The sequence below is a fragment of the Myxocyprinus asiaticus genome, chromosome 19 (assembly GCF_019703515.2).
Source record: "Myxocyprinus asiaticus isolate MX2 ecotype Aquarium Trade chromosome 19, UBuf_Myxa_2, whole genome shotgun sequence".
Taxonomy (NCBI): domain Eukaryota; kingdom Metazoa; phylum Chordata; class Actinopteri; order Cypriniformes; family Catostomidae; genus Myxocyprinus; species Myxocyprinus asiaticus.
The window spans coordinates 28,445,873-28,676,825 of NC_059362.1; the positions used below are offsets into that span (position 1 = coordinate 28,445,873).

General features: G+C 39.9%; 2 protein-coding genes across 3 annotated transcripts in view; both read right to left on the reverse strand.

Annotated features, from left to right (window-relative positions):
* Window positions 1-612: 612 nt before the first annotated feature.
* On the reverse strand, window positions 613-124,016 carry LOC127456739 (regulator of G-protein signaling 6-like). Its single transcript, XM_051725285.1, has 18 exons — window positions 123,803-124,016; window positions 120,601-120,717; window positions 53,519-53,615; window positions 50,802-50,852; window positions 50,577-50,683; window positions 47,627-47,678; window positions 45,609-45,673; window positions 44,670-44,746; window positions 43,958-44,039; window positions 33,678-33,752; window positions 33,486-33,584; window positions 33,324-33,385; window positions 29,331-29,441; window positions 20,518-20,643; window positions 8,796-8,982; window positions 6,267-6,356; window positions 5,241-5,294; window positions 613-3,895 (listed from the first exon to the last, which is right to left on the reverse strand). Exons 2-18 carry the CDS (start codon window positions 120,682-120,684, stop codon window positions 3,845-3,847), a joined length of 1,470 nt encoding a protein of 489 aa, XP_051581245.1. The 5' UTR covers window positions 120,685-120,717; window positions 123,803-124,016; the 3' UTR covers window positions 613-3,844.
* A 9,286-nt stretch (window positions 124,017-133,302) lies between these two features.
* The window catches only part of LOC127456736 (signal-induced proliferation-associated 1-like protein 1), a 164,648-nt gene continuing 66,997 nt past the window's right edge, over window positions 133,303-230,953 (reverse strand). The window contains exons 2-22 of one of the 2 annotated variants that reach the window (XM_051725278.1): window positions 226,455-226,636; window positions 192,049-193,778; window positions 190,859-190,989; window positions 189,529-189,717; window positions 189,240-189,414; window positions 184,563-184,666; window positions 184,306-184,463; window positions 176,582-177,161; window positions 175,156-175,430; window positions 172,977-173,267; window positions 172,303-172,455; window positions 171,650-171,774; window positions 159,514-159,611; window positions 154,023-154,465; window positions 145,584-145,808; window positions 144,972-145,131; window positions 144,076-144,301; window positions 143,379-143,552; window positions 141,684-141,795; window positions 141,424-141,502; window positions 133,303-136,358 (exon numbers count right to left, since the gene is read on the reverse strand). In XM_051725278.1, the coding sequence (XP_051581238.1) occupies window positions 136,215-136,358; window positions 141,424-141,502; window positions 141,684-141,795; window positions 143,379-143,552; window positions 144,076-144,301; window positions 144,972-145,131; window positions 145,584-145,808; window positions 154,023-154,465; window positions 159,514-159,611; window positions 171,650-171,774; window positions 172,303-172,455; window positions 172,977-173,267; window positions 175,156-175,430; window positions 176,582-177,161; window positions 184,306-184,463; window positions 184,563-184,666; window positions 189,240-189,414; window positions 189,529-189,717; window positions 190,859-190,989; window positions 192,049-193,549 (5,343 nt within the window). In that variant the 5' untranslated portion in view covers window positions 193,550-193,778; window positions 226,455-226,636 and the 3' untranslated portion in view covers window positions 133,303-136,214. The remainder of the gene's footprint in view (window positions 136,359-141,423; window positions 141,503-141,683; window positions 141,796-143,378; window positions 143,553-144,075; window positions 144,302-144,971; window positions 145,132-145,583; window positions 145,809-154,022; window positions 154,466-159,513; window positions 159,612-171,649; window positions 171,775-172,302; window positions 172,456-172,976; window positions 173,268-175,155; window positions 175,431-176,581; window positions 177,162-184,305; window positions 184,464-184,562; window positions 184,667-189,239; window positions 189,415-189,528; window positions 189,718-190,858; window positions 190,990-192,048; window positions 193,779-226,454; window positions 226,637-230,953) is intronic. The other variant, XM_051725279.1, reaches the window with a different exon arrangement.

Sequence of the window (230,953 nt, forward strand, 5' to 3'; positions counted from 1 at the left end):
ATTTAGAAAAATGTCTCAGCTCTGTAGGTCCATACAATGTAAGTGAATTTTGACCAGAACTTTTAGGTCCAAAATGCACATAAAGGCAGCATAAAAGTAATACAAATGACTCCAGTGGTTAAATCCATATCTTCAAAAGCAATATGATAAGTGTGGGTGAGAAACAGATCAATATTCAAGTCCTTTATTACTATCAATCTCCACTTTCATTTTCACTTCCTCCTTTTGTTTTAGGTGATTCGCATTCTTCTTGCATCTCACCACCTACTGGGCAGGTAGGAGAATTTATAGTAAAAAATAACTTAAATATCGATCTATTTCTCACCATCACATATCATATAGTTTCTGAAGGTATGGATTTAACCAGTGGAGACTTTTATGCTGCCTTAATGTGCTATTTTGACATTTAAAATTCTGGCCACCATTCACTAGCATTGTATGGACCTATAGATCTGAGATATTTTTCATTTGTGTATAGTAGAAGAAAGAAAGTCATACACATCTGGGATGGCATAATGAGAATTTTCATTTTTGGGTGAACTATCACTTTAAATGTGCCGAAAATCAGTCATCTGAGCCGCCAGGATGACCAGCTAGCCAGCCAACCTATTTAGGGTTATCATTGTGCTGTTGCTGCCATTTTGTAAATGCAATACTTTATTGCTTTCTGATGCAGAGTTTAAGGTAAATTTACATACAGTAGAACAAACACCATGTAAAAGACTGAAAAGCATTTCCAGAGCTCTCCAAACTGAACATTTATTGAGTGATTCAGGACCTCAGGTCCTCCTTTCCATTATGCTGACCTACTGATCATCATCTTTGAAAAAAAAAAAAAAAAAAAAAAAAACTAAAAGCAGTAAAACTCTTTAGAAATATTCCATGCATAGTTTTGTGCTGAATATGGCACTTGTGCCTCTAAGTTATAATCAATGTTCAATATTCTACACAGCATCTTCCATATCCAGAATTGCTACAGAGTCTATACATTCCATTTCAACCTAACACACAGTTACGACTCAACAAACCATTTCTACCTGAAAATATGTAGAGGGGACATGCCAGAGCAACTGCAGACTTTTCTGTTCTGCCATTTTGTTTGAAGAAATTTGTGTGCCTAGGATAGCTGTGTATCTCTGGCAGTGATGGTGCTTTAGGAAATGATGTAAGCAATGGAGAAAGTCCAGCTGAGGTGTTGAAGCGGGTTGTTTGGTGAATATGTGCTTTCTTCAGAATGTCCTGCAGTGAGAAAACACCTTTCACATCGATGAGAGTCCTGCGAAAACTGTTGTCCACTCATATGCTATGAGTGAAGGTGCTGTGATGAAAGGACCAATCATCGTCATGATCATCCATCATCATTATCATCAACACAGTAATCACCACACTGACGCTAAGCAACTAGGCACTTACATTCAAAGTTGTTACAATAGCAATATTTAAAACAGGCAAGCAAGACAAAAAAAAAAAACAAACAAAAAAAAAACGACCTGCTGTATGTGTTGGTTTGAAAAATACATAATGAGAATTTTCGGTGGATAATTGTATGTTTGGTCAAACATTTGCAATAAAGCTGTTCAGGAAACACACTGACTAGCATTAGCAAGGCCAAGGTTGTGGGTTCGAATCCAAGGCAACACATACTGATCAACTGTATAGCTTCAATGCACAGAAAGTCACTCTGGATATAAGCATCTGCCAAATGCATTAAATGTACACTATATTGCCAAAAGTATTCGCTCATCTGCCTTTAGATGCATATGAACTTAAGTGACATCCCATTCTTAATCCATAGGGTTTAATATGACGTCGGCCCACCCTTTGCAGCTATAACAGCTTCAACTCTTCTGGGAAGGCTTTCCACAAGGTTTAGGAGTGTGTTTATGGGAATTTTTGACCATTCTTCCAGAAGCGCATTTGTGAGGTCAGACACTGATGTTGGACGAGAAGGCCTGGCTCGCAGTCTTCGCTCTAATTCATCCCAAAGGTGCTCTATCGGGTTGAGGTCAGGACTGTGTGCAGGCCAGTCAAGTTCTTCCACACCAAACTCGCTCATCCATGTCTCTATGGACCTTGCTTTGTGCACTGGTGCGTGGTCATGTTGGAACAAGAAGGGGCCATCCCCAAACTGTTCCCACAAAGTTGGGAGCATGGAATAGTCCAAAATCTCTTGGTATGCTGAAGCATTCAGAGTTCCTTTCACTGGAACTAAGGGGCCAAGCCCAGCTCCTGAAAAACAACCCCACACCATAATCCCCCCTCCACCAAACTTCACAGTTGGCACAATGCAGTCAGACAAGTACCGTTCTCCTGGCAACCACCAAACCCAGACTCGTCCATCAGATTGCCAGATGGAGAAGCGTGATTCGTCACTCCAGAGAACGCGTCTCCACTACTCTAGAGTCCAGTGGCGGTGTGCTTTACACCACTGCATCCGACGCTTTGCATTGCACTTGGTGATGTATGGCTTGGATGCAGCTGCTCGGCCATGGAAACCCATTCCATGAAGCTCTCTACGCACTATTCTTGAGCTAATCTGAAGGCCACATGAACTTTGGAGGTCTGTAGCGATTGACTCAGCAGAAAGTTGGCGACCTCTGCGCACTATGCGTGGCCTACCACTTCGTGGCTGAGTTGTTGTCATTCCCAATCGCTTCCACTTTGTTATAATACCACTGACAGTTGACTGTGGAATATTTAGTAGCGAGGAAATTTCACGACTGGACTTGTTGCACAGGTGGCATCCTATCACAGTACCATGCTGGAATTCACTGAGCTCCTGAGAGCGGCCCATTCTTTCACAAATGTTTGTAGAAGCAGTCTGCATGCCTAGGTGCTTCATTTTATACACCTGTGGCCATGGAAGTGATTGGAACACCTGAATTCAATTAATTTGGATGGGTGAGCGAATACTTTTGGCAATATAGTATATATCTCTGGCATCCAGTGTATTTCAATTGGTGCAATCTTTGTGCAAAGGAATATTCTGTGCACTATATGAATCATCCTGAAATACTGATATACTTGATTGTCCTGGTTGAAAATCTGTGAGCATGTGTCTACTTCTTTAATTCCTCAATAAATCTAAAAAGTCTAAAAGCCATCTCTCCTTGTCGCTCACATCTCTGTTAGAAGTACTACATCATGTGCTAATAGTCGAATACAACATGGCCTGTAGACACAGAGTACAGTCTCCAAAATGGCAGGAAATTATTAAAGTATTAAAATAACACAGAGCTGTGTGGAAACCCTTCACTCCAACATTCACACTTCATATTCAACCACCATTTCACAAAAAATACGTGACGAGAGTGTATGAAATGTTCTGTGCAAACCTTAACTGAGGGAAAACCCACACTGCAAGCCCTTTATCATTTTCTCCATTGAAAACTCCTTTGGAATGCTCTGAAGATTTGAGACACATCCTCTCTTCTTCCAATGCTTCCTGTTGACATGTCCTTGACATTGACTACTGCATCCCTGACCATGACACATCATGTTTTCAAAACTGATAATGAAAGGGCTGAGTTGGTGTCCTGTCTTTGCCGCAGTCTGTGTATATATATCAAATAAACTTATGTTGCTCTAGATGGTACTGAGAAATCTGACATTCATGTATGCAGTCATTCTGGTACTGATTTAATTAACACAGACAACACTGTCACAGTTTGAAAAATGTTTTGGACTTATTGCATGCTGCCATCTAGAGTCGGTAGCTGTGCAATGTTTGGATGGGTTTTGGAGAGAGGCTGGTCCATACACATGGCCCATAGCAACAATGCTTCCACCCCAACAAACTGCAGTTTCTTTGGAGGGACCTTGACTTCTTAAAAGCCAGGACTCGTCAGGAGGACTGCATGAGGCCCGTCAGTCGTTTACTTGTCAGAGACTTGCCCTGAAACATAGACAATATTAATGTTTTCTTTTAGGGAGTAGTTTTAGAATATCCTTCATATACATTCCACTGGATCAGTTTTATTTCAAGATTAACATATAATTGATTCACAAAAATATGGCTATGAGAGTGTATTGGTATTATTTTCAAGATTTTTAGTTACAATTTTTATGAATGTATAACAGAGTAAGTGTTTTTCTCACTAGTCACCATTTCTAACACCATTTTAATCACTTCAATCATTTTAATCATCTTTTTGCCTGAACTATAAACGGTCCTGCAGTGTGATGAATTGCAAATATACAAAAATAAAGTACAAATTTTCCATGTGGTCTCTCAATCAATATACAGTCATAAAAGCTGCATTTAATAATAATTATAAAATAATTAGCAAAATGTTGTTTTAGATGGAATATACAGTAGCATGCCACTTTACATTATATGTCCACTTCACAAAAGTGTCAACTACCCATATTCATAACCAAACACATCAGCATTGGGTTACATGAAAGGAATATTCCATGTTCAATACAAGGCATTATAGTGATTAACACAAACTTTGACTTGCTCCTCCTTTTCCTTAAAAAAAGCAAAAATCAAGGTTACAGTGAGGCACTTACAATGGAAGTGAATGGGACCAATTTTTGGAGGGTTTAAACACAGAAATGTGAAGCTTATAATTTTATAAAAGCACTTACATTAATTCTGTTAAAACTCATGTATTATTTGAGCTGTAAAGTTGTTAAACAGTCATTTTAGGGCTTTAGAGTTTGTTGACATTACATTGTCGTGGCAACAAAGTTGTAAAATTGACTATAACTTTACACAGAAAAGGTTAGTAAGTGATTTTATCACACTAAAATCATGTTAAAATGCATATTGTTTATGTTTGTGGCTAAACTTTTGAAATAGTGAGTATTTTAATGTTTACGGATTGGCCCCATTCACTTCCATTGTAAGTGCCTCACTGTATCCTCGATTTTTACATTTTTTTAAAGAAAAGGAGGGACGAGTCGAAATGATTTTTTGTGGTAATCAATATTATGCCACAAATGCTGCTGATTGAGCTTAACTTTTATTCAAAATGTAATGCTTCTTTAATTTTAAAATGTATAGACAACTGATGCCAAATTATAATAAATCTAATCAGTTGCTGTCCAGTGGAATTAGGAAGGATAAATACAACTGTTTGAGCAATGAAAAAAATCCTTTCCATGGTTCTCAGTAAAGCCCCATTTTCTTCTGGTCGTATCTTCATGCCTTTTCAGAACCACAACCCCTTTATTTTGAAAGAATGTTATAAAGGTGTGTCAAGGAGGATTTTTAGACAATAGGGGCCACTTACCACACTGCGAGTGAATTTCTCCAGGGAGGTGCGGCGGCCTTGGTCAGTCTCAGGCTGTGAGGCAGTTAATTGAAGAGAACAGGGGAAGGTACAGTGCACAACATCAGGTTAACAAATGTTTGTTAGTAGGGAAAGATAGAAGTGCAACACAAAAACATTTATAGTCAAAATTATTGTTAATCTGGAATTACAGCAATGGAGCCAAAGCACAAACTGTGGAGATTAAATGGTGCTCTCATGTAGCCATTAAAATAGAGTTGGCAGAGTTTATGAAGTATTTGTTAGCACCATTTAAGTACAGAATTCTAGATTAGCTGAATTGTTAGCATAGAATGTTAAAATCAGTGCAAATTCAACACGCATTTGAAAATAAAGTTGCCCACTGGTTGAGGATAAAGAAGAGGAAATCACTCACTACATGATTTATGTTTTTAACAGTTCAGGATTGAAATACTGTCAAGAACTGATAAACTCCAAGCAAAACTTTCTTTCAACTCATCCTTCAGGGCTTTACGACCATCAGTGCTCGAAGTGGGAAGAAATCCGCTATAGTGTATAGTATAGTATAGTATAGTATAGTATACTCCACCTCGCTGTCCGACAGGACAGGGACCTTTTAAGAGCTTCCGGTATGCAAGAATAGTTGCAGGTACTGTTACGTTATTTTCGCATCATTGCCGGAATGGCGTACTGGTGTGTACCAGGCCACTTTGTGCACTGACGTCCACAGAAAGAAAATATCAATGTACCAAAGTTGACATTTTATGCTAAACCAAAAGCTACAACATATTTTCATTAGTTGCCCTTCGAGGGCACCTTAATTACTGTATGTGAGAAAAAAGTTGAAGGACATTGAAAAAAATATGCAGGATTAAGCACATAAATTATGCTGAATTTATTTTTTGTGTTTTTCAGTAGCAAAAATAAATAATGTAGGACACAGATTCAGGAAGGCACTTCACCCTTCCCTTCAGGGCTTCCGTAACCCCCTCACGCTGCTATATGAGATTTGCGATTAAGACTAACCTTCTTTTTGGCCAACAGGAGGTCCTGGTAAGCATTGGAGCGCAGAAAACGAGGGTAGCTGTCACTCTTCATCAGCTTGTAGATGTGGTCCTGGAAGAGAAAAACATTGGAGGCTGACATTGAGTCTGCAGCTCAGGTTAAGGCTGATGGCAAAAGGAAAGTATCTCATTGCAAAGTAATGAGAAAGAACCAACAACCTGCTAAAAACCAGCTTTTTGTCCTCATCATTCTAACTCTATCCTCCTCCCAATCATTGCATCACATATGCAGGCAGGAATAAATGTGTAAGAGAATTTCTCTCAAGGGAAAAGGCAATCTGCACCTGATAATGCATATCTAAAGAGCAAGCAGCAGTAGGCAGGCTTTGTACTGTTTCGGTGATGCAAAGTAATGTTTTACCTAAGGCGATGATGGTGCATGTTTTTTTTTTTCTTACAGATTTTAAAATTCACACCAAGCATAATACACTTGACAGACTCCTAGCAAGAGACTTTTGGTATAATCGGTTTCAGAGTAGCAGTTGTCATTCACAGCAACAGTGGGAAAAGATCGTACAGTGGTACCTAATAACTGTGTTACAACAGTTTAGATAAGGGTCTGTAACATATTCTTTAATTATTCTACTTTCATAGTATTTTCTAAAAGCAGTTCACTGTAGTTGATGACAGATATTTATGGCATAAAACAAGGACAGCACAAATCAAACAATATATATATATATATATATATAGGGTATATAAACTCACCAGCCACTTTATTAGGAACACCTGTACATCTACATATACATTCGATTATCTAATCAGCCAATCGTGTGGCAGCAGTGTGATGTATAAAATCATGCAGATATGGGCCAGGACCTTCAGTTAATGTTCACATCAACCATCAGAATGGGGAAAAAAAATGTGATATCAGTGATTTAGACCATGGCATGACTGTTGGTGCCAGATGGGCTAGTTTGAGTATTTCTGTAACTGCTGATTTATTGGGATTTTCATGCTCAACAGTCTCTAGAGTGTAAAGAGAATGGTGTGAAAAACAAAAAACAACCAGTGAGCAGCAGTTTTGTGGACAAAAACGCCTTGTTGATGTGAGAGGTCATCGGAGAATGGCCAGACTGGTTCAAGCTGACAGAAAGGCTACGGTAAATCAGATAACCACTCTGTACAACTGTAGTGAGCAGAATAGCATCTCAGAATGCACAACATTTCGAACCTTGAGGTGGATGGACTACAACAGCAGAAGACCACATCGGGCACTTTATTAGGACCATAGTGTTATTAGTAAAGTGCTCGTGAATGTATATAGCTATATAGTACTGGTCTAGAGAGCAGAACTAGAGAGCAGGTAAAATATCATAATATTAAAAAAAAAAAATATATATATATATACACACACACACACATACATATGATATATCACCTGCTCTCTAGTTATTGTTTCGGAATCTGGCATTGAAAAATCATTATTGCTCGACCACTACTAGGGGCCAAGGTCCTGATTCTGAGCATAAAAATGCCTGTCATTCTCAGTCTTTAATCAACTATTTAAATAAACAAAGTTCAGCCATGGAACTCTATGTTGGCGCAAGCTGATAGGTTCTTTGACTTGTTATCTGTTAGCCATTCGGATCGCATGGTGTGAGCTGACTGGTTCTCTGACTTGTTATCAGGTAGCAAATCATCTTGCGTCTCTCTCCTTGTCTTTTCTTTAAATGGCTCAGTTTTGCAGTTAAGCTGGTTTCTCTGTAGTGTGCTGCAATAATTTTTTCTCGGAACCCCACCTCCACCACAGGTTTCAACAGCCTAAATCTGCTACACTAGGATTGTTTATGTCTATTTGTGCAGCAACATGTAACACATGCTCGAGGCAGCATGTCTTGCATTTTGTCTAATTGTGCAGCAGCAGTAGCATGTCCACATGCTAACTCAGTATGTATGTGTTTTTCTAGCAATAGCAAGTCTCCGTACTTGCTCTGCAGCAGCAGCGTAGCAGATCTAGTCCGCCAAGACCAATATCCTATCAATATGTCATACCCACATTCACATGCTAAATCTTTCAGAGACTGAAATGTATATAAATGAAGCAGACAAACATAATGAAAACTCTCTTTAACAGACTCATGAGGACAAAAAAAAACAAATAATCTGTCAACATTATTGTACATCAATCCCTCACTGAATGGCCCAAAGCCTTCGAGTTCCTTTTTCATCATTTCTACAAATGAAAAGGATATGGCTTAGGGCTCAGCTTGTCCTGTAGAGCTGCTTCACTCTGACCTTAGTCCATCAAAAAGATTCAAGATAAAACATCATTCATCTGTGGAAATCACTGTTTGACTTTGTTTACAAAATGACTATACAAGACAGAAAATAATATTTCCATACACAACTGTTAGATAGCTCTTGAACTCTCACATAGTTCATGTAGTGGGATCCATTTTTCCCTGAAACAGCAGAAAGGGTGTGGAAATTCATAAAAGAAACAAAAGCCATCAATTGTTCAGCACAATGTCCTGTGACAGCTTAATACCTGGGCGTCTTCAAAGCTATAGCGGCCAGGGTCTTTTAGGTTCTGACTGGTGCGCTCATAGCTATGTGAGTCCAGATTGATGGCATTGGGAGCTCCCTCAGCAAGAAACTCTTCCCAGATCTCCTGAGCCCGAGCTACCACCTCCTGCAGGGGGCGGGACTTCAGATCTTGCACAGCCAACCAGAACCTAAAAAGAGAACAATAACAATGTCAGCTGTATAGAAAATTTGTTGAAGAATGAAAATTCATGGGAGAAAGCTACAAATATATTTTTTTTAACAAGATACAGTTATACAGTAAAATACAGTAGTTTTTATGCAACTACTACAAAATCAATGGATTTACCACACCTTTAACTGGAACCAAAATTAAACTCGAAATCAGAATCTTATAATCATGCAAGAAGCATACTAACAAACTGGACTACATGATTCTTCCAATCAGAGGTGTAAAGTATTTGAGTAATTGTACTTCATTACTATACTGCCTTACAAAGCCAAAATGAAGTAACTATGCCAACACTGAAATTGAGAAAAATGCTTCAAAGTTTTTTGATTGTCCATCCGAATGTGGAATATAAAACAGTCTCAATCTGTTATCTCTGAATCTCAGCATAGATGAGCCAAATCCGTCCATCACAGGAAACTTCATAGTCATAGAGACCAGATTTCCATTATAGCTCAATTTTGACCAAATTATAATTGTAGTTACTTCATTTTGCCTTTGCATGGCAATATACTTAAAGGAATATTCCTGGTTCAATGCGAGTTAAAGGAGCAATATGTAACATTGACATCAAGCATTTAAAATGGGTACTGCAGTCCAAATTCAAAATACTGGAGAGAGTTGTCTCCCCTGCCCCTCTTCCCCAGACTCGAATCTCACGCAGGTTGCCAGGTTGAGGACCAGTGTTGGGTGTAATGCGTTACAAAATCAAACTTTGTCTACTGCAATCTAATTACATTTTGTGGTAACGCAGTAAAGTAACGCATTACTTTTTAAATTAAGTAATCTGATTACAGTTACAGACATGAATACGTTACTTGAATTACACATTTATTACTAAGACAACCATATTAATTAAGTAGAATGCATTTTAAAATGTATTACTTTCCTATGTTGGTACTTTTGTGTGTGTTGCTGTGTCAGCTAATGAGCATGCGCTCTAACAAAACACCATGACATTGAGGACACGTATCGAGGCAATGTCAGATGAGTGAGTGGCGTTACTATGGACGCAGCGGAGTGTAGTTGTTTATTCAAATTGAAAACGAAAGTAAAGCGTTTCAAGATTTCATGCGCTCACAATCAGTCTCAGCGAGCTTTGTGTCAGCGTGGTCCCAGCCCTGGCTGGAGGAGAGAGGCATGCAAGGCTGGGCCGCCGACAAATCCTCCTCAAATCTCTGTGCTCTACCCCGTCTTCGCACGTTTCCCTTGTGTGTCTCTCTGCAGCTGCCACGGGAGGAGAGGGGATCGGCTTCTGGTGTATATGGAAAACAGCGCACGTTCCCATCTGACATATATCGCTCACAAAGTGGAAACATTTGCGGAATGGCCTCTTGAAAAAGTCTTCGCAAAGCAAACGGCTCTTTTATGTTCTATATGTACTGTAAACAATTAAACACAGACAATGCAATAGCGTTACAGATGCACAAGTGATAAAGGATACTCAATTCGTCCAAGCACAAGCAGGGAGGTAGAAATAATCCACTCTCTGTAAAGTTGTGTAAACACACACATGCTGCACATGTATACACAGGGACATACTGTACATGCACACATACACATGCACGATGCAACACACAAGCAAACCTGTACATTCACACCGAAAAGAAACAACAAGCATTCAAATACACAATGGATTTACTATCAAAGCTGTTTGCAAATGTGTTTTAAGAAATGTTTTCAGTTCATTAGTATTCTTTTTTTGTCTTTCACACCAACTCAAACACAGGTAAACAAACATACTGTACACATACGTGCCACACACAGCTACAAAGGTTGTAGATAGCGGGGACACACACACACACACACACACACACACACACACACCTGAAGATACTACAACAGCATATTTGAGATAAGAAAGTACTAAAAGAGCTATTAGTGTCACATTTGTTCTTTTTTTTTCGCAGGTTTGATTGGTTTTAAAAAGTAAATTCAAAGTAAATAATCAGTAATCAGCAGTGGATTACTTTTTTGAAAGTAACTTACCCAACACTGTTGAGGACATGCAACAGGAACGAGCAAACTGACAATGGCAAGCGATGAGCCTCACACTGATCAAGCTGATCAGCTAAAGTATATGTCTGCAATGTTTTTCATGTGAATTTTTTATAACTCTGTCAATGTTATCTAGATGTAGTGCTGGCTTCCAAGGCTGCAGCACGCTGTGTTTGCCCACTAACTTGTTTAAAATCTGGCAACCAGGGGTGTCGAAATACTATTGGGAAATGGGCAGTGGGCCCATTTCCCAATAAAAAAAGAAACGTCCTCTCACTTTCAACTGCTTTTATTTTCAGCATAACTTAACATGTGTAAATATTTGTATGAACATTAAAAAGATTCAACATCTAAGACATAAACTGAACAAGTTTCACAGACATGTGACTAACAGAAATGGAATAATGTGTCCCTGAACAAAGGGGGGGTCAAAATCAAAAGTAACAGTCAGTATCTGGTGTGGCCACCAGCTGCATTAAGTACTGCAGTGCATCTCCTCCTCATGGACTGCACCAGATTTGCCAGTTCTTGCTGTGAGATGTTACCCCACTCTTCCACCAAGGTATTTGCAAGTTCCCAGACATTTCTGGAGGGAATGGCCCTAGCCCTCACCCTCCGATCCAACAGGTCCCAGACGTGCTCAATGGGATTGAGATCCGGGCTCTTCGCTGGCCATGGCAGAAAACTGACATTCCTGTCTTGCAGGAAATCATGCACAGAACGAGCAGTATGGCTGATGGCATTGCACACCTCCAAATCGATCCCGCTCCAGAGTACAGGCCTTGGTGTAACGCTCATTCCTTCGACGATAAACGCAAATCCAACCATCACCCCTGGTGAGACAAAACCGTGACTCATCAGTGAAGAGCACTTTTTGCCAGTCCTGTCTGGTCCAGCGAAGGTGGGTTTGTGCCTATAGGCGACGTTGTTGCCGGTGATGTCTGGTAAGGACCTGCCTTACAACAGGCCTACAAGCCCTCAGTCCAGCCTCTCTCAGCTTATTGCGGACAGTCTGAGCACTGATGGTGGGATTGTGCGTTCCTGGTGTAACTCGGGCAGTTGTTGTTGCCATCCTGTACCTGTCTCGCAGGTGTGATATTCGGATGTACCGATCCTGTGCAGGCGTTGTTACACGTGGTCTGCCACTGCGAGGACGATCAGCTGTCCTTCCTGTCACCCTGTAGCGCTGTCTTGGGCGTCTCACAGTACGGACATTGCAATTTATTGCCCTGGCCACATCTGCAGTCCTCTTGCCTCCATGCAGCATGCCTAAGGCACATTCATGCAGATGAGCAAGGACCCTGGGCATCTTTCTTTTGGTGTTTTTCAATCAGTAGAAAGGTCTCTTTAGTGTCCTAAGCCTACCGTCTGTAAGCTGTTAGTGTCTTAACGACCGTTCCACAGGTGCATGTTCATTAATTGTTTATGGTTCATTGAACAAGCATAGAAAACATTGTTTAAACACTTTACAATAAAGATCTGTAAAGTTATTTGGATTTTTACAAAATTATCTTTAAAATACAGTGTCCTGAAAAAGGGACGTTTCTTTTTTCGCTGAGTTTATATTACATATTGCTCCTTTAAGCTCAGTCAACAGCATTTATTGGCATAATGATGATTACCACAAAAAATAATTTCGACTTCTCTGTCCTTTTCTTTAAAAAAAGCAAAAATTGGAGTTACAGTAAGGCACTTACAATGGAAGTTAATGGGGCCAATTTTTGGAGAGTTTAAAGGCAGAAATGTGAAGCTTATAATTTTATAAAAGCACTTACATGAATTCTTCTGTTAAAACTCATGTATTATTTGAGCTGTAAAGTTGTTTAAATGGTAATTTTTACAGTCATTGTAGGGCTTTAGGGTTTGTTGACATTTCATCATCATTTACACAGAAAAGGTTAAGTGATTTTATCACACTAAATCATGTAAACACACATATTGTTTATGTCTTGTGTATTTTAACATTTACGGATTGGCCCCATTCACTTTCATTGTAAGTGTCTCACTGGAACCCAGATTTGTGCTTTTGTTTTTTTTTGTTTGTTTTTTTAAGAAAAGGAGGGGCAAGTCAAAACTAATTTACATTTTTTTTATCGCTGTTAATCAATAATGTCAAAAATGCTGTCGATTGAGCTTAACTTTTATTGAACCAGGAATATTCCTTTAAGCATTATTTTAGGGAATTTGCACTTTACTTGAGTACCAGTGACACTGAATCCTGGTCACAATTAAATAAATCTATCCTCTCATTAAAAATATATATTTTTGTCTGTCTAACTGAGCAAACAAGTCTAAACATGTTCCTGTGAACTTTGCATAACTTTCATTTAAAATAGTTAGTGAAATTAATTTCAATGTAAAAAAATGTCAAATGTAATTAGCCTACACTACGGTCATACGTCCTTATGAAGACACGTCTCTTCAATCACAACAATGAGTCTGTGACCTAAAGCAATGCATTTTAGTTATGTTAGAACCACTGTTGAAGGAGAACCTGACTCGAGTGAGAACACAGTTAATGAGTAGTCTATAAACAACTATATTGTCAAGTGTAAAACAATAAAATCAGCTAAGGCTAAGTTTTAATCTATAACAATTATAGGCAAAAGGCTTCTGGATATAGGTTTCAATTTAACATCTGGCTTGTTAAAAAATTAATTTTTAACATCCTTTTACTTTGGTACAATTAAATAGAATTCAACATATGTTACTCAGATATGTTTTTGGACAGATACAGCATTTAAAATTAATAAAATGTTGACACAGTACCCATATTTTAACTTGCAAATGATTTTTCAATGTAATGACAGATAAAGGAATATAAGAATACAGATAGAGAGAGATTAAGAAAAACAGTTGCCCAGTAACTCCCTCTACTCTCATTTCACACTTGCTCTGTATAGCTATACACAGTAATGTGCAAACCTTTTAGGGACTTGTGAAAAATGTTGCATAGTGAGGATTTCTTCAAAAATAGTGCCATAATTAGTTTTCATTTTTCAATTAACACCATCCAAAGTCTAGTAAACATAAAAAAAGCTAAATCAATATTTGGTGTGACCAACTTTGCCTTCAAAACAGCACCAATTGTCCTAGGTACACCTGGACACAGTTTTTCTTGGTTGTTGGCAGATATGATGTTCCAAGCTTCTTGGAGAATTCACCACAGTTCTTCTATCTATTTAGGCTGTTTCAATTGCTTAATGTAATCCCAGACTGACTCGATGTTCAGTGGGGGGCTCTATGGGGACCATGCTATCTGTTGCAGGGCTACATGTTCTTCTATTCTATTCTGTTCTAATCTATTTGCAGAAAGAATGTTTCAGTGTCTAAAATGTATATTTCCTATTGACACACTACAGCTAAAGATATAAATAACCATCTTAAGACAAATGTTTTTGCTAAACATCTTATGTGCCTAAGACTTTTGTACAGTACAGTATATCTGCCTTGCCTGCAGTATAGATGTGGTTTAGGCCCTAATGGGCCCAAGGGAGAGTCAGGCAGTCAAGAGGACACATTACTTTCACTCTCCTCACAGACTGGCAAAAATCAGACAGCCCTCACAGAGGCTATTAGATTCTTAGCTGGGGGATATGGGAGATACGAGAGAGAGAAATATGAGAGATGCATGGAGACAAGCTCCATTTTATCTCTCGCCCAGTCACTTTACGGCTCCAATGACCTGCATTATCTCTGTAGCCCCCTTCGGGGCCTCGCTGTCCTGGTTGGGCATCTCTTGGGGCCCACTCCAGCCTCATTTGCCCCATGACGCCTGAGGTTTGCAGCAACTTGTTACAATGCACCAGTGCTCAGGCTTTGGATGTGGTAATGATCATGTACTCTACCATCAGTGTATTATCACCATCACACTCTCACTCTCTCTTTCTCATCAGTGTTATAAGAGCTAAGCTTTGAGCTTTGACCTTTTGTTTGTCCTGTTCTGCTACATTTTGTGCTAGTCATTAACAGCTGAGTGGGAGGTTAAGAGAGAGGGAAGAGTAAGAAGAGGAAAATGTCACATAAGTGGAGGTGGAGATCAGGTTTATTACAGTTTAGAGTTTTTTATTTAGGGTGCTTTCACACATGGTTCGATTGCTTGGACTGAACCCAAGTTTGTTTCCTCCTGCTGCACCCACTGGTCTCTGTTCACATCATATTATTTAGGTCTGAACCGCGGTCCAATTACGTCACCAATGTGAGAACAAGTGGCGGCTGTTTACCACTGTAACTAGGTAACAACTCGAGATGACGTCACTGTGTTAAAGGATTAGTTCACCTAAAAATGAAAATTTGCTGATAATTTACTCGCCCTCAGGCCATCCAAGATGTATCTGAGTTTCCTTCTTCATCAAAACAGAATTTATGACTTTTAGGATTTCATTTCAGGCCTCCTCCTCTAAACAATGCAAGTGAATGTCCTCCATTTTTTGACGGTCCAAAATGCATATTTAGGGTGCATCAAAATAATTCACATGAAATAATTGATTATTTTGAGAAACAAAACAATACTTATATACTTTTCAACTTCAAATGTTCGCTTCCATACATCTCTGTGACGTGCGCTCATGAGAGGGATGACGTAAGCTTGTTGGTAAGGTCACGCGTCACGTGGAGGAGGAGGCAGGAAGCGCGTCATTATTTACATCCTTTTTTCATTATTATTTGGAAATGATTTTTTATTTTATTTTATATTCTTTTGAAATTGTTTTGGACTGTTTTGGTTTGTGAATGGCACTTGGTCTGTGCTCTGTGCAAGTTTCTCTTGTAAACAATGACGCGCTTTCTGCCTCCTCCTCCTCCACGTGACGCATGACCTTACCAACGAGCTTACGTCATACCTCTCATGAGCGCACATCACAGAGATGTACGGAAGCGAACATTTGAAGTGGAAAAGTATATAAGTATTGTTTTGTTTCTCAAAATAATCAATCGTTTGCATTCAGAAGAACTTTATTTGTCGACTGGAGTTGTGTGGATTATTTTGATGCACCCTAAGTATGCATTTTGGACCATCAAAATATGGAGTACATTCAGAATCAGTTTATTGCCAAGTATGCTTACACATACAAAAAATTTGTCTTGGTGACAGGAGCTTCCAGTGTACAACAATACAAAAACAATACAAAAACAGCAGCAAGACATAGATAATAATAAAAAATAAAACTAATTATACACATATGTACATACATACACACATACATACACATGGGTAGTACAAATCTAATACAATCTGTTATGTACAGTGCAAATACAAATCTGTTATGTACAGTGCAAATGTTTTGGTTTTTTTTCCAGAGGAATGAAATGGCAGAAGAGGTTGGATGTGTTGGATAAATATAAAAAAGACTAAACTGTATTGCACATAGTTATTGCTCAGTGGGGCAATTTAACTGTTCATGAGATGGATAGCCCGAGGGAAAAAACTGTTCCTGTGCCTGATGGTTCTGGTGCTCAGAGCTCTGAAGCGTCGGCCAGAAGGCAACAGTTGGAAAAGTGCCTGTGGCAGGTTGAATTTCCTCAGCTGGCGAAGGAAGTACAACCTCTACTGGGCCTTTTTCACAATGGAGTCAATGTGGGTCTCCCACTTCAGGTCCTGTGAGATGGTAGTGCCCAGGAACCTGAATGACTCCACTGCTGCCACAGTGCTGTTTAGAATGGTGAGGGGGGTCAGTGTTGGGGTGTTTCTCCTAAAGTCCACAATGATCTCCACCGTTTTGAGCGTGTTCAGCTCCAGGTTGTTTTGACTGCACCAGACAGCCAGCTGTTCAACCTCCCTTCTGTATGCAGACTCATCGTCATCTCGGATGAGGCCGATGACAGTGGTGTTGTCTGCAAACTTCAGAAGTTTGACAGAGGGGTCCTTGGCAATGCAGTCGTTGGTGTAGAGGGAGAAGATTAGTGGGGAGAGCACACATCCCTGGGGGGCACCAGTGCTGATTGTACAGGTGCTAGAAGTGAGTTTCCCCTGTCTCACAAGCTGCCTGTCCATCAGAAAGCTGGTAATCCACTGACAGATAGACATGGGAACAGAGAGTTGGTGTAATTTATTCTGGAGTATAGCTGGGATGATGGTGTTGAAAGCTGAACTGAAGTCCACAAAAAGGATCCTTGCATATGTCCCTGGTCTGTCCAGATGTTGCAGGATATGATGCAATCCTATGTTGACTGCATCATCCACAGACCTCTTTGCTCGATAAGCAAATTGAAGGGGGTCTAGAAAGGGTCAAGTGATGTTCTTCAGGTGGGCCAACACCAGTCTCTCAAATGATTTCATGACCACAGATATCAGGGCGGCAGGTCTGTAGTCATTAAGTCCTGTGATTTTTGGTTTCTTTGGGACAGGGATGATGACTGAGCATTTGAAGCAGCATGGGACTTCACACTGCTCCAGTGATCTATTGAAGATCTGTGTGAAGATGGGGGCCAGCTGGTTAGCACAGGATGGAAGACACGCTTGTGAGACGCAATCTGGGCCTGAAGGCTCCTCGTCTTTTGTTTCCGAAAGACACAGCTCACATCATCTTCACAGATCTTAAGTGCAGGTTGAGTAGCAGGAGGGGGGAGGAGGGGGGTTGCAGGAGGTGTTGGTGTTTGTGTGAAGTGAAGGTCAGAGTGGGTGTGGGGTGTGAGATTGGGCCTTTCAAATCTGCAGTAGAACACATTCAGGTCGTCAGCCAGTTGTTGGTTCCCTACAGGGTTGAGGGTAGGAGTACTGTAATTTGTGAGTTGTTTCATGCCACTCCACACTGATGCAGGGTTGTTAGCTGAAAACTTGTTTTTCAGCTTCTCAGAGTATCTTCTTTTAGCCACTCTGATTTCCCTGTTCAGTGTGTTCCTGGCCTGATTGTACAAGACTTTATCCCCACCCCTGTAAGCATCCTCTTTGGCCCGAGCTCTGCAGTAAACCACGGTTTGTCATTGTTGAACTTTAAATAAGTCCTAGTAGGGATGCACATATCCTCACAGAAACTGATATATGATGTAACAGTATCTGTGAGCTCGTCCATGTCTGTGGCTGCAGCCTCAAAAACACTCCAATCTGTGCAATCGAAGCAGGCTTGTAGTTCCCGCTCTGCTTCATTGGTCCATCTCTTTACAGTCCTTACTACTGGCTTGGTTGATTTTAATTTCTGCCTGTAGGTTGGAAGAAGATGAACCAGACAGTGATCAGAGAGTCCCAAAGCTGCTTTAGGGACAGAGCGATATGCATCCTTTATTGTTGTGTAGCAATGATCCAGTATGTTCCTGTCTCTGGTGGGGCATGTGATGTGCTGTTTGTATTTGGGCAGTTCACGTGTGAGATTTGCTTTGTTAAAATCCCGAAGAATAATAATAACTGAGTCCAGTTATTGTTGTTCCGTGTCTGTGATTTGATCAGCCAGCTGTTGCATTCAAACATGCTTTTGGCGCGATATACACACTCACCAGAATAAACGAGGAAAACTCCCGCAGCGAGTAGAAAGGCTTACAGTTAATAAAGAGCCCTTCCAAATTAGGACAGCACATCCTCTTTAATGCTGTTACATCTGTACACCAACTTTCATTGATATAAAAGCAAGTTCCACCGCCTCTCGTTTTCCCCGTTAACTTTGTGATGCGATCCACTCTGAACAGCTGAAAGCCCGGCAGATGTAACATGCTGTCCGGAATGGCTTCACTCAGCCAGATTTCTGTGAAGCACAAGGCAGCAGAGGTTGAAAAGTCCTTGTTTGTGCGGGTGAGGAGATGTAGTTCGTCCGTTTTGTTAGAAAGAGAGCGGAGATTCGCTAAGTGAATACTCGGCAGTGCTGTTCGAAATCCGCGCCAACAGAGTTTGACCAGCGCATTGGCTCATCTTCCTTGCCTCCATCTCCTGAACAACAAAGCTGCGCCTTCAACTAAAATATCTAGCAAAACGTCTGAATATTCAAAAACTGGGAAAAGATTGTCTGGTACATGCTGTCGAATGTTCAGCAGTTCGTCTCTGGTAAAACTGACTGAAAAAAGATTACTAAACACAGGACAAACAAACAAAAACAACAAAAGAACTGAGGAGCTCCACACAAAGGCAGCCATCCGCGGCGCCATCGTGATGATCATTCACTTGCATTGTTTAGAGGAGGCAGCCTGAAATGAAATCCTAAAAGTCTTAAATTCTGTTTTGATGAAGAAAGAAACTCAGATACATCTTGGATGGCCTGAGGGTGAGTAAATTATCAGCCAATTTCCATTTTTGGGTGAACTATTCCTTTAAGTATTAAAGTTTGTCTCTTTGGATTTACCACCAAAATTTAACATGCACAGAACGACACATGTGTTCATCTCCCGCGGATGCACTGAATGTGCAATGATGTGAAAAATGTTAGCATTTGTCTGACGCAAGCATGCGGATGCATTACAAGAGATATATAGAATGTGAGCTTCTCTTAAGGGGATTTATTTGGGCAAAAGCAGATATGAAAAATGCTTAATATCATTATAATTGCAATCGCGAGCCTGCAAAGATGCAAATTATACGTCATCAGATACGGCTCACTTTCGCGATTTTCACGAGTTCACATGAACCACACCTCCAGGCCACCTTTTCAAGCGGACACAGGTGTGGTTCATGGGTGCACATCCGAGTTAGGAAAACAGCCTTCACATCATCCAAACGAACCGAAATTTGATGTCATTCAAACCCGGGTGTGCACCAAAACTGCTACTGTGAAAGCACCCTTTGTTTTTTATTTCTATTTTAACTTAAATTTGTCCCTTCAGTTAAGTTCTCATTAATTCTTGTTAGAATTAGTTTAGCTTTTGTTTTTTCAGTGTTTTCAAGTTTCAGTTTAGTTTCAGTTTGACAGTTTTAGGCCATGACCACATTTATACGTTTACACCTTTCATCCACACTGGAATGGCATTTTCCTCTACTAAAAACTGAGGGTTTTTAAAATGCTCTCCATTACTGCATAATTTGGAAAATGATGATGTTAGTAAATGGAAAAAGGAGTCTTCAAACAAAAACAAATTAATGTGAATGCAGCCTTAGTTTTAGGACTGCCAACATTAAAGGGTTTCATTTTCATTTAAATATGTTTACTGGTGTTAAATTTCTCTGGACTGTATCCTTATCTAGTGGCATTTTCATGATTAATAAAGGCAGGTTATAAAGGTTTCAAAATGTATAATATACTTTGTATCAAAACCTAAAACTAAAAAAATTATTATTATTATTTTTTGTGATCATTTTTAATATATTTTAGCTAGTTTTGAAGTCTCGAAAATGTATTTACGTTTAGTTTTAGTTAATTATTTAGTTTTGATTCTTATTTCAGTTAGCGAAGATGTTTTTATTTAGTTTTCGTTTTTGTTAATAATAATATTTTTTAAATTAATTTTTACTTCAGTTGACAAAAGTGTTTATCTTTTTGTTTTAGATTTTGATAACAATAATAACAATGGTGGAGATAAAAGGAGGACAGAAGAACATGGTAATGATGAGAAGGAAGAGGATGAGGAAGGCTCTTGGTCTCACAGGAGGTTCTCAGAGCTGAATTCAGACTCCAAGAATTTAAGGAACTGCTCACGGCCCACTGGATCCTTTAAAGCCTCATCCAATGAGAAAGCCCACTTCTTTACTCGCTGTTGACTCGGGTCCTTACTGAGACAGATGGAGGGAGAAAGAGAGAGAGTATTTTATTTATTTAATTTGCATTGTTCTTATTATATTTATTCTTATTGCAATATTTTCTGTCAGTAGCTACTGCTTTGACAACACGGATGTACCACTATTTGTCAAATTAATAAAACAAAATGAAGCTGAAAAGGGATAGAGCGAGAACACATCTAATAATATCTTGTACCCCTACATAACTTCAATCAAACTCTTTGAGAAATTAACAACAATGTTTGTCACCACAGAAATGATAATTATTTTAAAAAGTCTACTTCCTACAAAAGTTAATTTAATAAAATAATTAAGGCACATTAGTCATCAAGCTTAAACATCAGGAGATCCTCATTTTTGCTTAATTTAGTGGCAAGTCATATTGTCATAAGTCATTTTGCTGAACATTATTTTCCCCAGCTAAGTGAGCACTTGTATTTTACTCCTTGAATAAACTGAAACAGACTACATTTTTTTTCTAATATATATATATATATATATATATATATGTATGTATCTATATATATATATATATATATATATATATATATATATATATATATATATATATATATATATCAATACACCTATAGGGCATAGAAAGAACGGCAGAAAAGAACCATCAACTCACTGATTAAAAGCTATCGCAAACAGATAGGTTTTAAGTTTTGATTTAAAATTGGATATAGTCGAGGCGGTTCTAATACTCACAGGAAGACTGTTCCAGAGTTTTGGAGCTGCTACTGAAAAGGCTCGGTCCCCTATATATAAACTCAGCAAAAAAAGAAACGTCCCTTTTTCAGGACACTGTATTTTAAAGATTATTTTGTAAAAATATAAATATGTTTACAGATCTTTATTGTAAAGGGTTTAAACAATGTTTACCATGCTTGTTCAATGACCATAAACATTTAATGAACATGCACCTGTGGAACAGTCGTTAAGACACTAACAGCTTACAGACGGTAGGCAATTAAAGTCACAGTTATAAAAACTAAGGACACTAAAGAGACCTTTCTACTGACTCTGAAAAACACCAAAAGAAAGATGCCCAGGGTCCCTGCTTATCTGCGTGAACGTGCATTAGGCATGCTGCATGGAGGCATGAGGAATGCAGATGTGGCCAGGGCAATAAATTGCAAAGTCTGTACTGTGAGACGCCTAAGACAGCGCTACAGGGAGACAGGAAGGACAGCTGATCATCCTTGCAGAGGCAGACCACATGTAACAACACCTGCACAGGATCGGTACATCCGAGTTACACCAGGAACGTACAATCCCTCCATCAGTGCTCAGACTGTCCGCAATAGGCTGAGAGAGGCTGGACTGAGGGCTTGTAGGCCTGTTGTAAGGCAGGTCCTTACCAGACATCACCGGCAACAACGTCACCTATGGTCACAAACCCACCTTCGCTGGACCAGACAGGACTGGCAAAAAGTGCTCTTCACTGACAAGTCATGGTTTTGTCTCACCAGGGGTTATGGTCGGACTCGCATTTATCGTCGAAGGAATGAGCGTTACACCAAGGCCTGTAGTCTGGAGCAGGATCGATTTGGAGGTGGAGGGTCTGTCATGGTCTGGGGTGGTGTGTCACAGCATCATTGGAGTTTTTTTGTCATTGCAGACAGTCTCAACCCTGTGTGTTACAGGGAAGACATCCTCTTCCCTCATGTGGTACCCTTCCTGCAGGCTCATCCTGACATGACCCTCCAGCATGACAATGCCACCAGCCATACTGCTTGTTCTGTGCATGATTTCCTGCAAGATAGGAATGTCAGTGTTCTGCCATGGCCAGTGAAGAGCCCGGATCTCAATCCCATTGAGCACGTCTGGGACCTGTTGGATCGGAGGGTGAGGGCTGGGGCCATTCCCCCCAGAAATGTCCGGGAACTTGCAAGTGCCTTGGTGGAAGAGTGGGGTAACATCTCACAGCAAGAACTGGCAAATCTGGTGCAGTCCATGAGGAGGAGATGCACTGCAGTACTTAATACACCTGGTGGCCACACCAGATACTGACTGTTACTTTTGATTTTGACCCCCCCTTTGTTCAAGGACACATTATTCCATTTCTGTTAGTCACATGTCTGTGAAACTTGTTCAGTTTATGTCTTAGATGTTGAATCTTTTAATGTTCATACAAATATTTACACATGTTAAGTTTGCTGAAAATAAAAGCAGTTGAAAATGAGAGGACGTTTCTTTTTTTTTTTGCTGAGTTTATATATATATATATATACAGACACACACACACACCCTGGCGGCCAAAAGTTTGGAATAATGTACAGATTTTGCTGTTTCGGAAGGAAACTTTAATTCACCAAAGTGGCATTCAACTGATCACAAAGTATAGTCAGGATTACTGATGTAAAAAACAGCACCATCACTATTTGAATAAAGTCATTTTTTATCAAATCTAGACAGGCCCCATTTCCAGCAGCCATCACTCCAACACCTTATCCTTGAGTAATCATGCTAAGTTGGTACTAGAAAATCACTTGCCATTATATCAAACACAGCTGAAAGCTATTTGGTTTGTTAAATGAAGCTTAACATTGTCTTTGTGTTTGTTTTTGAGTTGCTATAGTATGCAATAGACTGGCATGTCTTAAGGTCAATATTTGGTTAAAAATGGCAAAAAGAAACAACTTTCTCTAGAAACTCATCAGCCAATCATTGTTTTGAGGAATGAAGGCTATATAATGCTTGGAATTGCCAGAAAACTGAAGATTTCATACAAAGGTGTTAAAAGCAGTTATAAAGACTCTCTCATAAGCATAGCAGAAATGAAAACGTCATAGTTACTTTCGTAACCTCCGTTCCCTGATGGAGGGAATGAGACATTGTGTCGGTGTAGTGACACTAGGGGTCACTCTTGGGAGCCCCAAACACCTCTGCTTTTTTGAAAAAAGGCCAATGAATTGACGAGTGGAATTTGCATGCAACTCCCCCGGACATACGGGTATAAAAGGAGCTGGTATGCAACCACTCATTCAGGTTTTGTGCTAAGGAGCCGAAACCAGGTCCCAGCCATTTCAGCGGGTAGTTCAGCGATGTGGCAAGAGGGACACAACGTCTCGTTCCCTCCATCAGGAAATGGAGGTTACGAAAGTAACCATGACTTTCCCTATCTGTCACTCACTCGACGTTGTGTCGATGTAATGACACTAGGGGTCCCTATACAAAACGCCACAACTATCTGAACTGTGTTACGTGAACTGGCGGTGTGTGACGGCAGACCACTGTGTGCCTTGTAGCCAGTGCACCAGGCCCTCACATAACCTCCCCCAACACTCTTATGAGCGTCGAACAGTCCATCAGCAACAAGTCGACTGCCCAACTATAGGGACAAGCTAGCCCAGCCGAGGCCTCTTTCCCTCTCTTTTCTCCCCAAAAAGAGTGGAATTTGTTAACTGACTGGGAGCCATAAGTGTCTGCATCGGGGGGTGTCCCTCCCAAGGGGAAGACACCGCAGAGACCACACCCTGCCCAAAAGGGGGGGGGGTATTTTGAGTGGAATACATCACATGGTCTTACCGAGTCTTGTCGGAAGTATGTCATGTGGAGAGGTCCCATGGTAGGTCCTACCCGAAGGGGGATGAGTTTCTACAGAGCATGGCGACTGGGGGCAGATGGGCCTCTGCCCAAGGGAGACGCAGTTTGCCAACAGGGAAACGATTTTGCGGAAGATATCACATGGGGTCGCCTTCGGGGAAACAGCACATGTGGAGCACCTACCTCAGTACAGGGGCTCATTAGCGTACATACTGGGCCAGTCAGCGAGTTTCTCCATAAACTCAACTGCCAGAGGGCTAAGGAGGAAAGTCATCCAGGGATCACAGTCTGTGAACACGACTGGGAGTCAGAAGCACACATCTTCACCTCAAGGGAGGGGAAAGGCGCTATGCGCAAGCGGTACACCCGGCCAGCTGTCCTGTAACTTACCTGCTCATGCCTGCCAATACACGGGACGAGACCGGCTCAACCCGTAGATTGTAGAACCTCGCAAAGGTGTTGGGTGTTGCCCAGCCTCCTGCTCTGCAGATGTCTGCCAAAGAGGCGCCACTGGCCAGGGCCCAGGAGGCTGCCACACTTCTGGTAGAGTGGGCTCATAACCCCGCAGGGGGTGGCACGTCCTGAGCCTGATATGCCATCGCGATGGCGTCAATGACCCAGTGGGCGATCCTCTGTTTGGAGACAGTGCTTCCTTTCCGCTGTCCACCAAAGCAGACAAAGAGCTGCTCAGAGCTTCTAAGGCTCCATATAGATGCATAAAGCTCGCACCGGACACAGCAACGCCAAGGCTGAGTCTGCCTCTTCCTGGGGCAGCGCTTGCAGGTTCACCACCTGATCCCTAAAAGGGGTTGTGAGAACCTTTGGCACATAGCCCGGTCGGGGTCTCAGGACCACGTGAGAGTAACCTGGACCAAACTCCAGTCACGATTCGCTGACAGAGAACGCTTGCAGGTCCCCTACCCTTTTGATGGAAGTGAGCGCAGTCAGGAGGGCAGTCTTCAAAGAGAGTGCCTTAAGCTCAGCTGACTCCAAGGGCTCAAAGGGAGCTCCCTGTAGACCCCGAAGGACTACAGAGAGGTCCCATGAGGGGACAAGGCGCAGTCTGGAGGGATTCAACCTCCTAGCACCTCTCAGGAACCTGATGATCAAGTCGTGCTTCCCCAAGTACTTACCATCTACTGCATCGTGATGAGCCAAAATAGCAGCTACATACACCTTCATGGTGGAAGGGGACAGACGCCCCTCCAGCCTCTCCTGCAGGAAGGAAAGCACCGATCCGACTGCGCATCTCTGGGGGTCTTCGCATCGGGAAGAACACCACTTAGCGAACAGAAACCATTTCAAGGCGTACAGGCACCTTGTAGAGGGAGCCCTAGCCTGAGTGATCGTGTCTACCACTGTGGGTGGTAGGCCACTTTGGTCTTCTGCGTCCCGTCCAGGGGCCAGACGTGGAGATTCCAGAGGTCTGGTCGTGGGTGCCAGATGTTGCCCCGTCCCTGAGAAAGAAGGTTCTTCCTCAGGGGAATTCGTTGGGGGGGGTGCTGTCGCAAGGAGCGTGAGATCTGAGAACCATGTCTGGGTGGGCCAGTAGTTTGCTACTAGGATGACCTGCTCCTTGTCCTCCCTGACCTTGCACAGGGTCTGTGCAAGTAGGCTCACTGGGGGAAACACATATTTGCTTAGTCCAGGGGGCCAGCTGTGTGCCAGCGCATCTATATCGAGGGGTGCCTCGGTCAGGGCATACCAAAGTGGGCAGTGGGAGGAATCCCAGGAAGCAAACAGGTCTACCTGTGCTCGACCGAATCGACTCCAAATCAGCTGAACCACCTGAAGGTGGAGTCTCCACTCTCCCCTGAGGGTAACCTGACGTGACAGCACGTCCGCTGCGGTGTTGAGGTCGCCCGGGATGTGAGTGACTTGTAGCGACTTGAGGTGCTGCTGACTCCAGAGGAGGACACGGCGGGTGAGTTGTGACATGCAACGGGAGCGTAGACCACCTTGATGGTTGATGTATGCTACCATCGCTGTGTTGTCCGTCCGGACCAACACGTGCTTGCCCTGGATCAACAGCCGGAACCTCCGCAGGGCGAGCAATACTGCCAACAACTCTAGGCAGTTGTTGTGCCAACGCAGCCGCGGGCCAGTCCAGGAGCCGGCGGCTGTGTGCCCGTTGCATCCGGCACCCCAGCCTGTCTTGGAGGTGTCTGTTGTAACCACGACGCACCTGGAGACCTACTCTAGGGGAACCCCTGCCCGTAGCAATGCAAGGTCGGTCCAAAGGCTGAAAAGGCGGCGACAAATCGGCGTGATGGTCATGCGATGTGTCCCGTGGCGCCATGCCCATCACAGGACTTTAGTCTGAAGCGGTCTCATATGCATCAACCCGAGCGGTGTGGCCGCCGCTCAGGATGCCATATGCCCCAGGAGCCTCTGAAAAAGTTTCAGTGGAACCGCTGTCCTCCATCTGAACACCTTCAGACAGTTCAGCACTGACTGCGTGCTCTCATTCGTGAGGCACGCTGTCATCGAGACTGAGTCCAACTCCAAACTGAGAAAAGAGATGCTTTGAACCCACCGCCTTTCTTTGGTATGATGAAGTAAGGGCTGTAGAACCCTTTCTTCATCTCGGCTGGAGGAACAGGCTCTGTTGTGCCATTGCGCAGAAGGGTAGCGATCTCTGCACGCAAGGTAGCGGCATTCTTGCCCTTCACCAAGGTGAAGCGGATGCCGCTGAACCTGGGCGGGCGCCTGGTGAACTGAATCACGTAGCTGAGTCGGACAATCTGGGTCAGCCATCGCTACGGGTTGGAAAGCGCGAGCCATGCACCCAAACTCCGGGTGAGGGGGACCAAGGGAATGATCACGTCCGACGTACTGGCGGGTGGGGCCTCACGGCAGGGTGGGGTGGAGCTCAAGGTGCCACGTCGAGGGGACTCGAGCCCCGTGGCCGTGCTGAGTTCAGGGACATTGAAGCACTTACCTGGCTCCTGCCACCCACCATAAGATTGGCCGAGGAGAGGGGAGGTGGAATCTCGTCCCCGTAGTCCACTGGAACCAATCTTGTGTGGGCGTGTTTTGCCACAGCTGGGCGCACAGGGGTGGGGGGGGTCCACCGCTGGATCACCATACCTGCCAAAATGGGACGGTGGTCGTGACGACGGCCGTGCGCACCGGATATGTGACCTGGCCCTCCACCGGGGGAAGTGGGTCTCCTCGCCCCTGGGTCGCCCATCTCGGGGGCGCTTCGAAGCCTTCCTCGGGTTCTTAGCGGCCGGCCGTGAGACGGGTGGCGTCTGCTTCCTGCGGATGGCTCCACGCCAGAGCTGGGCCATGGGGGCGGGCTGCGGCTGAGCCGGTGTTGTTGCTGCAGGAGGAAACCCTTGGCGACGAGCAGACAGGGTGCGGGGTCTTAAGCTGCGCCGGGGCAGAATATGTTGTAAGGCCTCCATCTGCTTCTTCACTGCCGAGAACTGCTGGGAAAAGTTCTCAACGGTGTCGCCAAACAGGCCAACCTGGGAAATGGGGGCGTCAAGGAACCGTGCCTTATCTGCCTCTCCCATCTCGACCAAGTTGAGCCAAAGTTGGCGCTCCTGGACCACCAGAGTGGACATCGCCTGCCCGAGAGACCGCGCCGTGACCTTCATCACCCGGAGAGCGAGGTCGGTCGCCGAGCTGCAGTTCCTGCATCAATCCCGGGTCAGAACTACCCTCATGCAGTTCTTTTAATGCCTTGGCTTGGTGTACTTGCAGGAGAGCCATGGCATGCAGGGTGGAGGCGGCTTGTCCAGCGGCACCGCAGGCCACAGTCGTCAGGGATGACGTAAACCTACAGGCCCTGGACAGGAGCTTTGGGCGCTCACGCCAAGTGGCGGCGCTCTGTGGACACAAGTGCACCGCGAGCGCCTTATCCACCTGGGGATCACCAAATACCCCCTGGCCGCTCCACCATAGAGGGTAGTGAGAGAGGGGGAGCTGAAAGACTGGGACCGGGCAGTAAAAGGTGCCTCTCATGATCTTGTCAGCTCCTCATGCACTTCTGGGAAGAACGGGGGAGGGGCATGGCCAATCGTCGAGCCGCGAGGGTTCAGGGGAGAGTGGAGGGTTCCACTCTAGCCCGACGCTTGCAGCCGCCCGGGAAAGCATGTCCGTCATTTCCGCGTCGGCGTGAGACTGGGCGACCGTTCCCGAAGGAGGAAGCCCAGCTGAAGCCTCTGCGTCAGACTGGATGAGCCCGCTCTCCAATGCTGCGCTCAATAACTCGTTGTCTTCCAGAGCTCCGAACGAGAAGTCGAACTCGCGCTGAGACGAGCCGGTGGTCTCATGCAAGAGCCCGATCGGGGCAAGTGAGCATGCTAGGGAATGGGAGGTCCGTGGGGGGATACCCGGCGGAGGTGGTCCCATTGATGTCCCCAAATCGCCCCCAGTGCTAACCGACGCAGCCTCAAACCCATAGGTAGAAGGACCGGTGCGGGGAGCCGCTGGGGTGGCCATGACTGCAACGTTGCCATGGTCATGTTCTCGCAATGAGGACATGACTCATCCACGAACGATGTCTCTGCGTGGGCAGTGCCCAGACACGTAAGGCAGCGATCGTGGCCGTCAGAAGCGGAAAGATAACGACTGCAACCAGGAATAACACACAAATGAAAAGCCATCTTTAAAAAATGTGTGTGCTGCTCTTTTTGTGAATTAAAATATACTCTTTTAGAATATACTCTATTGTTTTCACTCTACCGAAGTGCCCAGGGGCGTTCTCTGCACTCCACGGGTGCAGAGGGGGAGAAGCCACTGAAATGCGCCGTAAATCCAGCAGTTTTGAGGTGCATCTTTGGAGGGAATTGAATTCAGTCCACTGAATACAACCACTCAGCTCCGAAGAGAAAATCTGAATGAGTGGTTGCATACCAGCTCCTTTTATATCCGTATGTCCAGGGGAGTGGCATGCAAATTCCACTCGCCAATCCTCATTGGCCTTTTTTCAAAAAAGCAGAGGTGTTTGGGGCTCCCAAGTGTGACCCCTATTGTCACTACATCGACACAACGTCGAGTGAGTGACAGATAGGGAACCCCTGTTTATCCTTCTCCCTTTCATCTAATGAAACCTAAGAATTCCAAGAGGGCTGGTGGAGAGGCAGAAGATAGAAATCTAAAAAGCAAGGTTTTCATACCTATCCTCTAGCTCCCAGAAAGTGATGTCATCGCCGATCCAGGGATTGGATGGCTCTGGTACTGACACGAAGGGGTCGTAGTCAAGATATTGCTCTGTGTAGGTCATCAACCTGCAAGACAAAGTTTTAAAACAATGTTAATAATTCATACTAATGTAAAACAGGCAGGTGGTAACACTTACAATAACTTTATTAATCACATAAATAAACATACAGTGCCTTGCGAAAGTATTCATCCCTCTTGGTGTTTTTCCTGTTTTGTTGTATTACAACCTGGAATTAAAATAGATTTTTATTTGGATTTTAGGTAATGGACCTAACAAAATAGTCCAAATTGTTGAAGTGGAATGAAAAAAATAAATAAATACCTTGTTAAAAAAAATTAATAATAATTAAAAACTGAAAAGTTGTGAGTGCATATGTGTTCAGCCTCTTTGCTATGACACCCCTAAATAAGATCTGGTCCTACCAATAAACTTCAGAAGTCACATAATTAGTTGATTAAGGTCCACCTGTGTGCGATCAAAGAGTCACATGATCTGTCACATGATGTCAGTATAAATACACCTGTTCTGAAAGGCCCCTGAGTCTGCAACACCACTAAGCAAGCAGCAGGAAGACCAAGGAGCTCTCCGAACAAGTCAGAGACAAAGTTGTGGAGAAGTATAGATCATGGGTGGGTTATAAAAAAAATATCCTAAACTTTGAACATCCCACAGAGCACCATTAAATCCATTATAGCAAAATGGAAAGAAAATGGCACCACTACAAACCTGACAAGAGAAGGCCGCCCACCAAAACTCACAGACTCACAAGGAGGGCATAAATCAGAGATTCAACAAAGACACTAAAGAACAATGAAGGAGCTGCAAAGATCCACAGTGGAGATGGAAGTATCTGTCCACAGGACCACTTTAAGCCATACACTCCAAAAAGTGGGGCTTTATGGAAGAATGGCCAGAAAAAAGACATTGCTTAAAAAAAAATTTAGAAAACTTTTGGAGTTCGCCAAATAGCATGTGGCAGACTCCCCAAACACATAGAAGAAGGATCTCTGGTCAGATGATACTAAAATTTAACTTTTTGGCCATCATGGGAAATGCTATGTTTGGCACAAACCCAACACTTCTCATCACCCCAAGAACACCACTCCCAGAGTGAAGCATGGTGGTGGCAGCTTCATGCTGTGGGGATGCTTTTCATCGGCAAGGACAGGGAAACTGGTCAGGATTGAAGGAAAGACGGATGACTCTAAATACAGGGCAATTCTTGCAGAAAACCTGTTTCAGTCTGCCAGAGATTTGAGACTGGGACAGAGGTTTACCTTCCAGCAGGACAAAAACATACTGCTAAAGCTATACTGGAGTGGTTTAAAGGGAAACATTTAAATGTCTTGGAATGACCTATTCAAAACCCAGACCTCAATCCAATTGAGAATCTGTGGCATGGCATGAAGATTGCTGTACACCAACACAACTCATCAAACTTGAAGGAGCTGAAGCAGTTTTGCCCCAAAGAATGGGCAAAAATCCCAGTGGCTAGATGTGCTAAGCTAATAGATACATAACCCCAAGACACTTGCAGCTATAATTGCAGCAAAAGGTTGCTCTACTCAAGATTTCTGTTTTTTTGTCTTAATTATTGTTTGTCACAAAATATTTTGCACCTTCAAAATGGTAGGCATGTTGTGTATATCAAATGGTACAAACCCCCCCCAAAAATCCATTTTAATTCCAGGTTGTAATGCAACAAAACAGGAAAAACACCAAGGGGGGTAAATACTTTCGCAAGGCACTGTAATTATGCTACATAATGATTATTATTAGACAAATTTATGGTTCTAAAATGTGATGCCATTTTATAAACAATAAGCCATAGGAGACCATGCATTATATTAATTTCACCATTTACTTTTATTTGCATCTTTTTTCTATACAATGAAAAGGCTGTCATGCTACCAAACTTCTTTTGTGTTAATGGAGGAAAGAAAGTTAGGTTTGGAACAACGTGAGGGTGAGTAAATGATGATGGAATTTTAATTTTGGGGTGAACTATCTCTTTAAATGAACACAGTCAAGATTTTCTGCCTTATAGTGTGCTAAGATCACTTCTGGGATTTAAATCCCACTGGATAAAAAGCAGGGGAAATTATGCTTGCAAAATCACAGACTGATGTGCTGTGAAGTGATAACTGTGTGAGTACTGAGTCTCTGAGCTATGTACTAACACTTAAGAGTACAGTTGAACTCAGTTGAATTCACCTCCATGCAGAACTTTATGTAACATATATAATTGTATTGATTGAGACTGAGTTGAAAGCACTTTTACACCGCACAAATACATAAAAAAAAATCTGTGCATTCTTAAAGGGATAGTTCACCCAAAAATGAAAATTCTCTCATCACTTACTCACCCTCATGCCATCCCAGATGTGTATGACTTTCTTTCTTCTGCAGAACACAAAGATTTTTAGAAGAATATCTCATCTCTGTTGGTCCTTACAATTCAAGTGAATGGTGACCAGAAATTTGAAGGTCCAAAAAGCACATCAAGTCAGCATAAAAGTAATCCATATGACTCCAGCTGTTTCATCCATCCCTTCAAAAGCGATATGATGGGTGTGGGTGAGAAACATATCAATATGTAAAGAATTAGCTCACCCAAAATGATAATTCTCTCAAGATTGACACACATTTAAGCCATCCCAGATGTGTATGACTTTCCTTCTTCAACAGAACAGAAATGAAGATTTTTATAAGCACATTTCAGCTCTATGTCCATACAATGAGAGGGTGGGTGCCATCAGGCTGCTGGCTATTTGACGGTCCAAAAGGCATATTTAGGCAGCATAATAAAAGTAATCCACATGACTCCAGTTGATCAGTTCATGTCTTCTGAAGCAAACCGATCAGTTGGTGTAAGAAACAAATTGATAATTAAAACGTGTTTAACTTTAAATTGTTGCTTCCGGTCAGCGCTGGATCGCTGTTTAAAATGACCTAACTCTTGCATGACGTTCGTTCCTCTGTTGCATAAAAAGCGTGCACTTCCGCCTTATGTGATCGTGCCATTGCATTTACGTCACATGACAGCAACGTGATACGTGGACTGCTGGCAGGAAGCATTTTTTTTTTTAAGTTAATAAAGTTTTAATTATTGATTTATCGATTTTTACATGTCATTTGGATTATTTTAATGCTGCCTAAATATGCCTTTTGGACCATCAAACAGCCAGCAGCCTGATGGTACCTGTTTACTTGCATTGCATGGACAAACAGAGATGAAATGTGCTTATAAAAATCTTCCCTTTGGTTCTGCTGAAAAAGGCAAGTCATACACATCTGGACGATTTTCATTTTTGGGTGAACTAATCCTTTAAGACCTTTTCACATTCTTTCAAATTTTGAAAGTGAAAGTAAAAGTGGAGATTTACGGGTAAAAAAAAAAAAAGGACATATATATATATATATTGATCTGTTTATCACCCACACCTTTCATATCGCTTCTGAAGGTATAGATTAAAAAAACTGAAGTCTTACGGATTACTTTTATTGTGATAAGAGAATTTTCATTTTTGGGTGAATTATCCCTTTAACATCCAAAATATCCTTAAAACAAAATAAATGTACTTGAGAAGCAAAATTGTATAAGATATTATGATTTGTTCTCAAAAGCTTAAATTAAGTATTTTACACCATTGGTAAATGTTTTTTTCTTGTTTTAAGCATAATCCTCACTAATTGTTTTCATACATGTAAGATTTATGTAAAAAAAAAATAATGGGGTAAAGAAATATACTTAATTCAAGATATATTCTCTGAAAAAGTCTTAATATCTCTTGCATTTTGCTTTTCAAGTAAATGTATATTTTTTTAAAGATGTTACCATATACTGTATATTTATTGGAAAACAAGGCAAACATATTTTTTTATAGTGTAGCTCTGTTGCCTTTCAATTTTTAATTCTATTGACAGAAAAAGAATGAAGACTTACGTCTCAGCTACTTTGGACATTTTCATACAGTGTCGATCCAACTGAGTGTTTAAGAAGAGAATCTGAAAGAGACAGAGTATCGTTACTAACTGTATTTCCCCTTGAACATGTGAGTGATCCGTGCTAAGATATAGCAACTTTCAAAGCCTTTCTTGCACACACTTCTTTCTCTACGCCCTCTTTGGTGTCCTTGTTGCTCTGTTGTAAGGGTGTGTGTACAGGACTCTGCGTCTGTGTGTCATCCACTACACCATACACTGACTGTGAGGCAGTGAGAGAGAGAGATGGGTCACAAATACAATGCGAGACACTGTCTGATGCATATATATATGCACATTAATACAGCATCAGCACCTTTTTCACTCTTTGAGGATTCTTCAGGCGGCGACACTTCCTGATGTCCATCTCTGTGGTGCTGACACACCCTGGCTGTGGATCACATGAATACTCGTTTAAATTAGCTCATAAGATACAGTTACTACTATGTTCCTATCAAATCTACTGTATAATGGTCAATGTAGGTTTAGCAGTTATGAAATTATAATATTTATGACTGTCAATCCATTAAAATATAATGCAATTAATCGTAATATTTTTATTCTTAACACATTAACGGACTCAGTTCCCTTTTTAGAGGAAAGAAAACAATAAAATGTGAAATTATTGGTTTTGGTAATTTGTGCAGACTGCACCTTTATATATACTGTTTGCGTATATAAAACGACACGGGACAGAGGTAGATTTCAGCAGAAGTGCTCTTTACTTATCTCACTTTTGTTGAGGTTTGATGACAAAATGGTGCAGCAATCTATTTTTGCACTAGGGGTTGCACAGACTAGTCGACTACAACTGAAGTAGTTGACACCGTCAGCCTGAAGACGACTAGTCGGTCAACACGTGATTTATAAAATGCATCAATAGGAAATTCAGCAGGTGTGAAACCTGGTGGCTCTGCAATGAAAAGGCGCAGTTGCTCAAATATAGGTTGTGATGTTCTGTGAGATTCACATTAAAAGATGCACAAACAGAATGCACTTCAGAACTGGTGTTTGTTTACTGTGTCACTCTGCTCAACAATGCAATGCGTCAACGTTTCAACAATCTAATGGTGTGTTCAAGTCCTCCTGGGAAGTTCTCAATTACAAGGTTGGAAAACATAAATATGATGTGATGTGTGTTCCAGTGATTTTTGTCAGAAAGAACCGACCCATTTTGCAATGTCATATTTCTTCCTTTTTTTTACTTACTAGTGATGGCAGGAAGCTTTTTATGCACCAATGCCACAAAATGTAGAGCAAACCCCATTAGGTTTTAGGTTACATTAGGTGTGTAATTAATGCTTTATCTATAATAATTCTAGTGTAGTCACATATAATGATGGCAAATTAAGTTCTGCTCCATTCCTCCTGACTGCCAGAGGCGGTGCTAAGCACTAGTGGATACTTGCAGCACCAGCCAGATAGGTCGAGAAAATCTAACAACAAAAACACATCGTGACGCAGACCGAGCTGCAAGGATATAAAGCCTCTTTCGCTTTCTCGCTATTTGATAGTCGTCGTTGTCTTCTCCGCGCTGTCCAGTGCAGCTTAATTGAGTAGCGAGGATTCGCCCTCTCAAGCTGTGACAGCGCGCTCTACACCATTATCTGGATGGATTTTTTCATCTTTCATCATAAGTGAATGTATATTATTTTATATTGATTCTTAGTGTTGGCGATACCCTGTGCTTCACAGTACTATCCGGTGGCTGGTGTCTGACTGGCACTTGGGTAACGATTTCTCCGAATGCCTACAATAATTTTTTTATTTATCTTCTGTTACATAGTTACTATCGTGCAGAGCTTTATCGTGGTGCCACGCAGTGCTATCTGATGGCCAGTTGATTCCTTCACGTGTTGTTCTGGGTGTTTTTTGTCACGATTCAACAATCTTCGGTTCTATCCGAAGATTATATTTCACGGCTCAATTCTCTAGGCTCGCTTATTATCAGCTGTTTTGATTCCCTACGGTCCTAACCGAGGGCGTGTATTATTTGACTGAATCATGGCTCACGGCTCCCTTGTCACTGGCTTTCCACTGAGTTGTAAACTGTGTCCGAATACGCTTCTTCCCGATGATGGACACAATCGCTGCCCATCGTGTTTAGGAACTAAGCATTTAAGAGAGGCTTTGAAGGATCCGTGTTTGCACTAGTATGCTGCCAATATCAGAGAGGCAGCTTCGCCTCGCTGAGTTGGATCGTTGTTCACCTGTTAGACTTGCACAACATGATTCAGTCTCGCAGCGCACTCAAAAGAGCCGTACATCAGCAGCAGCTGGTGCTCCGCCGGCGAAAAAGAAACCTGTGCCACAAACTGACAATTCTGAGCATTTGCTGTCAAAGACTGTCGCTAATCTCTTATCAGAAATGGCAGAGATGAAGCATCTTCTTCAAGCTCTCAAACCCCCAGTATCGGCTGTGTCCACTGGGAACACACCAGTGGACGAGGCGATTTCCAAACTCCACATAATACAACACATGCTCTTTCCTTGAGTGCCTCCAATTCGCATTTTCATGATGGAGAATTGGTTCATGCCGCTTTGCATCCTCCCTCTCAGGAGATTTTCTCCAGTCTGTCTGTTGCAGGTGGCATGAGCGGGGGTTCTGTTCATTCTTCAGATGATACTTTGTCAGTACTACAGATGCCGTTGGTATGTTTGGGCCTGGACAAAACACCTGTTCAACCTGCTCAGGCCAATGTGTTTTTCAGGCAATCCTCAGATACAAACATGTTTACCATGCCACCGTGTAAGGACTTCGTGTCAGTGTTTTCGAGTGCTCTTACAGGTTCCAATGTTCCTAGAAGGAGATCGAAGACGGCCCGTACCCTAGCTTCAATGGCTGAGACCGATTTCATAGGGGTGGGGCGGGCTCCAGAGATTGAACATCCAGTGGCAGCCTAGGTGATATCACCCAATGAAGCATTAAGAGGCAATGTATGCTGTCCAAGCGCACATTGTGGATGTGCTGATACTCTTTTAAAGAAGGCATACGAGTCAGTAGCCTATATAACTCGAGCAGAGAATACTATCTGCCAGCTGCTTATTGCCTGCAACACCTCGTTGGGGTCGTCAAATGTAGACTCTTCTGTGCCTCAATTTCTACAGACGGCTTTGTTGGCCATGGGTCATGTGACTCGTGAGCTGGGTACACTCTCAGCAACCCTTCTTTCCCTGAGGGAACTGCCAATTGTACCAGGACATCTGTTTGGCCCCAATGTCTCTGAGTTATTGGACAAGAGAATGAAGCTGTCAGAAGCTTCCCATCAACTGACTTCGGTCCCAAGGGCACCTACTTTTAGGATGCCGCCTACCCGATACCAGAGCAGTGATTTCGTCACCACACTGCTTCCCAAACCTTTTTTTGGTTGTTTGTTTCCAGTGCAGTCCATAACCTTTATTGGAATGACACTGGATTCTCTTGCGATGTCTGCCACATTGTCACACGCTCGGACAGACAGTAGTCGTCATCTACTCACTCGATTCCGACTGGGGGCAAAACTTCCTTATGGTGTCCTTCTACAGCTAATGGGGATGCTGGCTGCTGCCACCTCAGTGGTTACATTAAGTTTGCACAACCTCAGGCCCCTACAGAGGCAAGACATCGTCATCGTATAATTTTTATCTCTCCTTCTTGTGTCCGTGCGCTGAAACCTTGGAATCGGTTGCCGTTTTTGATAGCCGGGGTGTCCCCGGGGGTTGTTCCTTCTTGTTGGGAAGTAATAACAACTCATGCTTGACTTACAGGATCGGGAGCAACATGGAACCAGAGGAAAATTGGTGGTCGTTGGTCGTCAACAGAGGTCTTGGAGCATATCAACATTCTCGAACTGAAGGCAGTTTATCTAGCACTACAACATATCTTACCAGTCCTTTTAGGCCACCATATGCTTGTCTGATCCGACAACACATCGACAGTTTTTCATCTGAATCATTAGGGCGACATCAGGTCTCTCGAGTCTTTACAGCTAACACACAGGATCCTCATATGCTACAGAGACATTACACAGAATATCCCTTTGCAAGCACAGGGTACTTCTAGTGGCACCTCGATGGCTGGCCAGGCTATGGTTTCCTCTACTTCTGAGTCTACTAGAGGGTGAAACATGGCAGCTTCCCACCAGGAGGGATCTTCTCTCCCAGATGAATGGGCGTGTTTGGCACCTGGATCCGGTTCATCTTCAGCTTTGGGTTTGGCCACTGGGCCCAATCCACTATTAGGGGATTGTGAGCCGGCAGTAGTCCATACCATTGATAATGCCAGAGCTACTTCAACGCAACAGCTTTATGCTGCTCGTTGGAGAATATTCTCTTCATGGTGTGGGGATCAGGGATTTGATCCTGTCCACTGTACTTTGCCAAAGGTCTTGTGCTTCTTGCAACACCTATTGGATGACAACAAAGCTGCTTCTATTTTAAATGTGTATGTTGCTGCCATATCTGCACATCACGCCCCAGTTGGTGGTTCCTCTTTGGGGTCTCATAGCCTTGTTTGCAATTTTCTGAAGGGAGTAAGGCATTTAAAGCTGATTCATGTGAACCCTTTTCCTGTGTGGGACTTGCCACTTGTGCTAGAATTCCTTAGTGCACCACCATTCGAACCACTGGGTGGTGTAGATCTTAAGTGGATATCTTTGAAAGCAGTGTTTCTGCTGGCTGTTGCTTCCACTAAACGTGTTGGTGAGCTCCATGTGCTCTCTGTGAATGAGTTGTGCTTGCGCTGGTTGACAGAGGATTCAGGGGTCATTCTTCATCCTAATCCGACCTTTCTTCCAAAAGTCCTTTTGCCGCAATTTGTGAATCAGTCCATTAATCAGGCTGCTTTTCAGCTGCCCTCATCTCAATCTGATACTGATGTAAGGGCTTATCTCCTGTTTCCTGTATGTGCTTTAAGGATTTATGTCAATTCTACTGCTTCATTCAGGCAGAAAGGATCAGTTATTTGTCCATCATGGTGGTGTGCGTAAGGGTGCGCCTTTGTCCAAATAAAGACTGTTGTGATGGATTGTGGATGTGATCAAATTGGCATATGATAAGTCTCAACAACCCTTACCGGAGGGTGTCACTTGCCATTAAACCAGGCTGTCTCTTCATCTTGGGCTGCTTTTTGGGGAGTATCATTGGCAGATGTCTGTGCGGCTGCTACCTGGTCTTCTCCATGCACCTTTGCACGGTTCTACAAAGTTTAATGTGGCTGCTTCCCATGCTGTGAGCTCTGCAGTTCTTCTGGAGTGACCTTGATTATTTCAGGTGGGTGACGCTCCTCATGACTGTGTTGGTATGTGCTCTCTACTAGTGCTTAGCACTGCCTCTGACAGTCAGGAGGAATGAAACAGAACGCTAGTTACATATGTAACTGCAGCTCTGTGAATTCCGGATGACCGCCAGAGTTCCTTGACATTCGAAATGCGCGAGAAAGCATTCTGAGGCTGGGCACCGAGCTGCTGCGGTTTATATCCTTGCAGCTTGGTCTGCGTCGCGACGTGACTCTGTTGTTATATTTTCTCGACCAATCTGGCTAGGGCTTCGATTATCCACTAGTACTTAGCACCACCTCTGGTGGTCTTCCGGAATTCTCAGAACCACAGTTGCATACTTAACTAGCATTTTGTTGCAAATGCTTGTCGCTGCATAAGCCAGATAAATGAGTATTATTTTCTGGCAAGTTTTATCGTTATTCTTCATTAAGAGTACAAAGAATGCATACAAACTAAACTGCACAGTCAAAATCTGTAAACTACTGAATAATTACCAATAACAATTTGCTTCTGTCATAATTCTAAAATCAACATGCCCCCAACTTGGAAAGTCTGGGCTCAAAGAAAACCCTGAGTTTCCCCACTCGCAATTACGACTGCGGTAGCGTTCTTGTAGTAAATACAATAATTCCGACATGACTTGAACACACCATTATGCATATCTGTATTGCTCCTTGCTCCAAGCCTTCCACGGCTCCTTGCTCCAAGTCTTCCAAGACCCCTATCTCCAAAGTAATTCCTCTTCATTCCCATACATTTCCCATAAATACATTTTCGGGGGGGGGCTCACCGTCTCCAAGCTCCGGTGGTCGATTCCCCGACGCAGTCTGCAATAGCGACCACAGAGGTGACATTTGGTGCTGGTATTTATGGCGGGAACCCCGGGCCACAACCAGTGCCCATGCCTGCCACGGTTAACAAGCCAGTGCCCATGCCTGCCACGGTTAACGATCCAGTGCCCTTGCCTGCCATGGTTAACGAGCCAGTGCCCATGCCTCCACGGTAAACGAGCCAGTGCCCTTGCCTGCCATGGTTAATGAGCCAGTAGCCTCGACCATTCCTGTAATAACGCTCCCAGCTGTCCGGAAAAGGAGGAGAAGGAAAGGGACACCTTCTCCACAGTCTCTGCCCATGTTCATGACCATGTAGGTCGTTCCCCAGTCTCTGCCCATGTTCACAACCATGGAGGTCGTTCCACAGTAACTGGCAGTGCTCACGACCGCAGAGGTCGATCCCCAGTCTCTACCTGTGCTCTCGACCACGGGAGTCTGTTCCCAGTCATCCATGGTTCTTAGTCCCGAGCCTTCCATGGCTCTTAGTTCCGAGCCTTCCTCGGCCTCGTCCCTCGAGCCTCTCACGACTCCGCCTTCCATGGCTTCGCCCCTCGAGCCTCTCACGACTCCGCCTTCCATGGCTTCGCCCCTCGAGCCTCTCATGGCTCCGCCTTCCATAGCTTCGCACCTCGAGCCTCTCACAGCTCCGCCTTACATGGCTTTGCCCCTCAAGCCTCTCTCAGCTCCGCCTTCCATGGCTTCGCCCCTCGATGCTCCCACGGCCCCACCTCCCTTGGCCCTGCCCCTCTCCCGGCTCTGCCTACCTTTGTTGAGCCTCCCTCGGCTCCGCCTGCCTTTGTTGAGCCTTCCACGGCTCAGCCCTCAGAGTCTTCCACGGCTCCGCCCTCACCTCCTGCAACTCCACCTCCTGACCCAGTCTCTGCCCTGTGGCTGCCTCCCAGGCCTCCTGACACAGTCCCTGCCCTGTGGCCGCCTCCCAGGCCCCCTGACCTGGTCCCTGTCCTGTGACCACCTCCCAGGCCTCCTGACCCTGTTCCTGCCCTGAGGCTGCTTCCCAGGCCTCCTGACCCTGTTCCTGCTCTGCTCACCTCCCTGGCCTCCTGATCATCCCCAGACTCCTCCTAGGCCACAGGATCATCTGCCAATCCCTCCTGGACTCCATGGTCTCCTTCCTGGACCCTCCCCAGTCACCTGTTTCCTCCTGCCCTCCTCCACCTTGTAAAGGGGGAGTGGAGGGGGGGTAATGTCACAGTCACCATTGTTCCTAGGACTCTTATTTTGAAGTGATTTTCGTCCTCTGTCACCCTCATCACTGCCATCTGTTCCCCATCATCCTCATCTGTTCTCGATTCTATCATCAGCCCTTTTGTGTAGAAATACCCTCTAGTTTAGTTCCAACATTGTCAGTTCTTGTTCGTTGTTAGTTGTGGCATAGTTTGTGTTAACCCCAATGACTGTCTTGTCTTGTAGAAGTCATCGTCTTCTGTGTATCCTCATCTTCTTGTCATTGTCTATTAAAGTATAGCTGCACTTTGATCCCGCTCTCTCGCCTCATCCATACAACACGTGACACACCTATCATATTGCTTCTGTAGGGCTTTACTGGTTGTTTAGATCAGTGTTACTATCAGAAATAATTGGTAATTATTTCTGTAGTTATTAATTCATATTTAAATTAATCAATTGAATCTAACTCATTAAAACCTCATATGGGGCTCCAGTAAATGTAGTGTGCTACGTTTAGGAGCAAGTTTGGTTATTAGCAATAATTAATAATTATCAAAGATAATTATTATTAAAATCAATAGAACATTGATGAGAATCAATGTTAGCTTTTTTAATCCTTTAAATCGACAAATATCAAAGAAAATCATTAATTGTTAACATCGATGAAACATTAATTAAAATTAACACTAGCTTATTGATCATTCAAATTCAACAATCATCAAATATTAGATTGTTTTCTTAGGAAAATCGACATCCGAAGAATATCGATTTTCCGGAAAAAAAAACAATGAATGAAGGTTTGAATCCGAGCACTGACATCCCGTCAGCATGACACAGGCGTATGCAAAACAAACCAAAACACTTCTCTTTGTAATATAAACAAAGTTTATTTACGCAGTAATATCAATTAATAATTAATACAATGCAGTCAATAAACTTCCGACTTACAACTACAAACTAAACAGTGATATGATTAGATATGGAAATAAAAATAATCCTATAACACATAAGGTGTGTGTGTGACAGTGTGTGTGTGTGTGTAAGGAGGGACGCGCACAAAATGGCGGACATGACTCTCGTGGAGAGTATGTCACGCGAGACTTCCGGCCAGGGAATATGACCACGAATGGGGGCGGAGAGAAACCAGTCAATGGCGACTGGCGTCTACCAGTTACCGCGTGTATCCGCTTGTACGATAGCTTAGGGACAAAGCTGGGCTTTAGCATTTAAGCTATCTACGAGCCAAAATGTGTGCCAGAATGTTTGTGAGGGGTCGTGTGCCTGCGTGTGTGTGTGTGTGTGGTTAGTATGAGAGAGAGAGAGAAGTGACAGCCCTAAAGCCGATTTCGCGATCGTAGGAGAGAAAGCAGCTGTTAGTTCATAGGTGGATGGCTCGTAAACAGTCCCGCGTACTTTGACTATTTAATGGAGGAACTCAGTTTACCTGTCTCACCCGCGATGGCGAAATTGCACAACAGTCCAATTTGGTTGGACCACAATACAGCAAAACAAAATCGTGATAATTAATACCCTGAGTATTAATAATGAGCGGACATGGCGGTCCGTAAACTGTACAAGCAAAAACCTTGAAACACAAGAATAACACACTATAATATTCTATCTCTGCCCAGACATAAACCTCTTACTTGAATCGCATGAGGACACAGGTAGAATGTGTTTTCCTCCATCCTTTAACTCTGACCCAGTTCCTTGAGGCTCGGGTGATGACGGGAGGCCGTTTCCTCGCTCTGTCGGCGGGCGGTACGGCTGTTGATTCTCGGCGGGCTGGCGGAGAACTCAGAATGTCGACTTGATTGAAGATGGAAGAGAAATCTTTAATCTCTTCACTTCTGTAGGCAAACGGATGAAGATGCGAATTGCTCGGTGGTCTCCTTCGGATCCGTTAGAGTGTTCGGTTGAACACAGAGTAATCTCAACTCGTCCAGCGAGATGGAGATTGTATGGCCACAGTTTCAAGTCGGACGTTACTTCCTTGTGCCACGAGGTTGCACATGAGAGCAGCGATGAAACTGCATCTATACAGGACGAACAAAGTTGCTGGAAGCAAATCCCGAAAGCATTTCAGAGGTATTTCAACTCCTGATGATGTCATGTTTGAGGGACGTTCTGTTGTGTGCCTCATCCAATAGGAGTTGAGAGTTCGATCCTTTAGTGAGCAAGGCTTCATGGGATTTACAGTCTGTTTTGGACTCCCTTTGTTTGATTTTGGCGTGATTTTTATCAGTATAATTTACGACTTGGAATGTTGGGCTTGAGTTAGGTTTTTACGACTGTGTTAGGCCTGCCTTTGTCTTCTATCTGAATACATGAGGCCCAACACTTCTGAAGACATGGATTAAACAACTGGTGTCTTGTGGATTACTTTTATGCTGCCTTTATGTGCTTTCTGAGTTTTAGTCACCATTCACTTGCATTGAATGGACCTAAAGAGCTAAAATATTCTTCTAAAAAATCTTCGTTTGTGTTCTGCAGAAGAAAGAAAGTCAAACACATCTGGGATGGCATGAGGGTGAGTAAATGACAAGATAACTATCCCTTTGTTCTAATTATTAATTTGAAATAATATTCTTTTTAATAAACATGTAATTTACATGACTTTTAATGTCTTGATATTAAGTTTGCTACACAAACACACATCTTGATAATTTAATTTAAGTTTAAACAAGTTTAAAGTAAAAAAATAGCTATGTTTATATTTTTGTAAATGCATATAATTAGCTAAAACCCATTAAATTGTAGTGAACGTAGATCTATCTATTGTGTTCTATAGGATTGTACAGGTAGGGGAGTGGGATTTCTGCGGGTGTGTGGTGGTTTGGGGGTGGAATGGCATCACGACTAGTCAATTTGACTCGACTAATTGGCTAGATTAGTCGACTATTAAAAATCGGTAGTTGTGCAACCCTACTATGCACAAAATATACTGCTTGACAGATATTATCGAAAAAGGTGTCCTGAGAAATTTCACATCTCTGTGACAGCCCTAGACTGTAAACTGCCAAAAGCTTCTATTTTTTTTTTTTTTTAAATCAGAAACACTCTTGTCAGTCAGTAATTTTGCACGATTAAATAAATGTGCATTAAGAAAAATGAACAGCACTTAACAGTTAAGCACATACATTAATGTGTTAATTTTCACAGGCCTAATAATATTACAATGTAAAAGAAATCTGTCTTCTTGACCAGGGCCGTTTCTAGCAATAAGCAGTGGGGAAATACATTTCCTACATAATCTTATTAAATTAAAATTTTCAAACAAGACACACACACACACACACACACACACACACACACACCACAGGTCGATGAACATCCCAGAAGGCTCTCTCCTGACTGTCCAGAATCTTTCTATCCGTCTTGTCTTTTTTCCTGTCGATCCTACGAAATCAAAGGAGAAACACAAAGCTGCAACACATTACTATTAAAAAGTGTAGGAAACACTCCCAATTCACACACACATTAAACCAGACAAAAAGCAAAGCCCTTGTGCTCATCAAAGTTGCAACCTGCCTGTGAGCAGAGCTAATTCATTTCCATTCTTGCCACTTCACTCTTATGTAACTGACATTTGCTGCATCACTCTCTTGATCTCTCACTGATCCTGTTTTTGAGCCCCTAGACTCTATCATTCCTCCCCCTCCCCAAAATTCGTGTTTCTGCAATGAAACAGGTATTACAGAAAGTGTGATGATGGAGACAGACTGATGACCATGAATCAGAGAGTTGGTGACTTGTGTTTGCAGCCCTTTGCCATCAGATAAGCCTCTTCAGCTGGTGTTTGAAGAGCGAGAGACTGGCCACTCCAAATCAAACACATATGCTAATATTTTACATATAACAATGAGTTCACCAATATTATTATGTTATATCAGAGTGTGTGTTTGCATATATGTCTTTGTTTGAATGTGTGTAGGTTGACTGTACAGGACAGATGTGTTTCTCACACAGAGGAGGGCAGGTAAGAGTGAGAGCAAGTGTTTGTGTAGTTGTCCTGACAACAGCACTTACTTGACCTGTGCCTCAGCCTGCATGAAGATGAACTCCCACTTCCTGGCAAAAGCCCTCTGTAGCCTTGCTAGATTCTCCTGAAAGAAAGATCAACCTGTATTAAATGTGAATTGTCTGATTTGTGCACCTCTATCAACACCAAACAGAACTGCAAAAATAGTGATTGTTTCCAAACAAGTTTCCCAAATATTACTTCTGCCCAGTGCCCCCTCTGCCATAATTCAGGCTTAGCTGGTTAGCTTTACCTGGTAGGCCCGGCTGGTAGATGCAATCACTACACAATTATGCTGTGAAAAAGCTTGTCTCTCCATTGACTGCCATTCAATTGTAGAGGTGTATTTAGAAATTATTTTTATTTTTTTATTTTTTTTCTGAGCAGCAGAGCTGGAAATGAGAGGTGGGGTGGGGGTGGGGTGTGATACGGGGAATGAATTTCAAAGATGTAACTGCCGCTAAACAAGAGAAGATGAATATGGAAACAACAACAGTGGATTAGCACATCAAGATCGCATGTGAGATGAGGTCAGGTGACACCTGCATTTGTATAACTCCAACTGAGCAACTGCAGTTGAGCTGCTATTGGAATGCTAACAGATGCTCCAGGTATTTAAGACCTCCTTGATACAGGATACAGTCTCTTAAACAAAGTAATGTTGAAAGAGCTACACAGTCAGTGTTTACAACCTTTGGGAAATCAATGCATGAATGACTTGTCTCTGCATATGAAGTTGTAACTCGAGAAAGCATGTTAACATCATATAAATTACACACTTCACCTTTAATGCTTAATGACGAGGGCCAACAATTGGTGCTTTCAGGTTTACAGTAATTTGATATATCTGTCAACAGCTGAAAGTATCAGAACTGAAATGCTTCTCTGCTGGCAAAACAAACCGCTTCCATTTTCTCTATCTGCTGTCATCACAATGGGTCACTTACTGCCTCATAGTCTGCCAGCTCCAGCCGGGTCTTGTTCTGCATGGTTCGCTTGCACAGATAGATGGCTGTGACAGGGTGAGAGAGAGACAAAGAAGGAATAAAGAAGAGAAAGATCCAAAGAGTCTGAATCGAAAAATTGTCTTTGTTACAATATACAGTACAGTGCAAAAGTTTTAGGTACTTGTGAAAAATGTTGCATAGTGAGGATTTCTTCAAAAATAATGGCATAATTAGTTTTTATTTTCCAATTAACATTATCCAAAGTCTAGTAAACATAAAAAAAAGCTAAATCAATATTTGGTGTGAACACCTTTGCCTTCAAAACAGCACCAATTCTGCTAGGGACACCTGGACACAGTTTTTCTTGGTTGTTGGCAGATAGGATGTTCCAAGCTTCTTAGAGAATTCGCCACAGTTCTTCTATCTATTTAAGCTATCTCAATTGCTTCTGTCGCTTCATGTAATCCCAGACTGACTCGATGTTCAGTGGGGGGCACTGTGGGGCCATGCCATCTCTTGCAGGGGTACATGTTCTTCTGTTCTATTCTATTTGCAGAAGGAATGTTTGGGAGTCTAAAATGTATATTTCCTATTGACACACTACAGCTAAAGATATAAATAACCATCTTAAGACAAATGTTTTTGTTAAACATCTTGTGTGCCTAAGACTTTTGCACAGCACTGTACATCAAACCACACTGTCATTTACAAACTCAAATCTTGGAATTCAATAAATAACACACTTTCAATCTCAGAATCTCAAAGGTTGTAATCGTTAACACTAAGTACATAAGTTAACTAACAATGAACAGTATTTTTTCTGACCTTTTTAAACTTGATTAATGTTAATTTCAACATATACTAATATATTAAAAAAAAAGTTGGATATGTTAAAATTAGTAAATACATAATGAACTAATATGAACTAAAAATGAACAGTTGTATCTTTATAAATAAACATTAACCAAGATTAATAAATGCTAAAAAAACATATTTTTTTATGCATTTACAAATATTAAAAAACAGAATCGTATTGTAAAGTGCTATGGAAAAATATAAATATCATATAAATGATGACAAAAAGTGTCCAAATGGCAAATCACCATAAAGTACAAAACACAGAGCTCCTTCACAACACCAAATCGACTCAAATTTTAAAAGATCTTCCATAGATTTGAACATTTACATATTTGGTAGTTGCTTTCAACTAAAGCAACTTACAGTGAGTGTATTCAAGCTATACAGTTTAACAGTACATGTGCACCTTGGGAATCGAACCCATGACCTAATGTTGCTATTGCGATGTTCTACGCAATATACACGCAAATGCTAGATGCAAATAACACTTGATTTTTACTCAGATTTTGAATAACTACAGGTTAGTAATATTTCAGAATAACAGAAAATTTCAGAAAATTAATAAGACTTTTTAAAATCATATACAAGGGTTTTAATCTAAGACAGTGAATAATGTCATGGAAAATATTTTCAACATATAAAACAAAAAGGACATTATGTACCAATGGAAACCTGAAAAGAGAGAAAGAGAGAAACAGACAAGAGGCCATGAGAGGTTTGGCCATATCAACAGTCATGTATAATCCCTCACACTATCACACACATATCCAGTATAAATCCTTGATTGGATTTTGTGTCTTCCTGTGCATATATCATCTCTGCTTGGCCAGTTTACAGACAGTAGGAACTGTGAATGAATAACCATTGACCATCAGTAAACAGCTGCCCACCATCAACACATTCTCTAGCTGTATTACAGAACACCTACTGATCCACAGATGTAGGGAGTTCTTTCTCACCATTTGCCTGTCCAACAGATTAATGGCTGTAATAATCCTGAGAAAGCAGACTGTGGGCTGAACAGGCGGCACCCAGTGACATGGTGAATTTTTGAGTTATAATAGTCCCCAGAAGAAAAAAAAAACATCTACTGTAAAGTTCAGTGTACTCATAATTAGAGAGCAATATGTCATTGGGAGTCTGCAGGGTCCTTCTCTTACCATAGTCTGTGTTTTCTGGCTCCCAGCAATTAGATGGCCAAAAGTATGGAGCCTGTGCAAGAGAGAAAGAGAGATGACACAAATCTTACAATATGTTTTTTAGAAATTCACACACACCTTAGTAGTAAGACTTAGGAGACTTTTGACTATAAGCATAAATTCTGGTCAATTTTGCAACTTATTCTGGCAATGAACCGCCCGCTTAGACAGGAAGACACCGTCTGACCGACATGTAAACTGACCAACCACAGTTCATTTTATTTGTATGTGACGTTAAGGGAAATAGTTAATATCTCAGTAACAAACTGTTGTGGAAATTCACATATTCACGTAATTCCACAGCAGTGTCCGTCAGTGTTTGCGTACTGTCAGAGTATGTACTGTGTTTGATGAAGGGCATCTCCTCTGCTCCAGTGGGATTATGGGATAATGTCCAGTCGATCCACACTACAAAATCTCACAGGAAATAGTTTGCCATCGGGTATTCCTCGCCAACTGTTTATGGATACTGAGGATTCAGACATACTATTCCATTGGCATACTGTTTTTGGCATACTATATAGTTGAGAAGTATGCATATTTGGACAGCTTTTGTGTCAGCATGGTACCTTGCAAACATGACTTTGTTTCCAGGTGGACTACTACAAACCTGTGCACCCCAACTCATCAAAACAGAGCTTGCTAAATCTCTCACTGTGGTGTGCAATATGCACCAAGCAGTCAGTGAATAGACTGTGGGCTGTCAATAAACATGCCATCTGAGTCTGAGACTACAAATACTTACTGTCAATAAGCACTTTACTGAATGACTTTCATTCTGTTTTGGATTGGAAGAGAGTTTGAAAAAAATAAAATTTCTTATCACCTGCTTACAAGCCTAAATTCAATATTGATTCTATTTGGTGCAGATATTATTGTAGTCACTGTTCTTTTTTTGTCAGGTTATAAAAGCCATTAACAACATTTTTAACAACTGGAAAATCCTTCTCGCCTTTGTGGAACCAGTCTGAAAGACTACGGGTGGCACAAAGCAAATGATGGTGTATTGAGATCATTCTCATCATGCATTGAGCTGATGAGCCATACTCCAGAGCAGCAGAGAAACACTAATTCCCCTCCTGTGTAATTAATAAACGTATCAAAGAAACTTGAATTCATTAATTTGCTTATTGATACTTTATCATGTTTATTTGAACAGATAGCATAATATCATTATCTAAGAATTCTGTTTCTTTTGTAAAACCCTGGATAATTTACAGCAAGGTTTTCTATTGCAGGAAGGACCTGGAAGGGGAAGGGGGCATAAGAGATACATATGTACAATATGATATTCATTTAAAAATGGGTTCAACATGGTACTTTAGTCCTTTACATAAAGCACTCTAAGAGAATTGCATTTGCTGAAGAGAATCGTTTACATTTTTAAATAATTTCCGAATGAGATGATGGGGCTTCTTGCAATTTCAGCAATCAAAAGACTGCAGTGTTTCTCCAGTAAAACATCAGAGTAATGTGAGATGAATAAGCTCAGAGGAAGTATGCCCTTGGCCGTCTCTTCTCTAATTGGATGAATCACTGAAAAATGAAGGATCAGCCTTTACGAGCTAAATATGTACCTGTTTCTGGTGGAAGTGCTCAGATTTAACACCTTAGATCTTCAGTGCATAGCAACAGACAATAAAAATAACATGCTTGAAAAATACAGCATGTTGAATTCATCTCTGTGATGCATTGCCAAACCTATACAATCTGTAGTAAAGAACTGTGAATTCTAATAGTTGATGCTTAATAAGGCAGCTAGAGGCAACACTGATCAAACACAATCCTGATTGTTTAGAAGGTGTAAATGTCAGTGGTGGCTGCAGCAAACATGGAGTTTGTACATAGTTTGTTCATTGTCCAACTAAACTGTGATTTTATGCAGATTCAGTGATGTTATAGAATATTAGCAGTGCTAAATGTGAAGCTGGATGTTTAAAAACAGAATGACACCACTCTGGCAGCTTATACATGATGAATGAGTAGAATGGTAATATCTTTTTCATTTACAGTACCTATTATAGTTTATCTGAAAGAGGACAGGAAATAATGGGAATTTGAATAAGGGGCCGTATCACAAGCAATATTCGGAGCAAAATACTAGTTTAAAACTTACAGAATACTGCACAATCCACACTGTATACTGCCTACTATATTTTTTTTTATATTATGGTGGCGCTGATTTATGAAGCAAATGTTTTCAGGCCATATTTTGTTATTTTATGTAACATAAATATAGAAGTGATTAATCTATGAACATTTCAGATTCTATGCTTTCAAACGATACCCCATATGCCTGACTTATGCATTCGAGACTTGAACGTTTTAGGCGCAAACTTTATTCGTGACATAGCGCCCCCTTTTGGTTGAAGAGATTAATATAATTTTGTGTAAAAATGTAACATTTGGCAGTCCAGTCAAATAATGCTTCAAGAGATGTTAAAAATGTAAAGCTGTTTTTACATTCAGTTCATCCATCCCACTGGAAATAGCAGGTCCAGTGGGTTATAGTATTCCACACAGTAAGCTCAGTTGTATACTGCACATCTGGACAAATATAGTAGTTCATTTTGGTATTCCTTGCACACAGAAAATGTGCATACTTGTGTCCACAGTATACATTATACACTATATACAGCAGAAATAGTAAGAGTATTATGGTAGTATGCTATTTGGAGCATAGACACAGAAAAATCCTACCTCTAGAATCCAATTTTATCTGTTTAGTAACCATGGCAATTTCAGCTATTCTAACATGAACTTGTCAGATCTAACTGAACAGAAGACAGGAAGTTTCTGTAATACGGCCCCAGGAAATTCACAAGTCTGACTCGAACTCGCATCGCTTGCATAAGCACCACAGCAAAAAAAAAAAAAAAGAACATGTCTTGATGTAGAAAAATCAGCTCACCTGAAAGCGGTAAAACGTGCCATCATCCTTAAGGGTGAGAACATGATCAGAGATTGGGAAGATGTAGCCTTGAGCAGCGATCAGGCTGCCAATGTGTATGGCCTCCACTGGAAGAACAGCCAATAGAAATGTCTTAATTATAATGTATTTTCTTTCATAGTACACTGAAATTTGCATACTCCAGTCATCAATAAAATGTGTATCTCTCTCTAAGTCAGGACCTACCAGGATCATCTATGTTGAGGTTCTTCATCAACCACTGAACAATGTCTGAACCTGAAGTTTAGAAAAGAGAAACATTATCAGCTAATTTCACATGCAAATTTGTGCATAAATTACAGTACATACTCATTTCGAAGCCTTCTTATAAAGAGACCAAAATCATTATGGTGCGCCAAGTAATGCTATGGTCTAAAATTCAATATGTGTGTCTAATGATTCAAGCTAAATCAGGCCTTCTGTTAGCCAAACACCACTTCAACCACCTACAACAGCAACGCTTTAGTTCCAAATCAGCTATTAGTTATCCGGATGTGAGCCTGCATACATCCATTTAGAGTCGCTCACTGCAGTAATTGTCTTTAGCGATATGAGCTGCTCAAGCCACATATTCGGATTCATTTTATATGAGAACTTATAAGAAATAATATCTGCTCTTCCAGCATTTATTCTCACATACTACAGGAAGCTGTGTAATTTAAAATGATTTGTAGAATCTCTCTGAGACCACAGTGTCTGGCTGGAGATGTGTCAGTGTATGTAAAAAATTTTTTTGCAAGTGTAAATAAGTTAGATGAAAGAAATAAAAAATAAAAAACTGCAAATACTAAGAGTACATTGTGAAAAACACACCATCATTATTAGGAATGTCATAAAATATTGATATATCAATTATTGATCGGCACATTATTTTATTGTTAAATTTTTTAAGCAATGATATATTAACATCAGCAGACATTTAAATTTGAAGCCTAATTTGTGTGCTGTCAATTCACTGCCAGTTGCATTCCATTCAATCTAGTCTGACGTAATAGCTTTGGGAGACCACAAGGGGACGACATTACATTTACTGAAGCTGGTCGCAGCATGGACAAGGCATCACACACACATTACGAGCCGATGGCAGTCCAAAGTTACGGAGGTTTTTGTTCTTCTTCAAGAATTAACAAAGTGACGTTGATGAGCATGGTTGGGAGGGTTACTTGTAGTGTATTCCACTACAGATTACAGAATACATGCTGTAAAATGTAATTTGTAACATATTCCATTAGATTACTCAAGGTCAGTAACGTAATCTAAATACTTTGGATTATTTCTTTAGCACTGGTAGACTTTTTTCACTTGTTTTGACAAAAACAAATCTGCCAGTACAGTAAGACAAAATGCACATGTTAAAAATACATTCTCTGAAAAACCTAAATATCTAATTGATCTTGTTTTAAGGATTTTTAGATATTTTTACAGGAAAACAATACAAAAATTATTATCAAAAATACGATTTTGATATCAAAGGTCTTACTAGAATGAAAGAAATTATGATCTAACGTGAATTTTCTTAATAAAAAAAATATGATCGTGCCTGGTAACGTGCATGTAAAATGGCTAGAAATAGCATTTTTACTTAGCGTAAAGCTGACAATTTACACAAGGTTTATTTCTATTTCTTCTGCACCAAACTTACTTCAAACATACTTCTGTCTGCTCGTATGAATGTAACACATCATAAGAAAGTGTTTCACCGCTGTTCAAAGGCACTTTGGATCACATCATTTATATGTATAAATGTTTTCCATCTGAAAGGACTAAATATTAAATGAAACAAATGACAATAAAATGCAAAGTAATCTCTTCAGTAATCAAAATACTTTTTGAATGTAACTATTCTAATTACCAAAGATTTAAATTGTAACTGTAATGGATTACAGTTACTTATATTTTGTATTTTAAATACGTAATCCCGTTACATGTATTTCGTTACTCCCGAACCCTGTTGATGAGTTTGCAGGTTAGTGTATGAAACTGGTAACTGTGCAAACTGAATGATTAGAAAAGATGATGTTTATTATGCAATTTCTCTGTATGTAGCATTGAATAAGTCTTTCATTCAAGCTGTCAAACCACAAAAAGACGAACTTGTAACAGAAAATACATTGTGTTGGCTCTATGAAAGATACTTATCCACAAAATACCATACAGTAATGACTAGAGTAAATAATCTGTCCTTTGATAATTATTTGGGTCGAATTTAATGAGAAACTAAGTTGAGCTCCATGGCACTGCAGAATTTTTAACAGCCTCCGGAGACACAGAGCCAGTGTTGTGAGTGTACGTACCTTCATATAAGTAATTGTTTTGAATTTAGAATGCACCATGCCACCCGCCAGATGCGATCGGTGCGTGACTCATTTGAATTAACCCTGCAGCTCACACCAAAGTTGTGTAGAGAAATATGTTTAAAAAAACAAAGATTACTGTGCAATGTGCAGCCCTATTTATGTCTGAAAAAAATCCAGATATAGGCTACAATATCAGTAATCATCAGGAAAATCTTCCGGTTATTAATACGTGAAAATTTCACGATCTCAAGCCTAATCCTTTGTGATCAACATATCATCCAGGCCAATAAATAGGCCAATATCTGACCATTTTGAAATGATCACTATCGGCAGATAACTGTGCTCGCTTGGCCATTTAACAGAAGCGTAAATTTGTCAGTTTACAAATTAACGAACAGCTTTGTCAATGGATACTGCACAATTTCTGTTTTCAGATATAATTTCTTTGAGAATTTCTCGTAAATATTGCATGGAAAGAGGTAATTATGTGTACATCTCAATTGCTACTATTAAATTGTATTAAACTGATGTTGATTAACTATTTTTCATCATCTTTCCAATCACCTTTATTCACAAACAATGTTACCCATATTTCTTTCAATTTACCTGTAACAACACTGGGAATCTTGGACAGGAAGCTCTTGACCGTTCTGACAGGCACACCTTCAGTCTCATCTTGGAGGCGTGTGATGATATCCTCAATCTAAAGGAAAAACGAAGAAAAGAGTCTGTCTACTTAGTTTGGCTGACTCATATTTCATACTGTAGCTGCAGTCTTAGACATAAAGAATGGGAGTGGTAAATGGATGTTTTTCTCCAATATTTTATCTCAGTCCACCATTAATGGACTGGAGGAATGGCTTAATCTGCACTCGAGGCTCCAGCCCTGAGTTATTTTACAGTTTACAGAGGATTTTTCCTATGATTTATAGTATCACATTCTCACCAAACTGGCAACCATAACAGGTGTAAATGCATTCACCTACACTCCACGTGTATAGCTCATGGTGGCAAAATGCATCACAAAGTAACAACTGAGCACAGGATCACACAAAGCACGCAGCAAATCTATTTATACCATGTCTATTTATATTCACAGAATCTTGTATAGCCACGGAAATGGTCCATTCACTTCTGCTGGAACATCTGTTCTCGTCCCTCTTTGGCTACGCAGGCATCTAAGCAATGGAGGAGGCCTTTGATGGAATACACAAGCTCGCACCTACAGTCTATAAATAATCCCGGCACTGATGAAATCAAATTGTGGTTCACAGGAAGGAGAGAGAGAGAATGTAATGAGATTAGGTAGCGTTTTCTGCTTTGGAGATTGCATGTTGTCATCACTGCTCTGTGGCGCTTGACGCTCTTTTTTGCATGTGTCGTGTAGGAGACTTTTAATGCATTGTTATATATAAACAATCAAAGCCAGCTCCTGACCCCTGTGAGCCCACGAGAAGTGCAATGAAACACAACAATGCTAAAATAAAACATGGCCACTTCACTTCAAGTATAGAGAGGGGGCACATACATCATTAGTTATGTTAAACAAAACATAAAAGCTGCATCCTAATTAACATACAGTACCTTCAGAGTATGTACGAAATTTGGTGAAGAACTTTCTTGACCATTGTTCATGAAGTATGCAGGTGTGTAGTATAAATACATGGGCATTGACTCTTATGTTCTTGGACCTATATGGAATACTAACAGCAACTGCAAAAATAATTTACTCGAGTGTTGGTAAACAAGTCCAATTTAACCATGAGGAACAACTTTCTTGGTCCCTATAGCACTTACTGATTCACTATGTAGTATGGAAGTATGCATATTTGGACATGAGGAAAGTTATGTTAAACAGGCTCTGACATTAGGACCCACCTTTATCACCCAAATAAGAAAAAAAATACACTCTAATCATACCATCCATTACCATGTGAGACTGTCTAATTTTCCCTCTCTACTAATGAAAGCACTTCAGTTCTGTTAATGTTCTCTAAACAGTGGCTAAAACACGAGTCCATGATGCAAACTACTCTAAATGTGTAGATGAGTGTTGGCCTGACACCCAGGAGAGTTCCTGGCTGTAGACAGACAACATTGCCAGCCAGGAAGTCCACCTCCATACCCAACGGCGACTAAGGAAGCCTAAACAGAGCAGTCTGCTGACAGCTTAACACTCAAATCAGTACAGATAAAATGCTAGATGGGGTTTGCAGGAAAAAATGACACCAATCCAAGAGCCTTATTCATGATTAATATAGTCCACCTCAAGTCCAAACTTGGTTTATACAAAATATTTAAAATGTAAAGTCTGAATAAAAGGAATCATGGGAAAAGGCCATGATTTAGATAAAATTTTGCTAGGGTATTGCCAGGTGGTTGCTAAGGAATTACTAAATGGTTACTGGCCCAAGTCACAAGAGACCATTCCAAACCTCTACAATATATTGATCCTTACATTTGTGTGGGTACCTTTTCTATAGAAGTCTATGGGATTTGGGAAGTCAATGGAAGTCTATGAGACATTTATATTCTTATATAAAGATCTTTAGAATATAAACCATGACTCTGTATTTATTTCATACAGATACAATGTGTAAGTATCCTATCAGCTTTCTTTCGCTAAAAATGAAGGGTTTACTGTATATCTACTGTAAAATAATAGTACCACCACTAACATATAGGTGCCTCTCTTTCCAGATTAAATGCTCCTACAAAAGCTTGTGTTCAGTGTGAAAAAAAAGTCTATGCCAATCTTAATATTTATAATTAAATAGAAGGTGTGCTGCATCTCCACTGTACTCTACCGGGTCTTTTTTAAGGCGAACACAACAGTTGTTAGGAATTTTATTTTAATCTTATAATTTTATAAAAGCACTTACATTAATTCTTATGTTAAAACTCTTGTATTACTTGTGCTGTAAACCTGTTTAAATCATAATTTATAAAGTCATTTTAGGGTTTGTTAAAATTACATCAACATCACAATGACATTGTAAAATTGGTTATAACTTTACACAGAAAAGGTTAGCAAGCGATTTTATCACACTAAAATCATGTTAACACGCATATTGTTTACGTCTTATGGCTATACTTTTGAAATAGTGAGTATTTGAACCTTAACGGACTGGCCCCATTTACTTCAAGTTTCACTGGAACCCAGAATTTTGCTTTTTTTTTTATAAAGAAAAAGAGGAGCGAGTCGAAATTATTTTTTGAGGTAATCAACATTATGCCACAAATGCTGTAAATTGAGCTTAACTTGTGTTGAATTCATTCACAGCATTAAACTTGAACAGATAAATTTACACTAAATACTACTACATACTGTAAAACTATAATTCACCCCAATTTCAATAACAAAATTGAAAACACAGGCAGCATTAACTAAACATTTCACTATAAATGCATAAAGCTACTTTTTTTTTTTTTTTCAGTTTATTGTAATTAATTGGCCAAACGAACCAATTCACTTTCAAGCACATATAAAATAAAGAGGAGTGCATTTGAATATTGCTTTGGCTTGCTTGGCTGTAAAGTATAAAACACAATGTGTATGGGAAAAGTTTGTACTTGATTTATCATTTGAGCTACTGTTACACTTAGTTTCTCTACTTTCAGAATCTATAACTCGTGTAAAGGCCATTAAATGAACTTCACCGGTCTCATTTCTTATCTCTCTAAGAGACACTCTTTATCCGGTCTCATGCCGGGATGTCACTCTATTTCAGTACAATCAGCGGCACTTACTACAAAGCTCTTTTTAGGAAGGCCTCTTGTGTTGGCACCATCCCAAAGAGCATATAAATATGTCATAATCTGACAAAACACTGCAGAGTTCTTATCTCTACAGCACGTGCTAAATGCAGCAATTAGCTCTCATTCGAGGTAAGCTGGTGAAGGCTGGTAAGCCTCCAGTTTGTGAAGTCTGTCAACATTTTCCAAAGAAAAATGATAAGCACTTGTACATGGGAAAACGTCCTGGTTACTTGCGTAACCACCGTTCCCTGATGGAGGGAACGAGAAGTTGTGTCGATGTAGTGACACTAGGGGTCATTCTTGGGAGCCCCAAACACCTCTGGTCTTTGATAAAAGGCCAATGAAAATTGGCGAGTGGTATTTGCATACCACTCCCCCAGACATACGGGTATAGAAGGAGCTGGTATGCAACCACTCATGCAGGTTTTGTGCTGAGGAGCCGAGACAAGTTCCCGGCCATTTCAGCGGGTAGTTCAGCGTTGTGGCAGGAGGGACACAATGTCTCGTTCCCTCCATCAGGGAATGGAGGTTACGCAAGTAACCAGGACGTTCCCTATCTGTCACTTACTCGACGTTGTGTCGATGTAGTGACACTAGGGGTCCCTATATGAAACGCCGCAACTGGCTGAACTGTGTTACGTGAACTGGCGGTGTGTGACGGGCAGACCACTGTGTGCCTCATAGCCAGTGCACCAGGCCGACACGTAACCTCCCCCAACGCTGTTATGAGTGTCGAATGGCCCTTCAGGGACAAGGCGACTGCCCAAGTTTAGCCCAGTCGTGGCCTCTTATCCTTTTTAAAAAAAAAACGTATTTTGAGTGGAAATACGTCACATGGTCTTGCTGAGCTTTGTCGGAAGTATATCATGTGGAGAAGTCCCATGGTAGGTCCTACCCTACGGGGGAGGGGTTTCTACAAACATGGTGACTGGGGAAGAGGGGCCTCTGCCCAAGGAAGACACAGTTTACCAACAGGGAAACAAATTAGCAGAAGATATACGTCAGATGGGGTTACCTATGTGGAACCACCACATGCGGAGCACCTACCCCAGTACAGGGCTTAGTTAGCACATGTACTGAGCTGGCAGCGAGTTTCTCCACAGACTCGTCTGCCACAGGGCTCGGAGGAAATCATACAGTGAACACAGTTTGTGAACACTACTGGTAGTCAACAGCGCACATCTTCAGCTCAGGGGATGTGAAAGGTGCTATGCGCAAGCGATACACCCGGCCAGCTGTCCCGGACTTACCTGCTAGTGTGTGCCACTACACGGGATGAAACCGGTTTCACCCGGAGATTGTAAAACCTCACAAAGGTGTTGGATGTTGCCCAGCCCGCTGCTCTGCAAATGTGTGTTAGAGAGGCACCACTGGTCAAGGCCCAGGAGGCCGCTACACCACTGGTAGAATGGGCTCGTAGCCCTGCCGGGAGCGGCACGTCCTGGGCGTGATATGCCATTGTTATAGCGTCAATGAGCCAGTGGGCGATCCTCTGCTTGGAGACAGTGATTCCTTTCCGCTGTCCACCAAAGCAGACAAAGAGCTGCTCTAAAGCTCTGCGCGCAATCCAAATAGATGCGTAAAGCACGCACCGGACACAGCAATGTCAGGGCTGTGTCTGCCTCCTCCTGGGGCAGCGCTTGCAGGTTCACCACCTGGTCTCTAAAAGGGGTCGTGCGAACCTTGGGCACATAGCCTGGTCGGGGTCTCAGGATCACGTGAGAGTAGCCCGGACCGAACTCCAGGCACGTTTCGCTGTCAGAGAACGCTTGCAGGTCTCATACCCTCTTGATGGAAGTGAGCACAGTCAGGAGGGCAGTCTTCAAAGAGAGTGCCTTAAGCTCAGCTGACTGCAAGGGCTCAAAGGGGGCTCTCTGTAGACCCTGAAGAACTACAGGGAGGTCCCATGAGGGAACGAGGTGTGGTCTGAAGGGATTCAACCTCCTGGCACCTCTCAGGAACCTGATGATCAGATCATGCTTCCCTAAGGACTTACCATCCACTGTGTCGTGGTGTGCCGCTATAGCGGCTACATACACCTTCAAGGTGGAGGGGGACAGCCGCCCTTCCAACCTCTCCTGCAGGAAGGAAAACACTGATCCGACTGTGCATCTCTGGGGGTCTTCGCATCGGGAAGAACACCACTTAGTGAACAGACGCCACTTAAAGCATACAGGCGCCTCGTAGAGGGGAGTGATCATGTCTACCACCGCGGGTCCAGTCCCAATCCCGTCCAGGGGCCAGACATGGAGATTCCAGAGGTCTGGTCATGGGTACCAGATGGTGCCCCATCCCTGAGAAAGAAGGTCCTTCCTCAGGGGAATTCGCCCATGGGGGCTGTCGCGAGGAGCGTGAGGTCCTAGAACCATGTCTGGGTGGGCCAGTAGCTACCAGGACGACCTGCTCCTCATCCTCCCTGACCTTGCACAGGGTCTGTGCAAGTAGTCTCACTGGGGGAAACGCATATTTGCGAAGTCCAGGGGGCCAGCTGTGTGCCAGCGCGTCTATACCGAGAGGTGCCTCGGTCAGGGCGTACCAGAGCGGGCAGTGGGAGGATTCTTGGGAGGCGAACAGGTCTACCTGTGCCTACCCGAATCAACTCCAAATCAGTTGGACCACCTGAGGGTGGAGTCTCCACTCTCCCCTGAGGGTAACCTGCCATGACAGCACATCCGCTGCAGTGTTGAGGTCGCCCGGAATGTGAGTGGCTCGCAGCGACTTGAGGTGCTGCTGACTCCAGAGGAGGGCGAGTTGTGACATACAATGGGAGCGCAGACCACCTTGACGGTTGACATATGCTACCATTGCCATGTTGTCTGTCCGAACTAACAAATGCTTGCCCTGGATCAACGGCCGAAACCTCCGCAGGGTGAGCAGAATTGCCAGCAACTCAAGGCAGTTGATATGCCAACGTAGCCGCGGACCCTTCTATGAGCTGGTGGCTGCGTGCCTGTTGCATACAGCGCCCCAGCACGTTTTGGAGGTGACTGTCATAACCACAGTGCGCCTGGAGACCTGCTCTAGGGGAACGCCTGCCCATAGAAATGTGAGGTCGGTCCAAGGGCTGAAGAGGCGGTGACAGATTGGCGTCATGGCCACGCGATGTGTCCCGCGGTGCCATGCCCATCTCAGGACTCGAGTCTGAAGCCAGTGCTGAAGCGGTCTCATATGCGTCAACCTGAGCGGAGTGGCCACCGCTGAGGATGCCATGTGCCCCAAAACCACTGAAACAGTTTCAGTGGAACCGCTGTCTTCTGTCTGAACACCTTCAAATAGGTCAGCACTGACTGTGCGCGCTCATTCGTGAGGCGTGCTGTCATCGAGACTGAGTCCAACTCCAAGCCGAGAAAAGAGATGCTCTGAACCGGGAAGAGCTTGCTCTTTTCCCAGTTGACCCAAAGCCCTAGTCGGCTGAGGTGTGAGAGCACCAGGTCCCTGTGTGCACACAACACATCCCAAGAGTGAGCTAGGATTAGCCAATCATCGAGATAGTTGAGGATGTGAATGCCCACTTCCCTTAGCGGGGCAAGGGCTGCCTCTGCAACCTTCGTGAAGATGCGAGGGGACAAGGACAGGCCGAAAGGGAGGACCTTGTACTGATATGCCTGACCCTCGAATGCAAACCGCAGGAAGGGTCTGTGTTGAGGTAGAATCGAGACGTGGAAGTGCGTGTCCTACAGGTCTACCGCCGCGAACCAATCTTGATGCCGAAAGCGCGCTAGAATGTGCTTTTGCGTCAGCATCTTGAACGGGAGTCTGTGTAAAGCCCGGTTCAGTACTTGCAGGTTCAAGATTGGCCGCAACCCAACGCCTTTCTTCGGTACAATGAAGTAGGGGCTGTAAAACCCCCTCTTCATCTCGGCCGGAGGGACAGGCTCTATCGCATCCTTCTGTAGGAGGGTAGTGATCTCCGCATGCAAGGTAGCGGCATTTTCGCCCTTCACCGAGGTGAAGTGGACGCCGCTGAACCTGGGCGGATGCCTGGCAAACTGAATCGCGTAGCCGAGTCGAACGGTCCGGACCAGCCATCGCGATGGGTTGTAAAGCGCAAGCCACGCGTCCAAGCTCTGGGCGAGGGGGACCAAGGGGACAATCTTGTCGGACGTACTGGCGGGTGGGGCCTTGTGGAGGGGCGGAGCCTGAGGTGCCACACTGTGTCGTGGCCGTGCTGAGTTCAGGGACATCGAAGCACTTACCTGGCTCCTTGTGACCACCCCCGGAACAGCCTGGGACAGGGGAGGAAGAGGCCTGTCCTCATGACCCGTGGAGACTGTCACATCGGGGGCAGATTTGTGCCACAGCTGGGCGCGCAGGGGCGGGGAGACCGCCACTGGAGCGCCGAACCTGCAAAAATGGAATGGTGGACTGTGGTCGTGATGACAGCTGTGCACACCGGGTATGTGACCCAGGGAACAAGGAAACCACTCTTGCTGAACTCTTGGGTACCGCAGCCACTTGGGCATGTGGCACAATTAAATGCAAAGGTAACAAAAGATTCTCCTCCCGGCCCTCCACCGGGGGATGGAGTGGTCTGCTTACCAGCTCCAGAGCAGCGGGTTTCATTATCCCTGGGTCGCCCTCTCAGGGGTGCTTCAAAGCCTTTCGCGGGTTCTTGGCGGCCGACCGTGAGACGGGTGGCGTCTGCTTCCTGCAGTGGGCTCCACGCCGGGGCCGGGACGAAGGGGCGGGCTGCGGAGGAGCCGGTGCAGTCACCGCAGAGGGTTACCCTTGGCAATGAGCAGACGGGGTGCGGGATCTTGAGCCGTGCCGGGGCAGGATGTGCCGGATAGCCTCCGTCTGCTGTTTCACTGCTGAGAGGGCAAAGTCCTCGACGGTGTCACCGAACAGGCCAACCTGGGAAATGGGGGCAGCAAGGAACCGTGCCTTGTCGGCCTCTCCCATCTCGACCAGGTTGAGCCAAAGGTGGCGCTCCTGGACCATCAAGGTGGACATCGCCCACCCGAGAGACCGTGCCATGACCTTCGTCACCCAGAGAGCGAGGTCGGTCGCTGAGCGCAGCTCCTGCATCAATCCCGGTGCGGAACTACCCTCGTGCAGTTCCTTTAGCGCCTTGGCTTGGTGGACTTGCAGGAGAGCCATGGCATGCAGGGCGGAGGCGGCTTGTCCAGCGGCACTGTAGGCTTTGGCCGTCAGGGATGACGTAAACCTACAGGCCTTGAACGGGAGCTTTGGGCGCCTGCACCGGGTGGCGGTGCTCTGCAGACATAGGTGCACCGCGAGTGCCTTATCCACCGGGGATTGCCGAATAGCCCTTGGCCGCCCCACCATCGAGGGTAGTGAGGGTGGGGGAGCTGAAAGATCGGGACCGGGCAGTAAAAGGTGCCTCCCACGACCTTGTCAGCTCCTCGTGCACTTCCGGGAAGAAAGAAACTGGGGCGGGGCGTGGCTGTGAGCAGCGCCATGAGCCCAGGAACCAATCATCGAACCATGAGGGTTCAGGGGAGAGCAGAGGGTTCCACTCTTGCCCAACGCTCGCGGCTGCCCGGGAAAGCATGTCCATCATCTCCGCATCAGCCTGTGACTAGCCCGCTCTCCGATGCTGCGCTCGAGAGCTCATCACCTTCGCGGGCTCCGAATAAGTGGTCGAACTCGCCGTGAGACGAGCCGGCAGACTCATCTGGAAGCCCGATCAGGGCAGACGAGCGTGCTGGGGAATGGGAGGTCCGTGGGGGGATACCTGGTGGAGGTGGTCCCATTGGGGTCCCCAAATCGCCCCTAGTGCTAGCCGCGATGGCCTCATACCCGTGGGTAGAAGGACCGAGGCTTTCTTACGAAGGCTAGCCGCGACCGCATCGTTGCCATGGACATGTTCTCTCAATGAGTATATGACCCATCCACGAACGCTGTCTCCGTGTGGGCAGCGCCCAGACATGAAAGACAGTGATCGTGGCCGTCAGAAGGCGAGAGATAACGACCGCAACCAGAAATAACACACAAATGGAAAGGCATCTTTAAAAAGACGCGTCTTTAAAAAGACGTTCCGTGTGTGCCGCTCTTTTAGAGAAATATACTCTTTTAGAGAAATATACTCTTTATATTATATATATGCCGAAGTGCCCAGGGGCGTTCTCTGCAGTGCACCAGTGCAGAGGGGGGAGAAGCCGCTGAAATGCACCGTCAGATCCAGCAGAGGTGAATGAACAGCCGTGGGAATTCAGCTCAATGAGCATCGACCGTTCGGCTCCGAAGAGAAAATCTGAATGAGTTGTTGCATACCAGCTCCTTTTATACCCGTATGTTCGGGGGAGTGGTATGCAAATACCACTCGCCAATTTTCATTGGCCTATTATCAAAGACCAGAGGTGTTTCGGGCTCCCAAGAGTGACCCCTAGTGTCACTACATCGACACAACTTTGAGTGAGTGACAGATAGGGAACACTGAACAAGTGTGCTACCTTTCTCTTTGTTTTGGTCAAAGTTCATGCGTTCGAGTCTTATGAGTTTGATTAGAATGTACATACTAATAAAATATTTCCTTTGCTGCTAAATGCTAGTAGTCTCTGTGCCCATGCTTAATTCATCAAAGAATCTAGTGAGGTACTTATATGATCAGCCAGGCCCTGCTACAATTTCTTAATAATTCCTCTGCAGATTATGAATGGAGACAGATTTAAAGGAGCATTGATTGGACTCCAGACAGTAACTGTTATGTGAGGATCAAGCAACACTCACTTGTCAATTTTGAAATGGAAAAATAGGCCTCAAAAGGGCCATTTTCTCTGATCAAAGAATGCTTTGTGTTGCCTTGAGCCTTGCTGCAAATGTCAGTCACCGCTGTTTACAAAATTTTTATTAGGCTCACTTGAGTGTTGGTTTATTTTTTTGTCAACCATTAAAAAAATGGTGAATTGAGATAAAAGTGTTTACTTTTATGATATATTTTACTTAGACATGCAGATACGATTTCAAAAACAAGTTACTGTTTATGTAATATTCATTTGTCAATTGCACGGTTAGATGTCTATTCATTTCCAAACATGGTCATAATGAGATGAAGATGACTTGTCGCTCTGTCTCTGAAGGGTTTTGAATGAGAGGCACCACCACCCACATCTGCGGGATGTGGGTGGTGGTTACGTATCAGATTTACCCTTAAGAGACCCTTCTCAATCAAGCCCATCTTTCAAACTTGATTACAACACGTCACATCAGCCTGAGAATGGCACACTTGCAGAGGAGAAGAGAGAAAACAAGGACAGATTTCCAGCTCTATTAAAGATGGTTAAGAGGCAAGGTCATTTGGAAGGAAAGTAGTTGCTGAAAAAGCAACTTCTAGTGCACTTGCTGGCATAATTTGGTACTGATCACAAATTACACAACTAAAACTGTAATCAGTAATGCTATATTACACATTTTCGATAATCTAATCTAATTACTTGGGGATTGATTTTGAAATCGTTTTGATTTGCTCCCACAAGAATTATCTTGTACTATTTTGACAACAGTAAAGAGAGACACTGATATGAACCTTTAAAGGGATAGTTCACCAAAAAATGAATATTCTTTCATCATTTACTCACTCTCATGCCATCCCTGATCTGAATGACTTTTGTTCTTCTTGAACACAAACAAAGATTTTTAGAAGAACATCTCAGCTCTGTTGGTCCTCACAATACAAGTGAATGGTGACCAGAACTTTGAAGGTCCAAAAAGCACAAAGGCAGCATAAAAGAAATCTATACTCCAGAGGTTTAATCCATATCTTCAGATGCAATATGATAGGTGTAGATGAGAAACAAATCAATATTTACATTTCCTCATTAAAAATGTTTAACTCCTAAAGACAAGAAATCATGACCACACACATTAAAATGAAGACTTCATTCATATCAGTAACTTTATAAAAGCTGTTTAATTTTAAATGGAGAGGGTCCGCACATGGGGGCTGGCATGTTAGAATCACATAACCAGCCAAACTACTCACTTAATCTCAGTAACCGTCCTGTTATTTGACACTTTCACTCATTGATTAAAGTAATCATGGCTGAACTGTGAATAATATATTTCTACAATGGCATATGAAACTGAACACTATTGTGTAACAGTTAAAAGGACGGGCAAGGAGGAGGTGGGTACCGGCTGAACCGTCAGTGTAACTTTTAATGTAAAACTCAACATAAAACAAACATAAACAAACACACACACATGCAGTGAGGCTGCTCTCTCTCTCTCTCTCTCTCCCACACTGGCGCCTCTGGCTCCCCTTTATCTCACTGTCCTGCTGATCAGCAGATTCAGTGCCAGCCCCGCCCTCCTCCTCGTCACACTCCTCCCCCGCCCAATTTAGGCCGGGTGCCACTGGTCTAACCAACCATCCCCCCCCATCTCTGGAGGGGAGACGCTGCCCTTCCAGCGGTTCTGTCAACTGGTGGTCCACCCTGCCTCCTGCGAATGTGGAGTAGAGACAAGGGGAGGTGTGGGGAGAGGGAAAGGGCGAGCGAAGACGGAGAAAGAGAGAGAGAGAGAGAGAGAAGAACTTGCTCGCCGACTCCCGGACGTGCTGTCACCCAGTCCTCTACCGCTCCTCCGCCCTCTGCGAGATGCCAGCTCGCTCCTCCCCCGGTGGATGGCAGGGAGTCCTCCGAGCCCTGGCAGATGGAACCATTACTCCCTTTCTTTGGCAGACGACAGCGGTTCCTCCGGCTCTTGCCGGCTGGCAGCGACCCCTCCGTCCCCAGGACGGCTGCGGCTGTTCCCCTGGCAGATCCCTCCTCCCTCCTGGGTTTCAGCACCAACTGTAACAGTTCAAGGATGGGCAAGGAGGAGGCGGGAACCGGCTGAACAGTAAACGTAACTTTTAATGTAAAACTCAACATAAAACAAACATAAACAAACACACACACATGCAGCGCGGCTGCGTGCGTCTTTTTCTCTTCCGAACTGCCGCCTCCGGCTCCCCCTTATCTCACTCTCCCACTGATCAGCTGATTCAGCGCCGGCCGTGCATCATCATGGCCTGGCCACGCCCTCTTCCTCATCACATATTGATTCTAAATTATGCTGCATCCAAGCCGCTAGGTGTCAGTGAAATTCCAAGATGACACAAAGACAAAAGTTAGTGAGTGCACCTTTAAGTCTTTTTTACCTTAAACCTCCACTTTCACTTTCAAAATGTGAAAGTGAAAGTGGAGATTTATAGTAAAAAAGGATTTAAATATTGATCTGTTTCTCACCCAATTTCTTACTTCTTAAGACATTGATTTAACCACTGAAGTCATATGGATTACTTTTATGCTGCCTTTATGTGATTTTTGGATATTCAAAGGTCTGGTCACCATTCACTTCCATTGTATGGATCTACAGAGCTGAGAAATTCTTCTAAAAATCTTTGTTTGTGTTCTTGAAGAAGAAAGACAGTCATACACATCTGGGATGGCATGAGGGTGATTAAATGATGAGAGAATTTTCATTTTTGTGTGAACTATCCCTTTAAGTGAGCCAGACATAAAGTGCATCTTTATTTATTGCATGTTTTGGTGAAAAGTAGATTTTACGTACCGATTAACAAATTACGTCATTTATTTCCCTTGCCTGATAGGTAATGTAATCATTATAAATAATGTAATCCATAAACTAGTAACTGTAATCCGATTACGCATATTTTAAATTGTAGTCCCAAAATGTGTTCACACTACATTAACTGCCATTCAGACGCATCTGAACGCAGGAGACCGGAAACACAAGCTTATGGAAAGAAATTTCACATTTCACTGTGTAACAAAGTTCAAGCTGCAAATTTGAATGAAGAGAAGACACGTGACCAATAGAAGATCATAACTTCGCACACAAACCTCATAGCTCAATACAAAGAATACATATTTGAAAGATGCGTTATTTTATTGCTGCAGGAAAGTGAGTAGATGGTATATTTTAACATTTTGAATTTATTATTTGTTATTTGTGATTATTTTTTAAAACAAGAAGGTATCGATTTCACATTAAAGCCTAGTGTGACTGCATCTTAATAAAAAAATTTTTTTTTTAATCTGATCACTTAATCCAGATTATATGTAGTCCGTTACTACCAAACACTACTTGTGTAATGCTCCTGTTCTACCTGCTCTGTACGGGACTTGAACTGGTGTCTCTGGCATGGGAGGTGGAAGCACTAACAAGGAGGCTAAAGGCTCTAGCATCTGTTGCTAGGGCACCTCTTGAGGTTGGGAGAGTGAGGTTTATACACATTGCACAGCTATCAATCAGATGGCTCCCGTTACACTTGCTTGTCTTTGTTGGCTAAATCCATGATTTAAACACAGCACTTTGGAGATGCATCAAAGCTGGGCTCTGTAGCAAAGCAAAGATTACACAACGTGAGTTAGTTCAATGAGACAGGTTAGCATTGCCATAGATAACAGCATGGGGAGTGCTCCTGATGATAATATTTTTGCAGCATCCTGTGGCTCATCTGCTCAGTCCCTGCAGGAGATATGTGCACAATCGATGCTGTTGATTTTCCACAGCCAGGTCCTGATGAATGACACTCAAGCATGTCTCCCCAAGGCACATACTGATGTGAAAAGCATTCCATATACTCAGAAGTGGCGTTATGACAGTTCAGAGAATGAAATGTGTTATGAAATGTGGTCAAAGGATGCCCATAAAAAGCAAACTGGAAAAATGCTTTATGCAGTGAGCAAAGTGAACCTAAGTTGCCAATTAGCGTCTACTACTGTGAATTCTGTACTGTAATTACACTCTTCTGGATCTAAAACACCAAAAGAACATAATCAGAGAGGCTTTTCGCACAGTCAGTCAATAACTAAACAGGCAACATTTGTGTATGAAGGTACCTCCAAAGGAAAGGAACGTTTTTAGACAGGCTTCCAAGGCACCATAACATCATCAACGATTAATGATCTAAAACAAATTCAAGTGAGTCTTAAGAGATAATACAGCAAATTTTCAGTGACTACAGTGCTTATTTTTTGATAAGGCAGCATTTAACAGCTTTCTTACACAGTCACAGTATTGCACTTGGACTTGATTAAAGACTCATCACACCAGCACATTCTCACTTGTGTTTAAAAGGAGTCCCATCTGTAAACTACTTGCGTTCAATGAGTGGCCTACTGACTTCAGAAGGCTTTTCTGTTTTAAACACCTGGCCTTGCAGCTGGGACATGAAAAAGCAGGCATGCAGGTGAAAGAAGATCTCTGCTGAACTCATTTCTCATCAAAAAGCACTTCTGTTCTCTGTACGTCAGAGGCAGATGTCTAAATGCAAACTCTCCACCTGGATCTTCAAGGCTTGCAGGATTCAAAGTCCTATAGTGAGCAGGTGGAAAAAAATGTCAATAGACAAATGAGAAAGTCCATGAGGAAGAGACTCAGTCCATCCTATACCTTTATTTATTGCTCATTCTCTCATCTCTCTCTTTCGCTGTCATAAAACTCTATAGGATTTCGAGGTCAATTCAGGTCTCTAGTGATCATTTGGTGCTTTATATACTGTACGCTATAAATGTCTCGCCCTCTGCTTCTTTGCTCTTCTTAGGAACTTGTTTACTCAGCGAACTAACTAAGGACACTACTTTTGTGTATAAATTTTAAGAGCTGGTGCATAATCTGCTAATGTTGGACATTTCTAGATTATTGGCATCTGTTGGTAAATGTCCCAATTGGCCAATTAAAAGAAGTGGTTATTTTGCCTAATGTCAGTTCCAAAGTACTAACACCTGTCAATTAATTGTATATATATATATATATATATATATATATATATATATATATATATATATATATATAAATATACAGTATATATATATATATATATATATATATATATACACACACACACACACACATATATATATATATATATACACACACACATATATATATATACACACACACACACACACACACACACACACACACACATATATATATATATATATATATATATATATATATATATATATATATATATAATTTTTTTTTTTAAATCTTTTTTGCTACTATTTCATTGTGTGAAAATAAAATATTAGGGATGTCCTGATACCTTTTTTTTTTTTTAACTAATACTGATACTTTCTTTTTGGTACTCGCCGATGCCAAGTCTGATACCTGTCTTTTTTTTTTTTTATCATCAAAATTGTGTTTAAATAAATGAATTCCTTAAAACTTTATAAATGAAAGTATAACAATTAATTTTCAACATGATATTGTATTATTTTTTATTAAAGGAAGTGATTTTATACAGAATCTCACAGCACTATAACTGGAGTTATTTTTGTCAAATAAAGTGCTGCATAACAGAGCATCACAGATGTGAGATATTGCTTAAATCTAATAAAATTACTATTGATTTATAATTGTTATTTGTATTATTACAGAGAATATTACCAAACTATAAAGTAGTGATCTATTTCTGTCATACTTTTTTCTTTTAATTAAATTGAGCTTTTATTTTGTTGAGGCTTTTATTTTGAAGTGTTTCTGTGTTGTTATAACCAAGGAGCTCCGAAGTTATGTGGGTGGCTTCACACTCTAGCAAAGCAGGGCCCATATTCACAAAATGTCTTAAGACTAAATCTAGGTCCTAATGCAGAAATTTATGAGCAACTCTTAAAAATTAGGGGCATGTCACTCCACACAAAATTTTCATCTAAGAGTAATTAATTAAGCATTTTAACGTTAAAAATAGCTCCTAAACCCACCACAGTTTAGAAGTTTTCCTGAGGACTTCTAAATCCCTAATAGTGACTAACAACTGATCCGAAACATGTCTGCTGTCATCAATCCACATTAAAACAATATATTAGAATATTATTATGACACTGACTGTTTAAAAAGGTATCACCTGAATCACAATTGAGTCTATGTATTTTAATAATATATAATAAAATAAATAGGTGCAAACAGTGCAAACAGAATATAAATATACAGAACAAGAGATTGTATGAATTTCATTTTATTGCTATGGTGTTAACTAAAGCACTATTTGAGTTCTTGACTGGAGAACATGCATACATGTGTGACAATCATTAAGTTGAATTATGACAAATATACAATATTACATGTAGACAATGTCTGTGCTACAAGCTGTTTCAAATTTTTTCTACTCAAAAATGAAATATTATTGTATTACTTGTCATGATTCATCTTTCATTCTGACACTTTTATGTTATGTGATCTTGAAACTATAGAGGCGAACTTAAATTTACTATCAAAGATGGAGCGCTTGCATTTTCCAGGCTTTTTGCACTGTGCATAACTGCTTTACCAATTAATTTGAGCTAAAATGACACACTCTTTCACAGAGCAATGAGATTATATTCATTTAGCCATCTAGCTGGTGGTTAAGGCACCAGAACTCACGTTCACATTGTCATAAATGTGTTAAAACACCTACTGAAATTAGCATATTATTGAGACTGCTTCAAGAATGATGAATGGTATCAATTTAATTGAACCACATATGCATTCTATAGCTTTCTGCTAATTAACATTAACCCCCTAACGAGACAATGTTCATTACTTTAAAAAAAAAAAAAAGAAGTATTTAATTAATAAAAAATTAAAGGACTATTCCAGGTTCAATACAAGTTAAGCTCAGTCGACAGCATTTGTGGCAAAATGTTGATTACCACAAAAAAAAATTTTGACTTGTCAGTCCTTTTCCTTAAAAAAAAGCATAAATCTAAGTTACAGTGAGACACTTACAATGGAAGTGAATAGGGCCAATTTTTGGAGGGTTTAAAAGCAGAAATGTAAAGCTTTCAATGTTATAAAAGCACACATGAATTATTCTGTTAAAACTCAATTATTTCAGCTTTAAAGTAGCTTAAATTTTAATTTTTACAGTTATTTTAGGTTTGTTGACATTACATCGTCATGACAACAAAGTTGTAAAATTGGGTATAACTTTACACAGAAAAGGTTACTAAATGATTTTATCACACTAAAATCATGTTAACACACACTGTTTATGTCTAGTGGTTATACTTTTGAAATAGTGAGTATTTTAATGTTTACAGATTGGCCCCCATTCACTTCCATTGTAAGTGCATAACTGGGACCCAGATTTTTGCTTTTTTTAAAGAAAAGAAATAAATAAAAAATAAATTTTTGTGTTAATAAATATTATGCCACAAATGCTGTCCACTGAGCTTAACTTGTATTGAACCCGGAATATTCCTTTAAAGGTGAGTAATTTTTAAAAATATATTCTCCTATCCTAATTTGATGTCTAGACTATAAAATAAGCCATTTGTAGGTTGATTTCCACAAAAGGTGTTACACAGTGGTGCTATCAAATCATTTCTCTGCTTGTTTGACCATCCTGACCAGCCTGACATATCAACACTGACTCGACCAATGGCATGAGTCTGGGGCAGAACTATCTATTTCTCTGACCAATGGAAAATGCTGGGAGTGCTCCTGAAATAATTTGTAAACAAACATTTTTATTTTTTATTTTTTTTGTAATTCTGTTTGAAAAGTCTTAAGGCTTCCTTTAATCATGGTTAATATTTCAACACAGCATAGAAGAGGGAAGCAAGTCTTTGAAAGCATCGGAAGAATTACCAGGTGTCCTGGGCCAAATACATCCAACTTAAATTCAATGAATTAATGATTATTACCTGAAGACTTACAACAATCATGCTCAGTAAGCTGGTGATACAATAGTGCATGTGAACAGCAGCTCTATTTCAGAGTGCCATGATTTGCAATCAAATGGGTCTTGGTTAAACTGAAAAGATTTGCATGCAGGCCCTGCCATGCAACAGGATAATCCACAACACTGGAGGCCATCTCTTTAAAAAAATCATTATAATCACAAAAAAGCCTGCATGTTAATCATCAGATGAATGGATTACCTTTTACTGCAGGTTACCGTAATAATTAATAATAAAAGTTAAAAAAGCTTGAGTGAACGTCAGCCTGCTTTTGAACACCTGAAGGTCAGAAGCAATGTCTAAACTGATATCTACCTTGCAGAAAGGCCAAGTGTGCATGGCTGATGCAGTTTGACAGCAGCTGTGAGATGTATTTCTTAATGGATATATGATAACAGGGTTGTCAGAATTTGAAAAGAAGCCAGAGACAGTTTAACAATCATTGATCCTCTCTTCCACTGAAATGCCCAGCTCTGAAATAGGGCTGCAACCCTAGAGCATCTGTATCACTAGGTTGGCTCTAATAAGCCCTGGATTTCGGTCAGAGGAAGTAAACAGGCATATGTTTGTGATGTTCTGTACACTTAAACATATTTTTGACTGATCGATTGATTCATTCATTTGAGTTCCCATACTTTTTAAATAGCGACGTTTCAATGATTTTGAAAAAAATCCCTTCCAAGTTTTCAATGACTGTGTGAACATTTGCTCATTCGCTTATTCGTTCATTCATTCATTCTCTCTTTATGCTAGTGGCCACTCTGTCTCCAGCAGTGCTTATTTCTGCTATTTGTATCTTCAAACTAAAGTGAAGCTTTTTCCAATTTTGCAAGGTCTCCCTGTTGACATTCAAAGACAGGAGCATTTCCTTAAAACAATTCACTGCTCTCTTATCCAACTGATTCTCATGACACGGCCCAGTGGAGCTGAACAGCAGTGGCATCTACACAGAGCCTAAAGCAATCCACCCAACACTGTCAGAACATAGCACAGATGAATTAGATACAATAGTGGGACTCAAAACCAAGAAATCTCTGCCAAAGTTGACTGAAGCTCAGAATGCTCGGATTTGAAGACAAAACAAAATTGCAATTTACCCTATTTACTTTATAAATGAATGTCCCTGGTTTTGTGCAAAATTCATGAGTGCACTTTATTCTACAGAAGAAAAAAAAATCCTTTTTGCCGATATAACCTAGGCCAGGTAGGCGGGGAAAGATAATACTACCCAATAATATTACATTCCACTTTTCATGATCCAATCAAGTCGCAGTGGGTAAAATTCGGTCCCATCCACATTATTTCTTGCTTTACATTATCTTATATCATGATATGAGTAATAAATATTGATTTTAAAAATCAACCCCCAAAATGCTAAATAAAACAGTTTGCCACATTCAGTTTAAAATGTTGTTGACCAATATTATTATTATTAGGCCTATTATAAACTTTGCTCAAGAAACTTAAGATCTTCTCAAAGCAATGCAACAAAGAAAATAAAACATAAGTAAAAAAAAAATCCAATGAAAATAAACACTTCTTGAAGAAAATAAATATAAAATAAATATAACTTTTTGCAAAATAAATAAATAAATGACCGAATAATGCGGTTTTAATAATATTTTTTTGTGTGCTTCATTTTGAGGTGGTAAAACAGATAATTTTTTTACGAGTGATTATCGTCATGCGAAACAGTTTGCAAATTAAATGTTTCCTCTCTGTACACCATGTCGCACCTGTTTTAATAAAAAGCTTGGATGTCGTTCCGTTCTGTGGAGATTTCTTTCTCCATTTGGGGTTTTCCTGGGTCAAAAATTATTGACTAGCGCGAGTGATCCTGCTCTGAGCTCTCCTGTCTCTGGAGCATAAATATCGAAAAGCCTGCTGGACTTGCGTGCACTTCGGAGCTCCAGAGACACTGCATACTGTAGCTATGCCTGTTTTAGCTATAGAAATAATAATAATAAAAAACTGTTAAGTTCACCAGTCAGCTAACATCACATGGATATTATACCACACTTTTTTACCTCCCGATTTTTTGACATTATCCTGATTATACATTAAATCAGATGTTCAACTTGAGCTTACAAATAAAATAATTACTGTGAATATGTTTGCAAATTAGTAATGGAGAGGGTGGCCTGTTCCCTATCTGTCACTCACTCGACGTTGTGTCGATGTAGTGACACTAGGGGTTTCGCTCTTGGGAGCCCCAAACACCTCTGATCTTTGAGAAAAGGCCAATGGGAATTGGCAAGTGGAATTTGCATGCCACTCCCCCGGACATATGGGTATAAAAGGAGCTGGCTCGCAACCACTCATTCAGATTTTTTCTTCGGAGCCGAGCGGTGTTCATTCATTGAATTCCACTGCCGTTCTATTCACCTCTGTGTATGCTGTTGGACATATGGCGCATTTCAGCAGTTTCTCCCCCTCGTGCATGAATAAGTGCAGAGAACGCCCCTGGGCGCTTTGACAGCTAAAAAGAGAGAGTATATTCTAAAAGAGTATTTTCCTCTAAAAGAGTGGCACTGATGGAGAGCGTCTTTTTAAAGATGTCTTTTCGTCTGTGTATAGTTCCTGGTTGCGGTCGTTACCTCTCCGCCTCTGAAGGCCACGATCGCTGTCTCACCTGTTTGGGCTACAGCAATGCTGAGACAGCGTTCGTGGATGGCTCATTCTCTCACTGCGAGAGCACGACCATGGCAACGTTGCGGTCATGGCTTTCCTTCTTCGGGGGAAAGCCATTCCAGCCACTCCCCGCCCCGGTTTCTACTTACGGGTACGAGGCCACGACGGTTAGCGCTGAGGGTGATTTCGGGGACCCCAATGGGTGTGGTTCCGCTGGGTAATCTCCCACGGACCTCCCATTCCCCAGTATGCTTGTTTGTCCCGTTCGAGTTCTGGGATAAGACAGGCGGCTCGTCCCAAGGCGAGTTTGATGTCTCATTTGGGGCTCGAGAGCAGGATGAGCTTTCGATCGCAGCATTGGAAAAGGCCTGTAAGTCCACATCGTCCTTGGCGACCAAGGCTTACAGTGCCGCTGGAAAGGCCGCCTCCGCCCTGCACGCCATGGCCCTCCTGCAAGTGCACCAGGCCAAGGCGTTGAAAGACCTGCACAAAGGTAGTCCTGACCTGGGAGTGATGCAGGAGTTGCGCTTGGCGACCGATCTCGCCCTCCGGACGAAGAAGGTCATGGCACAGGCTCTCGGACAGGCGATGTCAACCTTGGTGGTCCAGGAGTGCCACCTGTGGCTTAACCTGGTCGAGATGAATGATGCCGACAAGGTACACTTCCTTGATACCCCCATCTCCTAGGCTGGCCTGTTCACTGACACCGTCGAGGACTTTGCCCAGCAGTTCTCGGCAGTCAAGAAGCAGACGGAGGCTATCCAACATATCCTGCCCCGGTGTGGCTCACATATACATATATACACACACACATATATGCACACACGTACATATACGTACGCGCACTCGCACACATACACACATATACGTACATACGTGTACACATACGCGTGCATGCATGTAGGATGTATTGAGACGACGGTGGGTGGTGACATGAGTGATAGAGACAGGTGATACTGACAGGGGGATTAGCTGATTAGTGACTGATAAGCTTTCCTGATGTGGAAACGATTTGATCTGGTGTAGCTGTGATATGCGTCTGAGGACCAGCAACTGAGAGATTGAATCTGTTGTTGGCCAGGATGCCAGATTGGAGGAGGACTGATTTCGGGTGCAGGTATGGAACCAGAACCTTGGAGCTATGTGGTTATTATCATCGGCGAATAGTGGATCAAGAGGGGGCTTAGATTGGTAAGGTTGGATGGGGTGGACAAGTAGAATGTAAATCGACTGCCCCTTTTAACTTGATCTGTTTGCTTTGTTTAATGAAGTCTGATTGTTTCCAGGTCCCACACCCCGTCTGCTCGTCGCCAAGGGCGTCCCCCTTCGTTGAAGACACCGGCTCCGCTGCAGCCCGGGTCGACTGCCCGGCCCTGACGTAGAGACCCCCGCAGGAAGCTGACGCTCCCCGTCCCACGATCCAGTGCCAAGAACCATAGGAAGGCTTCAAAGCGCTCCTCAGATGGGCGATCCAGGGACGAGGAGACCTGCTATAAACTTGGAGGTGGTGGACAGACCACTCCATCCCCTGGTGGAAGGCTGGGAGGAGAATCTTTTGTTTCCTTTGAATTTGATTTCGCACCCACATTTTCAAAGAAAAGAGCGGTTTCCTCATTTCCTGGGTCACACAACTGAAGTCGTTGCGGGCCACTCACATCCTGGGCGACCTCAACCATGCAGCGGACGCACTGTTGTGGCAGGTTACATTCAGAGGAGAGTGGAGACTCAACCCCCAGGTGGTCCAGCTGATTTGGAATCGATTCGGCAAAGCACAGGTAGATCTGTTTGCTTCCTGGGAGTCCTCCCACTGCCCGCTCTGATACTCCCTGGCCAAGGCTCCCCTCAGCACAGATGCGCTGGCACACAGCTGGCCCCAGGGGCTGGACAAGGATGAGTTTCCCCCAGTGAGCCTGCTTGCACAGACTTTGTGCCAGGTCAGGGAGGACGAGGAACAGGTCATCCTGGTGGCACCCTACTGGCCCACCCAGACTTGGCTCTCGGAGCTCACGCTCCTCATGACAGCCCCTCCCTGGCAAGTTCCCCTGAGGGAGGACCTCCTCTCTCAGGGACAGGGCACCAGACATCTGGAATCTCCATGTCTGGCCCCTGGATGGGACGTGGAAGACCTAAGTGGCCTACCACCGGCAGTGGTAGACACGGTCACTCAGGCCAGGGCTCCCTCTACGAGATGCCTGAATGCCTTGAAGTGGCGTTTGTTTGCAAATTGGTGTTCTTCCCAAGGTGAAGACCCCCAGAGATCTGCAATCGGGTCGGTGCTTTCCTTCCTGCAGGAGAGGTTGGAGGAGCGGCTGTCCCCCTCCACCTTGAAGGTGTATGTGGCCGCTATAGTGGCACACCACAACGCGGTGGACGGTAAGTCCCTCGAGAAACACAACCTGATCAGGTTCTTTAGAGGCATGAGGAGGTTGAATCCTCCTAGGCCACGCCTCATTCCCTTGTGGGATCTCTCCGTGGTCCTGCTGGGCCTGCGGAGAGCCTGTTTGAGCCCCTAGAGTCAGTTGAGCTAAAGGATCTCTCATTGAAGACTGTCCTCCTGAATGCGGTCACGTCCATCAAGAGGGTTGGGGAACTGCAGGCATTCTCTGTCAGCAAGACCTGCCTGGAGTTTGGTCCGGCATACTCTCATGTGATCTTGAGACCCCGACTGGGCTATGTGCCCAAGGTTCCCACGACCCCTTTTAGGGATCAGGTGGTGAGCCTGCAAGGGCTGCCCCAGGAGGAGGCAGACCCAGCCTTGTCGTTGCTGTGTCCGGTGCACGCTTTGCGTATCTACTTGGACCACACGCAGAGCTTTAGACGCTCTGAGCAGCTCTTTGTCTGCTTTGGAGGACAGTGGAAAGGGAGGGCTGTCTCCAAACAGAGGATCGGCCACTGGGTCATGGATGCCATCGCTTTGGACATGCCAGCCCCTTTGGGACTACGAGCACACTCCACTAGGAGTGTGGTGGTCTCCTGGGCCTCACGGCTTGATGATTGGTTCCTGGGCTCAGAGCGCCACTCCCGGCCGCGCCCCACCCCGGTTCCATTCTTCCCAGAGGTGCACGAGGAGCTCACGAAGTCGTGGCAGGCACCTTTTACTGCCCGGACCCGACCTCTGAGCTTCTCCGCTCTCACTACCCTCGATGGTGGGGCGGCCAGGGGGTACACGGCGATTCCCCAGGTGGACAAGGCGGTTGCGGTGCACCTGTGCCTGCAAAACGCCGCCACCTGGCGGAATTGCCCGAGACTCCCATCCAAGGCCTGTAAGTCCACATCGTCCTTGGCGACCAAGGCTTACAGTGCCGCTGGACAGGCCGCCTCCGCCCTGCACGCCATGGCCCTCCTGCAAGTGCACCAGGCCAAGGCGTAGGAAGACCTTCACAAAGGTAGTCCTGACCCAGGAATGATGCAGGAGCTACGCTCGGCGTCCAATCTCGCCCTCCGGGTGAAGAAGGTCATAGCATGGGCCGATATAAATCACCGTTTTCCACTTTGCCAATATCAATCACCGAATTTCATTTGCCGATATAAATCCCCGTATTCCACTTTGCCGATATCAATCACTGAATTTCATTTGCTGATATAAATCACCGTACTCCACTTTGCCGATTTTAATCACTGAATTTCATTTGCCGATATAAATCACCGTATTTCACTTTGCAAATATCAATCACTGAATTGAATTTGCCGATATGAATTCCCATATTCCACTTTGCCGATATTAATCACTGAATTTCATTTGCTGATACAAATCACTCTATTTCACTTTGCCGATATCAATCACTGAATTTCATTTGCCAATATAAATCACTGTATTCCACTTTGCCGATATAAATCACTGTATTGTTTCACTCCACTGATATCAATCTCTATATTTCATTTTGCTGATATTAATTACTGTATTTCACTTCACTGATATAAATCACTATATTTCATTTTCCTTATATCAATCACTGCATTTCATTTGCCGATATAAATCACTGTATTATTTCACTCCACCAATACCAATCACTATATTTAATTTCCTGACATAAATCACCGTATTTCACTTTACTAATATCAATAACTGCATTTCATTTACTGATTTAAATCACCGTATTTCACTTTGCCGATTTCAATCACTATATTTCATTTTCCTGATATCAATCGCTGCACAGTATTCCACTTTGCCGATATTTATCACTGAATTTCATTTGCCGATATAAATCACTGTATTATTTCACTCCACCGATATCAATCACTATATTTCATTTTGCTGATATTAATTACTGTATTTCACTTTACTAATATCAATAACTGCATTTCATTTACTGATTTAAATCACCGTATTTCACTTTGCCGATTTCAATCACTATATTTCATTTTCCTGATATCAATCACTGCACAGTATTCCACTTTGCCGATATTTATCACTGAATTTCATTTGCCGATATAAATCACTGTATTATTTCACTCCACCGATATCAATCACTATATTTCATTTTGCTGATATTAATTACTGTATTTCACTTTACTGATATCAATCACTGTATTTAATTTTTCCAATATCAATCACTGTATTTATTTTTTCTGTAAATAATAAACTGTATTTAATGATGGCAGTGGTGGCTCAGTGGTTAAGGCTCTGGGTTACTGATCAGAAGGGTCAGGGGTTCAAGCCCCAGCACTGCCAAGATGCCACTGTTGGGCCCTTGAGCAAGGCCCTTTACCCTATCTGCTCCAGGGGTGTTGTATCATGCTGACCCTGCACTCTGACCCCAGCTTAGCTGGGATATGTGAAAAAAAGAATTTCACTGTATGTGTGTGATAAATAAATAAAATTAATTAAAAAAAAAAATATTAATAATTGTTTTTATAAAGCTGATATAAATCACTGTATTTCATTTGCAGATATCAATCACTGTACTTCATTTTGCCAATATCAATCCCTGTAATTTATTTTGCTGATATCAATCACTGTAATTCACTTTTCCAATATCACTGTATTTTATTTTTCCTATATCAACCACTGCATTTCATTTTGCCGATATCAGTCACTGTTTTAAATGTGCTGATATCCATCATTGTTTTCCATTTAGCCTAATTACTCTGCTGATATTAAGGCTCAATGTGTTATTCCATCAGAAGCCCATGTGAGAGAGTGCTGGGTGACTGAGCAGACTGGGATAATACAGACAATGTGGGAGTCGTGAGAGTGTAGAGCTCGGCGGAAAAGCCTTGGAATGGATTGGAATTGAATTTGTCTCTGTGTACATTTTTTTTATTCTTGCAACTCATTTTAGAAGAGAGAATGTAGGATGTGTGGCCTTTAACAGATCAGATTCAAGAAAAGAAAAAATGGGGAGGGAGGGGGAAGAGCAAAATGTTTGATATTGACCTCTTCTTGTTTTTCTGCTAGATGAAATGAGACAGCTGGTGTACAGAGTGCTTGCTGTCAGATGGAAAGCTTTTTTCTCCACAACATTCACTTTAGACAGTGTTCAAATCAGGAGCATCTGATTCCACATTCTACTTGATCAGACAGTGCCAGACATAAAGGGAGGATACAACAGAAAGGATGCTTGGCAGCAACCCACTCTGCCAGAGCTCAGGGCCATTTAGATTACAAATCAGGGAAGGTGAAGCTGGCCCCTGCCCCTGAGATTTGACCCTCATCACTATAAGGATGGGGCTAATTGAGAATAATAGATGTGTTGAACTTACCCACAGCAAGGAATTAAAGGCTTAAAAAGGCATGAAAAATGTACCCACTGACAGCTGCTGAATATTTCATATAATTGTTAAAGATTTATAAAAGCATACATCAGTATGACTTTCCAACAGCATGTTATAATTGCAATGGTCTAGTCTAGTGAACAGAATGCAATGCTTTGGCACACATTTCAAAAGATGGAAAGGAACCCTTTCATCTTTTATTTGAAAAGGAGGTGCACCTGATTATCTGTCTGCATCAACATAAACATCATGCGTAACTGTTTCCAAATTCCACAAATCCACACTTCCTGTGCTTGTTATACATCTGCAGCCATTGTTAAGCAACGTGTATGTGGCCAAGGCTTTGCCTTTGATGATTTGTTATAATAAACAGCTCCTAACACGCACACAAAAATGAATATCTGTGATAAACAATAAATAATCCTTGAACTTGGAGTCCTGATGGTTTCATCACCACCAGACTGGACTAAACACATCCAAATCCAATGTAAAGTCTTAGGCATGATGGTTTATCAAGAATGTTTACCTGGAATCCCTCACTAACAGGGTGTTGAAGGACGATTCCAGATGATTCTGATAGAGGAATTGATCTAAGATTCACTTAGAGTCCAATCTGTAAGTCCTTGATGCTTACATTATCCCTCAGTGGCCCAATTACAGCTTGCACTGTACTCACCTACTGTATATTGTCCAAATGAACACCATTCAAACCAAAGCCAATATATTTCCAATCAGTTTGATTCCGTTGGCCCATTAACATCATAAGAGACGTAGGATGAAGCAGTTAACCTGACTCCAGAGCCCTCGACTAATGAAGTCCCTTGTTACCGTCCTGCCTCTGCAGGGCTCCACAGGTGCTCCATGAACTACAAAGTCCAGCTTCTGATGCTCACTGCAGTAGGGAAAAGGCCAGACAGAAAACAAGAGCCAAAGGCTACAGTTTTGTCAGCAGATAAATTGGATGGGAAGGGAATTATTGATGTGCAACTCTACTAAAATTATGCTGGCTCAGCAAAGCTCAGGGTTCTCATTCATTGTGGTGATAGGGGAATGTGTGTTGTAGCAGCAGATCACACCAGCTGTGTTTGACAAATGCATATGGATGTATCAAAGCAAAGCAAAGCCCAAGTGCCACCTCACAAACAAAATATGATCACTGCAGAAAAGGTGTAGCAGCCACGGGGGATGTGGGAGACACGTCCCTCACTCTTTAAAAAGGTGATTTTTGTCCCTTGCACTTTTCTAGGCTAAACCCATACCGAGTCCAAATAGTGGATTTGTATTCAGTATTCTTTGCATTTTGTTACTTTGGGCTGATTGAGCGAACATCCAGTCAATCACAGGTGAGTTTCATGAGCCAAAACAACCCTTACGTAATAGGCCGTCAGTCAGACAGTCTAATCAACACAGCTCCATTCATTTCAACAAAGTTGCTTTCAACCAATTTATTATTACAGCACTTTGAATGTTTAATGGGATATTTTTTAATGGGATATGTTCAATAAAGAAATTAAAGATTATAATTGTTTGTGTGTTGTTAGCTTAAGAACATTGTGTCAGTCTATACTTGTGAATTTGATCAAGATGACATGAGATCACATTTTATGACCAATTAATGCAACAACAACAACAACAACAACAAAACAAAACAAAAAACAGCTAAGAACTCCAAAGAGTTGAAATATTTTTCTTGCCACTGTAAATGTATTTGGTTTTGGAAAATTCAAGCTTGAGATATCAACATGAATCATGGTAATGAACCAAACATTTCTTGTAACTGTTACTGCACAGTATGACATACAGATTTGAACATACTAATATTTCAGCTTGATTTATGATCTAGATGAAGTACATTATCCACAGCGACTGAGCAAGAGACTGATCCTTTTTCATCAAATAACTGATTTTGTTGATGTTTTAGTCATACTTTTACTCCTTCATGACCTGTCACTATTGTTAAACAATAACACCTTGTTTATTACCATTCAAACTAAGGAACTGGCTGATTTGGGACATTAAACAACTATTTCAGCCTTTTGCACTGATAACAAATCATACAATTTATGAGAAACAAAAACACACCACGTTCTATTCCTACAACTGGCCTGTTCAATCACTCTCCAGCAGGAAAGACCCCTTAGCTTCTTCCTGTCTGACAACCAATAGTATTTAGCGGAGCTGAGCTGTGATGGCTCCATGTCTCACCCACACGATCTCCATCGACCCATCTGTTCAGATAAATTGATGGAGCTCAGAGAGCGTCTTCTTCTCTATGAAGTCCCCCATGAGCCAGCTATTAATTTACTGTCAGACCTTGAGTTATTCCCCATGCTTGCCAGGAGCAGGCAAGTGGAATTGCCAGTCTCTTCTGCAAGCAACAGCAGTTCTGCTCATGTTTACATGTGGTTAACAAACACATATCTGTTGGTTTGGACAGACTAAGTGAATAGTACAATTGTCTGTGTGACTATATAGGATCAGGGATAAATAATGGGGATGCAGCTAGAGAACTAATCTGTGGTCCTCTCCGCCAGAAAGCTGCACAACAAAACACACACAAACACTTACAATACTTGGTTTAGAATGGCTTAAAACTTGACTAACACTAACATACAGGTCATTTTATAATTTATTTTACAGGTCACGACCTACAGGTCACTTACAGGTCTGTATCCCAGCTCTGTATCATGCAATGCTTTACATCTCATTCTTCATTAAGTGATTGGAGCAGAAAGGAGCATACTTTTTGAATATATATTATTATACAAAACTGTAATTAAAGTCATGCATCAAGTTACATACTGTATTTCAACTGACCATCCCCTCCATTACAAAAACATATTTTCTTTTATTCAGTGATCAAATTGAGGGGAGGCTAGACAGTATAGGCCAGGCTCAAGGTCAGATAGACAGGTAAAACCCTAACCTCTGAAGTTCTGAAAAGAGGCAAGGAAGACACGGCTACATTCATTAAAATCGAATTAAGATGAATAGCCATTGTAGAGCACTGCTATCAGAAAGTAATTTCTTTCAGCACAGTACAGCAAGAGTTAGTGACAGGCTATTATAATTTTAGTGTCTGCTGCTGATGTCCTACGGGAGGACACAGGACATAAGAGACAGAGGTGAACAGTTACGTGAGACAAGAAGGAAGGCAAAAGCAGTCAAGAGTAGTAAACAGCGAATTAGGGTGCACTTAACAAGGAAACGAGCGTATATTCTCAGGATCTGGTGATGGATGTGTTTGTCTGCCACAGTTATTTTCTGGATTCTGTTGAACACTTCATTATTAAGGTTTGGATGCTGCTATGCGGTGCATAATCTAACACTTTCTACCTTATTTGTATTATTCTCAAGTTAGGTAAAGTAAGTCGAATCTGGCCTAAATCATAAGCATAAATTATACTTATAACCTGGACAGAAGACTCCTTCGTAGTTTGTTCTGGCTCACAAACGTTAAACATTAAAATAAAAGCCTCGGTAGGCAATTCTTTTTGCAATAAATAAAAATCTTTTTATTAGTTACAGTTTTTCTAGCAATCAAGGTAAGTCAAAAAGGTACAAAACAAAATAATCATAAATACATTTTCAAAGGCAAAGTCAGCAAGAAATTTTAGTGTCGGAGATACTGCACAAATGTGACAGCATCTGATGTTCTTATCTCTAGATCAGCCTTTTTGTTCATATGCATGGATGTCGACTATTTGTAGTTATGCAGATTAATCAGAGCCAGCAGCTTTTGGAAATATCGGATATCAGCAAAAATTAACAGCTATAAATAAGCGATAGTTTTTATTTATTCATGAGCAGTGCTAGAGGGTTGTAGAGTACGACAGAGAGGAAAATCAATCGTAATGAGTCGTAAATATCGATTTTACAAAAGTATTGGCTAATAAATCAGAAATCAGCTTTGACAAAATTATCATTATCGACAAAATTTGTTTTGTTGGACCTCTAAGCCAGACCCTTATCTGTTTGTCCTCTAAAATAAATTAAAGGAAAATTTTGTGTTCAATACAAGTTAAGCTCAATCAACAGCATTTGTGGCATAATACTGATTTACCAGGGACTTGCCCCTCCTTTAAAAAAAAACTAAATTTCTGGGTCACAGAGGCTCTTACAATGAAAGTGAATGGGGCCAATCCGTAAACGTTAAAATACTAATTGTTTCAAAAATGTAGCCACAAGACATAAACAACATGCGTGTTAACATGATTTTAGTGTGATAAAATCACTTACTAACCTTTTCTGAGTAAAGGTATAGCTACTTTTACAACTTCGTTGCCATGACGATGTAATGTCAACAAACCATAAAACCCTAAAATGACTGTAAAAATTTCGAAAATTATAAGCTTCACATTTCTACAGAAAATTGGTCCCATTCACTTCCGTTTTAAGTGCCTCACTGTAACTTCAATTTTTGCTTTTTTAAAAATTTATTTATTTATTTATTTATTTTTGTAATCAACATTTTGCCACAAATGCTGTCGATTCAGCTTAACTTTTATCGAACCCAGTATTTTAAGAATACACAGATGAGGGGAAGAATTGGTCCATTCACTTCATGGGGTGCAAAGTAATGAGTCATGGTTTCATTTAAAACAGCATCTTCCAACTTGTGCAGAAAACTGTCCCTTTATCATCAGTGTTTGCTGTTTGTGTATAATTTAGAAAGTTGCAAACAGCTATGGTAAAAGACTTGATATGACAGAATTACCATTATAGACATGGGTTTTCTGAAATTAGATTATATTATAAATATCTGAAGGATGATAGTTTGTACACTAAGCCATGTAAGCCGTTGTTTAAGTATAGGCTGTTAGACTCATTATCCTTCATTGCCACATATCCCTTTAATCTCAAAATCAGTGTACTTTACAGATCATTGGCCCTAAGAACATTAGTGAAGCTTTGATTGGTGTTCAAGGCTAATTGAATTTACATGTTCTACATTAATTTGATTTAAACGACCCATCAACTTTCTCCAAACATTACGACCAACACAGAGAGTTCTAACTGTCCACAGCATGGCATACTTTCCTGAACTATTATTATTCCACAACAAGAATGATAAGGATGCTGCCATTTAGATGGCTATAAAACATTATTATCTAATGTCAGAACCAATTAAAGATGTCCTGGTGTTGTTAAGTAAAAAAATGAGTGCCATCTCTGTGATGTGATTTAAGCAACAATGCAATACTAATCACATTACAGCCCCCTGGGTCTTGGCTTTGCCACACTAAGGGCTCAGTGAATCTATCTGCCTGGATTAACATGGGTTGAGTTGACTGAAAGCCAATTAAAGCTTTAACGGTCCTTATAAAAACCCTACATCTATGCACTCAGTGGGTAAATGAGTTGTGAAAAGCAATGTCAATATTACCGCATGATGATATTGCAAGTTACAGCTGGTTGGTCAGAGCTGCATTTATTCTGCAGAGAATGTTATATTTGTATAAACCGCATCTAAATGTTGCAGAATTCTCCCAGAAGAACATTTTAGTGGTATTTAATAAAACAAACCATTATAATGCACATGGAAAAGAAAATGTAAAAAAAGATTTTGGTAACAATTTACAATAAGGTTCCATTTATTAATGTGGAATCATTAACTAACAATGAACAATATATTTTTTTTTTCCAGCATTTATTAATCTTTGTTAATGTTAGTTCATAATGTTTATGTTAACATAAACAACTTTTGACTTTAAAAATGTATTACTATATGTTGAAATTAACTAGCCGAGATTAATAAATGCCGTAAAAATATTGTTCATTGTTAGTTCATGTTAACTAATGTTAACAAATGGAACCTCATTGTAAAGTGTTACCATTATTTGAATTTTTTAATTTCCTAGCCCTAGTGCTTTCCCTAAAATAATCCAAAGAAATGCATCTGGAGAGTCACATGGCGCCATGTGGGGGTCGGACGTGTGAACAGCGAGTTCTGCACACTTTGCTAGTTTTTAATTATTTTTGTGTCTTAAACCGGTGAGATTCGATACACCCTGCTACATAACTGTTCTCGTGCTCTGGAGATATTAAAAGACACTTACATTCTCAAGCTGATGCTCCAGACAGGGCTGCAGACCAGGGACTCAGTTTGGACGGTGCGGCACGAGAAATCCATCATCAACTGTCCAGCATATCAGTGATGCTGACGAAGGTTGTAGCGGACCTGGAGGATCTTGCTGTAATACGTTGATCAATTATGGCCATGGAGGCAAACTTCTCTGAGTAACATGAATCGGGGACGTCGAGAAATGGATCGATTATCTGGAGTCATCGGAGAAGGAATTAGCTGCTAATCCGTTAGCGACCAAGGCAGATTTGCAGTGCATTGGGAAAAGTTGGAAGACCTTGAAAATCATAATCGGCGAAACAACGTCCGAATTGTTGGAATTCTTGAGCATGAGGAAGGCCGAGATTTGGTGAAATTCCTAGACGAACTCTTTCCGAGTCTGCTCGACATAACAGGCCATAAGCTGGAAATCAAGCGAGCTCACAGGATCCCGGCTCCGAGGACAGGCCCCGATCAATTCTGGCCAAATTTCTGAGACCATCTGATAAAGATCTCGTGTTACGCGAGGCGAGGAGTAAAGGAAGGCTTTCTTGGAAGAATCACAACATTTTCTTGTTCCTAGACTTTGCGAATTCAACAAGAGAGAAACGTGATCGATTCAAGGAATGCAAAAAACTCTGACATCAATGGAAGGTTGCTTTTGCACTAATGTTTCCGACTAAATTGAGAATAGATACTAAGGATGGCCACAAAATATTTACATGCCCATAGCAAGCGATGTCTTTCATAGAGTCAATGGGGTGAGCAAGCCAGTTGGTGATTTTCATGTTGCTCCCAAGTGAGCTTGACTCATTTAACATACACTTGACTGTCTAAGGAAGCTGGGTGCCTTTTTGTTTCTTTTTGTGTTGGTTCCGCCTAGCGGCTGGAGTTTGTTTTGTGGAATAACACTCCTTTAAGAAACTTTTGCATCAACGGAATGCAAGAAACTCTTACATCAACGGAAGGCCGCATTTGCACTGATGTTCCCGGCCAAACTGAGAATAGATACTAAGGATGGCCGCAAAATATTGACATGCCCTCAACAAGCGATGTCTTTCATAAAATCAATGGACTGAGGAAGTCATGGTTAGTTTTTCATGTTGCCCCCAAGTGAGCTTGACTCACTGAACATACACTTAACCGTCCGAAGAAATGGGGCGCCTGTTTTGTTTTTTCTGTGCTGGTTCCGCCTAGCGGCTGGAGTTTGTTTTGTGGAATAACACTCCTTCGGAACAGTTGTGGATGAATCTGCACGTGCCTTGTGTTTATGCCTCCTATTGGCTGGAGTTTGTTTTGTGGAGCATTTTTTGCAGGACATTGGAAGGATTAGGTCATCTGCTGCACTCATGAACAGCCGGCTCACTGAACATTCGTTTGACTGCCCGAGGAAACTGAAGGTTTTTAAATGTTTTTTTTTTTTTTTTTGTGCTGGCTCTGCTAGCGACTGGAGCTTGTTTTTTGGAGGAACACAACTTCAGGACAGTTTTCTGAATGAATCTACATGTTCTTTGTGTTTATTCTGCCTATTGGCTGGAGTTTGTTTTATAGATTATTTTCTGTTATGAAATTCTGTCTCACTAAATTTGTATAGAAACACCGGACTTGAGCAATCCGACGGCAAAGTTGTCGCGGGAACTCTCGTAGGCGCTGTCATACTTTTTTTGTTCTGGGGAAAGTTCGGGGTTTGACTGTTGCACTAATGTTGGAATGTGGCCTTTATAATTGTATTTTTGACACACAATCTATTTTTTCTCATATGTCAAAATGTTTATGGGGCACCCCATAAAAAGAAAGAAGGTTATTTCTTTTTTAAAGGAAAGAAATGTGATATAGTGTTTCTTCAAGAAACTCATTTTTCCCCACAGGAAGCTGAAAAATTTGGGAAGATATGGAGTGGACATGTTTTCTTTAGTGCTGGCTCGAGTAAGAGCAGGTGAGTAATTACATTGATAAGTAAACATCTACAATTCAAATGTCTCAAACAGATTAAAGATAAATTAGGAAGAGTCATTATTGTTTTAGCAGAAATTCAGGGGCAAAGGTTGATTTTGGCTAATATTTACGCACCTAATGCTGATGATCAGGGCTTTTTTATAGATCTTGAAGGGATGTTGCAAGCCGCTGGCACCCCTCATGATATAATATTGGGAGAAGACTTTAATCTTTTGATGGACTCAGTCCTTGATCATAGTGAAGCAAAAGTGTGTAAGCCTCTTAGAGCAACAGTGACGCTTCACAGGATGTGTAAAAATCTGGTCTTAGAGATATTTGGAGACTTTTGAACCCATCTGGTAGGAACTATACATTATTTTCATCAATCCATAAGATTTATTCTAGAATAGTTTAGTTAGATTATTAATAGATTATAGAATAGATTATTAATAGATTAGATTTAAATAAGTCCCTCATTTCATCTGTTGTTGATTGCTCAATTGGAAACATCTTAGTCTCAGATCATGCCCTGGTGAGTTTAGAGGTGTTTCCACATATGGGGAAAAAGAAATCATATAGTTGGCACTTTAATGTATCCCTTTTGCAAAATCCTGATTTCCAACAAATGTTAAAGGCTGAAATCAGTGTCTATATGGAGACCAACTGGTCTTCACTATCCCCTGTGGGTGTGGATTGGGAGGCACTTAAGGCGGTTCTTAGGGGTCGGATCATACAGTACGCCTCATTCACCAAAAAATCCAAAGCACGAGAACTCGTGGAGTTGGAAGGGAATATTAAAAGTGCCGAGGCAGAGCTGAAGCACCAAATGTTGTCTGATGGCCTCAGAGAATTGACCTGATTGAAATACAGATATAATACTATTTTGTCATGGAAGGTGGAGTTTTGGTTATTCAGGGCAAGACAGTCATATTTTGAGTCAGGGGACAAAGCAGGGAAGCTTTTGGCTAGATATATAAAGCAGAGAGAGTCTTTTCCTACAATTACCTCAGTGAAATCTGCTGGTGGTGGTATTTTTACCTCGGCCATTGATATTAATAATGCTTTTAAATAATTCTATATTGATCTTTATAGTTCCACGTCTTCATCTACTGATGAAGATATTAGAAACTCTGTGGAACCATTAGAACTCCCTAAACTGACGACTGAGCAAAAAAATTATCTTGATTCTGAGATAAACTTGGAGGAGTTTGGCAAGGTAATTAAGGCCTTTCCTACAGGCAAAGCTCCTGGGCCAGACAGATTTGCCGCTGAATTTTTTAGATCTTATGCTACAGAATTGGCTCCACTTTTATTAGAAATTTATACGGAATCATTAAAGAATGGAAAGCTTCCACCAACCATGACACAAGCCCAGATCAGTCTGATTCTTAAAAAGGACAAAGATCCAGCAAGTGTAAGAGTTACCGTCCAATTTCCCTTATCTAGCTAGATGTTAAAATATTGTCAAAAATTTTGTCTAACCGATTAAGTAAAGTTATGACATCTCTTTTACATATAGATCAGGTGGGGTTTATATGGGGCTGTAGCTCTTCTGATAACATTAGGCGTCTCATCAATATCATGTGGCCAGTGGCGAATGATCAGACTCCGGTCGCTGCCATCTCACTTGATGCCGAAAAGGCGTTTGATATGGTAGAATGAGATTATCTTTTTAAGATTTTGGAAATATACGGATTCGGGAACACTTTTATTGGGTGGATTAAGTTACTTTATAGACACCCAGTAGCGGCGGTACAAACAAATGGATTAATTTCAGATTATTTTACTATGGACAGGGGCACCCAGCAGGGTTGCCATCTTTCCCCATTATTGTTCTGTCTTGCCCTGGAACCATTAGCAGCCACGATAAGAAAGTAAGATTATTTTCCAGGGGTGGTGGCGGGAGGTATGACACATAAGCTTTTGCTTTACGTGGATGATATTTTATTATTCATCTCCGACCCCACTAGATCTATGCCTTGCCTCCACAGAATTATTAATTCATTTTCTAAGTTCTCGGGATACAGAGTCAATTGGTCTAAATCCGAAGCTTTGGCTCTGACAGCAAAGAAATGCATCTTTCTCCCAAAAGTATAACAAACTATGATATAAACCCTTCCCGGCCATTTCATCCAACCCCACATAAAATTATTATTACTACTATTATTATTTTTATTTACACCTGGCATCATGTGACATGACTATGTCATTTTTTAAGCGCTCTGTTAAACAAAGCTTGACAGAAGTGCTTGGATCTGAAAAATATTAAGAAGAAAATTTTGGAAAAATGTAGTCATTAGTGCCTTGAAAAACATAAACAATGACTTTCAGGCCCATTTATATATCATTCTAAATTAGCCATTTTCTGACTTTAAAGTTATGAATAGATAAGCTGTAAAAAAATAAGCATAGAAAAACATAGTCATAGTAGTCAATGACTACTACAGTTCATCTAAATTAAATCAACAAATATAACACTGAGCGTTGTTATGGCCCATGCGTGACACGGACGGGTTAACCCGTTGCACACCGTCCGGTCCAAGTTGGGGTGGCAAGTGGAGTGGCAAAGCTCATTTTTAGGGTGGCAGCTGCCATTATTCTGATACTGATTCTGAGCTGTTGATCATTTATTTTGTTTGTTCACTCCGGCTTCCAAGACAGTTAGAGACAGTACAAAGCCTCGGGCATCTGCAGGGATTTAGTCAATGTCAAATCTCTCCTAATGTTTCATTCTCAAAACACAGACCAAATTTAGCCTCAGAAAACAACACTGAAAATTGTGATAGCTCACCCCAACTCATAATGTACTCATACTCGTGCCATTCCAAACCAATGTTTATTCTTTCTTCCGTGGAACACAAAAGGAGAAGTTTAGCAGAATGTTTTTAAGCTGTTCAGTAGCTAGTAATAAGCAGTCATAGCAATTCTGCCGCATGAAAGCACATGCTAACACAAACAAACATTCACACACCCAGCGCATGAACCAGCAACAGATCTGGGTCACTTTAAGAAATGGAATATTTCATTTTCCAGTTACCAGCACCAATTGCAGTTGCAGGATACTGGATCATAAGGAACTGAAAGGGTGCTCAATAATGCAAGACTTCCTCCCATGAGCAGCTAAAGCAAAGTCTTCCTGTGGTAAAGCTATAACTGGATAGAGGATCTGTTTAACTACAATATGGACACTAATGTGATCTATTGGTACAATGTTTTACTGAAACAATACTCCTTAGCAGCTCTTCATAATAGTTAGACCAAAAGAAAAAAAAAACAATACACTCAGACATCCAAAGGGAGAGTGTGGGGGTGGTACATCAAATGCAGTATAAGTAAAGTGCCTCATATAAAACAGTATATGTAAAGATCTAAATTCTGTCCATGACCCAAGCCAACTGGGCATTGAATCCATCTCAGAGCACGCTGACAGCACAGCAGATGTCTAGATAGCCTGCTATGAGACGTAGTTTCAGAGGCACACAATCTTCTCCCAGAACTCACTGTTAAAGCAACTGTGAATGCTCCCTAACCTCACAGCCCCATCACACATACATAAACACACGCAAAGCCTCTGTATGAGATTTGCTTTATGCAAACTGCATTTCAGAACAATTTTTTGCTGTGTTTGCGCATTTATCTGGTTTGCATAATTCCTTTTAGTGAATCGGTCGCTAAAACAATGCAGACAGCGTGGGCCAATAAACCACGTTATCAGAGGGCACCATTCATTCTTAGTTAATTTTGACTAAATATTGTGTAAATTAAGTGTTGATTTTAATATAGTACTTTTGTTAACATCTCATTTGCTATCATTCAACTGTATTATTTACAGTTTTGGGTGTAATCTACAGTAATGGCAAAGTAATTAGTTACTGTAATCAGATTAATTTTTAGTAAAAATGTAGTTAAATGCATTACATTACAACAGTTACTGACTTTCAATTAATTCAATTACTTTTAAGTACATTATAGGGTTATGGTTAATTCTAATATATTGTTCATGTAGAAATTATGGCTTGTAACGAGTCATTGTGAAGTAGAAATGTGAGGTGCTGAGAGTATGACTTGTGTGTAACAATGAGCAAGAAAGTAATATAGACATTATTTTGAATTTGTTGAGCGGAAAAGTGTTTTAGAAAGTAACTTTAAAGTAATTAGTAATGTGATTACTTTTCAAAGTAATTAGCAAAGTAATCGGATTACAATGTTAGAGATATAATTAGTCATTTGTAGTGAATTACTATTTTTAAGTAACTTAACCAACACTGATTATATAGAGTATATATCTGCATTATATCGATCATCAGTCACCCCATCTCTAAGTATCGTATCGGCCATTAAAAAAACATTATTGGCCGACTAAAATCAGCGTATACATATTTTACAGAGCATTCACTTATCCAGCACATCTTGTTTGAATAATTTAAACATATAAGAACTGGACATACAAAACACACTGCCTTAACAAAATGATGTGGACTGAATGTGGATGAAGGTTTTATTTGCCTGCTTTAATTAATGAAGCCTCAAAATACATAGCTAACCCAGATATTGTAGAATGTGTTGTACAGACGTTGTGATGGCCTTACCCAGCCAGAGCGTAAGTAAGAATCTTTTGAGGTGAATCGAAGCAGCTCCAGTGCTTTTTACTTAATTCGCCACATTTAATAGCTCTTTATGGGGTGGAGACTGCAAAAATCCCTGCCCTTTAGGCTCCTGTAGCCTTGCTGATTTTACCCTTATTAAATCTGCAATTATCTGTAAAACTTCAAAAATATTTCAATAAATTCAACATATTTGGTCTTTCTGTCACCAATTGTGACATTTGAATTGTTTTACTGCTGTTGACATGTAAACATATTTCAGGCAGAGACCATGGGTATGACAGTCACATTGTTCATAATAAGATATTTTTAATAAAATGGAAGGAAAAGTTCAAGAATGTAAATTATTCTTTATGAAACTTACAAAAGAAAACAGGACAATTAAAGCTGACAATCCAAAAGATTTTTTTTGCAGGAATCTTTTGAGAAAGCACCTTTTCAAAATGTGTGATGTTCCTTTAGCATACATTTTATTTTTCTTTAGATATACAATGTTTAAAAAAACATTTTTTTAAATCCCACATACAGTGTGACATGCTATCCAAATTGTGCAGTTCTTTTTAATGAATCAGTCTGAACAGAACACAGGAGTTATTGGTCTGAATCATGGACTCAAACATTCAGATAAGTCAGTTGCTCACTGTAATTATGGTTAAGATGATTATGTTTGATAATCGTTGCAGTATTAAAGTATTTGTACTTTTTGAAAGCAATGTTAAAATACCCAAAATATTACATTATCTAAGTGTGACAGATAAAAGATAAAAAGTCCTGATTGTTAATGCAATATGGCAACTTAATTGTCCTAAAAAACTCCCAAACAATCATGAAACAATAAGCTCGAAACTGACAAGCATAACATTACCATAAGCAATTTTGTTGTGGTTATTAGAAATAGAGAATTTCACATTGTCAGCAAGTCTTATCAAAACAATTAATCACCGCCATGAGTGAGTAACATGAAAAATAATTCTTCTCACTAATCACATCTGACTCACAGAACACTATAATATGATGGTGGAAACTCTCATCACCTCTAATAACAACCAGCTGACAATAAAACCGCAGTCAATGTTATCATCATAAGACAGTATTTCTCAATCCTGCACTGCATGTTTTGGATGTTTCCCTTATCTGGCACACCCATTTCAAGTCTTGCACTGTGTCCAAATATATGTACTTCCCTACTATATAGTATAGAAAGCAGTACGAAATGAGTAGGATGTCTAAATACACAGGATTCATGAAACAGTATTCAAACAATACCTGGATAGCCGACTGCATCTGCTGAGATTCTGAAGACCAATGGACACTTTACTATCCCATCAGATTTGACACGTTGAATAAAAAATAAAAAATGGAAAAGAACCATGAGTAGGGTTGCTCTTTTCAAATGTAAGTGTTATAGGTACAAAGAAAGTAGTTTAACTGTACTTGTTTAACAATACCCAAGTAAATTATTTTCACAGTTTTTGTTTGTAATGAAATAACATGAGTGTTGAAATAATACGAGCTGTCATTGTTTGAAATTTCCTGTCAACTTCACATTTTAACACAAATTATTTACAAATTGAAACCTAAAAAATTAAGCACAATTACATGTATAACAATTAAACGCTTGTATCATGAAAAAGTGCAGTGTGTCATAGCTGTCCAAATGTGATCTGCCAGGTCCGATTTACCTCCATGGGTGTCAGAAAAAGGAATATTTCAGATCAATACAAACAGGAAGTTAGATGACAAAACGCGGAAGAGTGGAGCACTGAAAAGTGGCAGGGTTGAATAAGGTGAATACCAGGGTCAAAAATGAACTTTTCCATTAGAGGGCCTACAAAACTAATATAATTCAATGAAACAGATGAGGAGATGAGACCATTTCCCCAGATTTGGAATGAGAAGCTTAATAAACAAAACTGTAATCAAGTTCTTTATGCCAACTGAATAAAACAAGGCAAAAATAAAATATTTCATAAATAATTTTAGTCTCAGATAATGTATGATTCACACAGTAAAAGTGGTTAATGATCTGTAAAAATATTAGGTTTATTTACAATATCCAGATTAGTTAACATTTTAATATTACTATTAAAGGATTAGTTCACCCAAAAATAAAAATTCTCTCATGATTTACTCACCTTTAAGCCATCTCAGATGTGTTTATCTTTCCTTCTTCAGCAGAACCGAAATGAAGATTTTTATAAGCATATTTCAGCTCTGTGGGTCGCTAATATGGGGGGAGACACGGCAATTTGTGATTTGTGCTTTGGCTGGTGAAATGGTACAAGCAGGGCTGACACACCAACATTCTCTGAGGGTGCCCGGGAAAATTGACAGGCTCATTACCACGGGTCTCATTGAGTGTCGTGGTTTCGTTTAAAGAGAGATGACAATTCTATTTACCCTGAGCACCTCAGCTTTAGGCTGCTGTTAATATAGCACACTAAAACAGTGGCATAAGCCTTTCGGTTTGAGGCCTTGTTGTTTGTCAATCATCTGAGCGGCACATGCTAATTGACTCACATGCAGAGGCCTGTGGACCCTCTTTCATCCATTGTATTCAAGCCTCATGAATCTGCCATTGAGTGCTTTCATCCAGTGTGGTCGGAATGCTTCGGAGCCACTGTGCTGATGTTGCCCTTGATAAGTGAGCAAAATACCATTCAAGAGAATCAATGTGGTCATTAGAAGCCTGCAATTCACGCCAGGGAATGAAAGCTCTGCAGACATCTCCCCTTCTGACAGAGACAAAACAAGCATCTCACCTGTGTAAATGTTCTCAATACACAGTGAAAGAAAGTGCTGGGAAATGAACCATCTCTAGTAGGTCATGGGTTCAATGCAGAGAAATCACACAAGTTTTATTCAGGAGCGACACTGTATTTTTCTTGTTTTTGAACTCTCATATTGTTTAACAGTTGCCAGGGTGTCAATGATCTTTAATAGTGGCAAAACGTTGTACATTTTTGCCAGTAATTTTACAGTGTGGTGCATTTTGCTGCAGCACTGGGCTTAATGCTTGTAAAGGTGCTTGGTGTCAGCCTGAAATGTTCTGATCAGTGCACCACTAGAAAAAAATTGTAGATTGATTAGCATGCTGTCAGGCTCTATTGCTAGGTTTCAAAAACAAAATTTAGAAAATAAAGAAACATACTGATTAAACTTATAAAACCTTGAATGCACTGTAAGTTGCCTTGGATAAAAGTATTTGCCAAATAAATAAATGTAAATGTAAACTACACATTCTTTAAAGCTTTAATGGCTCATTAATAACTCATGGAGGAACAGGGGGGTTGAAGTCATTGTTTTTTAGTTACTTTACAGATGTTATTGCCACCATTGTCCTGTACAAACAAGCACAGGCTTAATGCAACATTACACAAGCATCTGAAAGTGAAGAAGGCTGAGTCAGATCCGTAGAGGATTCTGCATTCAGAAAAAAAAAATAAAAATACCTTCCTTGCAACACTGAATTAGTTTGATTTTTTTAAGAAGCTTACTTCAGTATGCAGCACAAAAGACCTGTGCATGGTTACTGAGCATTTGACAAGATTTTATAGTAATTTACAGGCTAATCAGGGTGGTTTTATGGATGCACTCCATAAAGTCATTTTTACCTCATTAAAAAGTTAAATCCCTAAAGAAATTAATAGTTATTTAAAAAAAATCAAATAAACTCATGTACACTCACAGAAGATGAAGAAACCAGTCATATCTGTAGCCTAATAAAGTCTGTTGCCTCAAGGGAGTCACCATGTTGAGATTACATGACCAGCTATTATTACTTGTTTTGTCTCGATAATCCTGGTATTATTGGTCACTTTCTTGACTACTTTCACTAGCTGTAAATAGCACCTGCCACTTACATGGTTATTTTCACTCCAGTATGTTTTTTTGGCAGAAGCCATAGTTTTAATGCAATTCACCATGCTGTTACTACAGTAATATGGTGTTAATATAGTAACAATGTTAAATTTCTTTGGTTACAGTGATTTAAATACAAAATACCATGGTGATACTATGGTTACTCTTATAAACCCATGGTTAATTGTTGTAAGGGAAGGTTTGGTTTAGGGGTTGGTGTAGGGTGTCTGTGGGACTCTAAATAAACACAATAAAACTGCAGTGATGCCACTATACTGTATGTTAGTATTTAATTAGGAATGCTAATAGTATCTAACATTATTTGCACTTGGTGTAAAGAAGATGTTTTTTGTTGCTTTTTACACTGTGTAAATGGCATCTATCTCTATTTGCACTATGTGCAAATTGCCGCTGCCAATAAATTATTAATGAAAACTACTAAAAGTGCATTTCTACAAAGCCATTGGCAGCTGAAAACTATTGCTTTTGTGTGATGCTGCATCTACTGTGTTAGGTTTCAGTATAATGCTGCGTCACTCAGAAAAATCTGAATTTCCAACTTCCTAACTGAAAAAATTGCAATGGAACACCACTTGAATTCAGACTTTCAACTTGGAAACTAGTGCATCTACAATGAAAAATACAATGATTTTGCTGAGATGCAAGTGCATGACATCATACAAACATATTACAGAGTTAATAATATGCATCAACGAGTCAAAGGTTCTTTCTCTTGATAATATAATTTGTTTAGATAACGTTTGCAGAGACTGTGTCAAAAACGTAAAAATAGAGTACTCTCTATTGATAATCGTACATCGGTAGAAAAAATACTTGCATTGCATAATGCACTGCATTGTTTACATATCCTCCACAAATTGCCAATCAAACACCTGCTTAACTATATCAAATAGGAATATTCCACAGGCAACTGCCATTTCGGCCAATGCAATATACACAAAAATGACAGAATGCACCTTTAATTTTGGCTTAAGAGCAGGTAATATTTGTGTCTCAGTATTCTAAGAAGATGGGTAGGAAAGAATGACTTAAGGAAAGACTATTAAAGATGTAATTCAACTAGACTGTGATATTAGATTGTGTTTCATTTTGATAAAGTAATACATCCTGCCTCACTGATGCATGTACTCCTTGTCATGAAAATGCAAACTGCTTCATTCATTATGCATTTCAAGTATTAATGCGATGAACATGATGCTTTGAATGTACACCGAAAGAATTGGTGTTTTCATTTTGCTTGCACTATACCAGCACAGACTAGTGGGATTGGTTTCTTTGGTTTTTGCATTCATTTTAGCTTGGGGAGTATTTGTTGAATTGCAGAGTGTGAAGAGGATCAAACAGCAGTGACTCATGAGGGCAGCCAGTTGCTATTAGTGGAACAGACAATTCTTAAGTTAGGAGATACAGTATGGAAACTGGAACATACTTTTATGAGAAACAGTGAGAGAGATAACAAGCAAGCTGTAGAGAATTGTGGTGTGAATTTGTGCAATGAGCAGAACACAAAAGCACACTGAGGGTAGCTCAGCCAATGCAGGAAAACCTTCCAACATGACAAGCAGAGCTGATGGATCCATATCTCTTCTGTTATCAAGAAACTAGCAATTGCATATATACCTATTAAGTATTGTCTTTGTGCAGTTTTGATTTAAGAGTGTGTCTGGTATTTGTTCCCATACAGCAAAAAAAAAAAAAAAAAAAAAAAATTTTTACTATACTAAGAGATAAGCACCACAGTAGCAGCAAGCATGTTTAAAGCGCAAAGCTCTATGTGTGTGTGCGTGAGAGAGAGAGAGAGAGAGAGAGAGAGAGAGACAGACAGAGGCAGAGAGACAAAAAGGGTGACAGCAAGACGAGTGAAGGAGAAAGACAGAAAAATAATATTTGTGTGACAGAATTAAGTGGAATGGAAGGAGGGAGAATATGTGAATGCCTGTGCGTAGGAGAAAATAAAAAGACGAGTTTAGGAAGATGTAGTGGACAGCTGAAATTTTGCAGAAAGGGTAAAAATGTGAAGAGGGCTGTCATTTATTTAAGTATGATGGGCTAAAGAACACTGGCTGTCATTTTAGACAGATTGCACTGTGTCCAGGTCTTAATAGAAGACTGAAGAATGGAAGAGAGGGTAAGATCTATAAAATCTATACTTGTCTCTGTGGGCAAAGCATCTGCTCAATCTTGCTTTGGGTTTTTTAAAAGGCGCATGGACATATGCCTTGCGATCACAACAAAAAGTGGAAGCATATGGACGTGATGCAGACATCTCTCATGTGGTTTGATGTTCCCAGTCCAGAACAGAAGCTCAGCCTGAGCTTGTCCCACTTTGTAGGCAAAGCAATTTAGAGGTGTGACTAACACAAATATGCTCAAATTGAATACATTTAGATCATATTTAGGCAATATCACATGAGCAAGAATGTGATTCGGCCGTAGACACGAGGCCACAGGCCTTTGAAATGCAAACTTTTCTCACAGAATCATGTTACTATACCTACATTTTTGCTAAATGATGTCTACACTTCTACTTTAATGCATGACTACATGCATACTAGGCGATACATTTTAACATTTGTAATGCATGAATAACTACATTGACAAGCTTGTTTGAGTGCGATCAAGTTGCTCGGTAGATCAGTTGATAGAGTATTGCGTTTGCGATGTGAAGGACCAGAGTACAAAGTATCATAGAAGCACTACAAAATGACATGGTTGCTGTAGCAATTGATTTTTCCAGGGTTGACCGGGTAGGTAGGTAGATTTTGTTTATATTAAACCCACAGAGCATAAAGCTTCAAACCTTACCTGTTTGGGAGAAAATTTCACTCCCTTTTAGCACCATTGAGTAGACATTTCACCTCGGAACTGCCGCAATACAAGTAAGGAACCAAGTTGAAAGACTGATGAGAAAGTGTCTCAGTGCTGTTATACTTAATACTACTTTTGGAATGCTGCTTGTCCAATCAGATTAGAGGACCGGAACTATAGTTATAACTAGAGTAGTATAATTTTATAGAAAATGTCATTAAGTGCAATGAAATAGACACACAAAACTGTAAAATTAACATAACACATACAGTACCACAACACTCCTTTCAATCATAAGCCAATACTTCACACTCACTATCATAAAACAAATTAACAAAAATAAATCTGAAGGCAGCTCTCACTCCTACACACTTTCCTCTGTCTGTTTTATGCTTTCATCACAATGGACAATGGATTATGCAAAAGCATCTTAATGAGTCTTAAACTGTCTCACAGCTGTCTTCATCAACCATTCATGCGCACACACTTATAGAGCTATGCCGTTCAATGCCAGCCTCTAATCCTGTCATCCCACACTTAAATTATTTATCCACCACCTAGTCAGGCTTTCTGGCACTTTCACTGTGATTACGCCTCTTGCCTCTGCGCCGTGACTATGTGAGAGTGTGCGGTAAAGTGGTGCTCTGCACGTGCTGAACCATCCTGGATTAAATGCACCATTACATAGGGAGCTCAAATAAGGATTTCATAATGGTGATTTTAGTTGCTACACAATATGGCCAAATGTATAATAATCACCTGGTTCAGCTATTCCAGTAATTCTAGTGAAAACAAATTTTTAACGCTACTCCATACAGTTTCATTCAGTGTTTTCAACTGTTACAACAGTCTGCAGGTCAGTCAAGTTCTTCCACACCAGTCTCAGTAAACAATTTCTACACTTTATTAGGAACTCCTGTAAACCCACTTATTCATGCGATTATTTAATCAGCAAATAATGTGGCAGAAGTCCAATGCATAAAATCATGCAGATACGGGTCAGAAGCTTCAGTTAATGTTCACATCAACCATCAGAATGGGGGAAAAATTTGATCTCAGTGTTTTTGACTGTGGCATGATTGTTGGTGCCAGACGGGCTGGTTTGAGTATTTCTGTTACTGCTGATCTCCTGGGATTTTCACGCACAACAGTCTCTAGAGTTTACTCAGAATGGTGCCAAAAACAAAAAAATATCCAGTGAGCGGCAGTTCTGCGAAGGAAACGCCTTGTTGATGAGAGGGGTCAATGGAGAATGTCCAGACAGCTTCGAGCTGACAGAAAAGCTATGGTAACTCAGATAACCACTCTGTAAATTGTAGTGAGCAGAAAAGCATCTCGGAATGCACAACACGTCGAACCTTGAGGCGGATGGGCTAAAACAGCAGAAGACCACGTCAGGCACTTTATTAGGAACATAGTGTAACTTTCTAATAAAGTGATTGGTGAGTGTATATGGAGCCTGCTTTATGTACAAGGGCAAAGTCATGCTACTGTCATAACAACTCATAATAATTTGTCAAAGATCGTAAGATATGGTACGACTGGGCTTGAATGAAAATGTACTACTATTATTCCCATACAGACCAACCAATCAACAAATAGAATGTCAAATCGATACAACACAGGGATCAAATTTCAGCTAGCCTCCTATCCAACTCTTTATTTTAAGAAAGGATACATCTCTGAGCAATGTATTACAGCAGTCATTTATGTATTACAAATGACTGCTGTGCCAATAACCTGTTGTATGCTTCCCTCGTCTCATTCCAAACCCCAATGTTTTCTATATGGTGATTATACGGTGCCGGTATGGTGTCCTTCTGGTTAGTTTTTAGGGTTTGGGTAAGGGGTTAAACTTTATGGTTAGGTTTAGGTTTGGGGTCAGACTTCGTAATAACATTGTTCATTGGCCCGTTTATTTTTTTTCTATGGTAGTAAAAGTTGTATGTTTTGTATGAGCCAACTCGTACAATTTCTTACTATTTCGCCATTTTGTACTGTTATTACGACTGAGACCGAGTTGGGTGCTCCCCAAACTGATGCAATAAAGTTAAAAGCACTAGAATATCAATGAATGGTTTAACATTAACAGATGTCCTCTCAAAAATGACTGGAATAGTCAAACCTATTAATAAGAAGGGGGTGTCCACATACTTTTGGCCATATAGTGTACTTTGGAGCAATGAGAATAAAACTAAAAGTAAATTTAGGATATTCCTTTCCTGTATTGAGCAAAAGGTCTTTTAAATGCAGAGGTTGCAGGTTAAGGTGGGTGTCTGGCATACAGAATGCCAATGAGCTACAGGCTGTGTGCATGGTTAAAATGCCAAGGGCAAGGGTGTCATTACCTCTATGCTAATCCTTCATTACTATATTGAGTTAAATGCTGTTCTGATAGCCTAGCCTTTTGTAAACACACATCAAATGTCACAATTAACACTCTTCACCTAAATCCTTTTCCCCATATTTTCTTCTCTATCTCACCTTTTGTCCATTAAAAAAAAAGCGCAGCCCACCAGGGCTCGATTGCAGCTCACCTGTGCAAATAGCAAATAGCCTTATCTGTCTCTTCCAGTTGAAACACTTAAAAGGGAGTGTGAGGATGAAAAAGACATTAATATTCAAGGTCACTGCATTTTGAATGGCTGAGGCTTAAAGTGTTCACTAGATAAGACACGGCCAATAGACCGACTGTATTGACTGCAACACATAATCTATCTGTCTACATGTCTCATCGAATAATGATCCCCTTGGTCAATCAGTCACAAAAACAATCCAAAGACAGTCAGATATGAAACTCATCTGCCTGCCCTCACTGAGGTTACAAGATGTAGTGAGAGTTAATACACTGGCCATGAAACACCTGAATTTAGAGTTCCTAATGGCTCATTCAGATTTTTCAAATATTTATTTGCTTTGAATCAAAAGTTGTAATGCTGTGATTTATCTCAGAACTGTTTGATTTGGTTCAAGCATGGCTTAAACTCCTTTTTCAAATGCCTATGAAGAAAATTAATGGATACTTCGGGAACCCAGATTGCTGAAAAAGTGTTGCGCTCTATCAAATTGTCATGGTCGTGAGATACTATCTTTCAATTCAGGAATGTTCTACAGATCCTCTTACTGTTTCAGATGGACATCTCCAGGGGTCAACAGACCCTAGTTTAAGAAACGTTGATCTAAAGTGTGAATTGAGCAAGGAAGAATTGAGCTTAATCAGAAAAGTGGCTGTAGTTTAGTCATTGTAAGAACACTGCACCTACTTATTCATACAACAGCTCTAAGCAGGCCAAAAATATGTGAAAATGGAAGGTTGAAGAGGAAATAGATAGAGCAAATCCATAAATGGAGACTGAATAAAAGAATCTTGCATCTGTGATTGAGGTAGCAGAGTTAAAGTGAGGAAATGGTGAATGAAAGAAGAGAAAGGCGAAAGGAGGAGCAATTTAGAATGAAAGGTTTTGCAGTGTGCATTATTAGAACTCAATCCCTCAGGACATTCAGTTCCTGCGAGTGTCTTTGAGTAGCAGTAGCTTCACAGCACGTGTGTGTGCTTGTCCGCCTGGGTAAAGTTCACATTATTAATCATGGTCTTATGAATGGCACATGCTCCGTGTCACAGTCTTTTGACCTGACACTGATCTCTTCTGCCTTTTCCAACACCAAGGAAGGATCGCAAGTCTAGCAATCCATAGCGTGAAATTCTCTTGATTTCCCAATAACAGAGTTTAGTCTTGGGACCATTTTTGTGTGGATACTAGCATATTATTGGTATATTTTGGGGTGTGGAATTGACTTTGAAGTAATCACAATAGGTGCCATTCTGTATGGATCTGTGTTCGTTGGCACGGTTATGGTTTCTCCATTGTGGTGCTGTGAAATCAGGATTAGAATGGACTCAATGGTCAAGTGCCAATCGTGAGTAGGCATGTCACTAAAGCCATTGCACCAGCACTGTTCTCTGCCTTGTGTATGGTTAACTAACTGTGCTGAGAAATCAGAGCTGGGAACAGTTTGTTATTGTACCGCATCGAACCATTTCCACTTAAGGGAAATCCTACTGGAACCATTACTCAACAGTGCTCAGCACCTTTTGGACAAATGGTGGAAAAGTGCCCATTGTTAGTGGTGCTTGCTAGGGTAAGCATCTCTATTACAATTGCTCATATTTAGGGTTAGGGATTATATAACACCGTTTGTTTTTTGGACATGAATGATACCTCAAATTATACAGCTTGTTGAAGCGAGGTGTGCTTCTACTTTTCTAAGTGACAAATGTTTCACGTGGTGGACAATAAAACAGGCAAAAGAAACATCCACTCACCTGAACAATAACACGATGGGTGAATGACACAAAAAGATGGCCAGCTAGAGGTGTCGTACAGAGATATTTTTAATGACTTTGTGTTGTCTCTTGGAGTTTCATGAGCACAGAGGCACATCAGTACGTCCACATCTTGAAGGTAGGATCTTGTGGATTTATGAATGAAGTATTATGAATGAAGCTTCCAGCTGTTATGACATCCCCATAGCACTTTAAAATACTCATGATAACTTTTGACAACTCTATAACCTGTAAATCCACTTCGCTAGCTAATTACACTTTGACATCAACACCATAGATATCTAAATAGAACCACTAGAATGGAAGTACCAGACCAAATTTTTAAGATGGCTGCACACTAGTTTCTCTGGCACATAAGGTGAATAGTATGCCAAACACGGCATGCAAATGGAGTAGTACGTCAGAATCCTCAGTATTCAGAAAACAGTCGGCGCGAAATACCCGGATCATTAACTATTTCTGGTAAGATTCTGAAGTGCAGATCGACTGGACACTTTTCTATCCCACAGGAGCTGAGAGATGTCATGTTCTAAACGCTGGATTTAAAATTATGTTTTTCCTTGTGCTTAAATGGTGCTTGTTTAATAAAACCAGCATAGATTATTTTCATGAGTGTTGTTATTACGACATATATTTGATTCACTGGTAAATATTCAAGTCCCAGGATGAACTATGTATGGAAACTCACATGCACACCAAAAGTAAATACTGTTTTACTGGCCGAGAAGTGCATCCTTCAGTCAAATACAGTACATAATCTGACTGTAAGAGTTTCGGCGGCAGGGCATGTCTGTGGAAGGCTGCACTGCCTGCTCGTTGGTTTCAAGTTTTCTGTACAGCTGGAGTGCTGACTGCCCCCACTGCCACATATTCACAAAACATCAAGGTGGTACATCAAGCTTGAATTGTTCGGATGGTACTGTAGGTACATTCCTAATTACAGAATTTACAAATGGGTCAGGGGCATGATTGTGTAAACATTTTTAATGTGTTATTTTTCATATAATTAAATCACACAAATTTAACATTTTAAATCGACAGCCTTTTATTACAATTATGATATCCCAGAACATTCCAATTATATGCAGCTAATGTAAAGGATTTCAAAATATTTCAAGAGATAAGCTGTTTGGTGAGATTCACAAATGGCTAACTTTTGTGTGTGGACTAGCATTTTAGACAATAAACAATTAGTTACATGTAGAACCAGGTGCACTTTTGAGAAGGTGCATTGTAATTCCAGGTGTTTCTTTTTATTGTTCAGAGGAGCCTTGAGGTCCAAATCTTTACACCTAATGTGTGAGACCTGGCTCATTACTGATTCACATGGAGTGGTCTGTGCACTCCCACAGTATGAATAGGTCTTCAAGTCATTTTCATGGAATGGCTCACTTTGAAATGGCCGCCCTCATTATGCTTGTGAAATAACACCTTGGAAAGTGGGACTCTGGCTCTTTTTAACTGCAAATGATCTGATTGTTTCAGCATACAATAACCTTTGCATACAGCAATATGCTAATGCACCTCAATAGTGGATTTTCCTGACAAAACTGTGCACTGCGACAAAATTAGCATCTGTTCTTTTAATTCCATGTCTGAAAACCAATGCCTGAGGTTTCTAATACTGAACTCATCTTAATACTAATATTATTATTTGGCTATTACGTCAAAGAGGTCTTTTTTTTTTTTTTCATATGGTTCAATAATTTATCAAATTTACCAAAAACAGTAATGTGAAGAATTAAAAAAGTAATGCTATTGCTTATGCAGCTCGTCTGTCCCAGCATAGTGTTTTTATTCATACATATTGTTAAACAGAGATTAGGATGCGTGCTCCGACCCCTCCTGAATGTCCTTCATATCAGTGCGTTCCACAGTGATACATCATCATGTCATGACAGCAATTCAAGGTCCCAGCAGATCAATAAGTAAATTACTCTTATTGTGTACACACAAACCATCAAAGGGTGAGAAAAACACGGTGAGAGCTGTTGTGGCCCTTAAAGGGATAGTTCACCCAAAAATGAAAAATTATCTTATCATTTACTCACCCTCATGCCCAGATGTGTATGATTTATTTCTTCAGCAGTACACAAAGATTTTTTAGAAGAATATCTCAGCTCTATAGGTCCATACAATTTAAGTGAATGGTGACCAGACCTTTTGTAGCTCCAAAAATCACATAAAGAAAATGTAAAAGTAATCAATATAACTTCAGTGGTTAAATCCATATCTTCAGAAACGATATGATAGGTGTGGGTGAGAAACAGATCAAAATTTCAGTTCTTTTTTTTTACTAACAATTTCCACTTTCACTTTTACATCTGAAAGTTACATGTGGCGTAAGTTTAGTTTGAAAAGTGAAAATGGAGATTTAGAGTAAAAAAGGACTTAAATATTGTTCTGTTTCTCACCCACACCTATCATGTCACTTCTGAAGATATGGATTTAACCACTGGAGTCGTACTGTATGGATTAATTGTTTGCTGCTTTTATGTGCTTTTTGGACCTTCAAAGTTCTGGCCATCATTCACTTGCATTGTATGGATCTACAGAGCTGAAATATTCTTCTAAAACTCTTTGTTTGTGTTCTGTTAAAGAAAGGAAGTCATACACACCTGTGATGGCATTAGGGTGAGTAAATGATGAGATAATTTTCATTTCTGGGTGAACTATCCCTTTAATGCAGTAGAGCAGCAGGCCTACTGATATACAGCTGTCATGGGGATAAAGACAGGAGATAACACGCCCAAAAACAGTAAAGATGAAACATGAGACCTTCCTCTGACCATAAATAAAACTGTATAATCACTTTCTTGAAAGTTCTAACTAAGTCCCTGACACTTCTCCTGGCCCTGCAAAGCCCTTACACAGAGTGTGTTTACATGCACAATCTTACATCGATTATGCTTAATACCCCACAACATTTAACATCATGTAAATGTCTTACACAGTAAAATGTGTACATTTTATAAATGGCTTAAAAATAAACCAATCAGTGCACTCGATTTTTGCCCATTACCTCGATTTCGGTCTGCAAGTCAACACCTTTGCCACTGCTCTTACTGCCATATCGAATGTTTAATCTGTGAACGTGGTTGTCTTTTTAGTTGTCAGATTTTTTAAATAAGCACTGTAAACATACTCATATATTCTGAACAAATTCGATACCAAACTCATGCTTGCTAGTCCATACAATTAGGAGCATTTAGCTGGAGACCGAAGAGAGGTTAAAAATTATAAATACAGGCACAATACTGTGTTCATCTAAAGGACGACAAACTCTGTAGCTAATCCATCATAAACTATTTGCTTAAGTGTAGAAAATAACAAAAATAAGAAATCTGCCCAACAAATGCTAAATAAACACTTGCCCATATACCCAATAATTCCAACAGAGCTGAAAGAATTAATTAACCAAGCTGTCAACCCAAAATCTCACAAACATGTAGGGACAAACCTGCTTGCATGCAAAAACACACCACCAAGCAATAATGGGGCACCAGCCCCTTGTGTGAAGTGGTAATGAGGAGCATATCAAGCTACTGTACTGCTGTTTTCTAATAAGTGTTTATCTTTGCATCCATCTATCTACAGTACCAGAACACATAGCTCAAAGTCACATATCTTTGCAGCATCTCCCCACAGCACTCGTTTAATTATCATCCTCACTTCATTTCCATGCCAAATAAAATATGGAGAGAGACATTTTTCACTTCAGTTGTACCTCTTTAAAGAGCCCTGAGCCAAAAATGGCCACTATAGTGCAGGCTGTAGATGACAGTAATTAATTAAAGCTGAATGTGGTATGATAATAGGCCTGACTGATATAATTAGGTTTGAGAGTTTCCCAAAGTATATTTCTGCCCACCTGGTTTATCTTTTATGTCTGTAATTAAAAAAGATTGTTTGAGTATGATTTTCTATGTTGCCTTTTGATTAGATCTGCAGCGTTCATCATGTTTTGTTTTTTTGTCACAATCTCTCCCACGGTAGCTGCAAATGTAATGCAAATTTGAAATGGTGGCTGTCTAATGGATTTGTTAACACAAGGTTTGTAGGTTTAATCCAAAGAAGGTTTGACCCAAAAAATGACTAAAATCACTGCTTTATGGTCACTGAGCATTAGAGAAGAGCAGGAAACTGCAGGTTTTTAATTAGCATACTGTAAGTACCTCTGGATAAAAGAGTGTCTGCTGAATGGCAATTTTTTTATTATTATTATTGTGCACAAGTATCATATCCATAGAAAGGAAATAAAGCACAGACTCATTAATGTTGTTTGCCAACCTGGTCTCATAGAATCAGGTTACTATAATTTTGCTAAATGAATTTTTACGTGGCTGGTTGTATTTCTTGCGGCAGTTTCCTGGTGAAATGAACACTAGAGGTGCCACAACATAAATTACTTTTATTCCCTTTCAAACAAATCACAAGTAAGACATCATATTATATTCATAAACACACGTTTCGCCCTGTTCCTCACACAATGCTATGTTATGACATCTAAACACTTTTACTATGGTGCATGACTTGTAATGCAATACATTTTAACATTTGCTTTACATAATCTAAATTCACTAGCTTGTTCAATCAGTCATATTGTGTAGTTGCTCAACTGATAGAATGTTGCACTTGCGAAATAAAGTACAAAATAATTTGCAAAATAATATTCAAACAACATAACTAGAGTTCAGCTCTCTGGTCCATGAACAAAACTACACATTCACACATGTAAACACTTGCTGTGTGCAATCATGGAGTGGCCATTATTTTTTTAAATGGAAACATACTCTTCTGCCAAACCATTAATAACAAAGAGAGATGCACTCCAACTTTAAGTCCTTATGGTGTGCAGTGGCCATAAACCGCAGGCTGTTTAAAAATTAATTAGAACACAGCCTATTACAAGACTGAAGACCTCTTCTATTATTAGGATCTATATTAATGGTGTTAAATATGAGCATGTTATATTTTTATAAAAATATTTGATATACATACTAAAATAAAAATATGCTTTGAATTTCCTTTGGCTATGGCTTGTATGCCATATTCCTGATAAAATGCAAACATAAGAGAGCCATTTTATCTGATACTGACAGGCTATTTGTCAAAATATCCCTTTTTACCCAAAAGACACTTTGGGTATATTCCATTCGTTCAGACAGTCACACAGGTCATATCTGTAGCTGTCTGCATATCACTGGCCCAGTTTCCCAAAAACAAAATGAGCAAAGGTTTCAGTGGTTCCCTAGTCTGCTATATTTGCTTGAGATGAGCACCAAGGGAAATTGCCTAAGATGTTCTTTGCTGTAAACATGAAAGTGAGACATAATTGTGGTCCGTATCTTCTGCCGTAAAACTGCATTTGATACAAATGTCCAAGCATGCCAGACTCTAACACTGGCTAGGTAATTTATACTTTCACTGCCAGCTATGTATTCTGGTGGCAGGCTTGACTAAGAAATCTCTTCAGTAGGTAGCTGGCTGGAATCCTTAAGCCTTATGAATGACTGGTGGCTATAAAGCAGGTCAACAGAAAAGATGACTTATTGGCAGCAGAGTGATTATAGTTTTGAAAATGAGTTTTCATTTAAAAAGTAAATTTCAGGGGGGCCTGGGTAGCTCAGCGAGTATTGACACTGACTACCACCCCTGGAGTAGCGAGTTCGAATCCAGGGCGTGCTGAGTGACTCAAGCCAGGTCTCCTAAGCAACCAAATTGGCCCGGTTGCTAGGGGGGGTAGAGTCACATGGGGTAACCTCCTCGTGGTCGCTATAATGTGTGGTTCTCGCTCTGGGTTGGGCGCGTGGTGAGTTGTGCGTGGATGCCGCGGAGAATAGCTTGGGCCTCTACACGCGCTACGTCTCCGTGGTAACGTGCTCAACAAGCCACGTAATAAAATGCACGGATTGACGGTCTCAGACGCGGGGGCAACTGAGATTCTTCCTCCACCACCCGGAATGAGGCTAGTCACTACGCCACCACGAGGACTTAGAGCACACTGGTAATTGGGCATTACAAATTTTATAAATGTATAAAAAAGTACATTTATTTACTATTTTAGTTCAGTTTTAACTGTCCATTAATTGTTTTTATTTTGTTTGTATCTTTGGAAAGTGACTAGTTTTATGGCAGTTTTGTTTCAATTTTGTTTCAGTATTAGTTTTAGTTTTCTTCCCTAATAAAACTACACTACATGTGCCTATAACTACACACACCAATATGCAATAACTACCAAAAATAATCTTATTTAAAAAATCCAACAACTTTAGAAACCTCCATTTAAATGAAATTAGAAATCATTGGACTATTCTTGCTTTTGACGTCAAAAAATAAACAGGTATGCGCAAAACACTCGCGCACATTGGATAAGTTGGTAAACATGCTAGTAAATGTGTTTGCATTAGGGATGTCATAAAATATTGATATATATCGATTATTGATTGGCATGTTATTTAATTTATATATTTATGAGGCGCTGATTTATTCAAATTAGCCGACATTTAAATTAGAAGCATAATTTGCATGCTTTCCAATTCACTTAGTTGGCCTCTGTTTAACTGTCTGGGGTAATAGCGTTGGAAGACTACAAGGGGGTGATATAACATTTACTGAAGCCAGTCACGGTCATGATCGCACACACACCCACAGGATGAGCTGAAGCGGTGCAGCAGATGGCAGTGCAAAGTTTTGAAGGTTTTTGTTCTTCAAGAATGAACAAACTGATGTTGATGAGTTTGCAGGTTAGTGTATGAAACTGGCACACACTGAACGATTAGAAATGGCGAAGTTTATTATGCAATTTCTCTGTATGTAGCCTTGAATAAGTCTTTCATTCAAGCTGTCAAAACACAAAATTACATACTTGTAACTGCAAATACATTGTCTAGGCCAGGGGTCCCCAAACTTTTTTCTGCAAGGGCCACATCATTTTTCCTTTCTTTAATGGGGGGCTAGGCTGCAGTGATTAACCGGTTTCGCGATTAACCGCGCTTTAAAACGTCACGGTTAATTAATCATAAAGGTTCCGCTAAACCGAGTGTTTCTGTTACACAGAACGGAACTGCTGCAGCTTGCGCAAAACGAAAACAAAGTTACACTAGCGGTGCACCATCTTAAAATGACGTGCTTATCAGAGGCACGGAGGCTGATTCAAAATCAAAACATTTACTTACTTATGCATATTAATTAATGTGAACTGTGGGCTTGCTTCTGGCTGGTGAGAAGTCCAGTGTCAGGTTCCATTCCTGTCACAGCCAGTCTCAAAGACTGATGCAAATGTTCATCAGTGAGTCTTGATCTCATCAGAGATTTTTCGCTCACAGATATACATGCTGCCAAAAAGTGTGGACATCTTCATTGCATGCCTTTTGATGTTTGGGTATGTCTCGTTTGGGAGGGCAGCATAGGATTCAATGAGACCATTGGGCTTAAATGCGTCTTTCAGAACATCACAGTTCTGTAACTCAGCCAACTCAAACTGATAAGAAGGCAAGGCTTCGTCAATGTCGGAAGCGAAGGGGTTCTGGAAAAGGCGGATTTCTTTAGCGTGGACATGTAGCTCACAGATCCGCACGTCAAACTCCGCCTTCAGCATTTCCAGTGCTTCCACAGACTTTTCAGCTGGGAATGGAACCACCGGTTTCTCAGCTGAGAGACTTTGGGTAACAGGGAGATGAGTGAAGTCTTGCTTTTGCACTTGTCCCACAAGCAGTGCTAGTTTCACCTCAAATGCTTTTATGTGGGAATACATGTCACATATTAGTTTCCCCTTGCCTTGGAGCTGCAAGTTGAGGCTGTTCAACATTTCTGTCACATCTGTTAAAAAGGCAAGGTCCCATTTCCATTCTGCGTCGATCAGTTCTGGGACAGTTTTGAAAGGCGTTGATTTCGGGTAGCAGCTCATAAAAATGCCTCAAAACTCTGCCTCGGCTTAACCATCGGACTTCAGTATGGTAAAGCACATCTCCGTGAGCAGACTCTAGCTCGGCGAGAAAGGCTTGGAACTGCCGGTGTTTAAGTCTGTTTGCTCTGATGAAGTTTATACATGACACCACCACCTTCATGACTGATTCCCACTTCAAAACTTTGCAGCAGAGTGCTTGCTGGTGAATCAGGCAGTGGACTTGTAACGGGGGGCTGAGACCTCTTTCCTCCATTTCTCTATTCATGCATCCTATAAGCCCCCTCGACGCGCCAACCATACTAGGATCCCCGTCGGTAGTGATGCTGGCCAGCTTAGACCAGTCCCAGCTCTCCCATCGTTTGGCACACTTTACCAAAAATATCCTCCCCTGTCGTAGTGCCTTTTAGACTTTGTAGGGCTGCCAGCTCCTCGGACACTTCAAAGTTTGAGCTAACACCGCAAAGCAAAATTAGCAGCAGTGCCGTGTCCTGCACGTCATTGCTCTAATGCAGTGCTAATGCAAAAAATTCAAATTCTTTCACTTTCTCCTGCAGCTGGGCATATACATTATCCCTTATTTCTTCAATTCATCTGGTGATTGTACTCACGGATAGACTCACCGCATTTAAGACGTCTTTTTTATCGGGGCACACCTCTTCCGCAACAGCATTCATACATTTCTTGACGAACTCACTGTCACTGAATGGCCTACCACTGGTTGCAATCAGTTTAGCTACCTGAAAGCTAGCTCGAACGGATGACTGGTTCAACTGGGTTTGGCATACAAACGTATTCTGCTGAGCTGATAGTACACTTTTTAGCTTCCACACTTTGTCTGCTCTCATTTGGCCTTGCAAGCTTGCATACTTTTCTCTATGGCGGGTTTCATAGTGTCGGCACAGATTGTATTCTTTGAACACAGACACTGTTTCTTGACAGATGAGACAAACAGCCACTTCTTTGCGCTGAACAAAAAAAATAATCACTTGTCCACTTTTGGTTAAATACCCTGCTTTCTGAATCAACTTTTCTCTTTCCAACCGTTTCGCCATTTTGTCGTCTCTTTGAATTTTCTCACTGGCTCGCGCGTCACCTGTTTGATCGCGATGGCACGTTATGTTGAACGTACCATTCTGTTGGTAGGTGAATTTTACAAATAATTTGGTTACATTAATAACTAAGGGAAATTTTAGTTTGAAAGCCAACCTTTATTATCAAATACAGACATGATATAAGTAAAACATATATTTAAAATTGCATTTTAAAATTACAAAATATGTCTCTGGCATTGTTCAGAGGGCCGATCCAAATGTGGGGGCGGGCCGCATTCGGCCCGCGGGCCGTAGTTTTGGGACCCCTGGTCTAGGCTATATGAAAGATACATGTTCACAATAGATCATCCAGTGATGGCTAGAGTAAATAACCTTTGTCATTTGATAATGATTTGGGTCCAGTTTAATGGAAAATTACAAGAGTTGCACTCCATGGCACTTTAGAATTTTGACACTGAACATGGCGATGTGTGTGTACCTTTGTAGAAAATAACTGTTTTGAATTTTAGAGCATTTTTTGCTGAAACCATTTATGACCTTTCCCGATAAAGGAAGTCTGTTTAAGGTGTTGTCGGCTTATTAAGCATTATCGGTGTAAAATTCTACATGTAAATGCTCTCACCGATTGAAAATACGAAAACTTAAAGCTGAAGTACGTAATTTCTGCGACACTAGCACCACTGAATGAAATTGTAAAAATAAACAATGTTTTCAACACCGCTTTCTGAATACGCCCCTCTTCTGCAGTTGTTCAAACATTCAGATAGTCCTGCCCTCAGCTCATGCCAGTGGTTGAGTAACATTGTTGGGGCGGATCTAAGGTGGTCGCTCTAAACATAGCGCCACAGGTAAATAGTATTTAAAGTTTTCAAGACAATTTACCTATAAATGGCTTACTTTTAGTTGTCTCTTCATATTAAGTGGGGATAGAATTGTAGTTTTCGTTCTAAATTTCAGTGCACATTTATAGTTTCAGTTAAGCTTTTGCACATTTGCAAAAAGTTAATGAAAAAAATCACTGCTTGTTTTGCCTTTGTAATAGTTTCTGTTAAAGATAGTAACCTTGAGTGGATAGCGACCTTTGTTTTTCACATTTTTGCCCCTTGTTGTCCCTTTATTGACCAGTGTTGTCACAGTTTGTGATCAACCAGAAGGATCATATCAACAAACCAGTGCATGACAATATGACAGATGTGGTCAATAACCTGCTGTGCCTTCATATTTAAAATGACAAAATATTTGTAAAACTAAAAGAACATAAAAGAAAGGTTAAAGTTACATGACAGACAAACAGAGCTGAGAAGAGGTGGACACACTCAGAGAGACAGACAGTGATTGAAAGGGCATCTGAGGTCAGCACTGAGCTGCTGACACTAGAGGAGATGTGACAGAAGAAATAAACGTCACCCTGTATCCATCCCTCTGCCTGATTAATTCAGATGTCCATATACTATTCTACTATATAGAACTCTTAAAAGAATCTCTCTTCTTATCCTCACTCATTATAAGTCATGTCCAACCTCCTTGTACCATGTGCCTTCTTCTCGAGCCCATATAGTTCTCTTTACTGCCTTAAACAAGTGAGGAATGTTTTTTCTTCCCTCTCCTATATATAAACTATTGCCCTCAAGCATCATAAGCAACAATTTTCACAGAAACAAGTTGAAAAGTGCTGAAAGCTCAGTGTGCACGTGCCAGAGACAGAAGAATGGCAGAGTAACAAGATATCATACTGACTTGGTGATGATTTTCACCTTGACTTATGGTGCAAGAACTGCTCATTCTCATTGTAATTGCTCTTTTTGTGGGCATTGGCAGAGGAAAGTTTCTGCAGAGCAGAGAAATAAATCCACATTTCTTGCTAGAAAAGACTAAGGTGGGAAATGTTAGGAGAAACAATATCCAAAAGGATATTATACACCAATCAGCCACAACATTAAAACCACCTGCCTAACATTGTGTAGGTCCCCCTCGTGCCACCAAAACAGCGCCAACCCACATCTCAGAATAGCATGGTGCCAAAAACAAAAAACATCCTGTGAGGGGCAGTTCTGTGGATGGAAATGCCTTGTTGATGAGAGAGGTCAACAGTGAATGGCCAGACTGGTTCAAACTGACAAAGTTTACGGTAACTCAGATAACCGCTCTGTACAGTTGTGAATTGAATTGAGAAAAATAGCATCTCAGAATGCTATTCAGAGATGCGGGTTGGCGCTGTTTTGGCGGCACGAGGGGGGCCTACACAATATTAGGCAGGTAGTTTTAATGTTGTGGCTGATTGTGTACATACAGTAGGGTTTAAAAGTCTAAGTCCACTTGTGAAAATGCTTCTATTTTGCATTTTTCTCATTTAATACATTTTATTTCCATTACAGCATAATAATTAGTGAAAAGTTGAATTGAAAAATGTCTATATTTCTTAGTATTTGGTAAGCCCTCTTTTGCTTTAATGATGGCATGCACTCGAGCTGGCATCAACTCCACAAAACTTGATGATCCATGTTATGCCAGGCCAAGCATGATTTGATACTTTAAAATAAGGTTATCTTTGTTAATATAGTAACAAAGTTAGCTAACTATTATTCATTGTTAGTTCATGTTAACTTAATATATTAATTTAAAAAATTTAATAATATGTCAAAATTCATTTTAAACAAGATCAATAAGTGATTAAAAACTATTGTCATTGTTATTCCATATTAACTAATGTAGTTAATTATCGTTAACAAATACAACCTTAAAGAAGTGTTACCAAATTCTGATTAGTTCTGGGTTTAAATTAGACTTTGCATCCCAGATTTTCAATACGATCTCAGACTTTTAAATCCCGCACTATACTGTCCAGTATATATTATGATAATATAATAAATCCTTGAAGGTAGCCAGGGAAGGCACAGTCACAGAACATCTATAAAAAAATATTCCTCTGTCTTAACAGAATTGTTAATAAGCATGTCAGATTCTCATTAACTACTATCCATATTTTAAATTGTCAGTGGATGTCATTGAGACAGACTAACCTGGGGGCATTAAAGGCCCCAGCCTTCGCTCAGAGCCAAAAAGAACAAAACAGCTGAGCAACGGCATACTGCTTACGAACATTCAGACACCGGCCACACCTCTGTGTGAGGCGTTTAGAGGAGCATTTACATAGGACGAAAAAGACTACTGTACATGTAAAACCTTAACTAATGTGACATTAAAATGTATTATCAATGACTTCATGCCTCATTCTATGAGTAAAATTCACACGAGATCAGTAAAATAAGCTGTTTTAACCACTCAATTATGATTTAAAGTAATATTTATTCCACAGATATTGTGTAATTTGTCATGTTTTCATTCTGCATTCATTGCGCTAATGCACTAACACGCTATACACGGCCATAATATGCACTGGTTACCCTCTATTATTGTATTTTATGATGACTGATACTACTGATTGATGCAAAGATGGGTGTGTAAAAGAGTGTTAATGGGCAGAATACAGACAAAAGAATGATGATAAGAGAGGCATACCTCACTTTTGGCAGATGTGTGAATGGCTTTCGGCTACAGATGGCACATGAGTGAAGCGACATATCAAACAACAGAGTGAATGGGAACTTCAGAGTATTTAAGTTGATTTTATTCCTTTTGTAGACTAATTTAACAAACAAAACAAAAAAAACGCATGACATGTTCTTCCAAAATGTCTCACTAATAACTCTGCATGCCCGTGTGTTCATATTGACTGATCTTAACTGAACACCGTGAACGGGAATTAGCTGCTGGCCTCATGGTAGGTGGAGCTCCAGGTCACCTACCGATGATGTAAACTAATGGCAGAAAGAAGGTGTTTAGAAGCCGGTACGAAGTATTCCTGAACGTTTGCACTAGCAAGCTGTTACAAACCACCAAAACGAATGTAAAAACACCTTTTTGGCCAGATTTTGTTCTAATTACATCACACTCGTGTATCCTTTGCTTTCGTATGAAGTATGCTGGGGCCTTTAGTCTCTTTTGTCTTATTTTACCCAAGAAACAAATAATATCCTTCATACAGTTGATAAAGTTGCTTTCGAAGCCTTCTCTGTGCCAAGAATCAGTAACAATAATATACATCATATCCTACTGGTAGTGGCTATACATTTATTATTCCTATGCAGGGGTAAGAAAGTCTTTTTCCAACCCTTAAGAACACAGCATGTGCTCGTGCACCATAACAGAACACACTGAGGTTGTTGTCAGCCCCAGAAAGGCTGACTGAGTTGCATATTGTGAAGAAAAAGGTCTCCACAGCCCATTGAACACCCTCTGCTGTAGTCTCTCCCTCTTTCTCTGTCTCTCTCACACACGGTAATGTTGCTCACCCTTGGGGCTTCACATGCTCTCCTTAATGGGTAAATTCATCAAAGTCAGTCCTGTCTCGCTGCACATCCAGGTTAATTGTGTCTGTTTACACATGCACACACTATCCCTTTCTCTCTTATTTCTCCTCCTAAAGCGGAGCAAACCTGAGAGGAGGCACGTGAAAAGACTATAAAAAACTACATCCACAACAACAGTGTGCAATAGAGCACAGCCAGACATCTCAGTGGGTCACAGCAAGAGAGAGAGAGAGAGAGAGAAATTGGGATTGGAAATATTTTCATGCCATCACTCTTGACTGGATGTTCATAATGACACACAAGAATGCCACCCACTGTGAACTCTTGCTCAAGCCCTGGGGACTCTGGGCACTTCTTCCATGTGCATAGAGAATATTGTGAGCCATCTGGTGCTCATTTCCAGTCCCTGTGTGGTAGTAAGCGACCAGACAGGAACAGCCAGCTATCAATATCAATCACAACAGCAGAACCAATGAAATCATCTCATTACAGGTCAGTGGGCCTCATTCTATCTGAGTTACATACCCTAAATTGATGCAATGAGTTGTACTCTTTACTTTTATCTTCTTTATGTGCGAGGCTTTGGAAATTGTACTGCTATATTTCATTGCATTCTTTCATTCTTTTTTCTAATTTCTCTGACCCTATCTTTCCTTCTATTTTTTTTCTTTCTACATCTTTCTCTCTGAAATATTTATCATAAAATAAACACCTCGACTATTGCTAGTGTACTGACATATGTTTCATTGATGACCTCACTCCAAGCCTTCCACGTTCAAAACTAGAATTTTTCCTCTGTGTCAAACCACGCCCACATCTTAAGTGCCCCAATGGTGATAACAGGAAGTGCTCAGATTCATTGATGGTGCACATTAAAGCATTGTAAATCATGAAAATGGCTTTAAAGCTGTGGACACTTCCCCTTTTATCATAATCACTGGAGTCCAAACGTGTTTTGTTAACATTCATCAACATATTAACTGAAATATTAACAGTGCTGCTACAGATTTATGAAGCAATATGGGGAAAACTGCATTATACATGCCAGCACAATGTCTTTACAGCAATTTGGCAATGACTTCAACGCTCACTGCAATTGGGTTCAATATCTTTGTGCCAGCTTGAGCCGATTACCTCCACTCAGATAGAGGCAAATCATTTGGCATCAAATATGCTTCACTTGGTTTTCCATAAAATACTTTGATTGGTTGTGGGAGACCCCAGGCTAACTGGGCAAGCAGAAAGAAGGCAAATGGCAAAATAAGCACAGTTTCAGCTGAAAACTCTGGTGAAATGGAAAAAAATGGGTTATCATCAAGTTATCATGGGTCTGTGGCTTGATAGAGACGTTGAGGATTGCAACCGCATCTTGTGCTCTTACTGGAATGAAATTCATCACTCTCCAACAGTTACTGTATCTTCTCGGAGATACGAATTCATCTTAAAGGCTACATATAACAGAATACAGCAAACCGACATGGCAAATGCGTTTCTTTATCTCACTTTTTCTTCATTTACTCAGTTTTCAAAATCTGTATGTGTTTTATTAATAATATATGAAACTGTTTATGGCTTTAAATGTAGGAGCAGAGGTTTACATTTGAAGCCATGGTTGGGCTATTAAATGCACAACCCTCAATGCTTTGCATCATAGTAACTGTAACACTTCACACTTATCTATGTTTTCTAGCAGACACTTTTACACATACAGTCCAATAATAGGCAACTTTCTACAACCAATAAAAAATGTAACTTTTCCGTCAAGAATATTGAGTCACATCTCTTTATTCACAGTGACAACAAGGGTCAAGGAGGGAACAAAATATTCTATATACAAAGAAGCTGAAAAAAGTCAAATATCAAGGGATAACACAGAAACAAACTTATTCAAATTCAAATCTAGTACTTAGCAATATTTGTGCCTCTTAATGTGTCTGCCCTGCTCTCACTGAATACAAACTCAGTAAAAAAAGAAACGTCCTCTCATTTTCAACTGCTTTTATTTTCAGCAAACTTAACATGTGTAAATATTTGTATGAACATAAAAGGATTCAACAACTAAGACATAAACTGAACAAGTTTCACAGACATGTGACTAACAGATATGGAATAATGTGTCCCTGAACAAGGGGGGGGGGGTCAAAATCAAAAGTAACGGTCAGTATCTGGTGTGGCCACCAGCTGCATTAAGTACTGCAGTGCATATCATCCTCATGGACTGCTCCAGATTTGCCAGTTCTTGCTGAGATGTTACCCCTTTCTTCCACCAAGGCACTTGTAAGTTCCTGGACATTTCTGGGGGGAATGGCCCTAGCCCTCACCCTCCGATCCAACAGGTCCCAGACATGCTCAATGGGATTGAGATCCAGGCTCTTCGCTGGCCCTGGCAGAACACTGACCTACCTGTCTTGCAGGAAATCATGCACAGAACGAGCAGTATGGCTGGTGGCATTGCTATGCTGGAGGGTCATGTCAGGATGAGCCTGCAGGAGGGGTACCACATGAGGGAGGAGGATGTCATCCCTGTAACGCACAGCATTGAGATTGCCTGCAATGATGACAAGCTCAGTCCGATGATGCTGTGGCACACCACCCCAGACCATGATGTACCCTCCACCTCCAAATTGATCCTGCTCCAGAGTACAGGCCTCGATGTAACGCTCATTCTTTGACAATAAACGCGAGTCTGACCATCAGCCCTGGTGAGACAAAACTGTGACTCGTCAGTGAAGAGCACTTTTTACCAGTCCTGTCTGGTCCAGCGAAGGTGGGTTTGTGCCCATAGGTGACGTTGTTGCCAGTGATGTCTGTTAAGGACCTGCCTTACAACAGGCCTATAAGCCCTCAGTCCAGCCTCTCTCAGCCTATTGCGGACAGTCTGAGCACCGATGGAGGGATTGTGCATTCCTGGTGTAGCTCGGGCAGTTGTTGTTGCCATCCTGTACCTGTCCCACAGGTGTGATATTCGGATGTACCGATCTGGTTCAGGTGTTGTTACACGTGGTCTGCCACTGCGAGGACAATCAGCTGTCCTTCCTGTCTCCCTGTAGCACTGTCTTAGGCGTCTTACAGTATGGACATTGCGATTTATCGCCCTGGCCACATCTGCAGTCCTCTTGCCTCCATGCAGCATGCCTAAGGCACGTTCACACAGATGAGCAGGGACCCTGGGCATCTTTCTTTTGGTGTTTTTCAGAGTCAGTAGAAAGGTCTCTTTAGTGTCCTAAGTTTTTATAACTGTGACCTTAATTGCCTACTGTCTGTAAGCTGTTAGTGTCTTAACGACCATTCCACAGGTGCATGTTCATTAATTGTTTATGGTTCATTGAACAAGCATGGAAAACATTGTTTAAACTTTTACAATAAAGATCTGTAAAGTTATTTGGATTTTTACAAATTATCTTTAAAATACAGTGTACTGAAAAAGGGACGTTTCTTTTTTTGCAGAGTTAATATATATTTGCTGACCAAATTTGTTTTGCTTCAAACATTAACTTGCTGACAAGAAGGAATACTTTAAAAATTACAACCAAATCATACAGGAATTCTGTGAAAATGAATGTAATGTTCCCAGTGCTGGGTAGTAATGGATTACATGTAATGTGGATTACATAATCAAATTACAAAAATTTAAATGCGCTTTGATCAACATTATATCAAAATGGTACACTCTTGTCCTACTCAAATGTATGAGACATCAAATAAACAAGAATTAGGTCAAAGGTAATCAGACAGTAATCCAAAAAGAATCAGATTAGATTCGATTACCTTAAAAAAGTAATCAAAACTTTTACGTTACTGACAACAATTTTGGTCATGTAATTTGTAATCAGTACCAGATTACAATTTAGAAGTAATCTAGCCAGAACTGAATGTTCCAGGGTTCCCAGTCAACCAAAATATCTCCTATATGGTCAAGCACACATACACTACTCATATACTATAGCTTTAAAAGCAATACGGCACTACCTTCCTGTAAACGATCATGTTGGGAGAATCCTCATCTGGGTCGGCAATGCCCACTGCCCCTTGTTCCTGAGAGGCCTGAGCCATGCTTGGTATCTCTGCCTCACTTTCTTTCTGTCTCTGTGGGGAAGGGACAGAACAGAAAAGAGATCAGTCATACAGAACAGCGTGCCACCCAGACAATTAATTAAATATCTCAGTTGTTTGATCCTTGTGATTGGCAACAGATTAAAATTTCATAAACTAAAGCAAAAGAATGGGCAGTTAGCACACAGAAGGCAGTAAATACCCTACAGAACACCTGTTAGAGGGGTCAAATGAGAGAAAACATGGAGTAATCCTTCTTTTAAACCCTGATTTGATAATTACAGTGTTAAATAGTTTTGAAGTTCCATATTGTGTAGCATTTGTCGCTTATTTTCACGTGCTACATTCACTCCCATTCAAACGCATCTGAATGCAGAAGACCTGAAACGCAAGATCATGCGAAAGGAATTTTACATTCCACTGTGCACCATCGTTCAAGTTTGGTGAACTCTCCTGCTAATTCATATGATGAAACGTCATGTGACCAATAGAAGATAGAAACGTCACTCACTGACCTCTTGACTAAATACAGTGAATACATATTTTAAAAGCTGTATGTTTTTTTATTGTTGCAGGAAAGTAAGCAGATGGCATGTTAATACATTTATAATACTGTATAATATTATCTGTTATTTGTTATTTTTTTTCTAACAGAAGTCGCGTGACATCATCCTGTCCATAGCGATTTCCAAAATCATTTTGTGTGGTCAAAATATAGTGTAACAGCGGCTTTACAGTGGTTTTTCGTTCCTTTGGGGAGCTTGACAACCCCTATCCATACTATTCATTATCACTACATATACTTCAGGAATTCCATTAAGAAAAAAATCTATTTTTACATTTCCATGACTTTCCATAATAGGAAAAAGAAAAAAAAAAAACAGAATTTCAGTATTCAGAAGAAATAAAGATGCCAAATTTATTGTGCAGCTGTATTTAGACCATCACATCTGTGGTAACTAGATATTTTATTTAATTAATGCCAGGTTAATATAATACAAAGTATGTTATTTATTTATTAATTTATTGCAAAATATTCCGATATGTACAAATATAAAGTAGTTTAAGGGTGAAGTGAGACCGACTCGATTACATCATTTACAGTGCGTCATGGGAGCGTGCGGTCGCTACAATGCACATTTCACGGTTTTCGTTGTCCGCGGTTCTCTGATTGGTGGATCTTTCTCCGCTGTACCATGGGTAATGTAGTTGTTTACCATGAATTCTGCTATTAAACATGATTTTTAAACAATGAAGTTGAGATGAGAAGGTGCGGATGGATGGCTTCAACATAAGCATATACCAATGATGAACAACCTCGTAGCTCACGGTGGGTCTGTCTTTAAAGTTTCATAAGTTATCGTTGAAAATCAATTCGTCTATGGGATAAATGAATGGGATTTTTACTTCTGGAACCAGACTGTCGTGCTCTATTGAGCAGGTATGTTGCCATAAGTCTCATTTGAGATGAGCAAGTTCCACGTAGAACTGATCACCGGTGATCACTGGGAGGTGCATGCCGGTTAGAAATCTGTCCGACTTGCTGTGATGCCATGACGACGTGTGTCGTGATGTGAGAAGAGAGAACTGTCCGACTTGACAGCACTTATTTCAGTCCTCCCATGACTGCACCAGCCTGCTCTTGTCTACTTTCAAGGCGAGGCGTTTCACATCTCAAACAAGCCTAATCACACATCATTCTCCATGAGCGAGGAAATAGGCTTGCGCTTCTTTATGAACGTCAACCAATACTGGTAATAAGCAGACTTTAAAAATGTTTTCGAGACTGCAACTTAAAGGGATAGTTCACCAAAAAATGAAAATTCTCTCATAATTTACTCATCCTCATGCCATCTCAGATATGCAGGACTTTCTTTCTTCTGGTGAACACAAACAAAGATTTTTAGAAGAATATCTCAGCTAGGGTTGCATTGTAGGTTCATATAATGCAAGTGAATGGTGACCAGAACTTTGAAGGTCCAAAAATCACATAAAGGCCACATAAAAGCAATCCATATGACTCCAGTGGTTAAACCTATATCTTCAGAAGTGATATGATAGGTGGGAGAATGCTAATCACCAAAAACAAAAAAGAAGAATATGAAAGTGAAAATGGAGATTGATAGTAAATAAAAGGACTTAAATATTGATCCGTTTCTCACCCACACCTATCAAATCGCTTCTGAACATATAGATTTAACCACTGGAGTCATATGGATTACTTTTATGCTGCCTTTATGTTTATTTTGGAGCGTCAAAATCTTGGTCACCATTCACTTGCATTGTATGGACCTACAAAGCTAAAATATTCTTCTAGAAATCTTTGTGTTCTGCAGAATAAAGAAAGACACATCTGGGATGTCATGAGGGTGAGTAAATGAGGAATTTTCATTTTTAGGTGAACTATTCCTTTAAGAGTATGTTAACTGGAACAACAAACACGGAGAGAAAGAGACAGAGAGAGAATCCCTGGATGGCTCTCATGCAGCTGTTGTCTGCACTCGGTCTCTTCGAACCATATGTGGATTTATTTTCAGGTACATTGAATTGTCTATGCACTTCCACGATACCCACACGAGGAGCGTGCACATAACAGCTGTTAGAGATCAACACCAAATTAATAGCGAATCTAAAGGTAGAAATGCTATTAATTTGCGCGTGGGCATGATGTCGGTCCGCCGCACTGCACTACAAAGATGTGCAGTTATTTAAAAAAGACAAACAACTGCTTTCAGAACGCCATCCACACAGGAACACCTGTCCCAATTCACACAGCACTGCAAAGAGCGATGTCAAATATAGAGGAAGAAAACACTGTCACTGGAATGACACGCGCCAGCCTGAATATGCGCTCGCGCTCACTCACGCGCGCACACGCACGCAAAGCAGGGAGCGAAAGAGAAGGAGCGCGAGGCGCCACAGCTCAAGGAACGACAGGATTATTCACTTTAAACTTACCAGCACTTCGGGAGCCACTTCAATCCAGTGCTGTACGTGAAAACAGACCATTCAGTTTTAACGGACATTGATACAAGTTTACAGTGACTAGAAAGCACACATCCACACATAAACACACTTGTTTTCTCTCACACTCGACACAACTGTAAGAACGCATTACCTTAGTAACAAAGTACCGCCTCGTCCACTCCTGGGAGCTCGATTTCACCTCCCTAGCACAGGTTCATGATATAAATGGCTTGGAAAGAGACGGTGAGTATGCTGACTAGGTGGTGGTGGGGAGAGGAAGAAGCTTAAACTCTGTAAAGGATAAGATGTGCAGCGGTGGCAAAGGCAGTGGGATAGAAGAACTGCTCCAGCCTCCTTCCACTGTGTTTCTCTCTCTCTCTCCTCTAACTGAATCCCAGCGTGGGTGGTCGCTGCGTGGAGTGGAGTGCTCAGGTACAGTCTGAGGATCTTGGCATGTGTGCAACTGAGTGTGAGAGTGTATCGAAGGGAGGGTGGATAAAAGAGGGTGGGGGTATGGGGGTGGAGTGTGTCCCTCTGTGTAGTTTCTGGCAAGCAATTTTGAAACGTATTTATTAGTAAGCTAGAATGGTAGATGAAAAAGAGAGAACATGCTTTTGCAAGAATACATTAGCGAAAGTGATGCTGACGCATTTTGAGATTACAAAAATCCAGTTGAGATTAGGTAATCACTAATCTCCACATTTCTCTGATAATGACATCTTGCAGAATTACAGCTGCATTACAATAGAAAAACATGAGTGTCAGCTTTAATGTTTAAGCATAAATTAAAATGAAATCAGCAGGGATGCACCGATTATGTTTTGTTTTGGCTGATACAGATACCAATTAAAAAAAAAAAAAACAGAACAATAAACAGTTGTGCTCAAAAGTTGCATACCCTTGGAGAATTGGTAATATATGTACCATTTTTAAAGAAAACATGAGTGAGCAGGCAAAACACATTTATATTATAAATGTATTATTTGTAGGTTATAACAGAATGGCACAATCATAAAACAAAACATGGCAACAAAGAAAAAATTAAATGACCCCTGTTCAAAAGTCTGCATACCCTTAGTTCTTAATACTGTGTATTGCCCCCTTTAGCATCAATGACAGCGTGCAGTCTTTTGTAATAGTTGTCTATGAGGCCCCAGATTCTTGCAGGTGGTATATCTGCCCATTCTTCTTGGCAAAATGCCTCCAGGTCATGCAAAGTCTTTGGTCGTCTTGCATGAACCACACGTTTGAGATCTCCCCAGAGTGGCTCGATGATATTAAGATCAGGAGACTGTGATGGCCACTCCAGAACCTTCACCTTTTTCTGCTGAAACCACTGGAGGGTCAACTTGGCCTTGTGCTTAGGGTCATTGTCATGCTGGAAAGTCCAAGAGCGTCCCATGCGCAGCTTTTGTGCAGAAGAATGCAAATTGTCTGCCAGTATTTTCTGATAACATGCTGCATTCATCTTGCCATAAATTTTCACAAGATTCCCCGTGCTTTTAGAGCTAATACACCCCCAAAACTTCAGTGAGCCACCACCATGCTTCACAGTGGGGATGGTATTCTTTTCACTATAGGTCTTGTTGACGCCTCTCCAAACTTAGCGCTTATGGTTGTGACCATAAAGCTCTATTTGGGTCTCATCACTTCAAATTACAGTGTGCCAGAAGCTGTGAGGCGTGTCAAGGGGCTTTTTTGTGGCATTGGCGCAGTAAAGGCTTCTTTCTGGCAACTCGACCATGCAGCTCATTTTTGTTCAAGTATCGTCATATTGTGCTCCCTGAAACAACCACACCATCTTTTTCCAGAGCAGCCTGTATTTCTCCTGAGGTTACCTGTGGGTTTTTCTTTGTATCCCGAACAATTCTTCTGGCAGTTGTGGCTGAAATCTTTCTTGGTCTGCCTGACCTTGGTTTGGTATCAAGAGATCCCCGAATTTTCCACTTCTTAATAAGTGATTGAACAGTACTGACTGGCATTTTCAAGGCTTTGGATATCTTTTTATATCCTTTTCCATCTTTATAAAGTTCCATTACCTTGATATGCAGGTCTTTTGACAGTTCTTTTCTGCTCCCCATGGCTCAGTATCTAGCCTGCTCAGTGCATCCACGTGAGAGCTAACAAGCTCATTGACTATTTATACACCGACACTAATTGCTATTTTAAAAGCCACAGGTGTGGGAAATTAACCTTTAATTGCCATTTAAACCTGTGTGTGTCACCTTGTGTGTCTGTAACAAGGCCAAACATTCAAGGGTATGTAAACTTTTGATCAGGGCCATTTGGGTGATTTCTGTTATCATTATGATTTAAAAAGGAGCCAAACAACCATGTGATAATAAATGGCTTCATATGATCACTATCCTTAAATAAAAGACATGCATGATCAGTCATATTTTCAATATCAATGCCAAAATTTCACAATTTCTGCCAGTGTATGCAAACTTTTGAGCACAACTGTATATATATATATATATATATATATATTTAATCCCCTTTTCTCCCCAATTTGGAATGCCCAATTCCCACTACTTAGTAGATCCTTGCGGTGGCGCGGTTACTCACCTCAATCCGGGTGGTGGAGGACAAGTCTCAGTTGCCTCCGCTTCTGAGACCGTCAATCCGCGCATCTTATCACGTGGCTCATTGTGCATGACACCGCGGAGACTCACAGCATGTGGAGACTCATGCTACTCTCCATGTTCCACGCACAACTTACCACATGCCCCATTGAGAGTGAGAACCACTAATCGCGACCACGAGGAGGTTACCCCATGTGACTCAACCCTCCCTAGCAACCAGGCCAATTTGGTTGCTTAGGAGACATGGCTGGATTCACTCAGCACACCCTGGATTTGAACTCACAACTCCAGGGGTGGTAGTCAGCATCAATACTCGCTGAGCTACCCAGGCCTCCTCATAAAACAATATTTTAACACTGTCATCAGAACACTGTTTTACTTTGTAATTATGCTTTAAAATTTACAAAAACTTTTTTCTAACAATTCTAACAGTTCTAACAATTAATAATTTTCATTGAACATTGGATCTGTTGAACACATGAGAGGACAACATTTTTAAGAGAATGAAAGATAAATAGAAAATAAAAAGGTAAAGAGAAAAAATAACTAAATATGAAATCATGATGATTGATATGAAAAAAGGTTATTTCATCTTTATTACATCTGTTTTTGCAGTTCAAAACAACAGAACTCACATTTTACATGTATGTACTGTATATGATAGAACATGAAAAATTCATATTATGCATATATTGGGCAATTCCATGAAAATGTCAACCATATCATGGAAAAATTAAAAAGTTTAAACCAAAGGAACAACCCCCCCTTTTAAATTCAGTATTATAGTGGTATAATGTGCAATGGATAATGGATTATGCCATCTAGACTGCTAGAGGGCGCCGCTTGCTCACACAGCGCTGACTGAAGCACTAAATGCAGACTTTAAAATGCAGCCTTTTAAGGTTTAGTAATCGCACAAGGCCATATTGAAATTTAAATCTTAATTCATTCAATCATGCAGCATTAATGGATATCATACCGATGTCTCAGAAGTCAAAGTCTGAGAAGGTTTCAAAGTGTTTTGAATGTATATGTAAGTACCATTTTCACAACTGTCACGTCCGTTTAAGACTGCATTAACAAAAGAATCAAAATTAAATATAGCGTGTTCTTAGAAGTGCCAACCCTTTTATATATTGTGGCTATTATAATATTGGATTGTGCATTTAAATTCACAAAGTTTTTACAATGTGTGTTACTGATTAATTATAAATAAACCATCATTTTTTCATATCGACGCTTTCATGCTTATAACCGATGGTTTCAATTTGGTAGTCAATATCGGCAACTGATACATTGGTGCATCCCTAGAAATCAACTAAACTGCTGAATTCAGTCAGAAAGGACAGTTTTAAAGGAAAGTATAGAAATAAGAGGAAGATTAAAAAAATCAAGTAAACAGCAGAGCCACACATAGTTGGTGTACTGACATAAACATTTATGTTGCTAACAAGTTGCCAAATAAGGACTACAACTACCAGCATGTGAGTGTATGTGCCTTACTAAGTGGAAAACTGAAAAGTTGTAGTTCATTTCTAGCAACTTGTTAGCAACAAACTAAAAAAAAACAAAAACAAAAAAAACACGACGGCTTCAAAGTTCACGTTTGGGGTATGATTGTGTGAAATTTATGTTGTAGAAAAAAAACGTCCAAAATCTTCAAGTAATGTTTACCACAGACCTTATTTTAATCATAGATCCAAAACTGCCATTTCAAAAACCCATCTCTTCCAGGGTTTTGTACTACAACCTGAACAGTTCTATTGTAAAGTATTTATAAATCATAATAGTTCTCACTTGGTGATGCCTTTCATTTTCGTTGTTATTTAAGAAAATCATTGTATGACAGGATCTTTTTTTTAATTTTATTTATTGTCAGCAAAGCAAACTACTCACTTTTCAGCTAAAATCACCTTTTCTGAAGCTTATTTGACCAAATTGTTTGGTAACATCTTATATACAGTATATTCACGTTATTAAAATCACTTGAAATGGTTATTTTAAGTTAAACAAAATGCAACAAAAGCTTTAAATACAACAAACAAATCAACTGAAAATATTCATCTGGAAGACCTGCAATGAAACAATGACATTTTCACTTCCCACAAGTTTGCATCCCTGATTGTAATACAGTAAAATCATGACTGTGTTACAGTAATAAGAATTCCCGATAAAACAATGGAAATTGTAAAAGTTGAAGTGGCAACACTTTACAGTAAGGTTCCATTTGTAAATGGAACAATATATGATTTACAGCATTTATCAATCTTTTTTATGTTAATTTAATGTTTAATGATAAGTTAATAAAAACACAATACTTCATTATTAGTTCATAGTGCATGTTATTGCAACTAATGTTAACAAACACAGCTTTTGATTTTAAAAATATATTAGTAAATGTTGAAATTAACATTAACCAAGATTAATAAATGCTGTCAAAGTATTGTTCATTGTTAGTTTGTGTTAACCAATGTTCTTAACCAATGTTAACAAATGGAACCATATTGTAAAGTGCTACCGTTAAAGTAAAACGTCAGGACATGTTACAGTAATGAAAATTGGGGGGTAAAATGTGCATAAGTGTCCTGATGAAATAATGTCACCATGCAAAACATGGACCTAAATGTAGGCTTCAATTCCTTTATGCAAAATATAATATAATTTCTGTTTTATTTTTTGTATTGATTTGGAGTTAAATATGACAAGGACATTATTTTGAACGGTTTCATGAGAATCAACCAAATAATAACAGTATGTCACACATCTGGACCACAGAGACTTGATCGAGAACACAGTTTGTCTTCCCTCTTGATGGCCTGTTCTTGAGGAAGCCTGCAGGTCCACTCTTACAATCTGCTTCTTCATTTGTTGGCAGCATCCCCTCTTCTATCCCATGTTTTGTATATGCACACGTTCACTCACCCAACCCCCGTGCTCCATTCCCAGTGGATCTTAATTGGATGCGAGTGGCCTTCTGGCACCACTGAGTTGATTCATACCCACAGGGTATCCTGATGGAGTTGAGGGAGTTGGTCATACTTTTTTTTTGTAAGATTTTCCTCAAATTCTTATTAAAGATGATGCAATAAGAAGTGATTTACAGAAAGAGCGAGAATAGCAAGCTATGGTAGAACATCTGTACATCACCATGAGCAAGGCTAAGACTAATGCACCTCATAACAACTCAGTAATTGAGCTCAGTTACATAAGATCATGGCTGTAACTGTACAGTATATAGCAAGGAATAGTGAGCACTGCACACAATATACTAAATGGAGAGGCCTTTGCTAAAAATAAATAAAAATCAACAATTTCTAGTTGGCATATTTCTAGAGACAGCCTTTGATATCAACTCTTGACCAAATAGCAAGTACTCTACTGAGAAGAGAACAGCCAAGAGAGAACCATTTATCAGTGCCAGAAATGATCCTATATCACATACTCTTACCAGCCCCTTCCTAAGCCCTAGGTGTTTACATAGCTCTTACCCTATTTTTGGGGCTCTTTATCCTGCATTGTTTCAAACAGCTGTACCTAGACAGAAGTATACAATTAGGTCCTGCTTGGGCTAAAATAATAGGTAATTTTTAAGCTATAATACTGGAAACTTGGCCCTTGCTGTGATTCAGAACATGGAGACTCCAAAAAGGCATTTGCACAAATTTAAATGGTTGCTTCCTTGAAATCAATATCATCATCAGGAGCCATTAGGGAGGAGTAATTGCTCATCATGTCTGAATCACAAATGTATTCAGCAAAACAACTCACTTAAAGAGGCATGTATACACATATACACAGTCATAATGGACATCAGCACATAGCAGACATCAGCACAAATTGACAGTATCTGGAACCCACCCACTCCAGGCTTGATTAATTATTCAGACTAGTGAGAGATACAAGAAATGTACAGGTGTTTCCCTATCTCCAGTAGCCTAATTGTATTGCACACACAATCATCTCACAAAATAATCTTTTCCCCATTTCATACAGACAATAAATGATCCTCTGTTGAACTGCAGAATGCATATCTGGTGTAAATGTGTTTTCCCTTTGCTTGCATTAAACTGGAGAAATTCCAGTCATGAAAGTAATGTGCCAGTGTGCATTAGCTAATATATTGCAAGAGTGCCATTACATTTACAGTGCATTTATGTTTTTAATTTACCAAAGAGGCCTGCAGGAAAGGGAACATGTTGTGTAAAAGTGGCAATTAGAAGAGCAGGTAGTGAGAAGTTCTAAGGTTCGGCTTCAAGTGCCACAAGTAATAAAGAACAGTGTAGTATAAGGTTCAAATCAAGCAATTCTGAAATCAGGTATAGTACAAATGCAAATATAACTGTATATTATACCGCTGATTACAACAAAACTCATGTGTATCTCTAACTGCACATTGTCCTATGAACAACCAGTTAGTAACTGCACTGCCTGATTGTAGTCTCACAACATTAAATAAACACAGTAACAGTTCCAGAGACAGTTTAGACTGGTTTATGTGGCCAAATGTTGTACTTCATGCTTGTGAGACTTCAACAGTTATTTCATTTCGAGTTGACAATCATAACTTGCGCATCAGTATATCACTATAAAGAACCAGCTCAGAGTCAGAGTTTTTTCGGGAATCGGACAACACTGGGCATGCAGTGTGTTTCGCGCTGCAGATTCAAAAGAGCCGGCTCATCAGAGTCATTCGTTTGTGAATCAGAATACATTGGAAGCGTGCGTTTTACACTGTAGATTAAGTAGGGGGCAGCACTACCACTGAAATGCAATGCAGGAAGCACTGTCAGAGGACTGTATGGTGTTCGGTCCCCCATCTGCAGAAATCAAATGGTTCCGGTATTTAAAAAAAAATAAATAAATTACTGGTTCTGAACAAGAACCCGTTCTCGGTTCCCAAGCCTACAAATAAGCAGGGTAAGTATTGGGGGCTCCAAGAAGGATTTAGCTTAGGGCCCTTATATGCTCAGAAACGGCCCCGCTTTTAGTGTTATTGATTTAGGTTGCTTACGCAAAATGCTAAGAAACAGGTTCTGGTCCGGTGGGAACCAGAAAGTAATTGCTTTCTTATAAACAACAGTGAGCATGATTGGAAGGTTGCATCTTAACAACAAAATAACGCTTTTACACCTCTTATGTCTAGGTTTAAGCTCAAAGTAAATTTCTGTTGGACATAAATTTAATCATCAGCAGAGTTCTCGAACAGCGTAAGCGTGTGAGATGATTTTTTTTTTTAACACGTGTCCTTTGCAGAGGTGGGTAGTAATTCGCTACATGTACTCCGTTACATTTACTTGAGTAACTTTTTTAGAAAAAGTTTTACTTTTATGAGTATATTTAAAGGTGGGTACTTTTCACTCTTACTTTTACTTTGTTAGTTACTGTCCTTACATTACTGGTTTTAATTTAATAAGTGTAAATAAATGCGTAATTTATTGAGAGATTTTTGAAAGGGATTTTTACGACAGCAGAACTTTACAGCTGCGCTTGGTCACTGGAGTGGGGTCCACCACTGCAGCAGCAGTATGCGCGCCAAATAAACACTTTGCTCCACACCATGAAAAATAGTCATATAGTGTCTTCGTTTTACACCAAGACAAGCATATATTTCAAGATTAAAATTGCAGTGCGGTAAATTTTGGCAATTATGATCACATGGGCTTTTCTGAGTCATTGTCATTTTCATTGTGATTCTGTAACTATGGGCTCTTATGACCTTAGGTTTTAAGTATACATTTTTATATCAGTGTTGCAATATATCAGTTCCTAAATCCATGTAAACATCTGCATTAAGTGTAAATGTCTTATGCTTTGCGGATCGCGTGCTTGACTTCTGCAGCACGAGCTGACAGTATGTCGCCTGCACAACATTCCTGCATTTTTCTTATGGACAACATAAAACAAGCTCTGAATTTAAATAAGCCTAATACACTTTCAAGCACAGAGATAATGTGTAGTTTACCCATAGTGTACAGAAATTATTTCGACAATGAAAATACTGTAACTACAGTGATGTAAAAATCCATACAGGACTTTAAAAAGCAACAGGACTTTTCAATAAAATTGACATTTTCTGTTGACTGTTTGACATTTTTTAAAGCTAAAAAATACAACTCTCACTTTTGGTACATTTGGTACACATTGGAGTTCACACGTGAAATTTGAATTTCAATAAGCACAGACGGATTTCAACAACAAAACTTTCGACCTACTCTTATTGAATTCATAGTATGACCAGTTCTCTAGCTCTTACTGGCCTTGTTCTTCTCTGTGATTAAAGCTAATAATACTGCCCAGTCTGCTGGCACCTGCTCGGGATTTGGACAGAATTTGCAACAGCTAGCACTCTTGGGAAGAGCTCTAAGCCCTTTGCTCCCACTACTTGTTATACAACATATTTAATTCAAGAGTACTAAAATTCCCAATTGCATTGTTCAACCAAAGTTCCAGAGCAGAGGACATTCCACTTCAGTTTGGCTCTATGCACTCAAGTCTTCTACATATCCTTGTTCAATATTCTGAGGCGGATAATAACACCATTGACATTTGCTCACTTAAAAGGCCACTGGTATATCAGCAAATTTTCTTCCACTAAATCCAGCAAGGTTATGTGACTTCATTATAGCTTGGGCAGTAAATGCTGCTCAGACAACTGGCCAGAATTGGTGGCTGCTGGTAAGAGATGCCCTTTACATTGTTTGCCAAGTTGGATCAATATTAGCATTTCCACAAAGAGAAGATATTTTTCAGGGATACCAGTGGAAGTTACCGCCACACTGACATTAGATGGGAGCTGGCAGCACATGGCCTTGGGAGGGTTAACATCACAATCAGTGGCAGATCAGCAAGAGGACGCGAGGAGCCCTTGGCAATCCAGCCCTGCTCTTCAACAGGCTTTGCTGATTACTTAACTGCAAGGTGCAATTATCCTCGCCGTATACCGTGACAAAAATCAGCCTCTCCAACAAAAGCACAACACTGATGGACAAGGAAAGACAAAAACATAAAACAAGGGCATAGATCACAGCAGTAATAGACATGAGAAGAATGACATTCAACTATGGCATTTAAATTAATTTATTGGCTCAGAAAGCAATGGCAGATTACACCTCATTGAGCAGGCGGCAAGCACGAGGCATTTGTTTTGGCCAGTTCATGAATAATTACAGCACCTCGAACCAAGTTTTTTTATTATTTATTTATGAAACCTTAAAACTGTAATCACTGGAAGTTGTCTTTTTAAACCTCTACACTTTACAAAGATGATGAACAGTATATGTAAACAGTACTTTTTGTTTGTAATTGCAATGCTCCTCTTTAAACTGTGCACATCATTAAAACACAATCCTTTAACGTTTAGATGGGAGAATATATGGAGAAACGTCTAATGACACAATATAAAAGAGAACAAGGAGGGAAGCACAATCCCAGCCTTATCTCTCTCAAAAGTGACTGCATACATAACAAGAAACAACATCAAGAGCATGTTTATGCATATCCATAAATCAATAGCAATAGAAGATTTATACAAACAAAAACAGTGCAAAGAAATTAAAATCAGGAAACTAAGAACAAAATAAGAAAATAGAGGAGAGAATGAAAAAAGAAATAAACATTCACATTCCCACAGTCATCAATATTTTACCTTTTCAGAACAAAACCATTTATGTTTTAAAAATTATTAAGAATTAAAAATGCTGTAAAAATTATCATCAAACCAGAGGGGAGGTGAGAGATAAGAGATTAAATAGCAGTCGTATTTTCAGCAGTCAGGAAGTTTAATACTCTTATTACACCCTCCCGACTGAAGGAGCAAAACTGGAAAATGCAGAGCGGAAATTAAACTAATAATCTCTAATTCACTTGGGCATGTTATTCTTGGCGTTGTGCAGCTCATCTTTGATTGAGGCAAAATGTTTGGCATTCTTAGTTTTTCATTCTCTGCTGGTATCGGGAGGCAGTTTCCGAGACACTTCTAGTGATTCCTAGAACAGAATCGATAATCGCTGCACGCAATTCACAAACGCAAATCGAAGTTACCTCCGGATCATTTGTGCACATCTTCTTCATAATACGTAAAGTATTTAGAAATCGACATCATCTTCATAATACTGAGAAATTGGCTAGTGCTTGCTCAACAGTATAAAGAGGCCATGCTAACCAGAAAATTGAGATCTATATAATATACATTACTGGGTCAGCAAAGGAACTAGGGCAGGGTGTTTAGTCTTTGATGATTGACCATTCTGGTCTAGAAATGCAACTACGTTCAGAGGAGGGAACCAGGAACTGAAAACAAGCGCAAAATGCTATAACTGGGAGCGAGATTACAGGGCAAGCTGTTCAATATTATTGATCCCAGGCAGTGAACCTGGTTCTTAACTAACCCATCTCTCTGGTTAGTTCCTCCTGGTTCCACACTCATTACGCAATGGCCACGTGAAAAAAAAAAATCATCCAACATCCGAGGACGTACTCTGTGTGTATGTGTGTGTTCTGAGGCTAGTTCCTGCAAGCAGGCCATTGCTTATTTCACGAGAACTTGTGTCTCCTGTTCATGGTTCAGTTCTTCAAGGCGCCTCGTTTTCTTCTTGCATTTAAGTCTGACTTTTTATCCTTTTTCTCAGTAAGGCACCTCCTCTCATCCCTGATATTGAATCCGATACCCGTTTGTCTGCTTTTTATTGTTAACTTTGAATGAAAGGTTTCCAGCACTACTGTTTGCATGGGTGTGAATAGGCAACGTGGAAACAAACTGGAATAGATTACAGCTGAAGTCAAGTGAGACAATCACTTATCACCACTAGATGGCACTAAAGCAACACAATAGCAGACTAGGGCACAACAATGCGCACAACAAAAGATACTGCAGATCATGTTTAACTCTACCAGAAATCAAAAAATAAAATAATAAGATAAAACAAAAGAATTGACTGCCCCTTCCTAAATAACTGCTATTCACAGATGTCTGTTGTACTGCGCGCATAGCAAATCTTCATTATTTACTCATAACATAAATGAAATAAATAACAAAACTGTTCCCAAATTAAGACTTGTCTTAAATTCCGGATCGGCATTCTTGGAGACTGAAAAATCCAATCTTCAGCGTTCGTACCACAGACTTGAGATGTATAGCTTTGCTTAAAAGCTATCTAGGCAGGATATTGCCAGAGTCATTATGTTTTGCTTTTAGTCCTGCAGAGCAGTCTTTATGCCAAGGATTCAAGGACTCCCTGCTATTGCTTTGATTGATGTTGAGAAGAAACATCACAACACAACTACTGACTTCATTATGAGCAGAACACTTTCACCTCAAAAAACAAAAAAAACTCCACCTCAGAAAAATCAGTCTCTTCCTTCTGTTGAAATACAAATGTTATCCGAAGAGCAGGGAGTTTTGTGGATTGATTTGCCAGAGCGTGGCACAAAACTCCAAAACTACAATGATTCTGCAAAATTTCACAACATGGCAAAAAGTGGTGCTCAAGGTGAAATAAAGAGGACACACTGTGGCAGAGGAGTCAACGGTTTTTTTCTTTTCTTCTACTCAGTCTCTGAGGTCTGGATGGGGCAGGGCTGTAGCACTGTCCAAATGACTGAAACAGAATGTCAGGTTGTCAGTCGTAAGTAGGGCACAGGAGGGACAAGAGTGGAACAGCCCGTAGCTTACTCCTGTGGGCGCTTCTAATGATATCCCAATGGATATAGAGAGGAGAACTAATCACAGGAAAGGTGTGAAGATTTGTTTTCTTATGCCCACCTCCGAGCCATGCCAGTGTTGGTTCCTCGTCAACACAATTTGAAATAATTGACTGTTCGAGAAGAAATGTAATTGAGAAAATAAATATTTTTTTTTTATGTTGAATTGTGAATGGATTAACCTCAATCCAGTAGCACATGGTGTAGTGCTTAAGTTTCCCCCACATCTTGTCTGGTCCTTAGAAAGTCAACTGATCTTCCCGGTCTTCTGCAGATGGCTCAGTTCAGATCGATGGTGTTAAAGACCCATTCTGTGAACTTCTTGAGCTTGGCAGCAGAGCTTTGAGACTCTTCTTGCAGCCTCTGATTGTCCTCCCAAAGCCTTTTAATTTGTGCCTGCAGTTTCAATTTCTCTTCTCTTTCCTGAAGTAAAAAATAAACAAAATAAATAATAATAATAAAAATTATATATATAACGAGAGACAACCACACACATTAAATACTGCAAGGGCTCAATAAGTAAAGTAGTTAGTATAGGGTTGTAAATACAACACACAAGCTAAATAGATAAACAAGAACTATTCCAGACAAATTAGCTATAACTGTTCTAAGGCCACAGCACAAGATTCTATACTAAAATGGATAGTTCTGACATTTTGATTGGATGATGCAGGTAATGCTATGACTATTGCAAGACAAAATAATGCACATCTGTGACTGCACATTCCATATTAATATGCAACATTGCTTGCCAACCGTCAACAGCCTACAGTTAGACTAAAGAACTACATCCACAATATTTGCAGTGAGTCCACTCTACTTCGCAAGGTGGGCGGAATTTCCGTTGGCTAGCGGAAGTGCGATTGGTTGGCATTTTGTGTGTAGCCGGTCACTGCTTGCTTGCGAGTCGTGCGGTTAGATGGCCTGGGTAGCTCAGCGAGTACGGATGCTGACTACCACCCTTGGAGTCGCAAGTTCGAATCCAGGGTGTGCTGAGTGACTCCAGCCAGGTCTCCTAAGCAACCAAATTGGCCTGGTTGCTAGGGAGGGTAGAGTCACATGGGGTAACCTCCACGTGGTCGCGATTAGTGGTTTTCGCTCTCAATGGGGTGCGTGGTAAGTTGTGCGTGGATCGCGGAGAGTAGCATGAGCCTTCACATGCTGGGAGTCTCCACGGTGTCATGCACAATGAGCCACGTGATAAGATGTGCAGATTGACTGTCTCAGAAGCGGAAGCAACTGAGACTTGTCCTCTGCCACCCGGATTGAGGTGAGTAGCCATGCCACCACGAGGACCTACTAAGTAGTGGTAATTGGGCATTCCAAATTGGGGAGAAAAGGGGATAATAATAATAAAAATACAAAAAATGTCCCGGACAATGTGATCAGTTAATGGTTATCCTAATAATCAAGCAAAAACCAAGTTTTGTATAAAACAGCAATGTTATGATCAGAAACCACTCGCAAGCACAGCGCTCCAGTCCCAGATACTGCTTCTTCCATCGGCTGCCTACAGAAGGATCAACTTAGAAACATCTGTTTGAAAAAGCTTGGAATAATTTGTTTTTGTGCTCTTTACACTTTATTGGCAAGAAGTCAACAGCAAGGATTACTTATATTATCCACCATTACGGTCCGGCTACACTAGACATCCAGAAACGGAGCGCAATGAATTACATTAACGATAGCATTATTGTGCTGACAGGTGTGGGTACATGTGCTGAAAGTGCATTAGAAATGTTTAGTTTGTTCATTTCTATTTAGCATCTTTTTTTGTGAATGCATAACGTTTTGAAATGGCATTATTACAGAGTATAAAAAGGAACTTTTTGTGAGTAGTGATGATGTTTTCAACTATTTTCATGCTATGATGCTAAATTGATAAATTCTACAGTGAAAGACCATAATTATTAGATGAGACATGTACAGTACTGAGATGTTTTATCACCTTTGAAATGAACTGTATTCTGATTTTCCTCTGCCCTGCATTTTTCCTGCCTGCAATTCACTTTCTTTTGAGTGTATTTGCAGAATGTGCTTGCAGTATGGACATTAATTCAGTATTAATTAAATGTATTTGTACAGTGCTTTTAATAATACATACTGTTTTATAGTTGCTTTACAGAGAACATTGAACTTTTGTGTACAATGTTTATAATGTATGTCCAAATACATTTTGTACAGTACAGTTTATTGTGTGGCTGCTAATACATCGTTATTTCCTACAAAAGAACAATAAATTCAATCTATCAATAGGATCAGTTGTTCAGTCAACACTAAAACATTTCATGTAGGTTATAGCGTTTAGATAAGGAGATTATTTATGTAAACTAACAATTATAAAGCTAGATTGAGCTTGTTACACAGTCATCTCCCACAAAATATTTGCATTTCATCCGAAAAACAGCAGCATGACAGTCTCATCGCCTGTGTCCTGTAATACATGAGCACCCTGCTGTCTAGACCTCCCCTGTACCTGCAGTGAGTACATAATCTCAGTACAACAAACTCTTCAGGTTCTGACTAGACTCAATATATGCTTTAAAATAAACATGTCCAACTTTACAGGCGCTAATAGGCTACATTGCTTTTCAGGTTAGTCTGCTCAGGTTCTTCCATCGATGGATAAAGACTCAACAAAATAACTAAAATGCTTCTATTTGTGATATTTGGCCATCCTCCTCAAACCCATAATCATTAACAGATAGGTGGGGAAGAACAATATTGCCTTGTTATAATTCTGTGATCATTTGTTCTCAAGTTTCTGTCATTTTTAATACTGCTTTAGTACATAACATAACGACTGTTTACGCTTAACTGGAAGTTCCGCCCACATCGCCCTCAAAGCATCGTGGGACTCAGGAATATTGTGGATAACTTTGGGCAAGAATTGTTTATTCTGATTATTTTTATTATTAATTGTAACTATTTATTGAACACTGGTGTCACTCATGGCTGTGCATTACAGTAATTTTACCACTGCCTCTTGTGGCTTTTTGCATTATTTTATATCATGGCATTGTTGAATTCTTGATTCTGATTTGTTTACAGACATTTGATGGTGCTGATTTTTTTTTTTTTTTTTTTTTTTAAATAGGCTTTGTAGTAGATTCAATTTTTGCTGAGCTTCTTTCAGTTCTTCAGATCATTCAGATTTTTTTCCTAAACTAGTAATAGTTGCTGTGGCAATTTAAAGCAAGTTATTTAATTCTGTGTTGTACTGTAGTTCTACACACAAGTGCATTTTAGGGCTGATAACCTGACACATATCTTAAGATAATCACATTATATTGACATTATACTGTATATACACACAAATGTACAGTTGAAGTCAGAAGTTTACATACACCTTAGCCAAATACATTTAAACTCAGTTTTTCACAATTCCTGACATTTAATCGTAGAAAACTTTCCCTGTCTTAGGTCAGTTAGGATCACTATTTTAAGAATGTGAATAATAGTAGGGAGAATTATTTATTTAAACTTTTATTTCTTTCATCACCTGCACAGTGGGTCAGAAGTTTACATAAAATATTTTAGTATTTGGTAGCATTCCCTTTAAATTGTTTAACTTGGGTCAAACATTTTGGGTAGCCTTCCACAAGCTTCTCACAATAAGTTGCTGGAATTTTGGCCCATTCCTCCAGACAGAACTGGTGTAACCGAGTCAGGTTTGTAGGCCTCCTTGCTCGCACACACTTTTTCAGTTCTGGCCACAAATTTCATCAGACTGAGGTCAGGGCATTGTGATGGCCACTCCAATACCTTGACTCTGTTGTCCTTAAGCCATTTTGCCACAACTTTGGAGGTATGGTTAGGGTCATTGTCCATTTTGAAGACCCATTTGCTACCGAGCCTTAACTTCCTGGCTGATGTATTGAGATGTTGCCCCAATATATCCACATAATTTTCCTTCCTCATGATGCCATCTATTTTGTGAAGTGCACCAGTCCCTCCTGCAGCAAAGCACCCCCACAACATGATGCTGCCACCACCATGCTTCACGGATGGGATGGTGTTTTTCGATTTGCAAGCCTCACCCTTTTTCCTCCAAACATTACGATGGTCATTATGGCCAACAATTTCCATTTTTATTTCATCAGACCAGAGGAAATTTCTCCAAAAAGTAAGATCTTTGTCCCCATGTGCACTTGCAAACTGCAGTCTGGCTTTTTATGGCAGTTTTGGAGCAGCGGCTTCTTCCTTGCTGAGCAGCCTTTCATGTTATGTCGACATGTTTACTGCGGATATAGATACTTGTCTACCTGTTTCCTCCAGCATCTTCACAAGGTCCTTTGCTGTTGTTCTGGGATTGATTTGCACTTTTCGTACCAAACTATGTTCATCTCTAGGAGACAGAATGCATCTCCTTCCTGAGGGGTATGATGGCTGTATGGTCCCATGGTGTTTATACTTGCGTACTATTGTTTGTACAGATGAACGTAGTACCTTCAGGCATTTGGAAATTGCTCCCAAGGATGAACCAGACTTGTGGAGGTCCACAATTTTTTTTCTGAGGTCTTTGCTTATTTCTTTTGATTTTCCCATGATGCCAAGCAATGAGGCACTGAGTTTGAAGGTAGGCCTTAAAATACATCCACAAGTACACCTCCAACTCAGTACACCTCCTATCAGAAGCTACTGTCTAAAGGCTTAACATCATTTTCTGGAATTTTCCAAGCTGCTTAAAAGCACAGTTAACTTAGTGTATGTAAACTTCTGACCCACTGGAATTGTGATATAGTCAATTAAAAGTGAAACAATCTGTCTGTTAACAATTGTTTGAAACACTTTTAAACATTATATTGCATATATTATTTTTGGTACATGTTTATTGTTTAATTACATAATTTGTACAATTTACAGGTATGTACATTGATTTGTTGAACACGTTAAAAACCAGTACTTTCTCTTTAAGAAAGCGGCATTTCTGTTAAGAGCGTCTGTAAATGAGCGCATGTTAACGAGAGACACTCAAATGGCTTTATCTCATCTGACCTATGTGAAAATAGAATTAAATGTTTACTTTTTGTTGTTTTTGATCAAATTCTGACTGTAAACAACAGAAAGGATATTAAAATAGACATTATTCAATGACAAATGTGTCGCGTGGATCTCGTATTTGGACACACATTATAGAGAACAACTTTTACTCTCAACACTCAGTGAAAGGATCTCACTGCTGAATACTCCACTACTACACAATTACTGGTGAGTGAAATGTAAACATTTACCAGACAGTTGCCAGTGAACGAAATTTGGTTGCTAATGCGAGCAATTTCCTCTCATTGTAGTGGAGGGTTGCACATAGAGTAAAAGATCGAACCTGAGATTTAAGTATCGAGATCATTCAAAAGAAGATCGCGGTACATCGGAAAATCTATATTTTTACCCACCTTTAGTACCTGAATTATCACCTCAGGTGCGCATTCATTTTCAATAATTTAATGGTCATTTATACTAATATATTTTACTGTCAAGTTCTCACCTTCTTCAAGTCCTCCTGCAACATCTTCACCAAAGCCTCCAGCTGAGAAATCTTCCCACCGTAGCTTATAGGTCCCTCACTAAAAGAAAATCCAATGTTAGGGTTAGAACAAATGGCTACCATATGAATGAAACAACATAATTAAGAAATCAAATAAGAGTAATTCAATATTCAATGATTAACAGGATCCAACATGCATTTGTTGTGCTGTTAAGAAAAGTTTGACCACAGCAGGAACAGTGAGGAGGAGGTGGATATACCTGGGAGAGAGTCTGGAGTGGGGCACTGGCTGAAGCTCTAGGTGCTGAGGACTGAGTGAACTCTCTCCTCTCTGACTGACGTCCTGAGAACTAAACATAAATCCTCTCTGGACTGAGAGGGGAATGGATGGAGAATAAATTATGATAAGAGTTGAGAGAGAAAAGTATATGAGAGAGAGAGATTTCAATTTACATTACAGCGTATTCACTCATTCTAAATCCTTATCAGTAAATTCAGGATATTATACTGATATTTGGGGTTGCACAACACTGATTAGTTCACCCAAAATTTAAAATTCTCTCAGCGATATGATAGGTGTGTGTGAGAAACAGATCAATATTTAAGTCCTTTTCTACTATAAATGTCCACTTTCACTCTCATTTCCACATTCTTCTTCTTTTTTTTTGGCAATTTGCATTCTTCATGCATATCTCAAGCAGGGAGGAGAATTTATAGTACAAAAAAAAAAAAAAAACCTAATTATCTGTTTCTCACCCCTACCTCATCTGAAGACACTGATTTAACAACTGGAGACATATGGGTTACTTTTATGCTGCCTTTATGTGCTTTTTGGAGCTTCAAAGTTCTGGCCACCATTTACTTGCATTGTATGGACCTACAGAGGTGAAAACTTCATTTAAAAATCTTTGTGTTCTGCAGAAGAAAGAAAGTCACACATCTGGGATGGCATGAGGGTAAGTAAATGAGAAAATTTTCATTTTTGGGTGAACTATCACTTTAAAAGTCAACTAGCTGAGGCTGTTAATCGAATCGAATTAAGACTAAATAAGATGGGATCTAGCATGCAGGCAATAATGGGGAGGCATTCAGTCATGTCACTGTACACCATCTTACAGTAGCTTTTCTAACTGCAGCTGAATTGTTTTCCTGAAGAAGCAAACTACATTCCAGTTCATTTGTCCCAACACACAAAGTTGTGCTGATCATGTTGAAAAACACTAGCTAATCGCCAGAGGGTGCCTTTTTAAATAATTATGGATAGCACTAGTATATATTTTATATTTGATGGGCAATTTGCATATATTGAATGTTACCGTAGCTTGTGTGTCATCTTTATCAAAGTAGTCTACAATTGAGCAACTTGCTTTTTAAGTGCAGAGCTACCGTGCTCCACACCCGCGCTATTTCCTACTGACGCCATTAAATCATGTGGTTAGCGACTAGTCGACTTCAGGCTGACAGTGTCGACTACATTAGTTATAGTTGATTAGTCTGTGCCACCCATAACTGATATCACCCACAAATACCTGAATCCTTTAAGGTACAGTAATTCATTTTTTATGTTTCACTAGCTCTTATGTGTCCCATTGGTCTTGGACAGCTGTTTTCATGGATACAGTATATGGAGTGTCAGTCTTCTCATGTGATCGTGTGATTCATATGTCAAAAGTGCTCTTCATTTCTTTATGGGTAAAACTTTTTTTAATGTGAACACCTACTTAAGTGTGCCTTTAACCTCAAAATTCCTAATCATTTTAAACCTTAAAATTCACAAGAGCACAATTATCATGTTCTTGACCAGAAATATGCTGTCAGGAAGACAAAAAAACAGAAAAACCCAGTTTTTAAACAAAACTGCTAGCTAACCCCCATTCCAAAGGAGATAGAAAGGTGGATTGAAGTACAAAGCTGTGACTGCTCAGGAGAAATAGAGAATAAAGAAATGGGCTCACTGCGCTGTGGTCTTCTCTCTCCCTCAAAAGCACTGGCAGCATCAACGAGGTGGGTCCAGTCCAATCCGCTGTCAGTGCCCGTGTCTGGGAGGGGCATGAGACCCAGTTCAGGAGGAGGCAGTCTCTGTCGCTCGTGCAGGTCTGCTAGAGAGGTGTCAGACGCTGAGAAGTCACCTAACACATAGCCAAAGAGAAAACATGAGGTGGAGTATGTGTACCTGTGTGTGTTTTGCCCAGTTAGAGCTTGTGGTGTGTGGATTTTACACAACATAACAGGCACATTTATAGAAACACTATCAACTTTTAATTGATAAACCAATATTGCAATGCTCTCAACTCAGAGTACTAAGATTCAGCATACCGGTATTATACAAAACTCCCCAGATAACAGCTCCTGTTTACAACATATCAACTAGTTCAACTTGTGAACCAGTTCGACCAATTCACTGTAAAGAACTGATTCAAAATAAATGATTCGCTCACAAATCAGACATTACTATCATTTGCAAGCCAGTTTTACTCTACATTGCAATATTTAGCCAGTGAAATATTTTAAAGCAGAGCATAACTAGTAAAATGTATATATTCATCATTGAAAGTTCCAGGCCTGGAAAACAACATTTTAAAACTCCTTGACATTTCCAGGTTGACCATGGGAACCCTCTGTGACTGACCCAATCATGATGGTCTTGCTCACCATGCATCTTGATGCCCATCTTGTAGGAGGGTCTACGCAATGGGGCGCCACGGGTAGTTGGAGATCGTGGAATGGTAGAGCAGCTGAAGAGCACGTCGCTAGCAAGAGCCTGCTCCAGAATGGAATCTCCCAGAGTTGGCAGCCGTTGACCCCGATATATACTCTCATCTGACAGGGTGCGTTGCAGAGAACGCCGCCCTGAGGCTGATGGACCTGACGAGGAGGACTGTTGGGAAGAAGAAGGGGGATATATCATTGCCTTCAATGATGCAGTTTGCCCACCTCACGTTGTTAAAGGGATAGTCCACCCAAAAATGAAAATTCTCTCATCATTTACTCAATTACATACTATCTTTCTTTTTAGGAAGATTTTTAGAAGAATATTTCAGCTCTTTAGGTCCATTCAATGCAAGTGAATGGTGACCAGACCTTTCAAGCTCCAAAAATCACATAAAGGCAGCATAAAAGTAATCCAAACGACACCTATCATATCGCTTCTGAAGACATGGATTTAACCGCTGAAGTCATATGGATTACTTTTATGCTGCCTTTATGTGATTTTTGGAGTTTGAAAGGTCTGGTCACCATTCACTTGCATTGTATGCAACTAAAGAGTTGAAATATTCTTCTAAAAATCTTCATTTGTGTTTATTAGAAGAAAGAAAGATACACATCTGGGATGGCATGAGGGTGAGAATATGATTAGAGAATTTTCATTTTTGAGTTAACTTTTTCTTTAATGAAAACTGTTTGAAATCAGTATTTTTGCAATTCTATTTGGTGATGCTAGTGGTTCAAAAATTGCACATTTAACTTGTAGCATATGTTGTATATCATTATAGCTGGAGCCTCTGTTATTGTCCTAGTACACGACAACTGCAAAGCTGAATATATACCTTCTCCTTGTGTTGTTTGGATGGGGGACTGTCTGGTGTGATTAATTTCTTCAGGTCCTCTTCCACTGTGGACTTGCACATAGCTTGAGGAGAGTGCAGATCTCTGAGAGAGGGCCTGGGCTGAGATGAACCACCTTCTGTCCCTTCACCCTGTGGTCTTCTGGAAAAATGATTAAAATTGCATAAATAAATGATTTTAGATCAAGAAATTCATATTTCTATGCTGAATATGCACAGAGATTCCCCTACACTGTTGTACTCTTGTTTTCCAGAGGGTGGCAGTCATGTATTAGTCAAAATACCAGCTATACTAAGAAAAACACAAGCTCGCCCAACAGCTTACACATTTAATTGCCACCGAAGAGGAAGGACAAACCATCTATTTTCCTCCCTGAACAAAATTCAACTACAAGAAAGTTTACGGTCAAAAACATGTTGGCACATACAGTAGGTAGTCTTATCCTGAAAGACTACAACTGGTCCATTAAATTATGCTTCAATTTGCAGAGACTGATTTCTGCACATATCTTTTCAAATATCTCTCCATGCACATCCCTATCATCCCTTCACATCTCCTTCAGCCATTCATAATTCCCACAGCTTTGCACTTACTTGCGTGTGTCCCCAAAGTCCACAGAGTTGATGGTGCTGCCTGGTTTCCTCCAGCCAATCAGGTACTTGCTGGTGGCTCCCTGACGAGGATAGAAACTCTTGGGGCCAGGTGACACAGAGCTCTGGGAGGAGGAGGAGGAGGAGGGGGAGGTGGCTGAGGAAGACTCTTCACGTGGGGAGCTGTGGCAGGAGCTCAGGACTGCAGGGCTGACAGCGTGGCGTGTGCTGAGGGAGGGCCAGATAAAGGAAAACATGTCTAGACTGTCTCAGTATATAAATGCCCTGTGAAAACAATATACCTGAAAAAACAAACAAACTCTGAAACATATTTGATGTCATTTTACCAGTACAAGACATTGGATGCTGAAAAAGGTTCTATATTGAGTAATATAAAAAAAAAGGGCTACATGCAAAACAAACATCCAATCTCTCTGGACCACATGTTTGGCTATATGTAATTAAACACTATTTATTTCATTGTTGTGCTTAGTAGTAGGAATAACCAAAAAATGGCAATTGTGAAAAAATAGTATGTAGTAAATCAAGTGTGGGCTATAGATTTTAATGACAGGAAATGGATTCTCCAATCACCTTCTCATCAGCAATAACAAGCCATGTAATCAGATATTTTACTTTTTCTAATCAAATATGAATGCTGCTCTACCTTTCAAAACTTGTCGACACAATACTAGAATGTTGTCAGGGTGTTGGTATGCAGTTGCTATGGTGTTCTGGTTGGTTGCTAGGGCACTGCTATGGTATTCTGGTTGGTTGTTACAGCCCACCTCCAAGTCTCTATGACATTTTTGTCACTAGATATGGCAAAGGTAACTTCTTCAATGTAAACCTATAATAATTTTTTTTTTTTTACGTCTGTTGTAATGTCCACCAGGCAAATATTGTAAATGGGTGAATAGTGTGATGCTTAATTTTTTGTCCTGACCTATTAAGTTCAAAACACATTAAAATGCAATTCACAACACAATTAATTACAGTATCCACCTCTACTATGATCAATTTCTGAGTTCAAATACTGATATTTTCTTTGGGGCTTACAGTCAAAAATGTATTAGTGGTGTAACCGTCAGGTGACAGATAGAAAAAAAAAAAAATGAATAAAAGTCTAATTAAAATCTGAAATACTTTTATTAATATACTTTTATTATTATTTCATAAAATAAAAAAGCTGTGAAACAATTTTGTTAAAATAATTATATTTAAAACACTTTTGTCATGAAATCAAAGTCAGGTGATGTAACCAACATGCAGGCAGCCATTCTACATGTAGTTATGTGAGCTAAACATAAAAAAAACCTTTAGATCCTCATGACAGAAGGAAAAAAAGATGTTTTGACATTTTTAAGAAAACTAACATGAATGGAATAACCCTGAAAAACTTCTTGATATTCATAAAAAAAACATTTTACCAGGAAAAATACGTTTGAAAACATTTTGTTTTGTGGGGCAATGAAAGTATTTTGTTGCCTTATACTTGATGGTTACACCACTGGACATTTTTTAAAGGTGCAATATGTAACAATTTTCATGTAATATTCGCCCTTTTTTTTTTTGCCAATTTGTGAATGGCTTGTAATTCAAGTTAAAAAATGAGCCCTTCCCGGACTTCCTAGGTTGCCTATTAAAGCCAGTAGACTGATTTTCATGCGAAAGGAGCGGGTCGCAATTCAAAGGATGTGACATTTATTTGCGCTCCCGAGAGCCTTGCCTCAGTAATCACTTCTCTTCTGCTATTCAACAGCGACAACAAACTGCAAAATATTTACATGTCCCAAGCAAGCACTGTCCTTCATAGAAACAATGGGTGAGTAAGCCATTTGGTGTTTCTCATGTAGCTCCAGAGTGGATTAATTCACTGTACTTGCTCTTGGCTGTCTGAGGAAGCTGGGCGCCATTTTTGTTTCTGTTTGTGTTGGTTCTGCCTAGCGGCTGGAGTTTGTTTTGTGGAATAACACTTTAAGAAACGTTTGCATTGACGGAAGATCGCTTTTACACTGAAGTTCCCAGCCAGATTGAGAATGGATACTAAGGATGGCCACAAAATATCTACATGGTCACACAAAGGATGTCTTTTATAAAGTTGACGGACTGAGTAAGTCATGGTGTATTTTTTTATTCGGCCTCCGAGTGAATTTGACTCGCTCAATACACTCTTGACCATCCAAGGAACCGGGACACCCGTTTTGTTTCTTTTTGTGTTGGTTCCGCCTAGCGGCTGGAGTTTGTTTTGTGGAATAACACTGCTTCAGGACAGTTGTGGATGAATCTGTTCATTTTTTGTGCTTATGCCTCCTGTTGGCTGGAGTTTGTTTTGCTGCACTCATAAACAGCCGGCTCAATGAACATTTGTTTGTCTGTCCGAGGAAACTGAATGGCTTTATATCAGCTGGAATTTGTTTTGTGGATGAACACACCTTTGAGACGGTTCTGTGAATGAATTCTTTGTGTTTATTCTGCCTGTTGGTTGGGGTTTGTTTTACAAAGTATTTTCTGTTATGTCACTTTGCCTCACAAAATTTGCGCAGAAGCACCGGACTTGAGCAATCTGATGGCAAAGTTGTCACAGGGACTCTCGTAGGCGTACATGGACCTTTTGGGTTTAGAGGGATTGACGCCGGTTGGCACTGTCGTGCACGGGGTTAATCATCCACCATTTTCTTTTTCTATTTGTTTGGTTCAGGGGGGAGTTCGGGGTTTGATTGTTGCACTAATGTTGGAATGTGGTCAGTATAATCTTGTTTTTGACACACAATTTATTTTTTCTGTTATATCAAAATGTCAAATGTTAATATGAGTAGGTTATCTTTCTCCACATGGAATGTGAATGGGTTGGGGCACCCCATAAAAAGAAGGAAGGTTATTTCTTTTCTTAAGCGTAAGAAATGTGATATAGTGTTTCTTCAAGAAACACATCTTTCCTCGCAGGAAGCTGAAAAATTTGGGAAGATATGCAGCGGGCATGTTTTCTTTAGTGCTGGCTCAAGTAAGAGCAGGGGAGTCATTACATCGATAAGTAAACATCTACAATTTAAATCTCTCAAACAGATTAAAGATAAATTAGGGAGAATCATTATTGTTTTAGCAGAAATTCAGGGGCAAAGGTTGGTTTTGGCTAATATTTATGCACCTAACGTTGATGATCAGGGCTTTTTTACTGATCTTGAAGGGATGTTGCATGCCGCTGGCACCCCTCATGATATAATATTGGGAGGCGACTTTAATCTTTTGATTGACTCAGTCCTTGATCATAGTGAAGCAAAAGTGTGTAAGCCCCCTAGAGCAACAATCTTGGTCTTGCAGATATTTGGCAACTTTTGAACCCATCTGGTAGGGACTATACATTTTTTTAATCAGTCCATAAGATTTATTCTAGAATAGTTTTTTTTATTTTTTTATATTTAAGTCCCTCATTTCATATGTTGTGGACTGCTCAATTGGAAACATCTTAGTCTCAGATCACACCCTGGTGAGTTTAGAGATGTTGCCAAATATGGAGAAAAATAAATCATATAGTTGGCGCTTTAATGTATCCCTTTTGCAAAATCCTGATTTCCAACAAATGTTAAAGACTGAAATCAATGTTTATTTGGAGACCAACTGGTCCTCAGTATCTTCTGTGGGCGTGGCTTGGGAGGCACTTAAGGCGGTTCTTAGGGGTCGGATCATACAGTATGCCTCATTCACCAAAAAATCCAAAGCATGAGAACTCATGGAGTTGGAAGGGAATATTAAAAGTGCCGAAGCAGAGCTGAAATGCCGCATGTCGTCTGATGGCCTCAGAGAATTGACCCGATTGAAATATAGATATAATACTATTTTGTCATGAAAAGTGGAGTTTTGGCTATTAAGGGCAAGACAGTCATACTTTGAGTCGGGGGACAAAGCAGGGAAGCTTTTGACTAGATATATAAAGCAGAGAGTGTCTTTTTCTGCCATTCCCTCAGTTAAATTTGCTGGTGGTGAAATTTTTACCTCGGCCACTGATATTAATAATGCCTTTAAAGAGTTCTATCTTGATCTTTATAGTTCCACGTCTTTGTCTACTGATGAAGATATTAGAAAATTTGTGGAACCATTAGAACACCCTAAACTGACGAATGAGCAAAAAAATTATCTTGATTCTGAGATATCCTTGGAGGAGCTTGACAATTTAATTAAGGCCTTACCTACAGGTAAGGCTCCGGGGCCAGATGGTTTTGCTGCTGAATTTTTTAGATCTTTTAGATGCTACCGAATTGACTCCACTTTTGTTAGAACGGAATCATTAAAGAATGGAAAGCTTCCGCCAACCATGACACAAGCCCGGATCAGTCTGATTCTTAAAAAGGACAGAGATCCAAGCGAGTGTAAAAGTTACCATCCAATTTCCCTGATCCAGCTAGATGTAAAGATTTTGTCAAAGATTTTGATTTTTGAAAAAGTTATAACATCTCATATACATATAGATCAGGTGGGTTTATTCTGGGCAATAGCTCTTCTGATAACATTAGGCATTTCATCAATATCATGTGGCCAGTGGCGAATGAGCCACCACTGCTTAGGGGCAGGGGTGGCTCAGCGGTTAAGGCTCTGGGTTACTGATCAGAAGGTTGGGGGTTCAAGCCCCAGCACTACCAAGATGCCACTGTTGGGCCCTTGAGCAAAGCCCTTGACCCTATCTGCTCCAGGGGCGCCGTATCATGGCTGACCCTGCACTCTGACCCCAGCTTTGCAGGGATATGTGAAAAAGAGTATTTCACTGTATATGTGCAAATGTATAATGTGTGATAAATTATTAATTATTATGATCAGTCTCCAGTCGCTGCCATCTCACTTGATGCCAAAAAGGTGTTTGATATGGTAGAATGGGATTATCTTTTTAAGATTTTGGAAAGGTATGGGTTTGGGAGTACATTTATTGGTTGGATTAAGTTACTTTATAGACACCCTGTAGCAGCAGTACAAACAAATGGATTAATTTCAGATTATTTTACTCTGGATAGGGGCACCCAGCAGGGTTTCCCTCTTTCCCCATTATTGTTCTGTCTTGCCCTGAAACCATTAGCAGCCGCGATAAGAAAGGAGGATGATTTTCCAGGGGTGATGGCGGGAGGTGTGGCTTCTGCTTTACGCATATTATATTTTATTATTTGTCTCTGACCCCACAAGATCCATGCCTTGTCTCCACAGAATTATTAATTCCTTTTCCAAGTTCTCAGGATACAGAGTTAATTGGTCTAAATCTGAAGCTTTGGCTCTGACAGCGTACTGTCCAGTAACGGCCTTCCAGCCGGGTGCCTTCCAGTGGCCCAAACAGGGCATTAAGTATTTGGGTATTTTATTCCCAGCAAACTTGTCTGATTTAGTTAATTTTGACCCTTTAATGAAAAGGTTTTCGAGCGATGTGGACAGGTGGGCTTCATTACATTTATCGATGATTGGGAAGGTTAATGCTATTAAAATGAACTGTATTCCAAAATTCAACTACCTGGTACAGTCACTCCCTGTAGATGTCCCCCTCTATTATTTCAAGCAATTTGATAGCATAGCGAAGTCCTCCATTTGGAATGGTAAACGTCCCAGACTACATTTCAACAAATTACATAGGCCGATTGACAAAGGTGGGCTAGGCCTACCCAAGATTTTGTTTTATTATTATGCATTCGGTCACAGGCATTTGACTCTTTGGTCGCTTCCACCTGAAAGAGCCCCTCCCTGGTTTTCTGTTGAACAGGAAGTTCTTGCCCCTATTTTGCCACTGCAAAGCCTTTCTATCAATCTAACCAGAGAAGTTAAATCACACCCCGTTATTTAGCATTTGCACTCGGTATGGACAAAAGTGTCCAGAGTGTTTAATTTGGATATTTATCTAAATGTTGCCTCGAGCTTATGGCTGAACCCTAAACTATATATTACTAAGTCCCCTTTCTGCTGGACAGACTGGATTATGAGGGGGGTTAATACACTCGGTGACCTGTATGAGAGTGGAGTATTGAGATCTTCTGAAAATTTTATTCAACATTTTGGGATTCCCATATCTCAATTCTATAGGTATTTACAGCTGCGCCACCTGCTCTGCACTGTTTTTGGGAGTAGCACACACCCCCCTAAAGTGGCAGATACTCTGGAAGTGATGATTACTGCTTTTGGAAAAGGTCATGAGGCATCAGTGTATTACTCCCTGTTAATTCAGAATCTGGGTGACGGAGCTTCAACTTCTCTTAAGAGAGTATGGGAGAAAGATTTAAACTTGGTATTGGAGGAGGGAGTGTTGGCTAGGATTCTAAAAAACATCAAGTCTACATCTAGAGATGCAAGGGTGCGTCTGGTGCAATTTAAGATTTTACATCAATTCTATTGGACCCCCTCTAGATTGTATAGACTTCGTCTCAAAGACATCCACCTGCTGGCGATGCCAATCAGAAGATGGGTACAAAACCCATGTTTTTTGGGTGTGTGTAAAGATTCAAGATTTTGGGTTGAGAGTTCAGAATTTTATTTGTGAGGTGTTGGCTGCTCAGGTTTCATTTTGCCCCAGGCTCTGTGTTCTAGGCGATTGGACAGTCATTGATGTAGGAGATGGGTTCATGAAGAGTTGGGTCCTGGCTTGTGTCATGATCAGAATGCAAGTCATCCTTAGGGGATGGAAATCAGCTGGAGCGCCCTCGTTTTTGGAGTGGTGCGCAGAGTTGGGCAGGGTGGCGGCTTTTGTGGGGATGGTTTGTAGAAGGCTGGGCAACACGGGATTATTTAATAAAAAATGGGGTAGGTATTTGGATTTTTTGGAGGGCTCTCAGGGGGAGATGGTGGAGGGAAATAAGTAATATTAAATGTGTGTGTATGTTCTTATTGTTTTTTATTATTTCTTTATTTTATTTTTTCTGAATACTCTGTTGATTTATTGTTTATTTTGTGTGTCATTATTGGTTTGATGTCAGGCCACTGGGGTGTGTGTGTGTGTTTGTGTTGGGTGGGGGGTGGGAATGTTCGGTGGGAAGGGTTTAGGTAATGTAATTCCGTGTTTCCTGCTATGTTTATTGGATTGGTCATTGGAATCAATAAAAATTGTTAATTGCAAAAGAGATGGAACCCAGCAAACGTCCGGCTCCCAGCACAACAGCGACTCGTACACAAAGTCTGAGTAAGCCAAAAAACATTTATCCACTGAGTCCCTTCTGGCTAAGTGGGAACATGATCGTGGTCGAGCAAAAACTAGAGTGAACATCGGCAGGGCATTTGAGTCCTGGAGGGACCTTCGTTCGGTTTAGGGGATCAAAACTGACCCTGAATTGGCGTTCTTCTTATTGGACAGGTAAGCTTACATAACTGCAAAGCACGTGAAATATAGTGCCCTGAGGATTGATCTGTGTAATTTTAGCTAAACTACAATAACACATGAAATGAATGCTAGATAATGTTCAAGATAATGCAAAAAGACCCATTCATTAGTGTAACATAACTTATACAGAAAATATATACATTCTATTATTATAAAACTATAGTGCATTGATATATCAAAATGACAGTTGTGATGGAATCACATCAATATTGAATTGTCAACATATTTATAATGTACAGTCTATTTTATAAACAGCTACTGTCATCATCCACCAAATTTAGCTAACAGCTATTGATAAAGCTGGCTAGTTAGCTAACAGCGACATAGGCTAGAAAAGTGATTACTTCAAACTACAGTCTCGCATAGTCAGACCTATATCCACACTTTGTTTTAGCCCTGTTCCAGCACTGGAGAGTCAAATATAATATAGTCTCTCAAAGTCAGTCTCAAAGTTTTTAGTAAAACAATCATAACTGTGTAATTTTAATTATGCTACCCATCTGTCAGCATGAGGCCGATGAATCACGTTGTCTCTTTGTATGTTACATCATTGTTTTGGTCGATGCTCGCTCGCTCGTGTCTCTATGGAGTGTGTACACGAGGGCGAGCACAAGCAACAAGTAGCTGGCTGCAGTTCACTTAACAGCCACTGGTGTCATTTTATAACAAGGGTTTCTGAATCTTCAATACTGAACCTTTAAAGATATTAAATACATTTTTTGTAGAAAATGCTAAAAATGTTTTTCAAAAATTTATGAAACTAACATGGACACAAAGATTACATATCTACAAATTTGACACGTGTTTTAAACTACATTTTTAAAGATTTCTCATTATCACCACCTCAGCCATTCTTATCCATGGCCCAAATATCAAAGTAATACTTCTCAACAAGCAGCATGATTCGAGGTTACATTCATGTTCGTAGCACAAACAGTACAGCGCAAGATACATGCCAAAGTTTAATACTTAAGGTTAGGGGTTTTATAAATGTCCTTACCTGAATATGAGCAATAGTAATAATGATGCTTACCTTAGCAACACCACTAACAATGAGTAGACTGTAGAGAGCCTGGAATTTGCATTAGTGAAAGAAAGTATACCTGGAATGGGACGCCATGTCGCTCAGACTGTATGAACTGCCATCCCGGACCAGCAGATGAGTTGGTGGGCTTCGGGTAGTAGGTGGCCCATCCGCAGGGGACACTGGAGACTCTGCAGCGGGAGGGGATCTCTCAAGCACCCTACGGCCCCCTTCTGTGGGGCTGTGCCAGGGTGAAGGGGCTCGCTCTCTGGGCCCAGGAGCTCCCACAGCCAGCAGAGAGCTGGAACTCCCGTGAGGGGGGGCGTACGATGTGGCATCAATGCCACTGTCTGCTGAAGCACCCTGCAGGTATCCACCACCGCCCAGACCGTTCGGCTCTAAGTCCGGCTGGTCTCCTATCCCTCCACCACCCAGATCATACCACTTGTCATCACTGTGACCCCCACTGGACGTGGTGCTGGAGAGAGTGTTACTGCTGGAGTGGGAGTAAGGACCTTCCGACTGAGAGAGAAAGAAAATAGGCACTGAAAAGTTTTTATATATACACCGATCAGACATAACATTAAAACCACCTGCCTAATATTGTGTAGGTCCCCCTCGTTCCGCCAAAACAGCGGCAACCTATTCTTCTCACCACAATTGTACAGAGCGGTTATCGTAGACTGTCAGTTCGAACCAGTCTGGCCATTCTCTGTTGACCTCTCTCATCAACAAGGCATTTCTGTCCACAGAACTGCAGCTCACTGGATGTGTTTTATTTTTGGCACCATTCAGAGTAAATTCTAGAGACTGTTGTGTGTGAAAATCCCAGGAGATCAGAAGTTACAGAAATACTCAAACCAGCCCATCTGGCACCAACAATCATGCCACAGTCCAAATCACTGAGATCACATTTTTTCCACATTCTGATGGTTGATTTGAACATTAACTGAAACTCCTGACCCGTATCTGCATGATTTTATGCACTGCTACCACATGATTGGCTGACTAGATAATCACATGGATGATTGTTTGTACCAGACGGGCTGGTATGAGTATTTCCGTCTCTAGAATTTACTCAGAATAGTGCCAAAAGCAAAAAACAGTGAGCGGCAGTTCTGTGGATGGAAATGCCTTGTTGATGAGAGAGGCCAACAGAGAACGGCCAGACTGGTTCGAACTAGGAATGGGCATTTTGGTCATTTTGTCTACTCGAGTACTCGGACTCGTCGAGTACTCGAGGTGCAATGACATGTACATATCTGTATATATAATAACATGTCTGACAAATGTCTTTGGCTGCTGCATTATGTCTTGTTGTTCCAGTGTATCGTCTATTAATTATTATAGGCTGTTATAAAATAATCTGTTCCAAAATGTACAAAAGATTGCATAATCAAAATATAATGCATCATATTTTGTCATTAAGTGAAGATTCGCTGCCCAAGTCAATGAAAGAATGTGCACAATGTGCGTCTGTCTGGTTTTCCTTCAGGTTACCGTAGTAATCCTAGTAAGCGCGCACCAGTTTTTTTAGTGACTGTCTAAACCGTCTATTTTCAAATCATGGTTGGCTTAACAAGAGACGCCATAACCATTGTGTTTTTAATATGCATGTTAAGCTGAAGTTCAGTTTTGAAGATGCTGCATTCTGTTCCATTTAGCTGCACTCTGTCTAGCTGTTTGAAACACTCGCCTGCTGTAAATACGCTACTTCAGCGCGTTGAGTCCACTACCACATACCTGGTGTGTGGGTCTCCCCAAGTGTTCGCTCCTGTGGGGAAAGCCACGATGCTCCGTATAGTTGTTGCTGTGATGATTCATGAAGTGTTCTATTCAACTCAGAATTTCCACCTTTCAACTGGGGAAAGTGCAACGTAATGACACTCTATGTTGGACTTCTAACTTGGAAACTCGTGCGGAAATCTTCAACTCCCATTTTGTCGAGATGCAGGTGTGCGTTACATCACGAAAACTTGTCGGTGCCCAGGGCAGGGAGGTTTACAGTCAGTGACAAACATTACATTTTATGAAATAATATCCATTACCGAGTCAAATATTTTACATTAAATGATAAAACGTGTTTAGCAAATGTTTTGCAGAGACAGGTGTTCAAAACACAGTTAATTATGCTCTCTTTTGATTATTGTAACTATAGCATTGCTGTGTCGTATCTCAGTTTGGTTGCTATGAGATGTCTCTGACAATTAATGTACCCCTCAAAATCACAACGTAATCAACCTCAAAATTAAAAATAAGCTCCCTCTTTGACACGTTTTTGTTTAGTTGTCAGGTAATTGTCACTAAATTTCGATTTAAGTGAGAAGTCACATGATTACAATCGATCATCTTTTTCATGATTGATCATTGCTACCACGTCCAAGTACCCGAGTACTCATGCCCATCCCTAGTTAGAACTGATAAAGTCTACAGTAACTCAGATAACCGCTCTGTACAATTGTGGTGAGAAGTATTTCATCACAGAATGCTATTCTGAGATGCGGGTTGGTGCTGTTTTGGCAGCACGAGGGGGACCAACACAATATTAGGCAGGTGGTTTTAATGTTGTGGCTGATCAGTGTGTGTGTGTGTGTGTGTGTGTGTGTGTGTGTGTGTGTGTATATATATATATATATACACACACACACACACACACACACACACACACACACACACACACACAGTATCTCACAGAAGTGAGTACACCCCTCACATTTTAGTAAATATTTTATTATATCTTTTCATGTGACAACACTGAAGAAATGACACTTTACTACAATGTAAAGTAGTGAGTGTACAGCGTGTATAACAGTGTAAATTTGCCGTCCCCTCAAAATAACTCAACACACAGCCATTAATGTCTAAACCACTGGCAACAAAAGTGAGTACACCACTAAGTGAAAATGTCCAAATTGGGCACAATTAGCCATTTTCCCTCCCCGGTGTCATGTGATTTGTTAGTGTTACAAGGTCTCAGGTGTGAATGGGGAGCAGGTGTGTTAAATTTGGTGTTATCGCTCTCACTCACTCATACTGGTCACTGGAAGTTCAACATGGCGCCTCATGGCAAAGAACTCTCTGAGGATCTGAAAAAAAGAATTGTTGCTCTATATAAAGATGGCCTAGGCTACAAGAAGATTGCCAAGACCCTGAAACTGAGCTGCAGCACGGTGGCCAAGACCATACAGCGGTTTAACAGGACAGGTTCCACTCAGAACAGGCCTCGCCATGGTCGACCAAAGAAGTTGAGTGCACGTGCTCAGCGTCATATCCAGAGGTTGTCTTTGGGAAATAGACGTATGAGTGCTGCCAGCATTGCTGCAGAGGTTGAAGGGATGGGGGGTCAGCCTGTCAGTGCTCAGACCATACGCCGCACACTGCATCAAATTGGTCTGCATGGCTGTCGTCCCAGAAGGAAGCCTCTTCTAAAGATGATGCACAAGAAAGCCCGCAAACAGTTTGCTGAAGACAAGCAGACTAAGGACATGGATTTCTGGAACCATGTCCTATGGTCTGATGAGACCAAGATAAACTTATTTGGTTCAGATGGTGTCAAGCGTGTGTGGCGGCAACCAGGTGAGGAGTACAAAGACAAGTGTGTCTTGCCTACAGTCAAGCACGGTGGTGGGAGTGTCATGGTCTGGGGCTGCATGAGTGCTGCCGGCACTGGGGAGCTACAGTTCATTAAGGGAACCATGAATGCCAACATGTACTGTGACATACTGAAGCAGAGCATGATCCCCTCCCTTCGGAGACTGGGCCGCAGGGCAGTATTCCAACATGATAACGACCCCAAACACACCTCCAAGACGACAACTGCCTTACTAAAGAAGCTGAGGGTAAAGGTGATGGACTGGCCAAGCATGTCTCCAGACCTAAACCCTATTGAGCATCTGTGGGGCATCCTCAAACGGAAGGTGGAGGAGCGCAAGGTCTCTAACATCCACCAGCTCCGTGATGTCGTCATGGAGGAGTGGAAGAGGACTCCAGTGGCAACCTGTGAAGCTCTGGTGAACTCCATGCCCAAGAGGGTTATGGCAGTGCTGGAAAATAATGGTGGCCACACAAAATATTGACACTTTGGGCCCAATTTGGACATCTTCACTTAGGGGTGTACTCACTTTTGTTCCCAGCGGTTTAGACATTAATGGCTGTGTGTTGAGTTATTTTGAGGGGACAGCAAATTTACACTGTTATACAAGCTGTACACTCACTACTTTACATTGTAGCAAAGTGTCATTTCTTCAATGTTGTCACATGAAAAGATATAATAAAATATTTACTAAAATGTGAGGGGTGTACTCACTTCTGTGAGATACTGTATATATATATATATATATATATATATATATATATATATATATATATATATATTAAAGCTTTAACGCATGTGATTCATTTATCAAATTTAACGTGTTAATTATTCTTAATTGCGATTAACGCATTTACCGTTAATAAAGCATAAAACAGCATAAATACTGGTCAAACCAGGGTGAAGTCATTACACTGTCACACATAACACACACACAACAGATATTCTGTGTCAATGATCAAGTGATGGAGAAAGGATCTCTCAACGAAACAAGCCCAGATGGTACTTGTGATAGAAATCAAGTAATTAACAGACCCTGTTATGTGCAATTTAATTAGCACAGGAGCACATAAAGTCTTAACTATCACAAAAACGTTGTCTGCTTTTCAGGTGGAGTTCAAAGTGGCGCTTGATGCTGGCTTTGATGCCATGACGCGGCTCATGAATGTGGCTTTACGTATTGCTGTAGCAAAGCATATAGCCACATTCTGCCAGCTGATTAATACTGTGGAGGATGAGAGCTGAAGATATTTAATGCCCATAGCAATAAATATGCAACCTATGAAACGGTTAGTTCCTCTAATAAGTCATCCTCCCACTTAGGGAAGGGAAACGACTTAGGGAAATGTTTAATGTGCTATTTTAGTGCATTTATCTTCATACAGTGGAAGGCAATGTTAATAAAGCGTTATGCGTTTACATGTTGTTTTCTTTCATCAAAAGCAAATAAATTAATTTTGATGGAAAAAAGTAAATATAAACTTTCTATACTTTCAAAATCTGTGATTAATCACGATTAACTATGGAATAAAAAATGACTGGTTCTTGCAAAGCCCATCAGTAAGTACAATGCTAGTGTGTTGTGGGTGGTTGCTAGGGTGTTACTATGCAGTTATAAGGTATATTGGGTGGTTTTTAGCATGTTTATTTGTGGTTGCTAGGGTGTTCTGGGTGGTTGCTTACTGGCCAATGTCCACCCTCAAGTCTCTATGATATTCTGGTCCCTAGATATGGTTCAGTTCCTGCTTTAAATTCAAGTCAATTTTATTGTCTGGAAGACAAAAATTGTAAGCCTGATTTCTTATTAAAATAATAGCACATCTCTTTTAAACAAGCCACATGATTTGAGGTATTATTCATGTTCATAGAACAAGCAGTGCTATGAGTTAAACACGGGTTTTGTTTGAATGTCAATCCTACATATGAGTGATAGTAGGAGCTCTCTAAATAACTATCATGCAGCAATTAAGATCCTCACCTGGCTGCCCTTCTTGGGGGAAAGGTGAATGACCTGCTCCTGTCTCTGGATCCGTGGGCCGCCTGAGTAGGAGGAGCTAGACTTAGTGACCGGAGAATCTACAGAAGATAGAATAATATGTTCAGTGCATTAGAAAACAGGACAGTTCTTAACAGACAAAGAGGAAACAGACACACTTGACTCATTTAGACCCAGCAATGTCATAAACATAACCGAAAGTACTAACACACACACGCACGCACGCACGCACGCACGCACACACGCCTATGGGCTGACACTGAAAATACCTTTTGCTTATGAAACATTAAGTCATAGACTATCTGATTCCCAAATACATTTTATTTGACCAAGATTGCCTGCGCCATTCTTTCATTACAGAATACTGAGTGTAAATGAAAGTATTGTGTAATTGTTGGCTGTTATATAATGACCAGCATCACAAAAATAGATGGCACAAGCAATTAAGGCACAAAGACTTCAGGAGAGAAACAGTGGGAGGGAGAAAGAGGGGGAGAGAGCAAGTGAAATGTCAAAAAATCCATGGAATTGAAAATGATTTTAGACACCTTTGATTGTCACAGTTCACACAGACTCAAAGATTTAGACCATAGGGCACAACAAAAAATTTAATCAGGATGTATTCCCTGGGAATCGAACCCATGACACTGGTGTTTCTAATGCCATGCTCTGTAAGTTGAACAACTGGAACATATTTTTGTGAATTTTGGGTCTTAAAATATGTTTTGAAATATGTTTTGCATACTTTCTAAAGAGGAAAAGAACTTGAATTTTGAGGTCCAAAATGTCATAGTAGGTAATCTTTTCAAATACAGCAACCCATTGGGGTGACTTTGCTCAAGCCACCCTGACGACAGAACCGATACAGGTCAGCATTTGGTGACTGACCTCTCATGCTCCAAACAGATGACTGCAATCATGAGAGAGGAGTTTAATTCTAGGGCTGTGGTAACATTTACAGCGCAGGTCATATGGTTTACTGTGCCGAATTGCTCAGATGTGTGGGCTGGACCCTGTTATTACTGTCTTAGACTCAGAGGGAGAGAGAAAGAGGGCAGATCACGTGGAGGAGTCAAAGAGAGTGCACAGGTGGGCCACTCAACCACAAGAGTCAAAGAAGCAGAATATGGTAAGATGGGTAATGAGAAATATGCAAAAGAAAGAAGTCTGCATAAATACTGAAAGAAAGAGCACACATGCATGCTCTGTTCCAAAACCTGAGATGCCTCCAGAGGCATCATAGGCACGCTGCCAACATAAAGGCAATTACATAAAGGTAAGCAACTTAATTGTGCTGCCTCCTACGATACCTCATTTTGGCCACATTGTAAGGCAGCATCACATGTATCCTTCACGTAAAAGACAATCATACATTGCGACGAGCTCAGACAAAAATACATCCAAGATGGCAGACAAAGCCAGAGAAATGTTGATTATGAATATACTCACTGAAAAGTATAGATAATAGCTTAAAATGAAAGCTGTCAGAATTAATGTAGTAATTTTACTACGGGATTAACGCATTTGCCGCTAATACAGCATAAACCAGCATAAACAGTGGTTGGAAGGGCGGAACCTTTATAATGTGTCTGTCCGGAATCATTACACTGATGCACACTTCACAACACACACAATAGTGCTTCCGTGTCAGTGATCAAATGATGGAGAAAGGACCTCTTAATACTATTTGATGTACAAAACAAGCCTATGTAAGGTGCATTTTAATTACCACAGTAGCACGTCAAGTCTTAACTATCACCAAAACGTAGAATGAGACTTTTTGTCTGCAAGCGCTTTTCATGTATAGTTCATAGCTGTATATAACGCTGGCATTGACGCCCTGACGCAAATCATTAACATGGCTTCACGACTGCTGTAGGAAAGCGGATAGCCATAGTCTACCGGCAGATTAATATTGTGGAAGATGAGAGTTTAAGAGAATGAATGCCCACTGCATTAAAAAAAGCAACCTATGTGGGGATTAGTTCTTTCAATTAGTCAAACTCCCACATAGACTATGGAAAACCTTTAATGTTATTTAAATTGGTGCAATTTTAGTGTATTTCTATCTTTATACTGTGTCAGGATTAGTGTTGGGTAAATTACTCTAAAAAAAAAAAAAGTAATTAATTATAACTACTAATTACATCTTCTACAGTGTCAAGTCATTTTTATTTGAATTGTGCTTTTTATAACACACATTGATTCAAAGCAGCTTTACAGGAAATCATGCATTAACAAAAAATGAAACTGTAATATCTATAAAGTCTTAGAGTGATCATTGGATTACTGTACTAATTACACTGTCTGAAAAGTAATTGCATTACTTATTACTAATTAAAAATTATAATTATTATAATTATACTAATTACTTTCTAAAACCCTTATCAAACTCAAACAGAAGAAAAATACAAGGATAGACATGAAACTCTTATTTCAATTCTTTCAAATAAATCATATACAATCAAATACATTATTCATGAACTGGCCAAAGAATTTAAGTGGGTAGTGTTAAATTAGAAAAAATACAGTTGAAGTCAGAAGTTTACATCCACTTTTAACCACTCCACAGATTTCATATTAGCAAACTATAGTTTTGGCAAGTCGTTTAGGACAATTACTTTGTGCATGATATGAGTAATTTTTCCAGCAATTGTTTACAGACAGATTGTTTCACTTTTAATTGACTATATCACAGTTCCAGTGAGTCAGAAGTTTACATACACTAAGTTAACTGTGTCTTTAAACAGCTTGAAAATGTCCAAAAAATGATGTCAAGCCTTTAGGCAATTAACCAATTAGTTTCTGATAGGCTAATTGGCTAACTGGAGTCAATTGGAGGTGTACCTGTGGATGTATTTCAAGGCCTGCCTTCAAACTCAGTGCCTCTTTACTTGACATCATGGAAAAATCAAAAGAAATCAGCCAAGACCTCAAAAAAATAATTGTGTACCTCCACAAGTCTGGTTCATCCTTGAAAGCAATTTAAAAATACCTGAAGGTACCACATTCATCTGTACAAACAATAGTACGCAAGTATAAACACCATGGGACCATGCAGCCATCATACTGCTGAGGAAGGAGATGCATTCTGTCTCCTAGAGATGAATGTAGATTGGTGCGAAAAGTACAAATCAATCTCAGACCAACAGCAAAGGACCTTGTGAAGATACTGGAGGAAACAAGTAGACAAGTATCTATATCCACAGTAAAATAAGGCCTATATCAACGTAACTTGAAAGGCTGCTCAGCAAGGAAGAAGCCACTCCTCCAAAACCCCCATAAAAAAAGCCAGACTACAGTTTACAAGTGTACATGGAGACAAAGATCTTACTTTAATATTAAATCTGTGGAGTGGTTAAAAAATGCACTTTAATGACTTCAACCTAAGTGTATGTAAACTTCTGACTTCAACTGTATATATAGTGTCAAATTTCAGCACTTTTAAAATCTGATTAATCGCGATCAACTACAAAAAATTCTGTGATTAATCATGATTAAAATTTTAATTGACAGCAAAAATTAAAATAATTAAAAACTAACTATTTTACCCAAAATGTGTGTGTGCCATTTATACTGAAGCTCAAGGGTTTCACATTGTTCCTCTCGTGTCACCTCACATGTATAAAAAAATCAATTGAATTGATTCTGTGCTCGTCGCATAATGAGTACTATTTGTGTTCTGTGCAGAGTTGCTGTTATGTAGACCATTCCAAATCAGTTACCATTAGGGATGCATCGCAACAAACAGAATAAAATGCAGGTGTCTCTGAAAAGGTTTTAAAATTTAAGTTCTTTTTAACTTCATTGATTCTTTTTAACTAAAAAAATGGGGTTCTCCTGTGCGAGACGCTGAAAAACAAACAAACTGTGAGACATTGTAACAGTCAAAATCCATCTACGCAGATGGATGCAAAAATATTCGTTCAGAGTGAATGGCTCCTAAGACTGCCTGCACGTCAAACCAAGCAGCTCTACATCAGGAATATTCCACACAGGAGACATGTGGAGAAGCAGAGGAATGGAGCGAAGAAGAGAAGCAACAAGATAAATACGCAAAAAGGGGGTGGCAGTGAGTCACAGCATACTTGGACCTTGAAGAGTGCGAAGAGAGGAGGGGGGTGCTAGCGGCACACAAAGCCTTGCTTACACAACCGTACCAGCAGGAAAGAGGAGGTATTTCGATCTTTGCTTGAACCCATACACAGCCTGCTGTTCAAAGACACAGTTTATGTTCTCTACCTTTCACTGGACATGGTTTACTTTTAAAGTCTATGCTTGATCCATCCGTCTTTGATTGACCACATTTATACAAGAGAGAAGTATTCAGGGGGAGGGAAAGATGTATGATCTGTTGTATGATCTGCTGTGCTTGTTAGAAGGGCGAGAAGACTGAACTGAGCTGCTGTCAAAAACAAGTGTGGCCCAAAAAACAAGATGCTGTCAAGGCTAGGTGGAAATATGGGATAAAGAAACAGCATAGTCCTCTGGATGACAACAAGCATCCTGAGGAGAAGTTATCAATGCACTGGTTTTTATGCTAGCAAGTCCATTATGAATTTTTATGTTTCTCAAACCAAGGCACGTCCACACTAATACGTTTTCTTTGGTAAAATGCATATTTTTCTCTACGCTTTGGCCTTCCGTCCACACTGAGATAACAGAGCGAAAAAACAGAGCCTTTCAAAAACACTCTCTCAAGTGAAAAACCGTCTTCATGTTGTAGTGTGGACAGGGAAAATGGAGATATCTGAAAACAATGGAGTATTTGTTGTCATGTGATATATTCAACCCAAAACAATCAAGATGGTGGCCCATGTTCTAGCAGCATTGTTGTGCCTGTTATTCACTTGATAGCATTGTTTAAGATAAACGTTACTTTGTACAACCTTCAGACTGCATTCCTTCAAAGGCGACAGGAAGTTTACTCTGAATTGTTGTCCAGCAACGGAACACAAGGACAATTGCGCTTCAGACCGTACATAGAACAGCGATTTTTTTTTTTTTTGCATGCTCAGAAAGGGGATTTAAGAGTTTATCCGTTTTAGTGTGGACAAGCAACTTTTGAAAAATGGTTCAAAATAGATGTGTGGATGGAGAGCATTTAGAAAAATGTTGTTTTCAAATGTATCCAGATTATTGTGGACGTAGCCTGAGAATGAAAAGAACTGAAGATCTTGTGGTTTAAAAAAAAAAAAGCTTGCTTCTTGGCGCTAGAATGTTCCCAAGACATTGCTATGTAGTTGCTAGGGTGTTCTGGGAGGTCACTAGGATGTTGCTTTCTGGCTCAAGTCAAAACAGCCCACCACCGAGGGTCACGTGACGCCATGCAAGGAGCAGACGTGTGAGCGACAAGCTCTGCGCACTTTGCTGAATTTTCGATTATTTTCATATTATAATCTGGTGAAATTTGTTACACCCAGTTACACATTTGCCCTTTGTTGCAAAATATGGCAAAGAAGTCAAAATCCTCGGGCTCGGGAGACATTAAAAGACACTTACGTGTTCAGGATGAAAGCCCCGACAGGCCTACAGACCGGGGACTCGATTTGGATGGCACGGCGGGAGAGGAGATCAGCATCAGTTATCCAACATGTCGGTGATGTTGACGAAGATTCTTGCTGACTTGGAGGATCTCGCTGTAATACGTCAATCGATCACGGCGATGGAAATAAAATTCTCAGAGTTAGGTTCAAGAGTGACTGATGTTGAAAAACGAATCGATTTTCTGGAATCTTCAGAGGGGGAATTAACCGCTAATCCACCCGCGACCAAAGTTGATCTGGAACATCTCCTTGAAAAGCTTGAAGATCTTGAAAATAGAAGCCGCAGGAATAACGTTCGAATTGTTGGAATTCCTGAGCATGAGGAGGGCAGAGATATGGTGAAATTCCTAGACGAGTTTTTCCCGAGTCTGCTCGACATAACAGGCCACAAGCTGGAAATCGAGTGAGCTCACAGAGTGCCAGCTCACAGATCTGCTGAGGGAGATAGGCCCCGATCGATTCTGGCCAGATTTCTGAGATCATCCGATAAAGATCTTGTGTTGTGCCAGGCGAGGAGCAAAGGAAAGCTTTCCTGGAAGAACCATAATATTTTCTTGTTCCCGGACTTTGTGAGTTCGACAAGAGAGAAACGCGATCGGTTCAAGGAATGTAAGAAACTCTTGCATCAGAAAAAGATCTCGTTTGCTCTGATGTTTCCGGCCAAACTGAGAATAGAAACGATGGTCGGTCGCAAAGTATTTGCATGTCCAAATCTGACAATGTCTTTTATAGAATCAATGACTGAGTAAACCATTGGATGTTTCTCATGTGAGTGGGCCTGACTTGCTGTACTAACTCTTGAGGACGCTGGGCGACATTTTGGATTTTTTGCGTTGGCTCCGCCGAGCGGCTGGAGCTTGTTTTGTGAATAACACTTTTCCTTAAAGAAACTTTTGCATTGAAGTTCCCGGACAGATTGAGAGTGGACACTAGGGATGACGGCAAAATATCTACATGCTGCTCACATAAAGGATGTTTTTCATGAAGTCGACGGATTATGTAAGTCATGGTATATACATTTATGCAGCCTCCGAGTGAGTTGACTAGATCATCCAGGGAACCGGGATGCCGGTTTTGTTTCTTTTTGTGTTGGTTCCGCCTAGCGGCTGGAGCTTGTTCTATTGAATAACACTCCTTTGGAACAGCTGTGGATTAATCTGTTCGTTCTTCATGCTTATTCCTCCTGTTGGCTGTAGTTTGTTTTGTTGAGGTTTTTTTTACGGGACATTGGAATGATTACATCTTCCGCTGAACTCATAACAGCTGGCTCACTGAACATTCGTTTTTCTGTCCGAGGAATCTGATCGGTTTTATATCAGCTGGAATTTGTTTTGTGGAAGATCACATCTTTAAAACAGTTCTGTGAATGAATCTACACGTTCTTAGTGTTCATTCTTCCTATTGACTGGGTTTATTTTACAAAGTATTTTCTGTTATGTAATTTTGCCTCACAAATTTGTGAGCCAAAATTGAGCAATCCGATGGCAAAGTTGTCGTGGGGACTCGTGGGCGTTCATGGACCTTTTGAGTTTAGAGGGATTGTCGCCGGTTGGCGCTTTCGTGTGTGGGGTTAATGTGCACGTTTTTCTTTTTTCTGTTTATTTTGTTCGGGGGTTGACTGTTTCACTAATGGGGAATGTGGTCTATATAATTTTGTTTTTGACACACAATTTATTTTTTCTACTATATCAAAATGTCAAATGTTAATATAAGTGTACTATCTCTCTCCACATGGAATGTAAATGGGTTGGGGCACCACATAAAAAGAAGGAAAGTTATTACTTTTCTTAAACATAAGAAATATGATATAGTGTTTCTTCAAGAAACACATCTCTCCCCGCAGGAAGCTGGAAAATTTGGGAAGATATGGGGTGGACATGTTTTCTTTAGTACTGGCTCAAGTAAGAGCAAGGGAGTCATTATATTGATAAGTAAACATCTACAATTCAAATGTCTCAAACAGATTAAAGATAAATTAGGAAGAGTAATTATTGTGTTAGTTGAAATTCAGGGGCAAAGGTTGATTTTGGCTAATATTTACGCACCTAATGCTGATGAACAGGGCTTTTTTATAGATCTTGAAGGGATGTTGCAAGCTGCTGGGACCCCTCATGATATAATATTGGGAGGAGACTTTAATATTTTGATGGATTCAGTCCTTGATCATAGTGAAGCAAAAGTGTGTAAACCCCCTAGAGCAACACTGACACTTCACAGGATGTGTAAAAATCTTGGTCTTACAGATATTTGGAGACTTTTGAACCCATCTGGTAGGGACTATACATTTTTTCATCAGTCCATAAGATTTATTCTAGAATAGATTTTTTTTTTGATATCCAAATCCCTCATTTCATCTGTTGTTGATTGCTCAATTGGAAATATCTTAGTCTCAGATCACGCCCTGGTGAGTTTAGAGGTGATGCCACATATAGAGAAAAATAAATCTTATAGTTGGCGCCTTAATGTGTCCTTTTTGCAAAATCCTGATTTCCAACAAATGTTAAAGACTGAAATCAGTGTTTATATGGAGACCAACTTGTCCTCGGAATCCTCTGTGGGTGTGGCTTGGGAGGCACTTAAGGCAGTTCTTTGGGGTTGGATCATACAGTATGCCTCATTCTTTAAAAAAATCCAAAGCACAAGAACTTGTGGAGTTGGAAGGAAATATTAAAAGTGCAGAGGCAGAGCTCAAGCTCCGTATGTCAGCTGATGGCCTCAGAGAATTGACCTGACTGAAATACAGATATAATACTATTTTGTCAAGGAAAGTGGAGTTTTAGTTGTTCAAGGCAAGACAGTCATACTTTGAGTCAGGTGATAAAGCAGGAAAACTTTGGGCTAGATATATAAAGCAGAGAGAGTCTTTTTCTATCATTCCCTCAGTGAAATCTGCTTATGGTGAAATATTTACCTCGGCTATTGATATTAATAATGCCCTTAAAGAGTTCTATCTTGATCTCTATAGGTCCACGTCTTCATCTACTGATGAAGATAGTAGGAACTTTGTGGAACCATTAGATCTCCCTAAACTGACGACTGAGCAAAAAAATTACCTTGATTCTGAGATAACTTTGGAGGAGCTTGTTGAGGTAATTAAAGCCTTGCCTACAGGCAAGACTCCAGGGCCTGACGGCTTTGCCGCTGAGTTTTTCAAATCTTATGCTACAGAACTGGCTCCACTTCTGTTAGAAGTTTATACCGATTCATTAAAGAATGGAAAGCTTCCACCAACCACGACACAAGCCCGGATCAGTCTGATTCTAAAAAAATATAAAGATCCAAGTGAGTGTAAAAAATACCGCCCAATTTCCCTGATCCAGTTAGATGTAAAAATTTTGTCCAAAATTCTGGCTAATCGATTAAGTAAAGTTATGACATCACTTATACATATAGATCAGGTGGGGTTTATTCGAGGTTCTTCTGATAATATTAGGCGTTTCATCAATATCATGTCGTCAGTAGCGAATGATCAATCTCCGGTTGCTGCCATCTCTCTTGACACCGAAAAGGCGTTTGATATGGTAGAATGGGATTACCTTTTTAAGATTTTGGAAAGGTATGGGTTCGGGAATACATTTATTGGTTGGACTAAGTTACTTTATAGACACCCTGTAGCAGCGGTACAAACAAATGGATTAATTTCAGATTATTTTACTCTGGATAGGGGCACCCGGCAGGGTTGCCCTCTTTCCCCTTTATTGTTCTGTCTTGCCCTGGAACCATTAGCAGCCGCGATAAGAAAGGAGGATGATTTTCCAGGGGTGACGGCGGGAGGTGTAGCGCATAAGCTTCTGCTTTACGCAGATGATATTTTATTATTCGTCTCCGACCCCACTGGATCCATGCCTTGCCTCCACAGAATTATTAACTCCTTTTCCAAATTCTCAGGATACAAAGTCAATTGGTCTAAATCCGAAGCTTTGGCTTTGACAGCATACTGTCCAGTAACGGCTTTTCAGCCGGGCGCCTTCATGTGGCCCAAACAGGGAATTAAGTATTTGGGAATTTTATTCCCAGCAAATTTGTCTGATTTAGTTAGAGTTAATTTTGATCCCTTAATAAAAAGGTTTTCGAATGATGTGGACAGGTGGGCTTCATTACACTTATCGATGATTGGGAAGGTTAATGTTATTAAAATGAATTGCATTCCAAAATTTAACTATCTGCTACAATCTCTCCCTGTAGATGTCCCTCTGTCTTATTTTAAGCAATTTGATAGCATAGTGAAGTCCTTCATTTGGAATGGTAAGCGTCCCAGTTTAAATTTCAGTAAATTACATAGGCCGATTGACAAAGGTGGGTTAGGCCTACCCAAGATTTTATTTTATTATTATGCATTCAGTCTTAGACATTTGGTTCATTGGTCGCTTCCACCTGAGAGAGCTCCTCCCTGGTTTTATATTGAAAAGGAAGTTCTTGCCCCTATCTCGCCACTGCAAAGCCTTTCGTTTAAACTAGCTGGAGAGGTTAAGTCGCACCCTGTTATTTTGCATTTGCACTCGATATGGACAAAAGTGTCCAGAGTGTTTAATTCTGATATTTATTTAAACGTAGCCTCGAGCATATGGCTGAACCCTAAACTATGTATTAATAAGTCCCCTTGCTGTTGGTCAGATTGGATTGTGAGGGGGGTTAATACACTTGGTGACCTGTATGAGGGTGGAGTATTGAGACCTTTTGAAAATTTTATTCCACATTTTGGGATTCCCAGATCAAAATTTTATAAGTATTTACAGCTGCGCCACCTGCTCTGCTCTGTTTTTGGGAGTAGCACACACCCCCCTAGAGTGGCAGATACTCTGGAAGTGGTAATTGCTGCTTTTGGGAAGGGTCATGAGGCATCAGTGTATTACTCCTTGTTAACTGAGAGTCTAGGGGACGGAGCTTTAAATTCTCTCAAAAGATTATGGGAGAAAGATTTAAACTTGGTATTGGAGGATGGAGTGTGGGCAAGGATTCTAAAAAAACAAAGTCTGCATCTAGAGATGTAAGGGTTCGCCTTATGCAATTTAAGATTTTACATAGATTTTATTGGACCCCCTCTAGATTGTATAGGCTTGGTCTTAAGGACACACCCATCTGCTGGCGATGCCATACTGAAAATGGAGACACCATCCATGTTTTTTGGGGGTGCTATAAGATCCAAGAATTTTGGCTGAAGGTGCAAAGTTTTGTGTGTGATGTGTTGGGCACTCAGGTCTCGTTCTGCCCCAGACTCTGTATTTTGGGAGATAGGGAGGTCATGGATTTGGTAGATAAGTACATGAAGGACTGGGTTTTGACCGGTGTGATGATTGGTAGACAGGTTATTTTGAGGAGTTGGAAGTGGGATGGAGCACCCTCGTTCCCGGAGTGGTGCACAGAGATGGGGAGGGTGGCTGCCTTAGAGGAGGGGTTGAGCATTAGGATGGGGGTTAGGGAAACTTACAATAAGAAATGGGGCAATTATTTAGCATTTTTGAGGGAATCTCGAGGTGGGGCGGTGGAGGGAGTAATTTAGAGGGGTTTTATTTTTATTATTATTATTATACTTGATTATTGTATGTTATTTTATGTTGTTGTTTTAGTTTTCTGTGTGTGTGTCTATATTCTATTGACCACAGGGGTGTTCATGGGTGGGTCAGGGTGGGTTGAGAGTTTGGTAGGGGGAGGGGATATAGTGGGGGTTTAATGTTAAAAGTTTTTGATTCATTATATAGATGTTGTTGTATTTCTTGTGTTAATTTATGAATCAATAAAAAAATTTAATAACAAAAAAAAATAGCCCACCACCATATATGGCTTAGGCTCCCTCTTTGAATGTAAGTCTATGGGATTTTTGGCCTGTTTTATCGTCAACCAGGTGAAAATCATAATTCTGATCGCTTTGAAAAGTAATAACACACCTCTCCTCAAAAAGCTGCATGATTTAATATACCATTCATTTATCCAACACAAACAGTATGGGACGAGTTTAATACATGGGGGGTTGTTCGAATCCCTAACCATACATACAGAATACGAGCTATATACTTCATATTTTATTTCATATTAATATGATATCAATTTGAAATGTTTTTGTCAAAAAAACATATATGCACCACTAATAAGATCTGACAAGAGCATTTCAGCTCAGAAATTAAATTGGCTAGAGGTCGTGGTAAAGTTAATTAATGTCCAATTTTGTTTTTGTATCTTGAGAGGGTTTATGAATGATCTCAGGAAGACTTTAACACACCACCCACTCTTATCTAACAACGAGGCTTTAATGAGTATAGTCTAGAGGCAAAGTCTATTAAAATGTTTAGCACTGAGGGTTTTAGAACCCAGTTTGGGTTATTTACTACTCTATTTCTGTCATCTTGTCTGTCAAGTTAGTTTTTGAATAATTATTGCTGCCATTCTACTAGAGCTTATATTCATTCTCCTTTCAAGCTTTCATTCAGTTAATAGTCTTGTTATGCTCATTCATTCATTCATTCCTCTGTTTCTGCAGTGCTTCTTCAATTATCTGCTCCTCCCCTCACTTCCAGGCACCTTCCATTTGTTCCCCTTTCCTTTAATTATTAATCATTGATGGAGTGTGGTCTGACCTGATGGTGGTCTGTCAGAGTTGTCCTCCACTCTGGGCCAGCTGGGGGTCGACTTGCTGCTGCTCCCACCTTCTGCCACCATTTGCCGTTCCGCTGGGAGAGGGGAGTGCCTGTTGGGAGCAAATCTATAATGCAAACGTAAACATGCACTGAATCATATGAATCAATTTGCATTCAATGGTGTAGCCATCATTAAAGTTCACCCTCATATCTTTCCAAACCTATACTTTTTTTTCTGGAGCACAAAAGAGGGAACATTTTAAGAATATACTGGTCATTTGTTCCGTGCAAATACAGAGAATGGAGATTGGAGCTTTCAAACTACAAAAAGGTCAAATGGACCACTTTTATAATACTTTTATGGTGCTTTTTTGTAATTTTAGAGCTTGAGAGCTTCAGTCCTAATCCCCTTTATTATATGTAAAATAGCAACCAATATATTCTTAATAATTTTATATTTCAGGTTCCACAGAAGAAAGTAAGTTAAAAGGGTTTGGACCGAGATGAGGGTGAGTAAATGAGAATATCTGTATTTTTGGGCCAACTATTCTTTCAAAAGCTTCATAAGGCGGTGAGATGACTGGGTGATTAAAGTGACGAAGAGGCGGTAGACAGTAAGAGAACATAAAACTCTGTGTTTTGTAGGACCTCACCCCTCAGGCATGGACTTCTGCCTCCAGTGAGCTGAGCTGCCTGAGCCCGTGTCACTGGAGCAGGAGAGGTTACTGGGAGAACTGCGGTTGTGCGGCGAGCGGCCCAACATGAGAGAGGAGCTCAGGGCATAGTTCTCAGAACCTGGAGACATCCTGAGAGAGGCAGATAGAGAGAGCGAAAGAGATACACAATAACACAGATAAACAGGGGCATGTAAGCACATTACACAAGAGACAGGAAGAACAAGCAAAAATGAAGGGGAACAGAAACTTAACAACAAGCTTAAAGGGATAATTCACCCAAAAATGAAAATTCTGTCATTTTTTACTAACCTTTATATCACTCTAAACCCCTATGATTTTCTTTCTTCCGTGGAACATAAAGGAGAAATTTAGAAGACTTGGAATAGAGTCATATGGACAACTTTTATGATGCTTTTGTGTCCTTTATTTAAGCTTGAAGTTCCAGTCCCCATTATTTTTAGTCCATGGAAAAAACAAACAGGACATTCTTCAAAATGACTCCTTTTAGGTTCCACAAAAGAATGTCTCATGGATTTGAAACAACATTAGGGTGAGGAAATGTTGACAGAATTTTTTATTTTTGGGTGAACTATACTTTTTAAGATTCCACACCACAAGCTCCACTACATAAAGGCATCCATCATAAATACCTTTTGGAATCCAGTGGCCGGCCATCACTAGAAACGCTGCGGGGGATGGCAGTAGCTCTCTCAGGCCGCTCGGCAGAGAGAGCCTTGCCCATGCTGGCCCCCAGGCTGACGGCCCGGTTTGGGGTTCCGCTGTGACTCTGGGGTGAGGCTGTGAGGGACCGCTGTGGACTGGATGAGGTTCGTTGCCATTTGTTGTTATTGCTCCGGAAAGGGAACTTGTACTCAAATGAGCCGCTCTCATTGCTACCCTTGTATTCCACCACAGGCATACGGTGCAGCTCTGAACAGCCCCTGCCAGAAGAGGAATTCATTGGTTAGCAGTCAAAAATGACCTGCAGGCCAAAAATAAGGAAAATATGACTTGTCTGTATTGCCTGTGGGATCTTAAAGATGAAGTGAGCTATTTGCATCTGGCTGTCATGGTTGGAAATGGAAAAGAAAGATTTTTCATTGTCCTCCAAAAAGACTTAAAAAAAAAAAAAAAAAAAAAAGGGCTTATTGCTTTTATAAAACAGTGGCAACTAATTCATTTTCATGAAAGAACATTTTCAATAAACCTTTACATTTATAAAAAATAAACATAATAAACAATTCTTCCACCAAGTAATATAGTAAATTACCCTCACTGCTGGATTTTATGGTTACCCAGCAATGTAGCAGCTTGGTGCAGTAATACAGATGTGTGGTCACAGGTGTGTATTTTACAATGGTTTCGAACACAGCTCATCCAAACAGAATTGAAAGTCGTGACTATCTGTTTTATGTGTTGAAATAGACCAAAGATGTATTTTGAAGTCTGTGTTCGAACTAAGAATGGAATAAGTATACGTAGGCAACCATATATGCCTGTCTAGAAGGCATTCTATTACATGCAACAATAAATACATGCAGACTGATTCTTCTTTATTAGCTCAATCAGCCCTGAACTGCCCTGAAAAAAAAAATTCTCACTCAATTTTTTTCTTTCTCTCAAAAAAAAAAAAAAAAACATTCAGAGAAAAAAAACATTTGCCTGAGAAAAAAAACACTTCAGAGTGAGAAAATAATAATAATAATAATAATAATACATCTAAGTGTGAGAAAAAAGAATTCTAGACAGAGAATAAAAAAAAAAAAAAATTTACCTGAGGGGAAAAAATTAAAATTATAGGACATAGGCTCAGGAAGGCACTGAGACACCTAAAGAAAAAATTTCACCTGGTGAATTTTTTTTTTTTTTTTCAGCTTGTGGTTCAGGGCTTCAGTACAATCAAGCTAGAAACCTGAAGCTTATTTTTTCCAAACATTTGTCCAATATTCACAAGAACTAATGGGTGAATATCAACTTTCAGTTTAGACAGAAAAAGATAAACTGTCAAAAATGGTGAAAGGAGGTTTTCGAGGAGTAAAAAAAATGATTTCCAAAATGTACAAAAAATATTAAAAAAATACACAGTAGTCAACAGAAATCAGCTTGGTCTGATGATTGTTGTTTAGGCCATGATCATTATAACCTTTCAGCTGGCACTCTGCCTGCAGGCAAGCCTAGACTGGGAAGGCAGATCGCATCTATTTTGGTTTGTATGTGTGGGCACAAAGGTGCAATGTTTTGTATCGTTATTGCAAAACTTGGAATAGAAGGTTTACTTTTCTTTCTGATAAGAGTAAATGGTGCCTACTTAATCACCAGGATTCACTCAAGATCTAAATAAATCAAACCATTATTTGATACTCAATGGTACAATGAAAAACTGCACTGATGTAAGGTTGGATATTTAAACAAATAAATGATAGAGATTACAGTTACAGCTTCCTCAATAAATGAATCGTCAAAAGTGTCAATTACAGAATTGCATTTAGGTCTACTCCCACTGTGTTCTGATGCTGCTAAGAAATTTAGGCAATGTATTAAATTTACTGATGTTTCGTATGAAACAGCAATACAGTAATTCAGGAACACAGTTCTCATCTTGTTCTGGATGTCTAGCCTAAATAAAGAATATGGCAAGTAGATGCCACACACAAAAATAAGTGTTTAAGGTCAATTCTATTAATCTAAATTATTCACAATTACAATATCAAGGGAAATTATCAACTATTATGATGTTGAATCATGTCACTAATGAGTTTATTTAAATGAACTCCTATGACTGTATTTGAGCGGAAAAAGGCCCAAGGACTACAGAAATATACAGCATACCTGCGAGGCGTGGCGTCCTCATGTGGTGGTATGATCACAACTTTCACAGTCACTGAGGTGCGGAGCAGGTCTATCATCTGTTCGTGTGAAAGTGTTGCCACAGCCACCTTGCAAATCTCGACCAATCGACTGCCTTGCCTCAGCCCAGCCTGCCAGGCATACCCGTATGGCTCCACCTCGGCCACAATGCCCTCGTAGTTAACGTGAAAGCCAAGCTGGCCTAGTCCATTCCTCCGCAAGGTCATATCACTGGTTTCACAGCCTTTAGTAAGATGCTGAAAGAGGGGAGGGAGACAAAGAGAGACTGATGACTTGTCTGACACAATTTGTCTGGATTCTAAAGCCTTTTTTTGCAATTTAGCTCTTTTAATCTGAAGTTTACAATTTTAAAAAATGCAATTTGTGCACCCCATTGAGTCACCAAACGAAATAAATTAATTGGTCGTACAAGCAGATAGTCCCGCCTCAAACTCACACCATTGGTTAAGCCAACGTTGCTGTGTTGGGCTAGTAATGTTTTGACAGCACCACAAATTCAGTGTTACACTTTTAGGTAATATCAAACTATTAAGCTGGGATACAAGAAAGAATTTTAAAACTGAAAAAAGTACAAACATCAGCTTTAACAGACCACAAATACAGACATCCTCTATTAGGGATGCAAGATCTTGTAAAAATTCGGTGAGGATCGAGTGGATTTAAAATGCATATCACAAGTTATTGTACCCTACCACATAAACCTAGATAAATTGTTTTCTTTCTGAAAGTATATAAAAGGCTCTGCTAACATGTTTCATGGTTGTAATAGGGATCATGAACATTCAGTTCACTGAGTACTAGTTACCATGGCAACAGCTCCTGCACTTGGAGAGTGACATAATGGGCCTGGGGCTGAATCAGATGTACATTCAAACCACTGCACCGTTATGCAAAGGCTCTCTTATACATCCTATTGATTTAAATGTTGAAGCGTATATACAACAAAGCCATTACAGCTACTTTGAGCTTGTCTGAAAGCTTGCCGGTTGTAATCGTACTTGGGTACAATCTGAAAATTATTAAGAACCAAGAGACAAGCATCCCTGTGCTGTGTGTTCGACTGAATTTGCACCAATTTGGAAAAATTACTTCTGACAACTTATTCTTTAAATCTGACATAAATATAAAAGTGATAGTTCACCAAAAATGAGATTTTGGGCATAATGTTAGTCTGAATCACAATTAGCTTTCGTTGCATCTTTTTTCCTTTCAATAAAAGTGAATAGTGACTGAGACTAACATTCTGCCTAACATCGCCTTTGGTGTTTCATGGAGGAAAGAAAGTCATACGGGTTTAAAACAACAAATAATTTCCATTTTCATTTGTGGGTGAACTATCCCTTGATTAAGCCTTGATTTCAGCCAGTCATGATAACTCCACACTCACCTCCAAACGTTTGACAACCTCACGGAAGTCTTCTGTGTTGTTATTGATGGAGCGCAGCGAGATGCACTCTCCACGCTCGTAGTAGATCTTCATGGAAGCAGGGCTTCCCATTGTCCAGCCAATGACATCTCGGACAGCACAGTTGAAGACTACTGCCTTAGCCTCTGGGTCCACAAGCACAAGGAAATCATTGGAAATGGCCAGCAGACCTTCCAGTTCTCCTCCAGCCCCGTGGTCCTCTGCATAAACAGGCCAAGTGATGGCCCCTGGACTGCGCAGTTCTGCACCAAGGTATGGCCGGTTCTTCTCTTTTCGCTTGTGAGCCAGAGAAATAAAAGGGAATTTGCCTGAGGGATCGATAGGTGTGCTCGTAACATGGCGTTCAGCCAGGTCCCTCAAGTACTCCTGACGTGTCCGAGTGGCCATGGCACGGAACTTGTCCGACTTGTGGGCTGCATTTTCGGCGTTAATAACTTTGGCCAGCAAGAAATCTCGAAAGACCGTGGACTTTGGGAATGTTGCATCCTCAGGAATAGTTGGTCCAAATGCAGGTACATCTCGTGAGCGTGCCACTGCAACACTGTAAAGGGAAAGATTTCAAACAATGAGTCTCCAAAGTACAAATTGCTCATCACATGCACAAGCAGATGCAGATAATTGCTAAACCATCCTTAAATTTCCCTAAAGGGTCTCATGTTTATGCATATACTAAATTTATTCAAAAGACGGTGTGGCTGCTATGGAATTTATTAACTTAATAGAGCCGATCCTCTTTGCTGTTTTTAGAGATTTGACTGCACAGTGCATATAAAAGAAAGAGCAAAGTGTGGCAGTGGGGACATCAAGGAAATGATTAAAAAGACATGAGCAGCTATTATGTCTTTAATTGCTTGTTCCACAGTGGTAGTAAATTTGGACAGACCCCTCATGTGCCACGACTCAACAATAAGAATTTTTCTACTGGTCCAGTCAGGCTAGTAGTTCAGGTTTTACTTGCCCTGCAAATATTTTCACTGTCCCCTCCACAAAAAAATGTGCAAGAGAAAATATATTTATATTTTACATTCAAATTTTCATGCAAAATATTACAAATTTTTCAACCCATTCTAACTGATACTTACACCATGACAATCACAAGTCATTATCACAAAGCAAAACATCAATTCGTCAGCTAGACAAAACATTACCTTAGTGATGCATTCAAATCATAAAAATTCAACAACAATGTTCAATACGTCACAGGCATCCAAATGTTTACATTTGCAGGGCATAAAAACACATATGTGATCATCAAACAAGATGTTATTACAAAATAGCACTTGCCTGATCAGGCCATCTTTATTTTCTTTATGCTACATAATTATTACTATTAATTATGCATTCTATCTCTGAAAACCTTCAAAAATTTTCTTCTCTACCACAATTCTTTACCTCTCCCCCGATTTTTTCCCTTTTATTAAGCCTCTGCAATGGATATCTAAAGCCTACTGTTCTGTCTGGTATGCTGGAGCTCATAAGTAACTAACCAGGCAATGCAGTAATGAGGCTGGACTGAAGTGAGCCACTACCCCGGTCTTAAAATGATACAGGAGGAAGAAAGGAAAGACTGAGAAAACGTAGGAAAAAGTGGGGGTCAGCAGTCTAAAAAGGCAGAGAGAGACTGTCTAAAGAAACTGCTGCTGTCTGTGTAATTATCTTCATTTAACAATGTTAGCAAAAGAAAAATGGCATTGATCTGTAAAACACTGAGGGGAAAGATGTATGTGTGTGGAGCGGCTCTGGTTTGAGTGAAGAAAAATACGTTTGCAAATTCATCTTGACATAAACTACTCTCTGACTGTACCAGCAGCTTGCTTAGCTATAGACTTAGATAACTTCTCAATACCTAATTTAATTACTTGTTTTCCCTTTTTTACCTGTAGGGGCAAAGAACACAGAAATCTTGCCAGTGATTCCATTGATTTCTCTTTTCATACCCAATCCCCATTAAAAAGTACTGTGGTTGTACCACGGTACAGGGACTGTATCACATGTTATACCATGGTACTTTGGAATTGAAAGATTACCATATTCATATACCATGGTATTTACATGGTACTCCAAGGAACAGGATGGTATTACCATGGTACATGTCCAAAAACATGCTATTACCATGAAACGGGTCCAAAAAACAAAACAAAAACATGGTGATATCATAACAATTTTTGTAACTTTTCAGTAATTTTAAATCTCTTCCCTTTTCATTATATTGTTTAAAAACGCTCACTCTTTTTCTTTTTTTCGGCACAAAGCAGTCAGAACACCTACAATTACTGGTGCTTCACCAATGGCACACAAAAAACAAACTCATTCTGTATAAGAGTGTCGAGAATAACGGTCATCAACCTTTTTCAAAAGCCAGAATAATACAGTGCACATTCCTTCCAAACATAATCCACTTCTAGGCATCGAGCAGTGATTCAGTGACTAACAGCAAGCGGGTTGCTTTTATTGTTGCAGCCCGACCCCCTTGGCTTAGGTGAAGAGGCAAACTGGATTACATATCTGAAGTATACATACATAGCGTGTGGGTTGGTGGAGCAGCATCCGCTGCCCACAGAAAAAGAACCAAAGAACCTCGACACAAGCAAATAACACCCTGACCCGCTCAGATATACACAGGTGCACACGTATCACATATACATACCAGAGTTCTCACATACTGCTTACATGTATATATGACAAACTTCTTTCTGACATGCTAATTTCCACAGCCATGTTCTCTAAAGAATTGTTTTTTCAACGGGAAGTGGTTTACTGCAACAAAACAATACAATGTCTTGTAACTTTATAATGTTTTTAATAAAAATTTCATTTATTACAACAAAACTCTTTTGTGAATGTTTATCTTTAGCTACATATTAAGGCAGCAATGATTTAAATGTTAATTCAATAATTGCTCTGATGGATTCCTCAAGTAATTTGTTCAACTGATTTATTACAAAAATTGGCTCGTAAGAGTAATTTGTTCGCAAAACTGACTATACATTTGTTTTTGCATGCACCTAGACAAGACTATGCAATACTTCTGTTCCAGACCTGCATAGTATCTGCGCCTGCAGAACTCTTCAGATTTCCAGAGAACTCCTGTCATTCATGAAATTCTTCAGATCCGCTGCTCCTTGCATGTTCGTTTCTTATTTATTTTGGCTAATTTCGGCTTTCAGATACCAATCAACCCTCTACAGAAACAATGGAGAAAGAATCACCACTGTCTATTACATTTTTAATTTTTGAAGACATGTAAATGTAATTCAACTGAAAAAGATATTAAGCAAACCAGGAAAGGGTGAATCTTCACAAACACACATACTGTGTGTGTATGTATGTATATATATATATATATATATATATATATACACATACATACATACATACACACATACAGTTGTGCTCAAAAGTTTGCATACCCTGGCAGAAATTGTGAAATTTTGGCATTGATTTTGAAAATATGACTGATCATGCAAAAAAACTGTCTTTTATTTAAGGATAGTGATCATATGAAGCCATTTATCATCTCACAGTTGTTTGGCTCCTTTTTAAATCATACCGATAACAGAAATCACCCAAATGGCCCTGATCAAAAGTTGACATACCCTTGAATGTTTGGCCTTGTTACAGACATACAAGGTGACACACACAGGTTTAAATGGAAATTAAAGGTTAATTTCCCACACATGTGGCTTTTAAAATAGCAATTAGTGTCTGTGTATAAATAGTCAATGAGTTTGTTAGCTCTCACGTGGATGCACTGAGCAGGCTAGATACTGAGCCATGGGGAGCAGAAAAGAACTGTCAAAAGACCTGCGTAACAAGGTAATGGAACTTTATAAAGATGGAAAAGGATATAAAAAGATATCCAAAGCCTTGAAAATGCCAGTCAGTACTGTTCAATCACTTATTAAGAAGTGGAAAATTTGGAGATCTCTTGATACCAAGCCAAGGTCAGGTAGACCAAGAAAGATTTCAGCCACAACTGCCAGAAGAATTGTTCGGGATACAAAGAAAAACCCACAGGTAACCTCAGGAGAAATACAGGCTGCTCCGGAAAAAGATGGTGTGGTTGTTTCAGGGAGCACAATACGACGATACTTGAACAAAAAAGAGCTGCATGGTCGAGTTGCCAGAAAGAAGCCTTTACTGCACCAATGCCACAAAAAAGCTCGGTTACAATATGCCCGACAACACCTTGACACGCCTCACAGCTTCTGCACACTGTAATTTGGAGTGACGAGACCAAAATAGAGCTTTATGGTCACAACCATAAGCGCTATGTTTGGAGAGGTGTCAACAAGGCCTATAGTGAAAAGAATACCATCCCCACTGTGAAGCATGGTGGTGGCTCACTGATGCTTTGGGGGTGTGTGTGCTCTAAAGGCACAGGGAATCTTATGAAAATTGATGGCAAGGTGTAAGCAGCATGTTATCAGAAAATACTGGCAGACAATTTGCATTCTTCTGCACGAAAGCTGCGCATGGGACGCTCTTGGACTTTCCAGCACGACAATGACCCTAAGCACAAGGCCAAGCTGACCCTCCAGTGGTTACAGCAGAAAAAAGGTGAAGGTTCTGGAGTGGCCATCACAGTCTCCTGACCTTAATATCATCGAGCCACTCTGGGGAGATCTCAAACGTGCGGTTCATGCAAGATGACCAAAGACTTTGCATGACCTGGAGGCATTTTGCCAAGATGAATGGACAGCTATACCACCTGCAAGAATTGGGGCCTCATAGACAACTATTACAAAAGACTGCACGCTGTCATTGATGCTAAAAGGGGCAATACACAGTATTAAGAACTAAGGGTATGCAGACTTTTTCTTTGTTGCCATGTTTGTTTTATGATTGTGCCATTCTGTTATAACCTACAGTTGAATATGAATCCCATAAGAAATAAAAGAAATGTTTTGCCTGCTCCCTCATGTTTTCTTTAAAAATGATACATATATTACCAATTCTCCAAGGGTATGCAAACTTTTGTGCACAACTGTATATATACATACTGTATATATATATATATATATATATATATATATATATATATATATATATATATATATATATATATATATATATACACACACACACACACACACACACACTCATACTATAGCGCATGAAGTAATTTATATAAATACTATATATACAGTGCTATGAAAAAGTATGATTTCTTCTGTTTTTGTATCTCGTACTAAATTGTTTCAAAAATTCAAACAAAATCTAACATAAAACAAATGCAATCTGAGTAAACACAAAATACAGTTTTTAAATTATAATGTTATTTACTGAAGCAAAAAAGTTATCCAATACCAACTGGGCCTGTGTGAAAAAGTATTTGCCCCTATTTACTAAATCCCCAAATCTATGAAACTGCATTCATAATGGGGTTCAGTTGGACTAGACACACCCAGGCCTGATTACTGCCAGCCCTGTTCAATCAAATCAACACCAAAATATAACTTTTTCAGCAGCATGAAGTTCGCTAAGAGGTCTCACCCAGTTGCACACTATGCCAAGGTCGAAAGAAATTCCAGAAATGAGGAGGAAAAAGGTGATTGAAATACATCAGACTGGGGGTTATAAAGCTATTTCAAAGGCTCTGGGACTCCAAAGAACCACAGTGAGAGCCATTATCTCCAAATGGAGAAACCTGGCACAGTAGTGAACCTTCCCAGAAGTGGCCAACCGTCCAAAATTCCTCCAACAGCACAGCGACGACTCATCCAGGAAGTCACAAAAAAGCCAAGGACAACATCCAAGGAATTGCAGGCCTCTCTCACATCAATAAAGGTCACTGTTCATGACTCCACTATCAGAAAGAGACTGGCCAAAAATGCCATCCATGGAAGGGTGGTGAGGCGAAAACCACTGCTAAACCAGAAGAACATTAAGTCTTGTCAGAATTATGCCAAAACACACCTTGATGATCCTCAAACCTTTTGGGAGAATGTTCTGTGGACTGATGAGTCGAAAGTGGAACTGTTTGGAAGACAGGGGTCCTGTTACATCTGGCGTAAATCAAACACAGAATTCCACAAAAAGAACATCATACCTATGGTCAAGCACATTGGAGGTAGTGTGATGGTGTGGGGATGCTTTGATGCTTGAGGACCAGGGTGATCTGCAATAATTGAGGGAAACATGAATTCTGCTCTCTACCAGAAAATCCTAAAGGAGAACATCCGGTCATCAGTCTGTGAGTTGAGACCCACTGATCCACTTCATGACCTCCATCCCAATTCCAGTATAAACAATCCAAACAGGTTAAAATGGCAAGAGTTGCCACAGCTGAAGAACATTTTAGACTAAAAACAGAATGCCAAGGAGGAATTCAGTGCTGTGGTTGAAGGGGCTTTGGGAGGGAGTCCGTCAGGAAAGTAGGAGCAGGGTTGCAGAGTGCAAGTGTCAGGTCCCCCCTCTAGCCCCACTCCCTAGAGAGAGAGAGAGCTGTTGGCAAGGGTGTGCATTTTTCAGCCCTGCAGTTTGCTTTGTGTTCTATTTAGCTTATTGTTCAAGAGAGCTTCATTTTAGGACAGGCCTTTGTATCTTCTGTACTTTCTGAACGGTGATGAGGCTCCCAACCGGGTATAATTAAGACGGCATTCAATGAGGCCCATCAGCAATTAAAAAATCTATCAGTTTCACTAAGGCAATACAAAGAGAGAGAGAGGGCGAGCATGCAAGCAAAAGATTAAAGAAGTAAGTCACAATGAAGTCAAATCAATGATCAACTTCATATCTGAGCAGAATTGGCAACAAGCAGATTTTTTCTTTTGCATGACTCGCAGCAGCACTTTCACTATCAGACTGCACGCAATGCAACGATCAACAAATCCTACTGATAAACAGCCCACAGCAGGCATAATGGAAATAAAGTGGGCCTAGATCATTTAAAGCTGATAGGAGCAGTGGTCTCCTGGGTAATGCGCTGTACGACCAGAGTAATAAGCTGGCCAGAGGAGATCAAGCAAGCACACGACCCACCACAGGGAGAGAGGAAACCAGCTGCGAACGTTATTTCTCCAAGAAAAAAAACATGACTACAACAGTAATGTGTAATTCGTATAAGTGCAGTGAATTCATAAATGCCTGGAGCTTCGTGGGCTGTGTTCTCTGTAGCTTTAAAAAGGCATGCATTTTTGTCATTTTGACAACAGTATTTAAGTACTCAACAGATAAATCAACTAAGTACTCAAGCACTCAGGACTTCAATCTGCGCAAAAAAAAAAATAATGTTTTTCCACGTTGGACGTCTTTTGCCATCGCATCATGTCTTGCTTTTTTGTTTCAGTGTCTCGCACTATGAGTGCCACATTTTTGAGACGCCATGTCAGTAGTCCTTTTAAAAGAACATGTCTCAAATAACACTATAAAATGCGTATCAAGACCCCTGCCTTCTGTTCCATTAAGCTGCGCTTTGTCTAGATGTTTGAAAGAAATAATGTGTCCTGTGTGAATACACCATAATCTTGTCCGGAGTATTGAGAGCTGTGGCTGCCCCTGAAAGGCACCATGTATAGTGCTGACACAAATTGCTGTCTGATGAGTCAAACTGCAAAGTTTTGGCGAAAATGGTGCCATAAAAAAAAATTAAAAAAAATTTATACATGTTTGTGTATAGTTGATAGTGGACCACTTCCAAGTACTGTACTTGGTAGCACATAGCCAAGGTTTAAGCCACTCACCTGTAGCAGGTGTTTTCGGAGCATGGATTGTGTGCTCGTACAACCACAAAGACATGTTGAAAGTGCGAGCGGATGTTCTTGGGGCTAAAGGGTTTTGCTCCGGGCTCTTGAAACACGATTGTAACTATGTCGTTTCCAATGTGTCTTTTCCTTAGCAGCTATGAAGCACAAACATTGTAGGTTAGTTCATATATGTGATAGGTTGGCAATGAAAAGAAAAAAATGGTTGCAATGGTGTTTGCCTTTGGGTAACTTACCTGCTGTTTGTTATTGGGTGTGTAAGGGAGCATTGTAGACACATGGAACATGATCTCATAGTCTTTAAAAGTTGTATACAAAGAGTGGGTTCCAGTAGAATCCGCTGCAAGAAAAAGCTCACATTAAAGGTTTCTTCCCCTGCAATTGTAAAACACCTTTTATATGACCACCTGCCACTTTTGTTGAAGAAACTAAGCTTTCTGTATTGTCTGAAGGGAATACAAAGTTATCTAAAACCTTGGTTGATCATACAGCCTCATGTATTTAAGACTCCTTGACTTGTTAGGGCTACATTTGGCTGGTCCTTTTTCAAAGGACTCTCTTCTTGACAGAGCTACAGGCCCCTGACATGTATAAGAACTGTTGGCTCAAAGGGACCCGGGTTCGATTCTGGCCTGGGTCATGCCCTTATCATGTTTTTATTCTTGTCAGTTCATCTTTCTGTCAGTCTCTATGGTCCTATGAATACAAAAATAAATACATATGAAAAATAAATTTAAAAGGACAATCACAGTTCAAAAGCAGGATACTGCAATAGTCACTCTGAACCATGGCCCCTCAGACATGGCAGCACAAACTCATCTTCTCAATCCCCGTTTCCTAATTTCTTTATGCCATCAGACACTAAAATCATGCCCCAGTCTGTCATGCAGAGATCAAAGCTTTCTGACAACTTCACCGCCCCTACTTGGCTGCACTTGCAGTCGAGTGGGACTCTAAGGGGGGAAATGTCAAGATTGATAAATGGAATTAAAATCATGCTTGTGATCAGAGACAATATTCCTCATGGTCACAGAGGAGAGGTGGAGCAGGGCTGCCAGGCACTGTGTGCATGACTGGGTCTAAAATAAGGTCACTGTGGTTCAAGTCAAATCAAACCAAGGCATAGAACAGAAGATACAACTGATCCTTCACTAAGCTCCGCCTCCCTTGGTTACCGCTGCTTGCTCTGACAAGATCTGCAGAACTTCCCATAGGAATGAATGGGACATTGGCATGAACGGCTGGGTTTTTGGCTAAAGTCTCATAAATGAAATTGAGAATATTCTTAAGTGGGCTGGAATTAAGAGTGACATTGTAAAGCATATTTATCTGGTGTTTGTTGTAAAATAAATGGTTAAATTACACAGTAATTTGAATACTGTGGAGACGGTGAATCAGAATTGAGGCAAACGATTATCACAGTCACTTGAAAAGAAAAAAGCATCATTAGATAGTGATACACACCTGATAACATTAGTGTAAGTGAACATAATTGCTCATAATGTCTCATAACACACTCACCATGATGCTGTGTACTCTTTATTTACTATCGCCTTTATTAAGACCTGAATTAATACATAAATGAATAAATGTCAAGTTATTAGCTTTAATTTACATTGGAGAAAATTAAAGTGTCCTCGCTAATGTTATACAGTTGAAGTCAGAAGTTTACATACACCTTAATTTTAATACATTTAAACTCAGTTTTTCACAATTCCTGACATTTAATTGTAGAAAACATGTCTTAGGTCATTTAGGATCACTACCTTATTTCAAGAATGTGAAATGTCAGAATAATAGTAGAGAGAATGATTTATTTCAGCTTTTATTTCTTTCATCACATTCCCAGTGGGTCAGAAGTTTACATACACTTTGTTAGTATTTGGTTGCATTGCCTTTAAATTGTTTAACTTGGGTCAAACATTTTGGGTAGCCTTCCATAAGCTTCTCACAATAAATTGCTGGAATTTTGGCCCATTCCTCCAGACAGAACTGGTGTAACCGAGTCAGGTTTGTAGGCCTCCTTGCTCGCACACGCTTTTTCAGTTCTGCCCACAAATATTCTCTCAGATTGAGGTCAGAGCTTTGTGATGGCCACTCCAATACCTTGACTTTGTTGTCCTCAAGCCATTTTGTCACAACTTTGGAGGTATGCTTAGGGTCATTGTCCATTTGGAAGACCCATTTGCGACCGAGCTTTAACTTCTTGGCTGATGTCTTGAGATGTTGCTTCAATATATCCACATAATTTTTCTTCCTCATGATGCCATCTATTTTGTGAAGTGCACCAGTCCCTCCTTCAGCAAAGCACCCCCACTACATGATGCTGCCACCACCATGCTTCACGATTGGGATGGTGTTCTTCGGCTTGCAAGCCTCACTCTTTTTCCTCCAAACATTACAATGGTCATTATGGTCAAACAGTTACATTTTTGTTTCATCAAACCAGAAGACACATCTCAAAAAGTAAGATCTTTGTCCCCATGTGCACTTGCAAACTGTAGTCTGGCTTTTTTATGCCAGTTTTGGAGCAGTGGCTTCTTTATTGCTAAGCAGCCTTTCAGGTGATGTCGATATGGACTTGCTTTACTGTGGATGTAGCTACTTGTCTACCTGTTTTCTCCATCATCTTCACAAAGTCCTTTGCTGCTGTTCTGGGATTGATTTGCACTTTTCGCACCAAACTACATTCATCTATAGGAGACAGAATGTGTCTCCTTCCTGAGCTGTATGATGGCTGCGTGGTCCCATGGTATTTATACTTGCATACTATTGTTTGTACAGATGAACGTGGTACCTTCAGGCATTTGGAAATTGCTCCCAAGGATGAACCTGACTTGTGAAGGTCCACAATTTTTTTTCTGAGGTCTTGGCTGATTTCTTTTGATTTTCCTATGATGTCAAGCAAAGAGGCATTGAGTTTGAAGGAAGGCCTTAAAATACATCCACAGGTACACCTCCAATTGACATATCAGAAGCTAATTGGCTAATTGCCTAAAGGCTTGACATCATTTTCTGGAATTTTACAAGCTGCTTAAAGGCACAGTTAACTTAGTGTATGTAAACTTCTGACCCACTGGAATTGTGATATAGTCAATTAAAAGTGAAACAATTTGTCTGTAAACAGTTATTAGAAAAATTACTCATATCATGCACAAAGCAGATGTCCTAAATTACTTTCCAAAACTATAGTTTGCTAATATTAAATCTGTGGAGTGGTTAAAAAAATGAGTTTTCGGGGGCCTGGGTAGCTCAACGCTGACTATCACCCCTGGAGTCGCGAGTTCGATTCCAGGGCGTGCTGAGTAACTCCAGCCAGGTCTCCTAAGCAACCAAATTGGCCCAATTGCTAGGGAGGGTAAAGTCACATGGGGTAACCTCCTTGTGGTCGCTATAATGTGGTTCGATCTCGGTGGGGCACGTGGCGAGTTGTGCGTGGGTGCCGTGGAGAATAGCGTGAAGCCTCCACACGCATTATGTCTCTGCGGTAACGCGCTCAACAAACCATGTGATGAGATGCGCGGGTTGATGGTCTCAGACGCAGAGGCAACTAGGATTCGTCCACCGCCACCCGGACTGAGGTGAGTCACTATGCCACCATGAGGACTTAGAGTGCATTGGGAATTGGGCATTCCAAATTGGGGAGAAAAAAAACAGTTTTAATGACTTCAACCTAAATGTATGTAAACTTATGACTTCAACTGTACATGTTCACTTGGGAATGAGGAATGACACAGTTTAATCCATAGCATGCTCTTCTCAAGATTTATTTAAAGATAAAAAAAGAAAAGAAAGAAAAAACACTGCATGTATCCTCGTCACTATTACAAATGGCCCAGCAAAAACATTTTTTTATTATTTCTGGATAATTTCTATAAAATCCAGCTTATAGCTATTCAAACACGCATTTCTCCCATAGACATTTGTTGGAAAAAAATCAAGCACTTGACGGAGAAATGGCACATGGCAACAGATGCTAAGAAAAGATTTGTCAGAAACGCTTTTAGGGCGGGGCTTAGTGAAGTGTCAATTGTTGGTCTTTACTGTTGTATTTAGATCCTTTCCAATCATGTTCTCTGATTGTCGATAAAATGCTGACAGTAAAGGGACATTTAGAATGGGCTTCAGGCTTATTTGAGTACAATACTGTTACAATAAATTAACTAGCCTGAAAGCATACTAGCCTGACACGACAGGAGCCCTGAGATTGAGTATTAATTTAGCCCCTTTAACAACATGTAGTTTTGATCATTCTATAGTGTGACGAGGAGGAGGGCGTGGCCAGGCCGTGATGGAGCACGGCTGCCTCTGAATCAGCTGATCAGCGGGAGAGTGAAGAAAAGGGGCGGCCGGAGACGCCGGTTCGAGAGAGACGCACGCAGCTGCGCTGCACGTTTGTTTATGTTGGTTTTAAGTTTACCATTAAAGTTTATGTTTACTTTTCAGCCAGTTCCCGCCTCCTCTTTACCCGTCCTTATACTGTTACATTTACCTCTTTAGGGCTTTTTACACAACATAAAACCCTAATGTCATTTTTAATTCAGGGTTAGGCCACTTTTAACCCTGGGTTAAGCAACATTCAATACATGCAATTTTGAAAGGGGGCTAGCGCCACTTTTAACCCTGGGTAACAGACAACAAATTAGAAACTAAACAGTAATATGCAAATAAATCAGCAAGATCTAAAAAAAATCGAAAAATTCAAGTCCAAGTCATGCGACTCGAGTCCACAACTCTGCTAATTACTAATCATGGGTAAAGTACGAACAGTGTGAAACATGGAACAGGATAACCTAGGATGTTAACACATGGTCTAGAATGATCCTGGGTTAACAATTTCAAGTGTAAAAAGCCCATTGCAGACCTCTGTACCAATGAAATTAACATTCAAGAATCAAGAAATAAAGACTCACTTTTAGTGTCCAGTTGTGCACGGTACTTAGAAAAACCCTTGAGGCGCACCCTTTCCCCCAACAACTGCAGAAACTCCTCCAGGGCAGGACCTGCTGCCTCATTATTGTACATTTCCTCCTCACTGCTCTGGCCATCCTTGCAGTACATGACTCCCACCTTCAGCTGGAAACTAAGCTGCACAACAGATAGAAAGAAAGGCCATAAAGCCACAAACAACAGGAATATTCTATTATCCATGCATAATGCCAGATCACTGATCAATTGTTAAGTAATGTAAGATCACCATACCCCCTGCTCGTCCAGTTTCATCAGCTGCTCTGTGACCTTGGGTGTGTTAAGGGCAAGTCGGAGGCAGTGGGCATTGAGTTCAGGTACAAGATATTCCAGCACCTCTTTCAGAGGCAGGCCTCGAGCTAAGCCATGCTTGGAGGTGGAGGGCACAGCGTCCTCCAAAATGGAGCCCCGTAAGGTTGTTAACTATAGGTAGAAAAGATATAAAAGAGAGAAGTCTTTGTAATATTGATTCAGATTTCAACATTTCTAAAACTTATGCTTTCAGAAATGTCAGTGAAAACACAACTGCATGATCGCAATGTAAAACATAATTTGCACATTTGTGTAATAGCAAATATTTTGCTACAGGTCCGCCTAAAAAAAATCTGTAAAAGTGAAAAACTTTAGGACAGAAATATATGTTTGGAGCAACTGATTCTGTTTGGTGTCGATCTCAGTAAAGCTCATTTGTATCTTTGGAGTGCAGGGTTTTGAAAAGAGGGGGCCTGGCTAATCCAACGGCTCAGCTTGTGAAAATGTTTAGAATCACTTACAGCACCTTTAAGCTTACATTTTGCAAGAAACATGAACACATCAGGCAATCATCAATAACAATTATAATTTTCAAAATTTCATAATAGTGATAGCTCAACTATAAATGCAATCTGTATACAGTACATTTGCATATTGCAGGTGTGACTCAAAGAATGGGCATGTTAAAAACTGTTATACGAGAACTTCTGTGAAAATTAGAACTTGGTACTCCATAATCCAACATACTGTCATCTGTTTGTAGCTGTTCATTATGATTCAGAGACCTCAAACAGTGGAAAAGGTGCCGTAATGACTAGGACAAAAGTTTTATAAAAGCTAATCCACGTCTGCCCACCTGCATTTCTAGAAATAGCAGTGGAAAGATTGCCATGTTGGGCTGTGCGTCACCTTAGTCGCAAAGCTATTAAAGCCAATCAGAATGCATGTGAATCACAATTAGTTTCTATAAATAAGTCCAAATGGCTGAGGTCACATTCAAGTACCTTTTTTTAATAGAGAGATCTAACCTTCATCCACCCATTTAAAGAATGCTGTCAAAAGCTGTGTGATTAGGAAGCAGTACGGTGATGAGCCAGCCAGGGCACTGTGTGATCTATGCAGAGCACTAGTAGAGAGAACTTGCAATGCATCTAAGCATGTTATATAAGATAGCAGTGGGCGTCAGACCTGGATCTCACTCAATGCTAACTACTTAAAATGAACTCTCTCTGTGCAAGCACAAGGATGCATTTTGCATTCAAATGCTGGCAACAACAACAAATGATATTTGGCTAGGTGGATGAGAGCTCACCTCACTGGTTCTGAAGATGATTCTGTAATTGAATTGTTGGCCGTGCTCTTTGTGATCCTCCAGTTTCTCCCGACGAATGCTCACTGCTACTGGCCCCAGTGTCTCATCGACACCTAAGTAGTTCCAGTGCTCTGAGGATAATATAGTTTTGGATTTTTCAATCAATGATTCAAATGTAAAAAAGCAATATGAACAGGTACTTTCCCTGCTAAAAAAGCAGCTCAAAGCAGCCTAAGATGGTTTGATGGTCTTAGCTGGTCTCCAAGTCTGGTCAGGCTGGTTTGGTTTGCTGGTTTTAGAGGGGTTTAGGGAATTTGTAAGCTGGTCAGGCTAGAAGACCAGCTGGCATGAGCAGCTCAACCAGCTGAAGACCAGCTTGGCCAGGTCAGGAGACCAGCTAGACCAGCTGAACACCCAACCCGGTCTCATGACAAGTCGTAATAAAAGTTTGAGATGGCGAAATTGAAAGAAATCGTACGAGTTGGCTCATATGAAAACTTAGGACTTCTATTACCATAGACAAAATAAACTAACCATCATACAAGGTTATTACGGTTTTTAACCCTAACCCAAACCTAACCATGATTTCAATAGGAAAATAACATTTGTGTACTACTGAGGAAAGAAAACAACAGGGTCTGGAACGAGATGAGTGAAACACATTACAGGTTATTCACATATATTAGTCATTTGTATATACATTTGTACTTAAATATGGAATGAGTAACAAAATTTGTTCACAGACGTTTTCCTTAAATTAAGTGTGGATAAGAGGTTAACTAAAATGAAAAAAAAATTAATAAAGTGAAATGTGTTTAGTATCGATTTGAAATTCTGTTTGTTTGTTGATTGGTTGGTCTCTATTAGAATAAAAGTTGTACCTTTTCATATGAGCCAAGTCATACGATACTTACGATGTCGACATTTCGTATAAATTACTACAAGTTGTCATGAGACTATGTTGGAACACCAGCTTGGCCAGGCTACTGTATGAGACTAGATCTCAGGCTGGATTAAGCTTTTTTATTCCCCCCAGCATGAATAAAAAACCAGCCAAGTAATACGGCAATGTCTGAAGCTTTAAATATATTTGTGAAACTTTGTACAAAACTTTTAGTAATATCTCCCTTGAGGAAATCTTACTGAAATGGTAGCTTTACTGTAAATAAAAAAAGAAAAAAAGCACTTACCTCTCAAGTAAAAGTACTTTCTGTAATAATAGGCACCCAAGTCCACATGTTCAACTATGTTGCTTTTTCCACGATCATGGTGGAGACTCTTGCCATCCTTGGGCGCTTCAAGAACAGCCACCCCAGCATTGCTAAAATGGGTGTTGGGAGCTCTTTCAGGGGATCCTTCTTCATCTCTTGAAGAGCTGGAGGCCCCACTGCCGATACTGCCCTGCTTCGAAGGGCTTATGTTTCTCTCTCCTTCACCACCAATATCATTACGAAAACATGGGCAGCTGAGAACTAGATCGTTGCTCTTGTCGTCACCTGAGTCAAGAGAAGGCCCATCCTTGATGTTGAGCTCTTCTTGGCTGCCACAAGGGGAGCTATAAGCCCCACTTTGGGTGGATGAGAGAGATGATGTGTTGGAGGCTGAGGCTGCAGCTGCAGCAGAGGCACCGGTGGTGGTGTTTTTCCTCTTAACCGCACTTTGTCGACTTTGCACTGCCTCATTCAGGTCAAACAGAATACTCTGGACGTCAAAGTGCGCAAACCCCTTCTGGCAGACCCATGGTTTGGGAGGAGGACCTGCATCATCTGACTTTCCATCTTCTGCATCAGAACCTGCACGTGACGAATCACCTTCAGCTTTGACGCTTCGCAGCTTACGGAATATAGACTCTCCACCCGTTTCTGACTTTGAACGCCGTTTCATGTGTTTTTCTCTTTCTTTCAGTCGACTGGCGGGACTGCCACGAGGAGGACCCAGAGGTCCATCAGGCAGGTCAAGGGCAGTTTGTTTATGGGCTACTGTCAGCAACTCACTCAATTTTTCAGGGGCAGGGCTGCGCTGGTCAGGAGCATCGGTTTGGTAACCTTTAAGCATGTCGAAGAAGCTCTCACCAGATACGCCATGCTTGTCGATGGAGGACGTACTGCCGTACTCTCTATGCATGGGTGTCCAGCCAGAAAAAGACCAGCCTTCACTGCCATCGCCGTCTAGTTCGCTGATGGTGATATCGCTGTTGCTGCGCTGTCGGATGCGCCGCATACCCTTGCGGGGCGAACCAAGATAACCATCCGGGGAGAGAAAGCGATTGTCTTTACCTTTGCTGTGCATCTTGTTCTTCAGTGTGTTATGAATGTTACGCAGCATGGATGAGTCCTGAGGGCTGATCAGGTGACCAAGCTTGGTCGACAAGTTGCTTTGGGTGCTTCCTGTGGTGGTGGAAGGGGAATCGGTCTCCACTGTGATGTGCCACACCCCCCCTCCATTTCCTCCCCCTCCTCCTCCTCCTCCACTTCCTCCACTGCTGCCATCTTTCCTGGGGGGCCAGTCAGCAACCCGTGCCCTAACGCCCATTTTGGGAACTCCGGGCGTGCCAGTCAAGTGTGTGCTCTCACTGCGAGGGGGTGGTGCACCACCATTGGGCAATCGCAGACGGCGAGTGTAAAACTCATCTGTAGCGGGAACAGAGCCGCCCACCGAGCGCTCGGTCTGTGAACGCTTTAGACTGGTCATGGTATGGCTATGTGGCAGAGCTCAGCACTGGAGCATGCCCGCAGTGTAGCTGAAATAACAAAGCTTAGGGAACATGGGCAGCCACTCAGCTGGAGAGGCCAGAGAATGGAGGACAAACAATAGTTGGATATAAATGAACTTTGTGATGGAGCTTCTCCTCAGTTAAATCAGGCATGTGTGGACACCATTGTGTGATCAGACCTTCCCCCTCTCATCAGTAGATATTGAACTGAAACAGAAAAATGAGGGAAAGTGTAAGCATTCAACAATGATGACTAATTTATTTTTAAAATTAAAAAAGTAAATAGAAGACGGATCACAGAGGCATCTCAAATAACCTCTGAAAACATTTGTGTTCTGTGATTCAAAAACTTGTCTATCCAAATGCAAACAAATGCCAAAGCAGCATTTACAAATACAGCGATTAAATTGTTGGAGTGTGCAGATTTCTGTGCTGTTGGTCGCTAGTAGGCAGTCCTACACGACACTTTTATTAAACTGTACCAAGAGGCGAATCACGGTCTGCACTATTATTGGTGGTCATCTCATTGTGTTGCTGCCAATTTGCATGATGCCAGTAATCACCAGCTCTCATTGAAAATGTATGACTACCAGTTGCTTTATCGCTGCACATCGATGTATGTGTAAATGCCCCTTAAGGCCACAGCCTGCTACTGAGGCCACTGTGTACACAGTCTAAGAACAAAGAAGTCCTTCAACCCCATGCCCTAAAGAGTGTGGAAAAGCCTTGAAGATGCCAACAACTACGAGCACCACATCCAGGCATCACACCAATGGAAGAGAATGGTAATACATGAAAAATATCAAGTTCCTTTCTCTTCAGTGTTCTTAACTAACGAGAGCTTTGCATGACGTTTTGTACTTAAAGACAACAAATAAGTATTGCTACAACAACTAAACTATCAAATCAATACTAACTGATAGTAAAAATAATGAGCAACAAATTTCATTATCAATTAGTTGGATATAAATTAAAAATCAGCCACATATTTCCATTTCACAAAACTTTATCTTTACCAATGTAATCAACTGTGCGGGTTTCATGGATATCAAGCCGATGACTCAGAGGTAAAAGTTTGCAGGTTTTTAAGCATTTTACATGGTTTCCCCTTATCATGCAAGTGCGAGAGAACCAATACCCATGTTGAAAGTGCGTAAATCTGCGCTTCGTGAGAGAAAATTAAAGCTTACTATATAGACTGTACTATATAACACTACTGTATAATGCTAAATATAATGTAAAATAATGCTGGGAATAATGTACAATATCGTGGGAATATTTCCATATTCCAGTATATCACCAGTAAATTTATGTTGTGGCAATCATTATTTTATAGGAGAAGAATACAGTCACTAAAATTTATTTTAATTGAAAAGAAATGCTATTAGTGACAAAACTATTTTAAAACGTACAATATTATTAAAACATATGTCAAATGTATGTTATTAGTGACTGTGTGCAAGCATAAATTCAGTATTTTCAGCTGAGCAGAATCATGAATATTTCTGTTCTCAGTGTTTCCCATTAATTACCGCCACAGTCCAATTTGTCCTGCCACAGTTTCATAATGAACCAAAAATATTTTTACACTTCCAATAATAACATAAAAGATCTCTAACGTTGTTTTGTGCCATTGCTTCGGCAAAGCATCTCTCACTCCCAGTCAGTCAGTCAGCCCCCTGCCCCCCACCCCCCCATACGCGCGCATGCTCACACACACATGCACTGGAACCAATTATCTAATGTTAACGTTATTACCAGCAGCTATTTTCAGCATCTGAGGAGCAAGTTCAACACAGGTAACCACTTTTGCTTCATTTCTTTGATGGCCCACAGGGCTCGACATTAACGCTTGTCCGCTTGTCTGGGACAAGTGGATTTTTGAAGGGGCAAGTGAAAGAGAATTTTACTTGCCCGAACGTACAAGCAGACTGATTAAAACGTCAATAACAAAAAAAAAATAACCAGCTATATTTGTGATAGCCTAGGCCTGTGTCACTTATTAGAAAGTTCTTATTTCATATTCTTATTCTGCTGTAGAAAGTAACCCAGAGCATGTAATTTTACAATTCGCAAGCAATCTAGTAACAGCTGCACCCTGTTTGATTGACAGGCGGCGCATGTGTGTGTGCTGAACATGCGCGTGTTCCGAAAATGCTCACGCTAATGCGCACCTGATTGGGAATGCCCGTCTTGGTGAGATATTCATGTCAACACAGACATTGATGTCTAAAGTGAACGTAAACAGCGGAGAAAAAAGCGGATTTGTTTTAAAATGTCAGACTTGAAAGTATAAATGTAAGCTAATAGACCAGCAGCTGTCTAGTGTGTCATTATAATAATCAAACAACCATAACAAGAAAACGAGAAAACACTCACTGCTCTTGACTGAGTATCTTTAGTAGCTTTAAATATATATATATATATATATATATATATATATATATATATATATATATATATATATATATAATCATACAGTGAAGACCAGTAGTAGTTTTATGTTGCATTTTATTCTGAATGTTTCCGTGAATCCTTGATAGCCTACTGCTGTTAAAAACTTTTCAAGCTGTTAAAAAAGCACTGAATTTTCTTAATTTGTATTTTTTGTTCTATTACTTTTAATCTCTTTCTATTCATTGTTGTTTTTTATTTTTATTTTATTAATGACTGTTTACTAGTCTTGAATAATTATTTAAGAACTTGAAACCATTCTTCCATAATTAACATATTAGTTAGTATTATTATTTGTTGTGGTATTAAAGCTGGTATTGAGAATCATAAAATTTCACTACAGACTACTGAAATTTTGGTATTGTGATAATGTATATTCTTTACTGTACATGATAGATCTTGCTGCAATAACATGATGAAAAAATAGATCTCATTCCATAGAACTATAAGCATCCCTGCTGTTAATGGTGGTGACGGAGGCTTTTCTTTATTTGATGACCATACATAACATAAAATAATTATCTTATGACAACAGCCTCCTCCCCTACCCAGTGCAGTTTACATTTCTGTCGCAGAGAATTGATTTGATTGCATAGGTACACTATTAGGTTGGGCATCGGTCATAATTTTAGAAAAATATACAACATAAACTTTGACATGTTTCTTGAGCATGTAACTTAAATGTCCTTTTTTCTCTCCAGACGAGTAACTTTTTTACTCGGACAAGTACATGACAATGTCGAGCCCTGGCTCAAATGTATGCTCTAGTCGATTTTGTGTTTTGACCATTTGTGAACTGCATTAAATCTGTCTCATTTACCATGCTTTGTGGATGTGACTTTTTTGCCATGTCATCACCATTCATATCTATACAACCAATGTGTTTATGATTAAATTATTACTAGAGCACAAAATTGTTTACAAGAGCACAAAGTTCTTCATAGATCTAGCCTCTTAATTTTGCTCTCAAAGTGCACTAGATCTACTTTTTCATTATGTTATTGCAGCAAGATCTACCATACAATAAAGGATATACATTATCACAATACCAAAATTTCAGTAGTCTGTAGTTAAATTTGAAGAATCTCAATACCAGCTTTAATACCACAACAAATAATAATACTAACTAATATGCTAATTATGGAAGAATGGTTTCAAGTTCTTAAGTAATTATTCAAGACTAGTAAACAGTCAGTAATAAAATAACAATAAAAAACAGCAATGAATAGAAATAGATTAAAATAGAACAAAAAATACAAATTAAGAAATTTCAGTGCTCTTTTTAACAGCTTTAAAAGTTTTTTAACAAAAGTAGGCTATCAAGTATTCAAGGAAAGATTCAGAATGAAATGCAACATAAAACTACTACTGGTCTTTACTGTATGATTATAATACATGAATACTTTTTAAAGCTACTAAAGTTACTCAGTCAAGAGCAGCAAGTGTTTGTTTTTTTTCCATTTTCTTGTTATGGTTGTTTGATTATTATAATGGTACAATAGACAGCAGCAGGTCTATTAGCTTACATTTATACTTACAATATTTTTTGCCACTGTTTACATTCACTTTAGACATCACTCTCTGTGTTTACATGAATACCTCACCAAGACGTGCATTTTGGTGGAATTCTGAAATGTATTTGATCGTTTAGGCGCGCATTAGAGCGAGGATTTTCTGAACACACGCGCATGTTCAGCACACACACATGCGCCGCCTGTCAATCAAACAGGGCGCAGCTGTTACTAGATTGCTTGCGAATGATAAAATTATGTGCTTTGGTTTACTTTCTACAGCAGAATAAGAATATGAAATTTCTAATAAGTGACACAGGCCTAGGCTATCACAAATATAGCTGGTTATTTTTTTGTTTTTGACATTTTAATCAGTCTGCTTGTCCGATGAGGCAAGTAAAACTCTCACTTGCCCCTTCAAAAATCCACTTGTCCCAGACAAGTAGACAAGCATTTATATCAAGTCCTGTGAGCCATCAAAGAAATGAAGCAAACGTGGTTACCTGTGTTGAACTTGCTCCTCAGATGCTGAAAAACATTACGTTTTCAGAGTCGCTGGTAATAACGTTAACGTTAGATAATTGGTTCCAGTGCGTGTGAGCATGCATGCATACAGCGGGGGGGGGGGGGGGCTGACTGACTGACTGGGATTGAGAGATGCTTTGCGAAAGCAACGGCAAAACACACAACGTTAGAGATCTTTTATGTCATTTTGAGAAGTGTAAAAATATTTTTGGTTCATTATGAAACTGTGACAGGCTGCCACAGTCTAGGTAATTAAATGGGAAACACTGCTTAAAGTATTGTGAAAGTATCAAATTGTGAATTCAGCATCATGAATCGAATTGAAGAGATGAATGAATTGTTACCCACTTAATAATTTATGTTTTTTAAAAATACATTTACAGTGCATTCAGAAGGTATTCAGACCCCTTCATAATTTTCACATTTTGTTATGTTGAAGCCTCATGCTAAAATGCTTTAAATTATTTATATTTTTCACATCAATCTACACTCCTTACCCTATAATGACAAAGCAAAAACCAGATTTTTGATCAATTTGATAACTTATCTTAAAAAGAAAAAACTGAAATATCACATTGACATGGGGAGGCCTGGGTAGCTCAGCAAGTAAAGACGCTGACTACCACACAGTCGCAAGTTCGAATCCAGGGCGTGCTGAGTGACTCCAGTCAGGCTTTCTAAGCAAACACTTGGCCCAGTTGCTAGGGTGGGTAGAGTCACGTTGGGTTAACCTCCTCGTGGTCACCATAATGTGGTTCTCGCGCTTGGTGGGGCACGTGGTGAGTTGTGCATGGATGCCACAGAGAATAGCGTGAAGCCTCCACACGCACTAGGTCTCCGCGGTAATGCACTCAAGCCACATGATAAGATGTGCGGATTGACAGTCTCAGACGCGGAGGCCGCTGAGATTCGTCCTCCGCCACCTGGACTGAGGTGAATCACTATGCCACCACGAGGACTTAGAATGCATTGGGAATTGGGCATTCCAAATTGGGGAGAAAAGGTGAGAAAATAAATACAAAAAAATATATCACATTGACATAAGTATTCAGACCCTTAGCTTTGGCGCTGATTACAGCCTCAAGTCTTTTTGGGTATTATGCAACAAGCTTTGCACACCTGGATTTGGGGATTTTCTGCCATTCTTCTTCCAGACATGATGCTTGGAATTAAGGCCAAACAGTTCAATCTTCATTTCATCAGACCAGAGAATCTTGTTTCTCACAGTCTGAGAAGCCTTTAGGTGCTTTTTTATGTGTCTTGCACTGAAGAGAAGATTCCATCTGGTCACTCTGCCATAAAGCCCAGATCAGTGGAGTGTTGCAGTGATGGTTGTCCTTCTGCAAGTTTCTCCCATCTCCACATATGATCTCTGGAGCTCAACCAGAGTGACCATCGTGTTCTTGGTCACCTCTCTTACCAAGGCCCTTCTCCCCCAGTTGCTCAGTTTGGCCAGGCGGCCAGCTCTAGGAAGAGTTCTGGTTGTTCCAAACGTCTTCCATTTAAAAATTATGGAGGCCACTGGGCTCTTGGGAAACTTCAATGCAGCCGAAATTTTTCTGTAGCCTTCCCCAGATCTGTGCCTTGACACAGCCCTGTCTCTGAGCTCTGCAGGCAGTAATTTTGACCTCATGGATTGGTTTTTGCTCTGATATGCATTTTCAGCTGTGAGACCTTATATAGACAGGTGTGTGCCTTTCCAAATCATGTCCAATCAATTGAATTTGCCACAGGTGGACTCCTGTGTAGAAACATCTCAAAGATGATCCAGAGAAATGGGATGCACCTGAGCTAAATTTCAAGTGTCATAGCAAAGGGTCTGAATACTTCAGTATTCCAGTATTTCAGTTTTTTCTTTTTAATAAATTTGAAAAGTTATAAAAAATCTGGTTTTTGCTTTGTCATTATGGGGTATGGAGTGTAGATTGATGCGATTTTTATATATATATATATATATATATATATATATATATATATATATATATATATATATATATATATATATATAATTTATTATTATAGCATAAGGATGCAACATAACAAAATGTGAAGGGGTCGGAATACTATTTCTGAATGCACTGTAAATTAAATACAGGAAATACAATTTTGCTTTTTATCCGATTAATCAAAGAAATAATCAAAGATTAATTATCAAAATAATTGTTAGTTGTAGCCCTACAATTAAGTAACTAGAAAAAAACTTTTTTTTTTTTTTTACCCTTTTAAAAATTTAAATGAAATTCATTCAATCATGAGTTAAAAAAAATAAATAAATAAATAAATAAAATAATACAGGGCTGAAAACATTTTGTTATCAGATTAATTGTGTTTACCCATGAAAAATCATGCTATTAATTGTGATTAAATATTTTAAATCGACTGACAGCACAATTAATATACAACCTGATTTTACATCTAAATACACCCCTTGAACTAGAATACAAGTGTTCATCCTGTGGCATGCCTGTAAATGCAACATAGTTCTTATACTTTGCAGTGCCAAAGGGCAGATTACAATACATGAACAAATCAATGGCCCCACTGCCATGGTGAGGCAAAATACTACACAACTAGAGTCGAACCAATCGACAGAGCAACACAGCAGTCAGCAGAGATGATCAGAAGCCTTTCAACAACTTTAAGTCGAACAAACTATTATAATACTGGTAACACTAAAGCCAAATACAGATGGCAGCTATTAAATTCCTGCATGCAGGTTGCCAAGTCGCTGTACTATTGACTGCCTACGTCAGTGTTTCCCAACCTTTTAGTCCCGTGTACACCCACAGCCCCATCATCAGTAAGGCTCAAGTACCCCTTCATCGACATCAAACTTGAAATGTGTTCCTATTAGACTACTTCATATTATGCTGGCTTTCATTTAGCACCGTCATCATTAAAATCATCAAAGTGGCCATTATAACGATGAGTCAGTTTTAAAATGAAAAATAATTGTGGGTGATATTGATTGTAAAGGCTGAAAAGAGACTCACCAAGAAGTTTCTCTCTCTTTAATAAGACCTGAGCTTGTTTGTCTTTCACAAGTTATTGAACATTCTGGGAGCAATCATAGACCATAATTTAAACAATTTTTTTTGAGACGTTAAGACTTGCTGTTAACCAAGACTTAAAGGTTTAACGAAGCAAAATCACAATCTTTCCAATGAACCATGAATGGGAATCAATGCACTACATCATTGCTGGATCAAATAGGACTCCACTGTTTTCACTCCCATCGGAAGTCCCTGCACAATGCTGCTGATAATTTGCATAAAATGTGAAACTCTGCTGAACTCTGTTGCATCATCAATGGCTGCTGTCACTGATGTCACCTCAAATCACCAATTATTATTGAAAATAATCAACTACCAGTTGCTTTGTCGCTGTAAATTGCTGTCAAAGTGAACATTCCATGACCTTATAAAGTCATCAATAAAAATAAAAAAAGTCAGACCTAGTTTGATGGTCACACAGGTGAATGACAAGTAGGTGGGTCACATTATAATGAACTATTAGATGTGCATTGTTCCTATATGACTGCAGAAGCTCTGAAATGTCAGTTTCCTTGGTGCCTGGCAACCATCTGCCAAAGTATGCTGCAGAGCAGTGGAAGCCCAATGACTACATACTAAATGATGTACAGATTTAAAATATTCACTTTTTAGTGGTAAAAGATGCTGGCTACCAGCCCTGGAGTTCGCTAGCTCCCTAGTTCGAATCCCAGGATGTGCTGAGTGACTCCAGCCAGGTCTCCTAAGCAACCAAATTGGCCCGGTTGCTAGGGAGGGTAGAGTCACATGGGGTAACCTCCTCGTGGTCGCTATAATGTGGTTCATTCTTGGTGGGGCACATGGTGAGTTGAGCGTGGATGCCGCGGTGGATGGCGTGAAGCCTCCACACGCACTATGTCTCCGTGGCAACACGCTCAACAAGCCACGTGATAACATGCGCGGGTTGATGGTCTCAGATGCGGAGGCAACTGAGATTTGTTCTCCGCCACCCGAATTGAGGCGAATCACTACGCGACCACGAGGACTTAAAAGTGCATTGGGAATTGGGCATTCAAAGTTGGGTGAAGAAAAAAAAAAAGATACACTGTTTAATTTTGTAAAGAGATCAAAATATCAGACTAAAATAGACTTGAATTGGGAAAGCAAAAGATCTATGCTAATTATGATAAGGACAAAACACTGGGTCTCATTCACTAATTACATATAAGTTGCATACTTGCTCAGAAAAGTGTGCCATTCTCAAAATCACATTTTTTATGGAGAATCTATTCCAGATAAAATTATTATGCACATCATGTTTGTTACATTGAAATAAGCAAGACTTATTGTTAGGTCACCAAGTTATTCAATAAAAAAATAAAAAAATAAATAATAATAAAACAAATTTAATTTAATAGTAAATTTATAATAATAGGTTATGTGTATGCACAGTTAGTGAGTGAGACCCAGTTACCTAATTTTCTGTGGTTAGAAACAGCAAAAAGAACTTCAGTAAGCTAATGAAATATTTTCCCAAATATGGCGGCAGACCGGAACAACACACAAATCCTTGTGAATCCATTGACATTTGAGTTTATGAATCATTTTTGTAGTGGTAGTGTGTATGTGCTGATGAAAATATTAGATATCCTTCCTGTAGGTGAGTCCCTGACCTCTCGATGGCTGGAAGGGGTTTGTGGAGAGGCGGGTGTGGCGGCACACTAAGTCCCAACACACACTCGGTGTAGATGAGGTCATTGTTATTTCCATTCTTTAAGAAAGTGGTCTTCCTCTCCCGTGTGCTAACTTAAAAATAGTGATGTAATACATTTTGGAGAATGCGGCACAGATGCTTCTCCAAGGCCCGAGAGCAATTCTAAGGCTTAGTCATCACAGCTGCCAAATTATAGCCCAAAGTTTGACAGATGGGGGTAGCACGGTCTGACAGATCTCATGTAACCGGCTAATGAGATAGATACCTGTGACAAGCTTCATGAGGGAGACATTGAGCAAGGCAGATATGACTAACACAGCAATGAGCTCCTTTGCTCCAAGGACAAATCTCTGACAAAATGTAGCCTTATATAGCACATGTCCTTCAATACAGTAAGATAAAACAATGGATATTGTGCATCTTTTTGAGCATCTGGGTATGTAAAAGTACTTAATACGAAAGAGGACAGGGTAGTGGACAGCAGTCTTCTTCATTTTCCTAATTCTTGTCAAATGATTAGCAAATTTTTATGACCTCTTATTGGAGGGAGAGTTCATCCGAGGAACGCAAAATGAGATGTTAGGCAGTCTGTCTAACATCCCCTATGTGTTCCACAGAAGACATATAAACATATAACATATAAATTAGAAACATGACATTAAATGACAGAATTCAAATTTTTGGGAAAACTCTCTCTTTAATTGAGAGAGAGACAAAAGAATCATGTATGTGAATGTGAAAACAAATTTATTTGATAAAATGATAAAAAGGAACTAGTGACCAGATATAGCACCAGAAATATAACATTTCCTTTATACAGTTTGCAATGGTTCAAGGATGCGGCGAGAACCGGCTGAACAGTAAACAAAGTTTTAATGTCAAACTTAACTTAAAACAAACATAAACACAGACACACATGCAATGTGCGTCTCTCTCTCTCTCTCGAAACGGCGCCTCCGGCTCCCTTTATCTCGCTCTCCCGCTGATCAGCTGATTCAGCACGGCCATGCACCATCATAGTCCAGCCACGCCCTCCTCCTCGTCACACAGTTATAAAAATTAAACCTAAGGCCCTATGATTTCCGCAATGAGGAAAACACGGACGGAATAGCGGAATCCAGTCATAAAAAGGAATTAACTATAAAATGCGGAATGTCATTGAATTTGACATATTGGGGAAAAAATTTATGTATAAATGCACAACAAGCAAATCAAAACAAAAAAATGAAAATAATCAAAATAAAATAGTGATTTGTCCTAGTATAATCATTAAACCACAAAAGGCTGATATTTAATTAAACAAATATACAGTTTGCATGAGCTGCGTGCTTCAACAATAAGTTAATGTGAGAAGCCGTTGCCGATACACTAACGGCATCAATAACATCATGCACGCTCTGTGTGTGTATTAATGACAAAGAGCAGAGCACTTTATTCACTGTGAAGCACATAGCACATGCAGACTAGATATTTATTAAAATAATATCATAGCCTTTTGAGTTTTAATAAGCGTATAAGCCGATTTTCCACCAAAATGAAATTTGTGAAATAAATTTCACAAAACGACAAAATAAAAGCTCCATTTTTAAATGTGTGATATTGAAAAAATGCGACAGAAATATATTACTTCTATATAGTAAAATGTAACATTCAATGTATTAGTAATAATAATGATAATAATATATCAATAATAATTATATTTAAGCAATAATGCAATGGTTTGTTGAAAAGTAACAGTTCTGCTATCATTTGATTAAAATTATATGAATTAATTTGATTAGACAATTCTTTTTTGTAATGATAAAATTCAACTTTAAAACCCGTAATTCAGAGAAAATAAAACGGAAAGCATGGAATTTGGGAAAAATTTAAATTGAATTTGGAAGAAAATAAAAATGATTTCATAGGGCCCTATAAACCAAAAATCTTGATTTTGAAAAAAGTTAATGTCCATGTTATATAATAAATACATACAATATAAATACACATAAATATCTGTCCCATGTCTCTGCCATTTGGTATTTCTGACTAGCTATTTTCGGTTATATTTCACATTTGTAAATCAAAAAGTAATTCCAGACTCTATCCTGAAGGGCCCTTAAGGGAACCCTCTCCATCCAAGCTTAAACTAACACAACAGCTTTAACTACTACACTAATTGGTTTGCACTTAAATTGAATCAGGTGTGTAAGCTTAAGCTGGTAACAGAAAAAAAATATTGTTAGTGGCTAAAAACAATTGCTCTAATGAGAACACATCAGCAACAACCACACTGTGAAAAAGAGGGCTCAAAACAATAAAATAGCTTAAAGGTACTGATTTAAAGATCTGCAAACCTTTGCAGTTACAAAAAATGCAAGAGACTGGCACTGTAAAAATATTGTGAGAACAAAATTAACAAATCTAAAAATAATGAAATGGTAAAGTTCACCCAAAAATGAAAATTCTTTCATTTACTCACCCTCATGCTATCCCAGATGTGTATGATTCCTTTCTTCTGCAGAACACAATTCTGATACTCTAAGCAAGATTTTTAGAAGAATACCCCAGCTCTGTAGGTCCATACAATGCAAGTGAATGGTGACCAGAACTTTAAAGGTCCAAAAAGCACATAAAGGCAGCATAAAAGTAATCCATATGACTCCAGTGGTTAAATCCATGTCTTCAGAAGCGATATGATATAGAGGTCAACCGATAGTGGATTTTACCAGTACCGATAACTAAGTTGGGCAGTACCTGCCGGTAACCGATTAATCAACCTATAGTTTTTAAAATTGATACGGAATGAAAAAATAACACTCAAAGTAAAATAGTGCTGAACTTTATTACAAAAATAAACAGTACTGAATGAACCATGAAAATGTATTTCATTAAAAAATTTTAATGAAATAAATATATATAATATATATATATATATATATATATATATATATATATAAGAATTAATATTTAAATTTTAAAGTAAATATTTAAATTTTTAATTGACATTGTTTTCTTTCGTCCACAAGAGGGTGCAATAAATACATAAACCATTCAGCATTGTTATATTACTGCATAGAACATTCCTATCCTGGCTGTTAAAAAAAGTGCATTTCATTTTCAACTAATGTGCATAAAATAAATAAAAAAGTTTTAGTCGGTCCATATTCTCAAATGTTAAGTCAAAAGTAAAATGAGGGGGGAAACGCTTCAATAGATAGTTCACATGGTGTTACACTTGCACTGATTCCTACTACTCCAGACTCAAGCTTCATAATAATAGCAAAATACCACATTGTTTTTTATTCAGTAAGGTTGTATGTAGAATAGCAATATTCACATATAGTAGTGGTATTCGGCTGAACTCTGTGGTGAAGCAGCTCAGACTATGAGCCCAGGCCAGGGGCTGTTCAATCAGACAGAACACAACAGACTGGAACCAAACGCAAGGACCTGGAGACACACATTTCCAAGTTGAACATCTTTCCTGACAAAGCATTTAAAAACTCATTGCTTAATCTATGAAGGTAAAATAGTGCCAAAATGATTTGCATGTGCAGAGTAAGATTTGTGAAAACGTAAATCAATTTGCAAGCATAAAAATAAATTGCATGCGCCCAGAATGTTTTGTAAAGGTGTAAGTTGCTAGCGTAAGAAAAAATATTAGCAATACTTTAATGCTTTGCATAAGTGTAATTCATGTGTTTTGAATCTGTAATTTCGTTATAACAAATTTAATTTGGTGTGTATTCTTCTGACTTCCTTTTTTCGCACTACACTTTTGGCACTGTTTTTCGAAATTACAGATTCACAACACATGAATTACACTTATGCAAATCATTAAAGTATTTCTAATATTTTTTTTCTTATGCTTGCAACTTGATTTACACCTTTACAAAACATTCTGTGCACATGCAATTTATTTTTAAGCTTGCAATTTGATTTACGCTTTCACAAATCTTACTCTGCGCAAGCAAATCATTTAGGCACTATTTTACCTTCATAAGAAACGCTGATAAGAGAGCAAAACGCAACGGCCAAAGACCACCAACTGTAAAGGGCTGTTCAGACCGGACGCTTCTGCAAACATCCATTTGTTTTTCTATGTAAACGCGCGCTAGACAAACTTCTTTGCTTTCCTTTGTTTATGTTTATTCAATGTCTCGTGCAGGAGCGCTGTTTTTTAGATGATGTGTCTAATTAAAAAGAACTTTAAAAGCATATTGAGACAGCTGCTTTCTGTTTAACTGTATTTTTTGCGCTGTGTCTGTCTTTTTTAGTGCAAGAATGTGATCGATCTGAAGTCATCGTATTACAGTGAGGATAAAAAAATGTAATTGAAATCAGATGCGTTTCTGATTTGTTTATACGTTTCTCTTGGCTGCATGAAGATATTAATTTGCTTTCTCACGTCACTACCTTTAAAAATGCAACTTAGCTGGCTAGTGAATGCATAAACATAACCAGCTGGATATAAACTAATGCAAATAGATGGTAATAGATGGTAACAATCATGACATTTAAACATTTGGGTAGGACTTGCGTGTATTTTTGTCACATTGTTCTAACTGCTTGAGGTCAGCTTTAATGTTAGTGTCTTCTCAGCCTTGTCAGCAAACATACTGCTGTAAACATACAGCATCTAGTCAACAAATGAATTACTTTATAATGATATGACAACATGTACTGTAGTGTACTGTATAGATACCTTTTTGTTGTTGAGGTTTTAAATCCACATCTGAAGTGTTCCGCTCCATGCAGAGTGTAGTCTCACGTGTCAAAACATACACCAAGTCATCAGTGAAGTGATCATTTTTATTTCGCCTCTAGAGGCCACTCATACTGTATAACAACAGCGGACCCTTCCCAGCCGCTCCAGCACTGTGCGCAACAGGGAAAAACTATCGGTGTGGATTTTTGCCGATAACCGATAGTTCCAGAAATCTGTTATTGGTGCCGATTAATCAGCAAAACCGATATATCGGTCGACCTCAAATATGATCTGTGTGGGTGAGATACATCAATATTTACTATAAACCTTGACGTTCACTTTCACATTCTTCTTTTGTTTTCTGGCAAATTGCATTCTGTGTGCATACTGCCACCTACTGGGCCAGGAGGAGAATTTATAGTAAAAAGGACTTAAATATTGATCGGTTTCTCACCCACATGTATCACCCGAGATATTCTTCTAAAAAAAAATATATATATACATATTTGTGTTCTGCAGAAGAATGTCAGTCATACACATCAGGGATGGCATGAGGGTGAGTAAATTATTAAATATTTTCATTTTGGGGTGAACTATCCCTTTAAGATAGATTTAGTCTTGAAAAAATGGCAGGTCTTCCAAGCACAAGAAAGGAACAAAGAATGTTTGTATGCTTGGAGGAAATGTTGAACTGGGCTGAACTCACTCGACATCTTTTTGTGAACTCTAGGAAGAAAAAAACAATAGTGTAGAGGACTCGAGAACAATACACATAATTGTAGCCTTTCAAACAAAAGGAAAACCACTTTTAAGCAAACAACGTCCTCTATACATGCTTAACGAAATTGCAGAGAAGTGGGTATTTCTGAAGAGTTTTTTTTTTGGACCTTTGAAAAGGGCACATTCCTAAAGCGTTCATCCAAGAGTCACTGCAAAACCAGCAGAAATTGCTGTCATTTGCTCTATACCACAGCCATACAGTTTTTCCCAACTCTAAATAAAGGCACTTTTTTCTCCGTTACAGGCACCTGGTCTTCAGTTGTCTTGCTGATGACATGGCCAATTTTTTAATCACACCTTCAGGCCAAGGCACGGCAACACCTGTGATGGGAAGTGTGAGGACTGGTCGGATCACAGCCACAGAGACAAGAGAGCACTTGGCTGAGACCACCATTCTGCACACAGATGTGGCCTTACAGGAGGATGATTAGAGCCTCAGTAGGTGACACCTCATTGCAGACAAGAGAGGGTGTGAGAGGGACTGACAGCATGTCTTCATCTCTCATAAAAAAATAAAACCTTCCTCAGTATCAATAGTGACCCAAATTTACTCTGCCCTACTACCATTTCAAAGAGAAACCACGTCATTCCTTTGCTCTTGCCAGTGCACTTCATGTCAAAGCTGCCTTACATGCTGCCAGCGAGCCATATGACAATTGTTGGACACCAATTAAAAAAACTGGGGTGCTGAGTTTACATGATCACCGTCCCCTTAAAAAACACAAGGGTGCACTAGAGAATGGGGTAAGATGTGTCACACCATTAATCTAGCAAACTGTACACATAATGTGTGTCACGCGACCATATACCTTAAAAGGTACAGTTTAGTACTGTATTTTCTTAGAGTGTATCAAAGTACACTTTCTACATGGTACGTAACATTACATTTAAGTCAGAGCAAACTTATCCAGGTCTAAAAAGATACCTCATAAATGTTTTGGCCAAAGATTAGCCATGAATTATTAAATAAAGCTTTTTCCCAAAATAGTAGTAGTGAGGTAAAATGTGTCAGATGTTCTGGGGTAAGCTGTGCCAGTGGCTTAACAAACAGGCCCTAGGTGATAGTGAGCTTTGCATCCAAATGCAGGAAATTCTGTTACAAAATGTTGAAACTTGAAAATGTGTTTTATTACACTGAAATATTCTGAATATTCTAGCTTTCCCCTCAACTCTCCCCTACTTAAAGCTGCTTTGAATGGCATGTAACCAACACAAATATTCATCACCACTGTTGCCAATTGTCAATTTAACTCATTAACATTTTCAGAGTGTGGTACCACATAAAAAAAAGACAACATAAGAGCATTTTTGACTCCATTCCATGACAATAAAGCTCTTTCCTTCAGAGCTTATCAACCAATTTCTTTCAAAATGCAATCTCTCAATGGCAACCTGTGTTGCACCTCAAATTATGCATTGAGGAGGAGTGGAAGATTGTGCTTCTGTCTTGATGTCTGTAGCTGGAAAACAATATCACCAGATTTGCAAAGGTGAAAAGCGACAAGTGCCAAAACTGATTTCTTGAGCTGAGCTCTATGCCAAGCCAGAAGACATTCTGCCTCAGTTTCTTTGCACTCTGGTATTGAGTAACTACAATCTCTGTTTAAGTCTAGACTAAACACTCATCTCTTCAGTCAGGCATTCACCTAATTTACCCCTCAACCCATAGTTATGCTGCATTAGTCAGGTCTGCCGGAACACTTCTCATATTCAATAGCTCAGCTTCAAAATTAATTAAATGAATCTATGCTTATATTATTTCTTATTTCTTATATTATTTTGCTTATATTATACATATCCCGAGGTTACCATAGCCTACAATATCCAGCTTTGGTCCAGCCCGATGTCTGACTTCCACCAGTGTGTCGCTGAGCGGTGACTACTAACTGGAATTAACACATGACTTGTATTAAATATAGCTAACTGATATTGGCATTATATTCATGCTGTATAGTAGGGCCGGAATGACGCGTCGATGACGTACGCCGATTTGCGTGGAATGCGTCGATGCGTCGCACTGTTTACGTTCATCCCCAATGATGGCGGCTCTGGCTCCCGGGCATGCTGAAATGAGTCTTTATCCCAAAAAGCTCAAACCCGATCGTAAAACGTGTGGGAATTCTTTAAACAGAGACCTAATAAAATGGTGCCTTGCATGCTTTGTAAAATACCACAGCAGCACAAGTGCTATGCATGAGCATCTCAAAAGAAAACATCCTGGGGCTCTCCGACCTCAAAATGACAAGACAGCAGCATAAGTATTTGGACTATTACAGTTAGTTTTGTCGGATTGTTGGTTGTTAGCCAGTGCCTGGGAGACCTTATCTGTCATGTTTCACACAAAAACTCAACGAAGATTCCCTAGAGCAGATGCTAATGGCTAGTATGGCAACGCCGCTTTCCAGCGCATTTGCAAGCTGTAAGCTGTTTGTTTATGTGCATATAGACCTATGACACTAAACGATGTAGATTTACATTAACGTTACGCTCTAAGTCGGTGTAAGCAACATTTTGCAAATAAATAATACAAATGCATTTCCGATTACAATTGGCACAAGCAATTGAAGTAAATCATACTCAACATTATTCATGGTAATTAGTGGCGGAATATAATAAATAGTATCATTAGGTAAAAGTTAATTCATTGATTTCATGTAAAAAATTTCACTAATTTTATTTTGTGTCTTTTTGTGTCTCAGGAAGAGGCAAAGCTGTGAGCAAGATTTTTTTTCCATAAAAAGGATGTCACTGTATGCTGAGTGAATGATGCCCTAAATCTTTTTTTTTTTTTTTTTTGGCACTTTATGTTGGGCTGAATTTATGTTGGACTCATGGACATTTTTATTACTGATAGATGCCTTTTAATTCTTGGCACTTTATTTTTTTATGTTGGGAATGTTTTATTTGTAAAGTAAGTATTTTTATGAGAAAATGTTTGAATAAAACTTTGAAAGATTAATGGCAGAAGTTACAGTTATTATTTATTAGTAAGATAACCATAATAATCAATAAATTTATAAAAAATAATCGTTAGATTAATCGACTAATCGAAAAAATAAATCGATAGATTAATCGATTGAAAAAATAATCGTTAGCTGCAGCCTTACTGTATAGCCGGAGGAGAACTGGCTCTCCCAGCTGAGCCTGGTTTCACCCAAGGTTTTTTTCTCCATTAGCTAACATCTTATGGAGTTTTGGGTCACATTTGGCTTGCTCTCTGGGGGCCTAAAGACAAATAACTGGCATGATTTTCAATGACATTTTTTTTTTCCATTAAAATGCTCAATGAGGACTTTAAGACATTTCAGGCACTGCACACATTACAGCAAAATGTTCTGTAAAGCTGCTTTGAAACTATTTGTATTGTGAAAAACACTACAAATCAAAATGACTTGACTACATTTAAAGTCTGTAACTCTTTGTGGGCAAAAGAAAGTTGTGAGGAACAGCATAATGCTGCATTAACATAATATTTGATGGGAATGTGAAACAGCAACCAAAAGACAGGTTTGGGCTGCCTGGTGGTTAATGATAAAAACCCCTCATTTATCACCCTTTAACAGTGGAAGACTGTGTTTACCCACTAAAGAACAACCACTTGGAAGACTGAGGTCAGTGTGGTCTCCCACGCATTCATCATTTTTGCTTGCCGTATTTCTCTTTTTCTCACCCTCCCTTTTTCCCTCCTTCTATTGGTTTGTCTGTCTTTCGTGAATTTTTTGTGATATATCAAAGGAGAGAGATGAATGAGAGCATGATGCATTGTTGATGCAGATCATGATAGGTTGTATGTGTGTGTTGGTGTAGTAGAAAATAGTGCTTGGTGCTCAAATTCTGAAGTCGCTCACTAAGATGGAATTATGTAAACTAATTTGCAGTTTATGCCCACACACAGAACTGGACAACCAGCAACAAAACATGAGAGGATGATTCTTAAGCACAGTTCTCTGATCAAAAATCAAATCACTTTTATTGTCACACAACCATATACATTATTTCAATCAGTGGGTGAAAGGCTTGGGTGCAGTTCTGAGCAACATAGCAGTCATGACAGTGATGAGACATATACAAATTTACACAACACAATTTACAATCTAATATACACAATTACACACAACACAATATACAAATATTAATATACAATGTACAGTATACAATACACACAATATAGAATACAAATTATACAATAAAAAAATAGTATAAATAGTATATTTATAATATACAGTAGGTTGTATTGTACTGTATTGACATTCAGGCTGTCGGTCGATAGTCAGTTGCCAGTGTGTTGTTAAGAGAGAATATAATTTATGACAGTCCGGTGTGATATAATAAGATTAATAAAGTGCAGTGATGATGTATATTGATCGTGAGAGATCAAGAGTTCAAAAGTCTGATTGCTTGGGGGAAGAAGCTGATCAGGTAATGTGTTAAGCATAAAGCTTTTAAAAAATTCAACTGCAGTGATTGTGGGTGGTATGACAAAAATCGAATTAATTTTATATCACGATACTAGGGTGATTTTCACAAAACCTGTCAAGAGAATGTCCTGTCATAATTAACCCCAAATCAATACAAAATGAAGAAAATTAAGCCTACATTTAGGACCATTGAGATTTTTTGCATGGTGACATTTTTTTCAGGACATTTAAGGAATATTCCGGGTTCAATACAAGTTAAGCTCAATCAATGGCATTTGTGGCATAATACTGATTACCACAAAAAGTAATTTTCACTCGTCCCTCCTTTTCTTTGAAAAGCAAAAATCGAGTGGAAGTGAAGGAGGCCAGTCTGAAAACTTTAAAATACTCACTGTTTCAAAAGTAACAAATACTGTTGATTAAGCTTAACTCTTATTTCTTTAAGCACATTTTATCACACAATTCTCATTACCATAACATGTCTGGCGTTTTACTTTAACTATTCCCATTGTTTTCAAAAATTATTCTCTGTGCTGTAACAGTAATTGTTTTCACTATATTACTGTAAAAATATGCTGTTGTACAATGTTTTTAGTAAAAATTAAAAGCAGTACCAATGATATAAAAATACTTTACAATGTAAATACTATATCATTTTTACACCTTGCGATAATGAGAATTGGGGGGTGAAATGTGCGTAACTGTCATGAAAATAATGTCTCAATGTGAAAAATCTTAATGTCCCTAAAAATAGGCACAATTTTAATAAATATCATTTTGTATTTGTTTTTATTATTTTTATTTGAGTCAAATGGGACCAGCAAATTTTCTTGGCAGGTTTTGTGAGAATCATCTGATAACGGTATACAGTATATAACAATATATTGATTTTTTGCTGGAAACTCAACCCTAAAATGTAATAACTTTTTTTCTTAGTGACCTAAATGCTTCAATGATAAAAGGGACTTCATTCATAATATTACTGGATGATCCTGCATAAGTGCAAAACAGCTTCACATTATGCAACACGAGTTAAAAACAAAAGAAACAATAATGATATTACGTTATAAACATGATCATGTTTGAAGGCATTGTAAAATAGCCAATATATGCACACGTGACCACACATCAGTTGAATTCTATATTAATGTGGTAATTGCAACGTTGCTAGGTAACCATGAACGGACACACATGACGTGATGAGCTGCATCAAAACTAAATCGCTCCCAATATAATCAAAAAAAGGAGTCTACACTGACAGCGGCCATCTGTAACAGTCCCCAGAGTGGACCACAGTTTTCAGCATGTCAGATGTTTTAAATTCCGTTACAGATACACTGCAGTCTACACACACTGAGCACTTTATTAGGAACACAATGGTCCTAATAAAGTGCACACCATGGCCTTCTGCTGTTGTAGCCCATTCGCTTCGAGGTATTCTGCTCACTACAATTGTACAAAGTAGTTATCTGAATTACAGTAGCCCTTCTGTCAGCTCAAACCATTCAGGCCATTCTCTGTTGACTTCTCTCATCAACAAGGCATTTCCATCTGCAGAACTGCCGCTCTCTGGATGTTTATTGTTTCTGGCAACATTCTGAGTAAACTCTAGAGACTGTTGTGTGTGAAAATCCCAGGAAATCAGCATTTACAGAAATACTCAAACCATCTGGCACCAACAATAATACCACTGTTAAAATCACTGAGATCATATTTTTACCCCATTCCGATGGTTGATGTGAACATTAACTGAAGCCCCTAACCTGTATAAGAATGATTTTATGCATTGCACAGCTGCCACACGATTGGCTGGTTAGATAGTCGCATTAATTAGTAGGTGTACAGGTGTTCCTAATAAAGTGCTCAGTGAGTGTATGTCTCATGATTTAGCATAATATTACACGGTAAATGATACGGCCTAACCAAAGCAGCAATTCAATGGAGTTGAACAGCATCTAGTTAGATGTACAACAGTGAGGTTGGACTAATCTTTTGATGAGCTGAACTGTATCATCTCACCTGTGATGTAAGCATCTGCATTTAAAAAAAAAAAAAACATCTGATTTCCTCTCTAACCTCTGTCTGCATGATTGAGCAATCACTGCATGAATCATCAACAAGGACAGTTAGGAGGAATAAAAAAAAAGAGCTAGCTAGCTACTAATCTCTTTTAACAGCTGTGATCATACATCATAACAAACACGTTAAAATTTCCTTGGTATTTCGGTGGGACACATGACAAGCTCACACACAGCTGGCACTCTTGGGTAAAAATCAATACCAGCAGATGATTTTTCATGCATTGCTCTGACTTATTAATAATGTGTAGTGTGATAGAGGCATGTTCTTTGGTGTAATCAAGTATTTCTGGCTCATTGAGAGTGATGTGGCCATTGAAGTGGCCAATCTAATGAGATCTTTTTATCAAGACCAATGAAAGCTGACAACTGAGCCTGTGTCAACAGAAATGATTGACAGAACAGCCAAGAGAGAGGAAAGAAAGAGGAAGAAAAAAGATGTTCTCCCTCTCTCTCTCTCTCTCACATAACTGACAAGTATTCAGTCTAATGCACAGTATGCAGAAATGTGACTGAGACATTAAACAGGAAAACTGCTCTATCCACTCACATCAGGAAATGCACTGACATTTCCGAAACACATTTACCAGTATGCCTATTTTACAAACAGCAAGCACTATCACCTATAAATAAACAGAGATAAAATGCTCAGCACACATACACACAAGGCCCTTTTAAAAGGTTCCATTCAACTAAACAAGGCCACATTCCCTGAAAATAAAAGGACGACATTGTGTTTGTGGTATTGATTTGCATGGACGTTCTGCTGGAGCTGCTCTCATGGTCTCCACAATCAAAAAATAAGCTGGATTTATACGATTCAAGCTCAGACTGCAGAAAATATTTGTAGGCAACAGCACAGAGGGAAAGACTACTGATTTAATCACAGCAGGTCACAAAGTTGCTACCCTGTTGTTAGCTGTTTGTAGGGGTTCCTATAGTATCCAGCTGTATCAGAAGGCGGATCACATGAACTCCATTGTAATCACTCAAATTGGTATTCAATTTGCATTACTGCTTAGCATAAAATTATACTGTTCATATTGGTTGCAACCAATTGCTGTTACTTATCATGCCTTAAACTCTTTTTGAAAATTCTTATTTTTAATTTGTGGCGAATTTGCAAATAAAATAGTTTGCTGAAAATGTTTGCCAGAAGTATGCAGCTCTTTGCTGGTATGGTGAACCTGTAACAACCCTTTTGTAAACAATGGACAGTAAAGGGGTGGTCACACTAGGATTTAAGCACGCAATTGTTTTTCGTACAACGCAACAGACCATGATGTCACACGAGAGGACTTCTTGTGTAAGTAAATAATACATCACAAATAACAAATAATTTTATATTAAAAATGTTAAAATATATATTGTCTACTCACTTTCCTGCAACAATAAAACACACAGCTTTAAAATATGTATTCTCTGTATTGAGCCAAGAGGTCAGTATGTTTCATGAACTAACAAATTCAATTAAATAATTGTTAATTAATCAATTTAAACTATTGTTTACCAAGGGTTTGCCACAACTGCCTGCGACAAATTTGCCACGAAATGTTTGTCACAAAGCTCATTTTCATGGGAAAATATAAACTTGTAAACTTGAATAAACAATGTTCTCCAGAAACATGCTACAGGGGTTTGCCAGACGTTCTGTCACTGCAAATTGCTGTCAGTGTGTGTACATAACTTATGCACATTCCAGGTTCAATACAAGTTAATCTCAGTCAACAGCATTTGTGCCATAATGTTAATTACCACAAAAATTAATTGTGACTTGCCCCTTTCTTTACATAAAGCAAAAATCTGGGTTACAATGAGGCATTTACAATGAAAGTGAATGGGGCCAATCCATAAACGTTAAAATAAAGTACAGCCACAAGACATAAATAATATGCGTTAACATGATTTTAGTGTGATAAAAATGCTTACTAACAATTTTAGGTAAAGTAATATCAAATTTTTCAACTTCATTGCCATGATGACATAATGCTGTAAACCCTGCAATCCTGGTAAATGATTTAAACAACTTTACAGCTCAAATAATACATGAGTTTTAACAGAATTAATGTAAGTGCTTTTATAAAAATTATAAGCTTCACATTTCTGCCTTAAAACCTTCCAAATATTTGTCCCATTCACTTTCGTTGGAAGTGCTCACTGTAACCTCGATTTTTGCTTCTTTTTTTTTTTAAATGAGGGACGAATTTAAAATATTGTGTGTGGTGATCAACATTATGCCACAAATGCTGTCAATTGAGCTTAACTTGTATTGAATCTGGAATATTTCTTTAAGAACTTTAAGGTATCAGAAATAGTAACAAGACTTCCACCAAATTGATTGCAACCTGTAAAATCTTGAATAGAAGGTAAAATTCTCACTGTTAATGAGTGCAATGTATGTTAAAAAAATAGTATGAATCAATACTGCCCTAAAAACAGTAAAACAGACCATTTCCTCAGCTGAAAGTCATTTACTGAACCATAATGACCCAAAAAGAGTGTTACAAATTAACATCGCCTTCTTCACAACAGCCCCAAAGGCCTCATACAAGCAGTCAGCATGTCACGCAAGTATGTCACCAGACAAATCTTGGCTCTCTCTAACAGAGAAACATCCACATTTCCACCGACAGTCCCTAGCAACACAGTCACAGGGATGGTAGGAAGTACAGATGAAAATAGCTGAGAGGGAGAGAGAGAAAACAGCAGGAGAAAGAAAAGGGAAAAAGAGAGAACTCTGTGCTGTAATTAACAGGAGAGTCTGTCAAACAGCCCCACACCATATAATTCACTCTTTTCAGAGAATCACATAAAAAAAAACAAAAAAAAACAAAAAAAAAAAAAACAGAAGGACAGAGATTTAATGTTTCATTGTGCAGATCTCAAACCACTTTTAGATATTTTTAGATGGGGCTAATTAAGAGAGGAGGCGGGGCTTGTTTCTGACAGGTTGAATGCATGACTAGATCTTTTCTATATTGGACTGAAATGCAGACAAAAGTTTGTCTATGAGCATGTTTGGTCGTGATGTAAAGATATTGGTTTGGTATCACTTATATAAGATGTGTGGGAGTGAGGGGCTTTATTAACTCACCCACACATGATCCGACAACCTCAAATAAACTAAACATGAAGTTTCTAAACAACCACACAAACTCTAGCATTGTGCCATTTGGATACCAGCAGGAGATTCCGAAGTCTCTCTGTCAATGGAAAAGGAAAGGTACTCTGACACTGGTATAAAAAAAAAGAAAAAATCATGCTGGATAGAGGCATGAATTGGGGCGCTCCCTGTGCTACCACAGGTTGGTGGAGGAGGAAGCATATCAGTGAGTCATTACAACCAAAAAATAGCTTTGCAATGAGCAGCAGGCTTTTGATATCTGGCTGTCGTACTCTCCTGTGTGTCACCTCCATCCAAACACACATCTGTGTCCTGCTTCCAATTCTAGGAGGCGGACCTTCCTTATCTTAGACACAAGCTGCCGATCACCCAAAGCAAACATCTGGCTGGTGGGTATTTGTGGCACTGCAGAGGGACAGAAAAACAAGAGTAACACTCAAGCTGCGCTGATCCTAACTGCACCAGATATTTTTTTCTTTCTCTTTGCCAGTGAGAAGAACAGGGATGTGATGCATGTCAGAGAACATGAATCACAAGTCCTAATGGTGAAGAATCTGAGCTGTTATGGCACAGGTTGCAAGTTCAACTCCAGTTAAATGGTGACTCAGAAAGTCGAGAGTTACTGTGATCTCAATCCAGCGGTTTCAACCTGTGTGCCCTAAAACGAGGTACTTACACCCCCCCCCCCCCCACCCAAGTTGCTACAAAGACTGTTATTGAAGTCACAATATTGTTTTTAAATAAGATTCTGTATTAACTCAACTTTTGCGTTGTCCTTTTTGGGTGATTCTCACAAAAACTTTCAAAAAATTTCCGTCCTCACTGGATGTTTTTTGTTTTTGGCACCATTTGGAGTAAATTCTATTAAACTAAATTCAGTTAACAGTGATGGGAAAAATACATTATTCTAATTGAGAAGTAGGCTACAGCAAATTGGTAGAGATTGGAACAGCAATTCTGAAAAAAAAAAAAAAAAAAACCTTGGATAGGAAAGAATTTCTCCTGAGATAAATTGTTACATAGACGCCGTTTACAAAGATGAATTCTAGAATACAGACAATGTTAGTATTTAATATTTCATCCACATACCAACCCCCCCCCCTAAAAAAAAAACCTATCCAAGCGTAGCGTTTGACTTGCTTAAACTTGTATTTTAAAATAGAATGAAATAGGCAAGCACAATTCAAGAAACTCTGCAAAGCAGGTATGCAGACTGCAACACCCTGTCTACTAAATAACTGTTAATCTCCCCAATTTTAAAACACAGTTCTTGTCCCAGTTCTAAAATTATGAATGAATCGCACTGTGCTGATGGCCAGCTTTTCCAAACTAAGGCCTGGGCAGGTCATTAAGCTTCCTGGGCTGTGACCAATAGCATAATTTTCCTCCATTGGGAGTGTACGGTGGCCAGAATAGCTCATACCTTTCACACAGCACAGGCAGTCTCCTTTCCTCTTTCCAGAATAGGGCGAAAAGGTGAGTTCAAGAATGCCAAGCAAAAATGTGGGGGAAAATGTTAAGCTGAAAAACTGAATCAGCAAAGCAAAGTCAACTAAGCAACAGTGTGACTCATTAATATAAGCCAAGAGTGCTTTTTAGCACAATTACAAAACTAGAACATGTTAATTAATCATTAATTCATGATTAATATTTTGAGCATGCATAAAATTATCTGTAACAACTTTAAGTGGTGCTACAAAGCAAATATCAGCACATTTTAGGAAACTCCGAAAATCTGTGGGTTTCACAGTCACAAAAATGTAAAGGAAAAACTTGCTGGGAGCTGTGATTATAACAACATGGCAACTGCTGGGACATTTCTCTCCTTTGACTCACAGTGACACCTGAAGCTCTAAGGGGTCGTTCACACAGGAAGTGTTATCTGTTCCGTCTGCGCTATTTACAGAGCTTGCGAGGTGCAATTGGTCTTCTTTCTCATGTCTAATTACTAATCGCTGCCTTTTCTGTTGATTCTCATGACAGCCAACAGAAAACAATTGGTGTGCTGAGTGTCATGTTAACACTCTTCTGTTGCTGCCTTGCAAGCACCGGTATTTGCAGTTTTTTAATTTGAGAACGCATCCTCTGTGAACAGCCCCTAACGCTACTGGTGTGAAGATGCAGCTTTGGATATTAAGATAACAAAAGGTTCTTTTTGGACTTCACTCTTTCTGAGACTTGAAAAGACTTTGTTCTCCCAAGCAGGGAAATGGAGGAAGTTTCTAAGAGTTAAACAGGATCAACCTGGAAGTCTGAAGTTAAACCCACACCAAGTCCACAGGGAATGAGCCAAGAAACCCTCACAGAATGCGAATCTTAAGAAACAAGGTTTATATTTACTCTCAATTCTAGATTTAGAGCTTGATTAAATTTGGCTGTTATTTCCCTACATATGCTGAACCAACTGAAAAGTGCTTACATAAATGCTAATTAGCTTTTTGTATTGGCTAATGGCCACAAAGAAATATTTTAAGCTTTATGCAAAGTAATGTTCCTCATTTAATAGCTTGTTCATTAAGCTGACATTGATTCTGATCATTTATACTTCATTAACACTTATATATGAATGTCAGAAATGTGCAAACAACATGGTTAATGGCAAGTTGGGTCACTGAATTCTGAAACTCAAGGCTACACACTTGATAAAAGGTGGTCAGTTAACCTCATCTATGAATGTAATAACCTGTTAGCTAACCACCCTTCCAAGCAATGAACAGAAATCTTATGCAAAAGTCAAGCCTTGTTTATAGCTACATTTTAAGGATTGGGAAAACTACAACAGACGACATACACACACATCAGATCATTCTAGAGGCGTACACATGGTGTATACGAAATCATAAAACATGAAGGCGCACAACGCACTCTTGCTCTAGTTAATTTGTGCAAAGTATACACCAGGCTTCAGGGGACCGCACAGGACAACTGATAACACAGAATCAAATCACAGCTATATGTCTCCAAGGCTTGACAAAAATAATAATAAGCAATGTCTAGTCTCTCTGCAGACATTCTCTTTTGAATCGTCCTGAATTTATCAAGACCACAGTAATGAATGTCTTATTGCAGCTCCAAAGGCAGACCCCAAATTATGGGGGGTGGGCATGGGCATCTTTTACACAATTTAGTATGTCTATGAGAGTCTGTCTTATGAAATGCTCTGAAGCCATCTGATTTTAATAAAGACTGCAGCAGCATGAGATGAGTCTCCTTGTTGGAGAGTCTCAATGACTAATGCAATGCTCCACCATTTTCTGTTACAACGGCTTCCATTGGCCTGTCAAATGTATTTGCTGCTATTCTCAAGCCACACATGCAGTGAGGCAGTGATTTTTGGTGCACATTGTGCATGCTAATTATACACAAACATGTTCAAGTACTAAAAGTTAAACATGTTCTAGTCGCAGTTCCAGCTTGATTCTGTAACTTGGGAAAGATTTAGTGCAGTTTTCTTGATATCTCTGCTGAAAAGACCATCTTAGACCAGCATTAATTTCCATGATGGTCCAAGGTTGTCTATGGTGGTTACTACTGGTCCAGCTGGAGGACCTGGATGCACTGCAAAGAAATTATTTTCTCATAAGACATATTTTTGTCTTGTTTTCTAGTAAACATATCTAAATAAAGTTAAATATACCCTCACTGAGCACTTTATTACGAACCCTATGGTGCTAATAAAGTGCCAGACATGGTCTTCTACTGTTGTAGCCCATCCACCTCAAGGTCTGACATGTTGTGCATTCTGAGATGATATTCTGCTCACTACAATAGTACAGAGTGGTTATCTGAGTTACCATAGCTTTTCTGTCAGCTCGAACCTGTCTGGGCATTCTCCATTGACCTCTCTCATCAACAAGGATGTTTTTTTTTTTGTTTTTGGCTCTATTCTGAGTAAACTCTAGAGACTGTTGTGCTTAAAAATCCCAGGAGATTAGCAGTTACAAAAATACTCAAACCAGCCTGTCTGGCACCAACAATCATGCCACGGTTGAAATCACTGAGATCAAATTTTTTTCCCCATTCTGATGGTTGATGTGCACATTACCTGAAGCTCCTGACCTGTATCTGCATGATTTTATGCATTGCACTGCTGCCACACAAATGGCTGATTAGATAATCACATGAATAAGTAGGTGAGCAGGTGTTCCTAATAAAGTCTTCAGTGAGTGTACTCGAGAAGCAAAATAGCATAAGATATCTAGTCTTGTTTTCTGAAAAATGTAACAAAATTTTGTGAAATGGAATAATTTCAAAAGGAAAACAGTGTAGTGTAGCCATGTTGCAAAAAAATCCTGGTTAACCAGCATAGTCTTTCTGAAGAAGCTGGTTGACCAAGATTTGCTGGTTAAGCTATTTAAGATGCATGGGGGTGGGGGGGGAACCAGCACACCACGTTGGGGACCCGCATTCAAAACACATTATATGCTGGTGACATCATTCTTCATCCTTGCATTGTCATAGTTTTACCTTAAATCCTGAACAAATCATCTTTGCTTTTACTGACAAACCCTATGAGCCAACGCAGGATGACAAAGTCCTCTTTTAGCCAACACAGGGCACCAGCCTTTTAAACTGATGTTAAAGTAATATTTTTGAGACCGTGTGGTCAGTCCCCCCACTTCCTTTCCGCCACCGCCCCCAGGTTCAAACCTCCGTGGCATGCTCTTAATCACACCTTGCGAGCACACCGGCTCTCGTCGAGTGCCCTCCTGTAATTTCCCTCTGCAGGGCTCGAGTGAAAGACGGAGAGTGAGTGGGTGGAGACTAAATCTGCTGGGAAGAGTCACACTGAGATTTCAGGACCAGCACCACATTAATTTTGATAAATGAGGGTCGCCTACTCTTTTTTTCTCCATTTAACACAAATGCTACTGAAGAAAAAAAGATCTAGTTTTCAACAATAAGTACAAGTCCTCCATTAATGAATCAGGCTATACTGATGGAAGATGGATCAAAAGGTCTACTGCTTTAAAGATTCCTACCTGATATTTTGAAAAATATGGGATTTTCTAAATTTAACTGAAAATGATCAGTCAAATAACTTGGAATCGGTTCTTGAAACCAGTATCCAGGTCAATTGATAAAGCTTCAACATGATGAATAAGTTTAGGCATAAATTATAATAGTAAATAAATGCATAAATCTGCCTTTAAATCTGTGAAGTTGTTCATCTGGAGATTAACATATTTCTGGAAAAGTAATGCATAGACATCTATAGATTATGGAAAGATTGTCAAAATGAAAATTCTTATGATGAGTTTCTCCTCCAAACTTGAAACATAAAGGTTCCATTGTCAGGGTATACTTGCTTGGCTCTTGCTAGATCTGTAAAGAACATTCATATTACAAAACATCCAAGCAAATTATACAGTGTAAGCAATGATGGGAACACTGTCCATTCTGAGCTCCAGTGGCCCCAAGAAATAATTTGGGCACGTAAACCATATTTAAAAATGTATGAATTCCATTGCGTTGATAGCAAAGTATAAAACCAGACAGCATCTAATGCAATTTTTTAGAACTAACTTCTCTATTCTGAGCCATTTTCACAATTACATTTAACCAACTGGTATCAAGATAATTTTTAGTGAATGTATGATGTTCCCCTCAAGTTCACGCAGTTGTGCTAGCAGAGTAACCCCATTTGTAGCTGATTACATTAACTACGCACATGCTCTACGAACATCTGACAAACAGAGAGTGTCCAAATACCTTTTTCTTAATTTGTATATCCATTGTTTTATCATTCATGCATTTAAAGTGTGGTTTAAGTGTCAAACTGAAAGCCATTGTTAATTGCCCAGGTTGGAATGTGACCGCATGGCCATTTTGGCTTCAGTACGTTACCAGCCCTGGTACCTCGGTATCAATACTAAATCAATACTAAATCGATACTATAATCATCAAATAAAAAGCCTCAGATTTTTTATGAAATAACACAGAAAATGACTTGATTAAAAGAACTGCATGTCTCACAGATAAAAATTATGTGTTTTCCATTTTAATTTTTCTGGATTCGATGTTAAATGTTTTAATTAAATATAATGATCAAATTGATACACATAGTTTTAATCAAATTTAATAAAAATTTTTAATAATTATTATTATTGTATTTATTTATTTTTACAAAAAATAGCACAAAAAAATTTGGTAAAATAAAATGCTGCACAACAGAGCTTCACAGTATTAATGAAAACATTAATAAAAAAAATCTGATTGCCTGTGGCACAAGGCTGCTTGTGTTTGTGATATTGCTTACAGATAATAATAATAATAATAATAATAATAATAATAATACAACCATTTAATATTACTTAATTGTTAATTATGAGTATTACTGCTACTTTTTGAATATAACATTTGTACACAGTAGTTATATTTTTCTGTCTTCATGCATCCAGTTGAATAGAGCTTTCATGTTAGCGGGATTATTTTGACAGATCTTGGAGTTCTTCCTGTTTTTCAGGTTAGTTATATCAAGCTTCCATTAATGCTGGGATACTCCTGTCATGACTCTCCAGCCGAAATCTCCGACCTGCACTGGAGGAGTTCATTTAAGTGTTTACAGCCATTTATACTATAAACCAACTGCATGAAAATTAAGCACCAGTAGCGTGTTGCGTTTGTGTGAGTGTGTGCGCATGCGTGCGCCCTTGTGTGTGTGGGAATCATATGACAGAGCAGAGCGGCACCTCTTGTTCATTCTGTAGCATGCAGCATATGTGACTATATAATACTGAATTAAATTACATCCTTCTGCTGTTTAAAGATCACACTTGGCCAAATCCAGAGGTGTTTTATTTTCAAATTGTCATTGATTTCATTTCAAAACTGTCACATCTCATATCATTTTGCTAATGACAGCATTCTGTAATATGATACCGAAATTAGCAACAAGATGATATTGTACCGTTTACATTTTTTTGGTATCGTGGTACTTCGTTAGTACTGGTAAACCATGCAACCCTAGTCATGACCATGCAGAAACCCTTGAAACAGGTTCAGAGGCCTGTGTGTTCACATAGCAACTGTGATTGTTCAACTTCATTGCTATGCATTGCTTCCAGTATCTAGTTCAATGCATGCAATGCATGTTTTATTGGTGCAACAAAAAGCAGCACATGTCCCCAAATACCACGGTGAAAATATAACCTGCAGGGGTTCTAGGAAGATTTCCTCATGTTCTTTTTCTAGACATCTATGATGCTCCTGTCAATCAGAACAGCATTACCAGTTAAGCCACTAAATTTGTAGACAGTCCCTTTTAACCAAATTGCAAGGAAGCTTCTTAAGATTTAGGCATTGATATGTGCTGGAGACTCATGTCTTATCAGCTTTGAAAGGAACAGCTCACTAAAAATAAATGCAAGTTTTAAACAATCCATTTCGTGTCATTAAATTCTAAGGGCATGCTTAAATGCCAAAAACATCCTCATTTTCAACGCTGACTCACCGACTTGAAGGAAACTTTTCCACATTTCCTGGCTTAAAATAGTTGTCTAAAAGACTTTTTTTTTCCCCAAAGCTCCATGTTTCAATTTGAAAAATACTACAAAAAATATCAACTCTTGACACTTTCACAGCTGTCTACTGTGCTCAGCAGTTTAATGCTCTAGGTGAGCAGGTCAAAATGCCTGAAACTAACAGCTTCTTTTAAACCAATACTGAAGAAACAGCATGATTTGAAACCTTGTGTATGCCCTCCAATTATTTAAGATACTTGTGGGATATCCAAGTCGTGTGATCTGCACCAGCAGTATAACCAGACAAATCGGGTTTAGAAGGCAAGTTTATGCTTGTACTGTGGCTTTTGGAGATTTTAGATTGGGGCATGAACCCAGGTTGCAGAGCTAGAAAATAGTTTTTTGTCAAGTAGCAGATGCATTCTTATACAAAGCAACTTGCAGTACACATGCTACAGTGACAGTCTTCCTGCAGCATCTTGTGGTTAAGTGCCTTGCTCAAGATCATGGAGGGAACCTCAGCAACTCAAGTTTATAAAACACCCTTTCTAGCATAGTGGGTGGTATAGTAGGCTAAAGCACAGAACCGGTAAGCAGAAGGTTGTCATCCAAAGTCATCACCATTTTGTCCTTGAGCAAGGCACTTAACTCCAGGTTGCTGCGGGGGGATTGTCCCTGTAATAAGTGCACTGTAAGTCGCTTTGGATAAATGCATCTGCCAAATGCATAAATGTAAATGTTCTAAGTACTGAACTTATGACCTTTGGGTCAGGAGCGTAGCTAGGGGGTGGCCAAGGGTGACCATGGACTGAAGCCTGGCCACCCCATTGGCCACCCCACTCACCACCCCACTCACCACCCCACTCGCAATTGCCATTTTGGTCATATTTTGTCTTGGGCACAATTTAGTTTAGTTCACAGTCAGTGAACCGGATAATTATTGCATAGCATAGAGGGTTTAAATATCAAAAATATCCACTGATAGACAGTCTCTAACATTAATGAATTAAAAGAATACAACAGGCATACTGTTTTAGTCACAGACTAAAAGCTGTTTATTTGTATACAGAATAGAGTTAAAGCATAGAGATCTGTATTTCCTGAGGCAAATTAATCTTCATAACAGAGCGTCTGACCTTTGAGCGGATGAAGGGAAGTCTGGACTCGGGCGGCTGCTCTCAGGACCTAATGTCTGCCGGATGCAATCACTGTCAGTGCGACTTAGGGTGCTTCACAAATGGAAGGCTGCAGCCTAGTAAGGCCGTGCCCTTCCTAGACCAGTCCTTCTGTAGGCTAGACTCCTCCTCAGCATTCAGCTCTAGAATGAGATGGTCTAGTAAGTGTGCATGGCAAACCATAAGCTTAGAACCACGTGATATTTTACTTTGATTAGAAAACCCATATACTTCAGAAAATGAGAAATAGGTCCTTAATCTCTTAATTATTTTAGCAAAATGTTTTATTCACAAAGCTAGAGTTACTCAAAAAAGCCTGTATATAATACATCATATTATATATATATATATATATATATATATATATATATATATATATATATATATTATATTTTGCAACACTGATCTTAGAATTTATATTTAAACCCTTTCAAATATGAAAAAAACGGAACCCTAGACTTCTAAAAACTAAAACTTTTACAGCTTTTCAAATTCATGTAATTGCCCTTTTATTATTATTATTATTTTTTTTATTTTTTTTGTGCTTTGTATTTTCTAATTTGTTGTATTGTCTAAAATACTTTTATTTTTTACTTTTCTACACATTATCATTGCTGCAAATGTGAACAAATACTGGAAGAGAAAGAAAAAGTAAGCTGCGTCATAAAGGTTTCCGCCTCCACGGTCATGTGCCCTTTTTTTTAAATAATTTGGGACATCTGCAAAGGGGATTGTGGGTGATTGAAGGATACACCCGATGCATCCTCCAAAATATGGCAAACGAAGGCTGCGAAAGGAGGCTGCCTTCCAAATGTCCTCACAATTGAGACGGCCTTCGACGGTGCTTGATGACGTGGCAGCCAAGATATTCAGCCTAAAGAGGCTGCAGCCTTCCGACTGAGAAGCACCCTTATGCAGAGATACAACTTTGTTTTTTATTCTCTGAACAAAGTGATTTATACCAGCGACTTACATTCAGGTGCGACTTTATTTTCTGAATATACGGTATATCATAAATAAATATTAAACTGTCAATAACTTTATCAAGGCACCTTAATACCGTGACACCGTAATACCACAGTATTTTTTGTTAAGGTTATCATGCCGTGAACATTTCATTCCGTTACACCCCTAGTTGTGATTGCTGTCATTATTCTACCAAGCACACAATAAAAACTTAAATCAATTTCACTAAAGCTGAATTTAAAACAAATTTTAATCTATTACTAACACTTAACATTATCATTTATAATTTATATCAATAAAAATTAATAGTTACCTAAGGATAAAGGTCCACTGCCCAGGCTGCTTCGACTATAGGCACCACATTGGGTCACATGGTGTTGACAGACTGGGAAATATTTGGTATGAGACAGACAATAGTCACTCTAAAATCTGCTGTGCTGCCAATGTGTCAATGAGAATACCCACTAGCCAGACACAGCATGTGCAAAACTATACCAACCCTAACTGTATGCATGTGCTTTTCTGTGTTTGTTTGTTCCTGTTAATGTATTTGTCGTGGCACGATTGTAATAAAAAAGGAGATCCACCCATGCTGTTCAATAACTTTACAATAAAGCAGCCTTTAACTAAAATGAATCATGGAGCTGAGCAGTAACATCATCAGTGCTTTATACTTTATCACTTTGATGCCTGAAAGGTGCTGTAAACTTCAGCACAAGCTAAAAAGATACAATGCATCAGAAGTAGCATCTACATCTCATAGTTCTGTCCAGTAACCATAGGCCCCATTTACACCTTGCATTAACGGTGATCAAATTGCTATTCGATAGCACTTAAACACATTATATGACAGGTGTAAATGCACCAAAGTTGCATTCTGATCGGATAGTGATCGGATCACTGAAACAACATTCAGATGTGTTCAGGAACAGATTTTGACCACATTTAAAGGTGTAAATGCAAATGGTTTGTTGTTATCTGAATACAACTACGCAAGTAATTAATTATGCAATGAGGTTACACTACAGTCATCTGTTGTTAAAGTGCTGTTGCAGTTTCTTACATTTTTCAATGTGAAGAACACAATAGACAATGCCCATTACTTATTCCATTGGAATAAACTTAGAATATCTTGTTTCTCTCATTAAAGGTGCAGTATGTAAGATTCAAAAACCCTTGTTATTAATGACACCGGTGGCCATTAAGTGAACTGCAGCCAGCTACCTGTTGCTCCTGCACAGACTCCAGCATCCAAAACAATGACGTAACGTACAAAGAGACTGAATGCGATCCACTGGCGTCATGCTGACAGATGAGGTAGCATAATTAAAATTACACAGCTATGATTGTTTTACTACAAACTTTGAGACTAAACTAAAACTATTTATCAGCTAACATAGCATACTGATACACACATAGAGATACATACTACCGAACTATACCAGACAGTTTACTGTTGCACTGCACTGTTATGTTGCACTATTGTATGATTTGTATGTCATGTGTTGTACTACAAATAAGAAACCAGCTTATTTGCTTCAAGGAATAATTCACCCAAAAATGAAAATTTGCTGATAATTTACTCACCCTCAGGCCATCCAGCCTGCGCTCACACACACACACACACACACACACACACACACACACACACACACACACAATACACGAGTTGTGACCAACAAACAGAGCCGCACCCCGCGAATTGATCAATAAAATAGTTTATGTTATCCATCCGATATATCATTTTATATCTGTGGAAAGAGCCCTGGCGCTCCCCCTTCCCCCTCACATTTCTAATGTTAGTGCAAGAAGATAACAAGTGAGAGAGTAGAAAAATTACACAGAGAGAACAAAGTCTTCTAACCGAGCAATCGGAGACAAGCAAGAGCTATTATATTTAGCTTGCTAAGACGCGTGAGTGCATAATATACTGGGCACTCCAAGGCACAGTTGTGTGAGCGCACAAGAGCGTGCGGACACAGAGCGCACTCTCCTTGAACTGTCCTCAGTCTTTACCAAATGTCTTAGCAGCATCAATTACCAATGTTTAGAAAATTTCAGGGAAAAAGAAACCACTTCATGAATTTCAGTGCAGGATTGCACGTCTTAAGCACGTTTGAACATGTTAGTGAAAATTAGTAATCCACACATGGGAACACAATAAATCCACAGTGTCTTTCTTTTGAACTGTAAATCCATCTCTCTCCGTGCAGCGCATACACTGTTTAGCATACATGCACACTCGTAAATGGACAGAGCACAAGTATCTCTCTACTGTATATTACACGTCACAATCGATTTAGTAGCATGGTCTCCTCTATCACGGATTCATATGTTTATAACATTAAGCAAACTAACAAATCTTTAACTCGGTCACTAAATCTTAGATTGGTTGTGAAAATACTACACATTGCCCAAAAGTTGACAGCATAACTAAACGGGTGACCGAAACCCATAATTTGCTCAACAGAACTCTTCGCTTAAAAACACATATGTAAATGGCAGGACACCCGAGGTTAATATGATGCATTTATTAATTTATATCTGTAAAGTGCTTATAAGCGGTTACATAAGGCATGAATCATATCTTGCAAATTCTAAATGTGATACAGTTTTGGAGGAAATTGTCTTAAAAAACATCATATATATAGAAACAATATGGCAGGGCCAGTAAATATCTGAACCACTGGCTCAACCGGGCCTGTAGAAAAAATCCTTAACGTTGAGCCCTGGTACACATGCATCAGACGGACACTTTTAAATTGTCTCACTTTGGTTGCGTCAAGTCATAAACACAGTGTTTTTAGCTCACTGTGTCAAGTTTAATGTAGTTTGAAACAAAGAAAAACATGTCTCAAGATCCCTGCATTCAGAATTGCACTTTGTCCAGCTGTGTTTGAACGGAAGAATGTGTTCTTATCTTGTCGCTAGTGTCAAGCAAGCAAGCCTGGTTTGTTGTCTGTATAGCTGCATGTTCCCAATGCCTTTAGACCAATAATTTGACGTCACCACCTACGTCACAGTTGGAAATGGTGGCAAAAAGACGCGTGACAGTACACCAAACCTATAGTTAGCAGACCCAAAAGTCCTCAAAAAGTTAGCTGTTACTTTTAAATTGTATGTTTAAGCTAAATTAAATGTTGTACACTGTTGGCTGTCAAAATCGCAAAACCGAGCTGACTGAACTATGGAGATCATTTCCAACTCACGGCTTTGCAGAGAACATTTTGTTACAAAATGTTTAATTATTACAAAATAATAGTATAGTAAAGAATATTTATGTCTTTATGTCATACTTTCGTTTAATCAATGAATATAACTAGCTGTATTACTAGCAATAGTGAACCCAAACTTAGCTAGCTTTGAACCAGAAGGCTACTTTTTTCTATATTATCTTTTAGCAAAATTAAGAGGAGCTAGCTAGCGCCATCTGTCTAATCTTTCAAACCTAACACAACAGTTTTCAGGCTTTCTACCACCACTTACTGTGCATG

Coding starts and splice junctions, on each gene's coding strand:
- LOC127456739 (XM_051725285.1), bottom strand. CDS start 120,684: ATGGCTCAGGCCTCTCAGGAACAAGGGGCAGTGGGCATTGCCGACCCA. Junction 45,674..47,626: donor GCCAGAAAACACAGACTATG/GTAAGAGAAGGA, acceptor ACCCTGTCACAG/CCATCTATCTGTGCAAGCGA. Junction 29,442..33,323: donor ATGTCCAAAGTAGCTGAGAC/GTAAGTCTTCAT, acceptor TTTGTCTTGCAG/GTTGATGACCTACACAGAGC.